Genomic DNA, 265632 nt, shown 5'->3' with positions numbered 1-265632 from the left:
TGAACTATGATTTGAGGACTTTGGTAACTCAGCCAGAGGTTAGGGATCTATTTCAGGAGTGGGAGGTTCTGTGGCCTGCAATGTGCAAGAGGTCAGATTAGATGATCACGATGGTCCCTTCTTCATTCATCCAATGTTCCTGCCTATGCGCCTCCTGAACTGGGCTGGCTGGCTTCCCGGCCTCTACCCAGGGGCCTAGCCGCCTGCCCCTTGCCGCCCTGTTCTGTCCTATACTCTGCCCCGCCGCCTCTGCTCTCTGTGCTGGTTCTTGTATAGCTGCTGAACCCCTTCTTCTTGTATTAGTTTCCCAGTAGTTTAGTTAGTTACTTTTCTTGTATAGTTAGTTTATAGTTAGGGATAAGGGGTAAGTGTCCTGTTTAGGTAGTTAAGCTGCTTTCCTTCCCTTAGTAGTATGCCTCCTCCAAGGCCCTTGCCGCTGCGCCCTCCCCCTCCCCCACGGGCCGCAGCCGTTGCGCTGCCCATGCTTCTGCTCCGCTGCCGAGGCGAAGGACGCTGCCTGCCGCCGTTGATGCGCGTGACTCAGCTCCGGACACCGCGCCTAGCCTGCGCCCTCAAGGGCCGACGCATGGGCCAAGGGCACGCCCAAACTGCGCCCCGGCGAGCCGCACCCAGAGTGCACCACCGCCAGGGCCGGCTCCGAACCCTCAGCCGGTGCAGCGTGCCGGCGCCGCCTCACGGCGCGCGCACCTTCGCCTTCAGACAGTCAGCGGGCGCCAACAGCTTCAGCGCGCGCAGGGCGCGCGGCGCTGGCAAAGCCTGCGGCGCGGGCCGCCTGCCCGCGTGCTCCCGCCCGGGCCCGGCCGCACGGCGCCGCGCCGGCCGGCGCCCGCTGTGCCGCCCCCAAGGCTGAGCCGCCCGTGCCACGCGCCCGCCTACGCCGCGAGCGCCGGCCCTCCCCAACGCCCAGGCTGCACCCCCCCGGCAGGCGCGCCCCAGCCAGGGCCGGGCTCATCCGCGACGCCGGCCGCACGACCCGCAGCTTCCAGCGCGCGGCACCGTCCTCTCTACGGTCCGCCCGCGGGCGCGCCCGCATCCCCTCGTCCCCCGCCGCCGGCGCTCGGTCCCGCTCCGGTCGTCCCGCGGCGCGCTCCGGGTCCCGGTCCCGATCCCGTCCCCCGGCTCCGCATGGCCTCACCGCCTCCGACGCCGCCCCTCATCCCCTCAATCCGGCATCCGGCACCCAGGTCCGCGCCCCCCCGCGGTCCCAACCCGCCCCCCCACCGCCGGTCCACCCGCCGTGATCCGACGGTGCCGGTCGGTCCTCCCTCCGCGCCTCCGTCGGTCGGCTCCTCCGGCGGCTCATCGAGCGGCCGGCCTCTCACCGGCGTCTTCCCGCACTGCATCCCCCTTCCCGCCTCTCGGCTGCCGGTCCCCGGCGCGGGACTCTCTGTCGGCGGCGCCGCCGCACTCAGCCGCCGCGTCGCCGCCGCTCGGCGCGGCGCTCGCATCGGGACTCCTCCGGTGCCCAGCCCGGAGGGACTCCGCCCCTACCCCGCCCCCATCCATCCCCCCGCGCGCGGTGGCATCACAGCGCGTGGGGCTACATCATCCCTGGCGACCGCCGCGCCTTTGGCGCCGGGGCAGGGGGGATGGACGCCTAGACCCGAGGCAACAGGCGAGGATTAGCCGCCGGCACTCACTCTCGGGACCGCTCCACCCGAGGCCCCAGCGGGCCCGCCCAGCCACTCCTCCCACTCCTCCCCACACCAGCCCCCTCAGCCACAGCACCAGGTATCGCGTACCTTGGCGCCAACCAGCCCAGGTGATCGGACCGGGCGTCCCAGCAGGTGCTGGCGCCCAGGCCGCGCCGACGGTGGCGGCCATGGGGGAGCCGTGTGACCTGGGCGAGGGTCAGGAGGATGAGGACGGACCCCCGGCGGGGTGCGATCTCCTGGGCGTGAGGTCCGTGGGGGAGGCCCGGTGGCCAACCCACCGCGCGGACTGGCGACCCGCGGCGCCCGGTGGGCGGGCCTTCGGCTTACCTTTCGCTTCGCCCTGGGCACCTGGCAGACCTGGTATTCAACCTACCCGTAAGTACTCTATGACACCCTCAGCGAAATGGGGCACCGCTACTGCCCGAGCTACCCCACCCTCCCTCTGGCCCCAATCTGCAACCCGCCCCCGCCCGCCCCGCCAACCTGCCGACCTGCCCGCCCAAATCGCCGCGCCGGCCCACCCGATGGACCCGTCGCCGGCCTCCGCGGGTCCTACCGCATGGCCGCAAGGGCGTTCATCCTGGCCTTCCTGAAACTCTCATGCCAGGCTCCTGCCATCTGGAGGGCCAAAAAGGCTCCTGCACCTCCTTCCTCGAGCCCCTCGGCGCGGGCTCGACCTCCAGCGGCTTGGAGGTCTGGCGCGGCCACTCAGGCGCATCACGGCGCATCTCCGCCGACCCAATCCGGACGGGGCATCTGCGCATCTCAGACCTGGCATAGGCACATCTGGCTCCTGCAACCCAAAAAGTCTGTTCCGACTCTCCCTCCTCTCTCCCGCTCTTTTCGCCATTCCCTTTCCGGGATGCAGAATTCTGCCGGGCAGCGCTGACCTTCTGGGGCGCGCATCCTCAGACTACCGGCGCCACCATCCGCGCACCGCACGCCGCAGACCCTCCCGCCGCAGACGGCGGCGATCGCACAAGCCCGCCCGGCGCGTCAGGCCATCGGCCAGCCACGCCCAGGCCACCCCTCTCCCAGAGGCGGAGTCCACGGCTCCCAGATGCTCGAGGGCTCCCCCATCTCTCTCCAGTCCACTTTCCCATTCTTTTTCGACCGCGGCCCCCCATTTTTTTTCGGTGTGGTCCCACCCATTTACGGACGCGTGGTCCCATCAATTTTCGTCAGCCCACCCGGATACCGTCTCCCGGCACTTCGCCTTCTCTCCCCTCCCTCGCCTCTTCTCCCTCCTCTCACTCTGTCCTCCCGCCTTCCTGAAACCCTCCAGTCCTCTTCAAGACAGAAGCAGTGCCGAGCGACAGGCGGTCCAGACCAGACTTGCTGAGGCGGGGGGGGCAATTCCTTTATCCCCATCCGCTGGATCCCTGACCCCTGCTAGCTCCTGCCTTCGCTGCCCAGAGCTAAGCTTCGGTCTATCCTCCTGGGGTTCACTGCTCTGGCTCCCCTCGATTCATTCCTGGTTTGCCTTCCATTTTTGGGACCTATCCTCCATTCCATTCCCTACCTTTATTTGTCGCCCCTCTCCCCTCCACCGCCTACGCCTGTCGCCACTCGCGCCCTCCCGCCCGCATTTTGCGGCCCGTTGGTGTCTCCCACGCCTTCCGTCTGGTCTCCTTGCCGCCACGCCGGTCGATCCATGTACCCTCCGTCGTTCCCGCATGGCGTACGTCGCTGGCAAGGACCGCTGTGATGCGCGTGTCTCGTCAAATCGATGATGGGGCCTTCATGGGAGATCCGGCCCTCTCGTGTCCTCGGCCTCTCGATTCATCAGCGTCGAAGGCCGCTCAGTCCGCTTCAACGCCTGGAGTTCATCTGCCCGGCCTCTCTCTCCACCATAGCCAGGGCCTGTCTCCATTCATCCCGCGTCTCAGCCTCCACCACTTCGCCTCCACTCGCGCACGCCTGTGCGCTCCTGCTCCGCCTCCTGCCGGCACGCGCTTCCTCCGCATGCTCGCTCCTGGCCACCTCCGCGCACCGCCCGCCCGTTCCAGTCCACGCTGGGCTGGCGCCACGGCGGGTCCTGGCTGTCCGCGGTGCCTCGCTGTGGTGAGGTGCTCGTGATGGTGACTCGAGCGGGTCTCGGATGGTGGCGCTCCCTCCCCTCCGTGCCTCCCCCCCCCCGCCCGCATCCCGCACCCGAGGGCCGCGCCACATGCCCACGCGGGCCACCTCCACCTCCACACCCTGGGCGCTCACCACCCAGGGCCCCTGCTGATCTGCAGCCAGCGCCCTGGCCGCTCTCGTGCAAGCTGGCCTGCCTCTGCTCTCCGCGAGCTGCGGCGATTGCCAGTGCCCCCAAGCATTCACGCCAATACGAACACGAACACACACAGCGGACAAACACGGACAAAGGTGTTCGAGTGTTCCCTTCTCTGGAGGCGCTCTTCCCCGGGACTCCTGCTCTGGACCTCTGCTTCCTGCTCCTCGTTTCCCTTCCGGGAGCCTTTCTCGGGGAGTGACCGCCCTCTCACCCGAGTCCCAACGAGTCGTCCCCCTGTCGTCCACTTGGTCCCTCCGTCCAGATGGGTTCACAATCTTCCCACACTGGTTTCCCCAGATAGACAGGAAGTGCCCAGGGGGCCAGAGAGACAGCAAGATTCGCCAGGCGGATTTCCTGTCGCTGCCCTCCTCCTCCCTCTCCCCCGCTCTACCCCTGGACCCCCTTCCTCCTTTACCTCGTGCTCGTGCTCCTTCGCTCAGGCGAGTGCTCCTCCATTCTCATAAGCGGCGCCCCACCGGCTCATGGCAGGCCTCCCTGCTGCTCGAGCTCTCAGCACTGACCCCATCCCCTCTCTCGTTGGCGACCCATCCCCTCCCCCTCGGCAGACTCCATCATCCCCGAACCTGCACCTCTCTCTCCATCCCACGCCCCTGGGCCCTCGCGCTTCGCACTGAGAGAGAGTGCGTTTCTTGCGCAGAGAGGAGCTGGTTCGGAAAGGCCCTTCGTCGCTCCTTCCTCTCCTCGAAGTCTTCGAAGTTCGGAAGTTCAGTAAGACGGCGCAGCGCTTTCGGTGGCGCGATCAGCGATCTCTGAATCGTAATACGATCATACCTTCCATCCTCGACTACTTTTTGGTTCTCAAGGTACCTGAAGGTTCACCTGGCAGCAGTGTCGTTTCACCTGGCATTCATGTCCGAAGGTCGTCCCATCGCCGAACCAAGGCCGGTCCATCTTCTAGATGGTTTCGCCAACTTAGGGGCTTAAGCTTGTGACGCTTGTACCCGACCCTGCGAACCTCCCTCTTGAACCTCCCGACTCCCCCCCTTGGGACCCCCCCCCCACGTGCCCCCTTGCCCCCCTCTCTGCCTCTCTCTTTCCCTCCTCGCCTCCATCAGACCCGTTCACATTCCTGAGCATAGGCACTGAGGCCCCTTCCACCACCGCCTTCCATGCACATACACCACCTTACGGCCACGCCCGCCTCCTTCCTTCCTCCCCGGCCTTTATCGGCCTTCCACTAACCATCCGACTTCTTCTCAACCTCTTCTTCCTCTTCTTCTTCCCGGCTGAAGAACACCGGGCCGCCGGGAAGAACAGCAGTTCGCCTGCCTTTACATCGAGCGCGCTAAGCTCTCGCGCGGGTCGACCCAGTTGTTTGTTTTCCCATTGCCCGAATTGCCATTCGCGGTGAGCTCCTTCAGGTCTCCTCCAGAAATTTCGTCCTGGGTCACGCACCTTGTATTCGCTGCTGCTTTTCGCTTGCTCGCCATGCCGCCTCCGCGCCACTCACTCGGCGGCCGCCTCATCGGTTGCCTTCCTGGCCACTCCTCCGATCCACACATCTGTCGAGCGCCACCCCACTCTTCAGTCCACCTTCCCCACTACGTCCACGCTGGTGCGCAGTCTCGCAGCGCGGAGGCAGTGCGGTACTACTACACTACACATCACTCCTCCCGCCACCCCCACCGCCCAGGTAAGGCTTGGAATCACTAACTGGAAATGCATTCTGCAAAAGAAGAAGAAGAAGTTTACTTACTCTAGTGTAGTAACTGTTTTTCTGTGTTGTGTGTTGTTGTGTTATCTCCTCCCATTCCCTCCTCCCTCTTTCCCGGAGTAGAAGCAAGGAACTGAGGAGCGGACGGGCCGGCCGGTATATATATATAGCCGCGCGGGCGCGCCCGCCACTCCAGGGGCCGGCCCCGCCGGGCTAAGGAGGAAAAAGTTCGAGATGCCGCGCGGCGCACGCATACACCACTAACTGGGATGGAGCAACAACACATCTCAAGAAACAACAGTTACTACAGGTGAGTAACCATCTTTTCTGACAGTCTGAGATTCTAAACAATTCAGTCCCATGTGCTCTGGCTATGGGAGGGGAAATCCCAGTCCTGCTCCCACAGCTCTGTCTCAGCACAGAAGGGACCAAACAATCTGAATGTTGCAGAAGTTTTTGCCATAAATATCCTATGAATTGGGCAGCTTCTTTTAAATGCTTTTGATCCCTGTGCCCAACACTGGGCTAATTAATGATCATTCTTTGCCCCTCTCTAAGGGCTTTAACCTCACATGCAGCACTGTCTACCTGGGATGCATTGTTATCCCTAGCCCACTAGACAACATTTCTGTGCATCACTCTGGCCACTCAGGTGTTGGGTTGGCTTCAGCATCCCCCTCCCAGCCCCCCTCAGTGCCACGTAACAACCCCAGAGGTGGGCTGGGGGGCGAGTCCCCCAGGAACCTGCCAGTCGAGTGCTTATGAGGCTGAAGCTGCTGGTGGCTGATGCTAGAGAGACTTGAAAGACCCCATCCCTGCAAGGGCAGAGCCGGCTGCCTTGGCCAGGTGGGGGTACTGAAGGCAGAGCTCTTACCACTAGGCAAACTGTCCAGCCTGAGACCCAACTGAAATGAGGCTAGTGGGGGCAGCTCCAGCTGCAAAAGGTTTACACACAGTCTCAATCATGCCCAGTGATTTGTGGGTGCATCAGTTCTGGGGGCAGGGGGTGCGACTTTCAGCAGTACCATGCAATCCCCGTGCTCAGTTACTACAACTGGATCCAGGATTTCTCCATGCTTTTTAAAATCCGGCTCAAGGTGGCTTGTAGCATTGCTCCCAAACCTCTGGCCACAGGTAACTGCTGGCTCTAAGGTGTGACTGATGGTGGTAGCAGCGGGGGAGTAAGTTCCTCCACCCCGGAGGATCGGGGGTGTTTGTGCTGTGCTGCTCGGTTAGGAATGTCTGTGCTTGTTTATACAGAAGAGGTATTTTGTGTGTATTTCATAGCAAGGGGTCCAGTGCCCTCTGGGGACACTGCCATGGGCCCTCCTTGAAACCGCTTCAGCCTGGCGAGGAGAGGGGCTCAGAAACAAACCAAATATTCAGGATTCCATAGAAGTCCTTGAAAGCCCTTACAGATAGGAGAAAAGGGTGGTTCCAGCGGCCAGCCAAGTGCAGCACAGACACACATGGCTATTGCTGTGGCTGCAGCCAGAAGAGACCTAGCACAGCTTGGCAGGGGGATGCAAAGTGGCAGAAGAGGTCTTGCTGTTGAGCTGGCTGGCTGGCTGTGTCAGATCCGTGCTCCAGCTACCAGTGGCTGCAAAAGGCTGATACAGCAGCCCAGGACCAGCCAGGCCCTTCTGCCATGTTCATTGGCCAAAGCGGACCATCTCTATGCAAAAGAATAAATGGACACAAATCTGACATCAGGAATCATAACATTCAAAAACCAGTAGAACACTTCAACCTCCCTGGTCACTCAGTAAAAGTGGCAGTTCTTCAACAAAAACCTTCAAAAACAGACTCCAACGTGAAACTGCAGAACTGGAATTAATTTGCAAACTGGACACAATCAGATTAGGCCTGAATAAAGACTGGGAGTGGCTGGGTCATTACAAACCCTAAACCTAATTTCCCCAATAGTAAATTCCCCCTACTGTTACTCACACCTTCTTGTCAACTGTTTGAAATGGGCCATTCTCATTACCAGTACAGAAGTTATTTTAACTCCCTTGGTATCCTGCTGTTAATTGAATTATCTCATTAGACTGACCTCACACTTGGTAAGGCAACTCCCATCCTTTCATATATTTATACCTGCTCCTGTATTTTCTACTCCGTGCATCTGATGAAGTGGGTTCTAGCCCACAAAAGCTTATGCCCAAATAAATTTGTTAGTCTCTAAGGTGCCACAAGGACTCCTTGTTGTTGTTTTTTCAAAATGAGCTGTTTCCACGGGCTCTCTAGCCAGGAACCACATTTGCTTGAGGCATGGTGTTGAGGCCCCTTCCCATGGACTGGGTCTGGCTGGCTTAAGGTCTTGATCTAGCCCCAAGACGCATCCAGCTTCTGCAGAATGCACACTTTCGCTTAACCCCCCCAGCTACATTTCAATGCAAACGGAAGCCAAGTGTAACCGATACAGTGATGTGGGCCGACAGCCTGAAACAAGAGCTCAGAGAAATACACACTTTCCTCTTCCAGCTTGATTAGGGTGCTAATTCTTAAGCTTAACAGTGACACTTTGAGCACCAGGTTTTCAAACACTTTAGGTGAGCATCAGTGCATCCAAAATGCACAATTACCACAAGAGTGTGTGCAAAATGGGTAGTTGCAAAGGGTAAATGATCAAACCAAACACAGGGACAACGATTGTCCTAAAAATGTCCTACATCATTTTTCACTCTGCACGAAGCTGCCTGCAACAGTAACTTTGCTAACTGCAAGGTCAGTTTCTCTATGGTCTATATAGCTCTGTCTGCGGACTGCATGCTGGGATAAGGTGCAAATATCTCATCTAAATTATTATTTCCAAAGAAGACTCTGAACTCATCACCCTTCCCTTGAGTAACAATCAATTTGTTTCACTTTGGTGACCCCTGGTTTGTTCTAAGGCCATAATGTAACTCCTCCAGCCTCTTTCTTCAGCTCAGCTGCTCTGGCCCCAGAACTAGAGGGGTGTGTGTGCATGTGTCTCCGTGCATGCTGGCAGGACAATCACTCCAGCGTGATGTCAGGCAGTGGAATGCAGTTTGGGGCAGTCGCTGAGCTGCTGGAGCGGCCAGTTTCAGTTGGCAAAGACAATGATGACCCTTTCTTCAGAGATACTGGCAAGGGACCCAATTGGGTTGATCCAGTAGATAGGCTGTGTCGACTTCTCTCCCAGTGGGTAGAGTCCATGACCTCCTTTTTAGGTCATTTCCTCTGGAAACAGGTTTTTCATGTCCAGCATTGCTCCCTGTTGACGTTAAGGAACAGAATCGCTGTACCCAGGGCCGATGCAACCATTTAGGCAACCTAGGCGGTTGCCTAGGGTGCTAGGATTTGGGGGGCGCCATTTTCTTCGGCAGCGACTGCGGCGGCCAAATCTTTGGCCGCCTCGGTCGCCGCCGGCATTTAGGCGGAGGGAACTGGGCAGGGGAGCGCGGGGAGGGCCGCCTGCAGCAAGTAAGGGGGGGGGCGGCACGCAGGGGAACTCCCCGCCCCAGCTCACCCCTGCTCCGCCTCCTCCCCGAGCACGCCGTGGCTGCTTCACTTCTCCTGCCTCCCAGGCTTGTGGCGCCAATCAGCTTAGGTGCCGCAAGCCTTGGAGGCGGGAGAAGTGAAGCAGTGACGGCGTGCTCAGGGTGCTCGTGCATGGAGCAGGAGTGAGCTGGGGCGGGGGTGCCTCAGGGGGGAGGGTGGGGGGTGGGGAGCTGCCATGGGGGAGGGGGCCCCTCAGGGCGCGGGCGCGGGGGGAGGGCGCAAGGTGGAAGTTTCGCCTAGGGCGCGAAACATCCTTGCACTGGCCCTGGCTGTACCTGGGACACAAGAACTGCTCTCATCCCAGGAAGTCAGGACCGCTGCAGGAATCACTGACTGTTAGCAGCCCAGGCCTAACAAATGCTGAATCTCCTGACATATCCCTGGCCATGACTAGTTCCTTCGTGTGTCTCCTGGACCAATGTTCCCATCATGTATCTCAAAGCACTTTACCATCTGTTCAGTGCAGTACGATCAGGACACCATTTGCAGTGCTCCAAAACTGAGAGAACTTTATTGGGCCAACAAATTTATGAATAATGTTGAACACTCTGCACCAGCAGATGGTGCTCTTTACATTAACTAAGCCGGGGTGGCCAACCTGAGCCTGAGAAGGAGCCAGAATTTACTAACGTACATTGCCAAAGAGCCACAGTGATAGTCAGCAGCCCCCCCAGCAGCTCCCCCCAACCCTGCTCCCAGAGCCTCCCACTCACTGGCAGCCCCTTCGATCAGTGCCTCATCTCCCGATCAGCTGTGGCATGAAGGGGGCTCTGGGGGGGAAGAGGGGGAGGAGCGAGGGCACAACAGACTCAGGGGAGGGGGCGGGAAGGGGTGGAATGGGGGCAGGGCCTGGGCAGAGCAGGGGGTGAGCAGTGAGCACCCCCCCGGCACATTGGAAAGTTGGCGCTTGTAGCTCCAGCCCCAGAGTCGGTGCCTATACAAGGAGACGCATATTAACTTCTGAAGAGCTGCATGTGGCTCTGGAGCCACAGGCTGGCCACCCCTGACCTGAGCTCTTTGGGTTAGGGATCGTCCTTTTGTTCTGGCTGTGCCGTACTGAGCACAATGCTCACTCATGGGGCAATGTGATAGAGCTATTAAATCAGAACACACACCCAATCGCAGCTCAGTCTGGGCTAGAGCTGGTTGGGAAAAGGGGAAATATATCTTGTGACAAAAATTACAATATTTTTTTCTGTTTCATTTGAAATTTTTTTTTGTTTTTGAGGTGAAATGTTTGAAATGAATGGTCCCCAACTTTCTTGTGCCTGTTAACTTTTCCCCCCGCCTGCACTGGGATAAAGAGGCATGTTTATGAAAATTTTTGAAAAAGTGATGCTGTTTTTTCCCTTCCACCAAAACAAAATAATTTTTTACCTGAAAATTCTTCCTTTAGATAATCCATATATATAGATATATTATTTTTACCAAAATGAAGGAAATTTTTTATGAAAATATTTTGGTCCAAAAAAGCATTCGCTGTCAAAAAAAAAAAAAAAAAGTTCAGAGGGAACATTTCTTTTATACATAACTCCCACCCCATTATATACTTCACGTATCACCGTGGCATCTCAGTTCGGCCACCGGTGGAGGTGCCATACCAAAAAGCACAGGGCTCTGGTCACAGCTCTGTGTGAAGCAAAACCTTCTGCAATGGCCGCCTAGCCAGAGGAGGCAGAACTAAGCAGTATAAGGAGAACAGCTGAGGGGACAGACTTAGCAGAGAGGAGTTTGGAGGAGTTTCCTCTTCCTGGGAAGGGCCTGAAGAAAGGTTCAGGAATTGGGATTGACGGTGGCAGGGTTAGTTCCTGTGGGGGGGAGGGTCCTATAGTGGAGAGGAGCCCCAAGCTGGTGTGTGTAGAAGACCCATTCATCCAAGGTAAGCATAAAATGCAGCTGATCTTCTTTACAGAACCACAGAGCTGAAACAATAGGAGCATCACCAAGCACAGGTAGATCGCAAGGCTTGAGTAGAAACTAAACTAAGTAGCCCAAGGGGTTTTCCTGGGGACTGACATGGATGCTGGGGCATCATGTGGAAAGCAGAAGAAAGCCAAGGACACAGCCACAGAAACACTGGTAGCACTATCTCAGGGTCCCACTAAAGAGAACTTTTGGGCAGAGTGTTGGCTGGAAATAGGCTTGGAGCTGTGAGTCATGTGTCAATTCGTTCTGTTTCCTTGAACACCGCCCTTTATATGTTATTTGTAAATAAACAGGGTGGTGTCAAAGAAATACCTGGTTCTGTCACCAGCTTCTCCTCCCAACCACAGGTCTCTGAAAATCAGCTAGCTGCTTGGGTCAAACAAGGTAAGGCTGGGAGCTTTGTGTGCTGGAAGCTGGTCAGATGGCAGCAGCTCAGGACATGTCAGAACTGCCCCTAGAGGAGGCATCTCCTGGCCTGCAAGAGAACTGGCTTCAGCAGTGGGGGGCCCCCAGGGCAATTTTCTCCCCAAGGTCATAGGGTTTTTGCTTCCAGAGCAGCATTTCCTTTGTCAGCTGCACTAGCCCCTCCCCTGTCCCCACCCTTCAATAGCATTTCCAGTCTCTTTTGCTTGCCTACCCTGTTGAAACTTAACACTATGTACATGGTTGTCAGGACAACTGGTAAACAGCTTGCTGGATGGACTGGGAGGAGACATGGCTCTGACTAGACGCTTGTGTTCTCCATGGGAACCAATATTGGATAATGGGCTCTTCAGTCTAGCAGACAAAGGTATAATAAGATCCAATGGTTGGAAGTTGAAGCTAGACACATTGAGATTGGAATAAGGTGTACACTTTTAACAGCAAGAGGAACTGATCATAGGAAAATTTACAAAGGGTTGTGGTGGATTCTCCAGCACTGAAAATTTAAAAGTCTAGATCTGCTCTTCAGACAGGAGTTTATTCCTGAGGGGATTCTGCACCAAAAATTAAAAATTCTTTGCACAGTATTTTAAAATTCTGCACGTTTTATTTGTCAGATAAATGTGGCGGCTCCAGCATGGCATTGGGGAGCATAGGCCAATGGCAGCACAGAGGTGGGAGATCACTGTGCAGCTCCCCCTCCGGGACACAGACTCAGTGGTGAGGCTGCACCCAACCCTGACACAGCGCAAGGACTGGGCCTGCCCCAGAAACACCCAGGGCTCTGCCCCTCCATGCCAGGTGCACTAGGTCTGGACAGGCAGGCTCAGCAAGGCAGGATCTGAGTGTGGAGGGGCTTAGTAGGAGGGTGGGATCCAGGGGTGGGCTGAGAGGGTTCTGTGTGGGGCACTCTGGGTGTGGGCAGCTCAGGGGGGATCTGGGAATGAGAGGGATCTGGATGCTCAGGGGCTTGTTGGGGGGTTATGGGTGCAATGGTAATGGGGCTCAGCCAGGGGGGGTCTGGATGTGGGGGGATAGAGCTTGGCAGGGGGGTCCAGGTAGGGGGTCTAGATGCTGGGGGAGTAGGGTTCAGAGGGGTGGGGATCAAGGTGGAGCTGATTGGGGCTCGTTGGGGATCTGGGTGTGGGTAGCTCATCGGGGTGGTCTAGGCACACAGGGAGTGGGGCTCATCGGGGTGGTCCAGGTTCAGGGTGGTGAGGATCGGTGGGTGGGTCTGGGTATGAGGGGGTCTGGATGCATGGGGGTTGGGTCGATGAGGATCCTGTACAAGGATCCCTCCCCCTGCAGCTGAGGAGCGATGGGTGCAGGAAGCGTAAGTGGGGTTGGTGGGAGTTTGCAGAGCTTCCTGCAGCTGGGGGAGAAATCGGGGCAGGGGGTGGGTCTGACCCAGCCCCTGATGCTGGGCAGGGGAAGAGGAAGTCCCGTCCTGCCCAGCCAGGACTAGCAGCTGAGTCCAGTGCAGGGTAGGGAGTCGGGTCTTCCCCAGTCCCACCCCCTGCCCTACAGTGATTTACTTCTCTGCCGGCTGCCCCCCTGGGCACCCGGAACATACTGCTGGGGAGGGTCGCATGACTGCTCTTGTCTTGTGGCTTCCCTTTGCTTCCCCGTCAGAAAGCCATGATAAGAGAATGCACTGAAAAACACTATCTTTTATCATTTCTGCAGTGCAAACATTTCTAATAAAAATAATATAGTGAGCACTGTACACTGTATTCTGTGTTGTAATTGAAATCAATATATTTGAAAATGTAGAAAAACATCCAAAACTATTTAATAAATTTCAATTGGTATTCTATTGTTCAACAGTGAGATTAAAGCTGCGATTAATCTCCATTAATTTTTTGAGTTAATCATGCCAATTAACTGTGATTAATTGACTTGCTATGATAAACTGAGGAATAGTGAAGATCAGAAGGCTAAGGGTGACGTGATTGTTCTGGAGGATTTAGAACAGGGATTTCTGCTGGGAAGGCAAGATACATGACCCTTTCCAGACCCCACTAAGCTTCTTCCAGCTGGCTGCTGAGAGCTCTCCATCCGCTTTCCTTGGTATGCTGGCTCAGCCAGCACTTCAGCCCCTCAGTTCACCGATGTATTCCAGACCTGCTTCGCACCTGGGACTGTGGCAGCTGCTCTGAAAAGAGAAAACACAACCCATTGTGTAGCATAGGCAGTCACCTCATGCTCTGCTTTGTCATTCAGAGACAGGCCGCCTCCCAGGCCCAGAGCTGGAATGAAGTAGCTACTCTCTTGGTCAGTGCACATTGCGTGTTCCCCTCAGTACCTGCTCCATAGAGGATACGGGCCTGTGACAACTCTCAGGGCGAGAGGAAGGAAGGGCCAATGGTTAGGTCAGTAGCTTAGCAGTTGGGAGACCTGGGTTTAAGTCCTTGCTCTGCACCGTGGGCAAGTCACTGAGCTTCTCTGTGCCTCAGTTGGGAATAGCACTGCCCTACTTCACAGGGGGCGTTGAGGCTAAATGCAGTAAAGACTGTGAGGGGATTGGATGTTACGGGGGGGGGGGGGCGTGTAAATACCTAAGATACTGAGTCTCTTTAGCTCAAGCAATGGAGACTCATGGTCTCAACTTTGGAAGTTCCTGCTTCAGTCCTTGCTGTGTCAGCCAAGATGGTGCCTCTCACACAGACCCTGGCAGCAGAGTGGTTTCAGGCAGTGAGCACTAGAGGTGAAGGGAGCAGGGTTGTCCACTTACTCATTAGCACTGGAGTCCTGTACAGAGGGACGGTCCCTGGCCATTGAAGGCCTGAGGGATGATGACATTTCTTTGGCTGCTGATGTTGTAATGCTCCTGGAGAGAAGAGACAGGACTTGTCTGCAATGAATAGGGGTGATGGTTCTTAATTCTGGTAACTTGAGATAGAAACCCCTGTCTCCCCAGCTCCATGGCTGCCCCTTCTCATAACAGCTATATTCCACCAGAGCAAATAAACCCTGGGCTAGTAGGGGATGCTCATGAATGCAGGAGACAGAAGTTTAATGGGAGCTGGATCTAGACTATGGAACTCACTACCACAAGGATGAAGAATGATCATGGACCTCTTCCTGTTAAGAACTAAATACAGACCACATGTCTCTGACTTAGCTTTCCCTCAGTTTCTTCTCACACATGCTCCCAGACATAAACACACCCATTCACATGCACAAACACACAGAGATATGCAGTGCACCCACCCACTCACACCCAGGTAAGTAACATAACCACCCCAGTCACATACACATATGCAATCCATACATGCTAGCAAAAAAGAATCCTATCAAGTGATTTCTCCCACAAGGTGGAAAGGAAGAAAGACACAGAGAAAGGTGATTATGGTTATTTTTAAATGCTTGGGAAGTGCTCAAGATTCTACAATGCTGGGAATAGATCAGATTTGATAGGGGAATATTCAGAGAAGATTCAATGCAGCCTGCATCCAGCTGTAACAGGGATATGTCACCCTAAGAACTGGCTGCCCCAAGGCAACAATAAACAGAGATTTCTGTCTTAATGGGCAGCTGGCTGGATGGCAAAGGGGACATCAGATTTGTTCATAACATTTGCCTTTTCTTTTTTAAGCTCTGGTGCATATTTCCCTGTGGTTCCACCCTAATCTCTTGGACACTGGGGCAGTACATCCTTACATGAGACTTAGTCGGTTTGCATAATTTGCTAACGTCACATCTTCCCACGGGGCAAAGGCAAGAATCTTTTATTATAATTAATAATCTTTATTACGATTGTACTTAAGGGCCAACCAAGAATGGGGGCCCTATTGTGCTTGGTGCTGTACAAAGGGCTTACAATTTAAATGGACCAGTGTGATGGGGTGTCCATCCTACACAGGCCTGGAAGGGGAGGTGCCCAGGTAGGCCTATTAATAGCTCAGGTTGCACCTGAAGGAGAAGCCAAGGAGGGCTGTAACTTAACTGCTGAGGACAAACAGGTGGGGCCTATATAAGCTAGGAAGCTGGCGCCAGAGAGGGGGCAGCAGTCACCCCGGGAAGGGCTTGGAGCTGGTATTCCCAGAGCCAGGAGGGGAACCAGGAGTTGTTGGAAGCTGTTCTGGGAAGGACCATTCAGGGCTGGGAGAGGAAAGCCCAGAATGGCTAAGTTGAGGGTCCCTGGACTGGAACCTGGCATCATGGGCAGGCCCGGGTTCCCCTACTGGCCACTGGGGAAGGGCACCATCAGGGCAGTGCTGGAGAAGACGGCCTGAGCTGGTTTGTGCAGAAGGATTTTGGGTAACTCCCAGAAGGGGAAACCATGTAATGACCTGGCCGGAGGGGCCGAGTCATGAAGAGGAGGATGCGGTTTTAGAGCGAGAGGGGCCTCAGGGTGAGATGACAATGGGAGGAACGCTGCCAGCGGAGGCCACACCTAGCCAGAGCTAATTCCCAGGATAGTAAGGAGGAGGCGCCACCTGCCGTGGATGAACCCTGTGACAACCAGACAGACACGGGGTAGGGGAAAGGGATAGAACACAGCAGGAAAGTCACCAGTGTTATGACTGCAAATGGTATATTAGTGCCCCGATGAAGTGGTTTGTTTGTTTTTTGAGGCGGGGGTTAGTTAGAAGGGGATCAGCCACCTGAGAAAGAAAGGGGGCAAGGGAGCAGGAGGTAAGATGGCAAGAGGAAGAGCTGTGTAGTGAAGCTGAGATGGAGCTTACGAGGGAGGGGAGAGGGAGGGTTTCTCTCTTGATTTGAAATGGAGTGGGTGGGGCGACAGCAAGGATTTTAGTCTCGGCCTAGGGCAACAAAGGGTTAATTTATTCCTGCTGCACTAAGAGCAGGCTGGAGATGGCTGACATGACTAAGTGGGGTGTGCATCAGAAGCTGGGCGGCGCAGGGCGCTCATTAGTCGGGTGGCACCTGTGCCCTCGTGCTGCCCTCCCCGGACTGTCTTTGGCACCGCTTGCTCAGCCAGTTAACGGCGGCGAATGGGAAGGAATGCTAATGCAATTAGCCAGGCAACAGCCAAACCCCGCCAGAGCTCCCCACTTGCCTGCCGCCCTCTGCTCTGTGCACAGCCGGCTGCAGCTCGGCATGGTAGAGGAGTGCATGTGCATACAAGGCCAGGGATGAGGCAATGCAGGGAGGCGGCCAAGCACGCTCCACGAGAAGGCAAGTTCAGTGTGTCTCACACACACACAAACGGGAACAAGAACAGCTGCAGGGCTCGTCTGTGTCATGTCAATTTTTGTTCCATTAAAACCTGGCACTCCCTTGTATTTGAACACCTGTCACCGAGCTGGCCCACCACAGAAGAATCTACTCACCTTCCTTGTATTTTGTGACCCACCATGACCTGTAAATCCTGCCTCACTCGCAGACTTGGAGGGTGAAGGGCTGCTAATCCTTCCCCGTTCCCTATGGGACATGGTGTCCCCTCCATCCCAGCCTACAGGAATCTAGGGCCAGGTATTCAGCATGGCTTCTGACCCCACTCTGTGATGTGGGGACATGCCCTTCTGCCCCACCAGCATGCCAAAGGGTGACTGAGCCCCTTTAAGAAAGAGGGGCCCAGTTTGCCTGTGACTGAACAGGCCTGGTGCGGGACTGGGTAGCACCTGGTGGGGTCAGGAGATTCTCAGGCATGGGAACTAGGAAGGGGGGAAACGAGCGACTTAGCCTAAACTGAAACACGGGGAGTATGAGGCAGGTTGCCATGGAGGGGCTTAAAAGGAAGAGCCCGGCTCAGGTGGAGGGGGACCTGTGGGGAGTTGTGCAGAGAGGAATTGCCTGGAGGGAGCTCCCTGGGAGGGCTGAGGATAGGAGACCAGCCTGGGGGAAGAGTCCTCGTCTGTTGACCTTCCTGAGCAGGATCGGCTGGTGAGCCAGGGCTGGATGGCTGGCAAGGACTGAGGGGAGGAGACCAGCACAGGGGTAATTTGCTGTCTCGTTGGCCTGTGTTAGGAACGGTTATGAACTATGGGCACTATGCCACTATGGGATAAATAGACAGTGGGCTTTGAAGGGCTGTCTTGCACTGTGCGGCGCAATAAACCGGCCCCAATTGGGGGAATATTGGACACAAGAACTTCTGGTGGCTCCCAGGCAGCTGGTTATTTTGAGACATCAGCGCCCATGTAAAAATACGTTGTTATTGTGCACAGGGAAAACCAAGTGTAATTGGTGCAGAGACTGAGTCTTCAGCCATCCTGCAACGACCACTCTCAGAGGTGGGAACTGTCCTGTGCCTCTCATGGGCCACTTCAAAGGCGGGGGGACCTCATGTTGTGGTCCGCCTATGGTCCTGGATTGGCTTGATTGCACAGCATGAAATTCACCTCTGGGCAGAGAGACAGCACAAAGCTTTCATCTGTGGCTGCAATATGGGGGGTGGAACTGGGGAAAGAGGGGCAGCTTTCCAGAGGGACCTACGGTGGTGTGGCACCAAAGGCTCAAGAGTGGAAGCTGGGCTCTGCTGCTATCGGTCAAACAGAGCCTCAGCATTTACTCCTGGCCTCTCACCTTGCTCAGTCAAAATCTATTGCCTTCAACTCTGTCCGCCTCCCACGTTCATTATTTCCAGAGGAACAAGCCTCAGCTTGGCCCACCACCCAGAGAGAATTTCACCCAATTAAATTATCGCTTGATCTTTCCTAGGAGGGCTCATTTTAACAAGCAGGCTGTGCCCTAAACACAATAAAGGCCCCCAAAATAGACGAGATGGGCTATTGCAGGTTTAAGAACCAGTGCCAAGAAACCACTGCAGCTATCTACACCAAATCTGATTAAGAAAACATATTTTGAAGAGATCATATTTTCCCCAATCTAGTTATGAGCTGAATCTGTCTTGTTCTTTGGTTCATAAATTCTAATAGGCCTTATTTATTACCTGAAACATATTTGGCAAAGGGCAAGATATAAAGAGAGGACTAATATTGTATTGAGCCACATGTGGTGATTAGAAGCAATAAAGGATTGAAAACAAGGTGGGCCAGTTCTTCAGCTACTGCAGTTACGTGTGCCCAATAGCACATTTGATTGGGACCATGACAAAATACTTAAGCACATTTATTTTTGAGCAAGGGATGCAGATTTTATGGGCATATTTTTGTATTGCCAGTACTCAAAACAAAACTGGAAGTGCCTTGACTCAATATGGAATGAAAGTTCCTATAACACGCTGAGAGTTTGTTGGGCTGTGTCCTCTGTAGTAGAACTATTTTAATTAAAAGAAAAAAACCCACTGTTCTTGTTCTGTGATCAGTGTTTTGTGTAGGTCCTACACAAAAATATTGCTGTCTCCACTTGGTCTTTATTTTGCTGTAAAAGATGATTCCTAGGGCTGCGCTGACATGAGTGATTATGCTGATCCAGAACAAGAAAGTAGTAAGTAAAAAAGGAAGGCTGTGTTAAGCTGAGGGACTGTTTCAAACAGATGGAATGTGTGTTCTTGCAGCCCCAAGAAGCCCTTTGTGAGATCCCTGTTACACTAGGTGCTGTACAAACACCCAGTAAGAGATAAAGAGCTTAGAGTCTAAATAGACAAGACAGCCACAGGGTGGGAGGGAAAACAACAGCAGGAAGTGACTTGCCCTCACTGGTCAGAGAACACAGCAGCTTAGTGCCAGAGCCGGGAGCAAAACCACAGCCACTGGCCCTCACTGCATCTCCAGTAGGAGCTGTTGTTAGGACAGGACAGGGCTTTGCTTTCTGTTAGTGCTGGATTGTTACCTCCTGTCCATTTTACTATATGTCATTTGGTCTGCTAAAAGTCCTAAACAAAGAGGCTTCCATCACTGCCTCTAGTGCAAAACCAATGGGCAGTTGGGGAATAAAACTCTGTTCTGCTGGTGGCAGTCAGTGGGTTACCTTCCATTTAACTAACCAGGATTAGCAATAGGGGAATGAGATCAAAAGTTGGCAAGTGGAAAAGGACCAAGTAATTGCAGGAATAAAGATATGGAGGTTGTAGGAGGCTGTTACCAATCTGTGGGTATAATATAGAAATGGTAAGGACTCCACCTACTCTAGATACGCCCTAGCTCAGCCAGGCATTATGGAGTTAAAAGCAGTCAGTGACATTCTATGGCCCATGGAATGCAGGAGGTGAGACTAGATGATGATAATGGTCCCATCTGGCCTTAAAAGCTATGGATGATTGTGATGGGGGCCAGAGGGGCAGAGGGGGGGAGGGGGGGCAATTTGCCCCAGGCCCGCAGGGGCCCCCAGGCCCCCCCTGGGGCCCCTTGTTTTCTGGGGGCCTGCCCCGCAGGGGCAGCGCCGGTCCACCGCGCCCCGCCACGGAGCTGACTGCCGACTGGACCTGCCGCAGGCATGACCGCGGGCGCGGCGGCTCGGCTGGGCGCTGACCCGCCGGCGGCAGCGCAGGGCTGTCAAACGGACAGCGGGACCACCGCGCCGCCGCGCGCGTCGTCCGTCGGCCCGGTCGACGCGCGCGCCGCCGCTGCGAGGCAAGACGAGCCAAATGCGCCCCAGGTCTTCGCGCGCGCGTCAGAGAGTCGCCGCGAGCCGGGGGGCCCCCGCCGAAGACCCCGGGCCCCCGGAATTCTCTGGGCGGCCCTGTGATGAACATAAGAACATAAGAGTGGCCATACTGGGTCAGACCAAAGGTCCATCAAGCCCAGTATCCTGTCTTCCAGCAGTGGCCAATGCCAGGTGCCCCAGAGGGAATGAACAGACAGGTTATCATCAAGTGATCCATCCCGTCACCCACTCCCAGCTTCTGGCAAACAGAGGCCAGGGACACCATTCTTGCCCATCCTGGCTGCATCTCCCCTCCCTGTCTGAGCCCAGCTGGGTTGGTTCGCTGAAGCAGGGTCTTGAAGGGTTTGTCTGCACTGCAGTCATGGGGTTGGTTGCAGCTTGTACAGACAGACCTGAGCTAGCTTTAATCTCTGTTGCCGAACTGGGTCCAGGGAGGTGTGTGAGGGAATGGGCAGGTACAAGCCCACTTGGAACTCTGGGTAATTACCAGCATCGCCAGCCTGCTCTGAAGCCCATACTACTGCAGCTTCGCTGCTCCGGTACCTGAGCGAGCTGGATTAAAGCTAGCTCAGGTCTGTCTGTATGAGCTGTAATCACACCTGCTGACGGTGGTGTAGCCATGTCCCCAGCAGAACCGCCAGGAGATACAGCCAACATGCATTGGCGGGAACCAGGAGAAACAAAGCCACATCAGGCTGGAGAGCGCTCAACGTCTGCAAGTCTGATCAGGCCCCAGACACCATCCAAACCTGTTTCTTCTGCTCCGAGGAGGGATTTTTGTTGCTTTAAAAAAAGAAGAAAATACAAAGCCAGGTATTTAATTGCCCATTAATCAACGCTGCTGACGTGGGAAGGCCTGGCAGCCAGCAGATGCTGGCAAAGGGACCCAGAGGGTGTTTGAGTTGAGCCTGTTTTTTTATTTCTCTAAGCATTTGGATGCATGTCCTATGCAAACAGGTGTCAGGGTGGGATGGGGTTAACGGTGCAGGGAGGGTAAGCTGGTGCTGCCCAGATCCAAAAGCGAGTCTCCCCTGCTCCAGACATCTGTGGTTGAGGGCTCTGATGGAGCAGAGGGATTTGAAAGACAGCAGAGAGTTTGAGACGACAGCGTGCTGCTTGTGTGGTCCAACAGAAATAAAATAATCGCAACAGACAGCATGGCAGCTGGGTCTCCTGCTTTGAACATAAACCTAATTACACTCTGCCCATGCAGAGCTCTGTTGATTTCAGTGGTGCTCTTCACAGGTGCAGCAGAATTTGCAGGAGTGGGACCTTTTTGTGTTTTATTAGCTAGGAGCCTAAATTAGGGTTGCTAGGCATCTGGTCTTTGACCGGAACACCTGGTCGAAAAGTGACCATAGGAGCTCCGGTCAGCACCGCTTACTGGGCCGTTAAAAGGCCGGTCAGCGTGGCCAAGGCAGGTGCCCTGCCTGCCCTGGTTCCACGCGGCTCCCGGGAGTGGCCAGCATGATCCTGTGACCCCTCGGCACAGGGGCGGCCAAGGAAGCTCCTCCTACTGCCCCCTGCCTAGAGTGCCAGCTCTGCAGCTCCCATTGGCCGGGAACCGCCTAGGGGCTGGACATGCTGGCCGCTTCCATGAGCAGCGTGGAGCCAGGGCAGGCAGGGAGCCACCTGAGTTAAGCACTGCCTGGCTGGAGCCCGCACCGTGACCCTCCTGCCCCAGGTTGGAACCCCCTCCCACACCCTAAGTCCCTCCCAGACCCCACACTCCCACCCACACCCCGACCCTCCTGCCCCAGTTTGAAACCCCCTCCCACACCCTAACTCCCTCCCAGACCCCGCACCCCCTCCAGCACCCCAACCCCCTGCTCTAGCCCAGTGAAAGTGAATGAAGGTGGGGGAGAGTGAGCAATGGAGGGAAGGGGGCAGGAGTGAGTTGTGGGCATGGCCTCAGAAAAGGGGTGGGGTAGGGGCAGGGCCTTGGAAAGAGGCAGGGCAGGGGGCGGAGCTAGGGTGTTCAGTTTTGTGCAATTAGAAAATTGGAAACCCTAGCCTAAATAGCTCTGAGGATTTTGGCCTAGGTATTTAGTATAGGCACAAGCAGATTCTGCTAGTATCTAATCTATGGTTAAAGTATAATAGTTCCTTACAAATGCACGTTTTATTTCTATATCTGAAAATCTTTGCTATAATTCCTGTATAAGCTATATTTAAATTGCAAGGGGCAATTTAAATGGTTCCAAGTGCCTAAAAAAACCATACTGAGTTACCACAAACCTAATCAGAAAGGCAGTGTTAAACCTTGCAAGCAGAAAAGTTGCTGTAGACCTATCAGAAGACTGGTTGGAAAATGAGGGGTGGGGGAGGGAGAGGTTCTGCAGAAAACTTTGACTTTTTGTTAAAAGATTAAAAGCCTCAAAATTCTTTTAAAAACCAAACAAACACTTTTTGGAAAATCTATTTATTTATTGGGGGAGGAGGGGGATATAATTCTATTGTCCAAAACCCAAAAAATGTCCAGCCAAAACTCCAGAAATGTTTGGTTTTTTCAGATGAACATTTTGGGGTGTTTTTTTTTAATTCTATTTTTTTTTTAAGAAAGTAGACAGTAAACCAATTTTCCATCAAAACAGTTTGGAGGGAAAATTTTCACTAGTCAAACCTGCCAGCATTTTAAAGAGAGATATTTGGAGAGAAAACTAGGGACATGCTTATAAAGGTAGAAATTAAAGATGGGTGTGAACCAGCACCCAAGATTCAAAATCCTTCCTGATCCCAGCTAGTGAACAATTTATACCCTGAAGCATGAGGATTGAAAAAAGTCTTTCTAATTGTTATTCCCGCTGGCTATAACTGCAGCTGCTATATTTATTTCTGAGTGCCTAACCTTGATTTTAAAAAAATCGTACTATTTGTCTCAACCATATCCTCCAGCAGTGGGTTCCATATGATACTTATACATTACATACAGAAATATTTATTTACAATTATTGCATTGTAAAACCCTTGTTGGCCTTTCCTGTGACATTCATTGTTTTATATACCTTGAGAAAGATCCTCAACTGGTGTAAATTGTCATTAGTCCACACTGGAGTGATGGCAATTTACTGTAGCTGAAGATCTGACCCCTCTAGTATATTTCGTCTTGAACTTTTCCTGTCCATATTAAAGCATTCTAGCTTTTAAAATCCCTCAACATACAAAAGTCCCTTCCAGCAGATGTCTTTGTATGGATCTGCCTTAGGAGCATGTTTGCAGTGTTGTTGTAGCCATGTCGGCCACAGGATATGAGAGAGACAAGGTGGGTGAGGTAATGTCTTCTATTGGAACAACATCTGTTGGTGAGAAAGACCAGCTTCTGAACCACACAGAGCTTTTCTTTAGGTATTGGAAAGATACGCAGGGTGTGACAGCTAAATACAAGGTGAAACAGATTGTTTAGCATAAGTAGTTGACACACATTTCAAGGTGAAGTGGCCCATTAACACACCACTAGTCATGGGGGGAAAGGGAAATGCCAAGGCCTGCAACAATTATCATTAGCTTTCTTCTTTGGTCATTTCTTTTCCCCCCCCTCTTTATTTTTTAAGATGAGGTGACCAGACTGAGGTGGGATTTAAGATACAGAAGAAGCTGTGAGGTTTGGAAAGAGAAAAAAAAATTACTCCAATATCATGCAAATTATTTTGTATCTGAAATATATATGTACTATGTGACTTATATAAAATATTTTTGTTATATTACTCTATTATAATTACCTGTCTATCATCTAAAATCAAGGCTCTGCCTCCTAGAGCTGGTTGAAAATGGAGGGGAAAACAAATTTTCTGCAAACATTTTTTTTCCCTGTGGCTTTTGTTATTGTCAGAATGAAATTCTGATTACAATTTTGCAAACTTTGAAACATGTCCAGCAGTGTTTCAGAACCCCTGAAGCGATTACTGGATGAAGTGGATTTGAGTGGATCAAATAATTGAATTCTTTGCTTCAATGAAAAAATCATTTTATAACTGAAACTAACTAATTTTGGGGTTTTCTCACCAAAACAAAAATCTGGAAAAAAAATTAATTTAGGTCAAGCAAAGCACTTTGAATGTCAGTTCAAATTGACATTTTCAAAACAAAATGTCTAAAGTGTTTGTTTAGAAAATGTCAAAACAAAATGTTTAGAAACATCTGCATTGTTTGTTCATCTCTTTTTTTCTAGGCAAAGCTATTTCCCAAACTCGACCAGAATTTGAAAATATGCTAGTAGTTTTGGTGCCCTGAAAAATGCAGGGGGGGAAATAATCGCCCAGCTCCAGTATGGATATGGTTACTGAAACGTGATGCAGCCATCACACATATGAAGGTGCTTGTGCGCACACTTCTGACATCATATTCAGTGTTTAAGCATAAAAAGAGAGCAAGCCAAGACAGTGCAACATTCAGGGGCTTTCTTCTTTCCTCTACATATATAGTCCTCTCGCAGTAAGCACTGCCTGTGAAAGTCCAGTTCTGAGTTCCTAGACATGATCTTTATACATGGTCATGCCAGAATGCCCTCTGTTGGGAAGCTACAAGCAGCTCCAGTTGCTTTCTGAACGTTTTAACTTTGTGGTGTAGAAGGTCTGCAGAGACCCTGGATCAAACTACAGTCTGGAGAAGTCCATTACACTACAGCACAGATTTCGCAACAGCTATATTTGCAGCAGGTAAATACAAGAATGCTGGTTTGTTTTTAAGGTGGGGCTGGGAGGCGGAGATATTCTGAGAAAGGCAGACTAAGCCTGTGATTGCAAAATACAGCCCAACTCAATTGCAGTGGCAACAGTGTGTTTGTATTAATTTACGTGGAATAAAGGGCCCAAGAATCAGTGTTAACATGACCCTTTCACTGTCAACATTAAATACTGTTAAACAAGACTTGGGGTTTGGTATACAGAAACCTCAGCCTGCTTATTACCATGGCAAACACACCTTAAGCACCCTTTTAACCTTTTCTTAAGGATTCTGAAAAACAAGTGAAGCAAATGCAATATGGAGTGTTAAGGCCTTAATTTTAACAACATTCCTTGTTTCCTTTCCCTTTTAGTTGGAGAGAGTTTTTTAGAAGGAAAATCCTCCCGGGTTGACAGTTTTTTAGATGGTATTAAAGGGGGTAATAACTGACCTTTTTGGGGAAAAGAGAAAAAGTTAGTGGAGATGGGGTAGAGCTGGCCTGGTTGAAGTCCAACCTTGTTCCCTCTAGGATGAAAAGGGGAATGGAAAGTGCAGCTTCTGTCTCTGACATTGCCTCTCACTTTCCCGCTCACTACTGGAAAAACACAGGCCCAGCCCACACTCTGATCAGCCGCTCTGAGACCTGGCAAACTTGTACCAGCATCGGGCTGTTTAGCTTATTGCACTGAGCTGCCTCTTTCTGGTCACAGGTTTACAGCAGTGTTGCAAAATATACAGACTTGGCCAGCTGAGCCAGACTCTTATTAAACAGAAAGCAAAAGGTGAGGGATAGGAAAGAGAGGAAATAAAGGGTATGGCTACACTTACAAATTTGCAGCGCTGCAGCAGGGTGTGAAAACACACCCTCTGCAGCGCTGCAAATTGCGGCGCTACAAAGCGCCAGTGTAGTCAAAGCCCCAGCGCTGGGAGCCGCGCTCCCAGCGCTGTCCGTTATTCCCCACAGGGAGGTGGAGTACGGACAGCGCTGGGAGAGTTTTCTCCCAGCGCTGGCGCTTTGACTACACTTAGCGCTTCAAAGCGCTGCCGCGGCAGCGCTGCCGCGGCAGCGCTTTGAAGTTTAAGTGTAGCCATAGCCAAAGTGTGGAAGGAAAAGGACACACTGGAGTGGGAGGCGGTCTCATACCCCTGCTGCTGGTCAGGATTTACCAAAGGGTGATGTCGCTTGGATCCCTTTCTTTGGCCTGGCCTGGTCAGGACATTTTTCAGGAGTAGGATGAAGATGGTCCGGGCTCCCAGGAGACGGTGGGGGTAGCAGCCAGGATGGTGAACCTCATTCCTTCTCCTTTTCTTGTCTTTTAGTGAGCCAGCATCACAAGAGGCAGCCCCCCTCCCCAGTCTCTTTGTGAGGACCTCAAAAGGGAATGATCCCTTAATTAGGCCTCATTTCCAACATACTGATTTTGGTTCGCTGATTTCCAGTCCCACACTTTTCTTGATTCCCAGGCATGATCTTTGCTCAGGAGGCCTCTTTGTTTGGACTAATCCAGTCTTTCAGTCTTATTTTTGCACCTTTTCCCCTCGCCATCCCTCGTAGTAGGTTATTCACACTTTATAAACATTCACTCACTTTTACAGATGAGTGCACAACCAAGCAAAAGGGAGAGGCCCAGTTAGTCCACCGCCTCCCACATAGAACTGAGAAGGGAATCTGAAGAAAGGGGCAGTAAAGGGGTTAAGGGTACTTGATCTGCCTCTCAAGGCTACTGTTAGTGGTTGCAAAGTCCTCTGAGATCTGTGGGGTCTGGAGAAGGGCCAAGTAACATTAAGTAACTAATTTATCTATTCATTAATTAGAAATAAAAATATTTTTTCTTCCATTTGATGGCTGGTGCCTGCTGCCAGCTGGACAGCCCAGAGTGCTGAAATCCTGGCTGTTCCCACAGCTCAGGGGCTAATGGCCTATCCCCAAGTAAGCTCGCTCAACATGCCTGTGCCATCCCACACTCCCAGGGATGCACAACTCACAGATTTACACAAAGCTGGGAGGAGTGTGGGGAAGTAGGTCAGGAGTGAATTAGCCTACGATAGTGGAGCAGTGGGGGAGGGGAAGATGCCCACCCAGAAAGCTTTCAGGAATCTATGTTGATGAACCAAGTTGTTTCTGTGCATGATACTGCCAGCCCTTTGCCTTAGTGAGGTGCACGGTGCCCACTGATTGAGCTGTGGGAAAGCACAATTCCTGAAACAAAATGATGCAAACTGTTTGCAAAGATTAAACCTGGTAGTAAATAAATGGGTGTTGGGAAAATGACTTGGTGCGTGCAGAGTCATGCAGCCACAAAAGCACTCACATACCCACAAATTCACTCAAACGTCTACACACACACACAAATGCACTCACACCCACAAATGCACTCGTGTACACCCACACACACACACGCACGCACCTGTGCAGACATCTCACAAATACATCCAGATGCATGCATGCACATACGCCCACACACATACTCCCAACTGCACTTGTCCACATCAACAGAAATGCACACACACACTCACAGGTATGTGCACACGCAAAGGCACACACATGCATGTACTCACATATACATGCAAATGCGCACACATTCATTCACACACGTCCACATCTGTATCACTTCAATATTTCAGTTCAAAAATAGACCTGGAGCACAGCCAAGGAGCTACCGAGAACAAGGAAATAATGATGTTTTGCAACCCTTGGCTGCCACTCTGATCGGGTTTGCATGCATGGCATGTCCTCTGCAGTGCAGAGTGAAAATCAGCCTGACACAAGAACTCAGGTCAGGACTTACGAAAAACAAAGAGAAGAAGCAATGAGGAAACCAGGGATGGGCCTGAACAGCAGCATTTGGATCTGAATCAAGATCCAAATGTTCAGGGGGCTTGGCTTCAAGGTTCTCAGTCCACCCTCTGAGCCAAAGCCCTTTGGTGGCTCCTGCTGGGATGGTGCATCTCTGCCTCCTCTACCGTCGGGTGGTGGCTTTATAGCCCTCATCTAGTTCTTCATGGGGAACTGAACTGCGGAATGGTGGTTATAATGTGCAATGCCATCAGCCCATACAGATGACGTGCACCGCCCTGCACTCAACCTGACTGAACAGCGGCGGAGCCCTGAGGCCGTGCCGCCACCAGGGCCGGTTGGGGTGGGATGCTGCTTGCTTCATACTCTGAATTCCCCATCACATGACTCGGGGGAACAGCATGTACAACAGGCGCTCGTGAGTTTCTGAGAACCCAGACTGTTGTTGTCGACTGCTGTGCTTCACTCTAGCAATAGTGTTCTCAGATTGCTATGGCAGAGAGGTGAAATCTACATGTACACACCACCTCTACCAGGAAAACTACACTGGGAGCCAAGCTCATGCTTGGGGTAAAGCCATTCCATGGGCCTGATCTAGGGCCTCATCCTGGACTGGTGTGAATCAGCATAGAGTCATTGCTGCACTGATTATGCCTGCTGAGTCGTCAGAGAGTTTAAGGCCTGACTTGCTCTATTTCACAGATCCCAGCACTCGCACACTAAGCTCCGCAGCTGAAATTAGACCAAAGTGTTCCAGCCCACAGGGAGACTTGACTACTACCTGCCACTGGCTGAGACTAGGAGGGACCGAGGGGCAGTGGTGCCCCAGGCCCCTGCAAGGCAGTGAGATATACCAGATAATCCTGGCAGATGGCCTGCACGCCCCACTGCAGGGGAAGGTGAAAACTCCGAGGGTTGCTGCCAATCTTCCCTGGTGGGGGGGAGAGAATTGCTTCCCGATCCCACATGTGGCTATCACTTAGATCATAAGAATGTGAGCAAGGAGATGCTTCTATCGATCTCCATTGTCCACCAGAGAAGAAGAGTTCCCACTGCTCAAGGAGATCAAGCAATGATTAAGCAAAAAATAAACAAGCTTCAAATATCAGCTCTCTCTGTTGTGTACACCAGGGTGGCCCGGGCTGATGTGGTGTGTAACTGGCAATCTGATGGCCTGATCCTTAAAGCATGCAAGCGCTCAGTGGTGATGAAGTGAGAACCCTGGGTGCTAAGCTCCCTGAAAATCACTGATACTGCTCCATGAGTGAGGTTGCAGCTATATGGTTTCTACTAAAATGCTAAGCTAGTGTGTGCAGCTGCTGGGTTTGGTTAACAACTGAAAGGCTCTTAAAGGAAAATTCAGAGCAACCACTTTAAAGGTGCCATGCTAAGACAAAAAACAGGAGGAGGGCGGTGGATGTTGCTTCTTTATGCTGCGTAAAGAAGGCCTGACAATGTTTTGTTTTCTGTGTGTATTTTTAGCTGCTTAGCAAGCTAGGGAACATCCAGTCTCCTCTTCCCTCTGGCATGGGAGTTTTTCTAACCCTCTGTTGAAGGGGTGGGTTGGTGTGCGTGTGTTTGAATCTTTCACCGAGAAATATTTTCTCCCATGTGTTTGTCAGGCATTGGTGTTAACAAAGAAAGAGAATTTTAAATTGATGCCAAAAATCATTTCCTGGCTCAGCTTTCAATGCCTTGGTACTGTGGTGTCCTAACCCGATCACACAAAGGCCTCCAACTCAAACGGCATGGGCAAGACCCAGCATTTCTCTACTGCATGAACAAAAGGAAAACTACGCTCCTCCTTTCTCCGTCATAGAGAAACAAAGAATACAGAGGCATAAACCCATATCTTCCCCTCTTTGAAGGTCATTGGAAGGGCGGGCTGTTGGGTATGTTAGGCCCAGAGCCTCAAAGGTATTTAGGAGCCTACAGGAGTTAGACACCTTAATACCTTTGAGGATCTGGGTGCACAAATTCCCAAATCATCTCTGCTTCTTGACCAGCAGGGAAGTTAAACAGGTTGATGCAGGCACTCTCACGCCCAAGCCTCTGTCACCTGCTGCTTGTTCCTGAAGGTGTTTATGTTCGATAACATCATCGCTTCAGTGACACAGTGACAGTGCTGGCTAAGAATAGCAGCTGCAGTTATCTAACAAGGGCAGGACTTAAACAGGTTATTTATAGAGTCGGTCAGGAAAGACCTCCTCCCCCCTCCCCCCAGAAACGTTTAGAGGAAAATGAAAATGGTTTGTTTCTGTCCATTTTTTTGTCTTTGAAAATGTTCAGTTTTTGGCAGTTATAACCTAAAATTTCCTGGGTTTTTGTTTAAAAAACAAGTAAAATGAAGTTTAAAAAAACAGATTTTTTTTTCCCTCACAAAAATTTCCATTTTGTCAAAAAAAAAAATGTGGAAAAATTTCAGCCAGGTCTAGTGCCTTATTTTTTTCTCCAGAATTAAATAACAATAAAAGGTGCACATATCAACACCTGTAGGTGCCCTAGCAATTAATAATTTGCAAACAAAACAATGACCACCCCACAGAAAAACATAGTCATGCAGAAGTACTGAATGAACTCTGCCAGCCAATAAACGAGTCCCCTCAGGCACTTCCCTCAAAACCCTCTCAAACACAGGGCTTATCAATGACACAACTGAATACGCGTTAGTAGTTTTATGTTTTTGATGACTTCCTTGATGCTGGGCATCATCTGAGAGAGGATGCCAGCTCTCTCTGTCTACTGATCACCCCCATAGCTGACATCTGTAATAGTACCATTGCTCTGTGGTTGGTTAATTCTTCTCTCTCTCTGTGAATTTGGGAGTTTCCATTGGCAGAGGAGGGTATGAAGATGCCTCTTCATTGAATTGCTCTGGTACCCATCATGTCATTGTGGTGGCTCACGTGGAAGCAAGAGCGTGACTATCCATTCCACCAGGAGGAGGATGCTGGATGGGGAGACCCGCTGCGACTGTAGGACCTATCTCTGCTCCTCCCTTGGTTCACGCATCTGGGCAGAGTTCCTCTGGGTCAGAGGCTCCCTAGACGCCTTTGAGACGCAATGGGCACCGCCTGGGGTTCTCTGGCTCCTCCGGCTCCCTGGTGTTGAACCTGTGACCCTCACTCCTGTCCCTGTCAATGAGACCATCATCTAGTCTCTCTCCTCTGCCCTGCAAGATGCAGGCCCACCATCCCACCCCTCCCCCCCCAACCGCCCTGCCCCCTGCCAGGGAGGAAGAAAAACCTCAAAAGCCATTGCCCCTGGATCTTCCTTCTGGAGAGGAAAATTCCCAAACCCAAATATGGCGGTCAGCGAGACCAGAGCAGCCAGGCAAAGCCAAACTCCTCAAAGGTTATAAAATATCATTACACCCACCATTTATTTACCAGTGTTTTACCAGTGTGGCTGCAATGACCTTAAGCCCGTTATCGTTATCCTATCATACCCATCCACATATCCTTATCTATTCTTTAATCTTAAAGTCATGTCCTTCTTCCCCCCTCCCACCCTCTCGGTAGGCTGTTCAGTATTGCACTCCCTGATGGTTAGAAAACCTTCTAATCAAGCCCTGAATTTCCTGACTGACAGTTTATATCCGTTCGTCCTCGTGTCCACATTAGCACTGAGCTGTCTTCTGATTAGTTGTCCCCCATAATTGCTAAAGCCCTGGATTCAGTAGCTCCTCCCCTTAGGCTGGGGGAGGGGCCTTAAGGTGTGGGTGGACTTGTGACCGCCCACCTCCCAGAACTCAATAGGTGCTTAAACCTAGGCATATGCTTAAGCACCCTGCTGAATCAGGGCCTATCAACTCCACCTGTGAGGTTGCAGCTACCAGGTAAACTGTAAAGCTGGCCCCTTCCCTCAGGCCCCCAGACTCATTGGCTCTGTGGCCAGGGGCGGCTCTAGGCACCAGCAAAACAAGCTGGTGTGCCTAGGCGCTGGGGGGGGGGCGCCCCGCGGGCGCGCGGGGCGGGCGGGCGGACCTGCGGGCCGTCCTCATGGCGCGGAGGTCCACCGCGAGGTCCACCGGACTGACCTGCGGCTGGCATGCCCGCGGCGCGGCGGCGCGGCCGCGGGGCCGGCGCTCCCCAGCGCAGGGCTGCGGGCAGCGCGGCAGAGCGCCGCCCCGCGAACCGTCCAACCCGCCAGGAGGTCCAGCCAGCCCAGCCAGACCAGGACCAGCAGTCATGCCAGCAGTCATGCCCGCTGGAGGTCCGCTCTCGGCGCCCCGCCGCCGCATGACTGCTTGGGGCGGCCAAAAACGTAGAGCCGCCCCTGTCTGTGGCCATGGTCTGACCCTTCAGGCTTTATTTATCTGTATGAGGAAATGCTCTAATGGTTAGAGCAGCAAACAGGGAATCAAGAGTGAGCTCCTCCCCTTGCTCTGGCCCCTTTATGCTGGGTAAAAGGGCTTGAGTGATGCAAAGGGGCCTTACCCAGTTGGGGGAGGATGGAGCCCAGATGGAGGGGTTGTGCTGGCCAGCATGAGGTTGGTCCTAGAAGAGGGTGGAAACATTCTGGGAAGTCCTACAGCCAATCGGGCAGCCCAGTGGGTCTGGTAACTAAGACAGCCCCCCAGGTCTGTAAATTACACCAGCGGTCACAGAGCAGCTCAGGCTTGGGAAAGCACAATGCCTGGCTTAAAGTCACCATATCCTATGCTTGCCCTTGAGCTGTGATTTCCGTGCTGTACCACTACAGGGTACCACCTCCAGGGCTCTGGGTTCTGTTCCTAGGTTTGCCAATTGTTTCCTGGTGTGTTCTTGGGGAAGGTCACTTGATAGTTGAAGCCTCAGTTTTCTCCTATGTAAACTGGGTATAAGTAATATTTACCTTCTTCACTGGGATCTGGGGAGGTTTAATTAGGTAATGTCTGTAGAGCTCTTTGCTGTATTTGACTGGCATGTGCTGGCAGATTCACCAGGAATAACTAGACAATAGAATTATCTATGAAAAGCAGGGAAAGGGTGTTTGTTATTCCTTGGCATAAGATCTCATCCAAGCCACATCATTACTTCATCCATTTGCCATTCATTCGTTAGCAGTGTCCACTCATTGCACAGTCCAACGCTAACCAGAAGCCTCTCAGATAACACTGCTCTACAGCCAAAATGATTCTGAAATAAATGTAGTCAAACGTTACTAATTCTGGGTCACTGAGAATGAAAATGATGCTTAAAATTGTTGATTGGCTCTAGTTTTCAAGTTATGCTATTGGGTCAGTATATACGACCCTTGACTTGGGAATAGCGGAGGATAAATGAGTTATAAAGGGAAGGGATCTCAATTTAAACCAGAAATGACTAAAATACATCTTTGACTGGATCTATGAATAAATCTATGACTGGGTTTGGACAGTACTTGCTTTTTAGGCAAAACAATGAATGATGCAATCTGAAGCTGGTATTACGTCATACATGATATGAATTGCATCATGTTATTCCTAGAAGTCATGGATGATGCAATCATAATGAAGCTTACATCACTCTGCTGAACAAATTGCCCTATATCAGCTCTAGAAATCATACAGTATCGTGCTCTCTTATTTGTAAGTGTTTGATTTTGCAAAGGGACACATTTCTGTTTAGCCAAAGTGAGCAGAGATGCCTCGTACTTGTGTGAACAGTGCAGATAACTTCTGCTATGTTTGTGGTGAAGTGACTTTTGCATCACAAAAGCGCAGTATAACCACTATGGTTAAGAAAGCCTATTACCTTTATTTTGGCTGCAAAATTGGAGATCAGGACAAGAGGTGGGCCCCACACATATGCTGCAACACTTGTGCAACAAATCTTCGCCAGTGGTTGAACAGGAAAAGGAAATCTATGCCTTTTGCAGCGCCAATGATTTGGAGAGAGCCAACAGATCATACCAGCAATTGTTACTTCTGCATGGTGCCTCCAGTTGGGAAAGGTGTGTCAAAGAAGAAAAAGTGGACTGTGCATTATCCAAACATTCCATCAGCTCTACGCCCAGTACCCCACGGAGAAGGACTGCCGGTTCCTGATGAACCAGAATCATTCTCACTTGAGTCAGACGAGGAAGAGGATGAAACTTCTGGTCCTGAACCATCAATGTCACAGGACCCACATTTTCTCCCATCCTCCTCCTCTGAACCACACCTCATAACACAAGGTGAACTGAATGACCTTGTCAGGGATTTGGAACTACCCAAGAGTAAGGCAGAGCTGTTGGGCTCCAGACTACAGCAGTGGAATCTCCTGGCAGGTGATGTTAGGGTTTCCATGTTCCGTGACCATCAAAAGGATCTTGTCCCATTCTTCTTCATGGAAGGTGATCTTGTAGCCTGCAACAACATCGATGGTGTGATGGCAGCCCTCAACATCGTTCACGATCCAGATGAGTGGAGACTGTTCATTGATTCATCGAAGACGAGTCTTAAAGCTGTTTTACTGCATAATGGCAATGTTTTGCCATCAATTCCAGTTGGTCATGCAGTCCATATGAAGGAAACCTATGACAACATGAAACAACTTTTGAGGTGCATAAACTATGACCAACATCAATGGCAGCTTTGTGGCGATTTGAAGGTTGTTGCTCTCTTGCTTGGTCTGCAGACTGGATACACAAAGTACTGCTGTTTTCTCTGCGAATGGGATAGTCGTGCAAGAGATTCCCACTACATCAAGAAAGATTGGCCACTCCGACAGTCATTGGAGCCTGGGAGGAAAAGTGTTCAGCATCCACCACTTGTTGAATCAAGGAAGATTTTGTTACCACCCTTACACATCAAGCTGGGTCTGATGAAGAACTTTGTCAAGGCCATTGACAAAACACAAGCAGCTTTCAAGTACCTCCGTGGAAAATTTCCAAGGTTAAGTGAAGATAAGGTAAAGGAAGGTGTCTTTGTTGGTCCTCAGATACGTGAACTTCTTCGAGATGATGCATTTGACCATGCACTGCGTGGCAAGGAAAAGACGGCATGGAAAGCCTTCCAGTTAGTGGCAATACATTTTCTCGGAAACAACAAGGCAGACAACTACAGGTTGTTGGTGGAAAACCTCCTCAAGGCATACAAAAGCCTTGGTTGCAACATGTCACTAAAGATACATTTTTTGCACTCTTATCTAGATTTTTTTCCACCAAACTGCGGAGCAGTGAGCGACGAGCACGGTGAGCGATTTCACCAGGACATTGCAACAATGGAGAAACGCTATCAGGGCAAATGGAGCCCATCAATGCTTGCAGACTATTGCTGGACAGTGACAAGAGATGCTCCATTTAATGAATACAAGACACAAGCCAAGAAGCGCCGAGTAGACACTGAATAGGACTAAACTATTACATAATAGTTTTTTGCCTTTTGTTTCATAATAAATTTTAGTTATATAACCCTTTTGCTGATTTTTAAAGTGTTACATAAACAGGACAGGTGAAATATTATCATGTAAAGCAACCATAAACACATGAAAAGACCTAGGTCTACTATCTACACAATATACATAGACATAAAATGTAAAAACTTAAATAACTTAGAAACAGTAGCCAATCAGTTGTTTTAATTGTCATATTTGAATTCGGCATATCAAAATACATAATAAATAGCACATTTTATCTCTGAAGCAGACGACTTCTCAAAAATTGTAGACCAGTGTAACAGGCTAATTTTTCTTGCACCCTTTGCTCTAATCACAATAACACTAGCCACCACAAACTTGTTTGCTAATCATGTTGGAGGGGCAGGAGCCCATTTGAAGTCTCAGAGCAGGATTGGCGGCTGGAGTGGAGCACAGAGGGTTCCAGGTAGCTGTGGAAATGTGTTGTCTGGGGAGACGATAGAGACATTGATTCCTTGTACTCTCCCAGCTGTCTGTATCCATCCATTGTCTCTTGTCTTATATTTTGAGCGTGAGCTCTTGGGGCGGGGACTGTCTCTTTGTTCTGTGATTGTACAGCGCCTAGCGCCAGGGAGTCCCAGGCGATAAGAAGGGCTCTTAGACTTTACTGCACTTCAAATACAACCCAGCAGATTTCACCCTGGTGCAGAGTCCCCATTAGAGGGTTGAAGTGGAAAATCAGGTGACTTTCACTTTAGTGCAATTGGTGCAGAGCTGGGGCACTGTTGGTTCACAAACAGCCAGGGGCGGCTCCAGGCCCCAGCACGCCAAGTGCGTGCTTGGGGCGGCATGCCGCGGGGGGCGCTCTTCTGGTCGCCGGGAGGGCGGCAGGCAGGCAGCCTTTGGTGGCATGTCTGCAGGCACGCCTGTGGGAGGTCCACCGAAGCCATGGGACCAGCGGACCCTCTGCAGGCATGCCTGCGGGAGGTCCACTGAAGATGCGGGACCAGCGACCGGCAGAGCGCCCCCCGCGGCATGCCGCTGAGCTTGGGGCGGCGAAATGTCTAAAGCCGCCCCTGCAAACAGCTGCTCCCCTGCCAATGGGACTCTTCCCTGGCATAGGCTGCACTGAGCATATAATTCTTTGCAAGGGCAGCATGTCTAGCCTGGAAGGCTCACCGCCCCCATCATAACCCACTTTGGAAATTCCTTGCAGCCGTGAATCCCGAGGTCCCTTCCAAAACTGGGGTCCCCTGGTGGGGACAGAGAACCATTTCTATGCAAGATCCCTTTAACCCTGGTCACATATCTCTTATGAATCTAATGGCAACAATACCTTTTCACCCCTTTGCTTCAAATGCCTAATATGCCAAGTGTCCTACATAGCCATCAGCCCTTCAGCTCAGCATGTCAAGGGAGGACCCGGAGTTCTGGGTGAAACATTTATTAAAGGCACAGTGTTTATTTATTTATTTATTAAAGAAGAACATTTTATTTATTTATAAGTTATATGAGGATGATCATAGTGATTGATCATGTCAATTGCCTGCCAGGGCACTGGGTAATATAATCAGTTAATACACAGTAAAAATATCAATGACAATAAGTAAATAATAATGCCTCTGTCAATGAACTAAGACACTGGAGGGGTTGGGTAGATGGGAGGAGTGGAGAAGGGCAAGGTTGTACGGAGGAGGGCTGAGGGTGAACATATGAAAGAACTGCCTTGCCAATGTGATGGTAGCAGGTGTTTTTGAGATGTAGAACTGGATGGGCTGAGGGGAATCAGCTGTTGGTGGGATTAAGTCTTCACCCACCCAAAGGAAAGGTTTGATGGCCTGCAGATTGGGGCCATGTTGATGGATGGTGTCAGGAATCAGGGGTTTCAGCAGATCCAGTCTGGGTGACCCAAGGCGCTCAGCTGGCTTGCAGTACGCTGCCAGATTGTCTGGAAGGGTCCGCAGATCAACTCTTAAGCCCAGGAGAAGCAGCAGTTTGGCAGCCTTTCAAACCACTTGCCCACGGCTATGATTGCTCCTGCCCTATACCCAGCCTCGCTTCACTCTGCTCCAGGTAACCAGGCTCTGACCCTCAGCTCCAATTCCTGACTTGGGCTCTGGCACCTGCTCCTGACCCTGGGCTCCTGTTTATGTCTATTGGCTCCTGCTCCAGATGCTAGACAACACCTGCGTCCTGGTCACTGAGAAGGGATCCCCATTGGGTGTCCTGGATCCCTGTTTTGACTTGAGCTAGGGAGTGTGCTAGGAAGGGGCTGGATTCTCAGCATAGCTCCATGGACTTCAACACTGATCTACAGCAGCCGAGGAGCTGATCTTTACATCCATGGAGCTCAGATGACACTTTAGAACAGCGTTCCCCTGGCAAAGGAGCATGGTGCTGTCTCTGGTGATGCAGGAGTTAAACCAGGTTGCTTTGAACTGGCCAGTTCCCTGTCAGCTGCTGATTTACTCCCTGCGAGCTTTGTGTGGTGTGAAGTAAAGCGATTACAAAGTCCCATGGATCTAACTCTCCGTGTCCAGGGCAACCCCAGTTCTACAGACACTGATGTAATGGAACTTCCCTTCTGTCTGTAATGCTGGCCTGCCTCAGTCTTATTATATTTTCCCCGATAGGCCACAACCCTGACTTTAGGACAAATTTAGCTGGCTCTCTGGGCTTTCATAAAATCAAGATTTCCCTGGATTTTCAGTTGCTGCAAAGACATGGGAGCCTTTCCTATAAGTCCAATGCAATATTATGGTATATTTGGGCAGTTAAGTGCAAAGGTGTGTATGTTTATACAGCAGGATGGATAGGACTTAAATTTCATAGCAATCCAAGCATTTATAACGTAGAGGCTGGGTTATCTGTCTTCTAAGTCCCTTGATTTCACTAACGCGCGTGGAACCAACCCCCAGAAAATGCTCCCAGGATCAGCTGTACGCTGCCTCTGGTGTGGGACTTGTGCCAGGGCGGTGGGGACGAGGGGCAGGAAGGGTGAGTGGGTGGCTGAAGCACTCTTCTTTCTGGCTGTACTCTGTGTCCCCTGGCCCCCAGGAGGGGTATCCCACAGCCCCGGGGAATTTCCAGGTGATACCAAATTCTGATTTCCTTGCTTTTGTTGCCATGTTGCATTAGTAAAACCCACTTCTTGTGCCATAGCCACCAACTGTGCCCTGCTGCTGTAGAAATCAATGGCACCCCTCCCCCCGACTTCAGCGGGAGCAGGCTGGAGTTCTTAAGGTTCAATCCTGCTGTGTACTGAGCACCCACTGTTCCCCCTGAATGTTGCAGGAGTCGAGCGTGTTCAGCACCTCTCAGGATCAGGCCTTTCACCCCGTCCACTGGAGAGGTTTGACAGCTTCTCAGGCAAGTCACATGGCACCTCCGGTATGGGCACAGGCAGCAGGCTGTGAATTGGAAACCCCATTCGCACACCAGGGCTAGAGGAGCACAGGAGTGGCAGTCCCTTCTGCTCAGTGCATCACAGCTGCCAGCTCCCTGGGGCTCTGCTAGCAATGGGTTACGTTCCTAAAGCTCATGCATAAGGGTTTCAGTCGGCCAACTGCAGGGGTCAGGAAGGGATTTCCCTCCCCTGCTCCAAAGAATTCTGGGAAGGCTTTTTAATGCCTTTCCTCTGAAGTGAGGGGTGGTTATGGCTGGAGATAGGACAGTGGGTGGGGAGGTCCAGGGCTCTGAATGGGCACTGAGCATGCTCCCCCTCAGGGGCTTGATTGGCTGGTTCTTGCTCATATGTTCAGGGTCTGGCTGGTCACCATAGGTGGGGTTGGGAAGGAATTTATCCCCAGGTCAGATTGGCAGTGACCTTGGGGGTCTTTCGCCTTCCTCTGCAGTGTGTGGGTGCGGGTCACTTGCTGGGATTATCTGGTATATTGCACTTCATCATTTCCCTGCCATTGTGGGGGCCTCGGGCATGGATCCCCTCGGTCCCTCCTTTGCTCTGCCTGTGGCATGTAACAGGCTAGCTTCCTGAGGGCTGGAACACTTTGGTCTCATTTCAGCTGTCGGGTTTAGTGTGTGGGTGCTGGGTGGTTGGGATCTGTGATAGATGGGAGATCAGGCTAGAGGATCTGGTGATTCCTTGTGGCCTTAAACTTGGACTCAAGGGGTTAAATAAATTATCTTTAATCCCCACTTTGTTGTTAGTCTATAGCAGGGGTTCTCAAACTTCATGGCACCGCGACCCCCATCTGACAACAAAAATTACGTCATGCCCCCAGGATGGGGGACTGAAGCCTGAGCCCACCCATGCCCCACGTCCCTGAGTTGGGGGGACAAAGGCCAAGCCCCACCGCTCCAGGCAGGAGGGCCAAAGCAGAAGCTCAAGGGCTTCAGCCCCAGGCAGGGGCCCTGCAACCTGAGCCCTGCCCCCCAGGGCTAAAGCCCTCGGGCTTTGGCTTTGGCCCTGGGCAGTGGGTCTCGGGCTTCAGCCCCAGGCCCCACCAAGTCTAAGCCAGCCCTGGTGACCCCATTCAAAAGGGGTCGTGACCCACTTTGGGGTCCCGACCCACAGTTTGAGAACTGCTGGTCTATAGTATGAAAAATGATGTAATTAGCTGGCTAATGCAGCATCCCGCCCTCCTCTGTACCTAGCCCAGGGATTCTTTGTAAAGTGAAGTGTTATGGGCACTCAAGGCTCCAGATTCACAGCGCTGGAGTCTGAAGGTCTCTGCTTCTCTACAGAAGTGGGGCAGTAGCATGTTCCCTGCCAATGTCGCCCCCACCCTTAGGTCAGAGTAATTCAGTCCCTGCACTTGAGGTCTCTACCAAGGGCTGGTCTACACACTGTCAGGAACCAAAAGATCTATCACTTGCAGGTCACACCATTAGCTATTCTGGTACAGGTCTCTGTGTGGATACACTTATTTTGGACTAAAAATGTACTGCTTTGCTAAACAACTTAAGTTACATGATAAAAGGGCACTCTTAGTCCCAAATAAGTGTCCGTCTACTGTAGATATTTGCTGCTAGCAGCCACAGATCAGCCACACACCATTGTAGACAGTCTAGTCGTACCAGCCCCTCCATAAACTTATCCAGCTCAGTCTTGAAGCCAGTTAGAGTTTTTTTCGCCACTGTTCCCCGTGGAAGGTGGTTACAGAACTTCACTCCTCTGATGGTTAGAAACCTTCATCTAATTTCAAGCCTAATCTTGTTGATGGCCAGTTAATATCTATTTGTTTTTGTGTCCACACTGGTGCTTAACTTAAATACTCCTCTCCCTCCCTGGTATTTATGTCTCTGATATATTTACAGAGAGAGCAATCATATCTCCTCCCAGCCTTCACTTGGATAGGCTAAACAAGCCACGCTCTTTAAGACTCCTCTCAAAAGGTTGGTTTTCTATTCCTCAGATCATCCCAGTAGCCCTTATCTGCACCTGTTCCAGTTTGAATTCATTTTTCTTAAACATGGAAGACCAGAATTTCACAGTGTTCTTGTGTAACGGTACTAACACATTCCTGTCTCTACTGGAAGTACCTCACCTGATGCATCCTAGGACTTCCTTAGCCTTTTTCACGGCCACATCACACTGGTGGCTCAAAGTGATCCTATGATCAGCCAATACACTGAGGTCTTTCTCCTCCTCTGTCACTTCCAACTGATACGACTCCAGCTTATAGCAAAAATTCTTGTTATTAGTCCCTAAGTGCATGACCTTGTACTATTAAATTTCATCCCATTTCTCTTACCCCAGTTTACAAAGTCATCCAGATCTTCTGGTATGATATTCCAGTCCTCTTCCATATTGACAACACCTCCAACTTTGTGTCATCCACAAATTGTATTAGCACACTCCCTCTTTTTGTGCCAAGGTTATTAATAAAAATGTGAAATAAGATTGGTCCCAAGACCAAGCCCTTAGGAACTCCAGTAGTAACCTCCCTCCAGCCTGGCAGTTCACTTTTCAGTATGACCCATTGTAGTCTCCCCACTTACCAGTTCCTTATTCACTTTTCAATCCCCAGCTTCTCCATTTTAACTAATAATTTCCCATGTGGAACTGTATCAATTGCTTTACTGACATCCAGGTAGATTAAATCTACTGCATTTCCTTTGCCTAAAAAGTCAGTTATCTTCTCAAAGAAGGAGATCAGGTTGGTTTGGCACAATCTATGTTAATAGAGGGCTCTGAAGTGCCAAGAGCAGTGTCTCTTTAGACAGTCTGTGGCAGTAAAGCAAACGAAACAAACTAAGGAGCCAGGGCTAGGATATGGAAATACGTGGCTGGCTCGGCTGTTGTGGATTTGAAAGGGAGGCTTCTTATCCTAAAGGCAATGAGATGCTAGGTCCAGCTTAGTTCCGAGCTGATGAGTGTCTACATCACAAAAACCACCATTGCTCGAGAACAAAGCACTCCTGACAGATGCTGGTGAGATCAGTTAAGGCATGGCTGGAAGGTGCTCAGGTACTGGAGTGATGACAGCAGGTTAAGGACCCATAGAGTAGAATAGCTGCCTCAGCAGAGAGTGCAGTTGTTGAATGGGCCATGGAAACTGCAGGGCTGAGGCACACAAGCAGAAGGCACCAGAGAAGACAGCTGGCCTGTGGGTAAATGGAGGGCTTGCACTGCAGGGATATCAAGGCAGCTTAGGAATAGAAAGTGTTACCTGTCAGCTCTGTGTTCTTGGGGAACCAGGGCACAGTACCCAGCCTGTCTGACTCACTAAAGAGCTTCTCCCCCCACAGCCTCTGCTTGAACCAAAACCGATCAGAAGAAAGACTTACAAAAAACAATGAAAAGGTAGTGCGAGACACACCTAAACCCCTGGGACAAAGGTGACAGGATTAAGGCAACTCCCCTAGCCTTATTTGCATCGAAGATGGAACAAGGAGGCATTTCTATTAGCATGCAGAATGGAGAACAGAGATTCCAAGGCAAGAACCGCATGGAACTCTGGGACCAGAAAAGCAGGGAAGCACTGCATCATGGGGGATCTCTGCTCCAAATGTTAATCAACCCGCGCCTGCACACACCCAGGTCAGTAGTTATCGGACCAATTCCAGTAATAAATCCTTTTTTGGTATCCAAAATACTGTAGCTCCCTAATTGCATTGTGAGCTCCCTCCAAGGAACACCGCCCATAGCCAGGAATGATCAGTTCCTATTGTCTAACCTGAACAAAACAACTTTGGTATACTTCCTTGAGCCATCAGTTTACACATAAACAAATCTAGTGTTCTCCCTTGAACCAGTGTTGTTTCCCTACAAAAACCCCTACCCACGCTCAGGTAAGGGTTCAGATGTCTGGATCCAAAATCTGCATCATTTCCATTGGGACTTCATCTTCTCCTGACTGATCGTGCTGGGGGCTCTGCCAGCCTCCAGCACTCCGGACCCTCAGCTACCACCACCTCCCGGGACCCCCAATCGATTCAAGCTTCACGGAGTGGTGAGAATTCATATCTCTCTCTCTCTCTCTCTCTCTCTCATTATAGACTTCTGACCTTGACTTGTGTGATCAGTTATAGTTTTCTAAACCTGACTTTTATAATCAAATGTAAGTTAGATTTAATATTATAACTGTTTTGTTTGTTTGGCTTCCCTTGTATGGTTATTACCTGGCAATAAATAACTTTCATGGTTAAACTGGTTGCTTCCCTCTCTCTCTTCCGCCCCACCCCCGTGAGTGTTTTTTGGCTTCCCCATTCACTCTGCAACAACACTCCTTGTACCTAAGCTAAAGATCCCAGCAGCGCCCAAAAATCCTGTGGGGTTTGCTCATCAAGTGGGTTACTGCCAGAACAATTGTAACATGAAAGTGGGGATAGGGACGTGCTGAACCTGGGACATATGAGGGTGGCAGCTTGGAAGTGCTGTTTGACCCAGTCTGCTGAGTTCAGGGGCATATAAGGGTGGTAGATTGAAAGTGCTGCTCGACCCAGCCTGCTCAGGCTTACTCTATTCTGGTGCGGTGCCCATGGCATATGAGGGTGACAGCTTGGAGGTGCTGTTCGACCCAGCCTGCTGAATCCAAGGGCTTATTAGGATGACAGCTTGGAAGTGCTGCTTGTCCCAGTCTATTGAGTCCAGGGACATATAAGGGGTCAGCTTGGGAGTGCTGATTAACTGGGTCCTCTCAGACGCCCTCTATTAATGTGTGTGTGTGTGTGTTTGTCTGATTCTGGGGCTGGAAGAACCCAGCCCTGGGGAACCTAGGTCCTGCAGGATAGCTCCATTGGGAGGGAACTTGCAGCAGGGAGTAGAGCTCCATATGAGAACCCAAGTGACACAAGCAGTACATTGATACAATTACAGAAGAGTAACCCTAATAAATGAGCGTACCCCAAAGTAACGGGCAAAGCTGGTAACAAAAGGCAGCCTCCATACCAGGTGGCATTCAGACCAGGAAAGCATGCAGGGTAATTGGTGAAGGCTGTGTGATATGGAGAGAGTGCTACCCACACAGGGCAGGGCTGCGTCACTCGTTCCTGGAGGTGAAATGTTTCTTTCAATCTTACTATTGGGGAGGCAAATCTATTCTTCTGTTTGTGTGTGTTTCATAACCGGGGCTGTGCAGTTATGCAAAATGCACATCCAAGAAGTGCATGCAAAACAGGGCAGGCTGTCTCTTTGCCCCGGAGGATAACACACCCCAAACAGCTTTTGCAGTGCCCTCAGTTTAGCCTGTCTCGCTCAGAATTCCATGTTTCAAATTGGCATTTGAGCACGTAGCCCCAAGTGGGCCGCTGTGATTGGCTGGCAGTGATCTCATGCCCATATCTGTAATAATCAGTAAATACATGAGCCTGGCAAGTTTCCTTCATTGTATTGTTCTGTAATAGCTGCAGAGCCTTTAGCCTCATGCCTTTTAGCTATGCCTGGCTAGGGGTGGGGCTGGGATAGCCCACAGGGACCCTGCCTTGTGGAGGAAGGCAAGGCCATTCCCTTTGCGCTGTTTTAAACCTGAACAGGAGAAAAGCTTTTGCATGAGCTAAAGAGCTTTGCACGGGTCTGATCCTGCAGTCCTCGCTCAGGCATGAATCCCAATGGGCTTCTTGGGATTCACCCCAATTGAAAGTATGGTCCTAAAACAGTTCAAGCCAGCACACTTTGGTTCAGCCCACTAGTCACACCAGGTTAGAGGACTGTGTGCCAGCCCAGGGATCCCAAAGACCTGGACCAGGTTACTGATGTGAACTACTAGGAACTTTGTGGGCTTTGGGATCTGGATCTAGCTGTGATCTCTGCAGCACATGGCCTGGTCCCTGAGCGGGAACGCTGGATCCAAACCCCCAGAACATGAAGGCTGTTCGGGTGCACATCTCAGCTTCTGCAGCTTCATCCTTAGGTTATATCTTATACGAGCAGCTCGATTTCACCTCCAAACCTAGGCCCTGATCCTGAAGTCTGTACTGCACTTGAGAATTGAGCCTGAGTCAGGATCAGGGCTTGTGTGAGTGACACAGACCAGGCAGGTGTTCATGCCACCACAATTTCTGGTGGTGACTGATTCTGCTCCCTGTAGTGCTTAGTGAGCAGGGCTTGAGCCTGTGACTTAATTCCTAAAAATCCCTGCACAGCTAACAAACAAGAGGGCGGCACATAGCTGTGAAATCCTGTCTTCCTCCTCCTCATCCCTTCAGGGTTTGTTTGTCACCTCCTCTCTCCTTGCTTCCCTCTCCCTGCCTCGCCAGGGGCCCTTAGAAAAGCCCACGCAGTTCTCACTAGCAAAAGCAGCAACCACCCATGATGAAGAGGGAATAAGACTCTGCTGAGAGGTCAGAGCTGGTGCTGGCCAGTCCCACTGCCTGGTGACTGCTGCTCCAGCTGCAGATCCTTCCCTGGCCCTGCTGGCAATGCAGAGTTACCCTCCGCGAGGGCAGAGACAACATCTCTCTCCCCCTGGGTCATGGACCCCAAGGAGTTTGGGAGAAAAGGGGCTCACTAAGCCATGCCTAGTCCCTGCCTCAGGTCAGCCACCCTGGTGGATTTGCTCCATCGCTTCTACACAGTTCCCATCTGGGCCATCTTGCCAGTTCCCACGGCCAGGCTAGCCCATGCTGGAGCCCTTCATTTGCAGTGTAGACATGCTGTGATGGAGTGTCTAAGATTTCCGTGTAGATGTTTGGGCTCGGGGTCTAGGATCCTCCTCCCATAGGGGGTCCCAGAGGCAGGCTCCAGAGGAGGAGAGATGAGGGGGCATGGCAGCAACGCCAAGCCTTGCTGCAAGGGGGTGCCTCTGGGACGGAGTCTGTGACACACGACCATAGGGGTACACGCTCCCCTGGGACGCAGAGTATTATGCTGTTTGGAACGAGCTGTAAGCATCAGCACACCTGATGGGAACTGCTGGAACAAGGCCTCCTCTATGGCTTTCCTGATGCTCCCGTGCTATGGGGAGGCAGTGAACAGAACCCAGCCAACGGCAGCATGGCAGGCACAGGAGCCCTGGGACTGCAAGCGGGGTGTGTGAGATCCTTGGTGGGATAAAGTCTGGGAGAACATCTGAGCTCAGCCTTTGGCTTGAGCTGCTGGTCCTCCCCCCAAGCTGTCTCATACTGCTACCATCCCCAAGGGGACTGTAGGGCCTGGAGAAGACCAAAACAGCGAGATTGCTTCGCTTTGCCATGACTGCGCGCACAAATGGTGGGCATACATCCCATGGCAAGCGGGAATACGTCCAATGGGAGCTAGCTAAATTCTGCATATAGGGCAGTAGATGGGAAGCCCCGAATGGCCTCAGTGCAATGCACTGTGCCAATGGCAACTCCATTAGCGAGGCATTTCTGCTTGGAGTGAAGCAGTTCCTCAGCTGGTGTCAATTGGCGTAACTCCATTGACCTCAGGGGAGCTGGGCTGGTGGTTGTGCCGGCTGAAGATCTGACCCCCCGTCAAACTACATAAGCAGAAACGAGAAAGGCTCTGCCGGGTGTGCGTCTGTTATAACTCAGAGTCTGCGTGACAGCATCTCCAGCATGAACACCAGCAGCATTGTCTGGTCCTTCTGTCATCACTCTCAGGAGAGGAGCTCCAAAGTACTCTGCAAACGTTAACTATAGAGCTGGCTGGGAAATGAATTTTCCCCTCCTGCAAAAAGATCTTGACAAATACTATTTTTTTGGGGGAGAAGGGGGGTTGTTGAAATTTCAGGGGGTTCTTACAACAAAATAAAAAAAATGCAAAACCAAAATGTTTCAATTTTGGACAATTAAGAAATGTCAGCATTTGGTTGCTGACAACTAATATTTTTTTGGATGAAACCCTGATGTTTTCAACACGAATGGACGGTGGTTTGCAAAAATTTCCAGTTAGTCAAAAAGTCTTTTTTTGAAAGAAGTTTTGACAAATGTTTTTGGACTGGCTCCCATGGAGGAATTAATCCCCACCAGGCCGGGAGAGGGGTGATTGCTCATCACCCCTGATTTGCAGATGTACTCACTGATATAAAAGCTGAGCTAGGAATCTGGTGAGAACAGACTTTCCCCTGGGCCTGATCCCAGGCCATGGAAATAAACACAAGAAAAAAGAACACTATTTCCCCCCAGAATAATATAACAAATACCTGGCTTTTATATATAGCATGTTTCATTGGTAGATCTCAAAGCACTTTACAAGGGAAGGTAGTATCATTATCCCCATTTTACAGATGGGAAAACTGAGGCACAATCAGGGGCAGTGGTTTGCCTAAGATTACTCAGCAGGCCAGTGCCAGAGCTGGGAATTGAATGCAGGTTTCTCTAATAAGCCAAGTCTGGTGCTCTACCCATTAGACAATGCTGCCTCCCTTTCAAAAGGGTATGAAATTTGGGTGTTTTCACTTTGTTCATCCTTGGGCCCAGCTCACCAGAGCAGATGCTCACTGGCCTCTAGCAGCCTGTTCCTATTCTGGACACTATGCCGGACATCACTGAGGATGCTGGGTGTTTTGCCTGAGTAAGGACTGCAAGATCAGACCCTAACGCTGTTACTGTACCAACTTCACCACGGCATATGATGTCAATGATTCTCTTTTCAACATCTCAGGCAAGGTCCTGGGTGTGCAGTGGCCACTCCCAGTCTGCATACAGTCTGTCACTGATTAGACTGAGAGACAAGCTTTTGAGTTTATACAGAGCCCTTCTTACGGTCTGGGAAACCAAGGGTATGTCTTCACTAGCAATATTAAAGCACGGCCGCGGCAGCGCTTTAACATGACTGTGTAGACGTGGCACCAGCTCTCTCCCAGTGCTGTAAAAAAAAAAGGCGGGGGAATAGCTCCCAGCGCGGCTCCCAGCGCTGATGCACTGTCTACACTGCCACTTTACAGTGCTGAAACGTTCAGCACTCAGGGGGATGGTTTTTTCACACCGCTGAGTGAGAAAGTTGCAGCGCTGTAGAGTGGCAGTGTAGACAAGGCCTAACTCAGAGTGGCACTGCTAAATACAAGGTGGAAGAGATTGGTTAGCATAAGTAGGGTTTTTTTTTTTTCCAATTAGCAGTTTTCTTTATTTGTCAACTTATGAAAATTACGGTATAACTGCTTAAAATATGCAAAGGTACATTTCACTCAATGGAGTAGGGAAAGCAGCTTTCAAGTGTGTACAGGGGTTTGCTACAGATTTCCAATAGCAGACCATGTTGTACAGCTTACATTTCACTGTGCTTTCATGGAAAATTCTAAATTATCTTTATATACACATTTTAAACACTGTACTCTTGAACTTTATTGAAATCCCTTGAGTATAATAACATAAGCCTTCACACACAGGGGCGGCTCTAGGCACCAGCGGGCCAAGCGCCCGCTTGGGGCGGCATCCTGGGGAGGGCGTCATTTGGCTCCGGTGGAGCTCCCGCCGGCATGCCTGCGGCAGGTCCACCGGAGCCCGTCTTCCCGCGGCTCCGGTTGAGCTCCCGCAGGCATGACTGCGGCAGGTCCGCTCGTCCCGGGCTCCGGTGGACCTGCCGCAGGCATGCCGGCGGGAGCTCCAAATGCCGCCCTCCCCAGGATGCCGGAGCCGCGGGAAGAGGGGACCCGCCGCGGGACTGGGGAAGGGCGGCGCAGCGCTCTGCGCTGCTTGGGGCAGCCTACTTTGTAGAGCCGCCCCTGTTCACACAGTTATCCCAAAAGGAGGTGCTGGAATCCGTAGCAAGATCCCAGTCCATTGATCTCTCCAGAGCCCCCTTCCCTCAATACCATAGAAGTGCAATCATTTCACACAAGAAAAAAAAAATCCATTTTTCCTTCAGACTCAGATGATCCTTTTCCACAGCAACATAAAACTGGTCTCTTCAGCTACTTTGAGGTGCTGTCATTCAGGACAGTACTTTCAAGCTAAAGCAGGAAAATCCTCAGGGTCATCAGGATTTGGAGCAACGATTTGTGTCACCACTTCTGGTCTAGGCCCAGTATCTTCGACTCTTTTGACACGTCCACGACCTCCTCGTGTTCCTCTGGCTCCACGCCCAGGACGAGGAAGATTCCCAAAGCTAATGTCCAGCTGAGAAGTTATATTGTTAGCTGCTTTTCGGAAGATGTGGGAGTCATCCTCAAAATCCTCCTTTAACATATCGTCTCTATACTTTGACTTGTGAATCACCACTGCTTTGGAAGGAACAGTGGATTCTGGCTTCCGGATGTTGAATTCAGGCTTTGGTTGACTATGTTGCTGCAGATTTTTCCACTTATCTAAAGTCATTTCTTGAGCTACTTCTTCCACAGGCTCCCCTTCAGCAACCTTGGTCAGAGGTTCTCCTTCAGGTGCCCCTTGGTGATCCTCTGTTTCTGCAGTCTCTTCCACAGGAGCAGTCTGTTCCATCTCAGTTTTATCACTCCCACTCTGTCTTTCAAATTCCCATTTCCCTCTTTGGTCATAGCCATTAAGACTTCTGTTCATCCCACCACATCTTCCTTGGCTTCGCTTTCCACCTCTTCCTCCCCCACGACCTCTCATTGGTCTTTCCCGGTCAAATATTTCAAGAGACCATTCAAGGCAAAGTGGCCTGTTAATACCCCTCAAGTCATAGGCCTTGTCTACACTGGCAATTAACAGCGCTGCAATTTTCTCGCTCAGGGGGGTGAAAAAACACTCCCCAGAGCGCAGCAAGTCGCAGCGCTGTAAAGCGCCAGTGTAGACAGTGCCCCAGTGCTGGGAGTCGTGCCCCTCGTGGAGGTGAGTTTTTTTAGAGTGCTGGGAGAGCTCTCTCCCAGCGCTGCGCCACAACCACACAGGGCATGTTAAAGTGTTGCTGCGGCAGCGCTTTAGCGTTGCCAGTGTAGACTAGCCCATAGGGAGGAAAGGAAGGGGGAGTAGGGTAAGCAGTTGGGTGGTTTGTTAGCGGGTTACAGATTGTTGTAATAATCCATAAATCCAGTGTCTCTGTTCAGTCCATGATTTTTAGTGTCTGGCAAAGTTATGTGTTTAAGCTCCCATGCTCATCTTTTAAGAATGTTGTGCAGATTTCTTTTGAGGATGAGTATTGAGAGGTCAGATATAGAGCGATCACTTTGTGCAAAGTATTTACCCACAGGTGATATGGTGTTTTTGTCTATTATCATAATCCTGCATGAGTTCATTCAAGAGCACAGTGATTGTCTGGTTTCATCCACATAGTTGCTATCGGGGCATTTAAGGCACTGGATGAAGCATACCACATGTTGTGATAGGCATGTGTAGGGCCCATAGATCTTGAAAGGTGTGTTGTGGGGGGGTGTTTATCATTGTAGCAGTGGAGATATGTCTGCATGCTGTGTATCTCTTCTGGACACTTTGCATCTGGTCTGGTGCTGCTTTGAGTTGGTGGGTCCTGGTCTATGGAGACCTTACTTTTGATGATGAGTTTGGAGAGGTTGGGGGGCTGTCTGAAGGCTGGAAGAGGGGGTTCAGGAAAGATTTCTTTCAGGATTGGGTCCCCATTGAATATGGGTTATAGTTGTTTGATGATACCCCATATGGGTTCCAGTGTAGGGTGGTAAGTGACAAGTAGGGGTATGTGGCTGGAGGAGGTTTTATTTCTGTATTGAAGCAGGTTCTCTCAATGTATTTGGGTGCCTGTTCTATGATGTGATCTACTTCTCTGGTGGAGTCTCCTTGTTTGGTTAAGGTGATTTTGAGCATGTTAAGGTGTATATCCCAGATTTTCTCCTTGGAACATATTCTGTGTTATCTGTGGTGTGTTTGGGTGGTTACTGGATCTATGAAGGTAGGTGTGGTTATCCGTGGGTTTCTTTTATATTGTCGTCTATAGGAGTCTGTTACTGAAACTGATCCTGGTGTCCAGGAAATTAATTTTGGTGTGGGAGTGTTCCAGAGAGAGTTGAATGGATGAGTGGTGGCGGCTGAAGTAATAGTGGAGATCTTTAAGGGAGTTTAAGTTGTCTGTCCAGGGGATGAAAATATCATCAGTGTATCTCAGGTATATCATTGGTTTCATGGTGCATTTATCTAGAAATTCCTCTTCAAGGTGGCTCGTGAAGAGGTTGGCGTATTGGCTGTTCCCATTGTTTGGACAAAGCTGAATGTAAAATTGTTGTGGTGAGGATGAAATGGATGAGTTTGGCGATGTGATTGGGGTGGTATCTGAGGGGTGGCCATTGACTTGCAGATAATGAGGCAGACAGCCTATGCCATCATTGTGAGGGATGTTGGTGCATAGGGGAGATGACATCCATGGTGGCAAGGATGGCATTCTGAGGGAGATTGTTAATATTAAGATATGACCTCACCCACCTTGTCTCTAATATCCTGGGACCGACACAGCTACAATAACGCTGCATGCTGACTGGACTGACAGTACAGTGGATCCTAGAAGATGGAAACGAGTCAGTGCCATGTAACTGAAACATGAGTGATTACTGTGCCTAGTTAGACAGAAATGGAGTTGAGTCTTGCCTTAGTTAAACCAGTTTGACACTAATGGAACCCCATTGAGTCCAATGGAACTACTCCTGATTTACACCAGTGTCACTGAGAGGTGATTCCAGCCCAGGAAATATATCATTCTGGAGGGCACTCTAAAAACATGTGACCCTTGGCAGGAAGGTGACAAATCGATTCCAAGGCCAGAAGGGCCCACTGTGGTCATCCAGTCTGACATCTGGTATCACACAGGCCAGAAAACTGCCCCAAAACAATTTCCAGAGCAGATCTTTTAGAAAAACATCCAGTCTTGATTTGAAAATTGTCAGTGATGGAGAATCCACCCTGATCCTTGGTCAGTTGTTCCCATAGTTAATCCGAGCTCATTTTCTGTCTCTGCCAGAGACATTCCAGATGACTCCTGGTCTATTTTGAGTATAAGCAACTATCTCTTGCTGTGCCTCTGTAGGGCACCTAGCACAAAGGGGCCCTGCTCTTTGGCATCTCTATGCACTACTGTAATACAGATAATAATAAACAACCTTTTTTTTAATATATTCAGCCCTAAAAAAAATAAAATAAAAGGTGGGGGAGAGAAAACCAGCAGTGAGATGTCTGATTGCTCAGGAAGGACGCACACCAGGCGTCATCGAGACTAATCGCTAACGACCGCTCTGGGAGATAGACACACCCTGTACCTCTCCAGGGGTGACTGGAACATTAAGATTAATGATTATGAAACCAAAGATCAGTACCAGGCCCTAAATTATTTACATAGGGAAGAATAATCAATTTCTTCTCATTAACTCCAAGGTTCCTTGTGGTTGATGAGGTTATGGCTCCGTTCAGGCTGTGTTGCAAAGCCTGTCAGCATGTCATCAAACCCTCCCACGCTCAATGTGGAGTAAAAGGTTCTTCACCCTCCAGGTACCTGGGGATTATCCTCATTCAGTTTTCTAGCCCCACCTCTTGTTTTAAGCCCTTTGTACTGTCCAGGTGGCTCTGGGCAGCTTCCCACATCCCTCAGCTGTAACTGTTGTAGGACTTAACATTTTGGCTGGCAAAGGAGCAATTCTTTTTAAATGACAAATCTAAGGAACTGTCCCAGATGGAGGTGTCATTAGAGGAAGTTTTGGAACAAACTGATAAATCAAACAGTAATAAGTCACCAGGACGGGATGATATTCATCCAGAAGTTCTGAAGGAACTCAGATATGAAATTGCAGCACTACTAACTGTGATATGTAGCCTACCATTTAAATCAGCCTCTGTACCAAATGACTCGAGGATAGCTATTGTGATGCTGATTTAAAAAAAAAAAGACTCCAGAGGGGATCCCGGCTATTACAGGCCAATAAGCCTGACTTCAGTACCAGGCAAACTGATTGAAACTATTGTAAAGAACAGAATTATCAGGCACATAGATGAACACAATTTATTGGGGAAGTCAACATGGCTTTTGTAAGTGAAATCATGCAATCTACTAGAATACTTTGAAGGTGTCAACAAACATGTGGACAAGGGTGATCCAGTGGATATAGCATACTTAGATTTTCAGAAAGCCTGTCAAGGCTGATTCCCCACTCTGGCACTTTGAGTGCAGAAGGCGGGGGCCCGCAAGGATTCAAAAAATTAATACTGGCCACTCTAGGTTTGTATTAAACTCCCGAGGTCACAGCTTCTCTCTAACCTTCGATGGGTAGATGCTGCCACTGCCCAAATGCAAAACCCCTTGGAACCCAGGAAGGTGCACTTGGGAATTCCTCCCTGTGGGGTACCCTCAAGCCCTTTCACCCCCCCTCTAGGGAAGAGCTGAGAAAGAAAACAAAGGAAATTAGCTGTTGCCCCCCAGCTAATTAAACAACATTACAAACCTCTTAGGACACCAAAAATCCAATTCTGTTCTTAAAAAAGGGTAAATTTTATTAAAAACAAAAAGTAAGAAAATACATCTGGAACGTAGGGTTTTGCTAGATATAAAAAACCCACTTACAAAAATTAAACATCAGGAATAACCTTCTTGAGGTCCAGCTTAAAGGTTACAAGCAAAACAAAAAGCATTTGGGGTTAGCACAGAGGAGGCCACAAGCCAATAAGAAATAAACAGAAATAAACCTAATTGCATCTTTCTAAACATTCCTGATCTACTTACATATCTGGGTTGTTAAAGGTATGATCTGATAATTTTCATATCTGGCCTTCAGCTTCTCACAGCATAACTGCTGCCCTGTTCCCCTCTTCCCCGGAGAAACACAACACACAGACAAAGGGAATTTTCCCCCCAATTTTAAAAAATTGGCTCTTTTGGTCAGGTGCCCACTCCCTTCTTTTTACCTATGGGCTTTTTTAACCCTTTACAAGTAAAGCAAGTAGAGAACAGCTATCAAGAGGGATTTTGTAGCTAACTGGCTGGCTGGGTATCCATAAAAGGAAGCTACCCCACCCTTCATTTATCACAAAGCCTTTGACAAGGTTCCTCACCAAAGGCCCTTAAGCAAAGTAAGCTGTCATGGGATAAGAGGGAAGGATCTCTCCTGGATCAGTAACTGGTTAAAAGACAGGAAAAAAGGGTATGAATAAATGGTCAGTTTTCAGAATGGAGAGAGGTAAATAGTGATGTCCACCAGGGTCTGAACTGGGACCAGTGCTGTTCAACATGTTCATAAATGATCTGGAAAAAGGGGTAAACAATGAGGTGGCAAAATTTGCAGATGATACAAAACCACTCCAGATAATTAAGGCCAAAGCAGACTGTGAAGAATTACAAAGGGATCTCACAAAACTGCGTGACTGGGCAACAAAATGGCAGATAAAATTCAGTGTTAATAAATGCAAATTAATGCACATTGGCTGGGCTGGCCTTACCAACAGGTGAACTGAGGTGGCCGCCTCAGGTGCCAGACTATGGGAGGTGCCACTAGGACCCAGAGTGTAGAAAATTGTGGCTGCTGCTGGTGCATATGTATTCTCTCTGCTCTAGATGCACAGAGATGGTGGAGTGCTGTGCTGGAGGAAGGAGGGCACAAGAGACATAACAGGCAGGCAGGAGAAAAGGTGAGAGGGAATAACAGAAAGCAGCAGGAGCTGCAGGTAGAGAGAGGAGGAGGAGCCTCTAATGTACCTCTCTAGCACCCCCAGGAGCCTGGACTGATTAACACCAGCTTCTCAGGGAGCTTCCTGTTTCCTGCTGCTTCCCTGAACCCACTTGAGGAGAACAGGCAGTCAACTGAAGTAGTAGGAGCCAGATTGGAAACACAATCCCAACTATACATACAAAATCACAGGGTCTAAATTAGCTGTTACCATTCAAGAAAGAGATCTTGGAGTCATTGTGGACAGTTCTCTGCAAACATCCACTCAATGTGCAGCGGCTGTCAAAAAAGTTAAGAGAATGTTGGGAATCATTAGGAAAGGGATAAACAATAAGACAGACAATATCATATTGTCTCTCTATAAATCCATGGTACTCCCACGTCTTGAATACTGTGGGCAGATTTGGTCACCCCATCTCAAAAAAGATACATTAGAAATGGAAAAGGTACAGAGAAGGGCAACAAAAATGATGGGGAATGGAACAGCTTCCGTATAAGGAGAGATTAAAAAGACTGGGACTTTTCAGCTTGGAAAAGAGATGACAACGGGGAGATATGATAAAGGTTTGTAAAATCTTGACTGGTGTGGCGAAAGGGAATAAGGAAATGCTATTTACTCCTTCACATAACACACGAACTAGTGGTCACACAATTAATTTAATAGGCAGCTGGTTTAAAACAAACCAAAGGAAGTACTACTTTACCTAATGGACAGTCAACCTGTGGAACTCATTGCCATGGGATATTGTGAAGGCCAAAACTGTAGCAGGGTTCAAAAAAGAACTAGATAATTTCATGGAGGATAGGTCCATCAATGGCTATTAGAATGGCTAGGGATGCAACCCCCTGCTCTGAGTGTTTCTAGCCTCTGATTGCCAGAAGCTGAGAGTGGATGATAGTGGACTCAGTGATTACCGGTTATGTTCATTCCCTCTGAAGCACCTGGCATTGGCCACTGTTGGAAGACAGGCTACTGGGGTAGATGGACCATTGGTCTGAGCAGTATGGCCATTCTTATGTGAAGGAGATGCTCAAGGGGACAGAACCATGTCCCAACTGCTCCCCCACAAGCTACAGCAAACATTGAAGTGCTAGGGATGGATCATCTCTGCTTTCCAGAGTTCCATGTTGTCTATTTATTTCCCCCACTCCCTCTCTTCCAAGCTGACTTCAATGGAGCAATGCCAATTTAGCCCTTCCATGGAGATGACCCAAGATATCATTCCCTAGGACACTGTGTGATTATTTACACCAGTGCAGTCTTTGTTGTCACGGCACATCCCAAAGGAACAAGCCTACTTGCAGATCGAGTGCTGCCCAGATTGAACTCTGGCTAGATCCAGAAGTTGGTCTGGCTGAATATTAGTCTACATTTGTCTTTGGTGACCTTATTGCACTACCAAAGCTTTTGGTGTCCACATGCTCACTGGCTGCATAGTGCCATTCCTTGGTAAACGCACTTCACAATTTGTTGGTTTTCCACCCCAATAATGTGTCTGAACCAAGAAAGCTGCAGAACTGAAGCTCTGATGGAGATGACTGGTGGGTCTGGCTATGAGGCTCTGGTGTAAAGTGGGTGCCAAATGTGACCAGGTGTGAATGGTTTTGCATCTACTTTGCACTCTTTCTGCTGGAGCAAATGACTACACAAGGTGTGGGCCTAGGGCGAGCCGGGCCCTTCATCTCTCTGGCCAGGACTACTTTAGGAAAAAAAAGGTTTGTTTAATGATGTGTCAGCCCTAGTACAGTCAAGGCAAGCTGTGGTTTCACACACTAAATACACTTGCATTTCATTTGCTGCGGCAGCGCGCGCAGCGCTGCAGCGCAGAGCGCGGTAAGTGTAGTCAAAGCGCCCGCTGAAAAAAACTCTCCCGCGCTGCTGTCAGCCTCCTCCTGTGGGGGGGGGACAGGGAGCGGGGGGAGGCGCCCAGCGCTGGGGCTTTGACTGGACTGGCGCGCGCGCCGCGCAGCACTGCAGCCGCTGCAGAGGGTGTGTTTTCACACCCTGCTGCAGCGCTGCAAATTTGTAAGTGTAGCCAAGCCCTTTAAGGGTATGTCTACATAGCACAGAAAAATCCGCCACTGGCCCATGCCAGCTGACTCTGGTTTGCAGAGCTGGGCTGCCTGCAGGGGTGTTTCATTGCTGTATAGACTTCCAAACATGGACTAGAGCCTGGGTTCTGGGACCCTCCCACCCATCAGGGTCCTAGAAAAACCTACATCCCTGAGCAACATAGTTAAGCTGACCCAAGTCTCCATGTAGATGATGTGAGGTTGATGGAAGAATTCTTCCCTTGACCAAGCTACTGCCTCTTGGGGAGATGCATTACCTAGGCCAGCAGGAGAACCCGTCCCATTGGCATAGGTCATGTCTACACAGAAATCCTACAGCTGCATTGCTGCAGCATTTCAATTGTAGATAGGCCCTGAGAGAGAGGGGAGAGGGAGCAGGAAAGGGCACTGCTGAACTGATGCTGGAAAACGAGTTTACAGGAGGCAGAGAGGTTGGTCCCTGGGTGAGGGAGGGAGGGACCATGGCACAAGACAAGAGGGAAATGGCTTATTTGGGGAACTGTCTCGGAGCCTCGGGATACTACAAGGAGTTCCCAATGCTTTAACAAGCCTCAGCTTCACCAATGCTAGTCCAGCAGCTACCCTGGACCTGATCATTCTGCTTTGGCCAGTGCCAGCCCAAGAGCCACCAAATGATTTCCTCCCTGGCAAAACTGTTTCCATTGGAGCTAGAACAGGAATGTGGGAAGACGCTCCGTGCCTGTCTTATGGAAGGTTCTGCAGGCTGGGCGAGCATTGCTTACTGGCTACATTTTGGCAGCTCTCCCTACACTTTCAGCGCCTCAGAAAATAACAGGACTTTAAAAGAAAAGTCCCTCGTAAAGCTGAGTCTGTGACGTGCATCTTCTAATGTTCATTTATTTTTAAGGCATCAGATTCCCAGCACTCCCTGCCCTCGCCCTACAGGCCTTGGACTGGAGCCTTGAATTTGTTATGAGTTCTCCCGGTGCCCTCTGGCGAAGGTCTGATCCCAGCTGGCATGTCTCAGTTGGCAGCTAGACACAACAACACTGAGATTGTTGGCAGAGCTGCGGCAGGTGAATGCTTAAAGGGCCGGCAAAGGCCACCTGATTTAAAGGGCCACTGTCAAGTTTTTTGGGTTCCTAGTTGTGCTTCCATAAAGGCTAGAGTGCTGAAGGCTAGATGCCAGATCCTCAGCTGGTATAAACAGGGGAGATGGATTTCAGTAGAGCTATGCTGACTTGTCAGGATCCAGCCCCAAGTATCTGCTTACCGTTGGCTTGGACTGCTTCATCGCAGAACAATTCAACAAGCAAAAGAGAGAGGTGTTTTGTTGGGCCTACAAAAATCATGGGCATAGCTCCCCATGCTGCCTATGGCAGCCACAGTTAGCTAACAAACTAACCTCCCCGTAGTGGTGTGGGGATTGGTGGTAATCCTGGAGTTTGTCACTTGCACACCTCCAGTTTTTATGGGCCTCTGTAAGATGTAGGAAGTTTTCCCTGCTATCCCTCCTCCCAACTGTGTCAGAACAAGCCTGCTAAGTGAAGTGCCGCTCACATAACCGGGGCAGTGTGGAAACTGCCTTCAGCTGGTGCAAACAGCAGGCAAGTGGCTTGTTGTGGCAAGCAGAGATGCATGAATTTCTCTTTGTTATTGTTGTCAGCAGCAGGATTGCAATCACGTCTGGGGAAATCTGGCTCCAGAGTGGGTGTTTGTGATGGAGTGTGAACAGAGTCTGGTTCTGAATGCAGACCTGATAGTCCACAATGGAAAAGGACATCACAAGCAGGGGCGGCTCCAGGCCCCAGCACGCCAAGCGCGTGCTTGGGGCGGCATGCCGCGAGGGGCGCTCTGCCGGTCACCGGGAGGGCGACAGGCGGCTCCGGTGGACCTCCCGCAGGCGTGCCTGTGGAGGGTCTGCTGGTCCCGTGCTGCTTCGGTGGAGCATCTGCAGGCGTTCCTGCGGGAGGTCCACCGGAGCCGCGGGACCAGCGGACCCTCCGCAGGCACATCTGCAGGAGGTCCACCGGAGCCACGGGACCGGCGACCGGCAGAGTGCCCCCCGCGGTGTGCCGCCGTGCTTGGGGCGGCGAAATTGCTAGAGCCGCCCCTGATCACAAGGGTGACACAAGGTGATATGCATATGAGGGATATATTGCTCTGGGCTGTCTGTTATATTGTGATGGCTGTGTGCTGTGTTATACCACACAGGGAGGTGTGCACGTTATACAGCCCTGGGATTAATAGGGTGTGTGTGTTGTATGTGTAATAGTGCACTGGGATGTGTGTGTTATATATTCTCTGTGTGTGAGATTTATACTCCACTCGTGTGATGTGTGTGTTTTACTGCCCTGGGATATGTGTTGTGGGTGGTTTATAATGCTAATGTGTTTATACTGTACATGTTACAATGCACTGTGGGTAATAGGGTGTGTGTGTGATACTGTGTGTGCTATGGCATGCTGTGGTACACATATGCACACTCTAATGCATACAATTAGGGCCCTACCAAATTCAAGGCCATGAAAAATGTGTCACGGACAGTGAAATCTGGTCTCCCCCCGTGAAATCTGGTCTTTTGTGTCCTTTTACCCTATACTATACAGATTTCCCCGGGGAGACCAACATTTCTCAAAATGGGGGTCCTGACCCACAAGGAAGTTGCAGGAGGGGTGACGAGGTTATTTTAGGGGCGTCGTGGTATTGCCACCTTACTTCTGTGCTGCCTTCAGAGCTGGGTGGCTGGAGAGCGGTGACTACTGGCCGGGCACCCAGCTCTGAAGGCAGCGGCCCGACAGCAGCAGTGCAGAGGTAAGGGTGGCAATACCATACCATGCCATGCAACTCTGCCTTCAGAGCTGGGATCCCGGCCAGCAGCTGCCGCTCTCCAGCTGCCCAGCTGTGAAGGCAGAGCCACCACTAGCAGCAGCGCAGAAGTAAGGGTAGCAGTACCACGACCTCCCCTACAATAACCTTGCGACCCCCCAACTCCTTTTTGGGTCAGGACCCCTACAGTTACAACACCGTGAAATTTCAGATTCAAATAGTTGAAATCATGACATTTATTATTTTTTAAATCCTAAGACCATGAAATTGACCATGAATTTAGTAGGGCCCTACATATAATCTTCCATGCTTTCGGCAGTGGCAGTATCATAGCCAATGAAGTTAATCTGAGGTGTGATTATTGCTAGTTGAAAACTTTTCCCTGTTGATGTGTGTGCTGGTGTGACGCTGCTGCAGCATGCTAGGATGAGTGGCACGTGTGCTATGCTATTCTGGGATGTATGTACTGCACTGCTTGCGCACTATGTCTGGGAGATAATATAGAGTTGCCAGGCATTCGACTGGAACGCCCGGTCAAAAAGGGACCCCGGTGGCTCTGGTCAGCACTGCTGACCAGGCTGTTAAAGGTCCGGTTGGCAGCGCAGCTGGGCTAAGGCAGGCTCTCCTTCTGCTCTGGCTCTGCACAGCTCCCCAGAAATGGCAGGTATGTCCCTGCAGCTCTTGGGCATAGGGGCGATCAGGGAAGCTCCGCATGCTGTCCCCATCCTGAGTGCTGGCTCTGCAGCTCCCATTGGCTGGGAACCCTCACCCACACCCCAACCCCAGCCCCAGGTTGGAACCCCCTCCCACACCCTAACTCCCTCCCAGAGCCCTCACCTCAACTCCCTGCCCCAGCCCTGAGCCCCCTTCCAGAGCCTGCACCCCAATCCCCTGCCCCACCCCTGAGCATGGTCCCACACTTCAACACCCTCAGCCCCAGTCCAGAGCCCTTTCATGCACCACAATCTGGCCTCACCCCAGAGCCCACCCCCCAAGCTGGAGCCCACCCCTCCCACATGGCAACCCCCTGCCCCAGCCCAGAGCTCCCTCCCACACTCCGAACCCCTTGGCTGCACCCCCTCCTGCACTCCAACCCCTGCCCAAGCCCTGAGCCCACTGTTGCACTCAAAACCCCGTGGCCCCAGTCCGGAGCCCCCTCCTTCACTCCATACCCCTCATCCCTGGCCCTGCCCTAGAGCCTGCACTCCCAGCTGGAGCCCTCACCCCTTCCTGCACCCAACCCCCCTGCCCCAGCCTGGAGCCCCCTCTCACATCCTGAACCCCTCATTTCTGGCCCCACCCTGGAGTCTGCATCCCCAGCTGGAGCCCTCATCCCCTCCTAGACCCCAACCCCCTGCCCCAGCCAAGTGAAAGTGAGTGAGAGTGGGGGAGAGCGAGCGATGGAGGGAGGGTGGAATGGAGGGAGTGGGGTCGGGGCCTCAGAGATAGGGCGGGGCAGGAGCAGGGCCTTGGCGAAGGGACGGGGCAGGGTGCAGGGCAAGAGGTTTTGGTTTTGTGTGATTAGAAAGTTGGCAACCCTAAGTTAATAAGATCTTTCCAACTCATCTAGAAAATACTATTAACGTACACAGAGTAAACCAAAACACTACTGTCCACCTAGGATTAAGGTGGAAAAGTGCGATGCCTTCCCTGCAGGTGCGTGATACGCTAGGGTGTATGGCTCATTGCCCAAAATTGTGTGACGACATAACAAAGAGCCCTTTCGTAACTAGGGATGGGCCCATCATATATTGCCTAATTTCAAGCACATTCAAAGAGTGGGCCTTCACCAGGCTGACTTCAGGGCCAGGGGCTTGGGGTCTGCTTGGCAGAGACTGCAAAAAGGAAGAGTGCGGGGGAAATGGAGCTGAGAACTGATCCTCAGCTGGTGTAAATTGGTGGCGCTCCATTTACATCAATCCTGATTTACACCAGCTGAGGATCTGTCCCAAAAGAAGGACAGGGTGAAAAATTCTCCTAGAAGATAGGAGATCTACTATACATTATATAGCAGAGGTGGGCAAACTTTTTGGGCCGATGGCCACATCTGGGTGGGGAAATTGTATGCAGGGCCGGGGTGGGGGGGTTGGGGTGCGGGAGGGAGTGCAAGGTGTGGGAGGGGGCTCAGGGCAAGGGATTGGGGTAGAGGAAGGGTGCGGGGTATACAAGGGGGCTCAGGGAAGGGGGTTGGTGTGCAGGAGGGGGTGCAGAGTGTAGGAGGGGGCTCAGGGCAGGGGTGCAAGAGGGGTGCGGACTGCGGGAGGGGGCTCAGTGCAGGGGGTTGGGGTGCACAGGGGTGCAGGGTGCAGCAGGGAGCTCAGGGCAGGGGGTTGTGGTGAAGGAGGGGTGCGGAGTACAGGAGGGGGCTCAGGGCAGAGGTGCAGGAGGGGTGCAGACTGTGCGGGAGGCTCAGGGCAGGGGGTTGGGGTGCACAGGGGTGCAGGGTGCAGCAAGGAGCTCAGGGCAGGGGGTTGGGGTGAAGGAAGGGTGTGGGGTGCAGGCAGGGGGCTTCGGGCAGGGAGTTGGGGGGCAGGATGCAGGAGGGGTTTGGGCTCCAGCCCGATGCTGCTTTCTAAAGCAGCTCCAGGGTGGGAGCAGTGCGCACCGGGGCCAGGGCAGGCTCCCTGCATGCCTGCCCTGGCCCCACGCTGCGCCGCTCCAGGAAGCGCTGCATCCCCAAGGGAGGGATGGTGGAGAGCTCTGCATGCCTCCCCCGAAGCTCCCATTGGCCGCGGTTCCCCATTCCCGGCCAATGGGAGCTGCTGGGGGGGCAGTGCCTGGAGGCAAGGGCAATGCATGGAGCCCTCTGCCCCCCTACCCGGGGGTTGCAGGGACATGGTCCCGGCCAGGGCCGGCTTTAGGACGTGTGAGACCCGATTTGAAAGAGCTGCCGCTGAAATGCTGCCAAAGACAGTGGCAGCGATTGAGCTGCCACCGAAGATAGTGGCGGCAATTCGGCGGCAGCTCAATCGGTTGCTGCTGTTTCTGGTGCCACTTTGGCGGAGGGTCCTTCCTTACCTTGCAGGGCCCCTCTTCTGGACGCTGTGGGGCCCTCGTAGGTGCGGGGCCCAATTCACAGGAATCGGGCGAATCGGCCTAAAGCCGGCCCTAGTGCTGGCCGCTTCTGAGAGTGGCGCGGGGCCCACGGCACCATGGGGGGCAATCCCACGGGCCAGATCCAAAGCCCTGAGGTGCCAGATCTGGCCCGCGGGCCGTAGTTTGCCCACCCCTGTTATATAGCCTGGCCCCAGCTGATATGTTGGGTCTCTTTTTCTATGCTTAATTCACAGCCCATCATTTTCTACTCTGGGTAGAAAACGATGGCTTTGGTTGGTCAGTTTGGTTGTTTAAATGAATCAGCCTGGAAAAACCCCATGGATTTAAATGGCATGAAACGAAGGTAGAGTCTGAATTCAGACCAGTTTTGCAAGCCCACAATATAGCACATTAGGTTTGCAAAACTGCCAGTTCCATGCAGCTCAATCAAGCTGCTCTGTGTAATCAACAATCTCAGTTATAATGTTGCATTGGCATAGACTTTGCACAGGGTTTAATTTGTGCACAATACAATTTGCATCCGGTGTTGGGTGGGACCCTGTTTGCAGGCTATTGCCATAAGCCCTGCCAATGCAACTTTATAAATTTAGGTTTGTAAAACCACAGGAGTCCCACCACTCCCCCAGCTTTGCCAATGCTCCTCACTCCTGCTCTGCAGCCCCCTGCTATTCCAGCGATGGGCAACTGCACCACAACTCTACTAATACACCTCAGTAGCCTCTCTTACCGCACTCCCAGTGCCCCTGTAGTTCCAGCCTGTTGATCGCAGTGTTGTACTGGGCCAGAGCACATTGAGAAACAGGCTGAGCTACTAAACTCATTTAATTTCCGAGTTACATAGTCAGGGGCGGCTCTAGCTATTTTGCCGCTCCAAGCAAGGCAGGCAGGCTGCCTTCAGCGGCTTGCCTGTGGGAGGTCCCCAGTCCCGCGGATTCGGCGGCACGCCTGCGGGAGGTCTGCTGAAGCCGCGGGACCAGCGGACCCTCCGCAGGCAAGCCGCCGAAGGCACCCTGCCTGCCGCCCTTGCGGTGACCGGCAGAGCGCCCCCCATGGCTTGCTGCCCCAGGCACGCGCTTGGCGTGCTGGTGCCTGGAGCCGCCCCTGTACACAGTACACCATGAAGGAACGCAGGCCATGCCAGAGTGCTAATTCCCCCAAGTTGTCTAATTCATTGTCCTTTATTGTTTGTTTCCCTGGGGTTTTTTATTCCTGTTTTCCGTTCCTCTTTTCCACCTGCCTTTGTTGCAGCTTCTGTCCCTCCCACCTTCTTTCCCTCTGGGGACACTCCGGGGCCCTCACTCTCTTCCCAGGATGACCTGTGCTCAAGTTGTTTCCTCAGCCCTGCCTCTGCAGAGCAAAGGATGCCCCGCTGCCTCAAAAATTTCCATGGGACTGTGATCTTGGTTTTGCAACATCCCTGCTTGGGGCCTGCCAGAGGAGCAGGCAATCGGGGCATGGCAACCAGGCCTAAATATTTACCATGGTAACGGATGAGGGAATAAGGCAGGCGTGTTTCTACAGGTGGAGTGAAGAGCCATCTCTCTTCCCTGGCATTGATGTCATTGCCAGCTTGAAGACTCCTTCAGGTCCCCCATCTTTGTGCAAAGATAGTGCTCCAGGGACAGGATCCAAAGCCCAGTGCAGTTGGCTGGAGTCTTGAAAGCCCTTTTGGCCCAGTGCATAGAGCACTGGCCCAGGATTGGGAGCTACCTACAGCTCTGCCATGGGCCTACTGACTGAGTCCCTCTTTCCCTTCCTGTGCCTCAGTTTGCTCAGCTATAAAATGGGGATAACGACCTTTGTGAAATGCTGTCAGACCTGTGGCTGAAATATGCCCTATAAGAGCTGCATTTTGTTACTGAATCAGACTTGGGATTCAGACCAGCCTTCAGGTAGCCACAGCATGCATGTAAGTGTGGCCCTATAGATTACCAGCAGGCTCTGTACTTCCCAGATGTACCCCTCCCCCCCTCCCACCTCCCAGAAAGCAGGGCTCTTGGGGTCCTCTGGCAAAGCCAGCCTTTGAAGCCCCACCGCAGCTCACACTCATCTGCTTTACCTGTTCCTTGTGCACTGCCAGCACACTGCTGTGCCAGCATCTCCTCATGGCTCCTGAGCTGTTTAAATATCCCTTTAAACCCAATCTCATTACTTTTGGGGGGGGTCTAACTCATTAGACTGGCACACATGAGGCTGGTGGCAGTTGGTTAAGGTGTGGGGAAGAGGGCTGCAGTGTAGGTGGAGTGCTAGGGGGTGCAGTGGGTAACCAGCAGCCCCGTTCCTCTGCATTGCATCAGAAGATGTCTAATGGCCCTTCTTCACTTTGGGTGAAGTCCTGCCCTTCCCCCATCCTGCTCTGAGCTCTAGGAAACTAATAATTACTCTCTGCCCTCCATCAGCACCTTGTGTTCAAGGATGTCAAAGTTCTTTGCAAACAAGAAAGAAATAAGCCTGCCAGCCCTTCCCCCCACTACCCAGGCTAGCTCGGAGATATTATGCCATGTTACAGAAGAGGGAAACTGAGGCACATCACTGAGGGGAGGTGACTTGTCCATGGTCCTCCAAAGCCTGGAATAGACCCAAGATCTCCTTGTGACGGTGTACCCCATAAGGCTTTATGGAATAGGCTTATGAATGTAGCTTATGAATGTATATATGACATAACTAGAATATGTTTTCTGCTACATATGCCATATAACATATCTATGTATACGTTATGATCTACTGAATACATTCCTCCTATTTGTATGCATGTATCATTTTTGTACTTGAAGTTAAGAATATTGGCTGTCTACTTGCTTGATAGCCTTAGTAAAGCATTTGGCCAGCTGATTAAGTACTCAATCAAGAACCACTTAAGCCAACAATGAATTTGGAGATGCCAATCCACATTGGAGATTTCCCAGGAATGTGGCTTGGCTGGTAAGAAACTCAGTCATGCATGGACATGTGACTTGCCCATGTGACTCCAAAACTCCATCTTGGAACTGGATTTTGCATAGGAGAGAGGAGGGGGTCTCCACCCACAAGAGAAAGTCTATTTACACCCCTGGGAGACCCCTCCATTTGGTCTTCAGCTGGCTAAAGGGATAGTCTCTCCATCCCTAAGGATACCTGAAAGAGACTGGAACAAAGGACAGTAACTACAGGGGGTGTGAGTAATTGCTGGACCCAGACTAGAAGGAGACCAGTCTGTAAAAGGAACTTTACTGGAACTGGTGAGGTTTTTATCTGTACTCAGTTGTCTTACTGTATTAGACTCAGACTTCTGTGTTTTATTTTATTTTAATTAATAATTCACTTTGTTCTGTCTGTTATTACTTGGAGCCACTTAAATCCTACTTTCTGTATTTAATAAAAGCATTTTTACTTATTAATTAACCCAGAGTATGCATTAATACCGGGCGGGGGAGGGAAACAGCTGTGCATCTCTCTCTATCAGTGTTATAGAGGGCGAACAATTTATGAGTTTATCCTGTATAAGCTTTATACAGGGTAAAACGGATTTATTTAGAGTTTGGACCCCATTGGGAGTTGGGTATCTGAGTGTTAAAGACAGGAACACTTCTGTAAGTTGCTTTCAGTTAAGTCTGCAGCTTTGGGGCACTCTGGGTCTGTGTTGGAGCAGACTGGCGTGTCTGGCTTGACAAGACAGGGTGCTGGAGTCCCAGGCTGGCAGGGCAGGAAAGCAGGGGCAGAAGTAGTCTTGGCACATCAGTTGGCAGTTCCCAAGGGGGTTTTGTCCTGATTCCCAGTGCTCTTCTCTGACCACTAGACAATGCTACACCTCCCTAGAAAAGCAAGTAGGCCCAGATCCTGAAAGGTATTTAGGCACCTAACTCCCATTGGCTTAGATGGAAGTTAGGAGCCTAAATTCCTTTGGGGAGCCAGGCCATGGTGTTTGCATCCCTGACCGTACAGATCTGGTTAGTTTGTGCTGTTTTATGGTGTACAATTCAGGCTAGGAGCCATCAAAAACACTCCAGCTCTCCCTTGCTCTCTCCCCCAGTGCAGCTCCACAATGCACCTTTTCATGGGCAGGATTAATGGCTAGTGGGGGCACTGAATGCCATAAAAAGTTTATAACAGCAGCCGAGTCAGACCCATAAAACAATGCAATTCCGGAGGCAATTAGGCTGCCATCTCAAACGTGCTCTAGGATAGCAGAAGGGCATCGGGGGGGGGGGAAGAAATGAGTTGGGTTTTAATGTGAGCTCTGTACCGCGAGGTTCTCAGGATGCTAGTGACGTGAGATGCGAAGGGCCCAGCCAGCCACATGTCACTCAGTCTCCATGAATCCATAACAACCGCCAGCATGGTTTTGTGGTGATTTTGGGCTGTGGCAACACCGGGACGCTCTACAACAGGGGTTCTCAAACTTTCTTTGCTGGGACCCCCTTTGAAAATATTTCCGACTATGATGACCCCCTTCCCCATATCATGCCATCCTCACTTTTGCGCTGCTGCTGACGACGGTGCTGCCTTCAGAGCTTGGCGCCCTGCCAGCAGCCGCTGTTCTCACAACCCCCTTACAATGGTCTTGCGACCCCCTTTTGGGTCGGGACTCCCAGTTTGAGAAACACTGTTCTATAGTTCCCCTGTTGTTTTCTGGACGTCACCAGAAGGTGGTTGAGGCAGCGGCAAGGGAATACATGCGAGCCCTGGAGCTGGGGGAGGAAAATGCAACTGGAAATTAGAAAGTGCATTTAGCCACAGAGCGGCAGGGGATGGGCTGAGCAGAGGCCAAGGAAATCCTTCAGGTGGCCATAGGAGTCAGGCCACCATTGCCTGAGGGCTCTCCTCTGTCATGGAGGTACCAGGCTCTCCCCTTAAATAAGGATGAGCTCTGGTAGCATAAGCCTGCTTGACCATGCCCCAGTTGGACTCCCCAGGCCTTGTTTCCCAGCCAGTGTCATGCCCTGCAGTCCAGCAGGGGCTGTGAAGCTTACAAGCAATGCAGGCCTATGTGCTGCGTATGCAAAGGTCTGGAGTTGTGCGCCCTAGGGGGGTCCTTAGGCTATGGGGAGCCCGGACGGGTCATGGTTCTGAATCACCAGCCTCTGAATGAGCTGAAAGTCAGTGATGACGCTGACTCTGTTAAAAGAACGTTGCTGTGGCCCCGGGAAAGGGAAAGGGCCCATCTGTTAAATGGAACAGGCCCTGGCTGGGATCCCGCAGCCTGAGCAGCTCATTCGACATCCCGACAAGCCTTGGCGGTGCGGGCCTCTATGTGTCCTGCCAAGTGGCATCAGAACTGCCTCGCTGTGTGGGTCATGGGCCCTATAACCTTTCGTTAAGCCTGCAGTTTTGGAGGAAGAGGACCTGTGTTTGGTCCTGGCTGTGGCTGGGCCGTTCGCGACAGTGATGGCAGCAGCTATGAAATCCACGACAGCCACAGCTGTGACAATATTTGTCATATGGCCCCAGGGCCCCCAAAAGGTTTCTCCTGGCACCTGACAGTGCAAGGGGCATCCTGGAGGCACACTCAGGCAGTGGGCTGGGTGCGTCTATAGGGGGGTGATGGAGACACCTCAGAGCAGCACCAGAAGCGAAAGCCAAACCTCCTAATCATTTGTGTGGGTCACAATAGGCTTTGTGTAGCTATTCTTCGCCTCAGCATGTGTTAGTCACCGGTTACAACATTCCCAAGGATTAGGCTGTGTTTAACTTGGCTGCATCGATTGCGTTCTACTTTTATTATTTCGGCATCATGGCGACCCCCGCCTCAGTGTTTAAGCAGAACTGGGTGGGAAGATCTCTGCTTTGTTAGCAGATCTGATCCCCCCGAAAACCCAGCTCTCTTTGGCTCAGCCTGTTGAGGGCGATGATACCAGTGGAGAACAAAGATACAAGGTTAAACATACAACAAAATGCTGTGCAGCAAATCCCTTCTCCAGTGGGAGATCGTTTTTCTTGTGTTGATTCAGGGCTGGTGGAAGGTGCTGGATTGACAGCCCTGGATACTGCAGGCCTCTGTTTACCTGCAGAGCAGCTACAACATAAGCTGTGGCAGGGCAACCTTCCCACACACTGCCCCCAGCCAGTGGGCCCTAGCTCCGACCAGGAGGAACCTCTCTAGGAAACAGATTCCTTCTGGTCCATGGTCTCTCTGTGGAGACTGCCGAGGAGCATGAACATTAGTGCTGGTGCCTGCGATGTGGATGCCTGGCACCTCCCAGCACTGCTCGGAGCAAGGGGCAGGGCCGATTCTTTCCCACAAGGGATGGTAATGATTAGACCTACAACCAAATCCTGGATTCAGACACTCAGACTTTGAGCCAAACTCTGCACACTCATTTCTGTTGAAGTCTTGGGCCCAAATCCTCACAGGTATTTAGCACCTGACCCCCATTGATTTAAGTGGAAGTTAGGAGCCTACATACCTTTGAACCACCTGGGCCTTGGTCACCACTGATCTGGTTGGGTTTAAACAGGTGACTTAGGGCTAGATTCTCAAAAGAACTCACCATCCAATGCACTGAACTCTTTTGGAAATCAGTGAAAAGCCTGGAGTACTTGTGGCACCTTAAAGACTAACAAATTTATTGTAGCATGAGCTTTCGTGAGCTAAAGCTCACTTCTTCGGATGCATAGAATGGAACACACAGACAGGAGATATTTATACATACAGAGAACATGAAAAGGTGGAAGTATGCATACCAACAGGCAGAGTCTAATCAATTGAGATGAGCTATCGTTAGCAGGAGGAAAAAACTTTTGAAGTGATATAAGATGGCCATAGAAGGTGTGAGGAGAACTTAACATATCCATCTTAATTATCCCCCCTGTTACGGGGATATTAAGATGGCCCATAGAAGGTGTGAGGAGAACTTAACATATGTTAACACCTTCTATGGGCCATCTTAATTATCACTTCAAAAAGTTTTTTTTCCTCCTGCTAACGATAGCTCATCTCAATTGATTAGACTCTGCCTGTTGGTATGCATACTTCCACCTTTTCATGTTCTCTGTATGTATAAATATCTCCTGTCTGTGTGTTCCATTCTATGTAGTGAAGAAGTGAGCTTTAGCTCACGAAAGCTCATGCTACAATAAATTTGTTAGTCTTTAAGGTGCCACAAGTACTCCTGTTTTTTTTGCGGATACAGACTAACACGGCTGCTACTCTGAAACCAGTGAAAAGCCTATTATCATTCTCCAGAGCCACCTGGTGTCCCTGGAACACGGAGCTATTGTAACGGGGTCTACGCACAGAGCATGCAGATAAAATAAGGCTTTTGGAGCCATTTTGGAAGTGCATTTCCTGGGGCTGTGAAGGGATTGCCTGCCAGCGTCCGCTGAGCTCTGGGTGCACTGAGAATATTTTTTTCATTGGAAAATTCTGAGTTGTCGAAACCAAAACTACAGAAAGGGGTTGGGTTTGACGAGACCCGTGATTCAAAAGTTTTTTTGGAACACTCCTCTCTCTCCCACCCACCCCCAGTTTTGAAATGGTCAAAATGTCCTGTTTTGAGAATTTTCAAAATGAAATGTTTCATTTTCTGAAATGCCTTTGTGTTTTGAAAAGTTAGGTCATTTAGACGATGATAAAAAATGGTTGAATGGTAGAGATGTATGGGGCCATCCCATGAGCTCTTAGGCAGGCACCCTCCTTTGGTTCTGTATGTGTACAGTGCCTAGCACAATGAGGCTCGGTCCAAGAAGGGGCTCCCAGGTGTTACCATAATAATAATAATAATAATCAATTAATGGGCAGGCTCTTTTAACCTCCCCTGCAGAAGTCCATCTCTGGAGGCCAGTTTGTCTTTCACTTTCTGGCTGGTTTTGAATTTGACTTGGGCTGATTCCTGGTTCAAGTGTGACTGGCCGAGTGTCATTAGTGAGGGAAAGTAAACACGACAGGGCTAGTGTAAACACCTGCCCTCTTGAGCCTTGATCACAATCCGCAGCGGTTCCAGCAGAGCCCTGAAAGGAGAGCTCCTGCGTGATTGATTAGCTTGTAAAACACTCATTAAGGGGCTCAAAGTCAGTTCAAGAGATTCCACTGAAGGCTTTGCAGGTTGGGATATTAGTAGATGCAGAAAGCAGCACAGGAAGCAGTGGTATGTATATAGCAGAGAGCAACTTCCATTCTGCAGAGCCCTTCTTCCCCTTTGCAGAGCAGCAGCCATTCCCAGAGACCCCCGTAACAGGGATATTAAAAGACACATATCTATTGCTCAAAATCCGATGTCACTGCTTGCACTGTCAGTGACACATTTGGGCCCGAGCCAAAACTAGCTGAATTCAGTCGAGGAACTGAATTAAGAAAAACCCTAATTTACTTCTCACCATTCACACTGTTTGTTTGTGGAGCATTGCTCAGTTTAGACAGGGACATGAAGCTGATCAGTTTCATGTTTGTTTCTAGCCATCTTTGCTTTCTGGTTCTCAAACACTAATGAAGTGCTGGAGGGTTAGGGTGGCAACCAACGCTGCAGGGGAATCCAAACCAAAAACCAGTTTTGCTGGACCAAGAAGCATGTTTGTAGGTTCCGCATTTCCCAAACCCTGCCATCTGAGCCTAAATTAATCGGACATTATCCCACGTTATTGTTTCACAGAGCTGGGCGATCCTTTTTCAGCAAATAACATATTTTGGGGGCAAATAAACTGAATATCTAAAACTGTGCCTGAATTTGGGTGACCTTTGATGATTAGTTTCAGCTGAATAAAATGGAAAAAAACAACACCAAATGCTGAAAAAGCTGAAACATTTTGACTTTTTATTTCAAAACAATATTTTGTTTAAAAATGTATCTGGATTTTGCCATCCCTCTCTTCCCTCCTCCCCACAAAAGTGTAAAAAACATCCAAAAACAAAACAAAACTTTTTATTTAGGGTCAAATGAAATGTTTTGTTCGACCTGAATTGAAATTTTTTCAGGTTTTTGTTTTGCTTAGAAAAAATGAATAATTTCCATTTTGGGTTGACCTCAAAGGATTTTTTCGGGGGGACGGGGAGGGGAGATTTTTCAGTTTGGTCACTGAACTGGAAATGCAATTACTTACCTGTTTGCACAACATGATGTCCTGATGTTCAGAAAGTGCCTGTGACTGAGGGGATAGCAGGGGTGGGGCACAGGAGGAGAACACTTGTGTTTCAGGGGCTGATGGTGGTTGTGTCGCGGACACTGACACCTGTATTAGCTGGAACCACAGTACAATCATATCAAAGCCCTCTCCTGGGCTGTGGTTAAGCTGGGATTGCTCCATGGCTCCCAGCTCTGTTGTTCATTTTTCCCCACTGATGTCAGCATTCCACTGGCAAGGACAGGATTAAATAGAGGATGAGGAGGAGGTAGCCTGGTAGCAATTAAACTGGCAGTTACAAGCAACACTATGTGCCAGGAGAGCAACAGGAGCAGCTTCTCCCTAGGAAAACAAACCCGTTCCAGCTACTAGCTAGTACGTGTACCAGGGAAATTTGAGTCTTAATAGGGGAATAGGTATTGAAGTGCTGCTGGATCAACTGGCCTTCACATCACTGGACTGCAGGAGGCAACGAGGACTTGCAGCCAAATGATCATACAGACATGGACAAAACTTGATGTAGCCATATAGCTGATGTACTGACCCCAGAAGTCAAGAGCTCCCAGGAGAGAAGTAAAGGAGGGTGGTGGGAACTGCATTTAAAGCAAAAGAGATTGTGCCTGATTCACGGCTCATACAGGGGCGCGCAGGGTCATGTGACAGTGGGGCCATAAAGAACTCTGATGACAAGCGCTGCCATTTGAGTCACAGGTAAAGGAGCCTCATCGGCTGCTTCATTATAATCACAGTGTGTGAAGTCACCAATGTGCTAGGCACTGGACCGACATGAACAAAAACAAAGTCCCAGGCCCAAGGAAATCAGTGGCACCGAAATACCTTGCAAGACCGGGACTTTACACCTAAGTAGTAACAGCACTAAATGCAGAACAGGTGGGGAGATCCTGCACAGACTTGTTTTACTGAATCTGTGGAAGGGGGTGGGGATAGAGCTGGAGGGAGAGGAGGAGGAGAGGCAAGGGAAATGGGAGCTCCTTGGAGCCCCAGGCAGAGCTCAGGGCCCCATTGTGCTAGGCCATGCTGAGCAGACGTGTAATGAAAGAGTCAGTCCCTGCAGCTTACAGTGGAATTGTCTCCCTGGAACGTTTGCAGGTATTTCCTTGCCTTTCTCTAAGATGCCATCCCACCAGCCTTTACTCTGCCCCCTCAAACAGGGGCTGCCTACTCTGCACCTCAGCTGTCCCTGGACAACTGCTGCCTCTACCGACTCAGCTGGAGGTGCGGGGAGAATGCAAACCTGGGGGTCGGGTACCCATCGCACCTTGCCCTCTCCCACTATATTTGACATTTGGCTTGTAACCCTGCTAGGGGAAGGTGGCAAGAGCCAAAATAAGCAGCTCTGTTGACATCAAACTGGGCATGAGTCCGATGGTGCGATTTGGCTCGAAGCTGCTGCCAAAAACTAGCATGTAAAAATCATGTGGTGCTCGGTGGGTATGAAACACATCAGACACCACAAGAGATCGAAAAGCTCAAGAGCCAAGCCAAAGTGACGGGGGTGGCTGGAAAATCAATCAGTTAGAAAGCAGCGTGTTTGCTGGCTGTGAGGTGATTTGGGGAATCAGGCTGTGGACAACTGATGAATTTCACTTGGATTTTATCAACTGTCCGCATGCCTAGGCCTTATGACTGTCCTTTGCTATGCACTGCCTCATGTTCTTTGTGCTGGGGTCTACAACTGACAGTCCTTAAGGGCTATCAGCTGGTGAATAGACCTGACTGGGCAGAACAATGGGATGGCTGAAGGAAGCCAGTTTTCTCTAGCTTCCTTGCAGGAGGCTGGGGTTTGGAGCAGTGGAATTTCCACAGCAACAGAACAAAAGAATCAGCTGTTAGTGGTAGGGCTTATAAATTTGAGGGGCTCGTAGGACATGAGAGAGGAACAGAAAAGGCAAGCTTTTGTAGCATAGGGGACTGCTTTGACTGTGGGGCCAGCCAAGGCCATAAAAGGCTGACCTGGAGGGGAGAGAGAGACTCACTCAGTGATACGGAGAGGAAGCTGTGAGCTGCAGGAGAAGGATCCTGGATGCCCTGGAGGACTTTGGCCTAAGGCCAGAGGATGCTCTGGTGTGGTGAGGAAACTGAGGCAGTGAATGGTGTAGAGGGTGTTTATGTTTAGAGCTATGTATCTAAAGTAAGAGTTAGCAAAGCCAATGCAGCTGTTTGCTTCCCCTTTCGTGTCTCCCCAAAGAGTTAACTACAAACCCAGAGCACTCACAAGGGTGGGGCTCTGGGAAAGGGTGTGCTTGCACTAATGTGGAGTCTGGGGGGAGGGGCTAAGGTAGCTGGGGCATGGGGCCCATTTCCATGAAGGGGTAACAGCAGAGAGTCTATGCCTGGGAAGTGTGCCAGAGAGCCTCAGAGGAGAGACAGCGCTGCGCCCTACTGAGGTCAAGGGACGCTTAAGAGCACATGGGTCTTATGCAGCAGCCTGGTGAGTGGCCAGCTGGGGCCAGGCTGCAATGCTGTGCCATGCAAATGTACCTCCTTGGTGCTGTCATCAAAGCTCGTAAGTTAAGCAGGGAAGCGCTTGTCCGGTACCTGTCTGGGAGGCCTGTGAGAATGTCCCAGGCTGCTGGAGGACGTAGCACTGTATCCAAGTGGCACAGCGCCACTGGGGATCATAGTGGATCACAAGCTAAATATGAGTCAACAGTGTAACACTATTGCAAAAAAAGCAAACGTGATTCTGGGATGTATTAGCAAGAGTGTTGTAAGCAAGACACGAGATATAATTCTTCCTCTCTACTCTGTGCTGATACAGCCTCAATTAGAATATTGAGTCCAGTTCTGGGTGCCACATTTCAGGAAATGCTCGATAAGTTTATGGAGGGGATGGTATGATGGGATAGCCTAATTTTGGCAATTAATTTGGCAATTGATCTTTGATTATCAGCAGGTAAATATGCCCAGTGGTCTGTGAGGGGATGTTAGATGGGGTGGGATCTGAGTTACTACAGATAATTCTTTCCTGGGTGCTGGCTGGTGAGTCTTGTCCACATGCTCAGGGTTTAACTGATCGCCATATTTGGGGTCAGGAAGGAACTTTCCTCCTGGGCAGATTGGCAGAGGCCCTGGAGGTTTTTCGCCTTCCTCTTCACCATGGGGCATGGGTCACTCTCTGGAGGATTCTCTGCAGCTTGAGGTCTTCAAACCACGATCTGAGGACTTCAGTAACTCAGACATAGGTTAGGGGTTTGTTATAGAAGTGGATGGGTGAGATTCTGTGGCCTGCGTTGTGCAGGAGGTCAGACTAGATGATCATAATGGTCCCTTCTGACCTTAAAGTCTGAGTCTATAAAGATGTGGACAAAGTGGAGAAAGTCCAGAGAAGAGCAGCAAAAATGATTAAAGGTCTAGAAAACATGACCTATGAGGGAAGATTGAAAAAAAAATTGGGTTTGTTTAGTCTGGAGCAGAGAAGACTGAGACGGGGGCATGATAATAGTTTTCAAGTACGTAAAAGGTTGTTACAAGGAGGAGAGAGAAAAATTGTTGTTCTTAACCTCTGAGGATAGGACAAGAAGCTTGGGCTTAAATTTCAGCAAGGGCGGTTTAGGTTGGACATTAGGAAAAACTTCCTAACTGTCAGGGTGGTTAAGCACTGGAATAAATTGCCAAGGGAGGTTGTGGAATCTCCATCATTGGAGATTTTTAAGAGCAGGTTAGACAGACACCTATCAGGGATGGTCTAGATAATACTTAGTCCTGCCATGAGTGCAGGGGACTGGACTAGATGACCTCTCGAGGTCCCTTCCAGTCCTATGATTCTCTGACTTTGTTCTCTGTCTGTACAGGCAGCTGCCATTTTGTTCAATGGAGCAATTGTAGCATGCTGCAGACAAAGAACGTTTTATGGGAAGAGGTCCCCTGAGGATCATGCAGGGCTGCCCGGGTGGGGGCAAGTGGGGCAATTTGCCCCAGGCCCCGGGCCCCACAGGGGCCCCCAGGAGCGTTTTTCGGGGCCCCTGGAGCGGAGTCCTTCACTCGCTCCGGGGGCCCAGGAAAACTCTCGGGGGGCCCAGGCCCCCGGAGCGTCTTCTGCTCCGGGTCTTTGGCCCCGGGGCAGAAGGACCCCCCACCGCCGAATTACCACTGAAGTGGGACCCACCGCCGAAGTGCCGGGTCTTCGGCGGTAATTCGGCGGCGGGGGGCCCCTGCCATGGGTCTTCAGGGCACTTCGGTGGTGGGTCCCGGAGCGGAAGGACCCCCCGCCGCCGAATTACCACCGAAGCGGGGACCCCCACCACCGAAGACCCCAGGCCCCCTGAATCCTCTGGGCGGCCCTGGGATCATGGACAGGAGAGTGTGGATTATATTTATTCAGAGGTGCAGGCAGTGCACCTGGGTCCCTTCTGTTCTCTTCTTGTGGCACAGAACAGTCTCTTGCAGGCTGGATGCTTTAGTTTCACCTGGGTTCCTGGGCTCAGTTCCAGGCGACTGGGACATGCGGGAGGTCAGCCTGGATGATCTGGTTGTCCCTTCTGCTCTTGAACTCGACGGTGTCCCCGAGCTAAGCCAAAGGGCAGCATGAGGGCAGGTGAAACATGCAGGTAAGTGTGACTGATGCACAGGGCAGGGAATAACGTCAGCCACTCATCGATGGTTCCAAATGAACTGTCATCTCCCAGGGAAAGGATCTGGCCCTGGCTCAGAGCCACAAGAGTAGAGCTAAGCAGGCCTCAAACAAGGAGGGGCCGTTGTGATGAATGAGAGCTGCAATTAAATTAGACAGGATAAAATCCCTCCTGTTTTAGGACCTAACCCTGCCATTAGCTGTTCGGGGATAGGGAGGAATGGCCCCTATGGGCAGGCTAGATCAGAATTATCCATTAAAGGGTTTTTGCACCTTGCTCAGAGCCAGGTATTGGGCTAGGTGGGCCAATCATTGGTTTGCTCTGCTCTGGCCTTCCCATGAGACACATATATTTTGTTATTCTGTGTTTTCCTGTTTTCCTTGCATCTCTAATAAAAAACATTTGGGCTGAAGGGACAGGGCTGCTCTTTGTGTATGGAGAAATAGTGCTTGGTTCTTAGACAGTGCTAGAAACGGGCCTGGGGATTTAGAGAGGGGCAGTGTTTCCTCCGAAGCAATGAGGAATACGTGCCCTAGCATGGTGCTGGGAGGCGTTCTGCTGATGCAGGAGTCAGACAACTTAGACCCTGGGTAGATTGGTGTGTTCATGGTGCAATAAAAGACATGGCATGGCCATGACTTGCCCAGGTCAACTGGCTCAGGCTGCAGGGCTAAAAATGGCAGGGTAGATGTTCGGGATGGAGCTGGAGCCCGGGCTCTGAAAATCCATGAGGCAGGGAGAGTCTCAGAGCCCAGGCTCCAGCCTGAGCCCAAACGTCTGCACTGCACTTTTATAGCCCCGCAGCGCGAGTCAATTGACCTGTGCTCTGAGACTCGGCCCTGTGAGTTTTTTATTGCAGTGTAGAGGTACCCTTAGGGACCAGATCCTCAGGCATCTACCTCCCACTGTTATCAATTGACATCCCATCATCCGTATCTTTAGGTGCCTCCGTACCAGTAACAATCTGGCTCCAAAGTGCCTATGTCACTGTGGAAATGGAACTTAGGCTCCTAAGTTACTTGGGCCCTTCTGAAAATGTTACCTCCCCCTCACCTATCCTCTCCCACAACCTCTCATGATGGACAGAGGGACATTTTCAAAAGCACCTAATAGATTTAGGAGCTCCATGTTTAGGAGATGATGGGACTGGAGTTCCTAAATCGCCTCAGCCCTTTGGAAAATCTCTCCTTAACTCTCTTGCTGTCCTTGTCATAGTCCAGTTGGGCAGTTACATTCTACTGATCTATATCCAGTGGTCTCAACTGACTAGGGCATTCTTCATGTCCCACCCCCAGCTGTTGGCAAGTGCTCAGAGGCTACAAGAGGTGGCTGCAGTTCAGTGATCCCGGAAAGTCCTTTTTGGCCCTTCAGCTCTGTGTCAGTATGAGTTGTTTACTGCAGGTGTTGGCATGCAAACATCCTAAGGCACTTTACTGCACGGGGAGAAGAAAGTGAGTAAAAGGAAAAAATTGATTTACGTAATCTACTGGAGATATTTCTAATGCACTCATTGCTCTGGAATCTGAGTCCTGTCCTGCTCACAGGTCTTTGCTAGGGGAGTTCGGTTCTCCCAGGGCAATCCCCATTTCCTACAGTACTGAAGTTTTCCATGAACCAGGCCTGTTTTGTATCATCTCCCTGATGTTTAGCTTGGGGCAGGCAATGCTGGAGTGCTGCATAGCAGATGATCCTTTGAATTTTGCCAAGACAGCTCATTGATTTGAATTCTTCACCCCAGGAATCACTGATCCTCCAAGCAAGCTGGGATGGGGGCACGGGGAGGGAGGGGAAGCAAAGGATTTTTGGGTGGTGATGATGCAGGTAAGGAATTTTTGCTCTGCTGGAGTTCAAGGTCTTGCATTCTTACCCACTTTGCCAGATCATCATTAGAAAATATTACCCATTGAACTTGGGGTGGCTTTAGTCTAAGCAGGTTGAGCACATTTCTGAGCTGCAGGATTGCATTCTAATTCAAGTTCTGCCACAGATTTGCTGGGTCACCTTGAGCAAGTTGCTTCCCCTCGTGCCTCAGTTTCCCCATTTGTAAAATGAAGGTGGTAATACTTTTCCAGGGTGCTAGAAGGCACCTTGTAAAGACTGAGCACTGCTTAAAGCAAAATTAGGAGAAGCCAGGTCTGATTTCCCTTCACGCTCAATGCAGGGATAGTAGAGAGGGCCACTTGGGGTGTGTTTGGATTGGTTAAGATTTTGTCAAAGCAAAAAATGTATTTTGCTTTACCCACTGCTATACCAAATGCGACATGCAGCATCCAATTGGACGGCTCAATACTGACCTTGCTATTGAGGTATTACAATCCCAGCCAATCAGAAGCCTGCTGGGTCATAAACGCAGGGCATACTCAGTGAATACACTGTAATCTGTCTGGCTGTAGCTCACAGATTGCATCTTCTGAGTTGATCTGCATGGAGCTGGCTAGGTAATACCCAACACCCAGGAGCCCAGTGCTAAACTGTGGCCTCAAGTGACCCTAGGACTGCTGTAGATGGGAATAAGCAGCCAGATTCTTATGTGAGCTCAGCACATGGTCTGCTGAGTGCTGTGCAAATCTGGCCCTCAGAGGGCCATTGTTAGATCACTGGGTCATAGGGCAGGGACTTGCAGCACCTTGCACAATCAGGATTGGGGCCTCGGTGCACTAATGTCATCGTCGGTTGTTACAGGATCAGCGCCTCCATTGGCTTGACCTTCATTTGCCATCAGGAGCTGGGCATGCAAATATGGGCAGCTGACAGAGTCACACCACCAGAGATGCCAGCTCCCATTGCCTGGGATGGTCACCCATTCACAGCCACACCATCCCTGCCCTCCACACACACCCGTTTGCAGCTCAGGCTGTGAGAAGCAGCTCTGTGGCAGGAGTGAACCTGCACTGGGAGCCACCATTCCACTGCGTCCGTTCGCAGGTGAGCCTTGGAAGTTAGGCCTGGTCCACACTGGGGGGCAGTGTCGAGGTAAGATACGCAACTTCAGCTAGGGGAATACCGTAGCTGAAGTCGAAGTATCTTATCCCGACTTACCTCCCGTCCTCACTGCTCGGGATCGATGTCCACGGCTCCCCCATCGACTCCGCTACCGCCACTCGCTCCGGTGGAGTTCCGGAGTCGACGGGAGCGTGTTCGGGGATCGATATATCGCGTCTAGATGAGACGTGATATATCGATCCCCGCAAAATCGATCGCTACCCACCGATTCGGCGGGTAGTCTGGACGTACCCTTAGATTCACCCCCCATCTCTTCAGCCACTGCGGCACATGTATGTCGCTGGGATGTACCATGTGGGATGGGGAGTAGGGCATCTACCCTGGCTGTTTTACTTTTGAGGATCTGATCCAGGGCCCGCTCCTTTATAGAGGCTCCCATTGGATTAGGCCCTATGTACACCTGTTAGAATGGCCCTTTTTATTGTTGGTGGGCAGTACTTCACTGCCTTTTCAACCAGGTCTCCTTTCCCTGTCACCACACCCGGGTCCGTCTGTGCATGGTGGCTTGCACGTTGCAGATGGGCATTGTGGCTAGTGCATCCTAGCAGGCAGCGCTCCTCCAATGCCTTTCTTGTGTCTTGCTGCTGATCCCCATGTGTTCGCAGTACTGGAAGGGGGAAGCCCACGGCACTGCTAGCGGGTGAGTGAGATAAGACCCTGCTGTTTGGGAAAGGGCTTGGCCTCCTTCCCCAGCACCCATGGTTATTCTTTCTAAGATTATGATGTAAAACTATCCATTAAGCACATCCTAGATGGAGTGTGGCTTCAGAACTCTGGCATGTGTCACTGCTCAGTGTTATTTACCTAGCAGGGCTGGGATCCTACTGAGACAGGAAGCAATAATCAGATTAATGGCTCTGTTGCATAAAAGGGGCCTTCGTACTGCAGCGTGCCATCAGCTGAAGGCTGAGGCGGTGTGATGAGATGGGAAAGGAGGCAACATAGGGATCTCCAAACTCCTGGGGTGTTGGTGCATAAAACAGTTGCTGTACCATTGTCTTTGTTGTTTGATATTTACAATGGCACTTAAAGGCCCCAACTGAGATTGTTTGTACAGCACCTGGCACAACAGGCCCCAAAGAGATAGAGACAGGCCTTGTCCCAAGATGCCTCCAGAGCTGTGCAAAATGTTTTCAGATGCAACTTTGTTCCAACAAAAAGCAGATTCAGGTCAGCTGAAATGTCTTGCAAATTCATGTCAAATTCACCCAGATGTTTCTCTCCCTCCTTTCTTTCCCCCCACAAATAAAATCTGAAAAGCCTAAACATTTTGGTTTTACACTTTCATAGATTCATAGACTTAAGGTCAGAAGGGACCATTATGGTCATCTAGTCTGACCTCCTGCACAATGCAGGCCACAGAATCTCACCCACCCACTCCTGGAGTAAACCCCTAACCTATGTCTGCACTATTGAAGCTCTCAAATCGTGGTTTAAAGACCTCAAGGTGCAGCGAATCCTTCAGCAAGTGACCCGTGCCCCATGCTGCAGAGGAAGGTGAAAAACCTCCAGGGCCTCTGCCAATCTGCCCTGGAGGAAAATTCCTTGCCATATTTGGGGTCGGAAATCAGTTAAACCCTGAGCATGTGGACAAGACTCACCAGCCAGCACCGAGGAAAGAATTCTCTGTAGTAACTCTGATCCCACCCCATCTAACCTCCCATCACAGACCACTGGGCATATATACCTGCTAATAATCAAAGATGAATTAATTGCCAAAATTAGGTTATCCCATCATACCATCCCCTCCATAAACTTATCAAGCTTAGTCTTGAAGCTAGATATGTCTTTTGCCCCTACTACTCCCCTTGGAAGGCTGTTCCAGAACTTCACTCCTCTAACGGTTAGAAACCTTCGACTAATTTCAAGTCTAAACTTCCTAGTGTCCAGTTTATATCCATTTGTTCTTGTGTCCACATTGGTACTAAGCTTAAATAATTCCTCTCCCTCCCTGATATTTATCCCTCTGATATATTTATAAAGAGCAATCATATCTCCCCTCAACCTTCTTTTGGTTAGGCTAAACAAGCCAAGCTCTTTGAGTCTCCTTTCATAAGACAGGTTTTCCATTCCTTGGATCATCCTAATAGCCCTTCTTTTCCAGTTTGAATTCATCCTTCTTAAACATGGGAGACCAGAACTGCACACAGTATTCCAGATGAGGTCTCACCAGTGCCTTGTATGATGGTACTAACAGATAAGTCCCATTAGGGGGAGGGATAGCTCAGTGGCTTGAGCATTGGCCTGCTAAACCCAGGGTTGTGAGTTCAATCCTTGAGGGAGGCCACTTAGGGATCTGGGGCAAAAATTGGTTCTGCAAGTGAAGGCAGGGGGCTGGACTCAATGACCTTTCAAGGTCCCTTCTAGTTCTAGGAGATTGGTATATCTCCTTATCTTTACTGGAAATACCTCACCTGATGCATCCTAAAACCACATTAGCTTTTTTAACGGCCATATCACATTGGCAGCTCATAGTCATCCTGTGATCAACCAATACTCCAAGGTCCTTCTCCTCCTCTGTTACTTCCAACTGATGTGTCCCCAATTTATAACCAAAATTCTTGTTATTAATCCCTAAATGCATGACCTTGCACTTTTCACTATTAAATTTCATCCTATTACTATTACTCCAGTTTACAAGGTCATCCAGATCTTCCTGTATGATATCCCGGTCCTTCTCTGTGTTAGCAATACCTCCCAGCTTTGTGTCATCCGCAAACTTTATTAGCACATTCCCACTTTTTGTGCCAAGGTCAGTAATAAAAAGATTAAATAAGATTGGTCCCAACACCGATCCCTGAGGAACTCCACTAGTAACCTTCTTCCAGCCTGACAGTTCACCTTTCAGTATGACCCATTGTAGTCTCCCCTTTAACCAGTTCCTTATGCACCTTTCAATTTTCATATTGATCCCCATCTTTTCCAATTTAACTAATAATTCCCCATGTGGAACCGTATGAAAATCGAGGTCAATTAGATCCACTGCCTTTCCTTTGTCTAAAAAATCTGTTACCTTTTCGAATGAAACGTTTTAATCTTTCACTTTGCAAAACTTTTTGTTTTTAATTTTACTTCAATTTTGTTTAAAAAAATATATTAAAGGTTAAAATAAAACAGAAACTGAAAGTTTCATTGAGGGTGGAACGAAAGGGAACATAAAAGAAGTCTGGCTGAGTTTATGGGTTTTTTTAAATGCTCCATTGTGAAAGGCTTTTCCAAGGGGCTTCATGGAAGCTGTGCAGCACAGAGCCCTTGGGAGAACTGGCCATAGGCAAATTGAATCCTGATTTCCTGAGACTCAGTCCAGTGCATTAACCAAACAGCTCCTCACCCTTTTAAGTCTGACTGGCCCGTGCTGTACAATGTTGTCCTCTGAGAGCCAGGTCTTTTCAGTGGTGATCAAGAGAGTCCGTTATAATATATTATACTCCTAGCATTTTCCAGCTGAGGATCTCAAAGCACTTTGCTAACATCTATGAGCCACATTCCCTGTGATGTAGGAAACAGGGCCGGCTCTACAGTTTTCGCTGCCCCAAGCAGCGCGCCGAATTGCCGCCCCGGGCGGCGGGGGCAGTCCGTGTGCCCTTAGGGCAGCAGGTGCGTTTCCGCCGCTGCGGCAATTCGGCGGCAGCTTCTATGTTTAGTTGAAGCTGCTGCGGACAGCTAAACATAGAAGCTGCTGCCGAATTGCCCTCACCGCAGAAAGGCGCACAGACTGCCCCTGCCGCCGAGGGTGGCAATTCGGCGTGCTGCTTGGGGGCAAAAACAACAGGGACTGCCACCCCTTACAGAATGCTGCCCCAAGCACCAGCTTGGAATGCTGGTGCCTGGAGCCGGCCCTGGTAGGAAAGTGTTACTGGTGGCTTTTCTCTATGCTGCAGCAATGCACATCAGAAGGGTGCAAGTTGCTCTGACGTGTTGCGCTCTACCTGCCCTGTGTAGACCCTGCTGGCGCACTCTAAAAGGTTCCTAATGTGCATTAATTAGGACTGCTTCAAATGGACTACATCAATGTGCAGGGGTCGGCAACCTCTGGCACACGGCTCACCGGAGTAACTTGCACCCTTCTGATGTGCATTGGCCTGGGATGGCGAACCGCGGCCAGTGGGAGCCGCGGTCGGCTGAACCTGTTGACGCGGCAGGTAAACAAACTGGCCCGGCCCACCAGGGTGCTTACCCTGGCGAGCCACGTGCCAGAGGTTGCCGACCACTGTTTTAGAGCATGTCAGCAAGGCCTACACAGGTCAGTCATGGTACTATGCGTCCGAGCGCTCTACAGTTTACGGCCCTGTGCTGGGCATGGCTGTGCCAGGCAGACAAGCCCTGGATCAAATTTTGAAAAGGACTAAGGATCCTAAATCACTAACTGCCGTTTTTCCAAAAGTGGTTTAGGGCCAGATAGTTAAAGGTATTTAGGTGTGAACTCAATGAGAGTTAGGCATCTAAATATCTTTGGGGATCTGGGTCTTAGTCTCCTAAGTCACTTAGGCACTTTTGAACATTTGACCCTCTATCCCCACTTTACAGATGGGGAAACTGAGGCATAGTATGAGGGAAATGGCTTTGTGAAGGTCCCTCAGGTGCGGGTTTATCATGGTTTCAGATAACCTCCCCACACCAAGATGCCTACAGGAGGAAGCTAAGCCCAAGGCTCAAAAAAATGCTTTCCTTTCCAGGAGATGGCATCCTCTTAAGCGGATGTTTGCTGACTCGTATACATCGGCATCCGTGCTCCTTGTGCGTCACTCTGTGAACAACCTGTTTATTTATAGTACCTTTCGTTAGTCATTCATCATTTGATATGTTCTTGAGAAGGGACTTAGCCCCTTTTACACTAACCAACAGAAGGCGGGGAAACCACAGCCTATTGTACATTCATTCCATCTCAGATCCTGGAGCTGGCTCAGTTTATCACTGCAAGGGACAGATCGGAAATGCAGAGTGAGGGACATTCTGGTTTCTTGTTCTTGGGCTTTATCTACATGGGGTTGAAAGGTGTGCATGTGGGGGATGGGGTTGATTAGCATAAGTATTCTGCTATAGCTCTTCTGGAATAACTCCTGCTGCATGGATACTCAGTTCTCAAATAGAAACGATTTTATTCCAGAACAAAGTCCACTTTTATTTTAGAATAGAGTGTCTGCATAGGAAGCTATTCTGGAATAGCTAGAGTGGCATATTTAATTCTGGAATAGCTATGCTGGTCAATTTCTCTTGTAGATTCAAACCCTTAAAAGCTGAGGCTGTGCTACAATTTAAAACAAAATCCAGCAACCCGTTTTTGGGCAGTCAGCCCACCAGGTTGCTTCTGGTCAGGGGCGGCTCTAGGCACCAGCTAACCTGCCAAGCAGCTGGGCGCAAAGGGGCAAAGGGGCTAGGGGCGGCTGGGCCGGACACCTGCAGTGCCGGACCTGCGGGCCTGACCGGACCGCGGCGGCGGACCCGCGACGGGCGAGCGCGCGCGGCGGCGCGGCGCGGCTGCGCGCCGACCTCGCGCAGGCATGACCCGCGAGCATGAAGCCGGCCTGCGCCCCGCCCGCCCCGCCGCAGCCCGTGCCGCCCGCGCCGTCGGGTCCCCGCTCGTCCGTGACCTGGGCGCAGGGAGCTCCACGGGCGGCGGAAGAGAGGGGACCGCGGGAGGAGAGGAAGGCGGCGCAGCACACCGCGCTGCCTGGGGCAGCCTATTTTCTAGAGCCGCCCCTGCTTCTGGTCACTGGGTCAGATGGGACCATCTCAAAGTGAGGATACGAAACACGTCAATCAGAATGAGTGGACCACAGAGACAAAACCATCACCCTACTCCTTAGCCTTGGGGTCCATCAAGCTCACAGATGGAAGCCAGGACTGTCATGGCCGCAGCACGGATGATATATTGTACATGCAGAATGCACGGCCCTTGCAGCTGCTAAGCGTCACATGTCAGAGGGGTAGCCGTGTTAGTCTGGATCTGTGTCTGACGAAGTGGGTATTCACCCATGAAAGCTCATGCTCCAATACATAAGGTGCCACAGGACTCTTTGTTAAGTTTCACATGTGGAGTAAGTGGCTCTCTTGGCCATGGTGTGGCTGATACAGTTCACTTGTGGAACCTGTAGCTCCTCTAACCTAAGGCCTGGTCTACACTAGAGGGGGGTGTCGATCTAAGGTATGCAACTTCAGCTATGTGAATAGCGTAGCTGAAGTCGAAGTACCTTAGCTTGAATTACTTACCCGTCCTCACGGCGCGGGATCGACATCCACGGCTCCCCCGTCAACTCCGCTACTGCCACTCGCTCCGGTGGAGTTCCAGAGTCGACGGGAGCGCATTCGGGGTTCGATATATCGTGTCTAGATGAGACGCGATATATCGAACTCCGAGAAATTGATTGCTACCCGCCGATCCAGCGGGTAGTGAAGACGTACCTTAAGTGGAGATGACACATTGTATGCTCTTAGAATCATAGAATCTCAGGGTTGGAAGGGACCTCAGGAGATCATCTAGTCCAACCCCCTGCTCAAAGCAGGACCAAACCCAACTAAATCATCCCAGCCAGGGCTTTGTCAAGCCCGACCTTAAAAACCTCTAAGGAAGGAGATTCCACTACCTCCCTAGGTAACCCATTCCAGTGCTTCACCACCCTACTAGTGAAAAAGTTTTTCCTAATGTCCAACCTAAACCTCCCCCTCTGCAACTTGAGACCATTACTCCTTGTTCTGTCATCTTCTACCACTGAGAACAGTCTAGATCCATCCTCTTTGGAACCCCCTTTCAGGTAGTTGAAAGCAGCTATCAAATCCCCCCTCATTCTTCTCTTCTGCAGACTAAACAATCCCAGTTCCCTCAGCCTCTCCTCATAACTCATGTGCTCCAGCCCCCTAATCATTTTTGTTGCCCATTGCTGGACTCTCTCCAATTTATCCACATCCTTCTTGTAGTGTGGGGCCTAAAACTGGACACAGTACTCCAAATGAGGCCTCACCAGTGCTGAGTAGAGGGGAATGATCACATCCCTCGATCTGCTGGAAATGCCCCTACTTATACAACCCAAAATGCCATTAGCCTTCTTGGCAACAAGGGCACACTGTTGACTCATATTCAGCTTTTCGTCCACCATAACCCCTAGGTCCTTTTCTGCAGAACTGCTGCCCAGCCATTCGGTCCCTAGTCTGTAACAGTGCATGGGATTCTTCCGTCCTAAGTGCAGGACTCTGCACTTGTCCTTGTTGAATCTCATCATATTTCTTTTGGCCCAATCCTCTAATTTGTCTAGGTCCCTCTGTATCCTATCCCTACCCTCCAGCGTATCAACCACTCCTCCCAGTTTAGTGTCATCTGCAAACTTGCTAAGGGTGCAGTCCACACCATCCTCCAGATCGTTAATGAAGATATTGAATAAAACCGTCCCCAGCACCGACCCTTGGGGCACTCCACTTGATACCGGCTGCCAACTAGACATGGAACCATTGATCACTACCCGTTGAGCCCGACCATCTAGCCAGTTTTCTATCTACCTTACCGTCCATTCATCCAGCCCATACTTCTTTAACTTGCTGGCAAGAATACTGTGGGAGACTGTATCAAAAGCTTTGCTAAAGTCCAGAAATAGCACATCCACTGCTTTCCCCTCATCCACAGAGCCGGTTATCTCATCATAGAAGGCAATTAGGTTAGTCAGGCATGACTTGCCCTTGGTGAATCCATGCTGACTGTTCCTGATCACTTTCCCCTCCTTTAAGTGGTTCAGGATTGATTCCTTGAGGACCTGTTCCATGATTTTTCCAGGGACTGAGGTGAGACTGACTGGCCTGTAGTTCCCTGGATCTTCCTTCTTCCCTTTTTTAAAGATGGGCACTACATTAGCTTTTTTCCAGTCGTCCGGGACCTCCCCCGATCGCCATGATTTTTCAAAGATAATGGCCAATGGCTCTGCAATCTCATCGGCCAACTCCTTTAGCACCCTCGGATGCAGTGCATCCGGCCCCATGGACTTGTGCTCGTCCAGCTTTCCTAAATAGTCCCGAACTACTTCTTTCTCCACAGAGAGCTGGTCACCTCCTCCCCATACCGTGCTGCAGAGTGCAGCTGTCTGGGAGCTGACCTTGTCTGTGAAGACAGAGGCAAAAAAAGCATTGAGTACACTAGCTTTCTCCACATCCTCTGTCACTAGGTTCCCTCCCTCATTCAGCAAGGGGCCCACACTTTCCTTGACTTTCTTCCTGTTGCTAACATACCTAAAGAAACCCTTCTTGTTACTCCTAACATCTCCGGCTAGCTGCAACTCCAAGTGTGATTTGGCCTTCCTAATTTCACACCTGCATGCCTGAGCAATACTTTTATACTCCTTCCTGGTTATTTGTCCAATCTTCCACTTCTTGTAAGCTGGTTTTTTTGTGTTTAAGACGAGCAAGGATTTCACTGTTAAGCCAAGCTGGTCGCCTGCCATATTTACTTTTCTTCCTACACATCGGGATGGTTTGTTCCTGCAACCTCAATAAGGTTTCTTTAAAATACAGCCAGCTTTCCTCGACTCCTTTTCCACACTGGCTGAGGTGCACTTTGTGCAAGTACTTTTGATTTTCTTTTGAGATAGCCTGTCCTATGTGCAAGGGGAGGAATGCACAGCAGGAAACCTAGTCTAATCAGTAGTGAAAAGGAAGCTGTGTACTATGTACATTTGGTTAACTGCAAAAGAACACAGGGTAGGGAGTACAAGCTGATGTTATAGGTTAACCTAGTGTTGATCTCCTGTTGCAGTCAAGAAGCCATGCAACAAGCAGGAGTGAAGAGGAGAAATAGGTACTTACTGGGGTTGGAGGAATGGGGTCTTTAGATACCTTAGCTCTCCCTTTGTACATGAACACCATCTACCCAGACCTCCAAGGCCTGGTCTCCCCTCCCACTCAGGCCTATCACAAAGCTAGTGTCTGCGGAGAAGGCAGGACAGAGGCTGGGACTAGAGTGAGGTGCAATTATTCTACCAAAACTTTTTCCAGCAAAAAACACACAGATTCGATGACACTGAAACATTTTGGAATTTGTGGTGATTTTGCCAAATTGTTTTAGTTGGAAAAAAACTTTTAAAGAAAAAAGAAAAACAATGGAAACATTTTGATTTTTTTCAATATGGGACGACTGTTTTGAAATTAAATTAAATTTTATTCAAATAAAAAAAAGTTTGAAATCAAAATATTTTATTTCCAACTCTGCAATTCTCTAAAAAGTTTGAAATATTTCTTTTTTTTGTTTGACTCGAAACAAATTCCTCTCTCTCTCCCCCACACCTGCCGCTTTAGTTTGGAATTAACTTCCAGCTAACCGAAAATCTGTTGTTTGCACAGTTCTAACTGGGACAGCTGCAGTGGATATTGGTGGGGATTGGGAGTGATGGCCAGAACTGGGAATCATGCAGCATGTTGTCAGAGTTTCCAGGTGATTTATCACTTCCAGTCACTGTGGCATGCAGCAGCGGGCCATGGGAGTCCCAATGATCTCCCAAGGGAATACCGTGATGTAACTGCTACATCTGGCAACACTGGCCCCGGGGGCCCTTAACCTCCACAGTCAGCAGCACTCAACCAGTTCAATCAGCCTCTTGAACCCCAAGCACATGAAACCTTATGCATAACATATATGATCAGCTCCTTGGTGCGTTATTGACACGCTGTGTAAGCTTGTCTCTCTCACCAACCGAAACTGGCCCAATAAAAGGGATTTCATCACCCGTTTGGTCTCGCTAATATCTTGGGACAAACACGGTTACACCACCACTGCAAACACTGTATCATGTTACACAGGCAGCTTTGCACCTTGATATAATTAGTATGAGATCTCCTTCCTAGCATGGCCTGGGCAGACTGACAGCGCGCAGGAAATCACTGGCCAGGTTGGAAGTCAAGCATGCTTGGCTCCTGGTCTTGTGCTCTGTTTCCCAAAGTCAGGACTAGATGCAAGGCTCATTGGTTTGATGAGGCTTTCCCTCAACAAACTCTGCCCTGCAAACACACAATAAATACACAATTTTCAATTGCCTATAAATTAATCAGAGTTTTTTATTTGTATGTTTGTTTGTATTTGTTTATGTTTATTGTATTATTATTTGCATGTTTCAATTCTTGGGAGCAACTCTGACTCTATACTCATGAAGGCAACATAAGCACCTAGATTAAATAGAGAGGATAGCATCCGATTCTTCATAGCTTTCCGCTTGCAGTAGTCCATCTCTTACACCAGTATCAGTGACTGGGCAATTCTGATTTGGCAGCACCATACATCCCTGCTACACTGCCGCTGCACAAGTGTAAATATCTCTGCAAGGGGCAGCACAGGAACTAGAGAATCAGGCCCCCAGACTCTAGGCATGATGGATAGAGGGAGGTGTGTGTCAGAGAATGGGTGGATGGCGAGAGAAGGGTGTGTATGGGGATGGATAGATGGAAGGATGTGTATGCGGATGGAGATCTAGATAGACATCTTAACCTGAAACAGAGAAGATAGCTCAATAGATGGGAGTGTATGGGGATGGATAGATGGGTACCTTTCCCCCACCTAGTGCCTGTCTATTTAGATGTTAAGCTCTTTAGGAGCCATCTGCTACTCATTGTTTGTACAGCACCTAGCACAACGGGCCCATTCTTGGTTGGACCATAGGCACTTCCACAATAAATATGATTAAAAATAATAGATATTGCTTAAGCTACATCAATGACTTTAGAAATCACTTTAATCTTATTAATACAGTATTTCCTCACTATCACCATCCCTGTCACATGACTCTGTCACTGCTTTTATATTTACTAACTTATCTCTCCCTGAACTCTTTAGCAAGCAAGATGCCTTGAGGAAAAAAAATTTGGTCGTGGAAAGCCAACAGTGTAACAAGTTGCTGCATTCCTGCCAAGCAGCCCTTGAACCTTCTGCTGCTAGGGCCCTGACTTCAGACAGCACTTGCACGGGAGCTGACGGTCAAGTAGGTTCCAGCATTAGAGTCAGTGGTGTCTAGCAGTTAGATCATAGGCGCTGACTTCCCCTCTTTTCCCTGGGTGCTTGGCCTGCCCTCGTCCCCACTCCACCCCTTCCATGAGGCCCTGCCCCAGCCCTGCCCCCTCCCACACCTGCCCTGCCCCCATTCCACCTCCTTCCCCAAAGTATCCACCCCAACTCTTCCCCTTCCCTGCCCCTATTCCAACTCCTTCTCCAAATCCCCGCCCCGCCCCCCCTTCTCCGACTCCTCCACTGAGCGCGCCACATTCCTGCTCATCCCCCTCCCTCCCGGAGCATGCTAACGCTGCCAAACAGCTGTTTGGCGGTGGCCTGGCGGGAAGTGCTGGGAGGTAGGCGAAGGAGTGGGGATGTGGCATGCTCAGGAGAGGGGGAGAATGGCTGGCTGCTGGTGGATGCAGCCCTGGAGCACCTATGGAGTTGGCACCTATGGATTAGAGTACAGGACTGGGACACAGGATGGGGGCGTCAATTACTCAGACATCTGTTGGGAAAATAACACAGCAGGGCACAGATTATCCGACAAGTTCTTGGAATGTATTGGAGACAATTTTTTAGTTCAGAAGGTGGAAAAAGCAATTAGGGGAGAGGCTGTTCTAGATTTGATTTTGACAAATAGGCAGGAACTGGCTGAGCATTTGAAAGTGGAAGGCAGCTTGAGTGAAAGTGATGATGTAATGATAGAGTTCCTGATTCCAAGGAACGGTTGGAGGGAAAGCAGCGGAATAAAGACAATGGATTTCAAGATGGCAGACTTTAGCAAACTCAAGGAGTTGGTAGGTAAGCTCCCATGGGAAGCAAGTCTAAGAGGAAAAATGGGTTGAGAGAGTTGGCAAAGAGCATAGGAAAGATAGGAAGTATGGCAAGAGACCACCCTGGCTTAACCAGGAGATCTTCAACTCAAAGAGAGTCCTACAGGAAGTGGAAACTAGTCAAATGATGAGGGAAGAATATAAAAAACACCATAAACGTGTAGGGACAGAATTAGAAAGACCAAGGCACAATATGAGATCAAACTAGCTAGAGACATAAAGGGTGACAAGAAAACATTTTGCAACTACATTAGAAGCAAGAAGACCAAGGATAGCATAGGCCCATTACTCAAAAGTCATTTAGCACTTCTGCCATTTCCACGTTTTCTGTCAACAGAAAACGTGGAAATGGCAGAAGTGCTAAATGATTTTTTGTTTGTTTTCACCAGAAAGGTTATTAGCAATTGGATGTCTCACTTAGTGCCCACCAGTGAAAATGAGGTAGGATTGGAGGCTAAAATAGGGAAAGAACAAGTTAAAAATTACGTAGGCAAATTAGATGTCTACGTCAGCAGAGCCTGATGAAATATATCCTAGATACTCAAGGGGCTGACTGAGGAGATCTGAACCATAGTGATTATCTTCAAAAGTCATGGAAGATGGGAGAGATTCCAGAGGACTGGAAAAGGGCAAATATAGTGCCCATCTATAAAAAGGGGAATAAGGACAACCCAGGGGATTACAGACCAGTCAGCTTAACTTCTGTACCCAGAAGTTGAAGCAAATAATCAAGCAATCAGTTTTCAAACACCTAGAAGATAATAAGGTGATAAGTAACAGCATGGATTTGTCCAGAACAAATCATGTCAAACCAACCTAATAGCCTTCTTTGACAGGGTAACAAGCCTTGTGAATAGGGGGGAAGTGGTACACATGGTATATCTTGACTTTAGGAAGGCTGTTGATACCATCTCGGATGACCTTCTCATTAACAAAGTAGGGAAATACAACCTAGATGGAGCTACTATAAGGCGGGTGCATAACTACTCTCTTGGAATGGTTTTCCAACCAGTTATCAGTGATTCACAGTCAAGTTGGAAGGGCATGTTGAGAGGTGATCCTGCAGGCTTTACTCCTGGGTCCAGTTCTGTTCTAAATAATTTCTGAAGATATTGATGTCATCATAGAGAGTACACTTATAAAGTTAGCAGATGACACCAAACTGGGAAGGGTTGCAAGTGCTTTGTAGGAGAGGATTAAATTTCAAAATGATCTGAACAAACTGGATAAATGGTCTGTCGTCCATGCCCAGCTTCTGGCAAACAGAGGCTAGGGACGCTCAGAGCAAGGGTTGCATGCCTGACCATCCATTGATGGACCTATCCTCCATGAATTTATCTAGTTCTTTTTTGAACCCTGTGTGGCAAAGTTCCTCCTCTCCTCTAGTAGGTCCTGCACTTATTGGCGGATTTCTTCCCCTCAGTGGTTTTCCCCTTGGATGAAACCCATAGTCTGGATCAACTACTCCTATGTCTGATTAGGAGTAGCGGGGCTAGGGGGGAACCCGGGCCCGCCCTCTACTCCGGGTTCCAGCCCAGGGCCCTGTGAATTGCAGCAGTCTCTATAGTGCTACTTGTAACCGCTGCTTGACCGCTACAGCTCCCTGGGCTACTTCCCCATAGCCTCCTTCAAACACCTTTTTTATCCTCACCACAGGATCCTCCTGGTGTCTGATGCTGCTTGATTGTATGGTGTTTTCCTCAATCCTCCAGTAGTACCCCCTCTCAGTTCTTAGTTCCTTGTGTCTCTTGCTCCCAGCTCCTCATGCACACTTCTTTCCTCTGGCTCCTCCTCCCTAGACTGGAGTGAGCTCCCCTTTTTATACCAGGTGCCTTGATTAGCCTGTCCTGATTGTCTGCAGGTGCTCCAATCAATGTAGCTCTCTCCGGTGCCTTCTAGAAAGTTCTTAATTGGCCCCAGGTGCCTTGATTAGCCTGGAGCAACTGCCATTTTGGTTCCCATGGTACTAGGGATTTGCTTAGCCTAGAGCTAACATACCTGCTCCTCAGTACTTTCCTGTAGCCATCCGGCCTTGCTCCATCACACCTGTTATAGTCTTGCCTTCACAACATCTCCTGGCGACAAGTTCCACAGGTTGTCTATGTGTTGTGTGAAGAAATACTTCCTTTGGTTTGTTTTAAACCTGCTGCCTATTAATTTTATTGGGTGACACCTAGTTCTTGTGTTATGTGAGGGACTAAATAACATTTCCTTATTTATTTTCTCCACACCAGTCAAGATTTTATAGACCTTGATCATATCCCCTCTTAGTCATCCATTTTTCAATTTGAAAAGTCCAAGTCTTTTTAATCTCTCTTCATATGGAAGCTGTTCTATATCTGTAATCATTTTTGTTGTCCTCCTCTGTTCCTTTTCCAATTGTAATGTAGTTTTTTTGAGATTGGGCAATCAGATTTGCACGTAGTATTCAAGATGTGGGCATACCATGGATTTATATAGAGGCATTATGATATTTTCTGTCGTATTATCTATCCCTTTCTTAATGATTCCCTAACATTCTATTAGCTTTTTTGACTGCTGCTGCACATTGAGTGGATGTTTCCAGAGAACTACCCACAATGACTCCAAGATCTTTCTTGAGTGGTAACAGCTAATTTAGACCCCATCATTTTATATGTATTGTTGGGGTTGTGTTTTCCAATGTGCATTATTTTCATTTATCAACACTGAATTTCATCTGCCATTCTGTTGCTCAATCACCCAGTTTTGTGAGATCCCTTGTAACTCTTCGCAGTTTGCTTTGGATTTAACTATTTGGAGTGGTTTTGTATCATCTGCAAATTTTGCCACCTCACTGTTTACGCCTTTTACTAGATCATTTATAAATATGTTGAACAGCACTGGTCCCAGTACAGACCCCTGGGGGATACCACTATTTACCTCTCTCCATTCTGAAAACTGACCATTTATTCCTATCTTTTGTTTCCTATCTTTTAACCAGTTACTAATGCATGAGAGGACCTTCCCTCTTATCCTGTGACAGCTTACTTTGCTTAAGAGCCTTTGGTGAGGGAACTTGTAAAAGGCTTTCTGAAAGTCTAAGTACATTATATCCACTGGATTACCACTTGTCCACATGTTTGTTTACCCCCTCAAAGAATTCACATAGATTGGTGAGGCATGATTTCCCTTTACAAACCCAACGTTGTCTCTTCCTCAACAAATTGTGTTCATCTATGTGTCTGGCAATTCTGTTCTTTACTACTGTTTCAATCAATTTTCCCAGTACTGAAGTCAGGTTTACCAGCCTGTAATTGCCAGGAATCCCGCTGGAGCCTATTTTTTTTTTAAATTTGGTGTTACATTAGCTATCCTCCAGTCACCTGGTACAGAAGGTGATTTAAGTGATAGGTTACACACCACAGTTAGTAGCTCTGCAATTTCATATTTGAGTTCCTTCAGAACTCTTGGGTGAATCCCATCTGGTTCTGGTGACTTGTTACTGTTTAGTTTATGAGTTTGTTCCAAAACTTCCTCTAATGACACCTCAATCTGGGACAGTTCCTCAGATTTGTGATCTGCAAAGAATGGCTCAGGTTTGGGAATCTCCTCACTGAAAAAAAAAATCCCCCCAGCAGCGAGTCTCAGAGCCCAGGTCTACAGATTCTGGCTTGCATGAGGGGGCTAAGAGTAGCAGTGTAGATGTTCCCATTTGGGCTCTGAAACTGGGTGAGGGTGGAGAGTCTCAGAGCCCAGGAGCCAGCCTGAGCGGGAACATCTACATGGCTATTTTTAGTGCCATAGCATGAGCCTGAGTCTGCAGGCCTGGGTTCTGTGACTTGCGGCCGTGGATTGGTTGGTTGCTTGTTGGTTTTTTTGTTTCGTAGACGTACCCACAGAGGTCCCGTTTTAGAACTGACTCCTTTGCAGAAGTTAGTAATGCCTATAACAAACACATACTAAAGTCCTGGGGAGCCCTGCTGTGCTCTTGTGCCAGGTCTGAAGAGAAAACATAACCAAAAGTGTGAAGCAGAGGGATCTGAGTCCCCTTTTAAGGCTGGGGATTTCAGTGACACTTAAGTGAATTAGCCGCCCAGACACCACTGAAATTTCAATGGGATTTAGCTGGCTAATTCCCTTGGGCCCTGTTGAGAACCCCAGCCTAAGTGCCAAGTCATAGATTTTAAGGCCAGAAAGGACACTTAGACCATCTACTCTGGCCTCCTGCGTAGCACAGGTCAGAGAATTCCACCCATGCATCTCTTTCAGAAAGGCCTCCAGTCTGGATCTGAAAACTCCAAGCGATGGAGAAACCACTGCTTTCCTTGGTTGTCTGTTCCAGTCTTCACTCTGGAGTCACTCCTGACACCCCCCACAATTTGTCTATCTGTTTCTGTCTATCAGATTTTGATTGCACCTTTAAGTATCTGTCGTATTTTTAATTCCTATACTAGGAAACCTTCACCACTCTTTTCTTGCTAATTCACTGGCAGCCTCCCACTGGAGTCCGGAGGAACGGTGTTCGCTCCCCTTTGTCTCCAGTGCTGGGTGGATGATTGGCAGCTGGGGGGTGGCAAGAAGCAGTGACAACCAAGGTAAAGCATTTGAAAAGCTCGATCTCGTTTGTTGCTGGTGCGAGGTACTGTACAGTGGTTTCCCACTGTCCAAATACAGCTAACACCTACAGCTTGCCAATCGGATGCTGATTCATGCAGCATTGCCCAGGCCCCTAGCTAACTGTGCAAGCACTCAGTTCCTCCCCATATCTAAAGGGCACAGAGAGGACTGATTGTGGGTGGGGTAAAGGTGAACGGAATGCTTACAAAGGCGAGTGACTAATAACAATGGCAAAAGCCAGGTGTATTTCAGACTGTTGCTTAGAAAGCTTTCCCCATGTGGTTCTGCCTGTGCATCCCAGTCCTGACATGCAGTCTAACACCCCCTGCTGTGCCAGTCCTGGGATCCCCGCACACAGCTTTGTCCTGACCAAGTGTGCCCCCAGCTATGCCAGTCCTGGATCCCATATATACCCCGCCAGCCAATGCCTGTCAGGGCTGACCTGCAGTAGAACTCTCACTGCTATGCCAGTCATTGGACACCTGCCCCCTGCCCTGGCTGATGTCCATCAGACCTGCTGTGTTTGTGTGCCATGGGCAGAAATCCTCTAGAGGCCGGATTGAAATCAATGGAACATAATTTACCTGCTATTTAACCAGGGTTCCAGCCAAGGCCTTGTCAAACTGTGACGTTCGGGTGGCATTTTGAGAAGTTGTGGGGAGGGAGAATTTCCCAGAAATTTCTACAAAATTCCCTAATCACCCAAATTCCCCCCCTCCCAGAACCACTAAGGTCTAATCTACATGGGATATGTCATGTGCCACACATAATTTGGAGTGAGCGTCCACATGGTCTAGTTATATTGGTCTAAATTCACATTTTAGGTTAGATTAAAAAAGAACTTGCCCATGTAGTCCAGGTGCTAAGGCCTAGTCTAAACACAGGCTTTGTACTGGTAGAACTATTTCAGTGAGGGGTGTGAGGGTTTTTTATTTAAGAAACCTGTCTGATTCTAGTGGTACAATCACGAGTGGGGGGACAGTTATATTGGTATACTTTATAGGTTAATCCCCTTCCTGTATGCGAGTAGCTTAAGTGCTTTTGTATAATATAACTGTATCCAGAGATGGGGATTTTACCACTCTAACTATAATGGTATACTTTAAGGTGACATAACTTGTGTATAGACAAGCTGAAGGAAAAATACATACGCAGAAGCAGAGAAAATGATGTGAAAATAGTAAGGGAGGTGGGTGGGATGCAATAGAAAAGCAACACAAGTGAACATACAGATTACACCCAGGACAGGAGAAAAGAGAGGCAGATAGCGGGTAGGCTGGAGAAAGACCTGCAGGAAAAGAATGGAGACGGAGGAATGGCTAGGTGGGGAATGTTGGGGCAAGGTGGTTTTGCTTGCCCATTAGTGGCTGGGACCAGGTGGGTTCAGGACCGCTGTGATGAATGGGATGCCCAGCAGAGTGAAATGTCATATAGATGTTTTGCAGCTTCACTGCTTTTAAAGAATTGTTTCCATGAGAAACCAGCTGGGCGGATACACCTCACGCAGGAGGCAATAGGTGAAAGAAGTAACCAGCACATTCCGATGGCATGAGACACGCTTGGAATTAACTATTCATATGCTGGGAAACCGTTATTGTGCAACGCAGGGGTTTTGGAGGCTGCTGGCTCAGTCATTCTCATGCTTGGCTGCTGGTTTCTCCCCGTAGATGCTTGCCTAGGCATGTTACTGTATTTTTCCTGTAGTGCACAGACACCCAGAATACGCCTGCTGCTTTTTGCTGTCATGGACCCAGTTGTTCTTCATGAAATGTTCAAATGTTGATCCAAACTCCTCTGGCACTGACCAGAACCAGTGAGGATGTAATGTCAGAGGCTGCTGGTGGACGGACTCCATCTTAGCTGTAGAAGATCATAGCTTAGAGATTAGAGCACATGCATGGGAGGCAGGACCTTGGATCTCCACTCTCAGCTGTGCTGCTGCTGACTCTCATGGGCAAATAATTTGGAAACTCAGTCTAGTGGTTAAAGCAGGGGACCAGGGATCAGGGCACCTGGGTTCTGTAACCATCACTGGCTTGCTGTGAATCACTTCCCCTCTCTACACCTTTGCTTTCCCTCTCTGTACTGTACTTATCTGTCTCAGAGGGCCCTGTGAAACTGAGGCTTTAAAACCTTCATTTTCATGGGGATTGTGCATCCAGAGCCCTTAGACAGCTTTGAAAATTTCAGCCTTACCTGCTGAATCTTTGTAAAATGCTTTGAGATCCTGGGCTAACGTGTGCTAGCAACGGTCTGGTGGATATCCAAGCCCTTCAGCAATTGCTGTGCCTTCAGTTCCTTGCGTACCTCCTCTCTGTGACCCATGGGAGGTGCTGCTCCAAGGGCTACCTTTTCCGCATGGCAGTAAGAACTAACGTGTGTTGGGACCATGGGCATCTGGAACCTACTGCCATAAAATACAGGACTGTGCACCAGCACTGCCTGGTCCTTGCCAGGTTGTGCATGTGGTATCCTGTGGCTGATGCATTGAAATCAACAAGCCTGAGGTCATGTCCTGGGCTCTTGGGAGCACGTCAAACCCAAGGGCTGACTCTTGAGAACAAGGCGCATAACTGCGCTTTATGGATTATGGCCGCAAAGCATGGGCATCTGCACAGCACAGACCAAAGTCCTGTCCCACAATCTCCTGGGATGAATTCTTTGGTTTCTTCTTTGCTTGTGCCAAGTTCTTGGTCAGCAACTTGGAGAGAAAAGGTCTTTGATACATCTAGAGTCATACGGGCTTTGGCTACACACTTGCTGTTGCCTTTTACTTTCAGTGGTCGTTAGGCTTCTAAGCACCCACGTCATTTTTGAAAATGGGACTAAGGTTCTTAGGCCCAGAACCCCAAAGGTATTTAGGCACCTTTGATTTCAGTGAGCGTTAGGTACCTAAATACCTCGGAGGATCTGGGCCTTAAGCCATTAAGGACTTTTGAAAAGTCCCAGTCGACTCTTTGGGAAACAGGAAATGTGGCATATAATGGGTTAAAACACAGTGAGCTGTGGTTTCGTTCGTCTCATAAGCCCCAGGCACTCATTGTCATGGGGAGCTGAGCTCTGAGCTGTATACTTGCTAACAACTGTTATGTCTCCTGGATCCCAGCCACTAAACAGAGCCCTTGCCAATAGCTCCTGTTACAACAAAGGCTGACAATGCTATCTGTGCTAGTCAGCGTGAGGTGGTGAACCCTGCTAGCTTTAACCTACCAAGGCAGTTTGCACGGAGCTGCGTGGATTGTCTCTCAGATCATAGATTCCAAGGCCAGAAGGGGTGATTGCGATCATCTAGTCTGATCCCCTATACAACACAGGCCAGGGACCTGCCCCAAAATAATTCCCAGAGCAAATCTTTTAGACAAACAGCCAATCTAGATTTAAAAATCATCAGTGATGGAGAATCCACTAGGCCCCTCGGTGAGTTGTTCCCATGGTTAATTACTCTCACTCTTTAAAAATTGATACTACACCATGCTACCTCCTCTTTCCAGCTCTCCACCTGTCTCCCTCAGCATCAGATTCCAGATTCTTGTCCACATCTTCAGGGCCTGCTACAGCCCTGACCCTTCTTCCTCAGCCACTTTTGTGTCTTATTGTGATGTTCCCCTATGCTCCACCAGTGATGCTATTTTCAAATGTCTGTATCCTTCCCCCAGGGATGTCTCTGTAGCTCCATCCATGCACCAGAATCTCTTTCCTGAGCTAATTCTCACAGCCAATACCCTGGCCTCCTTCAGATCACCCACTGCTGGTGTGACCCCAACAAATAACTGACCTGCCAACAATGGCTGGGTCTAATGGCAATCAGGGAGCCCTGATTTCAGTCAACCTGTCAATTAATAAATCATTGTTTGTTTTTATCTAACAGTACTTCTGATTCAGGATCACCTAATCACGCACACCTCTAGCCTCTGCACTCACCTCAATGTCATTTCACCATAGCCCTTTGCTTTCACTCTTACTTGCTGCTTGCAACCTGTTTCTAATTAGATTGGAAGCTTTTCAGGGCAGGGGCTGTGTCTACTTGTGTGATTGTGCAGCATCTGGCGTAACAGCACGTCTGGGCGAATGGTAATACTCACAGTATATTGCTCATGCTGTTGTATTACTAACATGAATCGTGCTTCTGCTGCTCCTATTAATTCACTGTTCCCAGAATTTCACACTAACTACAGGCTGGCCTTTGTGGCTACAGATACTTCACTGGTGTTCAGGGACTGGAGGGTCTTCTATTCCCTTGGGATCCAATGCTCACCCAACACACAGGTGGGTTTAGAATTGATTTGCATCAGTTGAGGTTCTAGAACATTGAGTTTTTGCTTGTAGACTTCTGTGCTGTCTGCAGCCTGAACTGTTCCTTGGCAGGCTGCTGGCTTAGCTTCCCTTCCACTCTGACCCCTCTTGGCCCCTCAATACTGCTGCTCCTTATTGCACAAGGCAGCGCAGGTGTGCAGGTTTACATTCCCTCCCTGACTCTCTTTTCAAAGCGAATTCCCGGAGTGATCGGACTGGTTTGGTGACTGTAGATGTGGTGCAGAAGGGAGCTGGGGGAAGCAGTGTCCCTTTGAAGTGATCCAGAGACGGATTTGTTAGATGCAGATTTCCCAGGGGAAAATAAACCCAGGTGGCTTTGTGTCTCTGTGGCAGAGGTGGGGCGGGGGCGGGGGTCTGCTCCATGTTGTTTAGTAAGCCTTAGGAACCCTTGCATTCTGGTGGTGATGAAATACAAGCTCTAGGGGTGAAATTCTCCCCCAGCTGAGGGCCAGCACAAGGGCCCTGAGTGACTTACATCTTACAAGCAACAAAGAATCCTGTGGCACCTTATAGACTAACAGACGTTTTGCAGCATGAGCTTTCGTGGGTGAATACCCACTTCTTTGGATGCAAGTCACCCAACAGAAGCTGGAGTTTTGTCTGTCCACAGATGAGGATTTAGGGGGCACGGGCCAGTTTGCAATCTGGATGTCCGCTCCTGAGCAAGGAGTCCCCAGTGTGGGTGTAGAGCAAGGGGCGGCTCTAGAAATTGGGCTGCCCCAAGCAGCGCGGAGCGCTGTGCCGCCCTTCCCCGGTCCCGCGGCGGGTCCCCTCTTCCCGCGGCTCCGGTTGAGCCCCTGCCGGCATGCCTGCGGCAGGTCCACCGGAGCCCGGGACGAGCGGACCTGCCGCAGTCATGCCTGCGGGAGCTCAACCGGAGCCGCGGGAAGACGGGACCCGCCGCAGTCATGCCTGCGGCAGGTCCGCTCGTCCCGGGCTCCGGTGGACCTGCCGCAGGCATGCCGGCGGGAGCTCCACCGGAGCCAAATGCCGCCCCCCCCGGGAAACGGCCGCCCCAAGCGCCTGCTTGGCGCGCTGGTGGCTAGAGCCGCCCCTGTGTAGAGCACATTCCCATGTTTATGCAGAATTGTGAGACCATTGTCACCAGAGATGGGTCCAAACCAGTACCTCCAGGGCACTTCATAGACTAAAACACACACACAATATTGAGGCTGCAACCTAGCTAAGCGGCTCAGGAAACCCATGTACTGACAGAAGCAGATATCTGAGAATCTCTGGTGAGAGTCTCACCTGTTCCCAGTAGCTCTGTTGTGTGCATGTGTGTTTTTTTTTTCCTTACCCAACACAAACACCATGAAGAAATCACAGGGCCAGGTTGGTCCCAAATCACCGTGTTTACTAGCTATACACAACATGCGAGGCCTGGCTATGCACATGCTGCGCCTCAGACTGGTTTGTGGCGGTTTCTAACACGCAGTACAAGATGAGTGCCACTAAAAGGCTCACAGTTTATTTAAAGGGATACTACCCTAGTCCTGTCTGCTGTTAGGAAGCTGTCACGGGAACTGGGGAAAGGGGAGAAAATTGGCTCTCTGCTGCCTTGCCCCTTGGGCCGGCCTTCACTCCTGAGCAGAGCATTTGTAAGACGTTTCCATTCTGCGCTGGAAGCAACTGACACCCATTTTGCAATCTTTGTCCCATGCAAATGACTGCAAGGTGCAGGAGGAAAGAGAACAAGGCCCTTTTGGAACCTGATCACATTCCCATTGAAGTCAATGGAAACCCTCCCAGTGACCTGGGGAGCATGTGCGGGGGTGAATCAGGCCCATGGAGTGCTGTGGCCTCACCTCGGAGCAGAGCACCCTGGGGTGTATGTGTTCCCCAGGATAAGATGTGTGACCACCCGGGAGTTTTAAGGCAGGGTGAGGGAAAAGCTGTCCCACACTGATCTGGGGCCCAGGAACCCCTATCTATGGAGGAATGATCACAGACACCGCTGACTTGGCTCAGCATCTGAAGGATGTTGGATGTAGGTTAAATCCTCTCTCCTGTGTACAGAGCAAGGCAATTATCACTTGATCAACCCCGGTCTTCCATTCCTCACTTCTGGCAGTCAGAGGTTTCAGGTTGTCCTGAGCATGAGGTTGCATCCCTGACCACCCTGGCTAATAGCCATTGATGGACTCATCCTCCATGAACTCTTCCAGTTCTTGTTTGAACCCAGTTATACATTTGGCCTTCACAACACCCGATGGCAATGAGTTCCTCAGATTAGTCATGCATTGTCCTGCATAGCACAGGACCAAGAACTTCACCCAGTAATTCCTGCATCTATCCTGGGTTGAGGATAGAACCCAGGAATCCTGACTCGCCATCCCGTCTGCTCTGATTGCTAGATTCCATAGCCAGCAATAAAACCCAGGAGTTCTGCCTCCCAGAGCTCCCCACACCAACCACTAGACAACACTCCCTTCCTAAATGAATGTTAGAGGTGGGATTTCAGATATGGGATCTGAATTTTGGCCCATCTTTGAATATAATTCAGGACTTATGACAGACAGTGCCCTGATCTAAGTGCCAGGCAAATCTCCTGACCATTTAGGTGTGGAAAAGCCTCCACCTTATGCACACTTGATATAAAAATCCTCCAGCATTTCTGAGTCAGGTTTGCACTGCAGAAGGGATTTTAACACCACTGTGCTGTGCCATATGAAGTACTGGAAGAAGATGTCCATAGTACAGTCCCAAGAGACTGTTAGTGTTTGTTTTTTGTTGAGCACAGACATTGTCCTTAGTGCTGTGTGAGACACAAAGATAAAGGACTTGCAGAACAACACCTCCACGAACCTCCTTATTCTAGGCTTAAATATATCAGTGCTTCCTTAGGGGCAATATCTGCCTTTGGCTGGAAAGGTGTTGAGCAAACCAAGTGACACAGATCATTTATAGGCTCAAGGCCATTTCCTTACAAGTGGACTTGATGCAGATAAAAGCTTTGCAGATTGCTTTGTTTTAATGCTGAAATCAAAAGATCCTCCTGCTGGGAAATCATTGCCAGAAATCAATGTAGTCCTAGAATTTGACTGAATGATCACTGCAGGGAAATGCCTACAGGTCTTGTTGAATTCCTAGAGGGGCCCAAATGTGAATGCAGGTGGGGGGGGGGGGGGAAGCAATAAAGGATCGATTTCACTGTATAGCAGAATGTCATTTAGTCTCTAAACCGAAGGAATGAGACCTTCAAATCAGAACTGTGTCCTCAGCTGTGTTATAGTAACACTTTGTATGATTAGAAATGGAAGAAATTTTAAAACTTGAATTTGCTGTAAGCTGTTTATGTGGTTTGTTTATTTGTGTGCATTTCACTTCTCTTGGACAGAGGAAAGAGACTGATCACTTTCTCAGACTGGGCACTTTCACTTTCTCCTCCTAGTCAGTTTCATTGCCTTAAATTCTTATTAGAGCCTGTCAACTTTTTTCAAAAATTCACATTTTGGATGAACATTTTTCACAAAAAGGATCAAAAATCTGTTGTGGTAAATGTTCATTATTTTGCCACCAGCTTTACGTCTTGTGCACAGTGCAGTTTTGGAGTTGTCAGACTAGGTCCATACCGAGTTTCCTAGGTGCTCTAGCAATGCAAATAATAACTATTATTATTGATAACAATAATTGCAAATCCTGCAGTGGGAGGTTTGGATTAAAAATAAATGTTTTCATTGATATAAAAAGAGTCCTGAAAACATTTCTAATAATAGGTTTTATGCAACTTGCTGCATTTTAAAATGTTTTGATTCTGCCCAACGCTGTCTCTTTAATATTAGAACTTTGACTTATTCAACAAACTGGATTCAGAGCAGTTCTTTAAGAGCATATGAGTACATTGCTAAGTATACTGAAGTCCAAAGTCTTGCATCTGATATAAGCTATTTGTTTTACATATTTGTTATGTGTTCTGCTGGCGAAAGCCTGAGGCGCTAATAAAGACTGGCTGATTGCTTGCATTTTTTGGAAACATTTACTATCAGTGTTTGCATTAAAGGACTGATCTTGTGAGGTGCTGAATGCTTTCAGCTCCCACTGAAGCTTTTGCCAGCAGCACGGAAGCGATTCCAGTCTGGGATCAGTCTTTCATCCATGTCAGATGCAAGGTAGCAAGGATTGTCTTCTACCTTCCCTTCCTAAGTCTGACCGCTGAAACAGAGCTTTAGGGACTTGAGTCCCCTACTGAAATAACTTGGCCAGATCCTCTGCTGCTGTCAATCAGTGTAGCTCCATTGATTTCCAATGAATGATGCTCATTTACACAGTCCAAAGCACCCTGAGTGGACTGGGGAGTCTGACCCAGGGGATACAGGTAAAGCTGCCACCAATTTGTAATTGCAATGTGGAACAATATAATCGCACCGTAACACTGTGCCTCTGGGTATGTTTACACTGTAATTTCCATCTTGGGTAGATATACCCGGGCTAACTCTGACTGAGTTAGTGGATTAGAAATAGAAGTGTATCTACGGCTGCATGGATGGCAGGATCTAGAGTTTTAAGATGGGATTACACTTGGAGTGGTTAGCCCATCCCACCACTCACGCTGTAGGAGCTACACTGCTATTTTTAGTCCACTAGCTTCATCAGAGCTAGCGCAGGTATGTCCAGGGAAATGATCCCTCCAGCTCCAGTGTAGACAGACCCACTGTGTCACAATGTCCGACCATGGCTATTTTTCCTTCATCTATGATGCTGGGGGACACACCTTGCAATATCACTGGGACGTGTTACATGATGCAACGTCAGAACACAACAGAGTGATGCAAGGCCTTATAAATCTCTAGTTTCCCAGCTTGTTGGTCAGGGCACAGAAGTGTGAAAATTGTGATCGTTCCCAAACATTTTGATGGCTAGGGACGACTAAACCACAAAGATTTGGGGAGGCGGTTCAGAGAAGCCCCCAGAAATGCTTGTGATGATACAACTTTGTGGGTCCGCAAAACTAGAAACCTTCTGAGCACAAGATTTCCTCTTTTCCTGTGGGAATTCGGATGCTTCTTGCTTCCACATGAGCCAGAAACAGAGGACAACAGCCTTTGCCCCATGGGGTTAGTTTGGCCGTTCCTGCTTCTGCACCTAGACACAGCAAAATAGGAAATGTTATTCAAATGAAAGACTTGGCTTCATCCTGAATGACTGTTATTATGGCAGTTCCAAGGATACTCAGTCATGGATCAGAGCCCCAGGGACAAACAGCAAAAAGACTGCCCCCGTTAGCTTACAGTTGAAGTATAAGACAAGAGACAGGTGTTTGCAAACAGATCAATGGCAGAGCCCAAGGAAACAGTCGTGGGTGATAGTTTTGTTCTTACTCTACCTGACCTGGTTGGCTTATATCTGCAGTGGTGACCCTGTGAGTAGATCAGGGATGTTAGGAACCGAACTGGTTGAAACTGTGGGTTTTCTCTATGAAAAGTTTAGAAAAAAATGAACAGTTTTAATTTGCAATTTTTCACTTTCTTTATCCTGTTTTTTGATTTGTGAAATGAGTTGAAGCAACATAGAGAAACTCGTTTTAAATGGTTTTGTTTGGAAATGTTTCATTTTGGCTTTGGATTTTCTTTCCTCTGTCTTTCTCATTCTTTTGCTCCATTTTTTCCAGTGGAAAAGTGAGAGCTTTCCCCACACTTCTTCACTGGAAAAAGTTTAAAAGTGCAAGAAAGAGTCCTCCACCCTTACTTTCACTTTTAAAAATGTTTTCCAACTTTTTCTGGTGAGGAAAAAATAAGAGTGGGTTTTTTTTTTCACTCTTTTTAAAAAATCTTTTTCCTCTGTTTTTTCCCAGTAGAAAAAACTAGGGAATAGTAAAAAATCTGGACGTGGGAATTTCCCCATTATTTAAAAAAAAATCCATTTTTGTAGTCTTTCATAGAATTTAAGGCCAGAACGGACCACCATGTTCATCTAGTCTGACCTCCTGCACATTGGAGGCCACAGAACCTCACCCACCCACTCCTGTAATAGACTCCTAACCTCTGGCTGAGTTTCTGAAGTCCACAGATCTTGATTTAAAGCCTTCACATTACACAGAATCCATTTTTAAAATTCTTGCTTTAATGAAAATTTTCAGTGAGAATTTTTTTGGAAAACAAAATATTTATTTTCACCCCCCCCCCGATTTCTTTTCAATGAACCCCCATTTCTTGATGACAAAATGTTTAGTCAAAAATTGTTGACCACACTCTTAGTAGATTACTTTCCAAGATCTGCTATACTCTGAATCTCTCAAGGGCAGGATGGCCTGGCGGTCTAGACTCTAGAGCGTTGCTCTGCAGGAAGCCAATTGAAAGTGCCTGGGCTACAGTCTCAAGATCTCCAACCTGGTGGAGCATTCAGTGCCCAAGAAGGGAGCACCGTACATGGCTCCTCTACCTCTGGTTGCTCAAGGAGTAGCACTTATAGGCTCCAAAATGAGTCCTATCTTGGCCAAAAGAGCAGAGCTGTGATGCTGGACCCAGCAGTGTGTATGTGAGGGGTGTCAAACCAGTGTGAGCATCCAGGCCCTGACAGGGGACAACAGAACATAGCTACAACTGTGTCACTTAGGGTTTGTCTATACTAGAAAGGGTTTGCTGTCCTGCTATCGCTATACTGGCAAATCCCCTGGTGGAGAAGCAGCTTATACTGGCAAAAGAGGTTTTTTTTTGCTGGTATAGCTTATAGCAGTTCTGTGAAATAAGCCGTACCAGTAAAAAGAGGTTTTTGCTGGTATAGCTGCATGTATGCTAGGGCTTTTTGCTGGTATAAAAATGTTGTGATGAATCACAGCCCTAACCAACATGATTATACTGGCAAAAGTTTCTCGCCTAGCCCTGGCCTTAGATTCTCATGCAAATCTGTCTGTAATTTTCTCTCCCCTTTTCTCTCTCTCTCTTTCTAGGTAGACCTGCTGCAGGTAACATGGCTGGTGAAAAGAGTCACAGAAAGCAGGGCTCTGTACTCATTGTATCTTGTGTTGCCTTAAAGAGATGTCAGCTGGCTTATTGGCCAGAGCAGCGTTAGCTCCGGTCCTGATTGGCTCAGCTGGCCTGTCACTGAAGTTTGCCAGGTTAGTGTGCCTCCTACTTCAGGACAGGTAAGACTTTTCTGTAACAGATCAGACTTCTTAAGGCTACAGTGCACCTGGATTCCTAAGGATTAGCAACGGGCTTGCTTCCGAGTTCTTGAATCCCTTCCAGCTTTGTCCAAAACCTTTTTTTTTTCTTTTTAGTTTTTGGTTTGTAACACGCTAAGAAGGGAGGGGAAAGGGGACTGACTGCAGGAGGGATGAGCAGCTGTGGGCTGGTTCTGAGCACCCCAAATCTTGAAGAAAGTACGGTGTTTACGCAATTAAAACCAGTCACAATGTCCGGGGAGTCTGCTGAAGACACCTCGGTCTTTGAAGACATCAAACCTGCTATAAGGATCTTGGAAAACCAACATGAGCTGGCGCAGGTAAGCGAAAGCCTTAACAGCTCTCCTCACACCTCAGTATCCTTATTGATGTGGAATAATGAGGTACTGGCTGTCGATTTTCAGAGGTTGGTTTTCATTATTTGACATTTTTGTGTTTTTGTTTTTTTTAAATTGGTGCTATAAATGTTCAGAAAAAGCCAGATCAGAATACTTCCAATGAACACAGCCCTTCCCCAGAAATTGCAGCTTGCAAAACAGCCTAGCATGGGGAAACAAAAGGCCGGATTCTCATCTGATGCAAATTGGTGTAGCTCCATTGAAGTCCACAGAACTGCCCTGCTACACACCAGATGAGGATCTGGCCCATCAGGGTATAGTTATGAAAATTTCCCTTCTGTGCATGCTAGACTGGAAAGATTTCAAAGCACGTACTTTCGACAGAAAGAATCCGTCGGTCACTAGATGATAAAGGTGTGGATCTGATTTTTAAAGGGAAAAAAATTGCAGTTGGATTTTGTTTTGTTTGGGGGAATTTTAGAAAGTGTTTTCTGCCAGGTGTGAAACAAATGGGTTGTGAACAATCCTCTGGGACGTAGTTCCAGTCATTTGTTCCGTGATAGGAAGAAGCCAGTGTGGAAACATTTAAGTTCTATAGGAGTTTGTTGAAGTTTGATTTTCATCTCGGAGGAGCAGTAGGAGAGTCCCTTTTGTAAAACAGAGAAGATCACTAAGGAAAGGCTCCAGGAATGGATACTTTCCTGTAGTTCAGGCTCCTATTTTTCAAATCACACTAGTGGAGACAAGAATGGAATTCTCCTTGAAATTCCCCAGCGCTGCTGCTTCCCTCTGTGAACAGCAAGGCCAGAGATAAAGCAGTGGATAAGCTGCCTGGAAATCAGCCTCCAGCCCCCCTCCCCAGAGTCACAAGCAAAGATCCCAGACAGAGAAGATTGCTGAAAAGCTCTGGGTGCAGCAACCCCTCTCGCTCTAATTGCGGGGCCGGTTGTGAAACATGGGCAGTGTCCTGCCGCAAGCTAGGGAACCATTTTACAACGGTCGTTGTATTACCGCCTTGCTCTTTCGAGATGAAATGCAGGATTCCCAGCAGCCAGCAGTTCCTTCGCCTGCCTTTAAGGCAGGTTCGCATCACCCTTTCTTCCCCTCTTCCAATCCAAGTGTAAATGAGCGAGAGTTTTGGAAATGCTCCTTCAAGGAGTTCTTGAAAAGAAGTGAAACCCAGTGGGGCAAATCTCCCCTGGTGTAACTTCCCTGATGTCAGTGGGGTTCTACCAAGGGTCAAGTTGTCCCTAAAGAATGAGTCTTCATGGGACGGTGAAAGGAACTCTGGGATCTGAATGACTTTGGCTCATGGTTTTGAGGCTTGGATGAGCCACTTCTTGGAGCCATGTCTCCTGTTAGTGCTTTGCCGCCGTTCCCTAGAGCAGCCTTCCTGGTTGCTCCCAGAAGTGGTGCAGAAGGCGAGGAGGTCGGCGTTGCTCTGTGGTGTCTTGCTAAGTCAGAGTGCTAAGCTGGCTAATGATTAACCCTGGGTGCGCGCCTTCCCAGCGCCATCTTGTTGCAGGTGCTGGGAACTAGAATGGGTCTGTGTGCTGGGCCCTGGGAAGGGAGTGGCGGGAAGGGAGGACGGTGATCGTGGTTCTTTTAGGACAGGGCGTGGTGCGCCATTGCCCTGGACCTGACTTTGTGTGGGCAGAGAAGGGAGAACCACCAAATAAAATAATTCTGGGTCAAGCGATCCCCCAAGAAGTTCTGATTCTCACCTCCGAGTCATGCCAGAATTCTGTCTGAGGATCTGCTAGCTCAGGGCTGCTGGCATTAGAAAAGAGGATGACACGAAGTTGCTAGGAGGAGTGGATACCACTCATGGCCTCTTTGCTGTGACCTGGTGCTCTAGGAACTTTGTTTTTAAAGTCTAGTGAGAGGGACCTTTCCCTGCAGCCTTTTCCCTGGGTGGCTTTGCGTGTTCTGCTGCTGGCCCTTGCACTGTGCCAGTGATTCCTCTGCTATCCAGGTGGGAGTGGCTTGCAGCCCATCCATCGGGTCTCTACTCTGACAACCAGCCAGCAATCCAGGACCACCTTCCTCTGTCTTTAGAGCCCCTGGCGAGGATGGGGCTGGGGAAGTGTGAGACAATTCAGTGGGCATAGGAGGGAAGGTTGGTTGTGGAAGCTCCAGCTTTCCATACCACCACTACTGCCATCAGCAGTAGAACATGTGCCATAGCAATGGGCTAGAGGCCAGAAAGCAAAGGGTGCATCTATGGAGCCATTTAGAGCCCAGGGGGGAGGGATAGCTCAGTGGTTTGAGCATTGGTCTGCTAAACCCAGGGTTGTGAGTTCAGCCCCTGAGGGGGCCACTCAGGGATCTGGGGTAAAATCAGTATTTAGTCCTGCTAGCGAAGGCAGGGGGCTGGACTCAATGACTTCTCAAGGTTCCTTCCAGTTCTAGGAGATGGGTATATCTCCATTATTTAAATTTAAAGCATAGCTAGGAGCAGAGAGGGCAGAGGCCAGGGGTGACAGCGATCTGGTTGATTCTTCCCCCGACCCCCCTCCAAGGGTTACTGATACAATTCCCTCAAAGGATTGGGTTAGGTAACAAATGGACTCAGCAGTTCGCAGGCTGGCCTGCTGTCACCCTCCAGCAGCAGGATCAGGGTTGGGGGGCTGCTCTGTGTCCCCCTCCAGCAGTGGGACCAGAGGGGGACACAGCAAGCTGGTCTGATCTCCCACTCTGGCAATGGGATGGGTGGGGAAGCAATGTCATCCCTCAGCAATAGGATAAGAGGGGATGTCGTGGGGTGGCCCTGTCTCTTTCTTTGGCCTGGGGATGCCCTGGGCAGGCATCAGGACACTGCACAAATGGGCAGGAAGATACGGTCTAGCACTGAGATGGCAGGGGGATGCCGGGCTGGCCCCGTCTCCTGCTCCAGGAGCAGAACCACAGGGAGGTGCTATCCCCATCCCTCCGCCACACCTCTGCAGCAGGCTGGGTCCCGCTAGATCTTGGGCTGCCCCTGCTCTCCCAACTGCAAACAGAACCACTGGCTGCTCCGAGTGCTGAGTCAGCCCAGACTCTGTGATATCCTTCAGCAAACTTCTGGGGAGTTAATCTGAGGCAAGGGGCACCCCTGGTGACCCCGGGACTCCCACAGACAGCTGGAGAGTACTTCAGAGCCAACACCCTGGCTGGTTGTTAGCTACAACACATGCTTTCCTTAGTGCTCTGCCTCCTGAGGATGCACAAGATCTAGCATACCCCCCCCACAACACACATGCATGCGTGCACACACACTCCCACCCACAATGCACATGGATACACACACCTCTCCCAGACACAGAGCATGCATCACACACCACGCCACCCTACCCACTTCCCTCCCACACAATGCGCATGCACACGCGTGCACACACTTCGAATATGGGGGAGTCACATTCTAGTCATTCTCCCCACGCCCCCACTCTCCAGTCAAAGCAGACGGGATTGCTGTGCTGGGGAGAATGAGTGAACTGCCCTTTATCTCCCTGCAGAGCTCTAGGGAAAGTTGTATGGTTGCTTGTTGTGACTCCTGGCCCCACTGCTGTCCAATGGGAGTTTTGGCATTGACTGCAATGAGAACAGAATTTCACCCATGAAGTCATAGCTCTGCACTGCTACACACACAGCGATTTCTGCTTTTCACTTCCTTGAAGAACTTTTTTGACTTTTACAGGGACGGGCTTGGGTCATGCAGTTCAGATCCCATGGTAAATGGATCTGGTGGGGAGGTGGGTTCATGAGTCAGGGCTCCAGTTTAGGGGTCTTGATAGTAATGGGCTAAGAAGTTTGGATCTTGATTTTGTGCATGTCCCCTTCAGTCCATGGAGCGGGGGTTGGTTTAAGCTTCATTCTGGGTTAGCTCCATCGCTGATCTGTACTGTTACATCTGATCCTGCATAGTACCAGACATAGCACTTTACCCAGTGATTCCGGTAGCTTCCGGGGAACTAGAGACAGGTGGGTGTAGCGTGGGGAAGCCCCTTGGGTTAAACCTGAGACATGTTGAGATGAGGCAGGACTGTGACTGTGCTGCCTCCAGTCAGTTTCGCCAGCTCCAAGTTCAGGAGAAGGAAGCCCCACCCTAGGTGTAAGCTCAGGAAATCCAGGCTCGGGGATGTGCAGGCGGGGATTAGCCTTCTCCCCTCACTGCTCAGGGATGTCAGTGGGGACATTACATAAAGCAGCGCTCATTCTGAAGGGTTTCCTGAATTGAGAAGAGAAAAGGCCAGGTTTGTGGGGCTCCTGGGGCAAGCTCTTGCGTTTAAGAACCGAACAAGGATGCGAAGCACAAGGCCCATCATGATTCTGGGGCAGGTTCTCATCTCAGTCAGTGTGAGGCCAGAGACCAAGACTTTACAAAATGAGGTCTTACTTTAGGCTCCTTGATCCAGAGTTGGGCACCCAAATTAATGCTCTGATTTTCAGTTTCACTTCTCCCACTGATGTCTCTTAGGGTTTGCTGACACTGCGAGCTAGGGGGTGATTCCAGCTCGAGGAGACATACCTACGCCAGCTCTTATCGATCTACCATTCTAAAAACAGCAACGTAGCTGCAGCGGTGCAAACAGCATCAGGGGCTAGCTGCCCAGAGTACAGTCCTGTCCAAAAGACAAGGCACATACTCTGGGCGGTTAACTCCTCATGCTGCTTGCACCACCACAGCTGCACTCAATCAGAGCTGGGTATCACACCCCAGCTCCAAGTGTAGACATGCCCTTGGTTTTCAGGAGCTGCTCCAAATCTGCACCAGCATAAGTGCCACTTCTCCTTTTGATATGGGCTCTCTGGGGCTGATTCCTTCTGGCACGATCTTCCAATGCAGGCCTGGGAAGGAGGCGGGATATTGGCAGCGACTGATTTGCTGTAGTGGAGGAATTCAGGGAAACCTCTTTCCCACACACAGCATTCCCCTCTCATCTATCCGTTCCCTGGCACTAAACCTCAGTAATGTCTCAGCCAGGGAATGTATGCCCTCCTACCCTCTGTGGGCTGGAGCTTGGTACCTGTATACAGAACACCTTTTGGCACTTTCTTGAGTAAGGATGAAGCATGGGCTTCCTGTGATATTCATGGCATACACATAAGGAAATTCGATAAAAACAGAAGTACTCTTGCTGGAAGATTGGAACCTAACACTGCTTTATTTCTTGGAATTCAGAATGGTAACACAATCTCCCAACTCCCCCCCACCCCCCAAAAAACAGCAAGAGACAAAGCAGGCTGCTCCCCTAAGGCAGAGAGGCATAACTCATCTGTCCTTGCTGTGGACTGGCTGACTCTGATCACATACTTCCTTACAGAGCCACCTGCCCACAAGCAGGACCAAGAAAACCCCAGAGAATTTAAAGTGATCAATCCCAGTTTTAACACGGCACTTCCAACACCCCATGTTTCCCAAGACTCTGGGGTTTGCATTATGGTTTGCTGACTGTAGGCCTGATCCAGTGCCTGTTGAAGTCAGTGGAAAGATGCCTGTTGACTTCAGCAGGCTATGTTACAGTGCCCTAGTTACCTCCCGTGTCCATTTTGAGGGAGTGCCCTCAGAGAGTCCATCTCCAGCCTACCCCCATCCTGGAAGTCAGAGTCAGTCAGCTTGTGAGAATGCAGTTCTGCTGGGAGTTGGGGTTGCAAGCCCCCAGGAGCCACATGAATGTGCATACATGGCACCTTGTTAGCCCTCTGCTTGCCCGCTCGGTGCCCGGTAGCTCGTGAGGACAGGGATGGTGCCACCCTGATGCCACAAGCCAAACCAGAGCCAGCTGGGCTAACTTCAGATTTCCCAGCCAAGAGTTCATCAGTTTCACTGAGCAGAAGACAGGCTATGACTGTACCCCCCACCCCTGTGGCCTTTGGTTTTCATAGGCACTCAGCCATGGTCAGGGCAGGGTCACAAGGGGCAATAGAAGCAGTTGCATAGAGCTATAAAGACCAAGCTGATCCTGGGTCCGGGAGGCATCCCAGGGGCTTTTCAGAGCCAAATGGAGCCCTTTGCAGGAGGAGGCTCAGGTTGGCTGAAGGAGGGGAGGAATTTTCTGGGCTGGCACGTGAGTGGAGTAGCTCTGCCTGCTGTCTAGTGGTGGCAGCTCTTGACCAGCCTGTCTGTTATTCCAGGGGTTCCTGCATTGCACAATTGGGAGCCTCTTTTAAAGCCAGGCTGGCAAACACAGGCATCAGCCCTTGATTAGTTTGTTCTTTGATCTCAATCAAGTGAGGAGTTTGCTTCCCTCCCTCCCCACATTGCTGTTCATTAAGTGGTCATAACCCAAGCGCTAAGATGATTAGCCAGCTGGACTCAAGGTTACTAATCAAGGGAGCTACCAATGAACCACCAAGAAAACAGAGCTAGCGTCTCTGGCTTGTTTTAAATTGACTCTCCTCACCCTCTCTCCTCAGCAGCATCTGGTATCAGCAGTGGCTGAGCAGCGCAGAATGGCTGCCACATCCCCTTTCACAACATCTCATTCCTGGCTGTTTCTGTCACTGTGGGACTCTAGCCAATCAAATCTCCGTTCTGCCAGCCATCTGGGATGCTGCAGAACAGTATGAATCTTGGACCATTTAGCCTATATTCCTCCACTTTATGCCTATATGTCTCCACTTTAATGGAAACATCGGATTTCCCATGCTGGGTCAGACACCTGGGCAATCAAACCCAGTGGATACGTCTACACTGTAAAAAAAACAACCCCCCCCCATCTCAGCATCCAGGTTTGTAGGTGTTCCCACTCAGACTGGACTTCAGGCTCTGAGACCCATCCCCCAGGTTTCAGAGCCCAACCTCCAGCCCAAATGGGAACATTTACACTGCTAACTGTAGTGCCAAAGCGCGAGCCCGAGTCTGTAGACCCGGGCTCTGACTCACTGCCATGGATTTTTATACCTAATGTCTCTTCCCCAATGCTCCAGAGGTATGTGAGAGGCAGAAAGGGTGAGGCTAGCGGATAGGGCAGCACACTAGCATATAGAAGCTGGGGGTTCAGTTCTAGTGTGACTTCAGCTCCATGGGCCTCAGTTTCCCCATCTATAAAACAGGGATGGATCATGCTTCCCTTCATCAAAAGGATGTTTTGAAGATAAAATCCATTAATGCGTGTTAGTTGCTCAGACACTATCACCTTATGAGGGCCAGAGCAGTACCTAGATCTACAAATTCCTAGTTAACCATGTGATACTGTGTATGTGGAGAGAAGGGCCATGAGCATGAATTCTCAGCCTAGTGATAAAATCCTCCAGCCTCAGTATCAGGCTCTGGGATCTCGCAGGACAGGATGTCCCATGAGGCAGCCATTTGTGTGGAGAAACACTTCTGTTTATTAGCTCTCAATGAGGAAGAGAGAGAGTTCAAAGTTGTCTCATGGGTGGTAGCTGAATAAATGGAAGTTTAGGAGATCCTTGCTTCAGGGGAAGGGGGTTTTCAGAGCTACTTGATGGGAGTTTATTAAAAAGGTTACTCCCAGTGAATGAGTCACCAGGGCAATAATAGACCAAGACGATAGCTAACACGGCATCTCAGAGCATGCAAAGCTAGTCTTCCCCATGGCTTCTTCCTGACACGGGACAGAAGCTAATTTTCCTGCATTATGATCTCTCTAGCTGCGGCCAGTTTTTTCCGTCGGAAAGTTTTGTCCTTGAAAAACAGCTTTTGGATCAATATGGAAGTTATCACAAAAGATGTTGAGATCCGTCTACATTTTCTGATTTTTTAAAATTCAAACAAAAAAAGTCATTTTGATTTGATTTGAATTGAACCAAAACTTTTTTGATGTTCTTATTTTATTCCCCCGTTAGCCTTTTTCCAGTTAAACAAAAAAAGGGGGGAGAAAAGGGAGACCATGGTCAAAATTTAAACGAGAAAAACAGATTGTTTTCATTTCAGCTGGAATCAGATAGAATCAAAGGGGAACTCTGTTTGAAATCAAACATTCATTTTGACAAAAAATCAAAAAAGTTGGTAGAAAATTTCAAACAATGAAAATTGTTTCTTTTGTTTGAATGTTTTTGAGGGGAAGAAATGCCATTTTCCGACCAGTTCGAGTTGTCAGCAAGGTGGCAACGAGTGATGGGCCCTGCCCAAAGCATCGGATCTGAGCTCCTGTGAACTTGGCTCTGGGTCCAGATCCCCATTCAGAACTCACGGCTTGAGCCCATCTCTGGTGACAGCCCCCATCTGTACTCAGTGCAACAGAGCACGTGGGGAAGAAGAGTCGGGTAGCCCCTCTCCTAGCCCCAGGCAGCAACACAACTGGCTTGTGAACTAGTGGAGAAGAGCCAGTTCTTCTGCAACCCCAAGCGTGGTCTGCGGACAATGGGGCGTAGCCACGCCCAACCCCACCAGCTGTGGTATGCAGCCTATGCCAGTGGGGGAAGAAAGGCTCAGCAAAGCGCTCTCAGCCATGCTCTTCCCTCACCCACCAGCCATCCCTGCGCTGGCAGAATGGCTGCATTTATCTCACTTGATCAATTCCCTGGCACTGCAGGGGTCTTGAGCGCTGGGGCACCTCGGTCCCTCCTTTTCTTTGCCTGTGGCCCGAAATAATTGAGTCTCCTGGAAGCTGTGATACTTTGGTCTAATTCTGGCCATTGGACTTGATATGCTTGGGTGGCGTTAATGGCCTCTGATATACAAGTAAGACTGGAGGCTCTGAAGGTCCCCTCTGACCTTAAAATCCACTGCCCTTTCCCAGCAGCTAGCACCCACAATATCTGGGCCTTTGTAATTAACAGCAAGGACTCCCCATTCCAAGGGCCCTGGGAATCCACACGTAGACAGATCAGGTCACTCCCGTAACAATCTGCTTTGGCTGGCCCTGCTCTTTCCTTTCCTCCTTGCTGTGGTTTACATCATAAGTGACCTGCCAATGCAGATCAGATGCTTGGCGGACAATTCGGGAGACCTCTGTTTACAGCTCAGGGCAGGTAGAGCATGACAAGCTCCCTGCTCCACTACTCAGTGCCTCACCTCTGCCATCTCTATGTGCGTCTACACTGCAGTGTAAGTCCAGGGTTAGTAGAACTCAAGTAGCAGATGCTGGGTTTGTTATCCTGGGGCTTGAGTGTGTACACTCATTTGTAACCACAGGTTAGGAATTGTTGAATCCTGGGTCCCAACCTGGGGTTCCAGTGTCTACATTGCATCATGTGGGCCTGAGTCCATCCACCCATATCCCAGACTTCTTAGCGCCCTCCCAAAATGTGGCTGCTCTAGCCCTTTGGTCATGATGCAATGTGGGAAAATTTGATTGTCTGGAGGACAAGGAAGGTCAGCCCATGGGATTGTGGGATACTTTTGGCAGGCTCCCAGCACACAAGTCCAGTGGGGCTGCGTCTACACTACAAAGTGATAGGGCTTGAACCCTGGATCCTGGCAAGTCTCAAGCTCAGATCCTCCACCCCCATGAAGTCCTGGTTAGCACAATTTGCATGTAGATGGAAGTAGAATTAGGCTTGAGCCTGAGTTCAAATTCTGGGCTTACACAGTAGGGCAGACATACCTTAAGAGTGAGAGGGGAGGTTAGTCCCCACAGGCTCTTCAGCCCTTGGTCTCCCTGCTGAGAATGCAAGATGGATAGTGGTTTTGGTGATGTGGCTAGAGACCAAGTCCCCAGAAATCAGCCTGAGACACAGTCACGTAGGTCATTGACACACCTCCAATGATACCTGCTGGTGATCTTCACCACCCTGGGCTGGGTTTGAACTAGTGGTAGGTAAGAAGCTCCATATCTCCTTGCCAACCCAGCCCCCTTCCTCTTCCTTTGTCCTCATTGCATGTTGAGCCTGATCCTGCTGCTTGTCAGAAGTTTTGCCATTGCCTCGCACAGGAGCAGGGTGGGGCCCTCTGATTGCACAAGGAGCCCTCCCTTTGATTTCCTTGTGGCCTGATGTAATTTCTTGCGCCTGCCCGGATCCTGCAGTGAAATCAGCGGTGTCTGGGCCCCTGCCAAGAAGAATGAGATCATGTGAAAAGAGCTCAGGTTTCCACACTCAGGCAAAGCTTCCAGGAGGAAGTGAACATGTAGCCATGGGAGGTGAGGATGGAGTTTAATGCCTTCCATTCTGAATAGCAGATGGGTCCTGTGCCTCTTCCTACTCTGCCCTGACGGCTCTGATCACCTGGATGGAGGTTCTTGGGGACACCAGTGAGGGCACGAAGGGGTTAAAATGACCCTGGGTTAAAATAGAGTGGTTCAGATTGCACAAGCTAGTGGCAATTACCAGTGGATTATAGGAACAATCGAGGGAATTCAGTGGCTTGTGCTGGCCACCCAGCTAAAGAGCCAGATTCCACACGGTATAAGTCCAGGGTCACTCCTCTGACATCAGTGTCAGAGTAACTAGTGTCACTCTGAATTTACATCTGTGTAAGTGATGGCAAAGGCTCAATGTCTACATAGCAGCTGCAAGGTGTAAATTCCAGCTCAGGTAGACGGGTATGCGCTAGCTCTGTTTGAGCAAGTGCCTAAGTATAGCAGTGTGGCAGTATGTACTTGGGAGGGAGAGGGGGTTGGACAGGATTGTAGCTGGTGCCACCACGTGCACACTGCTACTTGTAGGCAGTAGCTTGAGCAGAGCTAGTGTGTGAACATCTACCCACACTGGAATTTACCTCTCAGCTGCTGTGTAGATGTACCCTATGAGACACCCGCCTGTCTTATTAACCTCTTCCCTGCTGTTAGCACATGCTGTGGCATGCCTGCTGTCAGACGACTCCGATAGCATCTGTGCCCATTTATCGCATGCTGGGAGCTTTGGGCTGCATTGGCAGAGTGAGGTCCGTGGGTGTATGGTACCCAGTGCACTGATTGTGATTGAACGGGGCAGTAGGAGACCAGAGGTTGGGTTTGATGACCTCCCTCGGTAATCATTTCTCTGGAGCTAGAAGTACATGCAGTGAAGTGTACAGCACCAAACAACAGCAGTGGGGTAACAGCAAGCCCCTGATGTGTGTGGGTGTGGTTGGGCGCTTCACCCAGGCTGGCTGTGGTATGGAGGGACCATTCTCACTCTCAAGGGGAAGTCAGCACCTCCATTTGCTCTGCAGTCATGCATGGACGGTCTTGAGCAGCTCTCTGGGCGCCTGAGCTGACCCCTGTTGAAGTCAAATTGAAAAAAATTCATTTTGCGTCGAGCAAAATGTTTCAAGTAGCCCCGAGAGGAAATTTCTTTGAATTTTCTGCTTTGTTTTGGACGTTGTGTGCCCTTTTCTCCCTTTAAAACTAGCCAAGTTTAAAATCAAAACAGCATTCTGAATTGAAAAGTCAGTACAAAATGCTTTGACTCTTCTATGATTTTTTCCCCCTAACCAAAACTATTTGTTGAATTTCACCTGAATTCAGCAAATAGTTTTGAACCCCAGAAAATGCATTTTTTGGCTTAAAAAAACCCAATTTGTTGAAAAAAATGCACCCAGCTCTAGTGGGAAGCTTGCTCCTGGGTCCTGTCTATCTGATGCTCCAAGCTCCCTCAGTGTGGCCCCTACCACTGCAGTGCTTGGAGCTCCCTTTAGCCCCACCTACACTGATCTGAGCTCCCCTTTTCTGATCCATCCTGAGTCTCACTTGCTTCCCCCGCTGCTCGGAGTGCACCCCTTCCACTCCACAAGGAGGCCTGGGGTTGTGAAATGTGGGACAGAAGGGAGCAGACGCGGTAGCAGGAAGGAGTTCAAGGAAATGAAATGACGCTGGAACAAGATGTTCTCAGGTTGTTTCCTTGGCTGGGGGACTGAGCCATTATTGGCACTCCAGATCAAGGCACCTGATAACGGGCTTTCCCAGGCCCTTTTCACAAAAGCCGTGTGCAAGGTGTCGCTGATCAGCTGATGACTTCAGTGCACAGGGAGCTGGCTGGTCCTTCACCACTGTAAATAATGAGGCAAGTTTGGCCTTAACCACTTGATCCTGTCCCAGCTTTCACTAACCATTTTGTAGTATTCTCCCCCCGGTATCTACATGCACTGCTGGCTTTTCATGGGGTTTGAGAGCTCCAACCACCTCTGCTCTTAGGGGCTGTATTTTAGTAGGGAATAGATTGCAGGTTTTCTGGGATAAGGACCAATTTCTTTTGTCCTGTGTTTGTACAGCACCCAGCACAGGTGGGTCCCATTGGTGCTAGGGTAGTACAAAAAATAATCCTCATAAGTGAATGCATGTTATACAGACCATTGTGCCGCCACACACTGTGCAGGGCAGTAGGATGAGGCTGTGGATGAAATTAATTAATGGGACAGCTCCATTTTCAAGGGTCTGTCTGGCTTGAAGGGCAGTTGAAGAGTCACCGGTTTAGTTCAGAGGTCTTGATGCCTCAGCGTTGCATCAATTTGTGGTACCATTGCATTGCTACATCATGACATAATGTGGCCATTTGCTGAGGCAACGGAAAATTAGATTTACGCTCATTAGCTAGAGAAACTCGTGATTCATAATGATTTGTAAGGGCCAAATGCTGCCTTTAGTTACACCTAAGTACTCCACTAGTACCTGAGTAAATAGGAGCAGAATTTGGCCAGTGGGAGTCATTTCCACAGGATTGATGTCTCGGTCATTTCTTTGTAAATGCCATTTAATCTGCTAATATACTTGGCACTATTGATCGAAATGTGTGTGACTCTGTATGTGCTCACTGGCTGAGAAAGCAGGGATGTAGGTCGCACTAGGCCTGACTGTGCTGTAGAAACATGCATGCGTCTGAGCTCGGCGTGTGCATGCTGTTACCATGATATGCCACAGATGGGTAAATTTCATACGTCGTGTGGTGCTGGCAGCCCTTGTAAGCTGTTGCGCTTCCCATATATGCTGGAGCAGATCCTGACTGTGCAGAGATGGAAACAAAGACCTGGGAAGGGATGGGAGAACCAGGCTGCCTGTTATCTGCCAACACAAATTGAGATTTGCTTTTTATATTGCTGTACTGGGCAAAGGTTTATGGGCCATAGTCTCCTCTCATGCTAGTGTAGATCAGGAGCAAAGGTTGGCAGAAAATATTTTTCCTATCCTTCGAATGTTTTCAAGATTTTGGAAACATTTCCCATTGAAGGAAAAGTCAAAAGTTTGAGAGTTTTAATGAACTGAAAAACCTTAGAAAAAATTGGTTCAGGTCAATTGAAGTGTTTCATTCTGATCATTTCAAAATGTTTCATTTTGCTTCCAATCATTTCATTTTTTGGTACTATTCTTAGCTAAAATTTGAAAGTGAAGTCGTTTTGAACTGGGAAAGTGAAATGATTTGTTTAGAAAATGGCAAAACAAAAATTTTTGATGACTTTGAAATGTTTCAAGTGGAAACGTTAGTCAGAGCTGACCCTTTCCTGCAAAATGGTTCAGTTTCCACAAATTGGGACTTTGGTTTTTTTTAACAAAAAACTTTTGTCAGAAATTCCCAACAAGCTGTAATCAGGTGTAAATCCTGTGAAAGGGATGGATTTAAATAAAAGGGGAACCAGGCCCTTGAGTTCAGATCTGAACCAGCCCTTACAGGAAGGAGGAGAGGGGGCATGATTTCCATGGGGAAAGAATCGCGCTTCTGTTCATTCAGCACAATGAATGTAGTTTATTCATATTCAAATATCACCAAGCCAAACTGTGGACCACAAGCCATATAGACTTGTCCAATTGGTATGCGGCAAAGCTGGCTCTCCTTCTGTAGGTATGGACAGCCCCTTGCGCAGAGGGGCTGGTGCAGTTCTGCTGGGTCCCACCTCGAGGGCTCCCAGTGCCATAGGAAAAGCATGGAGAGCCTGAGAAGTTCCTGAAAGCTCCAGCATCCGCTTCATAAGAAAAGCTGTGAATTCCTGCTCCGTCCTAGCATTCTCCTTGCAACAGTGCTTCATAGGGAAACCGCTGCCTTTGCCTGCAGGCTGGCTACAGCACTGCAGGAGCACGTGACAGGAGGATGAACTAGGCTGCATTAAGGCTCTTACTGTACTTCACTACAGGCCTGAATCCAACGCTCACTGAAGTCCGCGGGAGCCTTTTTGTTGATTTCAGTGGACTTCGGATCAAGCTGTAGCTGGGGGTTGACGGGAGGAAGCAGAAGAAGGCTTGAGATGTGGCAGTTTTAAACTCCCTCTCCCCTCCCCTTCCATTGCCCCAGGAACATTCCCTTTCTGGCCCCTTTCAGGCCCCCTTTCCAATGCAAATACTAGTCAGCAGCTATGGAATTTTGTTCGTTCTCCCAGTTTGCAAAGTGGGAGCTGGCAGAGGCTGTTGGGCCACTAATTATGCCTGAAAAAGGCAGCCAGGCTCATGGGGTGGAGGAGACAAGGGGCCATAGGAGCTCAGGAACCCGGAGGAGCTAAAGGACGGGGAAAGTTCAGACAGAAAACGCAGTGCAGTAGATATGGTGACAGCTGAGGAGAAGGGGCAGGGGCAGAGTCTGGTTGCAGTTATACCAGGGAATGTGTGAATCCAGAGAAGTTACTCCATATTTGGCCTGAGGTCAGAATCTGACCTCCTAGTGAGCTTCCCCACTTACTGTTTATATTAGATTCATCCTTCCACCAGGAACTACTTTTCCGAGTGGAAGGACATGGTACATGGCTCCCAAACTGGTGTTAAAGTAAATACGTTTCTAACAAGGCAGCCCTACTGGAGCAGAGGCAGTGTAGTCTAGTGGGCAGGCCACTGGCTGGGATGTCAGGAGACATTCTGGGGTTCTGTTCTGGGCTGTGCTCCTGGGCAAGTTTCTGTATGTTTTGGTTCTCTGCCCAGCCTTGGTCTGTCTGTTTAGACTAAGCTCTTTGGGGCAGGAGCTATCTGTCATGGTGTGTGCGTACAGCCCCTAGCATGGTGGGGCCCTGGTCTTGGTGGGGGCTGAAAAATAACTAATAACAGAAGCGTGGTAAGCTCCAGCTGGCTGCAGTGCTTTAGCAGTCCCTATCACAGATGGTTGAAGGCATCGAAGGCTTTGACCCCATGCAGCTCAGTGCATCTACACCAATGCTCTGCTAATTTGCACTCTGCCAGAGCTTGGGGCAGGGAAGATGCCAGCTGACTTGGGTAGGTTGGGGATCAGGCCCATAGTGACCTATATTAGCTAAGAGATTACAAGAGCCTGAACTTACATTGGAAACGATTCCCTTGGAAAGTCTGAGTGGTGATTTCCTGCCTTCCCAAATGCAGGCCTCCCAGATTAACGCTATGGTTCCTTCTGAGGGGCTTCACCTGGGGAGCGATGAATTCTGAGAAGGCTTCACTGCCTGTCTGCCAACTCCCTCAGCTGTCTATTCTGCATGAGAAGTGTTGTTTGTTAGCCCTGGAGGACCAGCCAGAAGCATTCACAGTCATGCCGTGTGTCAGGAAGAGAGATCTTCCACAGTGAGATGGGAGAAGATACTGTAGATCAGGGCAATAACAGATCTGGAGCAGAGTTGCTGCTAAGAAATGGCCAAAGTAGCCAGCCCTGGAGTTGTCCAAGAATCATAAGGGTGGGGAAAAAAGGTTGCTTAACAAACCCTGCATTAAAAGATTGCTCTAGTTCCAGCAGGAGTTAATTCAGGAGAGCCCCAGGGCCTGTGCTACACAAGAGGTCGGAGTAGATAGTCATAGAAGTCCCTTTTGGCCTAGATTGAATAATGTTGGACAGGTGGGGAGTCCTCTTCAACTTGGGGATAGCGGAGACTGCAGTTGCGCTAATGTCTGATAGGAGGTGCCCCTCAGTCTGGTCACTTATCTGGAATACTTCATTAAGAAGACTAGGTTGTTTTCCGTAGATACAGACTCCATCAGTGACAACAGCCCAGGTTCAGTACACCACGTGTAACACAGAACAAGAGCTCGATCCAAGCCAAGGGTCTGTTGGGCTGCTAAGGGAGGTCTTAACAAGTCAGTTATGGATTCACAGTTGTTTCTGCTCCCTTTCTCAAAGCCCCAGTCAAATGTGTCCTCTCATTTTCTGTTTGGCAGATGCTGGAGCTTGGACCTAGGGTTTGGAGCTTGGATTTGGACTGGGTCTTCTCTGTGCACCAGCCTCATCAAAGCTAGCAGCAGATTTCTGAAAAATAGCACTCGTTAGGAAATTTCCCCCATCCTGCCTGTAAAAGCTGAACACCTCTGCCCGACTTCAGGCTTTTGAGGGGTTTTCTCAGGCTCTCCGGGTTTGCACGCACGAGTTTTCTACCATCACCAACTATATCAGGGGAGCTAATGCCTTTGCAGACGCTCCATACACTTTGTTGCAGGACATAAATGTATGGGGTTTACCCTGAAACTTTGACCCAGATCTTCAAAGGTATTTAGGCTCCTAACTCCCAAACCTGGAACAAACCTTTGTAAGGTGCCCGTCCTAGGGTTTCCAACCATGTTAGCTACCTCCAGTTAAGTGGCAATCCATTAACTCAAGGTAGAAAGCTGTAGTGTGGTCATAACCCCAGGGGCCTTGTGTAGACTAGGGAACAAGGTGATTTTTTTATATCGAGTTAGCAACCCTGAGGTAGGTAACCCCACTGGAATCTCCAGTTAGCACATAGTGTAGACACAGTTTAACACCTGTAAAGTTGTGCTAGCTGGCTGGAGTTGATACTAAGTGGAGATTGTAGTGGAGAGACGCTAATTTATGCCAGCTGAGAATTTGACTCATTAACGTCAATGGAACTGTAGCCAATTTACACCTGCTGGGGATCTGGGCACATTGATTGCCATGGAGCTATGATGATATACACTGGCTGAGTATGTTGGGTGTGCGGAGTTGCTTGAAAGGAAGAATCTTAGACTTTTCTCCTGGTAGGCTGGGCTGCCTGTGCTATCGCTAATTCTTTTGCTCAGAGAGTTCTAGAACAAATGAGGCAACAAACAGAAACTGACTTCAGTTGAGGTCAATATCAAGTCTGAACGATCAGAGATGCAAATATTTGTACAGGTCAATATTTAACTAGAGGGACAATAAATGCTGATACTGAACCAAATCTGTATATAAATACATTCTATTTATAACACACATTTTTAAAGGGATGCTGCCAAGAACTTGTCATGGCTTCTGATTGATGTCTTTCCTTCCTATTGTTGGTAATTCCTTTTTAGGAGCTTGGAAACTGTGTTCCTAGCAGGTGCGTGTGCGCGAGGGGAAAGTGGTTGTACTGTAACAGATCCATGCCTGCAGATAACCGATTTGGGTCCACATCCACAAAGTGTTTAGGCTCCTAACTTCTGCTGATTTCCATGGACGTTAGGAGCTCACATACTTTTGTGGAGCTGGACCTGGGTTGCTGTCACACACACACTTGAAGAGGTGGGATTAGAACCCTAGTCCTTCAGCTTCCAAACAACACCTCTCTCCTATTGAAACTAAAGACGAGCTTCTTTTGCTTGCACCAGTCCTGAATCTTGTATGTGACCTAGCCACTAGAGGGAAGCCTCACGCATACACACGGAGGTCCAGAACCTTATCGCTTTAGCACCTGCGTAACTTTATTCACATCAGTTGTCTCACTGGCTTCTGTGGGTCTACTCGGGTGAGTAAAGCTACACTCATGGTTAAGGGCCTTGTCTGCTATTTCCCTTTCCCCTGCCATTTGTCTTCCTTATCTGTTGAGACTGAAAGCTCTTTGAGGCAGGGTTTGTGTTTGTTCAGTGATTAGCATAATAGGGGCCTCTTGTCTGTCAGCCCCTAGGTGCTACCACAATAAACCATCATCATCATAAAGGGGCCTGAATGAAAGACTGCTGATGACTTCCCATTCACTTCTTCAGGCTCTGGTATCATGGCAAGCACCCAATGGCAAACATGTTGGGTTGGAGTGATCAAAAACCTGGACGAATGCTGAATGGCTCTTTCCCCCCACTACCAACGTAATAATCCCTTTCTGTTTTTAGCAGACATTGATTCCCTCCGTCCTGCCTGGGTGCTGAAAACACCTGATGTTGCTATGGCTGTTTGTTAGTTAATGACTTTAGCTTACACAGCACCTAATCATCAAGCCAGCAACTGCAGCACAGTTCTAGGTACTGTGATCACTGCCTGCTGTTGCTGCTGAAACGGCAGGGGGAGCACAAGCCATTGGTTTGTGTGTGTCCCCAGATTAGTCAGTTTTTAAAACACAAGACTTCATGATGAAAGGATGCTTTACATTCTCTTTTCTAAAAGGGGCTAAATTGGACTGACTGGATGGTCCTGGAGAAAGGGCGTGATCTTGGTTTTATGGAACATTCTACCTCTAGGGCACTGGTTTGAATCCAGACTGAGACAGCAGCACCAAATTGTTCCTGTCTGAACATGAATTGAATTGGTGGATTTCAGCCCAGGTCGTAGTGGATATCCATCCTGGTCACTGCTTCTCTTTTTGGCTGTCTCTTTGGAGAGGCTAAGGATCACGTGGCGCGTAAGTCATCGACGTGACTCGAAAATGACATTTTAATTTTTGAGAAAAAATTCAAAAGAAACGAAATGGTATGATATGGTTTTGTACAAAACTGTTAAGGGATTTTTTTGATGATAAAATTGGAAATGAAAAATTTATTTTTCTTAAGTATTTTTCCCTTCCCCATTTTTTGGGGCGGGGTGGGGCGGGGCACAATATGATCTGGTGGCCAAAGCCCAATAAGTTTGGGTTCTGCGCCTGCCTCTACAACTGACCTGCTATCTAGTCTGGGGCAAGTCAATTCACCTCTCTGAGCCTCAGTTTCCTCTGGCAAAATGGATCTGATACTTACTCACTGGGAGTTGAGAGGATGAATTCATTTGTTTTGTAAAAAGCTTGGGGATTCCCTGATAGCAAATACTAAAGGCTTTCTCAGTATAATCATTGCTGGAGTGTGTCTCCCTGCAGTATCTAGACACCCCAAGTATTGTTACTGTCCATAACCCCATCCCAAGCTAAGCACTTGTCAGTGAGCCAGGGAAAGGGTTAAATCCTTTTTCTCTTTGTGGCAGGCCGAGAGGAAATGATTGACATTAAAGCAGAAGGTCATTGACTTTTCATGTAATTGAGGAGAACCTAATGGGTGACTAGGTTAGCACATCACTGAGTCCTCACCTGCACTTTCCTCAGTCAGCCCAGGGACAAGCATAGCAATCATGCATGCAAATAGCTAGAGCTGGTCCAAAAATGGTTTTCCATCCCACAAAAAAATTCCAGATGTTAAATTTTTTTCATCCCAATTTGGGAAAGTCCAAAATTATGATTTTTTTTTTTTTGCAAAACAAAATTCTGAAAAAAAATCCATTTGGGGGTCAATGAAAACATTTTGTTTTGATTTTGACCCTTACTTAATTGTATTTTATTGTTTAAAATATGTAAACTAATGCCATTTCAGAATGAAAAGCCAGAAGCTTTTTGCTCTGGAAATATCAAAAGGGGAAGTTCCAACACTTTAAAAAAGGCTTTTTCCTATTTTAATTTTTCAAAATGCAGTTTCATCACAATCTGTACGAGGATGTGAAATATTTTGGTGTAGTAGAAACAGCATGTTCCAGGGAAAAGTGGGCCTGATGCATATTTTCCAACCCACGCTAGTAACAGCCTCTCTAGTGGGGAGTGAATTTGTTTGAAGTTGTGAAGTTATTTGAAGACCTGCGTTGTGGATATTTTCGTTTGCTTTGTAATACTGCTTCCTTAGCTGATGGTAGGAGCTGCTCCTGTGCTTGCATTCTTCTCCCAGTACACTGCAAGTTGCAGGCACATTGTGGGAGCGGCAGCAGAGCCCTGCGTACTCACCTCCCTGGGAAGGCTTGGGTAATGTCCACTTCTCTGTAATTCCTGGCATGCGTAAGGAGAAAACCCTTCTAGGAGCATTCTGCTTTCAGGTGGCTTTTGTCACACTCCTGCCTCATCTTGCCATGTCTGTGCATATGTCCACACGTGAGCTGGAGGTGTAATTGCCACCGTGGGTGGACGTATGCTCTCTAGCGTCGGTTGAGCTAGCATGCTAAAACTGTGTGGGCAGCGGGATGGTCTAGGCTAGATTCCTGGTCCATGCCTAGGATCTCAGATGGGATAATGCTCGGGGTGGCTAGCTCATCCCTCCTCCCATGCCACCATGGCAACACTGCTCTTTTTAGCACGCTAGCTCAGTCACAGCTAGCATGCTTACATCTACCCAAGTTGGAAGCGATCCCCTCATCTGCAGCGTAGATGTACCCACAAAGCTGGGCTCACGCTAGTGTGCTAAAAAGAGCAGTGTGCATGTTGCAGTACCGGTGCAAACTCTGGGTAGCCCCCTGATCTCAACTACAACATCCACACGGCTATTTTTAACGTGCTAGGGCAAGCCCTGCTAGCACGAGTCTGGGCTGAGAGGCTGGCTCCCCCCCTGCAGTATGGGCGTACCCTAGAGAACAATAACAGTTAAGTCACAGGCCGAAAGATCCCATTCCTTACAGTGTGCTGCTGTGACCAGGACTCTAATCTCACCATTCCAGTGCCATGGAAACAGAGAGCCTAATTCAGCTCTCGCTTAGTCCACCGGGCTCAGTTACTCTAGAATTGGAGTGGAACGGGGCTTAGTGATTTTACTGGAGGAGAGAAGATTCCTGAAATGTATAGTGCATTTTGGGGGTGGGAGGGGTTCTTGTTGGAAAGAAAGAAAGAAAGAATCATAGGGTGAGAAAAAAGATGCCTCCTTCGTATGGGACTAGCCCAGAAGAGGCAACATGTTCTCCAAAGAAGGGGATAGAGGACGTCAACTGGTTGACTTCAGATCAAGCATCGCAGCAAGGAATTGTTTCCGGGAGGTCTCAAAATCCAGTCTGGATCTTCTGCCTCCTTATTGCAAGAGGAGCAGGTGTGAGAGGGTTCTTTGTCCTTGCACTACCGACCCCCGCCCTGCTTCTCTTGCCAGTACAGTACAGACCCGGTTATCTCGCACTTTCAGGTTTGTGGGAATTCGTTGCCTGTGAATGTGCAGAACTGAAGCGTGACAGTGTTTATGCAACTTGTTGAGGCTGAGCATCCTGGCCTGGCTGATGGAATGGGTTGGGGGTGTGTGTGCATTATCTCGAAGATCTTCCAATTCTGGCCAGAAAACATTCAAGCCAAAACATCATCAGTAGTCCCTGAGCCCTTGATCCTAGGAAGTGCTGAGATCAGGACCACTGACGGATTGGGCCCAACGACACTGGCATGTGCTGTGCTTCTAATTCCCAAGCAATGGAGCACCAAGCATAAGGAAATGAATGAAAGAGGTTTTCAAACGACCCCGTTGTGCTGTTCCGATAGATAGGTCATAGGGTGATGGGTTCGGATGGACAGTTACACTAGGAAAGGCTCATGCTGCATCTTCTCTTTGTCTTTAATGGAAGCCATTATCCATGTCACTCACTGACCCAGAAGCAGAGACAATTTTATGTTTGCCTTCCAATCCCTTGGCTGAATAGCTCAGGAAGAGGAAGCAGAAACCAACCAATCCGCATTGGTCATGGGATTTCTGCTGGATGCATGTGGTGGGATTTGTGTTGCACACCTGTGATGGGTTGGTGATGCATGCTCATCATGGGATCCATGTTGCATGCCTGTGATGGGTGTGCGATGTACACTCATGGTGGGATTTGTGTTGCATGCATGTCATGAGATTTGCTTTTTCATTTTCACAATGGGGATATTTTGTGCTTTTAGGCTATTTGACACCCTTACCTGCTGTGTTTGTCACTTAACGAGGTCAGTCAATATACCTGCTTCCTCTGATTTATAGCTCCCTCCAGCTAATGCTAATTAGTCTGAGTCATCACAGGAATCTATCAGAGGGCACTTCTTCCTCTGTAGGGCTGATTTGTTTGGAAGCCCAGGCATAGACGCCGACTCCGTGGGTGCTCTGGGGCTGGAGCACCCACGGGGAAAAATTAGTGGGTGCTCTGCACCCACCGGCAGCCAAGCTCCCCTCCCCACCCCACCTCTCCTCCACCTCCACCTCCTCCCCTGAGCGCGCCGAGTCCCTGCTTCTCCACCTATCTCCCAGCGCTTGCCACCGCAAAGCAGCTGTTTTCACGGTGTAACAAACTCGGGGAAGGAGGGGTGAGGAGCAGGAACGCTCAGGGGAGGAGGCGGGGCCGGGGCAGGGATTTGGAGAGGGGTTGGAATAGGGGCAGGGAGGGGGCGGAGTTGGGGAGGGGACTTTGGGGCAGGGGCGGGAGGGGCGGGGCAGAGGGGGTTGAACACCCACCGGTGCCAGCAGAAGACGGTGCCTATGTGCCCAGGGATGTGTTTGTATCTTAGGGCCTTACATTGGTGGCACAGTTCTGAGGTAACTGCATCTCTGATCCCCTCCTGGAGGGCCCCCCAATTAGGTCACAGGCCTCGAGCTGTCACCGTGCTTGGAGCAGAGTTACACAACTCTCTACCTCTGAATTTCGGGTGTGGTTCCTCCTGCAATTCACTGTGGGTCTGACATTGCTTTTTCCAGAGTGCTAACAAAGGCTTGAATTTTCTGCATTCATCTGTTCAGATTACCTCCTTGAAAGGGCAGGGCTGGCTAATATAGCTGAGGGCTTGAAGGACTCCTGTCTTCATAGGCAGCATTGCCTAGTGGGGCTGACAGCTGGAGAGCACGAGTCCCTGATCTAACACTTATTTGCTGGGTGACCATGGGCAAGTCACTTGTCTCTTGTTTGCTCCCATCTCACAGACAGCCAGTGTTACTGCCTGACCTCACAGGGGTTCTGAGGATTGGGGAATGGCTTCTATGAGCCTCACACCACTATTCTTGTCTTTGCTCCCTCCCCACAAGCCTTGTTCCTTTCATAACCTCTGTGTTCCCAGCCTGTGTATTCCCAGATAGAAAGTGATCCGTTTATGTCTGGGAAGCCTGGGGTCACCAAGCTCCACGGGGTTTGGCATGGCAGCTTTCCCCACTGACCTGAAGAATGTCCGCCCCGGGCAGCAGACCCACCCAGCAACCCCACAAAATCCCTCTTTGCCCCTCAGGGAGGATTAGGCCTCTTAAGAGAAGTGAGAGCCGAGGCCTGCTGAGCAGGCCGAGAAACAGCGCCCAACTCTTCCGATTGGTTGGTTTATCCCCCGGATGTGCATTGTCCACAAGGAAAGCAAGAAAAGCGCCGAAGGTGGCAGATCGGAGCAAAGCAAAGTAATTCCATACCCTGCCCCCACTAGGGCCACCAGAGAGCAAGTGTGAAAAATCGGGACGGGGATGGGAGGTAATAGGCGCCTATATAAGAAAAAGCCCCAAATATCGGGAGTGTCCCTATGAAATAGGGACATCTGGTCACCCTAGCCCCCACTCTCCAAACCTAAGGATAATGGGTTCCCCACATTCTATAAGGAAGAAATGGGATTTACTGCTGGTCTTAGAAATGCGGGGCATTGATGCCCTCATATCATAGGGTGGAGCGAACAGCAATAGTAACCACTTACATAATGCAGCAAAGAGTCCTGTGGCACTTTATAGACTAACAGATGTATTGGAGCATGAGCTTTCGTGGGTGCATCCGACGAAGTGGGTATTCACTCACGAAAGCTTATGCTCCAAACATCTGTTAGTCTATAAGGTGCCACAGGACTCTTTGTTGCTTTTTACAGATCCAGACTAACCCGGCTACCCCTCTGATACTTGACACTTACATAATGATTTTCAAACATCAGCTTATTCTCATAACCCTCACCTGCCCGGAAGGGAGGTAACTATTATCACCCCATTTGACATGAAGAGAAACCGAGGCAGGAGGGATGCTGAGTGACTTGTCCACAGGCTCAGCCATAAAAACTCATGGCTCAAAGGAGCTGGTGTTCCATTCTGAGCCCAGGATCTATCTGGTGTTAGCTCTGGGATTTGAATGTATCTCCCTGGCTTGCAGTTCTGTGCTTAGAGCACTAGGCCACCACTCTGAACACTCACCACTCTGAGTACTAACTTATTCATCAAAACTCTAGGGCAGGGGCTCTCAACCTGGGGGTCATGATCACTGCATTTCCAATGTTACTAAATGGGGAGGGGGGTCCCACCCTATTATAGCCTGGCTGCACAGGCAGGGGGATTTGGGAGTGCTGGTATGGAAAAAGAGGTTGTGGTATGGGAAGGGACCATTGGGGATTCCTGACTATGGTCTAAAACTGTGAAACCTCCCCCATGACTTGATTGTTTTATTTTGAATTTTTCGCTGGATCCTGCACAAGGTAAATGTGTTCCTTAGGTAATTTTGCCACAGGAATAAATGTAGGGACATTTGTGATATTGTCACAAGGTAGAATTTTGTTACAGAATTTCCCCCACACAAATTCACAATTTCTTGCAAACAAACCCACCCTTTTCTAGAACAATTTCCATTTTGTGTGTGTGCATATTTGCAAAGATTTGCAGCCTTGCCAGAAGCATTAGGGAAAACAAATGTAAATTGATTCCAAATGCATTCAAACAGTTTGCAGTTTGGAGTGGAGTTTCAAAGCAACAGGCATTAAAAAACAGACCATGCAAATTACAAAGGAGGCTTTTTTCCCTAATTAAACTAGTCTTGGGGTAAGTTGAGTTCAAGACCCCCATCCTCTGGGAGATGAAGGCAGAAGCTGGGAGTCTTGGCCGCTGGTGGGAACGGACTGGGGGGAACCTGCTGACAGCAGCTGGGACCAGATGGCGCCACAGGCCGCAGCCAGTGGGGTTATTAAGCAGGGGCAGTGGCTCTCTAGCTCACTGGCTCTCGTGGGTGTGTGTTTGGGGCTTCTGATTGGCCTGTGGTACCAACGCCATCAGGAGAGGGCTGCTGAGGCACAGCCAGGCATGGAGGGATGGCCCCCGGTGCACATGCAAAATCGCAGCCAGCATTAAGAAAGACCCAGCCCATTCCCTGCACCCAGCTAGCAAAGCACACAGAGCTCTGCAGGGCCCTAGTGCAGAGTGTTTCTCTCCAACAGCCAGGCCTCTGGCACGTCCGAGTCATTCATACTCTGAGCTTCCATGGCTGCTTAGCAGGGCCACTGGGTTTGGTACAGTGTGATAAGTGGCCCCCGTCAGGGGCTAAAGTTCCATAGGATGCTGAGTCTTGTGTTTACTATGAACTGCATCATGATTGCCCAGTAACGGGCTGTGTTTATTCCACAGCTTACCCCGCTGAGGATGGAGCAGCGAATGCAGCTTACTATGGAGGTGAAGGTTTTTATTATTCTATACATGCATATTTCGGCCCCCCATAAAGCTAACTTGGGGTAGTGGACGTCTTCGGGAAATGCAGCTGGTTTATCCTTAGCAGATCCATCCCTGGGGTTCACTAAGAACCAAATTAAGGGCCAAGAGACTGTAACTAGAGCATGCTGAATTCTCCGCTCCCTGTCCCTCTCCCCACCACACTTGATGCAGTACTCGCTGTAGATGAGTTGTACTGCTGATTGGAAGGGGAGTCGCGTGGTGAGAGCTCTGGTTTGGAGCTTAGGAGATCTGGTTCAGTTCCTGGCTCTACCATGCTCCCCGTGTGACCACAGGCAAGTCCCTGAATCTCTCGCACCTCTATGCTCCAGCTGTCAAATGGGTTCCACCTCCTTCCTTCTCCCTCCCTCCATATTGTCTGTTAGGAGTTCTCAGGACAAATTTTTTGTGGCCTCAAAGTGCAGCCACCATCTCTTGCTGGTGGCCACTCTCAAACTTTTCCCCAAAATACTTAATTAGCTGTAGGAAAACCAAATAAATAGGCACATACACATATCCAAATCACTGTAATTGACTTATTGCTAGCTAGCCAGTCTGTTGTGAAAAGTGGTATTAACAAACATACAAGTATCACTTTTCACAGCAGACTTACTCAGTCCTGGACAAATTAAGCCCTGGATGGAAGGTCGAGGAAGGCAGCAGGGGCCAGGGGTGATGGGAGTGGGTGGGGAGCAGTGGGGGGCTGGAGCTCGAAGCCCTATGCCCAGAGGATGGGGCCCAGGGACGATGCCTGAAGTGAGCTGCCGGAGACTGAGGCTGAAGCCCAAAGCCTGATCCCCAGCGCCCCTGGGAAGGTGGGGAACTCACCAGCTGTTTGTTCCTCCAGCGCTGTGCCCCAGGTGTCTCCAAAGGGGGGCAGGGCCCAACACCTGCTGGCAGCCCCAGCAACCAACACCAGGGCAGTGCATCCAGGAGCATCCAGGGAAGGGCTGCTACTTTGCCCCCCTCATCCCCAATCACAGCCCAGGAGGCTCTAGCTGCAAGAAAAGCCCCTGGTGGCTGCATGTGGCCATGGTGGCTGCCTTTGAGACGCGCTGGGGGTCGGGAATGTGTCTTATGATGTTCTTGTAAAGTGCCTGGCACAATGCAGGCCTAGTCGTACAACAGTAAAAACACTCTCCCCTGGGAGCCAGGATAGAGGCAGTGTCCAAGTATGGCGTTGGGGGCACTTTGATACCAGGGGGATTGCCTTTCAGATGACACACAAAGGGTGTCCTGGCAACTACTCCAGGTTTCACTGCACTTTACAGGAGCAGGGGCTAGCCCCGGGATTCTGCCCGTATCTGGGCTCAGGTCATCCCCGTCTGCTGGCCTATAAATGGTGCTCCAGCTGAGCCTGGGTACAGTATTCTTCACTTCCTGTCCCACACAATGGGCTTGTGGCACGCTGCTAATCAGCTGCCACATCCCACCCCTGAGCTGGCTGCATTTTAGTAGTGGGAGAGGTAGATTCAGTTGGCTGCATCTCCTTTGGGGGTGGATGGTGCAATATGGTGTTATTTATTATTATTGGTGGTTTGGTGAAGATTGCAGCGGCGAGGTGGGGGTTAGGGAATCCCTGTTTGAGAATGCACAGGATTAAATAGAGCAGCATGGAATTCATGCACAAAGATGCAGTGTCCCAGATCCTCAAAGCTATATAGGTGCCTAACTCCCATTGATTTGTTAGGTGCCTAAATACATTGGAGGATCTGAGCATCCTTATGGAAACCTCTTAGAAAAACTCCTTTCCTGTAAAGTGAAGGCAAGACATCAAAATACCAGAGATAAGGGAAACTTAGAAGTAAAATATGTCTGACACCCACACTTCCCTCCTCCATCTCCCCGGCGAGTGGGTCATTTCATTGCTCAGGTATGTGTGGCATTCAGAGGTGGAGGGAGAGCCCCTGGTACTGCCTAGCAGTGATCTGATTTCTGACTCTAAAAATAACAGGCTGGAGTGGCACATAGTGCAGAGAAAACCAGGTGAGAGCAGGCGGCGCTCCAAGGGCTCTGTGCAATCTTCACCCAGGGATGAATCCAAATAGGAATCACGAATACAAACGCTGTGGAAATTGGGATTCAGATCCAAACTGCAGCACGGGCATGTCTTTAGTATGAGCCCAGCCCCAAAACCTGAGTGCGAACACCTCTGAAACATCGGAACAGTTCAGAGTTTGATCCGATTCTAGATTTGCACTTTATGGCTCTGGTCCATATCGTCTGTCACTGTAACACAGGGTTGTCCCAGATCAAAGGAGAGTGTTTGAGCCCATAGCACCTAGGGGAATAGGTCAGGCATTTAACACGAGCTGAACTTGTTGGAGGCAACAAACTATCCCTCGCCCCCTTGTTTGACAATGTCCCCTCTAATGACAGCTGAGAGCTTTCCAGCACATCTGGCTTGACAGGGATGATATGCTGATAACACCAAACAGGTGGGTAGAACACTTCTTGCTAGTCTAGGTGCAGCCAACGGCAGCCTAAGGTCCCAGTGCAGCCTGTACAGTTCTGCGTCAGCGGCCTGTTGGAGATTTCAGGTCCCTGCCCAAGTGCTCTGATCAAGATGGAGCATTGCACGCTGGGACATGTAGTGTCAGGGAGCTGCCTCCATTTTAAAGAGCAGGGCGGCAGCAATACTTGCTCCATTAAATACAAATTAGGCGTGGTTCTAGCGTCCTGGCGCATTGCCAGTATGGCTCTCAATTGGGCAAAGTCTGGGAATCTTTTGAAGGAGATATAGGCATATCTTGTGCCATATAATGTGCAGGATGGATAAAACACCTTGGGCCAAATTAGTCTCCATTGACGGCAGTCAGGTTGCACTAGGGGAGACTTTGCTGTTTATTGCTGCAAAGCCTCCTGGCAGAATGCGCAGTGGGTGGTGATGAGATGAGCGTGGTTTCTTGAAGTATTCAGTAGGCTCTGCAAGCCCGTATCTGCAGGGCCCAGGGAAACCGGACTGTTTTTCCGGCTCTATAACATATGAGTATATGAGGTCTATGTAATGAGAATGACACATGGGTAACCACATAATTAAAGGCTGCAGCTCCATTAAGGAGTATTAGTGGTAGTATCATTAACCACAAAGAGCAGAGCTTGAGTTGTCAGATGCTAGGGGTTGAATTTCCTAGTACGGTGCTGCCCTTGGACAGTCGAATCAATGGGAACATGTCCAGAAGATGCTCTGTCAGATAGGAATCATGAAGGAATCTGGAGTTTGATGATATTCGTAAACATACATAGAAAGTCATAGGACTAAAACTCTGCTGTGTTATATTACAGATGTGAAAGTTTCATGGGGAGAGAGAAAATAGAACAGTTTCTCTTTCGTTCTGGGCAGTTTCAGATCTAGGATCTCATGTGCTAGTACGAGGCCAACGTGTTCCCAGGCCTGTGGGCGACAGTTAAAACCCAACCTCATCCTCTTATTTTCAAAGCATTATGAAGGAACAATGAACCAATTGAGTTCTCATTAGGTTTTCTACAGTTTAAAGGAGAGTTGGGCCCAAACCTCAAAGTTCAGATCCAGACCCTAACTCCCCCAAGGTTTGAGGGCACTTGGATCTGGTGCTCGGACTTGGGCTCATCAGCTCCAGTTTTCAGTTCTCCCCCTCTTATTATTTATATAGAGAAATCTAAATCCTGGCCCTTCTCTGACTGCATCCGTGTGTTCACTCCCTGACGACTTATGCACAGCTCATCACTGCAGTATCCAAGCACATAACAGCCATTTTATCCTCACAACAGCTAGGGCAGGATTATGCCCATTTCACAGCACGGGGAACGGAGGCACAGACTTGAGTAAGTGCTTTGCCTAAGATCACACAGGGTGTCAGTGGCTGAGCTGCACTCCTGCATCCCAGTCCATTATCCTTTCCTGCCTTTTAGCCACCCACCTATCTTAGATGTTTGTAGCATACCCATCACCATAGCGGCTGAACACTGTACTCAAGAACACTTTCTTTTGTTCTCTCCGTAGGCGCGTTCTGAAATGGACAAGTACCTCTCCAGTCAGCTGATGCCAATTCCAATGGTGCCAGACAAGAAGTACCGCAGGGAGAGCGCCTCTGTGGTAGACGAGTTCTTCTCGACAGAGAAGCCCTCCTCCACGCCATACAGTGTGAACATCAATGTGATACTGCCTGACACCACACACCTGCGAACCGGGCTCTACCGGCCAGCCAAACCCCTCACCCCATTCCCACAGATCAAAACAGAGCCTGGCACCAGCTTCACCCAGCCCTGCTCATCCACGGCAGGCTCGACGCAGACGCTGCCGGATTTCACCAGTGTCTTCAGCATGCCGCAGTCGGTAGCGGTGAACAATATCTTCATCAAGCAGGAGATGCCCTCAGAGATCCCTTTGTCTGGCAGCCCGCAGCAGGCCCAGCTTTACCAGATGCCCATTGGAAATGGTGATGCTGATGTCGCCACAATGGTGCCCTCTACTGGCAGCACTGCAGCCATCAACACCATCAGCGGCGTCACCATGTCCACGGGCAGCGCCATGCTCCCCAGACCCATCCAGCCTGGCGGACAAGTGAAGCACTTCCAAAATGTCTCCCAAGGTCAGGGGAACTTCAACATCACGGGGCATTTCTACTCTGTCCCAGGACTGAACCTGCCCCCTTCACCTCCAAACTCACAGCCTGGCAGCCCTGAGAATCAACCTGAGCTCATCAACACCATCTCGCCCCCACCCTCCTATGAAGCCACATTTGGACTGAAGCTGGTACAGTCGTCCCAGATCCCCACACTCCCAAATGGTCTCGGGACCCTCTCCCAAGGGCACATTATCATGCCAACCCCCAAATACAACAGACGCAACAACCCAGAGCTGGAGAAAAGGAGGATCCATCACTGTGATTACCCAGGTATAGCCATGGCTGCTGTGTTGGTTTGGTGTCGGAATCCTTTCCTGATGGGCGTAGATCTAGCCTGTCTGAAATTTGCCATGCGTTTGTCCAAAATGTCCCCTCCTCCCAAAGTTGTTCTATGTAGCTGATTGATACCATCCATTTCCCATGTGGTAGATTGTATGTTGAAGAAGAGGGGACATGATAAAGATATAAAGAATAACGGATTCTCCAGAGGAGGTAGATCAAGCCCTGCTATTTACCCTTTGTCTTAATAAATGTGTTTGTAAATTGGAGAAGGTTCAGAGAAGAGTTACGAGAAGAATTCAAGGATTAGACAACATGCCTTCTCATGATAGACTCAAGGAGCTCTATCTATTTAGCTTAACCAAGAGAAGGTTAAGGGGTGACTTGATTACAGTCTGTAAGTATCCGTTGGGAAACAAATATTTAATAAGGGTCTCTTCAATCCAGCAGAGAAAGGTCTAGCCAGACAAATTCAGACTGGAAATAAATTGTAAAATTTTAATAGTGAGAGTAATTAACCAGTGAAACAACTCATCATTGAAACATTCTCACCACTGCCAATTTTTAAATCAGGATTGGATCTTTTTCTAAAAGATCTGCTCTAGGAATTGTTTTGGGAAAGTTCTCTGGCATGTGTTATACAGATGGTCAGACTACATGATCACAATTGTCCCTTCTGTCCTTGGAATCTATGAATAATCCAAGAACATGGGGGCATTCAAGGAAACTGACAGGCAAAGTATTGAAAACTGATAGAAGGAAATGCTTTTATTAACACAGCACACAAATAGCTTGTGGAACTCATTGCCACAAGATATCACTCAGGCCAAGATGTTAGCAAGGTTCAAAAAGGAATATCCAGAGTTACAATAATTGTGGTTCAGAAACAACCAAGAGTTTATGAGTGGCCTTGTTTAGGACACTCCAAAGTTAGGGGCTGTTCAGATCCAAGGTTTTGGTTTAGCCCACCATCGAGGGGCCATTAGTAAAATTCAGTTATAATTCCAGTTTCCCTCAAAGTTTAAGTGTGTTTCGATCTGGTCCCATCTCTATCTGATAGAGACCAAAGGAGACCTGGTTTGAACCTCAGCTGCAAAGGTGGCTCATGTAAATGTAACTACAAGTTCCAGCTATGAGGTTGGGGACTCCACTAGTTAGCTGCATTTCCTTGGGACATCTGAGTACCAGGCTGGTAGATGCCACAGAGCAATCTCTCAGTCACCTTGGTTTATGTATAGCAAACTTCAGACAAAAAAGAATCAATCTGATCTTGATAAAACAGATTCCTGGCAGAAGAAAAAATAGCCCTTAAATTTCAGGGAAGCTGAAGTCTGAACTCCAGAAAAAGCATAAAAGAATTGTGAGCTGGGAAAGCCAGTGAGGTGCCAAACTCAAAGAATTTGGAGTATGGCTTCAGTTCCGATGAGCATCAAACGTCTGGCTGAATGTGATGTTTAGCTGAACTATCTGCATGTTGTGAATAGAGCTGATTGGAAAGCAGAATTTCCATCCCATAGGAGATTCTGACATTTCAACATTTGTTTTTCTTCTGATTTGGAAAAGTTGAATTTCAAATTTTTTCATGGAATCGAAATTCCAAAAGGTTTTTGATACAGAAACATCAGTATATTTTGTTTCAATTATGTTGAAATAAGGTAAAGACATTTTGTTTTGATAATGTCAAAACACTGTAATATATTAATTATATAATATATAAATATAATGCAATACTAAAATTAATCATATACTATAAAAGTTGAAATGAAATGAAATAAAACAATAAATCAAAATTAAACTTTATCTCATCGAAGGGAAACATTTTAGCAATTATATAAAAGAAACGAGAGAGTCTAAATGATAATTTTTGGCACTTTTCCTCAAAAATATCATTGAAATTGACACATTTATCTGAAATGTGTTGATTTAGATGAACCTGCATTTTCTGACTGAAAACTGCTCCTTTGAAAATTTTTCAATCTGCTCTGCTCTTGAATATTGAAAACTGGGCCAGCGCTTCACAAAATTGCCAGTGCTTTGTACTTTCTCATATATCATCATCTTCTGCTGGAGCTGGAAATACCACAAAAAAGAGCCTTTCTTGCAGTATTTTGGCAGTGGTTCTAGAATCCAGAAAGTCAGAGGCAATGCAAAACTGTCAAATAATAATGCAGAAGTTAACATTTTTATGCTACCTATGTACAAGGTTCAGACTGAGCTTGGGATGAAATCTTGGGTCTGATAGATTTGGTCTTATTCAAACTGATTCTTCCATCCCCAGTTAAAACATGTAAGTGTGAGAATTGATCGTACTAAGGAATATCACATGGGGGGTCCTGTTAGAAAGTTTGGATGCTCCTTTGCATGCCTGATTTGCCATTGTTGTGCACTCCTTGCTGCAAAAAGCTCTCAACTTGTGGGTGAAAGAAACTTGTCCTCCCCCACTGACATATGCAGTCTTCATTCTGAACAAGTGTCCTTGTTTAGCTGCTATAGAAACAAGCCTTACACAGGTACTAATTTGCAAACTATTACCCACAGTTCTTTTCAATCCTCTTTCCTTCTGGCAACTCAGATTTGCTGCAGCTCATCATAACCTTGGTGCGTGTATTTTAAATCTGTATTAGAATGAAACATTTTTCATCCTAAGGGGTTTCTGTTTTGTTTTTACAGGTTGCACGAAAGTTTACACCAAGAGTTCCCACCTGAAGGCACATCAGAGAACTCACACAGGTAAGTGTACACCTGAGTCTGGCATAATACTTAGACTCTCTCTAGCCACGGTATTTTTATACTATACCCATCATTGGGGTGGTAGCTGTTGATTTCAATGGTATTACCCCAAGTGCAATCTGATCGCTAACACAGTAAATACAGTTAGATAAACAGATTTAGCGGTGTTTGTGGAGGAACTAATCAGAGAGCTCTCGCTGTGTTTGGGAGAACAAAAGACATACCAGTTGCAACAGAAAATCGGTAGCTGTACACTACAGTGCGTGCTTGCCTATCTATGTGTGTGTGATGCCCATTAACTATTGCACAGGATCTAACTATGGGCTTGTCTACATGGTGCAGCAATGTATGAACTCCAAGGGTCTGATTTCTAAAGCACACTAACATGGTGCATAATAATTGGTCTGTGTAGATGCTGCTGGTGTGCACTAAAAGTTCCCTAATGTTTCAAATAGCACTACTTTAAAGCACATTAGGGGGATTTTAGTGCACACCAGCAGGACTAATTAATGCGTGACATGTTAGTGTGTTTTAGAAATCGCACCTGCACATTACCCCACTGTGCAGACATGCCCTGAGTTACCTTTAAATACCTCCTGCACCTGGCTGGGGTATTGGTTCAATACAGACTTGGGGAGGAGTCGCACTGCTTAGCCAATGGGATTGCAGCCTGAAGTGATTTGGCTGCATATACACAACATATGAGGAGAAAACAGAAGGGGAAGGGCCATCCGCTTTGTGAATTGTTTCCCCTTTGAGCCAGGGGAGAGCCCCAGGATTCGATACTCTGGCCCCTGAACAATTAATTAAAACAAAACATATCCAACAGTGCCCCAGCGTTCCCTGCATAAACCAGCCCCCTGGCCCCTCTCAGTGCAGGCAGGCGGAGGGCTCCTCTGAGGACAGCCTGAGCCCTTATCAGATCCTTGGCCAGTCCCAGAACCAGAGCTCCCCTCATAAATCTCTTTTATAGAAGTGTTGATCTTTACTGGGTGCAATTAAGCTGTCCCTGGGGTCACTTTTCTTTTTTTATGAGCAACGAACAAATCACAAAGCAAGTCCCAAGCCTGGGAATCATTTCTCCCACCTGGCTCTGCTTCTATTTCATCTTATCAGGCCCCGAACGAGGCAGGAGATGAAGTATTTTCTCAGCCCTGTGCTGTAGAGACGCATGCCATAGAATACCTCAGGAGGAGATGGGAGGAAAGAAGGCCAAGGGCTGTGTCCAAGCTACCATGGGCAGACAGTAGTAAGGAAGGGCACTGAGTTCCCAGGAAAGGAGCTTCAGGATGGGGAGATGGTAACAACCATCCCCCCTTTACAAATAAAGAGCTGTTTTCCTGACCCCAACCAGGGCCCTGCCCTAGCCCTCTGCATGAGAGATGGGTAGCCCTCAAAAGTTGCCTGAGCCATTGTGCAGTGACCTGATGAGACAAACTCCAGCCTCTCCTTGGAGCCATTTTGTTGGCCCTGCTGGGGCCTGAGTTTGACGTGATCCCACTTGCTTCCACCACTTGCCTCAAGATGCCCTCTTCATGGGGCAGAGGGACAAAAGAGGATGTGCCTTGAACTGGTAGAAGTATTGGTGGAAGTGGCTAGAGGGAAATCCAGAATGGTAGAGGGGAAGCCATTGATGAGTCAACTATATTGGGAGGTTATGTAGTAGGCAAGTGTTCCCCAGGCACAAGCTCAAGCCGCCATATTCAGCCTAATGAGTAACCAGAAATCTAGAGTGGAAAGGCCAGAGTATTAATCCGCATGGTACCGTAGCATCCCACAAGTCGCTCAGTCATTTGAATGGTTAATAAAGCCATTTGGGATAACCCACCCAATTGGATCTAGCCTGGGAAATCTATCAGGCCCAATCACAAACACCTTCCCCTGTGGTTTGCCCGTTGCTATGGTCTAGGCCATATCAGTCTCCAGGGGACACCATTCATTGCCCTGGCGCCATTGTGCGATTAAATATAAAACCCACTGGCCGCTCACCCACCTCCCAGGGATCGGAATGCCAATTGGGCTCATTGTTCCAGCCTGTCCTGCCGTGCTGTCCTGGGGGAAGGAGCCAGCTTGAGGGACAATGGAAAGCATTTTGTTTCCATCCTGGAGATCAACCTGTTATTGTTTGAAAGTAAAAAGCCTTGGTGGGGCTGACCCAGCCAGATGACCTGCCTGGGACAATGGTTGAGTCTGAGCGGGGCAAACCTCGCCTTTGTCTTTCAGCTTAGAAAACTAATAAAGACGCCCACAAACCCATGTGATCCTGAGAGTGCCATAAGATTTCCCAAGTGCTGCTTGTAAATCGAGCTTAAATTCTTATTGAGCTGAGCCATAAACATATTTCTCACACCTGGCAGAAAGCTAAGGTGCTTTGCATTTCTTCACGTACTGTTTGCTGCTGGGTTCACACCTCATTCTGTCTGTGTGCATGCGTGCATGGGAATGTTTATGTGGGGGCATGCAAATGTACACATATGCTTGTATACAGAAGCTTTCTGTGCATGAAAACAGACATGTTTATAAGTATGTGTTGTATGTGCCCAGAGATACGTCTCTGTGTTAGCATGCATCATGTGATAACGTCGCGTGTGTGTGTGTGTGTGTGTGTGAGAGAGCTCTTGTCTATGTGCATGCACAGATATGTGTATACTCAAATATGCATGCCTGTGTCTGTGGGCACATATGATGTGCACCCATCCTGGGGCATGCACATGCATGTTGCCTGTGTACGTGCACTTGAGCTGTTGTTAAGTTCTCCATAATTGGCCAATGAAATGGTAAATATTTGAGGTCGGGAAAGTCAGCACATTCCATGAACTCTGCCTGCTTGCTCAGGCTGTTAAAGAGCGAGGACTAATATTTGAGGGGACCACGCCCTGCCAAAGCGTGGGCTGCAGCACTCAGTCCAGAGTTCAGCTCAGCCTCCCGGGCTGCAGCTGCTGCAGGGTGTGACCAGTCTGTCCAGATTTGGAGAAGAGCCGGGCAAGGCTGGCCTGGGCTTTTCCACACAAGCTCCTGGCTGACTGAGACACTTCCCCATTTGATCTGCAGGATAAACAGGGAGGTGGGGACACTGAGGCACAAAAACACACTGAAAGGTCCTGCAGGAGCTCTTATGCACATCAAAATGTCACAATGTGAAGGGCCAATATAGAGCTGGTTGGAGTGTGAGGTGGGGGCAGAGTTCTAGGGAAAATTTAGCTGAAAACCAAAAATCTTTAGAATCTTCCATGGAAAATTTTGATGTTTCATCAAAACTCAAAGCAAAAATGCCCAGGGACTTTGTAAAAAGCACTGCAGCCTGACCTGGCTGAGCCTGACTCAGCTGCCATAGGGATACCCTCATCTCGGAGGAGAAGCTCATGGTATGGAGAGTGACCGTTCAGGTACAGCTGAGCAAGAAGGGTTAGGGATCACCCAGTGAGTGACTGCACATGTTATAGGAGAACATGCCTACATACCACAATGATTAGCCAGCTAGATATGTCCAGGGATTGATGGTTGGACAGAAGGGTGCGTATGGGGATGGATGGATGGATAGAAGGATATGTGTTTGGGAGGCAGGATGGATGAATAGCGGGGGAAGGATGGATAGATAGAGGAGTGTGTATGGGGATAGATAGCGAAATGGGTATGTGTTGGGATGGGTGGATGGTGGATAGATAGAAGGATATGTATTTGGGAGGAGGTATGGATGGATGCATAGATACAGGAGGAGGGATGGATAGATACAGGAGTATGTGTAGGGATTGGTGGATGGTGGATAGAGAGTGGGGTATGTGTGTGAGGGAAGGGATGGATGTATAGAAGGGAAGGGATGGATGGATGGATGGATGGATAGAAGGATATGTGTTTGGGGAGAGGGTTGGATGGATAGATAGAGGAATGTATATGGAGATGGATAGCTAGAGTGATATGTATAGGGATGGGTGGATGGTGGATAGATAGAAGAATATGTGCTTGGGAGGAGGAATGGATGGATGGAAGGATAGCTAGAGGAGTATGCGTAGGCATGGGTGGATGGTGGATAGAAAGAGAGTGGGGTATGTGTGTGAGGGAAGGGAGGGATGGATGGATAGCTAGACGGGAAGGGAGGGATGGATGGATAGCTAGACGGGAAGGGAGGGATGGATGGATAGCTAGAAGGGAAGGGATGGATGGATGAACAGCTAGACAAGAAGGGATGGATGGATGGATAGCTAGAAGGGAAGGGATGGATGGATGGATAGCTAGAAGGGAAGGGAAGGGATGGATGGATGGATAGCTAGAAGGGAAGGGAGGGATGGATGGATAGCTAGAAGGGAAGGGATGGATGGATAGCTAGAAGGGAAGGGATGGATGGATAGCTAGAAGGGAAGGGATGGATGGATGGATGGATAGCTAGAAGGGAAGGGATGGATGGATAGCTAGAAGGGAAGGGATGGATGGATGGATGGATAGCTAGAAGGGAAGGGATGGATGGATGAACAGCTAGACAAGAAGGGAAGGGAAGGGATGGATAGCTAGAAGGGAAGGGATGGATGGATGGATCGCTAGAAGGGAAGGGAAGGGAGGGATGGATGGATGGCTCGAAGGAAGGGATGGATGGATAGCTAGAAGGAAGGGATGGCTGGATAGCTAGAAGGGAAGGGATGGATGGATGGATGGATAGCTAGAAGGGAAGGGATGGATGGATGAACAGCTAGACAAGAAGGGAAGGGAAGGGATGGATAGCTAGAAGGGAAGGGATGGATGGATGAACAGCTAGACAAGAAGGGATGGATGGATAGCTAGAAGGGAAGGGATGGATGGATGGATGGACAGCTGGAAGGGAAGGGAAGGGATGGATGGATAGCTAGAAGGGAAGGGAAGGGATGGATGGATGAACAGCTAGACAAGAAGGGATGGATGGATGGATAGCTAGAAGGGAAGGGAGGGATGGATGGATAGCTAGAAGGGAAGGGAAGGGATGGATGGATGGATGAATAGCTAGAAGGGGATGGATGGAGACTGACAGATGGATGCCTAGATAGGTAAGTACTGGACACTGGTGTGCTGCTGTGGTGCACACTGTAACCTCTGGCCTGTTGCCCCCTACAGGAGAGAAGCCATACAAATGCACCTGGGAAGGCTGCGACTGGCGCTTTGCCCGCTCCGACGAGCTTACCCGGCACTACCGCAAGCACACAGGCGCCAAGCCCTTCAAGTGCCTAGCCTGTGGGCGCTGCTTCTCCCGCTCCGACCACCTGGCTCTGCACATGAAGAGACACCAGAACTAGTGGCAGAGCTCCTGCCTCACCCTTGCCTCCCTTCCAGGAGCAGCTGGGACGCCTTCCTCTTAGACGGATGACTCTTCTTGTACATAGGAACAAAACCATGCTGTGATCAAAGGGCAGCGTGTGAGCTCTGTGCACGCTTCCTCCTTGTGCCCTGTCACCAAGGTACTCTTAGTTAAAGGATGATTAAAACTATATCTGTATCCTGGCCAGGATCCCACTTCCTGACCAGGAGATGTTCCTTGGACTCCAGGACTCTCCCTTCCAGTGAATTTGCTATTTATTTTTCATTCTGAAGCAATTTTCTCTTTTGTCTCAAACTCTTTGGAGCCTTCCCTTCCCTTTTGGGGTCTGCCTCTGGTTGGGAATGAGCAGAAATATGTTGGGCTGATGCGCCACTGGGCTAGCCAGCTGTTGGGAGGGCTTTATCAAGTTCTTTGTGGAGCCTTCTTGGACTGAGCTATTCCATAACCAAGTTGCCACCAGCAGTGTAGCACACAGGACATCCAGGCCATGCAAGAATAGCAGTGAGTGTTCGTGGATTGTTTGGAAAGTCGGCTCTTTAGTCTTCACCCCTGTGGTTGCAAGAAACAAGGGCAGGAAAACCTATTCCCAAGAAGTGCTGCCACAGCTGGGACAGATCCAAAGCAGACAACAAAGCTGTTGTTCATGCTCCACTGAGACCACCTGATATTTCCTGCAAGAGAGGTGGCTTTGGGTTGTGAATTCCTAGTTTTCTTTGCCAGGCATGTCCAACACTTGGCCTTTAGCATTTCTGCTTGGAGGATGGTTTTGGCTTCTGCTGTCTCTGTTGTGAGAACCAGGTTGGCTTTCAGGGGCAGGAAGTGGCCAGTCCCCATGAAGAAAAAAAAAAAGACGACACACTGGTTTCCCAGAATGCATTGTGCCTTTGATTTCCAAGGATACATTGAGTGGGGCCCCCCTCAGGCCTCAAACACAAGAGACTGGTCGTTACAAACCACTTTTTCCTGTTGCCATTTGTGCATTGTACCACGTTCAGAAAAGCAGCTTTGAAAACAAACTTGTGCAAACTGTGATCATGTTACCTACCTCACAGGTTCATGGCCCCACGCTCTGCAAGGAACCTTCACTTGTCTTCCTCAGAACACCTCGATGTGCAGCGTACAGGGGAGACCCCTGGAGCACATGAAAAGTTAAACATGGGCAGAGTAAGAATAGGCTATGCCCACTGAAACTACAGCAATATAGTAGATAAGAAACAAATCAGGACACCGTAATCAGCCTAGCATGTTCAACAGTACTTTGATTTTTCCTGGCGAACAAATGTAAATAATGTACAGACAGTGATGTGTGATAGAAAATCAACCAATAAGCAAAATCACATGGGCTGTGGAGATTCTGGAAACTTTATCCCACCTGCAGCCTACAAGTCAAATGTGGCCCATCGTTGCCCTGAAGGAAGCCAATCAAACTTCTGGTGAACATAGCCAGTCCTGTATGTCTGTCCAAGAAGATACAAGGGAAGGCAGATGTCAGGGCTTGTGCATGCTCGTTAGTTACTCAGTTAGGTTTACACATGCATTACTGTAGATGTGCCCCTGGGATTCCTGGCAAGTTGCCCACAAAGTCTCAATGTTTCGTCTGTCCCTGATTCAGCGCTTTCTAAGCAGCTTATCTCTCCAGTCCAGGGGGCACATGTTAGGCCACGTCAGTTACCCAACTGCAATGATTCATTAGGATTAAACTTCAGTGACCTCCAGATGTTCCGGTGGAGCTGGGAGCGGAGAAGTCTCTGCAGAGCTTGACCCTGGGTCTGTGAAGAGGGACATGGCTCATGCATTCCCTGGGCTTACCAGCTCTGACTTGATTCTGCTCTTCAGACTTGCCAGCTCACCTGAGTCCCTTGCCAAATGGTCCGGGAAGCTCTGATGGCTGTGTCCTCCAGCATGCTCCCTGCCTGCCTGCCCCGCCTTTACTGTTTTGACCCTGACAAATGGCAGATGCCCAGTCAGGGCCTCCAAAGCCAGGCTTGAAAAGCAGTCAGAGAGGATAATTATAACTGGAGCCAAAATAAACGAGGAAGGGAGCCCGAGGGTGCAACTCTGAATTGCACCCACCCCTTTCTAGGGTATTTTGGAGGCTCCTCAATGCACCGCCATCAGGGGCTGCATTTCTTTAATAAAAGGCCCTTGTTATAATACAAGGATCCCTGGGGAATTGATATGTGCCATATGTTTATTGTTGTAAAGGATGCATTATTTTATCGTGTACTTTGTCAAATAGGTGTGTATGTGCGCATATATATGTGTGTGTGTGTATATATATATATATATAGGGTGTGTGTGCGCGCGTGTGTGTGTTTAGGGCAGCATCTGCTTCATTGGCACAGATTCTGGTGTGCACAGGAACATGGCAATGAAGTCGTGGTCCTAATTCTCCAGTGCTCAGTTTATAGGGTGGAGTTGGTGGCCTCTGATATACAAGAAATCAGATTAGATGATCTAGGATTTCTGGTCTTCAACTCTGATGCTACGGTTCTCTGTGTACATGGCTTTTTCCCTTTTAGTTCATGACTTGCTTTAAACGAAGCTTCATAGTAAGTATTTACTCCTGAGCTCTGACCAATGCTATACCAGCAAACACCATGTCACATCAGAGCACGGCCAATCCCAGGCATGCCGTTTTCTGGGCTCGGTGTGCCATGATCCATCAGTGAGATGCCTCTCACTGAATCTGTACTCCACCAGTTGTGCCAGCATGCATCCATTTGTAGAGAGAGGTTCTCTGTGTGGATCCTACTGTATGACTGCAGGGTGGGGAAGTTCTCTGTGCACTGAGAAAGGTCTTGCTGTTGAATGTTCAGGCCTTCAGTACTGCATGCATGCACGCACACACAGAGTCTCTGTCATTTGGGATTATCTAAACTGGAAGGCATTTCATTGTCAGACAACAACACGTTTAACCAGTCACATCTCCTGGCTCCTGGATGTTAGGGCTGGGTGGATGGATTGGGTGGGAAGCCAAACTAGCCATGTTGGAGCCTGTCGAGCCCAACCCAGTGTTGGCTTGTGTTCAGCTGACATAGCATTGCGATATATTGCACATGCAAGGCCTTTCCCACCATCCTTGTTGCTCACACACACACACATCCCAAATACCCACAACACAGGATCCTAATGATTAGCAGCCTGGTTACAACAGTTCCATAGAATAGGCAGCTGGAGAATGCAACATTAGCAAATCAGAGTCATGACTCTCAAGGTTGGGGTACGTGCTGACCACATTCTACTGTCTAGCTGTGTGAGCAACCCTTCTGGACACATTGAGAAGAGCCACATTCTGTTTGTGGATTTGGGGGCATACAGAGCCCACAGTGTGAAAGGCTGGTGGGAGATCGTCTGATAAAGTATCACATCAGCTGCACTATGACAGCACAATGAGGGAGTAATAAGTCTTTACCCGCAAAGGGCTTTGTTGTAGCAGCCTTAAGACTGGACTATGCATGGCATCCTGTGTGCTTTTGTTTTTTGCTTTTAAATGCTAAATTTCAACAGAATCAAAGGAAAATTTCCCTGCAAAAGAGATGAAAGGCAGGTTAAAATGTGAAATATTTTATGCCTTGGACTTCATGGCTTTAGAGCTGAGTAAGAACCAAACTCCCCCTCTTCCTCCCTGTTAAATCTCTCACACCCACGCAATGTCATGCCGACAGTGGAGGACTAATGGGCATTACCTATTCACTGGACTGGGTTAAAACCGGTCATTCGATTTGTTTGGTGGAAAATGTCATTGTTTTCAAATTTTCCTGATGGGCCTTTTGAGGGCAAAAAGGTTTTTGTTTTTGAAAAACGGTTTTCGGTAAAATGGTTAGTTTAAAACAAAAATTTTAAAATTAGTTTTTTGAAAATCAAATTGTTCCCTCAGAACTGAACCAAACCCCATTGTTTTTTTAAACTGAATGTTTTTGATTGAAAACTGAACTAGTTTACTGAAAAATATCTGGATTTTTTTATTACTTTTATTTTTGGGAAAGAAAATAGAAAATATCTATTATTTAAAAAATGTTGGTCCAAGAGCCATTTTGTCATCAAAACAATGCTCTGCTCTTCAGCTTTACCTGATACCCAAGAAAGACATGCTGGGTCTTTGGATGGGGCTTGATAGCATTTGAGGAATCCGCATACTCCAGAGTGTTTTTTGGATAGTGCCTCCTTGCTAGCTGGAGCATCATTAAAGAAGGCCTTTGGCTCTCACAGCCAACTGGCATGTCTATTATTATTCTCAAAAGAAACATAATAAGCCCAGATCAACATATGGCCATTTCGTGGGGCACTAAGAAGAGTGGACCATCAGAAATTTTGGGAAGAGCACTGGGGGCTATTTCTATATTCTAAACACCTCGGGACACAGGACCCACTAGCTGGATTTCCTGAACTTCCTTCAGAACAAAATGTTGGGGCGTAAATGTCCTCTTTTCATTGTCGTTTGTGCTTCTGAGCATGTAACACAGCAGAGGGATTTCTATAAATAGTAGGGAATGCTGTACAGATTTTTGTATGTAGATTTGAAGCAATTGTTTACTGTATAATATGAACTCACACCAAATCGGGATCTGGAAAACTGTGGTGGAAGGTTTATTTTCTGGATATGTTTTTGTTTGTTACTTTTTAAAAAAATATTAATTAATCTGCTATTTCGTAATAAAATTATCCTGCAGGGAGGGATGTTCATTCTTCTATCCCCACGCCAAACACCATCCCAGCACCCAGCTCCTGCTTCTTGCTACCTGCCTTAAATACCGTGATCAAGTTGCTAACACGTCTCACTGTGGACAGATTCCTGAGATCGAGAGACAGCAGTTTTAAGGCTTGTAGTAACTTCATTGCGCTCTGCAAGTGGGTTGGGGGTGGGCTGTTCCACTCAAGTTGGTGAAAAATAGCAGAGAGGCGCTGTTTCCTCATACCACTGAGCTATCTAATCCTGCCTGTAGCTGATGCTTTAGCGGAAAGTGGAACTGCCTTCCTCCTCAAATGCACGCAACTGACTGTGCAACACTGTGTAGGGAAAAGCAAGGGAGAGAATTCCTCCCAGCCCTTCACAGGCGACCATCATCCAGCCTGATGCATGATACTTGATCACCCTTACCCTACATTGTGTAGCTACGAGTGTTGTTAGGTTTTGTTAGAACATGCAGCATGGAAAGGCAGCTAAAGGGTTAATGAGCATTTTACTCTCCCCCCAGACTTGGGCCGCCTCCTGCCCTGAAATTAGCATATACTTGGTGAGGCTAAGGGTCCCTCATGGAGCCATCTGAAAGACCTGCCACCCTGCCCAGACAAAGCATGTTTGCTAACATTGACCTCCAAGGCATACACCTCTCCTGGCTCCTAGAATCCCAGAGGTGACTTTGCAGGAGCAGTCTCCCAAGTGGCTCTCTTTATTGGGGGATTCTGAGGGGGAGGAGGGCGGAAGGAATAAAACCCCTCCCTTGAGCAAAAAAAAAAAAAAAGAGCTCAAGCGTGAGCTGATGGGTGTATGATGTAATGGGTGTCCTGGATGTTAAACTCAATGTGTACATTATTATTATTATTTTTTTTTTTACAAAAAGGAATGAAATAAACAGATCTTTATAAACTGTGCCCCCATGAGTGTCGCCTTCCTTCTCCTGCTGGTTCTTTGGGATTGCTTTGTCCGGTTGGAATATGGCATCCCTCTCTGTGCCTCTCCTAGTCAATTTCCCAAAGGCATGGTGCACTACACCTCAGGGCGCTGGGTAAATGCCCAGATAACAGACATGCTCGGGCTGTCGGTGCTGCTTGCACAACAGAGACATTGGGTATGTCTGTACTGAAAGCACAGGGTTCTGGGTGGGTTTGTTTGGCCCATGCTGAAGTGGCTTCAGTGCTCTGGCCCCCGAGTTACCTAGCTAAAATCTTGCTTGGGTATGTCTACTCAAATGGTAATCGCACCCGCTGATGGCATGATAGACATACCCATGGACTCAGGCATGGTTTCCATGTTGTCTTTTTCATTTCTGAACAAGCATAGAGGGTATCTCCCATCCAATGGTCCTGCCATTTCTCTACTGCCTTTAAAGGACAGAGAAAGTGTTGCATTAAGAGCACCGGCAGAGAGGAAGGATGGACTTAAGGTTAAGGTCCTAGACTGGGACTCAAGAGACCTATTATAGCCCTATCTCTGCTGTAGATGTCCGGCGTGACCTTGGGCAAGACATTTAAACCTGTGAGGGCTCACATCCAAAAATAGAGGCCCTCTGAAATAATGTTTTTGAAAATTGTAGCTTTAATTGCCTCAGTTTCCCCATCTGTAAAATGAGGATAATGACACAGCACCCTCTCACAGTGCATTAGGAGGCAAAATCCATTAATGTTTGTGACATGCTCAGTTACAACAGAGATGGGGCCATAGAGAGGACTTTAACATGCCAGACGCTCACTGTCTCCTTAACAAGTCAACCCGCAGCTCGCTCTGTATCTCTGACTGCCTATGGGAGGAGAGCTGCTGTCTATTCACAGAATCTACCTAGGAGCCACCCCTGCTGAGGGGACTGCTCAGTCAGGTACCAATACTCTGAGTCTGTGTAACTGGAGGCAGGAGAACACTAAATGACAGGGCTTGTGTCCCACTCTAGGATATTGGCCCCTGGGTTGAATACATCAAGGTATCAGCCAGCAAAGCTGATTTTTATCAGGAGTTGTACTGTAGTGTTTCTGTGAAGAACAAGGGTCACGTTTCCCTCCTCCACAGCTGGTGACTGTGTTTGACTTCAGTGAGAGGCCAGCGTGGAGAATAGATCCCCATGCGCAGACTCCTGGATCATTCTAGCTCTGCCACTGATTCTCTGGGATATGGTGCTGAGATCCCCATGTGAAAGGCCTCACTGACAGATCGACAGATGAGATGAATGATCTGATAGTAAACGGCTTTTATTATTCATTCTCTTTTACGTTTTCATTTTCCCAGCTATGTTATGAACAATGCTGGGTGAATCTTCCATGAAGCCCAAAACCATGAGGCGCTTGTCAACTTTGAAAATGGATAGAAATCTGGCTGTGTTTAATACAAACCTTTCATTGACACTCAATGGGAACCTTACCTTGTCTCTGCTGGGTTTCTCTTGGGTCTGATGATAAAGTTGGTGACAGATGGTAGGCCTTCAAAGTCAGACAAATCCTGAGGAGTTCTTGAAAACCTTGCTGATGCCACCTGCAACGAACCAAAACTATTTGCTTTGTGTTTTCCCCTTGCCAGAACAGATACAAAAGAATCTAAACTTAAGGCAAACTCAAATCTACTGCTATTGCCTTCAGAGAAGCTACACTGATTTACTCTCTGCATTAGACCTTGGCAAGAAATGGTTTTCCCATCACAAGAATTTTCAGGAGTTTTTTTCTTGTCCCAAATTGGGATGTCAAAATCTCAAAAATTTTCATGAACCAAAAATACCAAAAATTTTTGGATCAGCTTGAGCAAAACATTTCCTTTTGAGAATTTTGAAATTTTTTAAACTCACTCTTTTTCTTTACATTTCTTTACATTAATTTAAATTTCAAAATGAAAAGTCATTTTGAACCAAAAAATTTAACGTTCTCATTTTGAAAATGTCAAAACAGGGTTTTGATGATTTTGAAACTTTTTAAAGAAAAATTTGTAATTAGTAAATTTGTCAAAAACCCACCCTTTCTACAAAGTTTCAGTTTTGACAAATCAACATTCTCCTACCAAAAAAATGTTTAGCTGAAAAAAAACCTACCCAGCTCTACTTGGTCTTGGTGAAGACTCTAGTCACTAAAGCAATTCAGAAAATAGAATTTCTATGCGCCAGGAAATGCTGAGCTTTCAACATTTATTTTTGTCTCAAAAATGGGACAAAAAGTTGAAATATCCACCATTTTCAAGGAATTCAAAATTCTAGTTGGAAATGTCAAAATGAAAAATGTGACCATTTTTGATCAAAGCCAAAGGTTTGGTTTAAAAATGTCAACATTTTCTGATATTTTTCACACTGTGAAATGGCCGACTATTGATTCAAAATGAAATATTTTGTTTTGAATTTGCCTAGCAAAAGATCAGAAAACAATGTCAAAATCATCATTTTCCTACAAAAGATTTAGATGTTTGACCAAACAAACCAAAATACTATTGCACTGGGAAGATTTTTTTGGTCAAAAATGTTCAACTTCTCTAGTATTTATGCTGTTTTAGAAGGAAACCTTTTTAGGAGGCTGCGAAAAGTAGCTTTAGAATCTTCGCTTGTGGTTTTTATAATCTTGTTTATAGTCTTCTGCTGTCATATTTTTTTTTCTTCTAGTCCTTCTCTTTCAGCCGCCATTTCCAGGTTGAATAGTGACTTGCAGAGTGACTCAAGGAGAGAAAGCTGCAAGAAAGATTAAGGGAGTCTCTTTCAGTACAAGGCAGGCACGGGAACTAAGCAAGTCACTCATACTCAGTTGCCTGGAATCAGAAAGGGCCAGATCCTCAAAGTTATTTAGGCTCCTAATTTCCCTTGAACTCAATAGGAGTTAGGTGCCTAAATACCGTTAAGGAAATGAGCCAAAAATCCTCTTATTGTGTCCTTACCCCTGCCTGTGTGAGCGTCTCAGAGTGAATGAAACTCATGATTTAGGTTCTGCTCTGTCATGTTGTCCTCACTATGGTCATGTGAATGGTGGGGAATTGAGACGCTACATTTAGGAGATGGTGCAAGATCCTTAGCCTCTTCTCTTGAAAATGGCCTGTGGCTCTAGGCAGATGAATACTAAATATTCTCACTCAAGATAGCAGTGGAGAGACTACATCCTACTGTTTATTTAATAAAGAATGTGTTATGGCTCTGACTTAAATGGTGCTTAGATCCCTTGGTGATGGCTGCTTAGATACATAGACAGAGATAGACGCAATATGTAGTATGAACTGGGATGATTGGCTAAGACATGACAAGCTGGCGGTAAGAGACTATGCAATGCAATGGTGCAACATTTGGCCAGACAGCTTACAAAGAAGCTGGCTTGAAGGACAGGAGAAGGAGCATTCTGTTCAAATCAGGAGCTCCACTCCTGATAGGTTTCAAGGCTGCTTCTCAGAATCTGAGTACTCCTGGTGGGTGAAAGGAAGCACTGGAGCTCCCATACCAGCAGCTCTGTTTGTGCTCAGTCGGCTGCATTGTGGCAGCAGAGATATAGCCTCTCATTTTGCTGGAATGGGAGGACTGGAGCTGTTCAGCAAAGTGTATAGAAAAAAACACAGCAGTTCCCTCCAGAGGCAAGGTCCCTTCATGGGAATCTGTGCTCTTGTGTTATCACTGTCTGAATCTGAGTAATCAAAATCTTCCATGATCAAAGTTCTTCTCTTCCTGACCTCGTCTCTTATCTATAATGATGTTTCCTAGCCTGCTTTTCCTAAGTGCCCTGGAGTTCCCAAAGTAACAGCCAAGTCATCACCAGAGTGCAGCTGGAGGCCATCCACTGAACTAAGGTTTGCCCGCAGTGCCTTTTGATTGCATGGACTGCCTGTGGCTAGACTGTGGCTGGGGCAGAGCTCTCAGCTGAGCACCGGGTCATGCTGAGGTTTTTGAACTGCTAACCCCTGCGATTCCACAGGAAACCTGAAAAACAAGAAGTAAGCAAAGGTGGGAAACAGTGTCTCCCTGTGCTCAGGGTAGGTGTTCCCTCAGGAAAGGCCAACAGATGGGGCAGGTTGACATACCCTTCACCGCTGGAGACTGGGGAATGAACTGGTAACACTGAGTCTGGTGGCCTCATTTATACAATTCCTGAAAATACCCCACAGGCTGTAGAGTTGACAAACTCTGCTCAGGGGAAACCAGCACTGGAGCAGTGGGATGGGGTGGGGGAGGTGCTGAACTGAGATGCATTAGCAGAGCTGTCAGTGGGCAGTAGCATAGCAAGAGGTGCTACTGCTCAGTTTAACTGATGATTTTTTTTTGACATGGTCTCCAGTCTCCTTCTCTCCGGGCATTTACAGAGACGAGTTATGACATGATCGCCCAATACTGCTGGTATGAATTGAGCATGTCTCATATTCATACATGCCTGATCCACACAGCAAGAGGCAATCACATGCCCATACACCTGAGCACTATATCAAACCTCCATTTTGGGCTGATGGTTACTGCTTATCAACTACTCTGCTGGCTTTATGCTGGCTATAGACCCCCCACTATTCCTGACAAGCTCGCAAGGGCCAGTGAATGACTGGAAGCTCTGAAGTGACCCAAAGAAAGTCTAGAGAGTGAAATAGATCACATGTGAAATTGACTCACTCCTTCCTCTAAAGAGCCTCCTGGAAAACCTGGAAATGCATTCACATCAGAGACAAGCAAGTTTTGTATGCCTCTGGCTCTTGATTGGTTTGCTAGGGACTTGGACTAGGTCCATCTTGCAATGGATGGAAAGGATCCAAACTGCCCCAGAGTATTGGTGCCTGCATTTGGATTCGGTGTCCAATTGCTGAGCTGGAGCCTGCTCCTGCTCCTATTGAGCCAGATTGGGAAACCCTTACTCAAGTTGAGAACTACTTCCCTCTTCCCGTACTCCCATTCATGTCGGTGTGTGTACCCAAGGGGTAATGGGAGTGGAATGATCAGAACCACACCCATTGAAATCAACAGCAAAACTCCCATTGACCTCAATGGATGAGGAGGAAGATAGATTTTCAAAAGTACCCAGCAGTTCCCATTGAGAACAATGGAGAATTTCCCCCTCCGACCCTGCTGCCTCCTATTGAAACCAATGGCAGCTGCTGAATGCCTAGGACTTTAGAAAATCTAGTCACTAGTGATCAGCTGCAAAGCTAAGAACGGCAGCTGATTTTCCCCAGAGTTCAGGAGTGTTTACACCTGAGGATTCTAGGGTTTGAACCCATCTCAAAATTCAAAGGAGAAGTCAGTCACAACTGCCCAATTTTGCCTGGTTTGAGATCAAAGAAATGTGAAACTGCCACTTCCACAAGGTTTGTGACACCAAACTATAATAGGTTTGCTGTACACTCACCCTGAAACTCATCCCCCGGTTGTGCTTGACAGGTCCATGAACCTTAATGACCTCCTTCAACATACCTGGGTTAAGGTTCAAATTTGTTTCAGAACCAGCAGCAAGTGGTTTGGGTATTGTAAAGGAAACTAGCTCTATCTATCTGTGCATGTCTACAGGAGTGCTCACTGGGATAAGCTATACGAGCATGTACGAAGTAAAGGGTAATAGTTAATAGGGGGTCAGGATTTCAAAATACCTCAGTACCCAACTTGCACTCAATTGGTTGAGCTCTGCTGAAAGTCTAGCCACTGGTTCTGGTGCTGAGCTGCCAGTTTCGAACAGGTTGGGAATTTTTTGACAGTTTTTTCACTGAAAAATATGGATTTGTCAAAACCAAAATGGTGCATGGGAACGGGTCGGTTTTTGACAAAGTTTTGACTTGCAAAAATGGTTAGAAGAAAATGTTCAAACATTCTGCACTCTCATTTTCCCAATGAAAAAGTCCAGTTTACCGTTTTGAAATTACTTTGTGTTTTGAAAATTAAGCTAATTACAACTAAAAAAGGTTTACCGCCCCCACCCTCCACCCAATGGTCGAAATCTAAGTGAAACATTTTGATTGACCTGAATTAATTTTTTTCCCCCAGATTTTCAGTTTGCTAAAATTTTTCACTTTGGGATTTGAGATGGGAAATTTGTTCAGTATGGTAAATTTTTTCACAGGATGAGAAAACCATTTCCCACCCAGCCCTGCTGCCACTGTTGCAACAGATTCTGCTGGGTGCTGAGCTCTTTTGAAAGTCTGTCCCTAAGAGTTCTGGATTGCTGTCAGCTCCAGGAGCGCCCGGGGAAACCTCGGATCAAATCAAAGGAGGACGTTTACAGCACCAAAAAATTACCAGCCTTCGCTGGGCATTTTTGCCGGTGTCCCCACTCTCGGGAGAGATGCCTTTCCTCCAGGGTCATGATATCTCAGGAGGGATAGGAACGAGAGCTCCCTTTTTGGAGCACATGTGAATTTTCTTCTGCTATGATGCTTACATCAATGACAGCTGCTTCTCTGTCTTGGTGACAGGATCCTTGCTATAAAAGTTTCCCCTTTGTCCAGCACTGTAGAGGAAGGGTTTTTTTTGTTTGTTTTCACATTCTCAGGATTTTTATTTCATGAACAAAGGAAAATATCAGGTTCTTTTTTTTGGACGGGGGAGAAAGGGGAGGATCAAAAACAGGCAGCTGTGGTGACAGAATGTTGGCAAAGCTCCAGATGTCAGAGCCCAAGAAGATAGTGATCCCAGGGCAGAACACAATCTGACCTGCTCCTGGGCATGGGGGGTAGCTTTACAAATGAAATGGTTTCATAGAATCATAGAATCTCAGGGTTGGAAGGGACCTCAGGAGGTCATCTAGTCCAACCCCTTGCTCAAAGCAGAACCAAACCCAACTAAATCATCCCAGCCAGGGCTTTGTCAAGCCTGACCTTAAAAACCTCTAAGGAAGGAGATTCCACTACCTCCCTAGGTAACCCATTCCAGTGCTTCACCACCCTACTAGTGAAAAAGTTTTTCCTAATGTCCAACCTAAACCTCCCCCTCTGCAACTTGAGACCATTACTCCTTGTTCTGTCATCTTCTACCACTGAGAACAGTCTAGATCCATCCTCTTTGGAACCCCCTTTCAGGTAGTTGAAAGCAGCTATCAAATCCCCCCTCATTCTTCTCTTCTGCAGACTAAACAATCCCAGTTCCCTCAGCCTCTCCTCATAAGTCATGTGCTCCAGCCCCCTAATCATTTTTGTTGTCCTCCGCTGGACTCTCTCCAATTTATCCACATCCTTCTTGTAGTGTGGGGCCCAAAACTGGACACAGTACTCCAAATGAGGCCTCACCAGTGCTGAGTAGAGGGGAATGATCACATCCCTCGATCTGCTGGAAATGCCCCTACTTATACAACCCAAAATGCCATTAGCCTTCTTGGCAACAAGGGCACACTGTTGACTCATATTCAGCTTTTCATCAACTGTAACCCCTAGGTCCTTTTCTGCAGAACTGCTGCCCAGCCATTCGGTCCCTAGTCTGTAACAGTGCATGGGATTCTTCCGTCCTAAGTGCAGGACTCTGCACTTGTCCTTGTTGAATCTCATCATATTTCTTTTGGCCCAATCCTCTAATTTGTCTAGGTCCCTCTGTATCCTATCCCTACCCTCCAGCAAAGGTTTGACCTGTGGGGAGAGGGAACATGGAAATATGGGTGGGTATGGGAGGGATGGTGAAGAGAGACACAGGAGGAGGTGGATCTGGTTTCTGAGAGAAACCAAGGAGCAGACAAAAGGCCGCAGGCTTCCTCTACGCTACCAAACTAACTAGGCTGAAGTAAGTCACCTTGTGTCAACCTATTTGCACGTGTCTATGTTCAAATTTATCTCTGGTGCAGCCTGCTCACCTGACCAAATGGCATTGAGCCACATTCACTGCGTTGCAAGTGTAGACGTTGTGAGCTGTGTGGCCGTCACAGTCCTCCAGCAGCTGTCCCACAATGCCCCACCGTGACTGCGCTGGTCATAGTCATGCACTCCATTGCCCAGGGGTCACAGTGCCTGGAAGCCTCCCCTACATAAGTGTAGGTTGACTGGTCTATTTGGGGAGGGGGGTGGCGCACATATGTGCATGCTGAAGCCGGTTCCCATGACCCACTGGGTCTCTCCCCAAGCTGGGCTGCCAGTGCTGGGGGATGGGCCAGCTTAATGGGGGAGCCCCAGCTGCTGCTGAGGGGATAGTGCATGCTGGGCTTCCCCCTACCATTCCCCTATCCCCTTCTCTTCCCCACCCCCTCCCTGGCCCCACCCCACCCCCTTCCCCACTGCTCCATCCTCTCCCCTTTCCTTTCCCCACCCCGTTCTCTTTCCTCTCCACCCTGCCCCATCCCCCTATCCTTCTCATCCCCCTGCCCGATCCCATCCCCCTTCCTTCCCCACTGCCTCTTCCCCCTGCCCCACAGCCCCACCCCACCTCCTTCCCCCGCCCCACTGCAGGTACTCACCATTGTACAGAAAACAGGGTGGTGGCCATGCAGGGCACCCAGCGCACATAGAAGGGGACGATGACTAGAACTAGTTCACAGGAGGCAGCATCCAGCTGCAGAGGCAGTAAGTACCTTGCAGGAGAAGCAGCTCCATGCCACCCCTTCTGCTCCCCCTGGTTTGCTGGGAGAGGGGCCAAGCAAGCTGGAAACTGGCTGGGGGGAGGCGCAGCGTGGGAATGAGAGTCCTCTTTCCCATCCCCGGCAGGCCGAGCAGAGAAAGCTCCAGACAGCTTGGCATTCACAGAAATCGGGGGAAGTAGCACTTGAACCTGTGTGTGCCCTTCCCCCACCCCCAGCCTGACCTCTGTGTTTTGGGCGGGGTAATGCATCCTGTCCCCCAAAACTATGCCCATATTCTCCCACTCCTTAAAAAAAACCCAGGTATTTTTAAAATATTTTTTCCTGATTGCCCAGCTTGGTGAGCACACCTACCAGCTCTCCCTTGTTGTGTGAAACAGCCCACACCGGCTCCACACACTAAATGTGCTCCAGCCGGCCATACCGACCTGTGGTGCACCGCACTTTGCAGTGACACAAGCCCTTTTGTGGCCCGTGCCATAAATCCATTTCTCTGTTCAGCCTGGAGAAGGAGATAGGGCCACTTCCCCCTGCCCCGGTGCGGAAACACCTGAGGCCTCAATACCAACAGCAAATGTGAGCCCAGGTGCCTCAGCATAGGAAGGTGACTGCAGGCAGAACTGGAGTCGCTAGGGAGACACTGAAAATGGCATCTATGATGGTCACATGCACTGGAAGGGCCTGGGCTGAGCTTGCCACAGACACTATGCATCCAATGCACTGAAATGCAGTGGGATATGGGTGTCTACGACTCCTTTGACAATTCCAGCCCTGAAGTAGCAGCACTAACAAAAGAAAAATGTGGCTTTACTATGGAGAACGGCACTGGGTGGCCATCGCTGGGGCCTGGTGACCTCTTTTTAGCCACACAGCAGGCACAACACGGGCAGTGGTGATGCCAGCTTTTGCTGCAATGCTCCACCAGTGGCCTTGTTCTCCATGCCTTCCCCCCCGCCCCTCCCATAGGGTGACAGGACTACTCACTAGAGCTGGGGTGAAAAAAAATTTCAAGTTGAAGCAAAACTGAAAATTTCTTCAAATGGCAAAAAAAAAAAAAAAAAGGAGGACACACACAAAATGTTTCACTTTGACAAAACTGAAATGTTTCATGTCAATTTCAACCATTCATTAATAGTTTTGATTTTTTAAAATACAATTAATGAACAGTTTGAATGAAAAGTTTCAAAGTGAAAAAATGGAAAGATGTCACTTTTTTGAGGGTTTCTTCCCCCCCCCCCCCCCGACCAAATCTGTTTGGCAAACTCAAAACCACGTTTGTGTGAGGTTTTGGTGTCACAGACTCGACATTGGCTTTTTTTTTGCTGAAAAAGTATTTTGTGCACTAAAGTTTGCTCAGTTCTACTCTTAAGTGGTTAGGTCCCCTATGAAAATGGTCCTTAGCCAGATGAGTCACATAGGCCCTGCAACACTCAGCAGAGCAACCCCTAAATACCTTTAAAAAGCTGGGCCTAAAACAGCAAAGTAAACAATAGGGTGAGCAGATACCCGCCCCCCCCCTTGCACCGCACTCCTCTTTTAGAATCTTCATCCAAGGATTCTCCCTGGACGTCCGTTTGCAGTTTTCCTGGGTCATTCCTGCAACAGAGATGAAGTGGGAGGTCCCTAGATTCCTGCCTGCTCTGGCCCTGGCAAAACAGAGAAACAGTTCCCAAGCCCTCCTGCACAGGGGTGCGTGCGCTCTGCTGCTATACATGCTGTACCTGTTCTGTGGCTAAACAGAGATTTCAGTCTCCTGGGCTAGTCTCTGAAAATATATCAGCTGGAGATGGGCCTGAAGCAAACACCCAGATCCAAACAGCCCCCAGCTCTGTGGCGCTCACACATGGTGGCTCAGCTCTGTCTCCTCTACAAACCCATCTGCAGCCCTACTGCTGGCTCTACAGGTCCATGACCCAGCCATGCACTGGGCCACCAGGTCACACGCAAGGCACTGAACGCATGGGAAGGGCAAACTGGCAGCTAAACTGCTAGGCAAGACCCTGCAGGCGCGAGCAGCGGCGGCCTGAGAAAGCAGAGCCCAGGCTGTTTGTTTAGCCTACATGGCACACAGAGCAACGGTTGGCGGCTACGAGTGCCGTGCTGTCAGCATTACACGTCTGCATCGTGCGGCGTGTCTGTGCCAGACGCCACGCAACAGGTTTAGCAGCATGTGTATCGAACGCTATAGTTACAGGAGCTAGTGCCAGCATATACTGACAGCTCCAGCACCGTTCCCCTGGCTACAGCTCTGTGCCTCATTTGGGTGTAGACACCCTTTATGGCCAATCACTCCCTCTGTGGGGTAGGGGTAATAACAGATTCTCTTCCTCAGGCAGTAGCCGACTAAGGGCCTGGGCCTTCTCCAAGCAAGGTCGGTGGGCATTTTAGCCCTGACTTCAGACTGAGTATAGACCTGAGCCCCGTGCCTATACTGTAAAGGGTGCTAGAACACAGCCATCCCAGCATACTTTGCACTGGTGGGATGTCAAATGCTCCAGCGCCATGCTCAGCCTTTGATACCCCACATCCCTTTCTGCCCCCAGCTGCAAGCAATCTGGCTAGCTGTAGAGATGAGCAGGCCAGGGAAGCTGGAAAGCAGGGCGTCGGAGGTTGGGAGGAGATATGCTGTCTGAGGGGGCAGGTTGAGGGTTTAGAGGATGAGGCACATCACAGCTCTGAATCTGTCCAATGACATTTGTGTTGCTCTGGTGCCTGCAGCCACAACACCAGCATGGGAAGAGTCTGGACATTCTAGGAACAGTCCTCCAGGGCCTGAAGTGGAAGTTTTTCCTGTGGCACAGGGCTGTCAACTTTCTAATTCCAGAAACCTGAACACCCTTGCCCCCCAACCCACTTCCCTGAGGCTCTGCCCCCCCCACTCACTCTAGCCCTCCCTCCCTCAGTCACTCATTTTCACCAGGCTAGGGCAGGGCATTGGGGTGAGGGCTTCAAGCTGGGAATCATAGAATATCAGGGTTAGAAGGGACCTCGGAGGTCATCTAGTCCAACCCCCTGCTCAAAGAAGGACTAAACAGATTTTTGCCCCAGATCCCTAAATGGCCCCCTCAAGGATTGAACTCACAACCCTGGGTTTAGCAGTTAATGCTCAAACCACTGAGCTATCCCTCCTGCCCAAGAAAATAGTTTTTCACACCAGATAGGACTTGAACCCACAATCTCTGACTTCAAACGCCATTGCTTTATCCATTAGGCTACTGGGGCTAAGCTGTTTGATATGCAGGAGGGGGCTCAGGGCTAGGGCTGGGGCAGGGGGATGGGGTGCAGGGTGCAGGCTCCAGGAGGCAGTTTGGACTGTGGGAGGGGGTTCGAGCTGGGGCAGGGGGTTGGGGTGCAGGAGGGGGTTTGGTTGGCTCTGGTTGGTATGGTTCGTGGGGGCTCTGGGAGGCACTGACTTCAGGCGGCCCCAGCATTTTCCAGGGATGGAGGAAGACCGTGCGGCTCTCGGGAAGTGGTGGCATGTTCGGCTCCTAGGTGGAGGGGGGGGCCACGAGCGCCGGCTCCACAGCTCCCATTGGCCGTAGCCATGGCATTCTTGGCCAATGGGAGATGCGGAGCCGGGTCTTGGGGAGGCACCTGCAGGCAGAAGCAGCATGCGGAGCCCCACTGGCTGCTCCTCCACCTAAGAGCCGGACATACTACCTGATGGAGCTGCCAGGGTCTCTTTTTGACCAGGCATTCCAGTTGAAAACCAGACGCCTGGCAATCCTGATGTGGCAGTGCAAACAAGGGCAAACTCATTCCACCCAGCCCAAGGAGCTGTGAGACTGAGCATGGAGCAGCCTGCTGCGTGGCTTAAAATAGCTTCTCTTGAAGCAGTGCTTAGGCACTCCAAGCTGCAGCCACCCTCCAGGTGTGTCTGCCTGGTCAGTCTGGGAGGGGACTGAGTTCCTACTGAACTCAATGACCAAATGCATTGTTTTAATGGGTGCAGGGTTGGGCGGAGGGAGCTGAGGAGGGGAAGAGATCTGCACCTCCTCTTCACACACACACACACACACGCATACGTGCACGCACACACACACACACACACACACGTGCTGCTGAGTTCCAGAAGTTCTAGGACTTGAAGCTGGCTTAGTATCCAGCAGTCCCATGCAATCCTATTTCCACATGGCCCTTCTGGGATGTGCTCAGCTGATCGGCTTGGCCCTTGGGTCGCATGGACAAACCTGTGGAGTGCTGGAAATTCCCTGGAAGCCCAGCTGGGAGCTGTTACCTCAATGCAGGGAGTTGGCTGCTGCTCTGTCTTCCGTGAGCGAGAACAAAAGCCGTGTGAGTGTGCTGCACATGCAGCAACATTGCATCTGTGGCTCTCTGCGGCCGCCAGTCCCAGCAGGCTGCAGTTCCAAGAGGGTAGCCTTGGTACCTTTGAACAACAGACATAAAAGCAAGGGAAGTTACTCCATCCAACAGGGCTGGGGTGAGGGTGGGGGTAGAATAAATAAATAAGCTGCCCTTAGGAATGACTAAATGAGGAGTTTCCCGTGCATCCCCATCTCTTGCTCTGTGGGAGCACTTTGCTTTTAACAGGAGCACAGAAACAGGATTCAAACTCAGGACTCGCCATGGGTGATTTTCAGTCGCTCCCAACATTTGGGTCCATTTGGAAAATAAAAATATCTGAGCATTGTCATCCACAGGTCTCAAAGCGCCTTATAATGGTGGGTAAGGAACATCCCCATTCCATAGGCGCAGAAGTGGAGGTGCAGAGAGGAGAATTAGTGCTAAGTCACACAAGTCAGTGGTCAAGCTGGCACCAGAACCCAGAGCTCTTAAATCTGAGCCCAGTATTCTAGCCATTGGCTGACTCTGCCTCAAATCTGAGCCTCTTTGTTTTGAAAGCTGGGCCAAAAACAATCTCATGAGCACAAACTCTCTTGTGAGCACTCTGGCTCATCAGTGTAAACATCAGTCTGAGATGTCGTGTGTGTCTTGCTTCTGGTCTCAGCTGGGATCAGGCAGAGGAGAGGTGGGTATATGAAATAAACAATGGAGCTAGGCTGCGCCCCAAACTCTGTGAGCTACAGAAGAGTTGGGATGTGGATCTAGAGCCAGCATTTGTGGCTTGGTCCGATTTCTAAGAAATACAGGGAGAAAAATCAGGCTTGGTTTAAATATGAGACAAAGGCTCAGGTTGACGCATGGGCCTTGTCTGTGGGGCTGAGTCTTAGTGGAGCTGCACCAGTCCAACCCCCCAGTGTAGACAGGCAAACCCACTATCAACCCAACTTGCCCCAGTTTCTAACTCTCCTCTGGTGCCAATAGCAGCTGTGGTTTCCCCTATTTCCATGAAGGGGTTTGCTCTGGGCCAGGGCCCAGCCTATTGAGGTCTGAAATCCTCAATAGAAACAAAGCCTTATTCTGTTTACATGGATTCAGTCATCGCCACCAAGTTCCCCAGCTCTGGTTCCTCTCTGCTATGGGAGGGAGCACTGATAGCAGAGCCAGCAGAGAGCGGTGTCCTAGTGAACCAGAGGGGAGGAACCCAAATGCAAACAGCATTGTGATGGCACGTTAATCACAGGCCACTGGCCTTTCTGGGACAGCCGTGGGCTATTTCCTCCAGCGATGGCCAACTCCCGCCCCTGGGTTCAAAATGACTTTCACCACCCGCTGCAAAGCCACAGCCTGAGCTGCACTGCCTGCTTGGCCTTGTTTGTGTTTCAGCAATGAAGCAACGCTTGCTATAAACCCCCTAGTTCGATACTATTAACTGATCTGAGCAGTTATGGGGCTGTTAAAGCTGGAGGAATGCCAGGGGCTCCAACGCTCAAGGACAGGGAGGCAGGGCTTGGAGAAGGAATAAAAAGCAAGGCAAATACCAGGAGGCCGACAGAACCTAATTTTTAGGTGTATACTAGGCCATACTTCCAAAGTAAACTGAATTGGGGCCACTTTAATTCTGACTAACTGCATCCATACAGGGATTTAATGTGGTTTAACTAATCCACTTCAAATTCACATTTGTAGTTAATCTGGATTAATGTTCCTGGATGTCCCTCTGTAGCAAAGCTACACATGTCAAATATCATCACAGTATCATGCTACAGGCTGGGTGCACCCAGAGTCATGGCTCTAACATCTTAGCTTCCCGCACAGGGCAACGGCTGGCAGAACACAGAATATAGTAGAAGGCAGCAAGGTACAGGGTTTCAGATGCAGCCGTGCTCTGAACTTTGCCCGCTGTTCAACAGCCCTTTTACATGCCAGGGCTATGGGTGTCTGCCAGTTAGCAATGCCAGCTGAATCATTGCCTTTTAGGCCAATTTCATTTTCAAACTGAATTGACAAAAAATCTCTCCCCAAGGTTGCTCTGTTTGATGTTTTCATGGCCCAGGCTGTAAAGTTATCCATTGACTTGGGAAAACACAATTAACTGCCGCTGTGAAGAGAGAGCAGCTCAACGGGTTATTCAGGTATCTCAGGAACTCAGTGGGGGTCGTTGAGGGCCATCAACCGGTGGCTACTGGTGCTCTGGCTACACCTCTGTCTGGGCCCCCACCAGGTTATGGCCCAGAAACTTATGGCTGGGTGGTTATTATCAACTTGGAATTGATACTTTTTAATGACTGAAAGCTCTTCCAGGCAAGGACCGGTTCTACAGCTGAGTTTGTAAAGTGTCTAGACCACTGGGGTCCCAAATGGGACCTGGGCTGTTTTAATATAATAGATTGAGATGCCAGTCACTGGTGCTGCAGTACCAAGTGGCCAGGAATTGCAGCGGGAAGCCAGTGCCAGCCTAATCAACCAGGAGTTGTAACGTGTGCACGTAAGACTCCTCCACCAAATCTCATAACACAAGATTGCAACATCTTCTGCGTTCCACATTCCCAGCCTCAATGAGGATGTACATTGAAGGTTGCCGAATGACACACCCATTTCCTTTAGGGTGAAGCAAAGGCCTGGCTCAGAACCCCTTTACCTTTGGGGGGTGGGGGATTGAAAGGGAAATCCCAGTGTTGTGACTCAGGCCCATTTCGTCCCATCAGCATGAGACCCAGTTCAGCCACTGCTGGGGAGAGGTGGCGGAGAGACACAAATGATCACATTGGGGTTCTGGGCTGTGACTAGGTCCAGTGGTAGGGTCCCCAGCAGCAGAGTCATTGTACAGAAACTAGAGTTTTAGCCCATTTAACTGGGCCTTTATCTGTCTTTTCGGATGGTTATAAATCCCTAAAGCCTCCCAGGTGGCGTGGTACCATGCAGCCAACACAGGGCTGGGCAATTAAAGTTAACTATTACCCAGAGTGACTTTTTATTTGGGGCAATAAAGACCCCAGGAAAGTGAGAGAGAGGAGGAAGGCTCGTTTATTTCAAGATCCCAACAGCCGTGCAGCACAGAACAAGCTCAGCAGCCAGCGCCTAAGTGGTGCTTAAACAAGATTAATGTTTAAGTAATAGACAGTAAACAGTGTATTGCCTCTTTGGCTGAGCGCCCACCTGGGCCTCCCTGCAAAGGAGGGGTGAGGAGAGGAAGTGCCGGGGCCTAACTGAGTCTGGACAACACAACAGCCAGATTACAAAGAGCCACAGTGGCCAGAATTCCTGGGGCAGTCCCAATTTGCTTTATCTATCTGAGTCACTGGTAGAGCTCTCATGATCATAGGCTCAGAGCACCTCGCCCACTGCTGTACTTTCCCTCACAATCGTGCTGTACTAGTAGCCCTATTTTACAGATGGAGAAACTGAGGCCCAGAGACATTAAGCTGTTCAAAGGTATTTAGGCACCTAATGGCCACTGAAATGTATGAGTTAGGTGCCTAAATACCTTTGAAGATCTGAGCCTAGGAGACCTGCCTGAGGCCAAACCGTGAGGGGGCAGTAGAGTGGAGACCTGAACCCGGGTCGTCGCATGCTAGAGCTAGTTCCCTAACCACTGAACCATCCTGCCTCTCCTTTATTACAAGAGCCATGGCTGGCTATCTGAGCACGCTTGCTGTCAGGGCATGACTGCAGCGCGTGTAGACAGACCTGAGCTAGTTTTAATCCGGTGGGAGAGGAGAACTAGGCACTCAGTGACTCAGAAGCCAAGGGAGGACAGAATGGCCAGTAGGAGGGAGCGATTGCAAGGCTGTGGAGGATGGAGTGCGAAAGAGGCGGCTGGGAAAAGGCCCTGCTAATTGCTGGCTAATGACTGATATTGTTTTTATTACTAACGTCTTGCTGCAATAAATGATCAAATACAATGCAGATTATGGTGTCATTTATGGTTCCAGCCGCTGTTTGGCTTTGGTCACATACCATTTCCAGTTACTCTGCATCTGGCCAAAGGCTTAATTAGCCATAGTAGGCCCTGTTCGAGTTGTGGCTACACCAATGTAGATTCAGGGCAGGTCTATACTACTGCTTAAATCTATCTAATTTACGTCATGCAGGCCTGTGAAAAAGACGCCCCTCCCCCCCCGAGTGATGCAAGTTACAGCGACCTAAGAACTGTCCGCACCAGCGCGCTGTTGGCGGGACACACTCTCCTGCCGATACAGCATCTGCCTCTCGCAGAGGAGGAGTAATTATGCTGACGGGCGAGTGCATCGGCATATAGCATCTTCACCAGCCGATGTAGCATGTCTAGCATAGACCTGCCCTCAGAGGTAAATTTGGAGTAAGTGAAAGCAAAATTTGGACCTTTGTATCTGGAGATGGGAAAAGGTCTGTTAGGTGCTTTTACCACCCCCTTATTTGACATGCCCTGTGTTAGAGCTTCATGCTTCCTTTAGTATTGGCATGGATGTTGCCATGTGCTGGGAATTCCTTTCGCCCTAGGTTTTTCTCTGCCACCAATCACCTTAGTAATGCACATTAACAGATTTACCTTCACAGCCCCCCAGGAAGAAGAGAATTGCAGTTTCCCCAGACGGGGAATTGAGGCACAAAGGCCGAGGTTTACAAAAATGACAAGTGATTGTGAGTGCCCAACCTGAAGTGCCTGAAGGGGCCCTGATTTCAAAGGGCAGGTATTCAGCGCATATTGAAAACCAGGACAGTGGAAGGTGTATTGGGATGGACACCCAGAAGCTAAGGGGCACCCAAAATCACTAGTCAATTTGGAAAATCTTAACCACACAGCTTAAGTGATTTGTCCAAGATCACAGAGGACCTGGGAACTGAGCTGAGATCTCTTGAGTTCCAGTCCAGTGCACTAACAATCCCATCCTATAGGAGTTAGCATTAGGTTCCTAATTTCCCTATACACCCTCCCTCCTCCTCTTTTGTCTCTCACCACCATCCTCCTTCTGCCCCGTTCCCATGCTCTGGATCAGTAGTGTGTGTGTGTGTGTGTGTGTGTGTGTGTGCACGTGTGTGTGTATACAGGGCACAGGGAGATGTTCACCTTTACCCCTTATGGCCCTTCCCTTCTAACCCCCAGCTGATGTCACTGGGTTAGCCCAATGTTATCTTCAGGAGCAGATTCCCCTCTTGTTGGTCCAACAGAATCTGGGTCGGTTCTAGGGTACCATTACTGGGGGTGTGTGGCTATTTTGGAGTCCCAGGATGTTGCTATTTTAAAAATGAACATGAAAGTGTGGTGGTGTCAGTTACACAAATGATGCAGCAGACAGAGCTGCGAATAACAAAGCCTCTCATTGTCACTTCCACTGCTTAGCACTGGCTAATTTATACATGTTTTGGCTTTTCTGACAATAGTTTGGAGCCCTTTGAAGGTCATGGGGGGAGGGGAGGGGGTGGATGTCCCCTTCACCCCCGCCCCTGTAGTGCCGGGTGTGAACTGAATTGGACAGCGATGGCAGCTGCTGTGTGCTGACTGGATTATTCATTCTCATGTTCAGTTCAATTTAAAACACCTCCATTGTTTTAACTGAAGCTGTCCCCCAATTCCCAGGCCTGCCCCAGACCTGGCCACAGAAATTAGTCCGAGCTGGCTGCAGAGAACCCTGGGACTTGCCCTCAGGCACAGAGCAAGGCAGAGATGTCTCACTGTGAACTCCATGGGGCACAGCTGGAAGAACTGGGATGAGATGAAGACAAAGACTATGAGGAAACGTTTCCCAATGGTGGGCTGCATTAGCTGCTAGGATCCCCTCCCCAGGGGAGATGGTGGAAGTCCCATAGAATCATAGAATAGAATCATAGAATCTCAGGGTTGGAAGGGACCTCAGGAGGTCATCTAGTCCAACCCTCTGCTCAAAGCAGGACCAATTCCCAACTAAATCATCCCAGCCAGGGCTTTGTCAAGCCTGATCTTAAAAACCTCCAAGGAAGGAGATTCCACCACCTCCCTCGATAACCCATTCCAGTGCTTCACCACCCTCCTAGTGAAAAAGTTTTTCCTAATATCCAACCTAAATCTCCCCCACTGCAACCTGAGACCATTACTCCTTGTTCTGTCATCTATCACTGAGAACAGTCTAGATCCATCCTCTTTGGAACCCCCTTTCAGGTAGCTGAAAACAGCTATCAAATCCCCCCTCATTCTTCTCTTCTGCAGACTAAACAATCCCAGTTCCCTCAGCCTCTCCTCATAACTCATGTGCTCCAGCCCCCTAATCATTTTTGTTGCCCTCTGCTGGACTCTTTCCAATTTCTCCTCATCCTTCTTGTAGTGTGGGGCCCAAAACTGGACACAGTACTCCAGATGAGGCCTCACCAATGTCGAATAGAGGGGAATGATCACATCCCTCGATCTGCTGGAAAAGCCCCTACTTATACAGCCCAAAATGCCATTAGCCTTCTTGGCAACAAGGGCACACTGTCGACTCATATCCAGCTTCTCGTCCACTGTAACCCCTAGGTCCTTTTCTGCAGAACTGCTTCCTAGCAGTTCCCTAGTCTGTAACAGTGAATGGGATTCTTCTGTCCTAAGTGCAGGACTCTGTACTTGTCCTTGTTGAACCTCATCAGGTTTCTTTTGGCCCAGTCCTCTAATTTGTCTAGGTCCCTCTGTATCCTATCTCTACCCTCCAGTGTATCTACCACTCCTCCCAGTTTAGTGTCATCTGCAAACTTGCTGAGAGTGCAGTCCGTGCCATCCTCCAGATCATTAATGAAGATATTGAACAAAACCGGCCCCAGGAGCGACTCTTGGGGCACTCCGCTTGAAACTGGCTGCCAACTAGATATGGAGCCATTGACCACTGCCCATTGAGCCCGACGATCTAGTCAGCTTTCTATCCACCTTATAGTCCATTCATCCAGCACATACTTCTTTAACTTGCCGTCAAGAATACTGTGGGAGACTATCAAAAGCTTTGCTAAAGTCAAGGAATAACACATCCACTGCTTTCCCCTCATCCGCAGACCCAGTTATCTCCTCATAGAAGGCAATTAGGTTAGTCAGGCATGACTTGCCCTTGGTGAATCCATGCTGACTGTTCCTGATCACTTTCCTCTCCTCTAAGTGCTTCAGAATTGATTCCTTGAGGACCTGTTCCATGATTTTTCCAGGGACTGAGGTGAGGCTGACTGGCCTGTAGTTCCCCGGATCCTCCTTCTTCCCTTTTTTAAAGATGGGCACTACATTAGCCTTTTTCCAGTCATCCGGGACCTCCCCCGATTGCCACGATTTTTCAAAGATAATGGCTCTGCAATCACATCCGCCAACTCCTTTAGCATCCTCGGATGCAGCGCATCTGGCCCCATGGACTTGTGCTCGTCCAGTTTTTCTAAATAGTCCTGAACTACTTCTTTCTCCACAGAGGGCTGGTCACCTCCTCCCCATACTGAGAAAGTCCCAGAGAGTAGGGCACAATCTGTCCTGGCCCCCTGGGTTCACCACATATAGCAAGAGGGCTTCCCATCAGTAAGGCTGTGATTCTATGAACCTGTCTTCTGAGCCCCCTGCAACCCCCCCCCCCCCAGCTTCTGGGCACATGGAGATGGCGCAGCCACTTGCCACAAACAGCCCAGAGACAATGCTGTCCCCGCCAGTAACTGAACCACTTGCACAATAGCAAACCTAAACCCGCTAATCCCCCTGTAATCTGTTGTCAAGGAGACCCAGGCAGCTGCATTACCTGGTGCCATAGAAAGAGAGGGGCCCGGTAGCAGGCAAACCGGTTCCTGTTACCAGTGCCTACTCCTTTCACTTTTCAGAGCAGCTGGACAGCCTAGCTAGGTTTCACTTAGCTTGCCTTAGGCCACAAACTGTCAGAAAATCACAAGCCTCCCTCGTGCAGGGAGAGTATTTGTGTACGTGTGTCTGGGTGGGTTGCTTTGTGAAGCTTCTCAAAGGGAAAAGGTTGACAAGTGGCTTTAGCATCAGCTCTGCAAATACCTTTGAAAGCCACTTAACATTCCCAGGGCAATTCTTCTGGTTGGCGTTTGATGGTGTTACAATGTCCCTGCCTCCCCACAGCCACCTCTCTCCATGGGTGGGCATGGTGCCAGCCTCCTCACCATCTGGGGAAGATAGAGACTTCCCTGGACTTTTCATGACAACAGAAAGAACTTTTTCTTTCTTGCTTGCTTTCTTGCTTTCTTTCTTTCTTTCTTTCTTTCTTGCTTTAGTTCCAAGCTGCTTTCTAAAAGTTTCAGCCTTAGAAAATGCATGCTCTTAAAGCCCCTGCTGTACAGAGTTTGGTTCTCAGCCTTTGGTGGTGTCTCTGCTCTTGTCCATGCCCACACTTGTGCAGGTTTGTGCCAGTTAGTGCAATGCTACTGACTCAAGCTGGATTGCTATACATCTACACCTCTAAACCAGTTTACGCATATCCACACGCAGGTTTGCATTCCTTTAATGGAACCTGCTTAACTAAACTTGTGCACATTTCTGTGTAGACAAAGCCTGAGCTGATTTCTCTGGCTGGACACCTCTTGTGGAGGACATAACCCAGCTGCTAGGGCACTGACTGGGTACTCACCAGGGCATAGCAGAACTGCTAGAGGGTTAGATAACCACAGAGGCATGGTCCAGCCATTCGGGTGCCACCTGGCATATGATCCTGTTGCTAGAGAACAGGATGATGCCTAAGGTAGCAATGCCAGCAGTTACACAATTAGTTGGCCATGACTCAGTTGTTAGAGAGGGACATGCATTGGCAGAGCTGTGTGTGGGCCCACACTGGAACAGCAGGGGTCAGTGTGGGTGCTACAGGTCACGCTGGATGTGTGTTGGCAGAGCTGTGGTGGGAAGCTCACGCTATACCTGTACACACAATGCAGGGCTTCATCTAGAGCTCATGTTCTCACTCTCAGATTTAAAATATATATATAAAGTGTTTTAAGTGCTTGTGAAGAATCGCCCGGCCTGACCGGCACAGAGTTGGAGGCCTCTGCCCAGAGGACGGGCGCAGCATGAGCAATGAGTAAGCTTCCTCCATGCCATGCCATCAGTATGTCCTGATGTAGAAGGAGCACCAGCTGGTACGAGATGGGAGTTCAGTCTCCATGATCCATTTGGCCTCTCTGCTCAGTTAATGCTAATAGTTATTATGATGCAGATGCCTACCCTTAAGGGACTGGACTGAGACCCAACAACCAATTCCCAGAGACTACTGATGGTGCCATTTTCCTTTGTTATTAAACTGAGTGGATCAGGTCTGGAAACCATTGACTTTTTAATATCCATGGCCTAGTACTAGAGCCCTGAGCCACCCAGACCCTGTGCACAAAACAATTTAAAAACGGGTACAAACTGCACTAAAAGCGGGGAGCCCAGTGGGACTCGCTGGCTGCTGCCCTCTCTGTGAACCACCTCAGGAGAGCACACGAGAGGGAGCAGTTGGAGTTGCTGGCTGCGAGCAGGAGCGCGCTGCAAACCGGTGCATATGCAGTGCCAGCCTGGCTCTCCTTCCGCGTGCAGACGCGGAGCCAAGAATGTCCTGATTCAATAAGTAAAAACACAGGGTTTCGTGTCCTGGCAGTCATCAAACGGGTTGCATGTCCCGGCATGACAAGTGGATTCTGTAAGGGAGCCGACCCAAGGGCAAGGAGAGCAATGCAGAACTGCAGGCAGAGAGAGGGCATGTCCTTTCCCACCCATCGCTATGCACACCACCACCAGAGAGCATCCTTGGCTGATGTAAATCCATTGGCTTTAGTGGAGCGATGGTGATTTATACCAGCTGAGGATCTGGCCCCTGAAGACATTTAGTTTTAGTCTTTGAGTTTGGCGCAAGTATAAAGACGAGTCTCTCTGTCCTTAGGTTAAACTGGGCTGGACGTCTCTCCAGGCAAGAATGTCTCTCAGGATAAGGGCACGTAGCCCACTGCCCACGTGGCTACACAGGGGAAATCTCTGTACCCTCTTGGTCCCACCTCACTTAACCACAGAGGAGATGCTGTGACTTTTCCCCACCCTGGAGCATCTTTCCTAGATGGGTTGTCTCCAGCAAGGATGCTGCTTCTGGAACTGACCATTAGGCAAGGGAGAAAGGTAATGAGTGGTACTGAGTCAGGTACAAAGGGGAGAATGGTCCAAAAGAAGAGGCTATTTGGCTCAGGTCTCAGGATACAACCATCTCACATCCCAGGGTACCCTCGTGGAGAAGGCTGCTTGAAGAGTCACCCCCATAGATAATGCCCTGCATTAGCACTCAGAATCTGTGTTCTAAGCCCAGCTCTGATGCTGACCTGGAGGCAAGACCATTTGCCTCTCTTTCCCTTTGGTCTATTTAGACTGTAAACTCTTTGGGGGTAGCGACTCACTCTTACTCTGTGTCTGAGCAGCACTTAGCAGAAGGGGGCTCCGATCTTGGCTGGGAGAGAGCAATGGGTATTACCATAAAATAAATAATAATACTGCTTTGCTGTGACTGGAGCCCTGAAGAGTGTCTTTCAGATGGCAGCAAAACAATCTGTGCCCTGCGCTGAGAAGGGGCCAAGGAGCAGTTGATAACTCTAGGAAATGAAACTGATTTTCCTTCTGTCATCAACCTTGTTATTTTTGTGTTCGGTCCCAGTATGATGGAGGCATTTTCCTTGCTAGTGCATTTCCCAGCATTCATGTGACCTGAACAGGAAGATGAACCAAGGGCCATGGTCCAACATCCAAGCTAATGTATGCAAGAAAACAACATCGTAAACTAACATAGACTGGAAAAGCAGAATGTCCTCTGCATTTCCAATAGATGTTCCTCTTGCCCAGTGAGAGATTGCGGTCCAGTGCTCAAAGCAGTGGGTTCTAGTCTCAGTTCTACAACTGATTTACTGTGGGCCCCAAGGAAAGTCATGTTGCTACTCTGTGCCTCAGTTTCCCCACTTGTAAAATGGGGATGTTAATGAGGAGTGACAATTTGGCATCTCGTCTGCTCCTGGGGCAGCACAGCTGCATACATCCCCTTCCATGGGGGCTGTAAGAGGTCACTCTAGCCCTACACTGTGAGATCCCTGCATTCTGGTGTTGGAGGTCCTAGGTTCAAACGCTGCTGATAGCCCTCAGGTGATTACATTTGCTACACAGAAAAAAGCAAAAGCAGTAGCAGCAGAAAGTGTTGCTTTCATGCTGATAAAGAGGGTGTTGTCACATTGGGCAGAGAAAGAAGGAGCTATAAAATCTCTCTTAGCTGTGGCCCTTAAATTTGCTTCTGTTGGTTTTATTGCTATATTATATATAGAGCTATACCTATCTCATAGAACTGGAAGGGACCCTGAAAAAATCATTGAGTCCTGCCCCCTGCCTTCTCTAGGCAACACCAAGTACTGATTTTGCTCAAGATCCCTAAGTGGCTCCCTCAAAGGTTGAGCTCACAACCCAGGGTTTAGTAGATCAATGCTCAAGCCACTCAGCTATCCCTCCACCCAAAGGCAGAAGAGCAGCACACTCAACATGAACAAGTTTCAAGGGAACTTGGTTCTCTGCAGCCTTGGATTAATGCACCTTGTCAAGTGTGGGGAGCTGGAAGGCTCACAGATGGGAGGTGGCCCTTCTGCATGGACACCACCAGAGAGGATGCTTCTCCCAGACATTAATGGCCACTCCAGATTGGAGGCAGTCCTACCAGTTGCTCTGCAAATATTTGGCCAGAGGGTAACAGCATAGGCAAAAGCCAACACATACACTTTAAGCCCTAGCTTCTTCCACTGCAGAGATCAATATTAGTCCCCAGTACCTTTCTTTGTGTCTGTAATACAACTACCTACCTTCCGAGTGCCTTTCAGGTCCTGCCTGAAGATCCTACAACATTTTGCAGACCACATCACCAGTGTTTGCGGCTGCTTCTGGTGTGGACCACTGCAGCCATTCTGCACCAGTAGCAGAACACAACTGTGGTTTTCTTAGGATGGGAAGGGAAGAGTAACTGTTCCAAACTGAAACTGCAGGGACATTTTAGGGAGGGAGGTAGAATGTGTAAATTACATGAGCTGGAAATTGAGCAGGAATGTGGGACAGGTCTTGTGAAAAGAATGACGGGATCTTCAGTGATCAGGATCTCAATTTAACATCTCAGCTGAGAGACAGGAGGGACCAGAGATCCATTTAGGCCAGTGGCCTGTCTCCATCAATAGCCAGTGCAAGGAATAGTACTTTATACAGGCAGTTAGGTATCATTATCCCCCTACTACAGATGGGTAAATCAAGGCACAGAGTGATTACATGGCTAGCCTGACGTCACACAGGAAATCAGTGGCCAATTTAAGAATCCAGGTATGTTGAATCCCCAAGATCAATTCACTAAAGCAGAGCTGCCCTGTTCCCCCCCGGTTATGTGTCATCTTTGGAGCTGCTGATTGTACATTGAGTCTCATATGATCTGAATTTTACATATAAATATTTCTAAGCACCCGCTGTTCGTATCCTGCTTTATTAAGACACCCAATAGGCAGCTCTGAACTGCGTCCTTAGCAGTCTGCTGCGCCACCTAGTGTAGCGATTTAGCTGTTTGAAAGCTACAAATCTGAGAGTCGAGAATTCCCGGGTTCTGATTATTATTACTGAGGATGTTTGAGAAAACTCTTGGGTCTATTATCTCCCTGTAGATCTGAAGACTTTATGTAGGTTCTGTAGTTTTAGAAGGAAACTTTCTTAGGGTGCTGAGGGAAGTACTTTCGAATGTTCCCTTGTGGTTTTTATAGTCTCAAGTGCCTTACTTTTTTTCCCCTAGTTTTTTCTCTTTCCTCAGTTATTTCAAAACTGAAGAGTGACTTGAGGAGTCACCTGAGGAGAGAGATGCAATATAGATTAAGGGAGTTCCAGGCAGGCAGGGTAGCAGGGCAAGTTCTCACATTCCCTCAAAGTCAGTTTCCTGGAATCAAAAAATCTTGTGTCCGTCTCATGCCTGCCTGGGTGCACATCTGAGAGCAAATGAGACTCACAACCAGGTGATCCAGGTTATCATATTGTCTTCATAATAGTCATAGGATTGGTGGGGAATTACAATGCTACATCTAATACTAAATGATCATTAGTTTTTTCACCCATTAATGGCCTGGGACTGGCTCCAGGAAGACAACTACTAAATAATCTCACTCAAGCGAGAGTGGGGTGGAGAGTCTAGGTCTAAAGAACATTTTACAGCATCACAAGGTGAAATATGGTGACTAGTCTTGGATCTGATTCCTAAATGCTACGGTGATGGATGCTTTCACAGGTGATCGGGAAAGGGCTCTTCACACTCCTTACATGTTGATTTCCCCAGATGTGTTATGAATGGAGCTGTGTGACTCTCCAGTGGAGCCGTAACCCATGTGACTTTGCATCTTTGGACAGGAATTGAATCAGCAAAGCAGTGTGAGTGGAGGGCAGATGTAGCAGAAGGTGCTGCCAGCTGCAACTGAAGAAAGACAGAGGGAGACAGAGGAAAGATGAAAATGTGCCCTGCTGATATAGGCTGGACTCCAGACTGTGCTTGCAAGGTTTCACCATCCAGCTCCCTGCAGGTCCCTTCCTGTTCTTGGAGAGACGATTGCACAATGAGTTTCTCACAACTGAGTCAGTTCTCACACTGGTTTTCTGCTTCCTTTCACAATGCAGGAGCTCAGAACTGGGGAGTCCTTTGCTGTGGACTCAACTCACAGCTCAGCTGGCAATGCGGGCCGGGATTCTGATCTCAGTGACACAGGAGTAAACCTGGAGTAACTCCTCATCTGACACCCCACTAGCTTGATTCATAGAACTTCCAAGCTTCCCTCTGAGACCCTGACTGGTCCTCCAGTCTCAACTTGTTACGCCATCCTGGAACACAACATAATATCTGAGGAAACTCCCCACTTGATGGAGGATAAACGGGGTTTGTTTCCCCCAATAAGGCTCTGATAGAAAGGCTGACCTCTGCTCTCTGGCAATCGTGCTTGGGGGAGGGGCTCCATTGCTGCTCTGATTCTTCCTCCATCTCTCCGTCACATACCAGATCTCACCTCCTTTCTCCATGCTGGACACAATGACCAGAATCATCCCACAGTCAGACTCAACAGTTGTCATTTAGGGCTGTGTCTGATTGACAGACGCTCAAATTTTTCTTGGAGATGGGCAATGGAAAAAAATCCATAGAGAAATTTCCTCTTGGCCTCCCCGCCCTCCACCCATCCCTGGGCATGCATCCACAAGATGCCTGGCTAAGGCTGATCGAGAGTGACTAATAGCCATGTCTCAGAATGCATGGGCTCCTGTTTCTCCCCATATGCATGTTCTAATTAGCTCTGTCTCTCTGTGTTATGGATCTGCCTCTCCAGACGATCTTTTATCACATGGCAGCAACAGCACTAACCAAGTTAATCTGAACCAACTAATGTGGTCCTCAAGGAACTTCTTCTGAATGACGAGTCGCTGGATGCTACAGGGACAAGGAAGGCCTGGGAGGAGGGATGTGGCGATAGGGGAAGGGAGTGGATGGAATCAGAGCAGTCTGAGTTCCAAACCTGAACTCCCAGCTGGCCACACTCTGAGCATGTCTCATTGTGACACGCAGTCTGCTGACATGGTCTGGCCGTCACCATGTTTTATCACAGCAGAAGTCCCATACTTGGCTTGCATCACGGCAATCTGTCTGGATGATACTGCAGGCTTAGTGCTTAGGTCTTCTTATCCCCCAAGGCTAGTCATCATGCCACAAACTTAGGTTGTAGGAGGAGCAGCCATCCTAGTCCAGTGCAGTCTCAGATGCAAGAGAGGCCACCCAGAGACAAATCCTCCAAAGGCTACCAATACCCTGATAATCCAATGAGCAGTACACGTGCGTCCTGCTAGCCTACAGACTTCCAAAGAACTAAAGGAGCTGCCCGAGTCTCCCTCGGACATGGTGCTGAAGTTCCCAGGATGCGTTATTGTTCTGAGAGATTTCCACATTCATGCTAACAATGTATCTGATGGCTCAGATCTCCTCCGCATGCTTCTGATCCTCTGCACCTGCACACGCAGCAGGTCATACCTTGGGCCTGATTATCAGACTGAATGAGGCTAAAGGAATACAAGAAATACCTTTCCATCCTGGATCGGACACCATCTTCTCCATGTTGCAGTCAGGTCCCCTCCAGACAAGAAGCAGCAACCGCAATGGTCTTGTCCTAGTAACTCACTGAATCAGTCAAATTCTAAAATGTCCTTGAAGGTAACTTCACCCCACCCAAAAGCCATGGTATAAGAAGATCTAGTGAGTCTTTATGTCCACTCACTAACCACAGCTATCAACATTCTGGCCCTAATATGTCCATTCCCACCCAACCAACCCCACTAATGTCCATGGTTCTCTGGCAACCTGTGACAAAAGAAGTGGGAAGGAAGAAAATGGTGGAAAACACAGGCAGAGTCAGGCAGATTGGGATGCTTGTCTCATAGGTCTCACCCCCACTTAGAGCTGTTGGGTTCCAAAATGGGGACCTGCATTTGGTTTCCCTCTAAACTAAAATCCTAGTTTAGATCTGGTAAAAGCTGCCACCACCCAATAAGGTACGTGTATTGGGACACAGTCCTTCCCCAAAATCCTTGGGGATCCCAAGAGCCCCAAATCCATGGAGTTCTTACACCTAGGAGAAATAAACCATTCCCCCCTGCTTCCTTCCCCCTCCCTTTTCCTAGGAGAGATTCCGGGATCCACTACAGAGGGATGCTTCCCTCCTCCCCTTTCCCTGAGAATCCACCCAAGGAAAAATCAACCAAGTCCTTTATAGAAAAGATTTATTACAGACTAAAAAGAAAGTAACTGTCTCTGTAACCAAGATGGAACAATACACAGGGCCTAAACTTATCAATCTCTGGAGAGAATTCCCCCTCCTTTCTTTCTCAGTAAAAGCAATAACAGTATAGAATTAAAGAAAATCTATAGCAAAACACAGAATTGCAAATACAGAAATAAAAGTATAAGAATACTAGTTCCTTGCTAATACTCACTAGCTTGAATAGAAGAATTTATTGCAGAAACCTGGGAGGACTTGATTAAGATGTCTGGACTCCCTCAACTCCCAAGAGAGACTCTCTAAAAACAAAGAACAGAAAAAAAAACTTCCCTCCACAGGGATTTGAAATTATCTTGTCCCTGATTGGTCCTCTGGTCAGGTGTCCACAGGTACTGCTTGTTAACCCTTTACAGGTAGAAAAAAAACCTTAACCCTTAACTGTTTATGACAGCTTGTGAGGCTATAACCTGGCTGTGGAAGAAGCAAAGAAATTCTGCTTCTTTTTCATCATGGCAGCTGTTGTCTCATGCCTTAGTAAATCCCTCTGGACTGTGCCAATCACCTATGAACCCAGACACATCTTGTCATCCCAAAACCCTTCACCTGCTGCTGAAAAGAAACAAGCTACTTCTTAGAGCAAACCAGCCACATCACATGATGCAAGGAACCACACAACAGACACAGGCCTGTTAATGTTATCTAACCTCTCTGGATTCGGCCTGATGGCCAACAGAAAATCATAGAATCACCACAAGAAAAAGCAAGCTATCACCAGAGTTTGATCCATGCATTACTTGGTTTGAGGTCCTCTGGGACTCCTGAGATTGTCACCACTTCCTTCGAGAAAAGAATTCATCCCCTCAAAGTCACCATAATTCATCTAGTACCTAAAGCACCAGTGCTCCATGCAGCCGACTTTTCCAGTTCCTACCCAGTGTCTAACTACCTGGCTCACTCAGAAACTCACCAAGAGTCTCTTCCAACTTCACTGAGGTACTGCCAGTATCCTAGATTCCTCACAGTTGGGTTTCAAGGACAGCGTCTGTGCTAGTGGCCACTCTCCTCTTGGCCAAGGAGGAGACACCCACTCTCATGCTGCTGGGACATTTGATATAGTCAGCTATGAAATGCTGCTGAGTCAGTGGGATCTGCATGAGATGACCTCAGCTGTTCCTCTCTAGCCATGTTGAGGGAGTAGTGATGCACACCTGCTTCTCTGCCTCCAGAGCCTTCATCAGTGACTCCGCAGAGGGATCAATCCTCTCCCCATCCTGCTCCCCATCTGTGTGGAGCCACTAGGCCACTGTGTGAAACACCAAGGACTCACATGCCCACACTGCACAGACAGCACCCAGCTCTACCTCCCCTTCATGGCACCTATCTCTACCTCCCCCTCACATCAGACATTCGCAGAGCCAGCTCTTCAGGGCTTAGCAGGGATCAGCAATGGGAGGTGATCCTGCAGAGGGGCTGGAAGCACTTTGGAGAACTAACCATCTATGTAACATCACTCTAGCAGGGTACCGGTGCAAAAGCACCTTATTACCCCTGCTCAGCCAGCTCCAATCAAGGGGCTGACAAGCCAGCAGTTATAAGGGCTGGGAGCCAAAAGAAAAGCCAGGCAGGGAAAGGTCAGACTCCTAGCTGTGGGCTGACTGCAGGAAAAGAGGGAACTAACCCTATAAGCCTTGTGTATAGCTCAACACTGGTGGTGGGAGAACCATGTATGTATAAATAAAGCCACGGGCGCTGCATAACTGAAAGCCTCTCGCACTTTATTGGGACAGCCAGCGGGCTCTGGAAGAGGGGCATGACAGAGAACCTGTCACAATCACCCTCTTTTGAGGGCATCTGCCTTCAGATCATTAAGATGATCCACCACCTCAGCATTCTCCTAGACTCCTCATTGCTCCTAGAGAGCTGTGGCCACAGCTACAAACATGCCGTTACCCATCCCCAGCTGACAAGAAGACAACCACATTCTCTCCTTTTGGGTTTGGGCCGAGCCCTGCTTATCCTGAAGCTCAGGGCCACCTCCAGGCTTGAACTACCAGTCTTAAAAAGCTGCCATGGGCTCAGAACACAGACCACTGAAAGCCCATCATCACAGTCACCCTCACTGGCTGCCTGTGGAATCTGTGTCAAACAGAAGATTACTGTCCTCTGCTACAAAGGCATCAGTGGGCAGGACCCCACTAAGAAGGGCTACAGTTACCTGTTCTGTCCAGTGTGAACCCCCCTGTTACAGTTACATCTCGCTGGAGCAAAGGAACCATCAACCTGAGGAGTGAGACTCATGGGTGCAGGAGACTGGGCTTTCTCTGTGAGTGGGTTGTGATGGCTACTCACTCCCGGGGGGATCAGGATGAGCAACAACCTCACTGCCACCAGAGCATAATGCATCTGTGACCAAGGCTGCCCACAATAACCCCACATAGACAAGAAAAGACCGAAACACAAGTGAAACGCACGCTCCAAATATATAAACTCATACCAGTAGACCCAATGCTCCCATCCCTGAAGTCAATGAGAGCAGGGCATGCTCGCCCCTTGGAAAATCAGACCAGTTATTTCGGGGCCTAAGGAAGGATGTACGTGCCTCTCTCCAGGCAGCTGGGTTTGAAATTCTTGGAACGTGAAGGAGAGGGAGGCAGTGTTACCAGATTTGCCCGTTTCTTTGGGGTATGCTCATTTATTAGGGTTACTCTTCTGGGTGGGAGGGGTTCTGTAATTATATCAATGTACTGCTTGTGTCACTTGTGTTCTCATACAGAGCTCTACTTCTCCCTTCTGCAAGTCCCCTCCCAATGGAGCTATCCTGCAGGACCGAGGTTCCCCAAGGCTGGGTTCTTCCAGCCCCAGAATCAGACAAATACACAAACACACACATTAACAGAGCGCATCTGAGAGGACCCCGTTAATCAGCACTCCCAAGCTGACCCCTCATATTCCCTGGAACTCATGATGTTGGGTCGAACAGCATCTCCAATCTGTCATCACCATATGCCATGGGCACCTCACTGGAAGAGAGTACACCAGAGCAGGCTGGGTGGAGCAGCACTTGCACGCTGCCACCCTCATATGTTCCAGGTTCAGCATGTCTTTATCCCCACTTTCAAGTTACAATTGTTCTGGTAGTAACCCACTGGATGAGCAAACCCCACAGGATTTTTGGATGCTGCAGGGATCTTTAGCTTAGGAACGAGGAGCGTTGCCACAGAGTGAACGAGGAAGCCAAAGAACACCCACGATGGGGAGAGAGAGAGAGAGAAGCAACCAGCTTAACCTTGAAAGTTATTTATTGCCAGGTAAGACCCATACAAGGGAAGCCAAACAAACAAAACAGTTATAATATTAAATCTAACTTAAATGTAATTATAAAAGTCAGGTTTAAAAAACTGTAACTTATCACACAAGTCAGGGTCAGAAAGCTATATCGAGAGAGAGAGAGAAAGAGAGAGAGAGAGATGAATTCTCACCATTCCGTGAAGCTTGAATTGATCAGGGGTCCCAGGTGGCGGTGGTAGCTGAGGGTCCGGAGTGCTGGAGACTGGCAGAGAGCCCAGCATGATCAATCAGGAGAAGATGAAGTCCCAATGGAACGGATGCAGATGTTGGATCCAGGCATCAGAACACTTACTTGAGTGTGGGTAGTGGTTTTTGTAGGGAAACAACACTGGTTCAAGGGAGGAGACTAGATTTGTTTATGTGTAAACTGATGGCTCAAGGGAATATACCAAAGTTGTTTTGTTCAGGTTAGACAATAGGAACTGCTCATTCCTGGCTATGGGTGGTGTTCCTTCGAGGGAGCTCACAATGGAATTAGGCAGCTTCAGTATTTTGGATACCAATAAAGGATTTATTACTAGAATTGGTCTGATAACTACTGAGCTGGGTGTGTGCAGGCGCGGGTTCATTAACATCTGGAGCAGAAATCCCCCATCATGCAGTGCTTCCCTGCTTTTCTGGTCCCAGAATTCTGAGCGGTTCTTGCCTTGGAATCTCTGTTCTCCATTCCGTATGCTAATAGAGATGCCTCCCTGTCCCATCTTTGATGCAAATGCAGTGAGTTACCTTAATCCTGTCACCCTTGCCCAGAGGGGGTTAGATGTGTCTCCCACTACCTTTTCATGGCTTTTTGTAAGTCTTTCTTCTGATCAGCTTTGGTTCAAGCAGAGTCTGTGGGCTGGGGGCTGGTTTCCCAAGAACACAGAGCTGATAGGTAACAGCGGATGACATAACAGGTCCATGTTCTGGCCACGTTCTGGGTGTCCAAATGGCCTTCCAATGATGCTCTATATGGAGTTCATGGCAGCAGCCGTCTCAAGCTGATGGTGGCTGCAGTGAGATCCTGCCTGATTGGGAATGGCTACACTCGTCTTGACAAGTGCAAAGGAACAAGAGCAGTATAGGCTGCCACTGCTGCCTGAGCGTCTTGAGGACCCGAGAATCTAGCATGGCTCCCACAGGGGAGACCCCCACAGGAGTGATTAATGAGCGCAGGAGGGTGCCCCCCCACCCCTGGGCCTGCTATTTCCTCTGGCTGCTTCCTCCCACCTATCCACATCCCCTGGGCCTTGTCTGGTTTGAGTCTTAGCCCCCATCAAAGCCCTGATCTCATACACATTGATTAGGACCCTCACCCACACCAGCTGGGTCAGATGACAGGGGCGATTTATACATAAACTTTGGGCCAGACGGGTATAGATTCAGTCACACTATCACCATGGCCTCCAGTGGGAATGGCAGAACTGAAAACTTGCCCATCGGCAATTTGAAAACATGCTCCTCTGCTCTGTGTCTCATAGCGTAAGTCTGGGGAGGGATCTAGGCCTAGACTCAACCAGGGATGCTACAGATCAGGACTGGAGTCCATTGGTAGAGCAGCGCCCTAGGCTGAGATAATGGGATGCAGCCACTGAGGGTCTAACTGGCCAAGCTGGGCAAGCAAAGCAGGGCTGGACTAATGGGGTGCTGTACGTGAGGATCAAGGAGGACTAGTAGCCAGAATGGGAGAGACTGCCAGTCTCATACTCCTGGCCAGTGCTGGACACGCATACTCACCCAGAATGTAAAGGAAATAATGTACTAGCCAATATTAAAAGCCTCTAATACCATTATTGGGGTGATTCCAGAAGCTGCACAGAAGCTGAGACTTAATATAGACTTGTTACTTTTCTATTAATTGAACCTGCTTTTGGAGTCCGCTAAAGGACTCTATTTCTATAACATTTCCCCAGGGAACGGGCACTTGGGAAATATCTCTCTGCTGCTGGAGAGCCAAACCGGAACACTTCGACTCCATCTCCAGAGTTCTTATCTCTGCTTTTGTCTCCTCCAGCCAGGGAAGTGACTGGCTGGGCAAAAGATTGTTTATATATATATATATATATATATATATATATAAACAATCAGCCTTGTCAATTCTCAGCGCTTCCCCCTTTGATGTGATTTGATTATTATTGTTTTTAATTCAGTTTGCTTTGTGGTCATGCCTAATGCCATTGCCTAGAGGAGAGAATACAATAGCATTCTATTGATAATGGTAGGAAACAGCTCAATGAACGTCACAGAAAGTTTAGCAATAGGGCCAGATCCTGCAAAACGCTGAGCTCATCAACTCCAGCAGCAAATTGCTGGGGTTCAAGACTTGTTCCTAGACTTGGGCCCAGCTAAAATGTTAAGAACTAAATATGCTCTAGTTTAAACAAAAATTGCTGGGCTTGTTATTGAGTTGAATTCTCTGGCCTGTGCTATGCAGGAGGTCAGACCAGATAATCACAATGGTCTCTTTTGATTACAGCTGGTCAAAGATTTTCCAGGTTTCCACCGGAAAATCCTGATTCAAGGGAAATGAAATGTTCTGTGGGAATGTGTTGATTCAGGTGAAACTTTTGATGGAAACCAGGCAGGAAGGGAGGCTAGCTAGCCACCAAGCCATCCTGGCTGCCTGCTTGGTTTCATGCCAACCGATCTGCCGGTAGGTTGACTGTCCCACTCCTCAGATTCCCTGCCTTGCCTGCAGTCCAGCTGCTACAGAGCAAGGGTTCTGCTGAGCTTAGCCTCCCCACTTTCACCATAGCCCAGCTGGCCAGTTGCCCAGAAGCAGTGGTTCCTGAGTAACCGTGACTTTTTTTCATTTTATATAATTTAAAAATAATAATTTAATTTAGTTTTTTTATTTTGAAAATTATGAAAAACAGATGCTACTCTATATAGCAGCCATTTAAAATATCCTGCATGCTTCTCTTATTGTCTTGCTCAATGTGTCTCGTGTTTGAAGTTGCAAAGAAACTGTTTGATCCTTTAAATCAGGGGTAGTCAACCTATGGCACGCGTGCCCAAGGCGGCACACAAGCTGATTTTCAGTGGCACTCACACTGCCCAGGTCCTGGCCACCGGTCTGGGGGGCTCTGCATTTTAATTTAATTTTAAATGAAGCTTCTTAAACATTTTTAAAACCTTATTTACTTTATACAACAATAGTTTAGTTATATATTATAGACTTATAGAAAGAGACCTTCTAAAAACGTTAAAATGTATTACTGGCATGCAAAACCTTAAATCAGAGTGAATAAATGAAGACCCGGCACAGCACTTCTGAAAGCTTGCCGGCCCCTGCTTTAAATCAAAGTGAATGGTCCAGCTTTGCCACATGTCCGTTTGAGACCAGGATCCCATGCTAGGTGACAAAAGGTGGCACAATTTTCTAATCCTGTTTTTTTTTCTTGTAAAAGCTTCACTGAAATTGCTAAAATTGAAAAAAGTTTTCCCAGCTCTAGTGGGAATGCCACAATGGTGTTTGCCTGGCTCTCTGAACCATGGCAAACTTGACCTTTAACTGATGGCAAAAAAACCCTCATTGAACAACGTGGAGGAAAAGGATACCATTCTTTCATCAATACCATTATTTACTTGGACTGTAAACTTGTATTGTTCTGTGTTTGTGCAGCACCTAGCAGAGTGGCCTATGACTGGGGCCTCTAGGCACTACCATAATACAAAATAATAAGCAGCATCCCATTGTTCCTTTTTCAGCACACTCGCTTAGACGGAACAATTTGACACTTGGTCTTTCGATGCAACAGTTTTGGCCCAGCTGCAAGCTTCCTCCTTCCACACAGTGTGCTAGTTTATTGGGAAGCAGTCTGATAGTTAGCTGGGTAGTTTGCAGAGTTTAGTGAGAGTGAAGAATGGGGGTGTCCTTCCCTGGGCTGGTGAGTCGCTCCCATTAGCCAGGCTTTAATTAATACGATTAATCACCAGCAGGGCGGGGGCCTGTCAGGAGAAGCGATTAGGTTGTACTTTGGGTGATGTTGCTTGCTTCCCCTTTTGAAAAATAGGCCCATCTCTGGCAATCTGAAATGTTTTAATTGGAAATTAAGTGCGATGGATCATCCTCTCAGAGTTGATTGATCTTCTCCGAGAGCCTTCCCGAGCCTCCCGGAAAACTTGAAGAGGCATTTTCTTTAGAAAACAACTTCTTTCTCTCTTTCCATCGCTCTTACTGAAAGAGCTCCCAGAGACGTCTGGGGCTACGCCTACGAATTAAGGCCACGGCCCTGCAATTGGGACTGCTAGCACAGCCCCATGTGTCCATATGGAGATCACTGGGGTCCGTGACAGAGGGTCTGAATGCAGGGTTGTGGCCTGACTATGTAGAGGTTGTGGCAAGGCACTGTTTGGCTTTGGGCCTATAGGTTCACAGCTCCTGAGTTTTTATTGCTTTGAATAGAATGGACTCAAGCTCTCACTGTGAAAGCTGAGTGCCTGCGTGGCTTCAACACCCAACCATTGACCATCCCCACCTTTCTGCACTGAGCTTTGAGTCTGAGCTTAGTTCCACATGCCTGAGGATCTGAACACCAATCCTGCACCTGGGCTCTGTGCAGATGCATGGGTCTCATTGCAGGATCAGGGCTGTGGCTGCTGACTTTTCCAGGGGTGTCTTTTTTTATACCTTGGTGGTGGCACTAAACCAACCAATTTCATTTCCTCTTGCTTGTCACTTTCACTTTCTGCTGGTCAGTTTCACATTTAATGTTTCTCAGCAAGGGTGTGTTTGGTTTCAAGCCAAACCCACCCTCCGACCAACCCTGTTAATAAACAGAGAATGAAAATATTTCAGTCCATAGTAGGCTTTAGAAATTCTCTTTGTGTGTGCATGTGCATGCGTGCGTGCAAAGTTTAAATTCGAAACAGGCTCTGTTGCTTTAAAAATACAGGAGAACCTCAGAGTTACTCGGGAATGGAGGCTGCTTGTAACTCTCTAATGTTCGTAACTCTGAACAAAAGGTTATTGTTGTTCTTTCAAAAGTTCACAACTGAACATTGACTTAATACAGCTTTGAAATGTTACTATGCAGAAGAAAAATGCTGTTTTCCCTTAATATTTTTAGCAGTTTATGTTTAACACAGTACTGTCTTGGATTTGCTTTTTTTTGTCTCTGTTGCTGCCTGATTGCATACTTCTGGTTCTCAGTGAGGAATGTGGTTGACTGGTCAGTTCATAACTCTGAGGTTCTTCTACTGGAAAGGTACCTGAGGCTACAAAACACACCAAACTTTTCCTTTAATCCCATTTGGACTGACAGTTCTTCTAAGAAGACACATGATGGTTGTTGTGTAGAGAAGGATGCAGCTGTCCTCTCATTGCCCACTGCCTGCTGGGAAGGCCGCCTGCACTTACTAACATTTACTGGCAGTGAGTGGAGAAACGGGTGTGTTGGGTCATCAATTAGGCTGCCTTTGAGCCTTAGGTGCCTAATGCCATTAGGCTTCTTTGGAAATCCCAGCCTTAGTAGCGTGCAGGGTTGACCCCCTTAGCTTTTCTCCATCCTCAACTCTCAATTACATATGTGCAAATCCATGTAGCCTCTGCTGTTGTTGGGGTACCCACGGCACCACCCCTCCCCCCTTGGCAAATGAGAGAGTTGTCTCCCATGCACATTGGAGCTGAACGTGCCATTCCCAGCTCATCTGCTGGGGGCTCTAATGCTGCAGCAAGGGATTACTCAAGGTTTACACCCATGTAAATGAGTATAGAATTGGACTCTCCGTGCCTTAGTTTCTCTATCTGTGACATGGAGATAATTGTATTTCTCTCCTCCAACTCCATATCAGGGCCTTGTCATCAAGCATGAATCAATGTTTGTAAGGCACACAGATGAAGTGTTAATAACAGAGTCACGATAATTATTTTTATTATATATGAGAGCAACAGAGAGATGTTTCAATGAAAAATGTAGCTTAAGAATGATTGGTTTGTAGCATGCTATTAGATTCATTAATCACCATTAAGCCCTAATACACATACATTTACTTGATACTATTCTTTATAAAAATCAACATGAGAGAAGCACAAATAGAGCTGGGCACAATGATATTCATTATTTAACAAACTAGGAGGAGGTTGTTGCCAGATCTGTTGATTATGTACTAATTCCCATTAGCATTCTGTGGTTTGGCAGGGTTCTGCCTCGTGACCAGACCCATAAATATTAAAGCAATTACAAGGACTCCAGTGTGCAAGAAGGAGACAACAACATTTAGGAAAGGCGTTCTCTCCTTGTAATATTTTTATTAGCACAGTTTGGAAAATCACAAGCACTCCAACCCAGCAATGCAGATAGACAATATAAGATGGTCAAAACATCCTATGCCTGAGTATACATATGCTCACACCATCCCATGCAGAAAAACCCAAAGTGTTCGTCATCCTCCTCCTCTTTCTCATCACTGCCACCAATGGTCATCAGCCTGGCATCTCCCAAGACACACAGGCTTGCATACAGCTACTATAATGTGTTATGCTGACACACCCTATGGCTAATGTAGGGATTTTGGCCCCTTTTCCTTATCTGTATTTCCTCACCCTACTAATGCTGGGGTGCCCTTCACCCATAAGTGACTAGGTCTTTTACCTCAAGCTTATTAGTATACATGTCAATTAGTTACCATGGCATTCTTGTGGTCAAACATCTGCTGATGTTCCTAACTCAGAATATCTAAAGCTGATATCAATTGGCATCTGAGGCCTGGTCTACACTAGGCCCACACTAGGAGGCACCTTATATCGATTTTAATGGCTCTTTAAACGGTTTCTGTACTCCTTCCTATTAACATATCGGATTAGGGTTAGTGACAGTGCACCAGTGACCGCTCTGGACCGCAATCTGAACTCGGATGCAGTGGTCAGGTAAACAGGAAAAGCCCCGAACTTTTGAATATTTCCTGTTTGCCCAGCGAAATCAAAATAAAAGAGCTCCCGCATGGACCATGCGGATGTGATCGCTGTAAGGGCAGGCAAATCCGTTCTATCAGCCAGAAGATGAAATTCAGAATCCTTTTTAAAAATCTCCAGACAGACGCCATAGCAGGGACTCAGCGCACTGCAGCGTGACAAAACGGAAAGCCAAAGAATCAAATGGATGCGCATGGACTGGAGGACTGAAGCTATCCCACAGTTCCTGCAGCCTCCGAAAATTATTTGCATTCTTGGCTGAACTCCAAATGCTTCTAGGGTCAAACACAGTGTCCATAGCTTGGCAATCTACTCACCCACCCCCACCCACCCCAGAAGCGAAAGGTAAAACAATCCTCTGACTCTTTTACATGTCACCCTATCTTTACTGAATGCTGCAGATAGACGCGATAGTGCAGCACTCAACACCAACATCCTTGCTCCACAATATGATGGAAATCCATCCTCATCATCAGCCTCAGCTGATGGTACAAACATCAGCCTATTGGCCCTAATTTTTCGGGTGGATGGATGGTGCAATATGGCTGGTAACCATCCTCATCATAGCAACAGGGGGCTGAGCTCCATCAGCCCCCACCCTTCATGTGTAAAGAAAAGATTCAGTTGCCCCTGGACTAGCAGTGGGATGCTGGGCTTCTCTCCTACACACTGCTTAATGTCCTGTCTGGACTATCATAGCAGCTGGAGGCTGCCTTCCACTCATTTCTCACTAACAAGTCAGTGTGTCTTATTCCTGCATTCTTTATTAATTCATCACACAAGTGGGGACAATGCTACGGTAGCCAAGAAAGGCTGGGGAAGAACGGAATCAACAGGTGGCAGGAGCACCCCTGTGAATAGCATACAGATAATTTCTGCAGGCTCTGACACAGAGCAGCTGTGCTCTCTGGTTCTATGATACGGTGGTTCTCTAGCACACTTGCCTATATTAGGCAGCACTGATTCTATTTTTAGATACCAAAAAGGAGGGATTGACTCAGGAGTCATTCCCACTTATGACAGCAGCTAATGGTACAAAACGATGGAAGGTGCAATATGGCTAGTAACCAATCTTTGGCTGATTCAAATGGTACAAAAGGACTGGTAGCCATGATCATCCTCAGTTCCAATTTATGGAAGGGTTTGGATGGTGCAATATGGCTAGTAACCATCTCTGCTATCATGCAAAAGCAAAAGCATGCTTCTGTGTAGCGCTGCTGAATCGCCTCTGTGAGCGGCATCTAGTACACATACGGTGAGAGTCACAAACAGCAAAACAAGCTCCATGATTGCCATGCTATGGCATCTGCCAGGGCAATCCAGGAAATGCTTGTCTGCCGTTGCTTTCCCAGACGAAGGAGTGACTGACGACATTTACCCAGAACCACACAATGATTTTTGCCCCATCAGGCACTGGGATCTCAACCCGAAATGCAACTATGGGATAGCTACGGGATAGCTACCCACAGTGCAACGCTCAGAAATCACACCACCGATTTAATGTGTTTAGTGTGGCCGCGCGCACTCGATTTTATAAAATCTGTTTTACAAAACCGGTTTATGCAAATTCGGAATAGTCCCGTAGTGTAGACGTACCCTTACAGTTACTGGTCACCAATTCAGTCATACTTGTTTATTACAGCATTTTATCTTGTGATATCTTATGATCTAGGGTTGCTTCTGGCTAAGTGCTTATGCTAAGGCTCTTTAGGTCTTAGGTCTTGATTCGTTTAGTTAAGCTATTGTACAATAGGCTTTCAGGTTTGTAGGCTCATTATGTTACTGCCTGAACTAGTGTAAGCAGAGTCTGAATGAGCACTCCCCTGACATCTAGTGGTGAGCTGTGGAAAAGGACTTCAGGAGCTGATCTCTTTTGTATGGACACACTCACCCTGCCTAGGTGCTCAGCATGATGGGACTGTTTGCCCAAATGATCACTTGTGGCTGATTTTGGATCCCCAATCTCTTGTTATTGGGGCAGGAGTAATAAAGTGTTGTTATCCTTGTTGTATGAACTGAGGGCAGCAACCGAATGGAAGCTTTGGGAAGATGTGGGCCACAGGGACGTGCTGGCCACTCTTTCCTGCAGCTCCCATTGGCTGGGAACGGCAAACCATGGCCTCTGGGAGCTCCGGGGGGGCATGCCTGCGGATGGTCAACATCAGCAAAATGTCTTGCAACCCGCAATCAGTTATCCTGATGGGCCGCAGGTTGCCCATCACTAGTGTGCACTATCGTATCCCAGGGTTCCTAGCACCCTCGTCAGCTGAAGCCACGCTGGGGCCTTCCCCATAGTGAGTTGCAGAAGAACATGCCTGTTCAGCTTGCAGGAGTTAGGCAGAGGTGTTTTGGGTGGTTTTAGCCTGCTACTGCATCCAGCACAAAGGCATTTTGTATCCACATGCTCCCGCAGCCACAGATTCCCCTGTGTAGACTGGTGCTTCAAAATAGGAAATTAGATTGATCTGGCATGATTTGTTCTTGATAAATCCATCCAGGTTTGAAGAAATTGTTCAATATTTTGTTCCAGTATCTGTCCAGGTACTGAAATAAGGCAAACTGTATATATATAAAATTCCCCCATTCCTCCTTTCCCTGCTTTTTGAAGACAGGTTCTATGTTTGTCCTTTTCCAATCCTCATCCATCCTCCATGAGTTCTTGAAGATGATCTGAGATTGCTTCTGCTAGTTCTAGTTCCTTAAATACTCAAGGGTGAAAGTCATTAGGTCCTGCTGACTTGAATACACCAATTTGATCTAAGTGTTCTTTAACGTGTTCTTTCCATATTGTGGCATGAGATCCTTCCCGTTTGTTAATATTAATTGTGTTAAGCATCTGGTCACAATGAACCTTTTTACTGAAGACTGAGACCTACATATGTACTGAAGAAGCAAAGAGATATGTCATTGATGGATCTGATCTTCTGTGTCATACTGCACATGCCAAACATGGTAAAGACATGTATGTTTGTTCAGACATCTCTGATGCTACCCCACTGTCATCGACCAACTACTGCGATATCATTCAGGTTGGCGGCTCCTGGGTTGCAAATGTCCACAAAGCACCAAGTGCGACCTGGGAACAGCCAGTCTTACCCACTCTCGCTCACCCAGCTGTGTCCATGGGCGATTTCAACAGCCATCACACTGACTGGGGCTATTCAGAGCCAGATGCAGACAGTGAACAACTGGTGGAGTGGACATCAGATAATGACCTTGTTCTTGTTCAAAACAACAGGGTACATTTCACCCGGACAAATGGTAACATGATTATTCACCTGACCTCTGATGGGTGACATCAGTAGATGGTCGCCCACAACATGTCATGTGTGGTCCTGGACAACTTTTCACACCAGCAACACAGACCATCATTCATCCATGTTGGCCTTCAGCTACCCATTGTTAGAAGGTTAAACAAAAGAAGATGGAATTTCAGGAAACCAAATTGGGAGAAATTCTGCAAAATCCTGGAACGAAGCATAGTTACCATTCTCTCGTATTTCATCCCAATCAACAAAGCCTACAACTGTTTTGGTGGAGCCATCTTCAAAGCACGGTATGTGTCCATTCCATGAGGCTATTGTACTGTCTCCCGTCCTTGTTTAAATGCCAAATGGTCAGAACTATTGAAATGGTATGAATGGTCTGGAGACAACAGATGCTGCGAGATGAGCAAGATGGGAGGAACAACAAGGAATATGAATTTCATCCATTCCAGTTGGAAGTTGTGGAACCTTCTTTACTGATGTGGCACAGCACAACAACCACCAGTGCTGTGCCATCCTCCTGTCACTTCAAGTCACTAGCCACTTGCTTCAAGTTGCAAAGGTTCCCCTGAATAAGCTCAGAAAACGGCAGATTTGTGATGAATGGCAGCAATTCAGACGATGTAATCCACTTCATCAGTGCATTGCACCATTCACAAGCACTGAACTAGACACTGTATTGAGCAACATCAAACCTAGAACAGTGGTGGGATACATTTTGTGAGAATTCCTGAAACACCTTCAAACCAACACGCATCAATGGTTATCCAAATTCCTGACACAGGTTGTCAACGAGGGTAACCTGCCAAGGATCTGGAGAATGTCATAAGTGATCGCCCTTCTAAAACCCGGAAAAGGACCCACACAATGTGGCAAGTTACCAACCAACCTCTCTGCTACCTGTCATCTTCAAAGTCCTGGAACAGTTTATTCTCCAGAATATCTCTCTAGAAGTGGACACAACTCTCAGCATCGACCAAGCTGGCTTCTGGGTGGCTCAAAGCATGTGTGACCAAGTCCTAGGCCTCACTACATATATAGAAAATGTGTTTCAACAGAACTTGAAACCAGGGGCTGTTTTTTTGGACTGGATAGTAGCCTATGATACTGTATGGCACACTGGTCTTCTGGTAAAACTATTATGAGCTTTCTCCCAGCATGGGTGGTGGACATTGTTGAACTGCTACTTTGTGACAGGCATTTTTGGGTACACATGGGAGATAGAACATGTGCCTGGAGAAGACAATCCAATAGCTCCATGCTTGTGCCCACCCTGTACACAGATGATCTGCCACTGACTCAGTCACGCAAGTTTATCTATGCAGATGGTATCTGTGGTACCCAGTCGTGCTCTTTCACTGAATTGGAGAACATCTTGAACTATAGCAGTTGGCACCTCAACCAAGTGTGACCAAGACAGTTTTGAGCGTCTTCCACCTCCAAGACTCAAGCACTAAATGTGAGTTAGACATCTTCCTCAATGGAAAATGACAAACATGAGGCAAAACCAGTCTACCTTGATCTTTGATTTACTATCGCCATCTACAAAAGACTGCTGCCAAAGTCAGAACCGGGAATAATCTAATTTGCAAATTAGCTGGCTCAACATGGGGTGCAGGCACACAGACACTCCACACTTTGGCTCTGGCACTATGCTATTCCTCAGCAGAATATTGTGCCCCTGTGTGGTGTCGTTCACATCATACTAAACTGGTCAATGTCAAATTAAACTCAACCATGCGCCCCACTCCTATTTTACGGCTGCCAGTTCTGAGCAACATAGCCCCTTCGCACATTCGTTGCAGAGAGTCTATAGCCAGACTGGTGGGAAAGCTATGTGCCAACCCAGGTCTCCCATTGTATACAGATATTTCCAGTCATCCGAGAGCACAACTTACGCTGAGGCATCCATTGTGGTCTCAACTGCCAGATTGGAATCTGTCAGCTGCAACCCTATGGTGCCCTAAGTGGTCAGCTAAAGACATTTGGAATGGTTTCCTTGTCACCAATCTGACTAGTCCACCACCGGGATTTGACCTGCCACATCTCCTTTGGACTCTGCTGAACAGGTTCCAAACTGGCCAAGGAATATGTGCAGCCAACCTCTACTCATGGGGTCGGTGCGATGATCCACTTTGCCACTGTAACCTGTGTCAGTCAATGGTGCATGTTGTTGACGCGTTTTCAACCAACCAGACTTCCTGGTGGTCTTAGGGCCCTTCATTCTGCTGATGAAGCTGTTGTCGGGTGGCTCAGCAAGCAATGCTAGAAGAAGAACTGAAGACTGAAGCAAAAAAGGCATGAATACTTCAGCCTTCTCTCTGTCATCCATAATTTGCTCTCCTACCGGGTTAAGTAACGGAACTGCAATTTCCATCAAACAACAGGATGGTCTAAGGGCACTTAGTCCTGTCTCAGTGCAGGGGGCTGGACTAGATGTCCTCTTGAGGTCCCTTCCAGCCCTAGATTTCTATGATTCTGCGCAAAGGTAAATGCAGCAATGCAACAGGCTGAGGATTCTCTGCTAGTCCTTGCAACTCGTTTACAAAAGGCACAGATGGTAGGGTAAGGCCGAAGGAACAGAGAAATCAAAACTGTAGATTTGGTTACTGCACTAGTGTTACAGTCCACTAGGGGTCCTTCTTAGACTGGATCACAGGTGATTCAATGCAAAAGGCACAGTATGTATGGAGAGAACAATCAACCTTCTTCACTGAGCCAAGCATCAGGGCAGAAGAGATTTCATTTAGGAGATGGGAATGAGTGAAAGAGGAGGAGTGAATCCAGAGGAGAAGGAGGAAGGGAATGGGGAGAGGAAAAGGAAGGGAACTATGAAGGGATGTGGAAAGGAGGAAGGGTAAACAGAAGGGAAATACTGTGGAGGGAAAGAAGAGAGGTTCGAAAGGTACTAAAGGGAGGAGGAGAAAACCGGAGAGGCAATAGATGGACTAAAGAAAAAGAGCAGGGGTGTCATTTGCTATGGGGGCAGCACCCCCATAGACCTTGATTTGCTCTGCCCCTCAAATTTTTCTATAGCCCCTTGCCAGCTGGTGCTATGGCATCTCCCCAGGCCTGCAGGGCTGCTATGGGGATGTCCACACTGCAGCGGGGAGCACTTCCCAGACAGACTCCTGAGCATGTTCAGAATAGCAGTGTGGATGCAGCTGCTTAAGCTAAGCTGGGCCTGGGCAGGGGTCCTCATCACCCCATTCTCAGCAGCATCGCCCTCCTCTACCCACCAGCTAGACAGGGAGCAGCAGTGGCGGCCAGGGCTGGAGTGGAGTGCAGAGCAAGCCAGGCCCTGATCCCTGCCCCAGGCCAGGCATTGGTGGCACCCCCAGCCACTGCCTGCCAATCCCCCTACTCCCTGGGATGGGACCATCCCATCACCTTCCCCACCTTCCCTCGGGCCCTTCCTTCCACACCTCTTCCTTTTCCAGTTCCTTCCTTCTGGTACCCAGCCCCTCCTCACCCTCCAACAGAAACCATCCCCACTCTGGGCTCCCAGCTCTCCAGGCAACCCAGGCCCCTTCACTGCTGCTGCCCTGGGACACCTTCTTCATCATCCTGGCTGCCTCGGCCATGGCCCCTCCACCCTCCTGCTGGGTCTTGCTGGTCACCCACGGCAGATCCATGAGTAACAGGGAGAGGCTGCCTGTAATTAGTGCATCCTTCCAGCTCCAGAAGAACGGCACCAGTAACACCACTGCCCAGTGAAGAATATTGTGGCCACCCTCGGAGGTGGGGTGGAGAAGGGTTACAACCAAGGGAACCCATAGGAGAGACGATGTCTCTGGAGGCAAAATCGCTAACTCCAACTTCCCTGCACACACTTCGCCATCCACAGGGACTAGGGGTCAACCTCTGATGAGTTGCAGGATGGTATAAGTTTGAAAGCACCACCCCTCACTTCCCACGCAAACTCCTACAGACCTACTCCAGGGCCACCCGGGGAGGGGGCAAGTAGGGCAATTTTCCACAGGCCCCGGGCCCCACAGGGGCCCCCACCAGAGTTTTTCGGGGCCCCTGGAGCGGGGTCCTTCACTTGCTCCGGGGGACCCGGAAAACTCTTGCAGGGCCCGGGCCCCCGGAGCTTCTTCCACTCCAGGTCTTCAGCAGCAGGGGGTCCTTCCGCTCTGGGACCCACTGCCGAAGTGCCCCGAAGACCAACAGCAGGGGGTCCTTCTGCCCTGGGACCCGCCGCCGAAGTGCTGGGTCTTCGGCGGCAATTCGGCAGCGGGAAGACCCCAGACCCCCTGAATCCTCTGGGCGGCCCTATCACCTCTCTTCATTAGGTGGAGCCTGTCTCTGCCTAGCACTCCTCCTTCTTGGAACACCATCCCATGGTTGAAGAATCCAAAGCCTTCTCTCCGACACCACCTGCGTAGCCATCCGTTGACTTCCACAATTCAACGGTCTCTACCCAGGCCTTTTCCCTGCACAGGGAGGATGGATGAGAACACCATTTGCGCCTCAAACTCCTTTATCCTTCTTCCCAGAGCCACGTAGTCTGCAGTGATCCGCTCAGGGCAGTATGATTGGTGCCCACATGGAGAAGCAGGAAGGGGTAGCGATCCGAGGGCTTGATGAGTCTCGGCAGTCTCTCTGTCACATCGTGAATCCTACCTCCTGGCAAGCAGCAGATCTCTCGGTTTTCTCAGTCGGGGTGGCAGATAGATGACTCAGTCCCCCTGAGGAGGGAGTCCCCAACTACCACCACCCTCCTCCTTCTCTTGGGAGCAATGGTCATGGAACCCCCATCCCTAAAACAGTGCATCTCATGCCTTCCAATCGGTGGAGTCTCCTTCTGCTCCCTTCTCTCAGATGTACCATCTAGTCCACTCTCCGCATTAGTACCTGTGGAAAGAACATGAAAACGGTTGCTCATCTGTATCTCCATTGCTGGTACATGGACACTCCTCTTCTTCTGGAGGTCACATGCTGCCAAATTTCTTCACCGTCCCTCTCTATCCTCTGCACAGCCTGCTCTGATTCTTCAGGATGTTGTGCCTGTAGAAGCATATCCTGACGTCTGTCCAGGAAATCTTCATTTTCTCTTATGCAATGCAGGGTCAATACTTGTTGCTCCAGACCTCAAACCTTCTCTTCCAATATGGAGACCAGCTTGCACTTTGTACAGACAAAGTCGCTTCTGTCCTGTGGAAGAAAGACAAACATGGCACAACCTGTGCAGGTTACAACATCTGAACACTCACCTTCCATAATTTCTTCCTTCTAAGAGCTTCCTCAGCTGTTGCAGCAACTCACAGAAGCCCTGACCTACTCACACTCCTGCTACTGCTGTGCAAGTCTAAGCAGTTGAACATTGCCTGTTGCCTGAACGCATAAAGGTGGCTGCTTAGCTTCCAGCATCTACCAGCTCAGCAGCATGGAAGTCACCAAGCTGGACTCTCGCTCAGGGGGAGAAATAGACCTCAGGGGAATTGAGGGAGTGTAGGAGTGTCTAACTGAAATCATCTTACGCACCATCTCTGAATTAGATTCTACACCCAGAATTAACACAGTCCCCTTAGACTAGAGAGACAGGGTGATGATTAAGACTGCAAGTCTGTCACAAAGGTTATGGATTCTGTGACTTTCTGGGACCTCCGTGACTTCTGCGGCGGCTGGTGCAACTGATCCAGGACTGCCCGAGCAGCATGGGTGACCCCCTGGCCAGCCACAGTGACTGCTGCTGAGGCAGTCTTGGGCAACTGTGCCCCCACCCCGAGCTCCAGTGGTGGTCCTGGGTTCCACACCACCCCGCCCCCCAGCACCAGCAGTGGTCCCGGGCTGCATGCCGCTGCCACCTCCACAAAGCACGAGCGACAGTCCCGGGCTGCGTGCCAATCCCCCTCCCCCCACAGCACCAGCAGCAGTCCCAGACCACCCCTGCTCCAGAGCACCGATAGGCACAGGAACTAGGAGTGCGGAGGATGCTGCAGCACCCCCAGGTTTTACGCGGGGTCCCGACTGCCGGCCCTGTGCCCAGGGCTCTGCATGTGGCCCCAGCCTTGGCCCCCTTACTCCTGTCTGCATCCTCCCCTCCTGGAGCCACGGCCCAGTCCCAGCTCTAGAGGGCGACAGGGAGCGTGGAAAAGGTTAAGGGGAGGCGCAGCACCCCCACTCTAAAAAGTGTTCCAGAGCCACTGAGAGCACCCGCAGTGCCGCATGAGCCTCCCCTCCAGAGCACCCAAGGTTTTGTCGGGGGTATGTAGTACAAGTCACAGATAGGTCACTGGCCATGAATTTTTGTTTATTGCCTATGACCTGTCCATGACTTTTACTAAAAATACCCGTGACTAAAACAGCCTTAGATAATATACATGTCCTGTGTATCTATATGCACGTACCCTGCTTCATACACTTTGTCTGTCCCCCTCTCTGTCATACACACATGCATGCACTGCACACCCTTGCCACTTGTCTGTGGAGGTTAATGTCTTTCTAACATGCATGTTTCTTTTAGTGGATTGACTCTGCAGGGAGGGGGAAAAAGTCATCTGAGCAGACTAATTGTGCGATAATTGCAGATTGCAAAGGAACATCTCTCTGGTCCTTTCCTCTTTATTTATAACCTGCAGATGAGTGAAGCGATCACCATTTTTAGTGAGATCCTCGCAGAACAGGCATCTGTTTGTCACCGTAGCAATCTCAGTAACACGCAGAGAATGCACTCGCGCTGGGGGACAGCAGCAGCGCTGGCAGGGATAATGGGAAGGCGCTGAACGCTGTCTCAGGGTAACAGTTTCCTGCCGCCAGAGAAATGTCAAGGCAAGGTCAAAGCTTTTATGGAAAATAAAAATCAAGGTGAAGCACAGCTGCTTCTTTGCAGAGCCAGACTCATGAATCCGATTTATTGAAGGTACTTATTACTGGAATATCTGAGCAGCTCACAAATGTTTCTGCATTTATCCTCACACCCCCTGTGAGGCAGGGAAGTTCTAATATCCTCATTCATGGAGAACCGAGGCCCTGTGACACTTAGGGTACATCTACATGGCAACGCGAAACATGTGGCAGCATCTGCAGGTTTGGGCTCACAGTACCGTGCTAAAAACAGATGTGCAGGCTGGAACTCCCTGGGCTTCAGATGCCAGTGTAGATATGCCCAGAGATGGAGAACAGATACTTGGTTTTTGAACTTGAGGATAAGGAAAAATATTCCCAAACCCAAACTTGAGAGGTAACAGTTTAAGCTAGAAGGAGAATCCAGCTGACAGCCTATGCATTGAGCAGGGTCTGAGTGGACATTTTTCATCAAAATGCCTCAAAAACCATTTTGATTAAATTAAATTTTGAAAAAAGATGCCATTTCATTCTGAAATGACTCTTCAAAGCAAAATTCTTTTTTTAAATATAATTCCTCTTAAGTGTAAAAAGATCAAAAGCAGAACAAAATATTTTATCAAAATAAAACAATTGGCTTGACGCCAAATGAAATTTTGTTGAACATTTTGTTTTGCAGGAAATTTCAAATTTTTTGTTGCAAGTTCCATTTCAAAATGGAAAAAAAGTCACAAAATCATATTGCTGGTGAAATGAAAATGTTGGTTCCCACCCAACTCTAGTTCTGAAATCCAAAGCAACTTTGAAGTGATGGTGAAAAGGTACAAGTGCGTCACCACTGGACAGGTCCCTCCTTTCTGGTAGTTCTGTACTGGCTACAGCTGGCGGGTTTTGAGCAGGATTCCCGCAGAGCTGGGATATGGTTAGATGTGGTGCTATACCTCAGGCCCTTTCCTAGTTCTGACTGGCTTATTTCTAGTATTGAGAAGGAACCAACTAAACAACTTTGTTCTGAACTTTCAACAGAAATTTGTTTTTTTGATTAAAAATGGAAACTAAACAAAAGGATTTGTTTCAGGTTGAAACTAAGTTTCAACTTGAAACAAAGCAGCTCAGAAATGCCTGTTTTGAATTTTCTCATAAAAATATTTCAGGAGGTTCAAACTGTTTTTTGTGAAAGGGTTTAATTTAAATGAAACTATTTTGTGATGAAAAGAAATTTCGGTAGAAACATAGTGATTCACTCTCCTTATTTTGTTCTAGGAGTGGTTGAAAGGGAGCAGTCAAGGCTGGCAAACCCAACATGTGCCAGTCCTTAAGGCTTCCATCTCTGCTGGCAGGATCCATTTGCTGATCTGCCCAAATTACAGTGCCAAGAAAATGCTTCCTTCTCTCTGCCAAGTTCGTGTTTAGGGAGCACCATGGCAGCGCTGACCGGCAGTAGCTCCAATAACAGAACCATACATGGTACCTATTCCGCAGTCACAGACACCAGAGCACCAGAAGCTGGGAAAATGACATAGGATGTGAGGTTGGAGAGCAGCTCTATAAATAGCAAATGCTGCAGATCCTGCCCTGGGGCTTTCCAGGGAGGAGCTGGCTCCATTCACTTTGACTGAGACACTGGACCATTTTGAGATGCTCTAAGAATATGCACAGAGGCGCCTCCCTCTGTCCTTTCATAGGCTGCGTCTTTCTTTTTATTGATTGGAGACATCAATAGAAGCAAATCTGCTGGCTTCTGCTGAGCTTCAACTGGCTTTCTGCTTTAAAAAAACCCCAAACACTGCCTTGCTTTTTAAAAAACAGCTCAGCTAAGTGGTGATCCTGGCATGGAGCTAATGCAGCCTGATTCCCCTATGTTTGACTTCTGTGTTGTGAGCTGCCCATGTTAGCAGCTGCAATACCTTTAGGGCTGTAAAAATTGTGCAGGTGCTGCCGTTAAGAAATCCAAAGGCTTTGTCTACACACGAACTTGCACTGGTGTAGTTGAACCAGTGCTGACCCCTATGTGAACACTCTTATTTCAGTTTAAGAGGGACTTAGTTTAGCTTAAACCTGATCCATAACCGTGCTGGAAAAACTTTGTGGTGTAGATGTGGCCTGTGTCAGAGAGGGGTGTGCGGTGGAAAACACCACACGCTGACCCCTGTAGCCAGAATAGCTGTGTTGGCAAGACTCCCAGTGCAAATGCAACTATGCTGACACAAGTGAGCTTCTGTCTGTAGAACTAATGTTGGTTGGGGAAGTGATATGGTTATGCCAGCAGAACTCCGTCTGCTGGTTTATGCTGGGTCTCTACTAGGAGGCTATTCTGGCATAGTTATACCAGCAAAGACTCTGCAGTGTAGACAAGCCCTTATCAATTCAACCTAACTCAGAATAAGCCTGATATAAACTGGAAGAAGAAATAATCAGTTGGCCTATTCTATTGCACCATTGTTAAATAGTTTTAAAAGTCACCACTTTAGTTAAACTGATGCAATTCTAGGCCTGACACTGCAGTATTGAAATCAAAGGGAGTTTTGCCGTTGCTGTCAACCAAAGCAGGATCCAGCTGTGTGTGTAGATAAGGCTTTAAATAGCTTTTTAAACCTAGTTAGTTAAACCAGTGGAACCCCGTGTGAACATTCTCATCTGGTTTAAGAATGGTATATTTTGTTGTAATTAAACCTTATGTCAATCAACGTAAGCTAAATCAGAAAACACCACTTATAAAAAATAAACAAACCAAAGCACAGGCAAGTCTATGCACATTATACACAAGCCCCAAGTTGGCATGAGTTTAACTAAATTGGTTTAAATTCATACCTCAATTTGAATTAGTGCAACTTTCTCATATGGACAAGCCAACACAGAAAAGCTGTACCATTTTACCTATCCCGGCAAAATAATATATCTCCTGTAACAGGGTCGGTACTCACCCCTGCCGTGCCTCCTGTTGGTCGGTCCCGGAATGTCCCTCGGTCCGGCCCTGGAGCGCCCTCGGCAGGCTGGTGACCCGCGCGCCCTCCCTGGACCCGGTGCCCGCTATCTATAATTGGGTCTCCCCCTCCCAGGGGAACCCCACGCTACTATCCCCGCCTTGCCTCAGTAGTGGCTACTGTCAGTCATGGTCTAGCCCCACACCCTGGGGCAGACTGCAGTATCAGCCCACTCATCACCGGCAAAGGGGGTTTGGACCTGCTGCTTCGTCCTACCCCTGGGCTGCCCTCTGCAACCCACAGTACCTATAGGCCCTTTGCTAGGCCGCAGCCTGGGGCTTTCCTGGCTGGAGCTTCCCTAGCTCCTCAGCCTGTCCCCCAGCCCTGCTTCACTCAGGTATCTAGTCTCAGCCTCTAAGCAGCCAGGCCCATCTCTCTCTGGAGGCAGAGAGAGACTCTTTGGGCTCTGGCTTCCCTGCTTCTTATAAGGCCCTGCTCCTCAGTTTGGGGCGTGGCCCCCAGCTGCAGCCACTTCCCCAATCAGCCTAGCCTGAAGGCTGTCTTCTCAAGCCCTGCCAGGCCACTTTTTAAACCCCTTCGGGCAGGAGCAGGATCCACCCTGCTACACACCCCCCACCTCAAGAACCCCTCCACCGGGGGGGAGGCGGGGTGCTCTACCGGCCCAGCTTTCTCCTTAACTGGGCCCGCAGAGAATCTCTTTCTTCTCGCAGGCTCTCCAGCGCTTGGAGCAGCCTGCTTCCTTCTTCAATTGTCTGGGTCCCCACCATAGACTTCCCTGGTCCTATGTGGGTTCCCCCATCAGTTTGGGTTCCCACCTCGGCCCTCCTGGCCCTTGTGTGGGTTCCCTGAGTACAGTGGGGCCTCTCTGCCCCAGCCCCTTTCTCTTTAGGGGTCTCGGTCTGGACTACCCCTTCCTGGCGGCTAGTCCCAGACCAGGTTTCTGTTTCAGGGGCAATGCCTTTTTATGTGGCCCTTGGTGTGGCAGTGGAAGCACCCTTGGCGCCTTCCCCCTGCCACGGCCCCAGTCTTGGTTGTTTGGGCCCTAGCCCTGTCTTCTGGGCTGGCCCGGGCCTTGGGAGCTCCATGAGGGCACTCCCTCTTTAGGTGTCCCAGCTCCCCACAAGCCCAACACACTTGGAGCCCCCCTGTTAACTTCACAGGGGGCACTCGAGTCTTGTCTGGGTGAGGCCTCTCTGCCCCAACCCAGTAAGGACACTCCTTCAAAGTCCTCGTTGCCCACAGGCAAAACAGTCTTTAGGCCTCGGCACTGGCCTCCAGCCCAAGGTGCCTGGCCCCATTGAGGTCCATGTGCCCCCCGCAGCAGCTGAAGCAGCCCTGCTTGCTGCGAGCCGGGCCACACAGGCTCTCCAGTAATAGTCTCTCATCTTCTTCAGTCTCTCAAATCTCAAAGTCCAGGCAATAGTCCACCGTCCTCTGGGCAACTGTCCCCCAGTTCTTGCCCAGGCCCTTTGTATCAGGGGCGGTTCAAACGGTCCCTGGTCAGGTGCCACTGTAGCAGGGCGACTTCACCCCTGCCGCGCCTCCTGCTTGGTCGGTCCCGAATGTCCTCGGTCCGGCCCTGAGCGCCTCGGCAGGCTGGTGACCGCCTGTTCTCTGCCCCCTCTCCCCCTCCCCCGCCCCCCCGCGCTATATATTTGGTCTCCCCCAGGGGAACCCCACGCTACTATCCCGCCTTGCCTCAGTAGTGGCTACTGTCAGTCATGGTCTAGCCCCACACCCTGGGGCAGACTGCAGTATCAGCCCACTCATCACCGGCAAAGGGGTTTGGACCTGCTGCTACCCTGGGCTGCCCTCTGCAACCCACAGTACCTATAGGCAGCCTGGGGCTTTCCTGGCTGAGCTTCCTAGCTCCTCAGCCTGTCCCCAGCCCTGCTTCACTCAGGTATCTAGTCTCAGCCTCTACAGCCAGGCCCATCTCTCTGGAGGCAGAGAGAGACTCTTTGGGCTCTGAGCTGCAGCCACTTCCCCAATCAGCCTAGCCTGAAGGCTGTCTTCTCAAGCCCTGCCAGGCCACTTTTTAAACCCCTTCGGGCAGGAGCAGGATCCACCCTGCTACACTCCCCACAAGTGTGGGCATAGTTCATTCATAGATTCCAAGGCCAGATGGGACTATTATGATCATCAAGTCTGATCTCCTGCATAACACAAGCCATAGGACTTCCCTGAATAAATTCCTGTTTAAACTAAAACAGATCTTTTAGAAAGACATTGAACCTTGATTTAAAAATTGCCAGTGACGGAGACTCCACCATGACCCTTGTTCCACTGGTGAATTACCCCACCGTTAAAGCCAATGTGACTAGCTGATACGCAGTAGTTATATGGAGTGACAAGCCCACATACGCTTGTGAGGGTCATGAGCGTGTGGGTGTAACCCACTGGTGCAGAGGCGCTGACTTTCTGATTTCCCGGGGAGTGCTCGACCCCCCGCTTTGCCCCAGACCCCGCCCCCACTCCATCCCTTCTGCCCAGGCCCCGTCCCCGCCTGCCTCTTTCCACCCCTGCTCCACCTCTTCCCCTGTCTCCGCTCCTGCCCCTCCCCCAAGCGCGCCCTGCCCCTGCTCCTCCTCCTCACCCCCAGCACCTCCTGCCCACCACTGAACAGCTGCTCCTTGGCAGGCAGGAAGTGCTGGGGGGAGGGGGAGGTGCTGATCAGTGGGGCCCATTGGTGGGCAGGAGGCGCTGGGGCGGGAGGGGAGGAGCTGATCGGCTGAGCACCCACTATTTTTTTTCAGTGAGTGCTCCAGCCCCAGAGCACCCACGGAGTCGATGCCTATGCACCGGTGAGTGGGTGTTACAAGTCCCCCTCTTCACTGCTCTACAGAGGGTGTGGGTTGTCACAGCCCTGAACTGCAAAGCCTCTACTCAAAACTATAGCTCACGTTAGCTCCGGAGATCCCTGGTTCGACCCTCAGTGTGCTGGTCAAGATAGCAGTCGTGTGTGAGATGAGTTTACCTGTAAGTGGACTGCAGTATACTGAATATCTTCAAACAGCTGTTACTGAAGCCATTCTTAGGGGAAGATCCTGCAACATGCTGAATGCCCCCAATTGAGGATAACTTGCAGGAATGGGGGCCTAATAAAGATCTAGGTAAAGGATGCTGTGTCTAGGTTACATAGCCATTCAGCCTGAGCAAGTGTCCTTCATTTTAAGTAATTATTGCTGGTTTTTGGAGCAATGACTGAGACCCACTCCTCTGAAACCTACAAGTCCAAATCTCAATTCACAGCAGCATGGTAACCAGGATGCTGTTTGCTGACTGTCCTCTCTGCTCTTGGAATCAGAAATCTTCAGGCTCTAGTGGCAGAGGTATCATCAAGGTCACATTTATATTTATTAGATTCATCTCAACAGCTCCCAAGGAGCCCTTCCCTGACACGCAGAACAAATCACAATGCCCGGGAAGGACAGAGGAAGCAAACGGGTACATAGTAAGATCAGGGAGTTATTCAAGAGAGAAGGCACTCGATAAAATCCGATAGCAAGCAGACGAAGGATGCTGCCTGGCACTGTGGCATTGGACAGCCACTCAGCTCCCCGCTGTAACAAGCCCGTGCCTCTGTGTTGCAGGGACTTAGCGAAACCCTTGCAGTCAAACGCTGAGTATGATCTGCAGCTGCTGGGAACAGAAAGCAAATAAAGCAACTGCTCTTCTTTTCCTTTTGTCTTTTCTCAAGAGCAGACGTCACTGAGCTTAGAAATCCCATGGATGGGGAAAGTTCAGAAACAGAAAGCAACAGCCCTTGGTTTGTGCCAGCTTTGATCTGTGCCCCATTCAAGTCAAGGGTTGTATGCCCTGCAATTTCAAATGAGTTTGTTATCAGTGGCATTCTGGTGTCACCTAGAGGCACTCACTGAGGTCACAGCCCCATTGTGCTAGGCACTGTACACATGAAGACTGTTGCAAAGAGCATAGATATGACAGACAGATGGTGGGAGAAGATTGTGTCATCCTCTCATTTGACAGAAGGGAAACTGAGGCACAGAGATGGGGGTAATATTTTCAAAAGGGACTTCGACCCAGATCCTCAAAGGTATCTAGGTATCTAATGAATGGGAGGTAGGTGCCTACATACACTTCTAGGGCCCACATCCTCAAGGGTAAATCCCTTGGACTAAAATCTCATTGGAGCCTCTGTCACTTTTGGGACATAGCCATCTAAGTCACTTAGGCCTTGCAACACAGAGTGGTGCAACGACCGAACACCTTTAAACATCTGGGCCTGGGAGCCTACATCTGAGTCAGACTCCTTAGATCCTAATTACCTTTTGAAAATGGTCCTTCAGAGCCTAAGTCACTTGATCCATTTGAAAATCATACCCACAGTGACTTGCTAGGAGAGCTAGGCACTGAACCCAGATTTCCTGAGTCCCTGGCCATCTTTCCTCATTGCTAAGGAATTGCTAAAGCCTTGACAAGTGCATGATTAAAGGCTGTAATTAACCTAAAAAATGAACTACATATATTTGGAGCAGATAAGTTATTATCTAAAGGCTGCTAAAAGCTGAGCACATGAGCACCTATAATGCTTCTTTGGAACACTGTGCAGCACAAAAGTGGAAGTCTGAAGAGCTTTGCAAGGTATAGACTTTATAGTTATGTTCCTGGCATACACACTGAGAAGTTACTTAACAAACATCATCAACTACTCTTGCTGGAAGATTGCAACGTAATACTATTTTTATTCTTAAAATCCAGAAGGATAACACACTGTAACCAAACCAGGGAGAAACAAAGCAGACTGCACTCTAAGGCAGCAAGACACAATGCACCCCAGCTTGCTTTAAGAAGACTTTTTCCAGACAGATTGCAAATAGACACTTTGCTACAGGGGCCCCTAGTCTGCAAGCAGAAGCCGGGACAGCACCTCACCACCCCCCGTCTTACAGTGGTAGCTTGCAATTTTAGCACATTCCTCTGCCCCACAATAATAAGAATGCTACTTTGCCTGGGTCATTCTGAAAAACTCAAAGAACTTGACAAAAACTGCAACCACCTTCTCCAAAGACAGGTAAGTGTCAGCATCTTTATTTCACCAATAGGGAAACTGAGACTCTGAGGGAGAAAAAACCTTGTCCAAGAAGATCACATAGTAATTCCAAACCCAGGAGATCTGGCTCCCAGTTGCCTAACCACAAGATGACACTCCCTCCCCGTGCTTTTACTCTGTGTGCAGTCACCTGGGCCTTTGTCACATGTTGACACTAAAATCACCTCACTTAGCTCTATACCAGTCACATCACCTGCAAGTTTGCTGGGCTGTCACGGATTTCATAGTTACAGAATGGATCTGTTGCATTTTGTGAAAGTTCAAGACACACAGGGTCTCAAATGCAAATCCTCAATGGTGGATGTTAGGAGCCTAAACACCACTGAGGATCTGGGTTTTAGTTCCCAGCAATATTGATATTGATTATATCATTGATGCATCATCATTTCTGCCAGCCAATGGAGTGGCACAGAAGTGAAAATGCCTCATAATCCTATGGCAATCTATAAGCAGAACCCTCTAGCTCTGGTTTCCCTTCTTGGCCAACCACCATAGTTCTTCTCATGCCGGACAGCTTCAGAAGAGCATGAGAAGCCAGCACCAAAAATAGAGATGAAGGGGAGTAACTCCATTTTATGGCCTTGGACATTTTAACTGATTCCAAGCTAAGGTCACGGTGGTGGCTGCAGCTGGAACAGCCTCTGAGACTGGAGACTCCTCGTTAGCCACAGACCAAGTCCCACATGGGAAGCGGCAACACGAGCTTCCCTATATAGCTCCCCAACTCTCCTTTGGAGTGACTCCATTTAGGAGTCGGAGAGGCATTCAGTCTCCAGGGCCCACTTTGTTCTCTGCGGAGACGGACAGTTTATGCCAAGATTGTGACACTGTTCGAGATGAGGATCCCCAGTCAGGAACTAGACTGAGCTCAGTGGTTTATTTCACACAGGTTGCCCAACATTGATTGTGCAGGAACAACCACCAGCCATGTCCAACCAAGCTTTGATCCACACAGAACCTGGAAGTGAAAGACTCCATATTCCTCAACAGAGGAGACGGGGGGAAGGGGGCATGCAGGGTCATGTGCCCGCTCCCCAGATTTGCTGTGTGGCTTGTACTGAGCATACTCACATGGACCAAGCATGCTCAGTAACACTGCTGAAGCTGGCTGCCCTCACTCTGCCCCCCCCACTATCGGCAGGCCATAGTCTTCTCTGCCCCTCTCCCAGCCAGAGTTAGTACGCGGGAAGTCACTTCCTTCCAGGATGTCAGGGCAGCATCCAAGAGCAAACAGATCTTGACGTCATGACCATGAGGAGTCTGGGCTGATAGATTTGGAAGTTCAGGCAAAAGAAAAGGTGCAGAAAAAACTCATCTGTTCATCCAGCATTATACAGTGTATTAAAGTCCTGGCAGAGGAACCAGCAAGGGAGTCAATAATGCCCGGATTGTAACTATGCTAAGCAGGCCCCTGGAGGTTTATTAGAAGAGACCTAAGTCAGGCAGCAGTGACCCTGAAGCCACTGATCAAATTCCATTAGCAGACAGGATCTCTGCTCGCTCAGCCTGCCTGGAAACTGGCACTGCTCCATCTAGTATATACACGCAGAGTCTGATAAACGAGCTCACACTGTGCCTGCGGGGAAGACGCTGGTAGCATGGATGCATCTCATTTGGCCAGGCACTCGAAAGAAGCCCGGAAGGTCCTGCCCTCGTCTAGCATCGATGACAGAAGGCTTGTTTGGAGCAAGGGATGGGGGAAGAGAGTGGACGCAAGCCATCCCCTCGGACTCAGCCCACAGTCCTGTCCTCTATGATGGACTTACTACCATCATATTTTTTAAAAAATTATCAGAATTGATATGGTGCAAATTATTTTCCTGTGGTTCAGAAAAGTCTCTGTAACAGTAAAAGATGAGACCATGAGATGGGATATTTTGCAGCATTTTCAGCCTCTGGAGAAATTGATGGAAACCTGGGCTGGGATTCGGTGCTGCCTCTCCTGCGGTTGCAGCACAGAAGATGCAGCCCTGGGAGGGAGGAAGTGTCTTTTGTGCCTCTACGATTTTGGGCTGCTCCAGGGGCCAGTGCAACCCTGGCACAAAACAGAATACACAGGAGCTTGCCTGCTGAATGCCAACTCCAGCACCAGTCTCCAGGGCTGTCTGTGGGATTCTCGGCAGCCTGCAACAGCTGAGAGCCCCCATAACACAATATGCTGTAGGGACTCTCCATATGCCACTGACATTCTCCCTTTGGCCTCTAGGCAGGGCTTGCAATGAGGCCTCTGTGGGACTGTGTATGGCAGCCCCATACAATGCCTGCAGCAGGGGAATTCTCCCCACAGTTGGCGGTGGGTTTTTACAGCTCCTGTTGGCTTCCAGAGCAGTGCAAAGGGGCTGTGCCAGAATCCCACTCCTAAAGCAAAGACTTCTCTGCTAAAAGAGAGGGCCCATTCCGATCATCTAACCTGACCTCCAGCATAGCACAGGCCAGAGAACTTCTGCAGCCAACCTGTCTCTCCTGGCTGAGCCATAGCTTCTTCTTTAGAAAGACATCCTGCCTTCATGTACAGACTTCGAGTGTTGGGGAAACCACCATGTCCTAGGTAAGTGGTTCCAGAGGTTAATTAGCCTCCCTCTTAAACAGATGTGGCTTACTACTAGTCTGAATTTGTCTAGCTTCATCTCCAGCTCGCTCTCGTTATGCCTTCCTTCTGTTAGCTTGCCGACCCCTCTACTACCAGAAATCTCATCTCTATGGAGAGAAGCCCAGACTGTGATCAAATCACCTCTTAAAATTGTCCTGGACAAACTAAATAGGTTTGAATTTCCTAAGCCTCTCACCAGAAGGCTTTCTCAAGAAGTTTCTCAGACCTCAAATTTTTCTGAACCCTGTCCAGTTTTCCAGCATATTTTCTGAAGTGTGGACACCAGAACTGAATACGCCACTCTAGTCATGGTCTCACTAATGTCATATCCAGAGATAATACCCCCTCCTGACTCCCACAGCCTGGGTCAAACCCCAGACCCAAAGCCCCCTGAGCTTTGGGAACCTTCAGATCTAGATCTAAACTTTGCTGTATAGTATCTATCTACCTAACCATCCCTGTACACACCTCATCTATCCTCTACACACCCCTCTATCTGTCTATCATCTAACCTCCACCGATTTCTGGACTCCAAAGGAAAAGCTATTAGTGCTCACCTAGCAATACGCTTAGTAAAGTGGGTGAAACATGCTGAACAGATAGGAGAATCTGAGTCCCAAACAGCTCACCATCTAAAAGCAGATGAGTAACGTACAGCGCAAGGCAATTACAGGGCAAACACAGGGTGAGGGGTTCTGTTTATTCCAGAGATGGTGCCAGGGTGTATAGCAGGGCTTTAAAAGGGGATGGGGCGGGGTGGGACGTTCTGACCATTGAGGCAGCATGCAATGAGGCGTGAAGTTGGGAGTTTGAGGAGGAGATACCGGAGCTTGCAGGTGAGAAGGTGAAGGGAAGGACAGAGATGTAGCTGGGGATGAGGCTGTGCAGAACCCTACTGGGGCAAACCAGGAGTGTGAATTTGACAAGTGCAAGCCAACAGGGGCGGCTCCAGGCACCAGCACGCCAAGCGCGTGCTTGCGGGGGCAAGCCACGGGGGGTGCTCTGCCGGTCGCTGTGAGGGCGGCAGGCAGGCTGCCTTCGGCGGCTTGCCTGCGGAGGGTCCGCTGGTCCCGCAGCTTTGGCGGACCTCCCGCAGTCGTGCTGCCGAATCCGCGGGACTGGGGACCTCCCGCAGGCAAGCTGCCGAAGGCAGCCTGCCTGCCATGCTTAGAGCGGCAAAATACCTAAAGCCGCCCCTGCAAGCCAGTGCAGCGAGTTGAGGTCAGAGCAGGGAGCAGATCTGTATTTTGGGGGCACTTGTCCAAAGAAAGCTGTGGACCTTCTGAGACTCACTCATCAGCTGGTTCTGAGGCCTCCCAAACAGAGCAGAGCCCTTTGGATTCCCATTCAGCCTGAAAAGGAGTAATCCTTCCTGGAAGGATCTCGTCCTGAGACTGCGTTTGGGATATCAGCTCAAAGGGGTTACAGATCAAAGGCTTTGGTCGATTATTAACCCAGCGGGCAGGGAGCCAGGTGCCAGGCTGACAAAGCGGCAGCAGGTGCCGATAACCTTTGCGTCCCAGATGAAGGGAAACTGGAAATGAAATGCCAGCAGCACCAGGCTGTTTTGTATCCTGATCCTCTGCAGCTTTTCAAATGCCCCGAGAGGCTGTGCTGCCCTTGATCTGCATTCACTATTTGTTCTGATTGATTTATTCTTCAATTTTTATAGGAAGATGGCAAAAATATGCCACCCACCCAGCCTCTGTGGAGTTGCCAGCACCCTTCTTCACTGTCAGCTCGCTGAAGGAGTTTAAATTATTCATCCACTTAGCAGGGCCTGGCAACCCATCCATCACTTAACCACTCTGTTCCACAGCCCAGGTGAAGCATCAGGTCAATAGGCGTCTTCGCACCTTTGCTGACGTTTCCACACTGAAAGTAACCTGCTCTTAGGGCAAGGTTCCTGTCCCAGCAGCACTGCCCTGTTCCTTGGAGAAGTCCCTTTTTAGTAGAGCTCTGCTGTGTACTGAAGACTGAGTCAAGCAGCATGTGGGGGGATTTTACACTCTTGAAAGTCAGGGTCTAGAGCCAGTGCCAGCCAAAACTCCCTTGTGCATTTCAGTTATGACCTGCAATGTCCCCTCCTAGGCCAATCCTAGGGTCCAGCAAGGCTCAGGTAATGCATCCCATTCTTGACCCTCCAGCACTCCCCTGCTGTGGGACCAATACACAGCTCTGCTGATGCACCCCCATCCTGCAGCCCCCCCATCCCAGTCATGTGCCCTCACACAGCTCTGCCAATGCTCCTCAACCATGACCTTCTGTTTTTCCCCACCCTGAGCTCCTCCAAGCCCAGCTCTGATGTCCTTAAATCATTCCATACACTTCAAGTGTGCTGAATTAATTCTGAAAATGTCTCCCTATGTGACGCTGTGACTAATGCGCGTTATTTCCCCGAGCACCCAGCTCCTGCCGTCGCCATGGCTTCCCCTTGCTGCAGATCTCTTTGGCTATGCAGGAGCAAAACTGCACTTCTGCAAGCACAGAGCAGCACTGGAGATGGCTGCTGGTCAGTGTTCCTAAGGAGTAGAGCTGAGCCAGTGAGGACAATCCACCAGGGAGGACCCATCAGCCCCCTCCACTGTTACCTGCTCCCAGTAACCCCAGCCTGTCCTGTTCTTTCCAGGTCTTCCTTCTTGCAGAGCTCTTAAGCCCTAGCAGAGTGGAAGGGGTCTATGACCCAGGCCGGCCTGCCCTCACCCAGCTCAGGTGATGTTGCATGGAGTCCCATTGTTCAGCTCCAGCTTCACTTGCTCCATTGAAATCAGTGAAATGAGGCCCATTTACACCACCTGAGGAACTGGCCCATGACCTCTGCATGCAGCCCCAGGTGGGAGAGGGATGTTGTGGAGAGGTCTAAGAGGTCCAGAGAGGGTCAGCGGTTTCCTGATTGCTCCATGGACAAATACAGCACACGCAGTCTCCCTGGAGACCTGCTGGGAACCCCACCGTTTGAGTTGCTTCAGGTCACACCAGGAAAAGAAGTGCAGGCTACTCAGCAAGGAGCAACCCTAGAACTGGGCCTGTCTCCATCTCAGATTCCTTCACTACACAGAGGCCCCATTTACTGCCCCTCTCACCTGCCCCTGACAAGAACATTCAAGTTAGAAGAGCCAACGGTTTTCAGAGAACGAGGACGCAGGCCCACCACTGTCTACCAGGCCTAACTCACATGGGGCCACCGCTCCAATGATCACATTTACTGCGTGCAAGCCACGCGGGTTCCTGCTGCATCCCCCATTCGGGATGAGGGGAGCATGGCACAAGGAAGGCCCAGCTTGACAGGAGGGGTAGAATATGCCTCATCCCCCTGGGGGAGCACTGAAGGCATTACACTGCTTCCTGGGGTCCTGCAGTTACACCAGGGAAGGGGAGTGCTAGTCAGGAGCCAGCCACCCTCCATGGAGGCTGCTCTTCTGAGATACTCTCAGGAGCACTGCCAGGGCCGGCTTTAGCCAGTGAGGGGCCCAATTCGTGGGGCATGTACTCTCCGGGCGGCACTTCGGATTTCCGCGCTCCGGCGGTGGTAGCGGGGCTGCGGGGTTGCGGGGCTCCGGCCGGGGGAGCGGGACCGCGGGGTTGCAGGGCTCCGGTTGGGGGAGCGGGACCGCGGGGTTGCGGGGTTCTGGCCGGGGGAGCGGGGCTGCGGGACCCCTGAGAAGGGCTGTCGCACTGAAAGGGGCACCCACCATGGACCGCACGGGGCCATGAGTGGGCACGATTTGTGAGTCTGTGACAGCGGGACCGCGGGGCTCCGGCCGGGGGAGCGGGGCTGCGGGGCTCCGGCCGGGGGAGTGGGAGGCCGCCGGAGCGGGGCCGTGGGGTTGCGGGGCTCCAGCCGGGGGAGCTGGGCCAAAAGGCAAAAGCTGACATTAACATTGTTTCAGTCTCTGTGTTATTTGACATCGTGTATGCATTGTCCCCATAGAAAGGAAGGGCTCTGCATAGACGGAAATTTGCCTGGGCATCAGTATAAAATGTTAAGTAAAATTTGCTTTAAAAATTAAACCGGCGCTTTGTCATCTTGTGTCATCATTTTTATTTCTTAGCTTTCAGCTATTTAAGTGAACTCTAAAACTTTCATACTGACTGTTTACTATCTGACATTGTATCTCTCTAATCTCCTTCATAACCATCATTGACTTTTTTCCATTTTAATACTATCCCATAGTATCAGAGACAGTGAGAAAAATAGCAAATAAAGGTACATGACTATCTTTCTCTCTCTATAGAAAATGATAGATATACATGCTTCTGTCTCACAGAGAGATGTGATGTACTCCCTGCAGCCAGGGCCGGCTTTAGGAAGTGCGGGGCCCAGTTCGAACAGTTTTGACGGGCCCCCGGCAGGGATGACTTAAAAAAAAAAAAACATGTAAAAAAACACGTGGGGCTTGTACTCACTGGACAGTGCTCCGAGTCTTCGGTGGCACTTCGGCAACGGGTCCTTCACTCTCTCCAGGTCCTCGGCGGCACTGAAGGACCCGCTGCCGAAGTGCCATCAAAGACCCAGAGCGCCGCCAGGTGAGTAAAAATTAAAAAGGCGCCTCTAGCCAGGGAAGGGATTCTCACTGGGCCCGGGGCCCTCTTAGGCGCGGGGCCTGATTCGGGGGAATTGGTGGAATAGGCCTAAAGCCAGCCCTGACTGCTGCCATCAGTTGAGTCCCCCTGCTCGGCAGCAGCCATGGAGGGGGTGTGGCAGGCGGTAATGCCCTCCTGCCTGGGCTGGTCACATAACATCTGACCAGTTTTCTGCATGGAAATGCACATGATCTGCAGGGGATGTGACGAGCAGCTAGCTCTGTGCTCCATGCCTCCCCCCATCCATGCCCCCGAACGAGACCATCTGCTCACGGAAGCCAGATAGCCTGACCCAAGTCTCCCAAACTGGCCCACCTTGAAACCTATCCTAGCCCACTGTTTTATTAAATGTCTTTCCCAAGCAAGAGACGGGGGATGCGAGACAACTGGATGCAGCAGCACCCTCACTGTGCATTCCTCTCAGTTAGTGATGCCAGAGCAGAAAGGCCTTTGAAGATGCATGCTGGTATTTTCTGAGGTACATCAGCTGCAAGAAAGCATCTAGCATCTCAGCATTAGCCTGGGTTATCTGCTTGCACTTTTACCCTCCAGAACAAATGGAAATTATTCCCTTGGGATGCCCCCAGTTAAAGCCCTATAGAGCAGAGTCCTGGCTTGTCTGGGAGCATCATGGGCTGCAAGGATTTGCTGTGGTTGTGTTGGTGATGATGATGGTGGTGATTATAAAGTGCTTTGGCTCAGGCTGGAGGGCTCCCAATGAAGAGAGCAGAGCCCAGACATTTTCCCGCAGTGCTTGGGAGCTGCAGATGCAATAACTCATGTAAGGAAGTTCTGTGTTCGCTGTAAATGCATCATAAGGTAAAACATTGTCCCTGGAGGAAGGAACAACACAGCCAGTGTGTTCAGAGGCTGTTCTGGAGAGAAAAGGCCACAAGATCAACTGCACGTGTCTCAAAGGGGTCTTTTTAACCCTGGCTGGGTTTGCCATAAGTCAATTGACTCGATCCCAGCTTGAAGCACGACAGCTGATGTCTTCTTACAAGAGAACTGAAAAGCTACTAAATAGGGGCTGGACAGCGACTCAGTCAACATGCCCACATGGGGGTGGGGGTGATGGGTAAAAGACTACGGCCAGGTCTCCACTAGCACGTATGGAGAAGTTGGCAAAACTTTTGTCGCTCAGATGGGTGAAAAACCCCCACCCTCCGAGTGACATAAGTTTTGCTGGCATAAATGCCAGCCTGCACAGAGCTGTGTTGGCGGGAGACGCTCTCCTGCCAACACAGCTACCGCCGCTCATGGGGCTGGTTTTATGATGTCTCCTGTCAGCATAGAGAGACTACACGAGCGATATTACACCAGCGCAGCTGTACTGATGTCACTGTAAGCTTGCTAGTGTAGACATGGCCTAAGGACCCCCATACACCCCGTCCGGAGGCTACCTTGAGGGAGGAAGCGCATGGGTAAGCACGTGCTGCGATCCTGCTTGTGCCTTCCGGTGCACAGGGGCAGGAAGTGGGTGGCGAGGGACAGAGCTTTGGCTCCATATTCCCACCAGTTGAAGGCCAGCCTATCCGAACCAGCGCGGGGCAGGTGGGAACAGACTGCAGGCAGTACACGTCAACCTCCCCAGAGCTCGGGAGCAGGGAGGCGTCGTGATGCAGGGAGGTGTTTCACTCTGCCCTGTGATCATACCATGCAACACCCATCTTATAACCATCACATCAGTGTTTGTGGCCCCAGATTAGATTCAACTGATTTTTAGAGAACTGGATTTTCCTCGTGTTTTGGCCCTTCGTGGTGCCTCTCTAGGACAGGGTCCAGGAACCTTAAGTGTGCATTTCCACCTCCTAACATGTTGGGATTTCTTTCAAGTGCAACCTTAACTGGGAAGATGGCTTGTAACTCTCCTCAAACCAAGCATTACAACATCCCAGTGAGGTGTTTTACCTTTTACCTACATGCTCTCAACTGAAATTTGGTCTTACCATAGGTTTGGTGGGTTTTTTTAAAATCTTGGCTTTGTGCATATGTGTTTAATTAAACACAGAGAGAATGCCACTGAGATTTCGAACCAGCTGAAGATATGCAATACCAGCCTTCAGGCATTTTTTATTTTAGCTTTTAAAGGAACCTTAATTTATTGGATTAGAGAGATCAGTACTGTATTGGGGGGTGGGGGGGTGGAGGAGCAGCCCAGTCCCTGATTTCCAACATCTCTGCATTCCAAGGCCTCCCTTATGCTTCTGCATCAGTTTCCCCACCGCGCTGCCTCAGTGTACAGTGGAGCCGAGGTGGCAGTACCACGGGAGCCTTTCTAGCACCGATGTCCAAATTAGAACCTTTAAGGAACTGTGACAACAGGGCCAAACTATCCACCACTGACAAGTCACAGGCAATCTCCTTCACACCTGAAACTTGTTATAATCAGCACAAATGTCACATGCAAATTAGCTGCAGGAGAAGGGGGATGATTGGTTTGAGTTACTTCTGATGTCATGGCAGCCTCACTCAAGAATTAGCTGGGCTGTTGACCTGACCTATATAATCATAATAATTAGATAAATGTTGCTTAATTACAAGCAAATTTTCTTCAAATTAGCCTATTGACAAGATTGCAAATTAATTTGAATTACATGGAAAGATTGAAGAGGGTGTTATTCTATTATTAAATCATTCAGGGTAAAGAAAAGACTGGCACAGATGCTAAATTTCTTAACGAACCTGTTTTTAAATGAATTTTAACTCAGATACTAATTAACAGATTCACTTGTAAATTCTCATAAGAAAAACATTTCAGTGAGTAATTACAGAGTTTTAATTGCTATAATTCAGGAGAGGATTCGCTGTATTTTCACACAGAACAAAGAAACTGGATCCCCACTTTAGGTCCAAAACAGCAATGACCCTTAACACCAGACTCACGAAAGGTGCCTCTAATAACATAGTTCCAGCTCAAAGTTCTCCCCTGAGCCCAGGCAGCCACGTGTAACAGCCATGGATGCTCAGTCAGATTCAGTCCTCCTCCCCACATTCATGTTGCTAAAAATCAAAGTATCGCACGTGCTTGTCCTGTCACCAGAGTTTTTGCCTGTGTTGTGTCAGTGATCTGGGCACTGCAAACTTTCATTCCTAGAGGTTGCTGTGTACCCGCTGTCTCCTGGCCATTGATTCTATTAGATCCAAAAGCAGCAGTTTGAGCTTTCTTGTAATTTATCACAGGATCTAAAATTACTATAGGCTGCAGAGAAAGACATTCATAGACACCTGCAAGCCTAGAGGAGATAAAGGGCATGATTCTCTGGACCAATCCACACAGAGATCTCTTATCTGCACTGCAGATCTCTATTGCATAGCTTGTCGCGCTTATTGGAAGTATGCAGACTAAGCAGAGAATATGCAGTACAGATCCACACCGGGAGCCAGACAGGAGAGGTTTGCTTAGCAATAACAGAATCCCTGAATCCTTTAGACTGTAATCTCCTTGAGGCAGGGACTTTTCAGACAAATATAAATGCGAAGGGCCATGCATATGTAACCCTTTTGCCCGTCAGCGCTGGCAGAAACAAGGGCCTGGTTCAGTATCTAGGAGTTCTGTTTCAATAACACAATGCAAAACCAGCGCAAGCCCCCACTCAGTGACCTGGGACAATTACATACCACCCCCTTGGGCACCTCTAAGAGGCAATACTTCTCCTCTCGCAAGCACAGAGTCTGAGTGTAGCAAAAGCCTTTTAATAAAGGAGGGAGACAATGAGGCATTATGTTGGGGAAACACCACAAACAGGTTTCATAACATAAACCATGAGCAAAAGACATACCCCCAAGTAAGTTGGGTATGTGACAAAGTTCCTCTTCTACCTTGGTGGGTCCTGCGCTTCTTGGCGGATTTGCTCACCTCAGTGATCTTCTCCTCTGGTGGAACCCACAGTCTGGGTCAACTCCTCCTGTGTCTGATCAGGAGTTGGGAGGTTTGGGGGGAACCCAGGCCCACCCTCTACTCTGGGTTCCAGCCCAGGGCCCTGTGGATTGCAGCTGTCTATACTGCCTCTTATAACAGCTGCATGACAGCTACAACTCCCTTGGCTACTTCCCCATGGACTCCTCCAAACACCTTCTTTATCCTCACCACAGGTTCTTCCTCCTGGTGTCTGATAATGCTTGATTGTATGATAATTCCTCAATCCTCCAGCAGCACACCCTCTCAGTCTCAGCTCCTTGTGCCTCTTGCTCCCAGCTCCTCCCACACTTCTCTCCTCTGGCTCCTCCCCCTAGACTGGAGTGAGCTCCCCTTTTTATACCAGGTGCCTTGATTAGCCTGTCCTGATTGGCTGCAGGTGCTCCAATCAATGTAGCTCTCTCCGGTGCCTTCTAGAAAGTTCTTAATTGGCCCCAGGTGCCTTGATTAGCCTGGAGCAACTGCCATTTTGGTTCCCATGGTACTAGGGATTTGCTTAGCCTGGAGCTAACATACCTGCTTCTCAGTACTTTCCTGTAGCCATCTGGCCTTGCTCCATCACAGGTAGTGTCCTTTTCCCCTCAGGGTCTTAAGTCCAGCAACCCAACAGTCACCTCTCCCACAGTTTCTGTCCTTGATCAGTGCACCCCCCCCCCCCCCCCCCGCGTTCAGAAGTTCATCTGCAGAGTTTACTTCCCAGCCTGGGTAGAAGTATGGAGGAGCATCTTACATGCTCTGCTGCTCAGATTAACAGCTGATTGTCACACCTCTCCCTTAGCCACTCACCAACTTGTCTTCAGCCCCCCACCAAACACAGCTCTCAGTAACTTTAGCTGGTGGTAGGGAAGCCTCAGTACCAGTATACCACTAGCTCAAAGTAGAACAAATACCTGTAACATGCAACAAGATTCCTAATAGAATCAAAATTATCTCTTGCTGTTACACAGTAGCAGGAACTGACATTTGGGGCCCATAAGAAAGGCCCACCTTACCCAACACACGCACCTACCCCCAGCTTCTCTTAATTCACTGGCATTTGGAACCCAAGTCTCTTGCCCAGCGATTGGTCCATAGTTGAGCGCAAGTCCCTCCATCATAAAATGCCAAGTACAGTTCTACTGTCCTTGATTCACATAACCAGGATAACAACCCTTTATTACTCCTGCCCCAATAACAAAGAGACTGGGGATCCCACAGCAGCCAAAGTGACCATTTGGGCAAGCAGTCCATCACGCTAGGCAGGGTGAGTGTGCCCATGCAAACGAGGTCAGCCCCTGAAGTCCTTTTCCACAGCTCACCAGCAGATGTCAGGGGAGAGCTCATTCTGACTGCTTACACATAGCTATGGCAGTGCATGGAGAACAATGGGTCAAGAAGCATCTCTATAATAGAGAGATTATAAAACCTTATTAAATAGCAGAGAAGTCCATATCATGAAGTATCCCAGCCTACTAAAATACAAAGGTAGGGCAGGCAGGTTTTTAATGTACATTTAGAGTTAGGATGTAAAGTCAATTATAATAACTTCAGAGGAGGAATTGTGCCTGTATGTTTTACTTATACATTTTCAGGGACTAATAATTTAATACATTATTAAATAAATAATAGTACTACTATTCCTAAGGATGTGTCTTTGTCTGGCATCAGGGATGCAGTGCAGTCAAACATTCTAAACACTGCAACTCCTGAATTCTAATCCAGGTTTTGCCTCTCAGGCCTCATCTACGCAGGGAAAGTTGAGCAGCATGGCAATTGTGGCATAAACTATTCCCGAATAGCTCCCAATGTGGACACATCCATTCTGAAGTAAAGTCACTTTTATTCTAGAACAGTGTGTCCACACAAGAGAGTTATTCCAGAAGAGATACATCATATCAGAACGTCTATTGCGGAACAGTTATGCTGGTCAGTTTCCCCATGTAGACAAGGACTCAGGACCAGATTCATTCTCAGCACCCACAATTATGGTCAAACACAGTTCAAGATAGCTAAATACCAATTTAGGCACCAAACCAATGTGGTCAGATTTTCCAAAGCGCTCCACACATTGGATGCAGACCTGCCCTGGAAACCTCACCCCATCTATCTGTTTGACCTTGACCTTTCTGTGCCTCAATTTCCCCATCTGTAAAACAGGGGTAACAACACTCACCTGCCTTGCAGGGGTGGCCTTAGGGAGTCATTAATGAGTTAACGTTTTTACAGTGCTTTAAAGATGTAAAGTGTGATTTGAATGTGAGGGAACATGGATTATTAATGATGCGCAGGGTCGCAAATTGACATTCCCCATTCCTTCAGCCCAGAGCCAGGATGGATGCAGTGCAATAATATAACGGCAAACACTTTCACACATGTGCCTCCGTTCTCAAAGCATTTCATCTTTCCTACAACATGCTGGAATTTGCCATCCTGAATGCCCCTTCCAGATCTATAAATGCTGCATACTGATTGGCACTGGATTTACACATGTAAGCAGAGTCAGGATGAGCTCTACCCTGACATCTGGTGGTAGATTATGGGGAGTGCAGAAAGAAGTTTCAAGTATTCGCATTAGCATTTCAGTTATTTGCATTGGCACGCCCACCCCACTTAGCATACTGCAAAGCAGCATGGGATGGTTATTTTCACAGCTATGGGAGCCCCAATTTCATTGTTATTGGGGCAGGAGCAATAAAATGTTGTCATCCCAATTAAGTAAATGAGGAACTACAAAACTGTCTTATGATAGAGGGTTTCATTGTCAACTAAATAGCACTTGCTAGACAAGGGACATGGGTTCCAAAACCCAGTCAATAGAGAGAGGCTGGGGACAGATATCTGTGCTTGGTGGTGCAGGCTTCTTGTGTGAGACAGAAGCACCAGTTCCACCTATGCCTCTCTCAACTGTGGACTGTCAGAGTTAATTTTTTGATTCCCTTAAGAGTCTAGATACAGGTTACTGAGCTGAACTCACTGGCACTAGGGCTCCCCTACTATGAGCTGGAATCACTAAGAGCTGAAATCACTGAAGAGCTGGATTTGCTGAGCTGAGAGCACTGAGTACTGTGCTAATGAGTGGGGGGCCCTGAAGCAATACCATGGAGCAGAGCAGCTGGCAGAGTGGAGTGGAGCAGTTTGTGCAGCCACTGGGTGAGTGGAGCCAAGCAGCTCGCGAGGATGGCTGGAGTGGCTCACAGGACAGCTGGTGGACCAGAGCAGCTGGCAGAGCGGAGCAGCCCACAGAGCAAGCGGAGCTGAGCTGTTTGCGGGGATGACTAGTGGAAGCAGAACCCCATGAAGAGGCAGGGCAGTTGGCCCCGAAACCACGTAAGGTGCCCCTTTCTACCCAGGCTGGGGAGGGGGACCTCTGCAGAGAGACTCTTGAACTCTTGGGCTGCACTGACCCGGGACAGAGACTTTTGGATTGTGGGACTTTTGGGACTGTGGGTGATTTGGGGGTTGCTGGACTCAAGGGCCCCGAGAGAAGGACACGGCCCAATTTGCTGGGGTGGGTCTTTGCTCACGGTTTGACCTATGAACTCTAGCTGAGGTATTTTCCCAATTTAATGCTTGTTGTTTATCATGTAATTAAACCTTTTCTGCTACACCAAGACTCTGTGCTTGCGAGAGGGGAAGTATTGCCTCTTCGAGGCGCCCAGGGGTGTGTGTAAGATTTTCCCAGATCACTGGGTTGGGGCTTGAGCTGGTTTTGCATTATGTTGTGGGGAAGGGACCCCTATGTATTGAACCCGGCCCTTGCTGCTATCGTTTTGGCCCGGCAGAAGGGTTACACACATATTTATGCCTTAAATAATCCAGTGAAGTGCAGGAACTGTGTCAAAATACCCTGCCTTAAACTCTGCTTGAACATCACTAACAGAGTTGGCATAAGCCCACTCCTGAAGGTGAGTCAATAAACGATACCCATAAATTGGAGAAGCACCAGCTATTAGATTTATGAGTCTATACGCATTTGGCAGATTCCTGTCTCCACCGCAGATGGGAACTGTAATGATGCCGTGCCGCCCCTCGGGTACATTCGCAGATTTAATAACTTAATTGAATACCAGTTAACCCCTAGGTCCATTAAGAGTCATCACAGCTCTCCTGGATTTTTGCTGGCATTCAGTGCCTACTCCATGTGTTGCATGCTTTCAGCACAGCAAATATTTCTCTTACTCATCATTATTATACTCCTATTTTACATAAGCTACATAATTCAGCTCATCACACAGCTGCAGCTGGGGTGGAGAGGTGTCAGCCAGCTGGCACACAGTATGTTATGCCTGAGTATGTGGAGGGGAAATTTAGACCAAAGAGCCCTGGACATAGACCTAGTCCCCCCCAAAGGGACCTGGGAACTTTAGTGTCCGAGCAGACTGGACAAGATCCTAGTTTTTAGCTAATCAGCTGAAAGACCCAATCCCCAAAGGGTACTAGAGGCTGGGTATAGATGGAGCAAGATCTGAGCAGCTGCTCCTGGTGCGGAGCAGGAGGTCAGACACTAGACAATCATAATGGTCCCTTCTGCCCTTAAAGTCTATGAGCACAGTCCCTGCGATTGCCTCCATGAGCGCCAGCTGCCTTAAAGTGACCACAAGAGATAGCCCCTGCACTCTCCCTATGCTCAGAATTCTTGCTGGGGCATCCTGCTGCAATGCAGCCCCTTTTGCTGCAGTTTAAAATCCTCAGGGTGGCCCTGAATGCCGAGCACTGGCTGTGAGATGTCCTTCTCCTGGGAACATCAGCCCAGCTGGGCTAATGAAGTCATTCTGCACTTGCAACCCAGGTATATTGGTTTCCCTGCCAGATCTATCACAAGAAGGGGCTTTGGAACCATGCTTTTGGTAACCACTTGCTGCTTCTGAATGCTTCAGGGACACCTGGGTAGAAGGGGCCTGCTGTGCGGCTAACCATGCTGGACATGCCCTGACACCTCACATGTCCCAGTGGATTGTCTTGTGCACAACTCCTGTCACATGCCTGCCCCTGCCCCCATCTCCTGTCACGTTCCCCACTTCCTGGCCCCACCCCACCAGCCCCATCTCCTGTCCTATTCACCACTGCCCAGCTCTCATCCCATTGTATGGTGACAGCCCCCCCTCTCTTCCTCTCATTCCAGACTGAATAAAATCCCTGGGACAGCTATACCACTGACTTACACATTTCCTCTCTGCAGAGGAGCTGAGCTGGTGCTAGGACAGGTGGCCTGGATCCTTTTCTGTAACCAAAGGGCCAGATTTTCAGCTGGTGCAAATCAGCAGATCTCCACTGATTTACACCAGCTAAAATCTGGCCTTTCCGCTCCTTAGAGTGCTCAATCACCCTTCTCTCAGCTATCAGGCTCCGTCTATTCAGCATTTCTCTACAGTCACAAGCTCTGACTTTAAGAGTTTAAATACAGAGTCATTAGCATTACACTACATTTACACTGGAGCTGCCAGGCCAGTGAGTTTCAGCTCCTCTGTCTCTAGGCATCATATGAAACCCTGTCATTAGCATGTCGGACATTATGTCATTGGCAACGCACATCCACAGCTGTATTTCTCAGCTTACAACACATTTGATGTTAAGAATAGCATCCTGCCATAAGAAGCCAGTTTCCCTGGTTGCATGGCCAGGTCAGCCAAATATTTTGCAGACAAAGACAGAAATGGATCTGGTTAGGAGAGCTGCGTAAAATGTTTACATAGAAACTTTCCCCCACAAATAAATAAAATTCAAGATTCTGGTTAACCAAAACATTCTGTGAAATGCGTCATTTCACTGCATTGTCCTGATCAAATACATTTTAAAAAAAACAACCAAAGAAACCAGCAACACCCCAGCACCAAAACTCTTTTGATTTTTCCCTTCAAAGTGGCTTTCCATTGGGAATTTTACTCCCATTTTTTAAAAAAAGAAACAAACCCTCAAATGGAATTCAAATGCGTTGGGTTGAAACCACATTTCATTTAACCTAAGACAACAACATTATGCTGATTTTGCAGTTTGACCACTAAACCAAAAAAAGTCATTTATTCACACAGCCCCACTCGCTGGACTTCACTTGCCAAGTGCTCTTTGCAATGGATAGAGGCAGGGCCAGGCACAAAAGGAAGGAGCACAATTAGTGCTTTCCTGTGTTTAGGTCTATTACATGAGATACCGTTTGCACTGCACGGTGCAAGCTACTGCAAGCTATTCATCTTACAAAGGTTCCACTTGCATTGACACATTGTGATTAGTCCCATTGAAGTTACTGGGATTACAGCGTGCAAAATGAAGCCTGCGTGTGTCTGTAGTGACATGGTCCAATGACCAGCTGGCCTAGCGGTCAGGCTGTAGTCTAGTTGTCCTGGAGGGGGCTCTGAATGTGGCCTCAATTACTCTTGCATGCTCCAACTATTCCCCCCACATTCTGCCTACCAAAAACTAAGAGGGTGTGGCAGGAAGCAACAAGGAAGGAGGGCCTGGGACAACCCACTCCACCGGATCCCAACCTGGTATGCTAGGGGTGCATCAAAGCATCCAGGCCAGTCATCAAGTTACCCCAAATTAGTCTTTCCCCAGGTCACTTCCTACCAGCCTGAAGCACTTCAGTTTGGGGCATGGTCACTGGTTTAGAAAATTTTCCTCCGTCTCTTAATGGCTAGTTCAAGCAATCACTTTTAGGGCGTTCAACTGCCGAAGAGGGGGGAATCCAAATCACAAAGCTGCAGCATCAGCCTTGCTTCCTGGTGGAGCATGAAGCAACTTTCCCTGGCTTACCCGTGTCCTTTTAAACTCCTCCTCCAGTGCTGGAACATGCCCTGTTCCTGCTCAGGGGCAGGACCTCGCTAGCCTCTTTTCTAAGCCCTGGTTCAGTGTGGGGCCTGTAGACCCCATCCCAATGTTCTTGCAGAGTCAGAGCCTTGTTATGTTAGATAGATAGATAGATAGATAGATAGATCATAACAAGGCTATGTCTATATGTGCTATGTCTATATGCCGTATAGACATAGACTGTGTACTGTACACACTAACTTTATTAAGATATCTGTCTGTTTCATTCAGTGTATTTGTGTACTGGGATGCCTGAGGTTGCTTTGAGTATTCCACCATTGGGGCAGAGCGTTTTTCTCATTTCCAAATTTTGACAAAATGTTGAATTGTGAGATAAAAAATAAGTGGAAATATTTGACAAAATTTTTATTAAACTGGCACCAAAATACATGCGTGTTCTCTCTTTCTCTGTTTTTTCTGTATTTTCTGCATTGCCTGTGTGTGTATTTTTATGCATGTTGCGGGAGAGTATGTGTATTCTCTGCAGGTATGTGTATGAATTTGCAGTGTTGCGTGTCATTCTGTGTGTGTGCTCCATTTCTTAGTATTCCTGCTACAAAAGGGTGTATTGCTCCAAAAGGGTGAAAAGTACCTGGTCTCAAATACATGATAGGCACACACACAGACAAAATATACACCACTACACAGACAAATAATCTAAAATGCACCCAGCACCCACAAGCAAATATAAGAGACACATTGCAACACTCACACCCAAAATACACACATGGCACATCCACAGGCTTTCACATGCAACATATATAACACACTAACAAACACAATATATGCACACAATAACCTACAAAATCTACACATGGTTCATGCATACTCACAGCACTTAACTAGCTTGAGTAATTTTGTATCATCTGCAAACTTTGCCACCTTACTGTTTGCCCCACTTTCCAGATAATTTTTACTGGTTCCAGTACAGATCCTTGGGGGTCACCACTATTTACCTCTCCCCACTGTGAAAATTGACCATTTATTGCCACCCTTGGTTTCCTATCTTTTAATCTTCCCTCTTATTCCATTTCTGTTCATTCCCTCTGAAGCATCCCGCACTGGCCATTGCCAGAAGACAGCATACTGGGCTAGGTGGACCATTGGTTTGACCCAGTATGGCTATTCTTATGTCCCCCTTCACTTCTCTCGGGTTTTCCCCAGCCACTACATATGCAGAGGAGGGCTGGTTCAAGGACTCCTGTGGAAGGAAGGGGTCTCATAGAAGGTCTTGGGGTAGGGAGGCGGGGTAGGGTGAGAGGCATGATGGAAGTGGCGGGGGTGGGGCACATGTACTCAGCCAGCCTGCTGCTAGTTTCACAGGCCGGGAGTTCTGGCAGGGGTTACAAAATAAACAAGACTGAGCTTGGTAATACCAACAGGGAGGCCAGGGCAGGAACCGGAAATTGCTGGTGCCCAGAGCTAAACGGTGACCCTAGGGGAAAGGCGTGGTTTCAGTGCAGCCAGATGTGCTCTCTGCTGTTCTTGACTGTCTCAATTCAGGTGCACCAGAGATCCTGGGGTCTTGTAACCAGGGCCTGCTCTGGCTTTTTTGCCACCCCAAGCAAAAAAACAAACAAACAAACAGGGTGCAGGGAGGCCAGAGTGGCAAACCAACCCCCCCAGGCTGTACTTACTTGGTGGCTCGCAGCTGCCTCCCCTGGCTGCGCTCGCGAGCCTCTGGGCTGGCGGCGGCTGCACTCTGGCTAGCGGGACTCCCTGCGCTGCAGACATGCCCCGGGCAGCAGAGTGCGCACCCCGGCTAGCAGTGGGGAGGGAGCGGGGGGGAGAGGGAGAAGGGGGGCGGCCAGGGCTTCCTTCAGCTGGGGCGCTTGTCACTCGGCCCCTCCCGCCACGCCACCTGCCGGGAGGGTTCCACGCTGATCCTGCCTGCAGGTGAATTGAAAGTCAGCAGTCAGCGAGGAGAGAAGGACGCGGGCTGCCAGGCCTGCTGCAGACCAGGCACCAGCTGGGGCAGATGGAGCGCCCAGCCCGCTCCCAGCAGGACGCTCCCCTACTCTGTGCCACCGCCCCCTACAGTGGTGCACTGAAAGTCGTCGGCGAAACAAAAGAAAAACAAACAAACAAACAAAAAACCACCGGGGTGCAGGGCGGCCGGAGTGGCGAACCAAAAAAAAAAAAAAGGCAGCCGTGCCACCCTAGGATTGGGCAGAATGCCGCCCCTTAGAATCTGCCGCCCCAAGCACAAGCTTGCTCGGCTGGTGCCTGGAGCTGTCCCTGCTTGTAACTGGCACACTGTGCGCACCAAGGGGCTGCACCTCCAGCATCTGGGCTGTATCTAAGCACTGATTTTCCTCTAGAGACTGGCATGGACCCTAATGAACAGCATGCAGCATCTGCTTCATCCTGAGGCCCAGGATTCAGACCACCAATCACCTAGCAGGAGGTGGAAGCAGGGCAGGGGCACAGGGTGACTGATCACATGGGTGGCTGACATGCATTGGCAGCATTCCATGGGAATCACCATGAGAGATGCCCTCAGAGAGCTAGTATACAGGCAGCGACTAGACCTGTAAAATCCACTGTATGTTGCCAGTCAGGCGGGGCATGCTTGGCCTCGCGATTCATTGCCACCGCCATCTGTCTCAGCATTTCTACAGCACCTCTCCCTGTAGGCTGTGATGGCTGCCTGTGGATTACAACAGGCTTCCAGCCCACCCTAGCTTTAGTCACTAGCACAGAGCCTGCTGCTCTCTTTCCTGCTGCTCCGGGTTCTGCAGGGGATGGGGCAGCTGGGATTTTACTGCCTAGCCATTCATGCCAACATCCCAGCTCCTGCAGAGCTTGCCCCGCCTCCCTCTTTACCTTGCCCTTCTGATTTCCTTTAGTCACGTGCTTTAGGCTGGGAAGGTGGTGCCCGGCACAGAGCATGAAGTGAACAATCACAAGGAGCCTGACTCAGCAGGTGCCAGGTACGCGAGAGGAGAGGGATTGACTTGATGGGGATAAGCTGCTGTTAGACTCATCTAGCTTGGTGGTCCATGCACCTAATGATCATGCCCAAGGTGTGATTGACAAGCCCTTGCTACCAAACAGGCATCAAGCAGTGCTCAGAGCCGCTAACTGAATTCCAAGGTACCACAGATGGGGCCGAGGGAAGGCTGCCTGGGAAAAGATGCTGGCCCAGCTGCAGCAGGTGGCGAGGTACTGAGTTGGGAGGAGGTGGTACAATTTTAAACCTAGTTATCTCGCTCCTTGGAAGCCTCAGTTTGCAGAGCAGGAGAGTGAGCGAAAGAGAGAAAGTAGGATGACAGTTATTAGGATCCAGGTTTTGATCAATGGCCCTGCAAGGGAGGAGGTGAATTTATTTTACCTTCCACCCACTTTGGCAGATTAACTTTTAAGAATGTGTTACCAGGAAAAAGCACCACAGCACAATGGTAGCAGCAGCAGCAGCTCTTCGTAGTAGCTGCTATAGGAACCTCTCGCCCTTTCATCAGAGCACAGTGAGCTTCCCACGCACGTTGGCCAGCTAATGCTCTGATCTGCACTCAGGCTCAACCGTTCTCTCTCGTGCATGGCTGGTGGGCGTTTTAATTACACTTTGGGGCACATGAAAAGGAAGGAATTAGAGCAACTGGCCCAAGCCAGACCCATCACAGTGGAAGGAGGTATTATGCAGCTGCCTGCATACAGCTCAGCCAACCTTCCTCACTCCTGACCCATAGCTCCCCCACCACTAACTGCTCTGCTGCTGAACCTCATTCCCAGCCTGTAGTGTGCACCTGCTATTCCACACATGGCCCTGCACAGCTCTGCCAGTCCTGATGTGCAGTGTCCCCTGCTCACCAAGTCCTAGCCTCTTGCCACACAGCTGTGCCAATGCACATCCATCCCAAGCCACAGCCAGACCTGCTTTCCCAGCTCTGACCCTTGCACTGCTCGGCAATGTCCAGCAATCCAGACCCACCTCATCCTCTTGTTATTCCAAACGTGGGACCCTCATAATTTTGCTAGTCAAGTCCTGGAGAACCACACAGTGCTCTTTCTATTCACCTATTTGGACCTAATATGCCATATTCAACTAGCCAAGCTTGGGCAGTTGACCACATAGTGGTTTGGTGAGCTGTACAAAGACCCTCTGGAGTCAAGGCTGAGAACACTCAGTGGTTTGTGCATTGGCCTTCTAAACACAGGGTTATGAGTTCAATCCTTGAGGGGGGCATTTGGGGAGTGGTGAGGTGTGGACTAGATGATCTCCTGAGATCCTTTCCAACTCTGATATTCTATGATTTCACAGGGTGCTCTGTCAGGATTTTGCATGTACTATTTTAAATTCTCCATCTAAAACATTGTGAAAGAAACATCACACAGAAAAATCCATCATCTGGGAAACCACAGCCATCACGCTCTTTGGACGGGGCACCATTGCTTTTCCAGGAAAAGGAGGAGGTCACCCTAAAGAATCCCCAGACAATGCCCCACACCCATTGTCAGATCTGCTTCCGCATCGCCTTACGGGGACTCAGAACTGGCCCTTATATTATATTTAGTGTTTCTTCAGAGGGGACCAAATGGCTCAGGGCTGGCCATGGGACACAGAGCCGTTCACCACTGGTTTGGCTCAGTTAACCACAGAAGGGCATTGCCATCTGATCACTGCTTGGTGTCCTGTATGAAATGAACTGGTGCAGGGGAGGCCAGCTTCCATATCACAGAACTGCCACCATCGCTGGCATTCTCATCTGAGGAAAAGGACCCATAGAGTCCAGCCCTAGAGTACAAGAGAGGGCTCCTTGCTCCCAGCTCCCTGTCCTGGAGCCAGTGTGTGGAAGGAAGATTTGTTAACAGTTGTCAGTTCAGCCCCTTTTCCCAGCTCTCTTGCGCAACCTGGAACTGTGGACTGCTGTGCCCCCTTAACTCTCCAGCCTGGGTCATCTTTCCCCAATGCTTTGCTAGTGACAAGCAGCAAACCCCTCCAGGTGCTGTTATCACTCAGCACAATAGCATGGGGAGCCCCACACCCGACTGGGTTGCACAAATGCTCCCTCAGCCATTCACGAATCACACAGAGAAAGGCACCAGCAAATTCCCACCCCAGCACCCCAGCCTTGCACCCCAGAGCTGTACCGTCTTGCCCTGATCAGAAACCTGACCAGTATAAGTTTATTACTCAGTCTGCCCTGTTACCCAAAATTGGGTCAGCTAGTAAGCTTAGGGAGGACTAATGACCCACCAGAGTTTGGCAGAAAGCAGCACGTTTATTATATTGATAGCTAAGCTCAAAAGAAGAGGGTGTGTGTGTGTCACACTCGCATACTCACACTCCCAGGACAGGCATGGCACTGGAGATGTCAGGATCCTTTAAGGTAAGTGTCCCACAGCACAATGATGGACGGTGTGATGAAGGTAAGTCTTCCCGAGGCATGATAAAATGCAACGCAGAGAACCACTGGCCAGGCGGTCTGGGCAAAGGGCCTCCACGGGAGGTACAAGCTTGTGAGTGCACTGCTGAGCACATGGCCCCTTCCCCTTTTAAGGACCTGCTCCTCATGGCCTGCGACTAGAGATGACTTGGCTGCATCTGGTTGGTGACACTCCACCTCAGCCAGTGTCCATGCATTGGGTGTGTGAGCGCTGCCTAATTAGAGTCCCAGACACCTTGTCTACTTGGGAGCTCTTCTGATCTTCCAGCTGTTTAAGCAGCCCATTCATCGCACAAGCATTCCAGGAGGGAGGGGTGGGGGAAAACCACTTCATAGGTATTCAAAGAGGGAGGGGGAGCGAGTGTAACAGACTTTTTGAGCATACAGGTTATACAGAGCATACAGATCACTGCTGCTCCTACAATATGCCCCACCCTCAATGTGGAGATGACACACACTAGCCTTTGTAAGGTCATACTAAGCATGAGAAGAAGACAGGTATGGTGACAAATAAAACCAAACAATTTCTAGTGACTTACTTACATCAAGCTAGCAGCATCCCTAGCCCTCTAGTCTAGGGGATCCAACTTTCATAGGCTTGGAAGGTGATTTAGCCTATCTCCCCTGAGCGATGGATAACTAAAATGTCTCTCATAAGAATAGGAGAATGGCCATACTGGGTCAGACCAATGGTCCATCTAGCCCAGTTTCATGCCAGATGGTACAGTGGGAATAAACAAAACAGGACAATTATCAAGTGATCCATCCCCTGTCATTCAGGGACAGCTTCTGGTAGTTGGAGGTTTGGGGACAGAGCATGGGGTTGTGTCCCTCACCATCTTGGCTAATAGCCATTGATGGACTTGTCCTCCATGAACTTCTCATTCTTCTTTGAATCCAGTTATATTTTTGGACTTCCCAACATCCCAAGACAATGAGTTCCACAGGTTGACAGCATGTTGTGTGAAGAAGTGTGTACTTCCTTATGTTTCTTTTAAACCTGCTGCCTAAATTCATCAGGTGATGCCTAGTTCTTGTGTTATGTGATGGGGTAAATAACATTTCTCTGTTCACTTTCTCCACACAGGTCATGATTTTATAGACCTTTGTCATAGCCTCCTTTTGTCTCTTTTCCAAGCTGAACAGTCCCACTCTTTTTAATTTCTCCTCATATGGAAACTGCTCCATACACCTAAGCATTTTTGTTGCCCCTAACTCAGCACATTTTCCAATTCTCATGTGCCTTTTTAGAGATGGGTCTGCCAGAACTGCACACAGTATTGAAGATGTGGGCGTACCATAGAATTATATAGTGGCATTATGATATTTTCTGTTTTATTATCTACCCATTTCTTAATGATTCCCAACATTCTGTTAGCTTTTTTGACTGCTGCTGCCCATTGAGTGGATGTTTTCAGAGAACTGTCCATGATGATGCCAAGATCTCTTTCTTGAATAGTAACAGCTAATTTAGACATCAACATTCAGTGGAAGGGATAGCTCAGTGGTTTGAGCATTGGCCTACTAAACCCAGGGTTGTGAATTCAATCCTTGTAGGGGCCAACTAGGGCAAAAATCTGTCTGGGGGTTGGCCCTGCTTTGAGCAGGGGGTTGGACTAAATAACCTCCTGAGGTCCCTTCTAACCCTGATTTTGTATGTTTTCCAATGTGCATTATTTTGTACTTATAAGTTCTCTTCTCCCCTTACATTATTCTATGGTCCCTGGTTTGAAGCAGGTGCCCCATCCTGCCTCCTGGATAGTGCACCACAGCCACTAGCTCTGATTGCTTCTGGTCAGCAGCTGACAGACCTCCCTGTGCACACAACTCTTCTAACTGCTTCCTGGTCAGCTCAGCATCTGCTTCTTTGCTCATCCTGCCTTTTCTGCTGCTCACTCATCTTTACGCTTTCCTTTGTTCTATTTCCTTTACCCAAAATAAACAAACAGAAAATAACCAACTGTAACCTTTGCTAACTGTCCCCAGCCTCCTCACTTTGAGTCGCTTATAGATCTAGTTTACCAGTGCTTAAAGCGTGAACCTCAGTCAGCCAGCAAATCCTGCAGTCCGCTACACCACTGTGATGTCTTGCTTGGGATACCCAGAATTGTGTTATTCCTCAGCCTCATCAAGTGAGAGCGGTGCTGCTGCTAAGCTACGTGTCAGCTCCCTGGCACGCCAGCTTGTCTGCCATGGCAGCAAACTTGTCAGGACTCTGCCTGTCCAAACCTTGCCTGGCTGGTCACAATCAGTGACCTCCAATTTCCGACTTCCCCGGATACCTCTCCCTGCAGCGCGCAACCCCTCTCACTGGACACTCACAGGAGTTATTAAGTTTACTGCCTCCAAAGAGACAGAGCACATGCCAGCCTGTTTGGCTAGCTGGAGACTCACCCTCCACCTTAACACACAGCACAGAGATGGCTTATAGTAAAACTAAGAAAGTTTATTAATGAAGAACAGAGCAAGTGATACTAAGCACAAACAAGAGGCAGGTATGGTTACAGCCAAAACAAAGTGCTTTCTAGAGACTAGCACGTCATTTTAGCATGTTAAGGCAGAGATTGCCTGCTTTACATCAAGTTAGCAGAATCCCTAGCTCTGCAGACCAGGGGTGATGACTTTCACAGGCTGGGAGGGTACCGTACCCTAGGTCCCACAGTGATGGATAACAAATGTCTCTCTAGTCCTGTTATATTACCCCAAGTTCATTGTCTCTGCCCCAAGAGTCAAGATGAACCCCAACTGCTCATACCTTTCCTGTTCTCCCATGCCAAGCATAGAATCGGAGAGCATCCATAATTCCTCAGTGTTAATACAGACATTTCCCACTGACATTAATCACCAGTGTGTCCCCAGATTTCATCAAAGACCTTACTCCATACACTTTTACAGCGCAGCAATATTGTCTACATTCAGTTGGTTCAATTGCTTATTCTTTGGGATGGTATCTGGATTCTGACTGTCAAATGCCCCCACCCCACTCCACCCCACAGAGAATTTAAGACCATTTAATTTGGAGAAGATCCTGCTTCAGTCCCATCTCCTGCCCAACCCTCCTGCCTCTGACACACACTTCACCCCCAACCCCACTTGGTGTCCCCAGAACCATGCAGATCTGAGCCACTGAAAGAGAAGCTACCCGAAAAGGAGACATGTTGATTTGGGGGCAGCTCTAACCACAGCAAAATGAAACACTTCTCCAGCGGTGCAGAAATCAGGACCGTCATGGCTGTCAGTGGAGAAAAAACCCCAGAGTCATTTGCAGAGGGTATGCTAAAAAGTGGGGGTCAAAGGAAGACGTGAAATAAATGACAAGCACTGTGTCACTTTAATGGAGTCCCAGCAATTGCTATTCATGAAATCCCTTCCCTCTCCCTAAGGATACTTCAAAATGTGACTTCGGCTTCAGAATAACTCCATGCAGAGAGCATTCAATGATCAGTCAACTTGTGTCATTATTACTCCTTCATTAACCTTTAGCTCCCAGCTGCTCACTGCCTGCGCCTGCATCATAAACAGCAACACCACGATCAGTTCTGGGCAATCCCCAGTGGTGCAAGTAAACTGGTACGGTCAGGTATGCTGTACCATTATGATATTTATTGCCAGTATGCCGTACCGGAAAGACATTTTCAAGAATGAATTGTAGAGCCCTGCGTGGATACAAATTTATACCCATGGATACCTGCAGATAGAAATTGGTATCCGCTGAACTGCAGGGCTCTCCCAGGAACCGCAGCAGTGGAAGGAGCAGAATGTGCTGGCAGCTCCTCCGACATGGCTGCTGCTCCCAGCTCTTCCACGCAGCTGTGTCTCCTGTCTGGGGTCTGTAGGCCTCGCTGGAGGACAGGGCTGAGGGTCAGTACAGCCATGCCAGAGGAGCTGCTGGCACGGGGCGCTCCTGGGAGCGGCAGCCCCACGTTCTGCGCCTTTCGCTGCTGAAGTTCCCGGAAGAACCCTGCAGTTCAGCACATACCAATTTCTGTCCATGGATATCTGCATCCACGGGTATAAATTTGCATCTGGGCAGGGTTCTAGTCATGGAACATTTTGTGTGTGGGGCGGGGGCAGGATCGGGGGGTCGGTACCATACCAGTAAGAGTTACAATCTATTTGCACCACTGGCGATCCCACCAGGCCCCTCTGTTACATGTAACCAGAACGCCACAGAATGGCCCTGTCTCTGAGAACACGCCATGTCGTTCATGCTAGAAGGCACACAGGGAGAGAGATCGGGAAGGGCCTTTGCTCTCCAGGAGAATTAATTTACATGAAATCCCTGATTTTATAGCCTGTGACAGCAAATAAGCATCTCCTGTGGTTTGAATGGGAAAGCATGGGTAAAAAAAGGAAGGAATCTGGCCCTTTGCCCACACTAAACTTCACACTTCATGCTCAACTTCAGGTTCTATGCTTTTCCTTATGACATTCACTCCTAGCAGCACCTGCCACAGCCAGCCTGATGTTCCACAGTGCAAAGCCCAGTTGCTTCTACAAGCCTCTCTAATGAGAGGTCATAGCACTGATCCTTTTGCACTCCCAGATGCCACAGCCTGAGACAGAGGAGCGTGAACAGACAGAGAATGTGTCTCAGAATGGAAAGTCTTGGAAATGCAGCAGTTTGTGTGAGCTCTGCTCCTGCGGTACAACTGAGCTGGTGCCAATGCCAAGGGGCCTTGCTGGAAATCTATCCATGGGGCAGTGGTGCTGAAGGATCTGGAGGGGAAGGAAAATGCTTTGATGCTGACAACCCTGAGATCCAGATGTGACTCAGAAGGGGTTAGCTCCCAGTGTAACGTCAGGTCCCAATTGGTCTGCCCTGTGGAATTCAGGGCCACCACGGTAAGTCAGGGATGTGCCCCAGCACCATGTCGAACTCTGAATCCTGATTTGAGCTTCCCTAAAATTCAGTGGTTACCAAATCCAGGCTGATTTGTGGTCTTATTTAGGGTGAATGTAAGGTGGGGTGCAGAGCAGTGTGTCATCACTAGAGGCAGAGTTTGTTCATGCTTGAATATGCTGTGAGGCCACATAACTCTAGATTCTAGAGTGGTTCTCAAATTTGTTTGATCGCGTCCCCCTGTTCTTTGTGCCTGTAGTCATTAACGCCCCCTTCCCCGCTCTCACCACACAAGTACATATACTGCCACCCAGCTCTGAAGGCAGAGCAGAGATCGGCTGCTGCTGGCTGAGCATCCAGCTCTGAAGGCAATGCTGCCGCCAGCAGCAGCACTGCAGAAGTGCCGGTGGCATGGTATGGCATTACCACCTTTACATCTCTGCTGCTGCTGGCAGTGGTGCTGCCCTCAGAGCTGGGCGCCCATCCAGCAGCTGCCTCTCTCCATCCACCCAGCTCTGAAGACAGAGCAGGTCCTCACCTCCCCCCAGAATACATTCCACACACCCTCAGGGGAGCACACCCCCAGTTTGAGAATCTCCGCTCTAGAATAGCATTCTGGGTGGCGGAATTTAGGCACTAAGAGGAGTAATGGCTCCTCCTCCTGTGCAACACGTAGCACTGCAGGTCTAGGCAGAGCATTATTGAATAGGAGACGTCCTTAAAGGAAATGAGCTCATCTGAAAGATGCTGAAAAGAAGCCCATGAAAGTGATGCATCTACTAGTTTAGACCCAGATTCAGCAAGGTACTCCAGCACCTGCCCAGCTTTAAGGATGTGAGTAGCTCCACTGATTTCAATAGGCCCACCTATGTGCTTAAAACTAGGCAGGTGCTTAAGTATCTTGCTGAATCAAAGCCACAAATCAGAGCTTTGGTGCTTTATAACAGCTGCTGGTGATCCCCTCTCTGCCTTGAGAACTGTGCATAGCAGAGTCACTGATGGTAGCTCAGAGGTCTCAGCCACAGACAAATAGCCAGGAACAGCAAGTAATCAATCCCTTCTAAGCTTTGTCTGCAGGGAGCTTTTCATTAAAATCTCCCACTATCGCTGCAGCCAAGAGGCAGCTCAACTGGCGGCAGAAGTGGCAGGAGCATTAGTGAAGATAATGCACTGGGATTTGTGCAGAGCTGGCCAACGTGATAGTTACAATGCAATGACTTTGTCCCACAGGGCAGAGTTTAAAGGCACAGTGTCCTAGCTCATGCAGTCTCTGGATGACTGTCTGTATCTTCCAGATCACATCAAGGAAGCCACCTGCCAAGTTTTGATGAATTGCTACCCTGTGCAATGTAAGGGAAAGAAAAATGCCCCACAGACCTACAGAGACAGCTCCCAGGGGAAATAATTTGTCTGTGTCCCTCTGGCCCTGTTACCTAGGGTTTTCAGAACCCACAGCAGGGATAACTTAACTGTTTCACTCCAGGCAGTCTCAGGAAAAAAATCAATGGTAACACAGCAATTCCGTCTGATAAAAGATTAATGCAAATAAGCATGCTCTATCTAAAACTGCAGTTTATTAGTTTTAAGCACACACAGACATACGTAACAGGTTTAGAACATCCCAGATATTTGCCTAAATTCTGAGATGGTCGTGAGCAATTAACAGTAGGTCCGCAGTGGCCAATTGCTTACCTCCTGGGCAGAAAAGGTGTCAGGAAAAATGTCTCTTAAGATGGCTTCAGGGGACTGCTCCAAAATACACTGTATTAGCTAGTCTTTTATAACTAACTTCTACAAAACACATAGGTCATAATGACACCTACTAAATCATCACTTTTCCTAACTTTCAATAAACTACTTAACAAACATTCCTAACAATCTTAATTATAATAATACTTCTATATCAAAGGTGCCCAAATTCAAAGTTTTCATCCACCAAGGTTTTTAGTCTCAATTGTTGAGTTTTCTTTCCCCTCCTCCCATTCTGATTAGCTGAAACTGCCTACTAGTTTTGACCTTGCCTCTAAAAGCATGCTTTCACATTAACCCTATACTATGTGGTGTTCTATTTTATTAATTCATGGTGGCTAAATGCACTTAATATGGTTGCAATTAGCTTGATCACTTTCTGGGGCACCCCACCCCCACCCCTACCTCAAATCCAGGGCAACTGCCCATGTGTTTGACATGGGTTTGATAGAAAGGTTAGACACAGGGTATGTCTACACTACGGGATTATTCTGATTTCACAGCAACCGGTTTTTAAAAACAGATTGTATAAAGTCGAGTGCACGCGGCCACACTAAGCACATTAATTCAGCGGTGTGCATCCATGTACCGAGGCTAGTGTCGATTTCCAGAGTGTTGCACTGTGGGTAGCTATCCCATAGTTCCTGCAGTCTCTCCCGCCCATTGGAATTCTGGGTTGAGATCCCAGTGCCTGATGGGGCAAAAAACATTGTCGCTGGTGGTTCTGGGTACAGCCTCACCCCTCCCTCCGTGCAAGTAGCAGACAACCGTTTCGTGCCTTTTTCCCTGGGTGAACTGTGCAGACGCCATAGCACGGCAAGCATGGACCCTGCTCAGCTCAAGACAGCAATCATGGATGTTGTAAACACCTCGCGCATTCTCGTGCAGTCAGTGCTGAACCAGGACCTGCAAAACCAGTTGAGGAGGAGGCGGCTACGGCAGCACGGCGATGAGAGTGATGAGGACATGGACACAGAATTCTCTCAAACCTCAGGCCCCTGTGCTTTGGAGATTCTGCTGGTAATGGGGCAGGTTCTAGCCATTGAACGCCAGGAAACAAGCACAGACTGGTGGGACCGCATAGTGTTGCAGGTGTGGGACGATTCCCAGTGGCTGCGAAACTTTCGCATGCGTAAGGGCACTTTCATGGAACTTAGTGACTTGCTTTCCCCTGCCCTGAAACGCCAGAATACCAAGATGAGAGCAGCCCTCACAATTGAGAAGCGAGTGGCAATAGCCCTCTGGAAGCTTGCAACGCCAGACAGCTACCGGTCAGTCGGGAATCAATTTGGAGTAGGCAAATCTACTGTGGGGGCTGCTGTGATGCAAGTAGCCAAAGCAATCATTAAGCTGCTGCTACGAACGGTTGTGACGCTGGGAAATGTGCAGGTCATAGTGGATGGCTTTGCTGCAATGGGATTCCCTAACTGTGGTGGGGCGATAGATGGAACCCATATCCCTATCTTGGCACCGGAGCACCAGGGCACCCAGTACATAAACCACAAGGGGTACTTTTCCATGGTGCTGCAAGCACTGGTGGATCACAAGGGACGTTTCACCAACATCCACATGGGATGGCCGGGAAGGGTTCATGACGCTTGTGTCTTCAGGAACACTACTCTGTTTAAACGGCTGCAGCAAGGGAATTTCTTCCCAGACCAGAAATTAACAGCTGGGGATGCTGAAATGCCTATAGTTATCCTGGGGGACCTAGCCTACCCCCTGATGCCATGGCTCATGAAGCCATACACAGGCAGCCTGGACAGTAGTCAGGAGCTGTTCAACTACAGGCTGAGCAAGTGCAGAATGGTGGTAGAATGTGCATTTGGCCGTTTAAAGGCGCGCTGGCGCACATTACTGACTCACTCAGACCTCAGCCAAACTAATGTCCCCATTGTTATTGCTGCTTGCTGTGTGCTCCACAATCTCTGTGAGAGTAAGGGGGAAACCTTTATGGTGGGGTGGGAGGCTGAGGCAAATCACCTGGCCGCTGATTACGTGCAGCCAGACACCAGGGCGATTAGAAGAGCACACCAGGAAGAGGTGCGCATCAGAGAAGCTTTGAAAACCAGTTTCATCACGGGCCAGGGTATGATGTGACTGTTGTGTTTGTTTCTCCTTGATGAAACTCCCCTCCCCCTTGATTGACTCATTCCCTGTAAGCCACCCACCCTCCCCCTTCGATTACCGCTTGCTTCCTAAGGAAATAAAATCACTCTCATTTAAATATCATGTATTCTTTGTTAATTAATTATAAAAAGAGGGAGAGAACTGACAAGGTAGCCCAGGTGGGGTTTGGGAGGAGGATAGGAGGGAAGGAAAAAGCCACTAAAAAAATTTCAAAATAATGACAGCCTTTTGGTTGGGCTGTCCACTGGGGTGGAATGGGCGGGTGCACAGAACCTCCCCCCAAGCGTTCTTAGTTGTCTGGTGGGTGAGGAGGCTAAGGAACATGGGGAGGGGGGAGGGCGGTTATACAGGGGCTGCAGTGGCACTCTGTGATCCTGCTGCCATTCCTGAAGCTCCACCAGACGCCGGAGCATGTCCGTTTGATCACGCAGCAGCCCCAGAGTTGCATCCCGACACCTCAGATCTTCCTGCCGCCACCTCTCATCTTGAGCGTCTCTCCTCTCCTCACGTTTGTCCCTCCTATCCTCACGTTGGTCCCTCCTGTCCTCACAGTTACTGGCATCTTTCCTGTACTTTGATACCACGTCCTTCCACTCATTCAGATGAGCTCTTTCATTGCAGGTCACTTCCATGATTTCTGAGAACATTTCGTCTCGCATCTTTTTTTTCCGCTGCCTTATCTGAGATAGGCTTCAGGATGGAGGAGGGAGACTTGAAAATTTGCAGCTGCAAGATGGAGGGAAAAATGGGAGAGAAGTATTTAAAAAGATACATTTTACAGAACAATGGTTATACTCTTTCACGGTGAACAACACTATTCACCTTACATAGAACACGTGATCTCACTACAAGGTCGCATTTTGCATCTTAATATTGAGTGCCTGCGGCTTTGGTGTTAGAGATCACAGATGCAGGTCCGGGCATCAGAATTCAGTTTGTATGCGGCCATGGTAAGCCATTGTCTTTCCGCTTCTGCAGCCTTCATATATCCAGCGCCCTCCTTTCCCAAATAGCAAGCAAAGCCCGTTGAGTGCTGCTTCTTTCCTGTTAACGTGCAGCACCAAAATCGCCCCCATCCAATTCTTTGGGATGATCGCTTTACCCCTTCCCCACCGCGTGGTTGGTATCATGGAAGATCGCTGCTAGCCACCCTCTCCCCCACCGCGTGGCTGGTAGCAGGGAAGATCCCAGCTAGCCAAACGCGAAAAAGCTCAGCGCCAATCACCCCCACCCTGCTTGGCTAAATGCAGGGAAGGATTTCTTTTAAGCCACAGGCAAACAGCCCAACCATCTCTGTCCCCTTAATTAAATTCCTGAATTTCAACCAGGTTACCATGAACGATATCACTCTCCTGAGGATAACACAGCGAGATAAAGAACGGATGTTGCTTGAATGCCAGCAAACACCGGGAGCATACACAGCTAGGCTTTGTCATGCAATGATACCAGATTACTTGCTACATGCATGGCGTGGTCAAGTGTCCTACCATGGAGGACGGAATAAGGCTGCCCTGCCCAGAAACCTTCTGCAAAGGCTTTTGGACTACCTCCAGGAGAGCTTCATGGAGATGTCCCTGGAGGATTTCTGCTCCATTCCCAGACATGTTAACAGACTTTTCCAGTAAGTTTACTGGCCGCGAATGCATCCCAAGTCCTCAGGGCAAATTAATCATTAAAAACGCTTGCTTTTAAACCATGTTTTATATTTACAAAGGTATACTCACCAGAGGTCTCTTCCATGGCTTCATTGTCTGGGATAGTGGCTTGGGAGGGCTGGGAGGGTAATTCCGTCAGGATGAGAAAAAGCTCTTGGCTGTTGGGGAGAACCGAGTGCTGTGTGCTCTCTGCAAGCTCGTCGTCCTCTTCGTCCTCCTCATCTTCCTCATCCGCAGAATCCTCAGGCATGGCTAGGATTACCACCCCCACCTTGGAATCCATGGACAGGGGTGGGGTAGTGGTGGTGGACCCCCCTAGAATTGCATGCAGCTCAGCGTAGAAGTGGCACGTTTTCGGCCCTGCCCCGGACCTTCCGTTTGCTTCTTTGGTTTTCTGGTAGGCTTGTCTGAGCTCCTTACTTTTCACACGGCACTGTACTGAGTCCCTGGTGTGGCCTCTCTGCATCATGGCCTTGGAAATTTTTTCAAATGTTTTTTCATTTCGTCTTTTGGAACGAAGTTCTGCTAGTATGCAATCATCTCCCCATACAGCGATCAGATTCAGTACCTCCCATGCAGTCCATGCTGGAGCTCTTTTTCAATTCTCAGGAGACTGCATTGTTACCTGTGCTGATGAGCTCTGCGTGGTCACCTGTGCTGGTGAGCTCTCCACGCTGGCCAAACAGGAAATGAAATTCAAAAGTTCGCAGGACTTTTCCTGTCTACCTGGCCAGTGCATCCGAGTTCAGATGGCTTTCCAGAGCGGTCACAACGGTGCACTGTGGGATACTGCCCGGAGGCCAATACCGTCGAATTGCAGCCACAGTAACCCTAATCTGACATGGCAATACCGATTTCAGCGCTACTCCTCTCGTTGAGGAGGAGTACTGAAATCGGTTTTAAGAGCCCTTTATATCGATATAAAGGGCTTCGTTGTGTGATCGGGTGCAGGGTTAAATTGGTTTAACGCTGCTAAATTTGGTATAAACACGTAGTGTAGACCTGGCCCTAGTCAGGCTGAGTCACTCTCTGGGTGGGAGAGCTGCTGTATTAGGAAATCCCAGATGCTGTCTCAGTAAAAATACCAGTCTAGCCATGGCTGCATGGGCTAGCCGTCCTGACAACTGATCTAGGGTTTCAGACAAGATTGTACTCGGGGCAACTAGTGAATATTGCTACACTGCTATTTTTAGGCACTAGCTCGATCAAAGCTAGCATAGGTACATCCACCCACACTGGAGATTACACCTCTAGCTCCAGTATAGACGTACCCTTAATGACTGTAGCACCAATGCCAGCCAGCCACATGGTTTCCTGGCAGGCTGTTCAGGAGTTGGGTAAGGGAAGTGAACATGCAGAGCTAACTCCAGAGGAGAGTCCAAGTCTAGCCAAAACAAGATCCAATGGCTGGAAGCTGAAGTGAGGCAAATTCCTATTGGAAAGAAGATGCAATTTTTAGCAGTGTGGGTCATTAACGATTGGACCAACGTACCTAGGGGTACGGTGGAGTCTCCATCTTTCTGTCAAGGTTGGATGTCTGACACATACGCTGTAGTTCAGATATAGGTCTTGCTGCAGGAAACCCTGGTGAAATTCTATCACTTACATCATACAAGGGAGTTAGGCTAGATGTGCACAATGTTTTCTTCTGGTCTGAAAAAAATCTCTGAAGGCAACACTAGTGTAATTTACACTTTCCTCCAGCCTCCTCAATGCACATGGGGCACCACTCTGCAAACCAGCAGCCTCACTCATCAGCCCATGCACCAGAGGGGCCTCTCTAGCCCCAGGAGTCCAGTCCCTTTTCTTTGCAGCTTCAGCTTTATCACTTTCAAATAAAACTAATTAACAAAAGCGCAACACACCCATAGGTCCTTTCTCCAGGCCCAGGGTCTTCTGCAGGGGCCTATCAACTCCCTATAGCTGACAGCTGGGAGTCCTGGTGAGCCTCTCTCATCCCTTCTCTTTCCAAGCCTGCTCCCTGTAGGACTACACGGCACAGGCCCAATACCTGGGAGTCATATGAAGTAGGCGCACGCGCTCCCCCACCCCCCGCCCCACTGAGTCTCTGCAGAAATCTGACTACTCCCTGCATCTCTCAGCTCAGTCGACCTCCTTGCTGGCTTTTATGAGGCCCAGGTGATCTTCAAGCTATCACCTGATCCCTGACCTCGGAGCATGAGCTTGGGGAGGGAGATGATTAGTCACAGCCTGTCACCCTGCAACAGATTCCCTGTGGAGTTGAGACTCACACCAATTTACCAATGTGCATTCCCCCCCCCCCCCACACACACACATTCATTCATTCACATTGTACGTTTCAGCTAGGAATGTAACCAGTGAGTGTACCTGTGCCAGTGTGGCATACATGCTGATGGACCAGAGGAGAACACAGCAAGAGAACCAACTAGCAGGAGGGTGTAGGAAAATGCGAATTAAAGTGCCATTGTCCCGGCTGTAACGTACTCCTGGTCTGGCTCCTCTGCTTTGCCCATATTAGGTTTGTTCATGGAAAATTCTTTGCTGTTGCTACTGCAGGTTTGGATCCACTGACAGCACAGCAGTGGGTGGAGACGGGCTGCTCATGCACTGAACAGCAGGTGGTCTAACCCTGCTCCAAGCTTGTCTGAAGGACGCGGAAGTTAAAATGCTGGTGGCTTCTGGCTCTTTGTCCTTACTAGGGCTCTCCCACTGGTACTGAACCAGGATTACACTGGTGGGGAAAGCCCAATAGAGCCAGGCCTATGGTACTCGGACTTAGACTCCCTAACACGTGGCTGAGTAGTTATAATTAAGTTTAAGGGAGTCAGATAATAACAAACCTAATACTTTTATATCATGTTTTTCATCCCTAGCTCTCCAAAGGCAGCCAGTGACATTATCCTCATTTTCTAGCTGGGGAAACTGAGGCACAGAGTAGCATGGTGACTTGCCCAAGGTCACCCAGCAGGCAGGTGGCAGAGCAGGGGTTAGACTCCAGTTCTCCTAGTTGAGTGTGCAATCTGCCGGGCCACACTGCCTAGTGCACGTTAGTCACCACCACTGGCTCTGGCCCACTCTATCAGGAATATTTGACCCTGCATTTTCCCAGTGATTGGGCTGAAAACATTGACCAGCAAACCACCATGTTTGAGAGGCTATTTATTTCCATGCACTCAGCTTATGTTGATTGTCCATCAGTTACAGCTCCTCTAAAGCAGTGGTCTCCAAAGTGCACTGGGGGGTGCACAAGAGGATCCTTCAGGCTGCACGGCAAGAGGAGTGCCACTTCCCCCCCCCCCCCCGGTCCCTCGCCAGTTTGGCTGGGAGCAGGGGGTGCATGCTCAAAAATTTTTTAATGATGGGGTGCGCGATCAAAAAAGTTTGGAGACCACTGCTCTAAAGCAAGCTATTGTCCCCTTGAATGTTAGCTTAGATATCAGCTAAGAACTCTAATTATAAGGTGATGTCTGGACCACTGATCACTTTTAAATGTGATTTAAAAGGTTTGGCCCCATTTGCACATGAATTATTCCATGCATTGTATTTGCAGGACCTCATTTGCCATTGGCATGGCACTGTTATCAGGGAAGTTAACCCACACCACACAATTTCCCCCTACTTATGATTGCGTGGGTTGTGGCAGTTTGGGACTTACTTTATACTGAATATATATATACATATACTGGCAATAATAAAATGCAATTAAAGTAATATTTTACCCTCATTTGCATGATTCCAAGAACACTATGTAAGAAATGTAACAATGGTCCCCTGGGCATGAGAATCCAGTGGGATTTGAACACTGAGCCTTCCACTCCAAAGCAAAGACTCTGCTAGTTGTGCTAAAAGAGCAGCCCTGTGAGCTGGCAATGGTAGCAGGTTATTAACCTCCATGTGGACTAGCTCCTAGAGCAGGAAATGTGTGTTACACATTCCCCAGGCATCTGCTGGGCTGTCCCCTGTAGACCTCTCCAGTCTCAGTGGTTCCATGCTGGGTTTCTTGTTCTGACCAAGGACACTTCAGCCAGCCAGAGGGGTCACTGAAGAGTACAGCAAATGGTCTCTGAGTCTGCAGTGTCACAGCCCAAGGCAACCCAGTGCTGAGCTATTTTATTCTTGTGTAAAATTAATTTTCCATTTTTTTCATTAGGAAAAAATAATTTCCCCCTGAGTTTTCATACTTTTCTTGCTTTGAACAGTTGGGATTTTCACCACCTTTGATTGGTAGCCTACTGGCAAGAGTGGGAAAAGAGATGGAAAGAGCAGAAAAAAAACCCACTTGTTGCCGCTGATTGTTTTTCAGCTTTTCTCAGTTGAAAAACAGTAGTCAAGTGGAGATAGTCACACTCTCACTTTCAACTGTTAACACTTATGAAAACTTTCAACACTTACTAGTGAAAGAGTTACTTTTAAAAATGAAAAGTGGCTTTGCTGTCATGCTTGCTATTGTTCACCAGCTAGAAAATGCTGGGATACTGAAAAAAAAAGAAGTGTGGAATACTCGACACCTTTGAAATTTCTTTCCTATGTGACACTGGATTTCCTGGTTGCAAAAATTCCCTTTGGAAGGTTTTTCATTAAATTTTTGGCTGGAAAAATACACTAGTTATAGGCAACCATAAGGAAGAAAAGTGACATCTCCCAAAGAGAGTACAGTGTCTGGAGGTTTCTTCTGTGCTGTCCCATGCTGAAATGAACACAAAATGGTTGCCTATCTCTAGAGACAGCATGAAGCTGCAGTACACAGCAAATAAAAGGCATAATACTTATATAGCTAAATACAGCACCGCAGCTGAGACTAATTCCCTGATAAGGTGCAGACACGTGCTATAATTATTATTGTTGGCAGATGCCCTCCATGGCTCAGGTTGGATAAGCCTCCAAATGTATCCCAATCTCTGGATCTCAGGCCAGAAATATCATGTGCTTTCCCATGCTTTTAGGCTTCACCTAGGACAAAAATAGCACAAGGACAAGTGCCCTTTTGTGGTACTTCAATGTTTCTGACTGTGAAAGAGGGAGCAAATATACAAAAGAAAATGCTAACAGAAGCTTTTTGAACCTCCAAACAGGTTCAGATTTGTTTCAGATGTGACGTTCCCCTCTGGTGGTATCTGGACCAGTGATCTGCTAGGTCACACCAATTCTTGACTCTGGGAGCCAGCCTTAGCCTGCTCTGCTGTGAGAACCCCCACTCCTGGGCTGTTCAAACACAGCATCTGGCATGTAAGCTGCTCCCAGCTACTTGCATCTGAAGGACGCTAGCCAATACCTCTAGTCCCAGACACAACCCTAGGAACCTCCATCTTGCAGAGCCCAGTTATGCCTGCAGGATGCTGCAAGCTTATATGAGTTTGTCAATTTAACAAAGAAATTGATATGTACTGGACTTGTTATCCCAAGGGGTGTCTCTGACTGCTTCAAACCAAACATACTGCTTCAGGCAGAATAAACAAACAAACTTATTAACTACAAAGATTGACTTATAATCACTTAAAATCTAAGCATAACAAGTTGGATTTGGTCAAATGAAATAAAAGCAAAATGCATTCTAAGCTGATCTTAACACTTTCAGTGCCCTAATAAACTTATGTAACCCTTCTGCCAGGCCGAATTGATAGCAGCAAGGGCCGGGTTCAATACATAGGAGTCACTTCCCTACAACGTAATGCAGAACCAGCTCGAGCCCCCACCCAGTGACCTGGGAAAATCTTACACACACCCCTGGGCGCCTCGAAGAGGCAATACTGCCCCTCTCGCAAGCACAGAGTCTCGGTGTAGCAGAAAATGTTTAATAACATGAGATAAAGAACATAGCATTAAATTGGGAAAACACCTCAACTAGAGTTCATAGACCAAACCATGAGCAAAGACCCACCCCAGGAAATTGGGCCGTGTCCTCTTCCCTGGGCTCTTGAGTCCAGCAACCCCAAAATCACCCCAAGACTCCAAAGTCCAATATCCCAAATGTCCCTAGAGTCCAGCAACCCAAGATCACCCACAGTCCCAAAAGTCCCGTAACCCAAAAGTCTCTGTCCCGGGTCAGTGCAGCCCCAGAGTTCAAGAATCTATCTGCAGGGTTTTTTTTCCCACCCCCAGCCTGGGTAGAAAGGGGCACCTTACATGGTCTGGGGCCGACTGCCCTGCCTCTCCGTGGGGTTCTGCTTCCGCCTTCACTACGAACTGCTCTGCTCTACCAGCCACTCCACTCTGCTCCTCCAGCCATCCCCACAAACTGCTCTGCTTTGCCAGCTGCTCTGCTCCACCAACCGTCCCGTGATCCGCTCCAGCTGTCCCCGCAAACTGCTCGGCTCCGTTCGCTCCGTGGGCCACTCCAACCGTCCCACAAACTGCTCCGCTCTGCCAGCTGCTCTGCTCCGCCAGCCATCCTGTGATCTGCTCCAGCCATCCCCACAGACTGCTCAGCTCCACTCACTCTGTGGGCACCCCAACTGTCCCCACAAACTGCTTTGCTCCACAATATAGCTTCAGGCTCCCCCACTAGTTAGCACAGCACTCAGTGCTCTCAGCTCAGTAATTTTAGCTCTTTAGTGACTTCAGCTCATGGTAGGGGAGCCCCAGTGCTGGCACACCATTATTCCAAAGTGAGCTCAGCTCAGTAACCTCTAATTAGATTCTTAAGGGAATCTAAAATCAGCTCTGACAGTCAACAGTGGAGGAGATGCAATTAATGCTTCTAGCTCACATAAAAGACCCACACTACCAGGTATAGATACATGTCCCCAATCTCTCTCAATTCACTGGGTTTTGGCACCCATGTCCCTTGTCTAGCGAGTGCTACTTCATTGATGGTGAGATCCTCTGTCATAAAGCAGTTTCATAGTTCCTCATTCACATAATCAGGGTGACAAAACTTTATTCCTCCTGCCCCACTAACAAAGAAATTGGGGATCCCACAGCTGTCAAAGTAACCATTTTAGGCTGCCGTGGGCTATGCTAGGCAGGGTGGGTGTGCCTATGCAAACACGATCGGCCCCTGAAATTCTTTTCCACACTCGCCATAATTCACCAACAGATGTCAGGGTAGAGCTCATTCTGACTCTGCTTACACTTAGATGCTTCTCACCACAGGCTGGCTGGTTGCCCTTCAGCCAGGCTCTCACCTTTGATCAGTGCTTCAGTCACTTGGTGGTGGTGTCTGTAGATGGAGGTGAAAGAGAGAGAAAGAGCATGGCAAACGTCTATCCCTTTTATCATGTTCTTTCTTCCCTCTTGGAGTTGCCCCCCCCTTCAGTCAGCTGAGCATTACCTCATCCCAGACCCAAACTGACCAAAGGAAGGGGGTGACTCACTTGAGAGTCCAACAGATCTTTTGTTGTTGCCTAGGCCAGTGTCCTTTGTTCCTGTGAGGCTGGGCTGGGTTTATCCCATACATGCCCTGATGAGGTGTGAACTGCCCCTCTGCTTCTGGAGAGTTTTTGCCTGGGCTTGCTTTAAGCCATGAGGACACATTTTCAGCCTCATAGCTATATACATGAAATTACAACCTATAACAATACTCAGTACATCATCATCATAGAATCATGGAATATCAAGGTTGGAAGGGACCTCAGGAGGTCATCTAGTCCAACCCCCTGCTCAAAGCAGGACCAATCCCCAGACAGATGTTTGCCCCCCAGATCCCTAAATGGCCCCTTCAAGGATTAAACTCATAACCCTGGGTTAGCAGGCCAATGCTCAAACCACTGAGCTACCCCTCCCTACCCCCATGATGGGCAGCTATCCCAGCATGCAAGTGACTGCAATGTACTTTTCAAATGGGAGTGGGGTGGGGTGGAGTGTGACAGGGGGTGTGTTGTGTGTATGTGGGCGGAGAGAGAATGGGTTTTTGGGGTGCTGAGAGTGTGTCAGCATGCTGTCTTGTAAGTTCAGACCCCCGCTTCCCCTCCCCCTGCCTCTGTCTCTCTCACTCAAAGCAAACAGTAAATCTTTGTTTTTCCTTGGAGCTGATAAGCTGCTGGCTTCTCTGAAACAGAGCTTTGAAAGGGCATTTCCACATTTCTGCAGCCAATTTCACAACAATGACAAGAGTGGCCACTTGACTTAAGGGGATTATGGGACGTTTCCGGAGGCTGATCACTGCACAGTAATGCAACACCTCATTCACACTGGTGCCCTGGCGCTCCAGCGGGGGTGCAGCAAACGTTATGCCACTCGCCAAGGTGGACTACCAGCAGGGCTGTAGCTGCGGAGTCAGAGCGCTCTACGTGCCTTGCCAGTGTGGACGGAGAGTGAGCTAGTGCGCCTGGGGCTGCTTTACTGCGCAGTAACTCGCAAGTGTAGCCAAGGCTTAAGTAACTAGCAGGATTTTCCAAAGAGCCTCATTAAAAACGTCACTAGGTGCCTATTTATGTCTTCAGGCACCCAATCCCTTTGGCAATTTGGCCCCCAGTTCCTCAAGTTGGGTGTGCAAAACTAAAGGATGCTCAGTGTGACTCAGTTCCCCAGCTGTAAAGTGGGAACAATATCTCCTTCCTGGGGGTGTTGAGAGGATGAATGAATGTTGTAAAGTACTTGGAGATCCTGTCCCAGGGACTGCTACTCACTGCAAGTGCACCTCCTCCTGGTTGCTCTGGGGATTAGCTGATTCTAGGTTCAACACCTCCTTTCTGCCTCTCGCTGCACTCCCTGCCTTCTCTTCCTGGCTCTCAGCAAAGTAAGATGCTCCATGGTCAAGGCTTAGCCCTCCAGCCAAGTCATGTGTGTCCTCCCCTTCTGGGGTAGGAAAGTCTCTTCTTACAAACAGGCTCAGGCAGTTCTGATTCACTGCCCACCAGTGCCACTTCCCCAGTTGCTGGCAGGGGAATCCAGGCCCACGCTCTAGTCTGGGTTCCAGCTCAGGGACTCTCTAATCAGCAGCCACAGTCTGTTCTATTCAGGACCTTACTGCCTTTTCCCTGAGCCTTTCCTAACTTGCTGGCTCCCCCACTTCTCTGGGTTTGCCAGCCCCCAAATTCCCTCCCTCCCTCCCTCCCTCCTAGGGAATAACTGTAGGGTACTTTGGCTCTGCAGCTGCCAAACATCCTTCCCTTCTCCCAGAGAGGGACTGCAGCATACTTCCCTGCAGCTCCCCTCTCTGCTGCTGACTTCCTGTCTGTAAACCCAGCGCAGCTGGTTCCTCCGCCCACCTGATCCCCCTCACACACATCTGTGGCCTGTCTGGTTAATTGGTCCCCTGTTTAGCCTACATTAACCCCTTCAGGGCAAGTGGGGGTGAACAGCCTGTCACAGATCCCTGAGTGAAAAGTGCTATCAACACAAATCTGGGGTGCTTATGGGCTCCATTTGATTTTCTCACAACTGCTATGAGCAAAGGACAATGCCTCTTACATTAGGGAGGGAGAGGCCGAGAGGCCCAAGAAGAGAACTACTCCTTTTCTCAGTGGAAACTGGAGAAGATTTTCCAGAGCAGGGATGCACTTCCCATGAGTCTATGAACTTCTCTGGACCACAAAAGTCATACTGCTCTCACTATACCACTATACCAACCTCGCTAGTGTGAACATAGTTATACTGGTATAAAAGTGCTTATACTGGTTTGGAGTACGTTGTCTATACGGGCATTGCTACATCGCCATAGCTATGCCGGCATAATCCTGTAGTGTAGACACAGCCGACGCCGACAGAAGGGGTTTCTCCATTGGTATAGGAACACCACCTCCCCAACTGATGGTAGTGACATCCGTGGAAGCATTCTTGTGTCGATCGACACAGCTGTATCTACCCCGGGGGTTAGGTCGGCATAGCTACATCAGTCAGGGGTGTGTTTTTGCACCCTTGACCAACATAGCTACGTTGACCTAACTTTTAAGCGTAGACCAAGCCATAGATAATAGCAGTAAAGGAAGGGGAGTAAGCTATAAAAGCATAGGACACCACTATCACTGCATCCGCACCAGGAGTTGTACCAGCATCACTATTTTGGTTAAAAACAACCACACCCCAACCCGACATAGTTGTACCAGCAACTGAGTGTAGACTAGGCATATACCAGGAAGCAAAACAAAGCGACCGCCAGGCCATGTGTGGGCTTGCTGCCGCTCAGAGCTGGCTCTATTCACCCTGCAGTGTTAATGAGTCCACCTTGGGGCTCTCCACATTCCATCTGCTCTCCTTGGAAATTGATTATAGATTTTCCTCTCAGCATTTTTGCCTGCTAACTCGTTTGGATGCCAAAATAATACATGGAACAAATACAAATCCTCTCCCCTGACAAAATGATGAATTGGGTCAGGGACAAGAGCAAGAGCTCAGGAGCCAGGGCTGGCTCCAGGCACCAGCCCAGCAAGCAGCTGCTTGGGGTGGCCAACGGTGAGGGGCGGCATGTCTGGGTCTTTGGCGGCAATTTGGTGGTGGGTCCCTCACTCCTTCTCGGAGCGAAGGACCTGCCGCCGAATTGCCGCCGAAGACTGAAGCAGCGGCAGTAAAGCTACAGATCGTGATCGTGGCTTTTTTTCTTTTTGCTGCTTGGGGAGGCAAAAACCCTGGAGCCGGCCCTGTCAGAAGCGTCTTTGGGCACTTCGCTACAGCCGCATAATTACGATCTGCATGCTCCACCCAGCACAGTTGCTTTGTAGGGACTGGGAAACACCTCTGAAGTGTCAGTGGAGGGAGGTTCTGTGGATTACACTCACACACACCCCTCCCCTGGACACCAACCCGAGGCACCCCAGCCTCCTATTGCCCCCAGCCCAGCACACCCCGATCGGCCACCGCCCCCAGCCCAGGGCACCCCAACCTCCTATTACCTCCAGCCCAGGGCACCCCAACCAACCACTTCCCCCAGCACAGGGCACCCTGACCAGCCACCGGCCCCAGTGCAGGGCACCCCGACCTGCCAGCACCCCTGGTACAGGCACTCCAACTGGCCACTACCTCCAGCACAGGGCACCCCTACATTCTAAGCAGCTCCTACTATAGAATCTTCCTAATCAAAGAGGTGCCAGAGAAATGGCCTTTGTCTTTGGCAGCTGCGTTGTGGTAGTAACTGCACAGACACGATTTTTTAGGTCCCTGCCTTTTTACAGATACACATTTGCCTTCTAATTACATACCGGGGCCGTGACTGTGGTCACAATCTGAATTGATAACCAATCTCCTGCCTGCCTCCCCAAGTACTAGGGTTCTCTCGCGCTCTCACTGCTGAAGTTTTATACGATCTGTTCACCTGCAGTTCAGAGCTCCTGCTACCCCATCGAGCTACTGTCTTGGGTGTTTATATAGGGCCAGTCACGGTCACATCTGGGCTCTGAGTCTAGGCATGTTCAGCTTCACTGCAAAAAAGAGGTGTGTTTTTACGCTGGGATAGCTTTTTCCAGGTAAAATGCTAGTGGGGACAAGGCACAGTTCCATTGACCTCGCTGTAGCTAGCCATGGTCTACCCATGTTGACTTTGGCTAGCTACATTAAGGTAAAAACTACAATGCCTTCTCTCCACAAGGATTTTACAGTGAGATAGCTAACTCCATGTATGCAGTACACATTGTACACCGAGGTCGCTAACCCCATGGGCAAAGCACATATTCTTCTCAGAGAAGACCTTATCTAGACAAAAGTGCTTTGGTCCACTGAATTGGCTCAATTAGCAACTGAAAATCCCATTTAACACCACAGGCTTGTCTACATGGAGTTCTTCTACGTGTGAACATGCTTATTTCAGAGTAAGAGAGCCTTGTTCCTGTTTAGCTTAATCCACTTTCAAAGAAAGAGGAACAAGATACTTCTATTCTGGAATGAGAGTGTCCACACATGGAGTTCATCAGGAACAACTCCAGGTGAAGGCAAGCCCCACTATAGACACAGTTCAACACCTTTAACTCCATTTTGGTAGGACAAATTATAGCCTTGGATCCCCATTGGGCTTTCAGTTTAGTGTGTGCTATAACGTACAGTAGTTTTGCCTTGAATAGTGTTTGAGAAAGCATTAATTAGATCAACCTGGTACCTTCATGTAACACAACTCCTTTAATTCTAGGAGTAGAGCTGCCCACAAGAGTGGGATGAATGACCTGTCTGTCCTGTGTCAATCAGACCTTCTGAATTCAGGCGCCTTTTGGAAACACGTGCTTGAAAGAATGCACAGGATGCTGCAGAACACAACACTGTGCTTGGCCACAAGGCTGCAATTCTTGGCTATTCCTCCCACATGAGGGCTTTTCAGATTTGACACTTGAGCCCTGTGCATTGAGCTGTTTACATGAGAGACCTGGATGGGTTCAGACAGCGAGCAAGAGATGTTAAGAGTAACAAGAAGGGTTTCTTCAGGTATGTTAGTGTAAGCAGAGTCAGGATGAGCTCTACCCTGACATCTGGTGGTAAATTATGGGGAGTGCAGAAAGAAGTTTCATGTATTCGCATTGGTATTTCAATTATTTGCATTGGCACTCCCACTCCCATTAGCATAGCACACAGCAGCCTGGGATGGCTATTTTCACCGCTGTGGGATCCCCAATTTCTTTGCTATTGGGGCAGGAGGAATGAAATGTTGTCACCCTGATTGGGTAAATGGGGAACTACAAAATTGTCTTGTGATGGGGGGTTTAATTGTCAGCTGGATAGCGCTTGCTAGATGGGGCACATGGGTTCCAAAACCCATTGAAAAGAGAGATGCTGGGGACAGATGTCTGTACTTGGTGGTGCAGGCTCCTTGTGTGAGCCAGAAGCACCAGTTCCACCTATGTCTCTCTCAACTGTGGAATGTCAGAGTTAATTTTTTGATTCCCTTAAGACTTGAGATGCCAGTTACTGAGCTGAACTCATGGGCACTGGGTTCCCCTACTATGAGCTGGAATCACTAAGAGCTGAAATCACTGAAGAGCTGGACTTGCTGAGCTGAGAGCACTGAGTACTGTGCTAATGAGTGGGGGAGCCTGAAGCCATACTGTGGAGCAGAGCAGCTGGCAGAGTGGAGTGGAGCCAAGCAGCTCGCGAGGACGGCTGGAGTGGCTCACAGGACAGCTGGTGGACCAGAGCAGCTGGCAGAGCGGAGCAGCCCACAGAGCAAGCGGAGCTGAGCTGTTTGCGGAGATGAATAGTGGAAGCAGAACCCCATGAAGAGGCAGGGCAGTTGGCCCCGAAACCACATAAGGTGCCCCTTTCTACCCAGGCTGGGGAGGGGGACCTCTGCAGAGAGACTCTTGAGCTCTGGGGCTGCACTGACCTGGGACAGAGACTTTTGGATTGTGGGACTTTTGGGACTGTGGGTGATTTGGGGGTTGCTGGACTCAAGGGCCCCGAGAGAAGGACATGGCCCAATTTGCTGGAGTGGGTCTTTGCTCACGGTTTGACCTATGAACTCTAGCTGAGGTATTTTCCCAATTTAATGCTTGTTGTTTGTCATGTAATTAAACCTTTTCTGCTACACCAAGACTCTGTGCTTGCGAGAGGGGAAGTATTGCCTCTTCGAGGCGCCCAGGGGTGTGTATAAAATTTTTCCAGGTCACTGGGTGGGGGCTCAAGCTGGTTTTGCATTATGTTGTGGGGAAGGGACCCCTATGTATTGAACCCGGCCCTTGCTGCTATCGTTTCGGCCCGGCAGAAAGGTTACATTAGCAACAAGAAGAAAGTCAAGGAAAGTGTGAGCCCCTCACTGAATGAGGGAGGTAACCTAGTGACAGAAGATGTGGTAAAAGCTAATGTACTCAATGATTTTTTTACCTCTGTCTTCACAAACAAGATCAGCTCCCAGACTGCTTCACTGGGCAGCACAGTATGGGGAGAAGGTGACAAGCCCTCTGTGGAGAAAGAAGTGGTTCGGGACTATTTAGAAAAACTGGATGAGCACAATCCATGGGCTGGATGTGCTGCATCCAAGGGTTCTAAAGGAGTTGGCGGATGTGATTGCAGAACCATTGGCCATTATCTTTGAAAACTCATGGCGAATGGAGGAGGTCCCGGATGACTGGAAAAAGGCTAATATAGTGCCCATCTTTAAAAAAGGGAAGAAGGAGGATCCGGGGAACTACAGGCCAGTAAGCCTCACCTCAGTCCCTGGAAAAATCATGGAGCAGGTCCTCAAGGAATCAATTCTGAAGCACTTAGAGGAGAGGAAAGTGATCAGGAACAGTCAGCATGGATTCACCAAGGGCAAGTCATGCCTGACTAACCTAATTGCCTTCTATGAGGAGATAACTGGGTCTGCGGATGAGGGGAAAGCAGTGGATGTGTTATTCCTTGACTTTAGCAAAGCTTTTGATACGGACTCCCACAGTATTCTTGCCAGCAAGTTAAAGAAGTATGGGCTGGATGAATGGACTATAAGGTGGATAGAAAGCTGGCTAGATCGTCGGGCTCAACAGGTAGTGATCAACAGCTCCATGTCAAGTTGGCAGCCGGTTTCAAGTGGAGTGCCCCAAGGGTCGGTGCTGGGACCAGTTTTGTTCAATATCTTCATTAATGATCTGGAGGATGGCGCGGACTGCACTCTCAGCAAGTTTGCAGATGACACTAAACTGGGAGGAGTGGTAGATACGCTGGAGGGTAGGGATAGGATACAGAGGGACCTAGACAAATTAGAGGACTGGGACAAAAGAAACCTGATGAGGTTCAACAAGGACAAGTGCAGACTCCTGCACTTAGGACGGAAGAATCCCATTCACTGTTATAGACTAGGGGCTGAATGGCTAGGAAGCAGTTCTGCAGAAAAGGACCTAGGGGTTACAGTGGACGAGAAGCTGGATATGAGTCAACAGTGTGCCCTTGTTGCCAAGAAGGCTAACGGCATTTTAGGCTGTATAAGTAGGGGCATTGCCAGCAGATCGAGGGACGTGATCATTCCCCTCTATTCGACATTGGTGAGGCCTCAGCTGGAGTACTGTGTCCGGTTTTGAGGATGTGGAAAAATTGGAAAGAGTCCAGTGGAGGGCAACAAAAATGATTAGGGGGATGGAGCACATGACTTATGAGGAGAGGCTGAGGGAACTGGGATTGTTTAGTCTGCAGAAGAGAAGAATGCAGGAGGATTGGGGGGGAGGGAGAGCTCAGTGGTTTGAGCACTGGCCTGCTAAATCCAGGGTTATAAATTCAATCCTTAAGGGGGCCATTTAGGGATCTGGGGCAAAAATTGGTCCCACTAGTGAAGGCAGGGGGCTGGACTCCATGATCTTCCAAGGTCCCTTCCAGTTCTAGGAGATTGGTATATCTCCAATTATTATTACCTATTTGATAGCTGCTTTCAACTACCTGAAAGGGGGTTCCAAAGAGGATGGATCTAGACTGTTCTCAGTGGTAGAAGATGACAGAACAAGGAGTAATGATCTCGAGTTGCAGTGGGGGAGGTTTAGGTTGGATATTAGGAGAAACTTTTTCACTAAGAGGGTGGTGAAGCACTGGAATGGGTTACCTAGGGAGGTGGTGGAATCTCCTTCCTTAGAGGTTTTTAAGGTCAGGCTTGACAAAGCCCTGGCTGGGATGATTTAGTTGGGAATTGGTCCTGCTTTGAGCAGAGGGTTGGACTAGATGACCTCCTGAGGTCCCTTCCAACCCTGATATTCTATGATTCTATAAAAAACTCCCTATGAGTCATCAGCAATCAGTTTAAGGTTTTAGTTCTGGTGAACACACCATGTAGGCTCTCCTAGAATGGCTTTTCTGATTATATGTCCAGAAGGGGTAGGACTGAAGCCTGCCTTGGCTGGAGAGCCAAACCACTGCTACTTTGGACCTCACAGAGACAGCAACCTACCAGCAGAGATCTGCAGCTGGGTAAATCATGCCCTGACTGGCCACAAGGGGGTGCTGAAGAGGCAACCCTGTCCCATTGCTCTCTAGAAAGATGGTCTGATGTTTGGCTTAGATAAGAGACTGGTTGTGCATCTTAGCCAATGAGGCTGGAGCAGGCTCATGCGGGTTTGCAGCATGTGTCACTTACACTCCAGCACTGTCCAATGAAGCAAATGATTAAATCTGCAGCATCAATCATTTAGTATCATTAGTACAGAAGCTCTGTCAGAGGACGAGTGTCTCCTGCTTGGAAAATACCTCTCAGCACTGCCTCTGCGTTGGTGCGTCAGCAGGAGATGCATTATCCCATGACAACAGCCTATATTCTGAAGACGTTCTCTCTTAAGATCAGAACTATACGAAGCTAGCCTCACGTGCCTGGGAAACATCCCAATTAGAAACAAACATTTATATAAATGACTGACAGCAGCTATATAAATATACAGAAGCTGTGCTGAACCTATAACAGTCTGGCACCCCAGGGGCACCCCATGCCAGATGGCAAAGGTCTCCCTAATATGTAACTCAGCAGGTCTGACACGCTCAGTACCCCTTGCACACTGTTGTCATGATATTTATTTAAACGGTGTCTTGTAATATATCATTCGAAAACTACCACCACACTGGCCACTAATATCCCTGTGAAATGAACGTAACCACGCTGTATGTGAAATTATGGATACTCTCCATTATTACGGTTTAGAGTCTGTAAAAATAGAGTCTTTGGCTCAATTGCAAATCAAGGCAGGTGTGACCAGAGACTGGGACAATGAGCTATTCATTTTGCACTGAGACTTCAGGAAGGTCATTTGCATTGCAAACCCAAAAGGCTGCAGCATTAACCTGGTGTGGGTTCCTTGGGGGACACAGAAAGCTGAGCCCCCAGGAGGGCTTCCCGACTTCAAAGATGAAGATACATTTGGGGGATACAAGACTGAAAGACTTTGGGGGATTCATCACCTGAGACAATAAACAAACCAAGTTTTGTACCTGTGAAAGACAATTCCTCCTGCTAAAGAAGCTGGAGAATGCTGGCAACATGCTGTGAGCAAGAAGCAATATTAGGCAAATGTTAGTGACACAGCTTGCTGATATTAAGCTTTAGACACGAGAAAGCGTGTTACTATTGCTCTGTTTGTAACCCTTTCGTATCCCATTCACACTTGCGTGAAATCACCTAGAATGATATTCTTTGTTAATAACCGTATTCTTAGTTGTACTACAAACCATCTCCGTGCTATGTATTAAGGTGGAGTGAATAACGCCGGCTGAGCTAACAAGCTGGTGGATGCACTGGCTGTTTGGAGGTGGTGTTACCTCTGTGAGTGTCTAGTACTAGGCACTGGATGCTGCAGGGGAGACTTGGGATTGGAAGAAGTGTTGGGGTCACCCTGCCAGGAGTAGCCAGGCTGGTGAAAGCCAGAGTGAGGCCATTGTTCTGTGAGCTGGTGGCTGGTATCTGGGCTCTGAGCCAACGCTGCACAGCACAGAGGCACCTGAGACAATAAACAAACAGGGCAGGTAATGACACAACCTCTTACTGGCCTAGGTGAAACCCCATAGTGTCACACAGCCAAGATTATTATCTGTATTGCAGTTGTGCCCAAGGACTCCAAGTGTGCCAGGTGCTGTACAAACACTTCCTGCCTCAAAGAGCTTACAGGCTAAATCAACAAGATGGAGAATGGTCAGGAGGGGAACTAGAAGCACAAATAAGTGAAGTTATGTGCCCAGCACACACAGCAGCTCAGTGGATAAGGTGAGAATACAGGCCATATCTTTTGAGTCCCAGTCCAGTTCCCTCCCCACTGGACCATGCTGTCTCTTGGCAGGGGGCCACTTTGCCATCTGAGACACAAAATAACTGCACCGCATCAACTTTTCATGGCAGCAGAGTGTGAGGGCATCTCATCATTGCCAGTCAGTGTCCTGATTCACTCACGAAAGCTCAGGTGCCACAGAACTCCTTGCTGCTTTTACTGATGCAACATCACAACACAACTTCTCCATCTCCCTCCCCCCCCCGCCACCACTTGCTCTCCCACCCTCCTCTGGCCACTTGGAACGGAGGGAAGGGTTACACGTTCTCCAGGAAGTATGGAGTCTAAAGTCTCCGAAAGCTGCTTTTGTTAAACAGTAACTCCTGGGCACCCTGGAATAGGCACAGACTCAGTCTCACGTATGGAGCTCTCAGCTGCTCTGAAACCTCACGACTTTCATTAGCCCTGTTCACAGGCAATCACATTGCAGTTACACTGAGTCTCCACCAGAAGGCAATACACCACAGGAAATATCCCCAGCCCTTTCTCTCCCTAGCCTGAGCGTGGGCTCCTTTCTCTCCTCTGGAGGGGCTTTGGATTTGGTACCACCATGTCCCTTTGCTGAATGCTCTCTGCTCTGCTGGATACACATGCATCAGGTGCCTGGAGCATGCTATGTTCACAGTATACACACAGACAAATTAGATCAAGACAAATACTCTTGCTGGAAGTCTGCAATGGCACACACCATTATTTCTTAGGATTCAGTACAAGAACACACAAGAACCCCAAAAGAGAGGGAGAGAAAACAGGCTGTTCCCTAGGGCAGTGAGGCACAACCCACCCCACCTTGCTTTAAGGTAGTTCTGTCTATCATGACACTGATTGCATGCTTTGCTACAGAGCCCCCCCAGGCCTACAAGCAGGACCAGGAATCCCCCGGCCCCCATATACAAACAAAGTAATAGCTTGCAATTCCAACACAGTCCTCAGTACATCACAGAGTGTAAAATTCACTGTTCCTGGGATCAGGCGGGGCGAGCAGAAAGCTTATGGGATGCACCGACCTTGCAAGGGTCTCACAGAGCCCCAAGTGGGCTCTATGGGCAGCCCCAAGTGTCTCAAAGGCTGCAATGGAGTTCCATCGCCCAAGGCTCATCACACATGAAAAGTGTGGATCATCCCACTTAAGGGAACAGAGTCTGTCATTGTGCTGATTGAATCCAGGAGTTGAGTCAAGGTGTAAATAATAAGTAGCAGTGAAAATACTGAGCTTGCATAGCACCTGCCACCCTTAGTGCTGGCCAGTGTTATTAATCCCTCTGATCTCAGGAATAATTAAAAAGCCTTGAAACTTTAAAAAAACAAACAAACCCAAAACACATTCAGATATTCAACAACTGGGCTAGGCCCAAAGAGAAACTTTTCTAATTACACCGGTAGCTGAGTGGGGTTATGAATTATTCACAGCCCTGAAATATACAGGTCCGCAGCCAGCAGGGCAGATCTCATCCATCCAGAAATGCACGGCCAAGCCAGCCTGGGATATTATCTGAATGGCCACTTGTCTCCTTGGGAAGCTCATTTCCATATGGAAACTGCACCCTGTGCAATATATTTCCAGGAGTGATTACTAATGTCTGAGCAATCAGGGAATGGGACCAAAAAAAGGAGTGGAGGGTATTGATCTGTTTTGAAGTAGGGAAGTATCTATTAATCTGGGAGTGCTAATCACTGAGGGGTTTGACAAGAATAGTAAGTCTCTGGCAGTGGCGGCTCTAGACATTTTGCCGCCCCAAGCACGGAGGGTCTGCTGGTCCCGGGGGACCAGCGGATCCTCTGCAGGCAAGCCGCCGAAGGCACCCTGCCTGCTGCCCTAGCGGCGACCGGCAGAGCGCCCCCCGCGGCTTGCCGCCCCAGGCACGCGCTTGGAGCGCTGGTGCCTGGAGCCGCCCCTGGTCTCTGGCCCAGGTTAGCATTTATCACCACGTCCTCCAGAGTGAAGTTCTAGGGTGGTGGACTTGCTTGAATGGTCTGACCGGATGGACAGCCCCAGGTTGGCTTCAGACAATTTTGAGACATCTCTGCTCAATTAAAAACCTCACTAATTGTCCCCCAGTGTCTGACAACCTCCTGTTTTGGGGGAAGGGCACTGAGGAGGTTGCAATGGGAAGTTCCAAGGGCATCTTGATCTTATGGTCCAGTCTGGGTTTACTGAAAAGGCAGTAGTGTGAGCAATGGCTGATGGTTTCTACTGGGGATGGATGCAGGTAAAGTGCCTATCATAAAGTCATCCATCAATAAAGCCTTTGATACCACGAAGCACAAGACTGACTGGCCTGGGTAGCTTTGCAGAGATGGAATGTAAAGAATAACTCCTAGTCAGTCAGTTTGGGGTTCTTGCTTTTATGGAGCTAGATACTGAGTTTTACACATTTATTTTTGTTAATGTTCTTTTTCCCTTCAGTAAAAGGCTCCTGATCTAGATTCCAAAATATAGTGTTTGTGGGGAAGAACTGCCTGATCAGGGTGTCCGGGGGAGTTATTGCATCTTCCCAGAGCTGAAATAAAAGTTAGTTTGGCTGTGGGCTGGAGTTATTGTCCATGTTACTTTCTAAAAGGAGCTCTTAAATAATTTTTTTACCCACCTCTTTTTGCTGCCATCAATACCTGGCAGAAGGGTTCCATACCTATCTACCTATCCTCTCCCTGTCCCCATGACATCTGTCTGTGGTTTTATGCAGTGATGAGCTGCCAAATTTTTAACAACGGGTTCCCTCCTCCCTCCAAAATTTTAACAACGGGTTCCCTCCTTCCCCCCCCTCCGGGGGGGGGGTCGTGCCCCATCCAACCCCTCATGTTCCTTGACACACACACGCCGAGACCCCTGACCTATCCCCCCCTTCCCTGTCCCCTGACTGCCCCTTGCCACCACCCAACCCCTCCTCTCATTCTCAATGGCCTCCCAGAACCCCTACCCCATACAACTACCCCTTCTCTCTATCCCTGAGTGCCCCCACCACCTCATCCAACCCTGCTCTTTCCTGACTGCTCCCCGGGACCCTTGCCCCCATTCAATCCCCCTGTTCCCTGCCCTCTGACTGCCCTGACCCCTATCCACCCCCCCACAAGCCACCCCCTCCCTGCCCCCTTACCACACTGCCTGGGGACCGGGTCCACTCTGCCAGGACCACGACCGGCGCGCGGGCCCAACTCCCGAGCCCGGCCGGACCAGAGCAGGCACCGCCGGCGGCAGCCGCTCGGCACGACTCCCGGGCCGGCACCGGGCCGAGCCGCTGGCGGCAGCCGCCGGCCTGACTCCCAGGCCGGCACCAGGGCCCAGCCGCTCGGCGGCAGCCGCCGGCCTGACTCCCAGGCCGGCACCAGGGCCCAGCCGCTGGCGGCAGCCGCTGGGCCCGACTCCCGGGCCGGCACCGGGCCGAGCCGCCGGCAGCAGCCGCGGGCCCGACTCCGGCCGGCACCGGGCCGAGCCGCCGGCAGCAGCCGCTGGGCCCGACTCCCCGGGCCGGCACCGGGGCTGAGCCGCTCGGCGGCAGCCGCGGGGCCCGACTCCCCGGGCCGGCACTGGGATGGAGGGAGCCGCGGTCTGGGACCGGGAGCTGCTGAGCCAGCCGCACCTCCCCTCCCCCTCCGCGCCCCAGCTTACCTGCCTCCATGCTGCTTGTTCAGGCTTCCCGCGAACATCTGATTCACGGGACGCAGGGGAGGGGGAGGAGAAGGGGGCGGAGCAGGAGAGGAGCGGGAAGTGAGTTTGGGCCAGAACTTTTGTTAAATTTAGCAGCCCTTAACAACCGGTTCTAAAATGGCTGCTAAATTTAACAACGGGTTCGCGCGAACCCGTGCGAACTGGCTGCAGCTCACCCCTGGTTTTATGGGAGTAGGAGTGGGCTCCTTCCCCTCCCAGGGACCCAAGGGACAAAAGTGGGTACTTGCTCTTCCTTTCCAAGTGCCCTCTCATGCAGGGCCGGTGCAAGGATGTTTCACGCCCTAGGCAAAACTTCCACCTTGCGCCCTCCCCTGTCCCCGAGTCCCCGCCCTGAGGCACCACCCCCCACCCCCCCGCAGCAGCTCCCCCCTTCCGCCCTGAGGCGCTCCCCTGCGGCAGCTCCCCATCCTCCACCCTCTGCCCTGAGGCACCCCCCCCGGCCCCAGCTCACCTCTGCTCCACGCATGAGCATCCTGACCATGCCATGGCTGCTTCACTTCTTCCGCCTCCCAGGCTTGTGGCGCCTAAGCTGATTGGTGCCGCAAGCCTGGGAGGCAGGAGAAGTGAAGCAGCTCACCCCTGCCCCGCCTCCTCCCCAAGCACACCATCGCTGCTTCACTTCTCCCGCCTCCCAGGCTTGCGGCGCCTAAGCTGATTGGCACCGCAAGCCTGGGAGGTGGGAGCAGTGAAGCAGCCACGGGGTGTGCTTGGGGAGGAAGCGGGATAGGGGTGAGCTGCGGTGGGGGAGTTCCCCTGCGTACCACTCCCCCACTTACTTGCTGCAGGTGGCCCTCCCCACACTCCCCTGCCCCAGCTCCCTCCGCCTAAATGCTGGCGGCGACCGGGGCAGCCGAAGATCCGGCCGCCACGGTCGCTGCCAAAGAAAATGCCGCCCCCCAAATCCTAGCACCCTAGGCGATCGCCTAGGTCACCTAAATGGTTGCACCGGCCCTGCTCTCATGCAAGATGCCACGCTCCTATTTTGTGTGTGAGTGCAGCCCCCGGAGAAGGCAGTCAGCACTTTGGCCTATAGTGTCAGCAATGTGCCAGAACAGAGCTTCTTTCCATCTCACCTGGATACTGCAGTCCCTGTGCTTTCCCAGGGCTCGAGAGAAGGAGGGGAGTGGATTGGCATAAGCGGGTTAAGGCTCACAGGTTCAGGGTAGCACTTGCTTTATCTGAGCTGATTTACCTGGCATAACCAACCAGGCTGGGTTAATGAAAACTCCAACATCACATCTCACAGAGCTAATCCCATTGGCGGTCTCATCAGCACAAACACAGTCATTCCCCCCCTCCCCCCGGAAACACCTGACCTGGGGCAGTTGCTGCCAATGGCTGAATAATTATTTGTTTAGAATGCAGCTAAAGCTCCATTCATTGTGTCACTAATTAAGCTCCCTAGAACTAAGAAGGAGCCAAAGGTTTGCAATCTATCAAAAGTGAAGCCTGCTTCTCTGCTCAGCAGGGCCACCTTGAAATGAACAGCCACATTTTCCTCAAAGAGTGAGAAAAGAGGATCACCAGGACACTTATTTTTGGCTTGCCCTGTGCTGAGAGTGGGCTTTGCAGGACAGATGTCGTATACAGCCCATGTGATGGGAAGAGCAACCTTGCCGCCCATGTAGATAATACGGTAGCTTGCTGCTAACTCCTGTTATTTACAGTATCTCCAGCAGAGGGTTGATATCTATGGGGCTAGCTTCCCAGGGAGCTAGGTAAAGGGTAATGATGAAAGGCTGGTAAAGGAGATGGCTGGGTCCTAAAGAACACTCTCCCTGTGTATAGGCTTATTCGGAGGCATGAGCCAATTCTTTATCTGTATCCACTGATATAAGAAAGCCATACAGACACTCCCTGGGTTACACAAACCCCGACTTACGCAAACCCGCTCTTACGGAAAAAGTTCCGTAAGTTCCATAAGCGGTTATTTTTTTATTATTTTTTGGCATAATTGTCGGGTATACATCCCTGACTTACGCAAAATTCGACTTACTCAAGGTGTTCCGGACCCGTCTCTGCACACCACTGACACACTATGTATGGTTAGACTCTGGGCCAGATCCTTAGGTGGCACAACTCCATTGACTTCAGTGTCATTACGATGATTGACACCAATGGGGGCACTGCCCCTTTGAAGCGTGTCAGATTAGTGAAAGAACTCAGCAGAAACCCAGTGCAAGTGCAGTGAGCAAGGGCTTTTCACCACCGCGAGAATGTTGCTAAGCAGAAATCAATACAAGGGAACAAACAAAAAGGAGTGATGGAAAACTGCCCCTGGCCTGGGGTCCCAGCTAGGTCTATGATCTCTGCGAGTGGACTCCACCCCTGACTCCATCTCCAAAATGGCCACGTTGCAATTCTTACCCTGAGTACCTATGGAAGTGGTGGGTGATGCTGTGCTGAGGTTAACCCCTCGTCATCAGAGACCAGGCAGTTCTCCTTCACCCGGCCACTGGGAACTTCTTTGGAAAGGGAGCAGAAAATCAACACTATCCATTTTGCCTTGAAAACAAACCACCAGCACCGAGAGGGATGCTATTACTGCAAATCATTGACACTTAGCCCCCAAGCTCTACATTTTCAGCCAATTCCATGGGCATTTGTGCATCTGATTTGCATGCACCGTTTACAGTCGCACCTGCAACCGCTCATGGTATTTGCAAACGCAAATTCTGCATGCAATTATGCACAGGTAACAACCCTGACTGCCTGGTGGAGCAGCACGATTTGAACCCAGGCCATAAAGCAGAGCAGCACTCTGCCATTTGCGCTAAAGGAAAACATATTGCTATGTCTTTTTGACCTGAGCAGCTAGCCAAGTTTCAGGGTCTAGCAGGTAGTTTCTGTTAGGAGAAATTGATGGAGTCAGTTATTTCTTTGATGCAACCCGGATCACTTACAAAGAATGTGAAAAGTCCTGTTTCCCTGAACACAAAAGACTCAAACAACATGAGATCGTTTCTTTGCTCACAGTCCCAAGCCTCTTTCAGCCAACACTCTGTTGAAAAGTTTCTTAGCTTTTTTCCTTAGGTTCACATTGCCTGGGCTTCTCTAGCTGCGTCTGGGGCTTCTTTGCTCCTTCTCTATGTCCTTCTGCCTTCCTGCTGCTTCCCTCTCTCTCACACACAGACACACAACTCACCATCAATGCCCCAGCAACTGTGTTTACTATATTAATCTCCAGGAAAACCACATGAGCCACATGACTCAGGTTCTACTCATGCTTTGCCATGAGCCTGTGTTTTGAGTGGTGGCTTCAATAGTTACAATATTTGCTTCCATAAAGGAATGTGACAGGGCTCACCTTTGTGGCACCCCCTAGTGGCCCAATGTGACACTACTTATTCTTCCACAGGGTCTCCGATGGCCAGTTGACATCTCCCACAGTGTCCAATGCAGTGGCACTTTAGCTCTTAGCACCTGCAAACCCCAGCCTTTCCAGGGTATTAAAGTCCAAAAATAAGAGAAAACTATGAACTCAAAATAGGGAATCTGGTATGTCTTTGGCAGGACCCTGCCCTTCTCCTCAGAGCCTCTCTTCAAACAACCAGTCCTTTGTTCTGTCTGCCCGGTCCTGATCATTCTATCCACTGGGAGGCTCAGCCCACCAGCAGGATGCCTTAGACCCCTGCCTGTAACCTGACCCCTCTTGCAGAGGAAACAGTGGCACCTGCAACCATACACAAGGTGCATAACCCTTGGCAGGTGGAGGGCCACCCAAAGTGGGTGGGGGCACACAGGGCAGTTTGCCCCTGGCCCCGTTTGAGAGGGCCCCCAAAGCGAGTTGCGTTGTGATCTGGCATATGGGATCACAGCACTACTTAGGTTTGGCCCAGTGCTTCAACGAAGAGGCCACCAGGGCAAACATCAGTGGTGCTGCATGTGCCAGGTCGCGAGTTACGCCAATCACTGAAATTTGGCAGCCCCTCCATCATGGCAGAGCACTCCTGGATGGAGAGACAGAGCTCTCCTTCCTGATTAGCCACCAGTGGAGCTGGGCTTTCTCCTTTTAACTCCCCTCTTTGAA

General features: G+C 49.1%; 2 protein-coding genes, 1 long non-coding RNA gene and 1 pseudogene across 7 annotated transcripts; 2 read left to right on the top strand and 2 right to left on the bottom strand.

Annotated features, from left to right (window-relative positions):
- Window positions 1-47799: 47799 nt before the first annotated feature.
- LOC120371382 (intracellular hyaluronan-binding protein 4-like) lies at window positions 47800-49343 on the bottom strand. Its single transcript, XM_039487062.1, has 2 exons — window positions 49339-49343; window positions 47800-48725 (listed from the first exon to the last, which is right to left on the bottom strand). Exons 1-2 carry the CDS (start codon window positions 49341-49343, stop codon window positions 48017-48019), a joined length of 714 nt encoding a protein of 237 aa, XP_039342996.1. The 3' UTR covers window positions 47800-48016.
- Window positions 49344-58807: 9464 nt separating this feature from the next.
- On the top strand, window positions 58808-59003 carry LOC120372721 (annotated as a pseudogene).
- Window positions 59004-72580: 13577 nt separating this feature from the next.
- On the top strand, window positions 72581-149804 carry LOC120371762 (Krueppel-like factor 5). Of its 5 annotated transcripts, none has more exons than XM_039487965.1 (7): window positions 78077-78110; window positions 88990-89134; window positions 105760-106313; window positions 131303-131347; window positions 135366-136260; window positions 138940-138999; window positions 144079-149804. In XM_039487965.1, the coding sequence occupies exons 3-7, from the start codon at window positions 106146-106148 to the stop codon at window positions 144255-144257; spliced, it is 1347 nt and encodes a 448-aa protein (XP_039343899.1). In that variant the 5' UTR covers window positions 78077-78110; window positions 88990-89134; window positions 105760-106145; the 3' UTR covers window positions 144258-149804. The 5 variants fall into 5 exon arrangements, with proteins under 5 accessions (XP_039343900.1, XP_039343902.1, XP_039343899.1 ...); XM_039487967.1 differs by having other exon boundaries at window positions 78081-78110; window positions 105760-105927; XM_039487966.1 differs by lacking the exons at window positions 78077-78110; window positions 88990-89134 and adding an exon at window positions 72581-72680.
- On the bottom strand, window positions 119900-123070 carry LOC120371764. The gene is made up of 3 exons (XR_005584562.1): window positions 122935-123070; window positions 121390-122318; window positions 119900-120335 (listed from the first exon to the last, which is right to left on the bottom strand). It is a non-coding gene; the product is annotated as an uncharacterized LOC120371764 (long non-coding RNA).
- Window positions 149805-265632: the final 115828 nt, after the last annotated feature.

Source organism: Mauremys reevesii, linkage group 9, assembly GCF_016161935.1.
Source record: "Mauremys reevesii isolate NIE-2019 linkage group 9, ASM1616193v1, whole genome shotgun sequence".
Classification (NCBI taxonomy): Eukaryota; Metazoa; Chordata; order Testudines; family Geoemydidae; genus Mauremys; species Mauremys reevesii.
The sequence above is the reverse complement of the archived record's forward strand: the minus strand, read 5'-3'. Positions and strand labels throughout refer to the sequence as shown.

Excerpts from the sequence above, each read along its gene's own strand:
- LOC120371762 (XM_039487966.1), top strand. The coding sequence starts at position 106,146 with ATGAGCAGCTGTGGGCTGGTTCTGAGCACCCCAAATCTTGAAGAAAGT. Across the intron at positions 131,348-135,365 it reads GAATGCAGCTTACTATGGAG|GCGCGTTCTGAAATGGACAA; the intron begins GTGAAGGTTTTT and ends TTCTCTCCGTAG. Across the intron at positions 139,000-144,078 it reads ACATCAGAGAACTCACACAG|GAGAGAAGCCATACAAATGC; the intron begins GTAAGTGTACAC and ends TGCCCCCTACAG.